This window comes from Acomys minous, assembly GCF_964271855.1.
Source record: "Acomys minous genome assembly, chromosome: 7".
Classification (NCBI taxonomy): Eukaryota; Metazoa; Chordata; class Mammalia; order Rodentia; family Muridae; genus Acomys; species Acomys minous.
In genome coordinates this window covers 22,283,354-22,529,382 of record NC_140488.1, presented here as the reverse complement: position 1 = coordinate 22,529,382, position 246,029 = coordinate 22,283,354, and the positions used below count along the sequence as shown (strand labels likewise).

At 42.3% G+C, this 246,029-nt stretch overlaps 1 protein-coding gene across 1 annotated transcript; it reads right to left on the bottom strand.

The window, feature by feature from the left end:
• Positions 1–131,422: 131,422 nt before the first annotated feature.
• GPC4 (glypican 4) lies at positions 131,423–243,829 on the bottom strand. Its single transcript, XM_084790107.1, has 9 exons — positions 243,114–243,829; positions 171,166–171,324; positions 154,709–155,100; positions 142,882–143,047; positions 136,948–137,078; positions 136,707–136,853; positions 134,665–134,801; positions 133,893–134,068; positions 131,423–133,775 (listed from the first exon to the last, which is right to left on the bottom strand). Exons 1-9 carry the CDS (start codon positions 243,271–243,273, stop codon positions 133,573–133,575), a joined length of 1,671 nt encoding a protein of 556 aa, XP_084646233.1. The 5' UTR covers positions 243,274–243,829; the 3' UTR covers positions 131,423–133,572.
• Positions 243,830–246,029: the final 2,200 nt, after the last annotated feature.

Here is a 246,029-nt window from a genome sequence, read left to right as displayed (position 1 = left end):
AGACCTGCCTTGGAAGACAACATGGAGGTGCTGATTGGCCCAAGTGAAGTGTTTGTGACACTGTAGGTTAACTGGTGGCTTTCAGGCAATATACGTTCTTTCTGGACAGCACCCCTTCAGAGGAGACTACCGCCTTTTCATAAGCCTGGACTTCAGAGATCAGTTCTTGCAAGGGGATCTGGAGAAGAATTCAATTGTTTGAGAAGTGTTTGACTCATATTCCAGAGCCTTGTCTTTGTCTCTGGAGAAGGGAATGGAGGTCCTCCCCAGGGAACTGGGTGGGGACAACCATGAGATCTGGAAAACCAGAGACTCAGAGGCGCTGCATTGAAGCAGACCATTTACCCAGACTTCCTCACATGCAGGCTCTAAGAATATATTGCAGGCAAGCTGAGGCACCGCTTCCCTGGCTGCTGGCCTGGCTTCACTCCAGTTAGTTTGGGAAGGCTGATGCTGTGTGTGAGCAAAGGCATGTAGCACTTGGTTGCACCTTTTGCTACTGCTGTTCCCACCCACCTCTGTGTCGGTCTATTCTTCCGAATCTTTAGCAGAGGGAAAAAGATGGAGGCCATTGGACTTCCACTGTCTGGATCGTAGCTGCCCCACCCCATCTGCGAGGCAGTGGTAGCACTCTAGGGAGCCCTGGACAATTCTCCTGTGTCAGGAAAGCAATGAGTAAGGTCTACATGGTTTTCCAAGGGCATGGCTTGTGAGATTCTCCAAGCATTTTATCTTGGAGTATGGATTTTGCTAATTAAATGGAGAAGGTACGCTGGTATTGCGGGGGAGGGGGGCGGAGTCCATGTCAAGTCCACATTCCCTTTCCCTTGTTTGTGGTTTAGATTGTCTACTGGCATTAGACTCCCTTCTCCACTTCCCAATGCTCAGGGCTACTGTGCTCTGTTGAAATGAGAATCTGCTCAAGCATACATAGCACTCATAAAAGAGTCTCAGGAGCAATGTGTCATAGGTGTTAGATTGACACTTCAGCAGCTGTGAAGTCATTCAGAGGACCTGCTGTCTTCCTAGAAGACTGTCTCTTAACCCTGCAGATGCACAAGAATGGAGCACTGTCTTCAAGAATGACACCAGCAGTGAAGAAAGAAAGAGCAGAACGGGAGCTATGATGTGTCCGGGAGGAGACCAATGTAATATCTGCCAAGGCTGTAGCGCTTTTCCTTATAAAAAAAATCATTCCAAGAAACAAACTGTCTCTCCATTGAGAGACTGATGTGACACACAAATACAGTCAAGGAGGCTCTGAGGTAACACTGGATGGTCCCTCAGATGAGATCCGGGCAATCCTGCACCCTCTCACTCATCTGGTCAGATGTGAATTGGGAGCAAAGAAATGGGAACTTCGCCAAGGGCTTGCTTTTATAGATGTGAATTCAGTAAGTGGCTGACCAGTGCTGGTCCAAAGACAGAAACAATAAATGAAATGGCTTTGCATGGACAGTTATAGTGGGTGTTTATATGCAGCTCATTGAAGCTGTTGGACAATGGCTGGAAAAACTGTCCAGAACAATCACCTGGATGGTACCCTGAGCTAGCCTATTAGGAAAGCTGGTATGGCCATTTACCCTGGCATGACTGTTGACTTCAGAGTAAGAACCATGTATTCTACTTTGCTGATATCTAGGCAAACTCAGAAACTCCAGAAAGGCCTCAAACCCAGCGATCTGGATGGAGACTTCCAGGAAGATGTCACCACAAAAGGCTTCACAAAGGCAATAAAGTATAAAGAAGTGTGTGTGTGTGTGTGTGTGTGTGTGTGTGTTGTATTTGATGTATACAAGGATTCTTGTGGGAGTATGCAAGTATGAGAGTGAGTGAATGTGCGTGTGTGTGCACATGGAGGCCCGAGGTTGACATCAGCTGTCTTCCTTGCTTGCTTGCTTGCTTGCTTGCTTGCTTGCTTGCTTGCTTTCATTTGATTTTTAGAGACAAGGTTTCTCTGTGTGGCCCTGGCTGGCCCAGAACTCCTCAATCTGTAGACCAAGTTGGCCTTGAACTCAGACATCCACCTGTCTCTGCCTCCCAAGTACTAGAAGTAAAGATGTGGACCACCACTGCCTGGCTACTGTTAGTTTTTTAAAACAAGGGTTTCACTGAATTTGTATCTGTGTTAATAAGGCCACCTGGACAATGAGCTCTAAGGATCTGTCTTTCACTGACACCACCCCTTCCTGTTATTGTGGTTATATTGTGTACCATGATGAGCTTTGAAGTGGGTGTTGGGGATTCAAATTCATGTCTTTATGCTTGTATGGCAGGCACTTTACTGACTGATCTTCCAAGCTCCAAGAAAGGGTGAGGTTTGTGTGCGTGTGTGTGTGTGTGTGTGTGTGTGTGTGTGTGTGTGTGTGTGTGTGTTTTGTTCTGTTTACTGAGCATTTACTATGTGCCAACCTGGCAGAAATGAAATAATACATTCAAAAATAGCAACTCAAGGGGGCTCCATGAAATCAGTGCTTTCAAAAGTCTGGGCAATGTCAAATGAGCCAGCTATTGCCAGCCCTTGGCTGAAGCATCAAGAAAACAGGGACTTGGATTGACTGTTCCTAAAAGAAGCCATAGATAGCTGAAGGGGGCAATGGTGCCACCAATCTTCAGCCATGAAAGCAAGAAGCCAGAGATCCTAGAAACCTACAAGAAGAACATTATGACTGGCAGATCTGGGCCCAGGGGTCTAGCTCAAACTATGGCACCAGCCAAGGACAATACGTGCAGTAAACATCGAACCCCTACCCAGATCTAGCCAATGGACAGAACATTCTCCACAGTTGAGTGGAGAGTGAGATCTGACTTTCACACGTACTCTGGTGCCTCATATTTGACCATGTCCCCTGGATGGGGAGGCCTGGTGGCACTCAGAGGAAGGATAGCAGGCTACCAAGAAGAGACTTGATACCCTATGAGCATATACAGGGGAAGGAGGTCCCCCTCAGTCACAGTCATAGGGGAGGAGAGTAAGGGGAAAATGGGAGGGAGGGAGGAATGGGAGGATACAAGGGATGGGATAATGACTGAGATGTAATATGAATAAATTGATAAAATATATTATTTTTTAAAAAGCAAGAAGCCAGATGAATAAATATCCTGATCAATTCTTGCCTTGAGTCCAGATCTCCTATTAGTGTTTCCCATTGACCAGGACATGCATGAAAGATAGTATATGGGAGGATATAGACGTAGTTAATTAAGATCAGAGAGCTGAACTAGGCATGGCAGTACACACCTACAATCCCAGCACATGGGAGGTAGAAGCAGGAGGATCAGAAATTCAAGATCAGGCTTAGCCAAATAGTGAATCTAAGATAAGCTTTGGCCACATGAGGCCTCATGAAAGAAATAAAATCACAGAACTAGCTAAGGCTGCGATACATACAGGTCAGTTGGTAAGCTGCTTGCCTATAAAGCTTCCCATCTTATCACCAGAACCAAATAAACTTGGCATGGTGGCATATACCAATAATCCCACCACTTTGGAGATGGGGATCATCCTAGGCTATACAGCAAATTAAAGAACACCCTTATTATATGATACCTCATCTCAAAAACAATAAAAATGTCACATAGCAGGGTAGAAGGTAGAAAAAGAAAAAGAGGCTCTGCCAACAGCGGCTTTCACAGAACAGTCAGGGAAGCCTCAAAAAAAAAAAAAAAAAAAAAAAAAAAAAAGAAAGAAAAAAGAAAAAAAAGAAAAGAAAAGGAAAAAAAGAAAAAGATAAACCAAATAAAGCAAAACACTTGAGTAAGCAACTTGCTTGAAATAACATGGCAGATCAGTGGGAACCATCACCATTGTAATGTTAGGTGTCTTCTCATTATATAGACTCAGATGAGGCTGTTGTATCCTTTCTTGTCCTGATGTTCTTGTCCATTATGTTCTCACGCCTAGCTTTTGTGATATGATATTATCATATGTGACCATTTGCCCATGTGCTCATATGGTCCCAGCCTACTTTGGACATGCTCATAGGGCATTCCACGTTACTGTTAGTAGAAAACTAGCAGTCTGTGTCCTGTGGGTGGTGCTGGACAGATGGCATTATTTCCATGTCCACCCAGGTGCAAAGTTGCCCCTATATCCTCAGCATGGAGTCCAAAGCTGCATGTAAAATGGGAGTCTCTCAGAGCAATGCCCAGTCTGAAAAACCACTGTTGTTGTTGTTGTTGTTGGTTTTTTTTTTTTAACACTAGGTGGAGTAACTTAAGGTAGGGCACAGCCTGATCTCAGTAAGAACAAAAATCAAAAAGCCATCTCTAGCTCATGGGCTTCTTATAGCTCCTCCTTCTTCTGATGCTCTAAATGTATCCTGTGGTCCCATTCTGTCTCCCATTCCACGATTAACATTTCTATCCCATGAGTCTCCTGGCATAACTTTCTGGGTACCCTGCCATCCTTAAAAGGTGCTTACTCTATTCTACTCTTGTATGTATCACCTCAGGATCTAGCCCTGTGCTGGGTGGACAGTCCTTTATCCATGCTAGCTGGTTTGCTGGGCAGATTTGTCAAGAGAGACAGGCCGAACAGAACACTTATTTCACACAGTCAAAACTAAAGTCGTTGGAAAACATACTGAATAATTTAAAAGTCAGTATATTAAAACTCACAATAATATTTGAGGTTTAAATATTTTATTGATACCCTAAACAGAATTTATTATCATTTTGCCTTCCTGGATTTAATGGAAGCAAACACATCAATAATATTTTTCAAAAGCTACTTCTGGGGAAAAAAAGTTGGCTTTTGAAATATCCATATAAACGTGTATCTAGGCACACATTTTCCTTTTGCCTCAGGCTTCAATATGGTTTGGCATTACATTGTGAGAACCTGTAATGAAAAGTTTGAGATTTTCTTTCTCCTGGTTGTTTAGCATTCGTTTTTGGCGTTTTGGAAATATTGTGTTAAAATGTGAGGCTTTGGTAACCACCTTTAAAAGGTGCTCCAGAGGCAAATGCAGCTGTCTACGGCAAACGGTTCACTGGCCTAACCTTAGTACCTGAGGCTGCGTGTAGTAGCTTTGAGCTGGTGGAGAAAAAAGGCAGTGGTTTATTGAAGAGGTAATACGTAGAATAAATTAGACTCCAGCCTCTTCTTACTTCATTTCTCAAACAGTCATTCAAAGAGCTCTTCTGTCCCTATTATGTAGCTTAGGCTGGCCTTGGACTCCTCATCTTCCTGTGTCCATCTCCCAAGGACTGAACTTTATCTAATTTTAAGACTTTCCTTAATCTTCCATCTTTGTTGCAAATTATGTCTTTTGAACAATGTAACTTAAAAAGTCAGCTAGGCGCCATGGCGCAAACCTTTAGTCCCAGCACTCAGGAGGCAGAGGCATTCAGTTCTCTGGGTTTGAAGCCAGTTGGGGCCACAGATTTACTGTTTTCTGCTTTGTATGTGTTTGAGCTTTGGAACCTGTGAAGACTTAAAGTAAAGCAAGATGAAATAGCTAAGAACGGGAGTTGCTAGGCCCCCAGCAGGCATATTCTGCCAGGTCAGAGACAGTCTTGACTTTCTGTTTTCACAAAACTCCTCAAAGTCTCCAACACGATAGCTGACAAACTTCTAGAAAGGGCCCTACTAGTAAATATTTCAGTGTGAGGGCCACACAGGTTCCCTCACAATGAATCACCTCCACTGTTATTTTGTCTGTGGCCATAGACATTAAAATTTTATTTTTACCTGTTAGGTATCACAGAATATTATTCTTGGGATTTTTTTTAACTGTTCAAAAATATAAGAAACAATCTGGGCCTGGTGGTACATGTTCCTTTTTTTTTTTTTTTTTTTTTTAGCTACTTGGGAGAATGAAGCTGAAGGATCAGGAATTCCAGACCTGTGTGGGTCCATAATGAGCATAATACCAGCTAACTGTGGCCCTATCTCAAGATAAAAAGTCAGAAAAGGCCAGAGGTATGACTCAGTGATAGAACACTTGCCTAGTATGGACAAAGCCATGAGCTTCTTGGTAAAACACACACACACACACACACACATACACACACACACACACACACACACACACACACACACACACACACAGTGAAAAGCAGTCTTAGTTTACCAAACAGCTATACAAACAAGTGGACCAGATTTGATTCCTGAGCCACAGTTTACTGATCTCTGATTTAGAATGAAAAAATGAAAATATGGGCACTGAAAGATGCTGAGACCCAGAAGAGTTATGCTCCCGCAAAGAGCTCTTCCTGTAGAGTCATCTCATTGTCTAGAAGGAGCTCCCAGCCACTCATTGGAGAGCCTGACCTCCTCCTTGCTGGACTCCGGCAGATAATGAAGATCAAGGAGTAGCTATCAAAAAAAAATGTTAACTGTGACTCCCAATTCCAATTTCTGGCTCTATGGTAGGAGTTTGAATGAAGTAAGTTCCATCATCAAATAAGTTAGAAACTCATGTTCTAAGACATAGTCCACTCATTAGAGCTGATGGGATTATGAGGCAATAAAAACAAAACAACAACAACAACAACAAAACCTAACCAGTGAGCACATCTCTCTCAAGCTGCAACAGCAGCTGATATGCACAATGTTCCCAGAACACACATCTCACCACAGGCATCGAAGGTTGAGTTATCCTCCACAAGGACCCTAAGCCAGTAGCTGCACACTAAGTCCAAGCCTCTCATGTGATACAGATGGTGAAAGGCTCAAACACTGCAAGCATTGCAGACAGGTTTTGCCCTTCCCCCTTACTAAAACATTAGATTGCATTCCTAAAGCTAGCTCCCAAGGTCTAGTCCCTTATTCGGTCCCTGACTCATTCCTGAGACTAAACACTAAGGTCCAGCTACCAAAATTCATGATTTGGCTCCTCTGGCTAAGCTGTCCAATCAGGCCTCAACAACTCATCCTAGTACCCATTTCCCCCTTTTCTCCTTAAAAACCACTTCTGCTGAGACATGCACTTCCTGTCTATCTTTGTCCAGTCCAGAGGCAGCCTCTTCCCCTCTGCCTACCACATTTGCCTTCCTAGGGTAATAAATCTCCTTTGTGATTGGAACTTGGTGTCTGAGTGTGTTCTGGACTCTGAGGGGCCCTCTCCCACAGATGGAATAAAAGCTCATTAAAGGGAAATGAAGCATACCAAGTCACACATTTTACCTAAGGAGATAGGCCCAAACACTGGGACTGCAGTCAAAATAATAAGCAATGCCAAAGGCTATTCCCAGCCCCCCAGGGACTAGTGCACGTGGGAGAGCGTATGGGCCAAAAGGAGGTGTCCTAGTCACTGTTCTATTGCTGTGAAGAGAACCCATGACTAAGGCAACTCTTAAGAAAGAAGCATTTAGTTAAAGGCTTGCTTATAGTTTCAGAGGATTAGTCAGCATACAGGCAGTAGCTGCAGGCTTTACATACTGATCCCCATGCAGCAGGCAGAGAGAGAGAGAGAGAGAGAGAGAGAGAGAGAGAGAGAGAGAGAGAGAGAGAGAGACAGAGAGAGAGACAGAGAGAGAGACAGAGAGACAGAGAGAGACAGAGAGAGAGACAGAGAGACAGAGAGAGAGAGACAGACAGAGAGAGACAGAGAGTGACAGAGAGAGACAGCGACAGAGAGAGAGACAGAGAGAGAGACCGAGAGAGAGAGACAGAGAGAGAGAGAAAGACAGAGAGAGAGAGAGAGAGACAGAGACAGAGAGACAGAGACAGAGAGAGAGGGGGGTGGGGAGAGAGAGAAGCCTGGGCCTGGTTTGTATTTTTGAATACCAAAAGCCCACTCCCAGCGACACAACCCCCTTCAACAAAGACACACCTCCTCCAAAAGGACACACCTCCCAATCTTTCCAAACAGTTCAACTGGGGACTCAGTATACAAATAGATGTGCCTACAGGGCATTTTCCTTCAAATGACCACAGGATGGAAAATCAGTTCTTCGGGTAGCTAGCAGGACTACCTGATTTACACAGTAGACTATGAAAATGATGGGATCAGGAGTATGGCAGAGTGGGCCAGTTTTAAGAATACATTTAAAGGGTACAGGTTATATTCTTGCCTGTAGACCAAGGAGGATGGTAAGGTGGTACGTTTTTGAGGGTTGTAGAATTTTGTGTAGGCAAAGCTGCCCTAGAAGAAGAAGGTCTCTCAGGGTGGATGTTGAAATTTTATAATCTGCTTATACTTCCTGTCAGCTCTCTGCTTCCTGGGTGTAAGGACAGCATGCTTTTGGGGCCACATCTTCCCCAACATAACAGATCATATCCCCTAAAACTGTAGGACAAAAATCAAACCAACTTTTTCTAGGTTGCTTATTGCCCCAAGAAGAAGAAAAGTAACTAATACAAACAGACTTTCTGCACCCTATCTGCACAATTAGTGTTTTTACAAAGTGCTTATGAGAAACCTTATTTTACAGATGGGGCGTTTGCATAACAAGTAGACTATGAGGAATAGGGAAGTGCAGGGTGGAAGAAAGGGGTAAAGGGGAAAGCACAAAGATCACAGAGCAAAGAGAAAGAAGAAAATGTAGGGAGAAGAAAAGAGTAAGGACAAAGTGAGGAGCAAGTGAGACCGAGAATCCATCAGTAAATATTTGACAATGCAGATGGAGGTGACGCTTCTAACAACACAGCAAACAGATGCGGTTGGTGTTACCAGGGAAACAGCAATATTAAAATTTTTGAAAGTTATCTGTATCTTACTTATTTAAGGACTACCATCACTCGATGAGAATTTTACTACCACAGTTGTCTCAAATGAGGAAAATTAGATTTAGGGTGAGCATACATCAACTGAGGTGTATAGAGAACAGCACCCAAGCACCCTGCCCTCGGGCTCCAAGGCAACAGGACTGTAGTCACATATTAATCAGCACCACTTGTCTTTCCAGCACCTTTCTGACTCTCAGTTCACAGTCCAAGGCCCTCACTCTCACAATACAGGAGGCTCATCAACTTGAATATCACTAATTGAAGAAACCTCTTGTTTGGCAGGCCTGCGAGTTTGCTTCAGCTCCACACACACACACACACACACACCCGCCCCCCGCCCATTACATATTCTGTTAGGCTGCTTATAACTGTCGGTATTAAAGGCCTTGTACATGAAAAGAGACAATCTGTATCCTCCTCTTAAAACTCTCCTCTCCCCCCTCAGATTTTAAACCTAGTGAAAAGAAGCAACCAGAGGGGCTGGATGGAGAGCTTGCTCAGCACTCAGGAGTGCCTTCTGCTCTTCCAGAGGACTCAACTTTACTTTCCAACCCTCACATGACGCTGCATACAATTGCCTGTCACTCCAGTTCCAAGGGCACCCAGACACATGTGATGCACACTCACATATAAAGGCACAAGCACACACTCACACACAAAATAAATCTTTAAAAAAAAAAAAACCCTGTAAAACCTATTAGTGATTGAATTCACCATATCCTTGCAACTCGCATTTTATTGACGTTCAAAAGTTTGAGTTTGTCTAACCATTGTGTTGTTCTTTCTCAGCCCGCTTCGATAATAGCATTTTTATACCCAGATCTTACCTGGCGAACATTCCAACCAAAAAATGAAGATGTGGGATGACTGGCCTCAGGTCACATAATCAGAAACGGTGGGCAGGCTGTGACGGACTTGACACACCCAGAGGAGTCGGGCTAAGGGGAATCCCATTCCTGTTTTACTCAAATGATGGAAGCAAATATATGTTTACTATCCTCATGCAGGTGTGCCCTCTAGCTTAGGAGCCTCAGCTCTCAGCCCACGGCGAATGGATTTAGGCTTACAATTCTAATGAAATTATAGAAAGAAAGACAATGCACAATTTCTAGTTACAGATTGAGAAAGAAGCAGGAATTGTTTGAGGGTTTCCCTTCCACCTTTTGCAATGTGTAACCTCTTGTGTTTCTCACACCTTTCTCCCTCTCTCCGTTCCTGTGCCCTGAGCCCCCCTCCCTTCTTCACACTGATTTTTCTGTCTCTGGGCAGAGACTCCGTTTTTAATGCCTTTTGTATTCACAAAAACCAGAGACACTCACTCCAAAGGTAGGCTTCGAAAAGACACAAACTGGGCAAGTAATTTTTGTGGAGCAGGTTTCCCCTAGCTCTAGTCAGCTCTGGGGACACAAACCTACCCTGATACCCTAGACCCACAAAAGATTTCTTAGCCGCAACAAGCGTTAAGGGTGTATTTGAAAGATGGCCTTATGCTTCTTCCTTTGTTTGGCTGGTGAAGCACATGTAAGCATGTCCAATTTAAACACATGTTGGAACGAAATGTGCCCTCATTTTTTTTTCTGTTCTGTTCCAGCTACAGGACATATCAGAAGCACAATTAAATCTCATGGCTGGGGACTATAGTTGTGTTTTGCTTCTTCCAGAAGCTCCCTAAAGACAACTGTACATAATGGCTTATTATCTTCACCAAACAGGAAGGCAACTGAATCACACAAGTGTCTAAAAACTGGATGAGAGAGAGAGACAGACAGACAGACAGACAGACAGAGACAGAGAGACAGAGACAGAGAGACAGAGAGACAGAGACAGAGACAGAGACAGAGACAGAGACAGAGACAGAGACAGAGACAGAGAGTCCCTGATAGAAGATGAAGTGACTATTGTCAAACCACATGTTTTTTCAGGCAGATTCCTCATTTTAATTGGCCTTCGAATACGTTAAACTATTTTCCTAAAACCTTCTCTCTCACTAACCAATAGAAGGATGTTTGTGCCTGCCTGAGGTCTGTGAGGGACAGCTTTCATGGCGAGACCTGACAGATTGAAAATGATCCTGGGAGGCTTGCTAGCTGGTAGTTTAGAAATAGACATAAAAAGAATAATCTTGAGTGAGTTTTCTAAACACATTAATGTTAAACTTGACATTTGTTTGGGAGCCTCGTGGACTCCATTAAAAGTTTTATTCTTCGCTCAGCCCTGTTGGGTCCTGGGCCTGGGAAAGTGGGATTAGGAGCTTCTCCCCACCCCCTTCATTTAGATACTCTAATTCTCTGTAATTGTATTTCTAGTGCTGATCTGTGATTGGTGGAACATAACCACAAACAGGTGAGGCTTTAAGAGGTTTCCTGCTTGTCTGAATTCTGATCTAAGGCAGGGCAGGCTGTTTGGCCTTCATTCAAACACAGCCTAAAGTATTCTTGTGTACACACTTGAAGGGGGTAGACAGAGAGGGTGGCTGTTCTTGCCAAAAAAAGCTGGAGCATTGCATTATGGGGGGCGGGGGTGGCAGAGAGCCCAGGGCACACAAACATACACCGGAAATGATTTTCAGTTTTCTTTTTCTAGAGATAGCAACTCCTGGGCTGTTCTCTGGGGTTTCCAAAGACAGCCACCTCCCTTTCAGAGATAGTCAGGGACACAGGGACCCATCCCGTCCTGTCCCCAGAGTCCTCCATTAGAAACCTGGGCCTAGGCCTGAGGCTATCTCCTTTGCCTCTCTACCATCCTCTCAAGTAAGTTTTTAGGATATGATGCCACTTGAAGCACCCACTAAATTGTGTGTGTGTGTGTGTGTGTGTGTGTGTGTGTGTGTGTGTGTGTGTGTGCACGTGCACCCATGTGCCTGAATGTGTGCATGCGTGTGTGCTGCCTGTCTGTCTTGATGCATGCATGTTTGTGTATAACCAGCAGTAAGCCATGGTGTTATATCTGAGGTGCTATCTACTTTCTCTTTTGAGACAGACTCTCTCACTGCCTAGATTCTCACCAATTTAGCCGTGTTGGCTGGCTTTCTCCCCTCCAACATCACGCTTATATGTGGATTCTCGGAATCAAATTCAGGTGCTCAGACTTGCATGGCAACCATTTTATTGACTGAACTCTCTCTCTCTCTCTCTACTCGCTTCATTCCACTCTTAAAGTGTGAAGACTCCTACTGTAGGATAGAGACCTAACAAGGAGTATTAAAAAGAAGGGACAGGAAAAAAGGGAAGGGGCCCACAATAGGAACTAATCGAGGTAAGGAGGAGAATGAAAAAGTTTAATTTGGCCTTGGATTTTCCCTGCCAGAGTAAGAGACCAGCTGAGACATCTCCGTCCTTATGAATTACAGGGAACACATGGACCAGTTGCCTTGGTTACTCAGGAGTAGGACTGAGGTGTCAATCCCCAGTTCTCTTCTCCTCTCCAGAAGCTGTAAGGCAGGTATCTCTTTTCCTCCTAGCCATGATATAATGCACGTAAGGTAGTGGTTTTACTCTCCTGAGCTCTATGCTCTTGGAGTTGGAACATGTGCCTTCACTTGCTGGCAATCACCTCCTCAGTAAGCCCCTTCTTGGAAACAAAGTGAGCCTGCCATGGCCCTGAGTGACAGGCTCTCTCTAGGGAGGAAGAACAGATGGTGGAAGAGCAGCCATAAGTGGGGTGGAGTAGCGGGGCAGAAGCAGGCCATGCAGTTTCACGAGAAGTAGCCACAGCTCTTCCAGAGGACCACCTGCCACTCTCTCTGTCGGCATCTCCGCAGGCATTCCTGGTGCAGGGGTCTACTGGAGGCGTCATTTCAACTTTGCCACCAAGAAGTATCCTGCAAAGGTCTCCAAAGCTCCTGCTGAGACTCGAGGCTCCCTCCCGAACCCTAAAGTCTCAGGTGGAGCATGTGTTCCAGGAAAAAGCAGAGCTTGCCGGCACCACCAAGGGAGCGGCTCCCAAACGCCTAACCCTAACCCTGAGAAATGCGAACAGAACAGATACAACTCTTTCTTTGCATTCCCGGCCTCCCTTTCCTTCCAGAGCAAGCCAGGCCCGGCTTCTGTGCTCATACAGGAGAGGCAGGGGGAAGGAGCTGAGAAAGCCCTTCATCTGGTACAACTGGCAGCTTCCATAGGAGCCTGCACTGTGGCGGAACACTTTTGCAGCTGACAGCTTCACACGAGAATGCCCAGGTGAAATCATGGTTGCCATCAGTGGTGAATAGGGCCGGTGTGTGTGTTTGGGAGGGATTTCGGGTGCTCTTCAAAGCATACCTCCCAAGCAATTGTTTTCCCAGAATAGCATTCCTGACTCTGCCCATTTCATACCTCCATTTTGGGCTCTCGTGCTTCTTCTTGAGCCTCAGAAAGGGGCCAAAACTTCTCCCTGAGATGCCCTCCTTGGACCTCTTTCCTCTTGGAAACACACAATTACCAATCTAGCCGTAAAGCCACAACACTGAATACTCAATTCTCTGTCCCCAGAAAAACATTCTGCCTTAGCCCACAATTGGATCGCTCGTGGAAAGCTATATTTTCTCTGAGAAGCAAAAGATGTTCTGCCTGCGCTCTTCTCTCAAAGCCTGAGAACAACAAAGCATTGTTTAGTACCAGCAGCAGTCAGGCTTAGGACAATTATATAAGGACTTGGCACCATTGTAGTGTTGTCTCTCGTGTGACTTACATCACGTCACTGTTTCCAAATCTCTTAATCATCTGCAGAGCTATTATATTTGGGGATTACCAAGGTAATTGAAGGGGAGAAAACTCGGAATTCAATAAAACCTTAACAGCCCTAAACTACCTGCCCCACCTCTCAGAAGTTTTCAAGTTCTATAAATGGTACTTTGTCAAGAGGCTTTGACATGGTAGGAAAAACTGAGGAGGGAAGTGATCTTCCTCCACCTTCTGCTAATGACCCAAATGTGTATAGGGTTTAACAGCCAGAAAACCTGCTTCCAAATTCTGTTCCGTACCTTTTAAATGCAATTGAAAAAGGAGGACATTATTGAGCTGCCCAAGCAAAATATCTTAAAATTTTAAAGGATGCTTTTAAAGCTTTCCCTTCATGTGCTAGAGAAGTCATTTGGAGCTCTTGCCACATGGGGCCAATCAAATTGAGATGTCTTTTTGAAAGCAATGTATTTTAGGTTCTAGCAAAACTAAAGCAAATTGTCAACAAACTGTCACATTTTAATTTCACTTAACTCTCTTGGTAATCCTGTAATATTCTTCACAAATGTCCTAGGTAATAAAACTGAGGTTTAAGTGTTAAGCATGGTAAGGCACCCCTGTAATCTCAACGCTCACTCAGGAGGCCAAAGCAAAAGGATTGTGAATTTGAGCCCCGGCCTGGCTACATAGTGAGTCCTTGTTCAAAAACATTTTTTTTTAATCAAACAACAAAAGAGGAAGGAAAGGAGGGAAAGATGAGGATCAAGAGGATAAAAGGAAAGGCTGGGCATGATGGAAGGCTTATCATCATGCTGAGGAGGTAGAATCAGGAGGATCACAAGTTCACAATCACTTTCTGCTACGTAGGGAGTTCAAGGCCAGGCTGGCCCATATGCGGTCTTGCTCCAAATAAAAAAAAATTTAAAAAGATAGAAACACAATTGAGGTTTGGACAGTATAGGGGACTCAGTTATATTGTGTACCTGGTGAGTGATAAACTAGAAAATGAATGGGTCTGTACTCTACTTTTTTCCCCACTAAGTCATACTGGCAACATATCTATTATAGGAAATATATATATATATATATATATATATATATATGTGTGTGTGTGTGTGTGTGTGTGTGTGTGTGTGTGTACATATATACACATATTTATACATATATATTCTGAATTCTCTCCTAAAAACATGAAGTGACATGAGTGCTAAGGAATGCCTTGGTGATTGAGGAGATGTCTTCACAGTTAAGAGCACTGGATGCTTCTCCAGAAGCCATGGTTCTATTCCCAGCACCCACATGGTGACTCCCAAATGTCTGTAACTCCAGTTCTAGGGGGATACGGTGCCCTCTTCTGGCTTTTGCAGACACCAGCCATGCACTTTGGTACACAGACTTACATACAGACCAACGTTTACATGAATAAAAACAAACACAACATGTTAAGAAAAAAAAAACCCTGAGTTTGTGTTAACCACAAGTGTCTTACTTTTTAAAGGAGCAAGCTGATTTAAAGTAAAAGTTAAGACCTAGCTTAGGACCTATTATACTTTTTTGCAAATGCAAGAGGAAAAATACTCTCAGTCAAATAAAACAAACTACTACAGCTCCCAGCAAAATAATAGAAGAGGAGGGACTGAAAGCATAGTAAATTACCAAAACCCAATAATCCAAGCAAGTGTGAGCCAACCTATAAACTAACCACATACATTTAAAAAGGAAAGTGACGCAAGTACCGGAAGAGACAAATCAAATTTAATAAGACATCTTAATATTTGAGTTTGGATAGTTCAAATAGGATATGAGTAAGGCGGTGTTAGCTGCTGTAATAAAAAGAAATCACAAAATTTCAATGGCTTGACGCTTTACAAGTTTCCCACTGACGTCACAGTGGAATGTGAGCACTCCTGACTGATGAGTAGCTTGCTCTCCCGTAATGATTGCAAGTCAGTGTTCTCACCATTCTCACAGTACCCAAGTCCTCCCCTGCTAACTATCAGAAGAGGAAAGGAAAAGTAGAGAAGCCCTGCTATTTCTTAAAGCATCTAGCCTACATGGAACTTGAATGACATCGGATCTCATTTTATTGCAGAGAAGATGATTACACTTAGATTTGAAGAGGGCTAGGACCTTTTCGAGTGGCCAGGGTGCCACATTAGCTACAGAAGGGCAAATATCACAGAAAGGAAACCATGTGTAAAATAAAGCAGCATTTGTTCCTTGGTTCAATGCAAGGCTCAGGGACAGATGCAACCAAAGTTCTGTATTACCTGAAGTGTGGCTTAAAGGTGAGACAGAGTCAAAAGAAGAGGCAAAGTTGTCTAGCTTGGGACGTGAATCCGTTGGTAGGTGCTTGCCTAACATGTGCAAAGCCCTGTTTCCTGGCACTACATAAAGCAGATAGATAAGCTTATATTTGCCTGTAATCAAATTACCAGGGAGATTGAGGCAAGAGGAGCAGGCAATAGAGTCCACCCTTAGCAACTTAGAGGTTTTGAGGCAATCTGGCTTACATAAGACCGTCTCTCAAAACAAAACTTCCAAAGAGGCATTCAAAGGCATCACAGGAAAGATACAGCAAACTCAGTGGTGCAGAGTGGAAAAATAAGCAAATACTGGAGCAACCCCTCATAAAGAGCAGAATGAGGTGTGAGGTTTGAGTCAGATGGTTTCCCCGTCTTGGCTTAGAAAGTAAGTTGTGCTCCTGGGAGCTCTCTTTAAGTGGCGGTGCCTGTGAGAGAAGCAGAGGCTGGAATGACTTTGTCAAGGAGCCTCATGGGGGCTAGACAGCATGACTACTTGAGGAAACTGCCTGTTCAGTCAATACAAGACACATCACTTTGTTCTGTTGTTGTTAGGAAGTTTCAAAAAATTAGCAACACATAAAGCATATAAAAGTACACTTGTAATGACAGAGATACTCTCAGACTATAATGAAAGAAAGGCAGGCATACATACCAACGGCTGGAGTGGGCACAGAGCTCAGGGGGCATGTACAGGGTTGGAGATGTATCTCAGTGGTAGAGTACTTGCCTAGCCTGCACAAGGCCTAGGGTGCAATTTCCACTACTGAAAAAACCACACACATGTGCATACACACCTATTTACATAGGCGTCCAGATTGGAATTAATTCATGTGGAATTTTAAAATCTGTCATAGCTTACTCTCAGGTCAGGTCAAGGTAGAAATGCAGAACAAAATGACGAGATTATTTTATTGTTTTGGGCACAGGGTCTTCTGTATCCCACACTGGCCTTCAACTCATTATGTAGATAAGGATGATCTTGTACTTTGGTCCTTGTACTTCCACCTCCAAGGGGCTGGGATTGCAGGTATGGATGACTATGCCGAGTTTATGAGTACGAGCCAAACCCAAGGCCTCAAGCTTACTAAGCAAGCACTCTAACAGCTGAGGTACATCCTAGTCCTGATGGATGTTTTAAAGAGGAAATGCACATATAACATTGTATAATACATGCAATGCTGTTGAAGCTATCTTTAAAGAGACCTCATTTCCATAAGTAGTTACATTGATAAGGAGAGTGAATCCAACAAACTAAATAATTACATTTAAAATAAAACTAAAGCTCAATAAACTATAGAACTAGAACAATCAAATGAAGATAAACAAACTAGAAAATATAAAAGAAACCACTTGGCAAACAAACCAGCATTGTTTCTTTGAAAAAAAAATGCAGCTCCAACATCCCCTGCCAAATGATTTACAAAAGAGGAAGAAACACACAACATAATAAATTAGTGATAAAAGATTTAACAATAAGTAGGAGAGAATCCCAAACCAGTTGGGGCTATCTGCCTCTCTGTGTTTCTGTAGCACCCTCTGTCTTTCTGTTTTAAAATATTTATTATGCTATCTTTTAACTATATATTTATTTGTCTGTCTCATTGTATTAGCCATTCTTCCGGCAAGAAACAGATGGCACACTCAGAAAAGCTTTATGGAAGACGGCTTGATAAAAGGACTATTTGCAACTATAGGTCTCCAGAGCTGAGGGGACCAACAAAGACTGCTGGTGTAAGAGCAGCAAGGCCATTCTGCCAGAGCCCATAGGGACAACAAGCGAGAATGAGTCAGAGTAACCTAGCTAGAACTAAAGCTAGGGGGTGGGGAAAGCTTGCTAATCAGAGCTCAGGGGATCGGTAGAAGTGGGCAGTCACCATCAAGTTCATACTCAGGAAGCTGGATGGTGGAGAAAAAGCCAACCTCCTCCATCTCCACAATGCTCATATCCTGTTGTTCCTCTAAAAGATGGGATTCGGCCTGGAGCCATCAGACAGGAGGGCCCTTGGCATGGTGTCCACCAGGGCCAGTCTCCCATGACACAGAAGAGGACAAAGAGTGATGCTCATGAGAAGGCAAATATGAACAAGTCTATTCAACAGTCAGGAAATGGAACCCACAAGAGCAGGAATCTTGTCTGTTGTTGTTGTTGTTGTTGTTGTTGTTGTTGTTGTTGTTCTGCCAGCATCTAGGGGGGAATGAGTCAATAGTTGTTTATTGACTGAGTGAATGACTGAATTGAGTGATTTATTCTTAGCCACATGCTAGTAAAAGTGAAAGGTGGAGGATGGTCTAGTTCATACTCATCTATCTTTGGTCCAATGCTCTGTTACCCATCCCCCACAATAACAGAGAGTGATGAGTGAGTAGCTATATGAATGGAAACCTATACCATATATACAATAGCAACGATGGCAAAGGGAGATCAGCAAACATGGAGCACTAAGAGAGGAAGCCATAGAAAAAGGGACAATGCAATTAGGTACCTAGTACTAATCACTGACGATGTTTTCCAAGCAACAGCTCTTCAATTAATCAGTTTAACAACACAGCAAAAGATAAAGACAGCTTTGTCTCAAGGCAAATGCAGTATTAATTTAAATATAAGGAAACAAATATAGAAAACGCAATCACAGACTAGTATAAATCCAAACACAAAAATTGCAGGAAAATATACTGTAACTCAAAGGAGACAGGACTGGTAATGTGGCTAAACAGATAAAGGTGCTTGTTGCCAAACCTGGTGGTCAAGCCTGGTACTCATATGGTGGAAAGAGAGAACTGACTCCTGAAGTTTTTTCTAACCTCTACATATGCACTGTGTGGCATGAGGCCAAGCTCCCCTATACCTCTGCACACACATTAAATAAATAAATAAATAAATAAATGCATTTTTTAAAAAAAAAGGAATACAAGCAAAGCTGGTGCACAGCTTTATACAGTCCCAGGATTCAAGAAGTAGAGGATTACTGAAAGTTTGAGGCCTGCCTGGGCTACATAGTGAGACCCTGTCTCAAACAACAAACAAACAAACTGTTGGCAGAAAGCCCTCCTACATATGTAAGAATATTATGGCCATAAGAGCAGTTAACATTAGATAGAGGATAGGAGCTGGCTCTGATGATAAGGTGTGCACACACATGTGCACGTACACAAATACACACACACACACACACACACACACACACACACACACAAACACACACATACATACACTAAAAGCAAAAGATACTATGTTCAAGGAAAAAGTACAAAAACCATAACCATTTATGCCTCCAACAAATTGACCCTGAGGACACAAGGCAGGAGTACAGTACTGTTGGAACCTCCGTCTTCATGAGCGGAGAAGCCAGCAGGCCCTTAACTAACTAGGATAATTTCCCATAGCAGCAAGTAGTCAAAAGAAAGCACTGAAAGAAAGCAGTGCAGTATCATATGGTAGAGCAGGAGTCGAGGCAGGGTTTTCATTAGATAGCGTTACCAAGGGATTTCTGCCTGGGAACATGGGCGCTGACATTTGAGACTTCAAAAGTTGCTGGAAAGACACTTCTTAAAAGTCAAAACTTCCATTGATGAAACAAAAGCAAACAACCACAGGAAACTTTCTTCCTTAACAGGAGCATTATACATTCCTAAGATCCAGTCAGAAGCACGAGGGATCTCTGTGAGAAACATAAATATGATAAGGCTGTCTCTTTCGTCAGTCTTAACTAACTTTGCAATAAAATGAGATTGAATAAAAGAAATGAGTTATAAATATGTGAAAGGAAGAAATAAAAATAACATTCTGAAATGACAGGATTATATAAGGAAGATGTCTAAACCATCAACACAAAATTCATTAAAAATAATAAATATGTTTGGCAAAGTAGCATAATATAAGATAAAGTGACAAAAGTCTGTTGCATTCCTATTAAGAGTGACACAAAGCTAGACAATATAATGAAAAAGGGGGCTCATAATGGTGACAAAATATTAACTATGTGGTTACTCACTTAATTTGAGAGAATAAAGATATATTGAAAAAAATTATAAAACACCAATGGGACAAGTAAAAGAAGATGTAAATAAATTATGCTATTTACTGGGAAGAAATAATGCTGGAGAGATGAACTGTTATAATGACATCTAGGTTTGCACATAAATTTAATGGAGCACAAATAAAAGCCACTGAAAAAAGTTTTACAAGATTTAACAAAGTTTTAGGAAAATTCTCCTGAAAGTAAACCATGCATTTTAAGCAAAATAAAAGTTAAAATTACCAAATCTATATATTTCTTTTAAAAAATATTTTAGTGTACATGTGTGTACACATATGTAGGAAATGTATGCACATGTGTGTGTACGTGTGTACATATGTGGAGTCAGAGGATAACTCAAGAGAATCAATTCTCTCTCACCCTATGAGTTCTGGGAATAGATCTCAGGCAATCGGGCTGGCAACAGGAGTGTTTACCTGCTGAATCTTCTCTCAGAACTGGTACTTGCTTTTTAAATGCTGAGGAATGTACAGAAGTATAAACTCATGTGCCTTTCACTAAATAACATGTTTGTGCTCCAGAACAGTTTTGACTATATAACGACCCAACATATAGTAAAACAGAGAAAGCAGAATAATAGAAAAAAAAAAAGCACCACCTTTATTATTGCATTAAGTTGAGGGTAAAATAATTTGAGGCCTATAACTTGAAGTATACAGTGCAAGAAATTCCACACAGTTTGAAGACTTACTATCCCCAGCCATCTTTTTACTTTTTCATTTTGAGACAGGTCACACTAAGTTATCCAGATACTCCGACAAGCTGGGATCAAAGGCTGGGATCATCAGGCCCGGAATGTCACATTTTAATATATTACAGTGATATAAAAGGGAAGAAATGGTTTAAAAACTGCAACATAAAAGGTAAATGTGAAATCATACTTAGAGAGATTACACTATCAAATTAATTTAGAATGCAGAAAACATATGTAATCAATATCTAAATACCATAGAGTAAGTAAGGAGAAGGATAATTTCAGGAGAACAGATAATAAACTATTCTATCTATAGAAAATGGAATTTCTGCTATTTAGCAGAAATTAGGCTGGTGCAGTGGCATGTGCCTGTAATCCCAGCATTCAGGGAGGCAGAGGCAGGCAGATCTCTGTGAGTTCGAGGCCAGCCTGGTCAACAAAGGGAGTCTAGGCCAGCCAAGGCTACACAGAGAGACCCTGTCTCAAAAAAGCCAAAAGAAGGAAGAGGAGGAGGAGGAGGAGGAATAATTAAAGTGGAAGAAAATTAAAAGCACGTTGTTGTTTGGTTGTTTCTATTTTTTTCAGCATTTATTTCTATGGTGTATGCATGAGTGTTTGGCATGCATATATGTCTGTGCACCACATGCATGCAGTTCCCATGGATTCCAGAAGAGGGTAGTATATCCTATGGAACTGGAGTTATGGGTGCTGGGACCTGTAGCCGGATCCTTTGGGAGAACAGCTAGTGTTCTTAACTGCTGAGCCATCTCTCCAGAGTGGATTTTGTTTTGTATTTTAAGATTCGCTTACTTTTATTTTAATTGTGGATGGGTGGTTTGCCTGCCTCTACATTGTGCACCATGTTCATGCCATACCCATCAATGCCAGAAGAAGGCATCCGCTCTCCTGGTACTGGTGAGCTATGCAGGTGCTAGGAACCAACTCCAGACGCTCCGCAAGAGCAACAAGTGTTCTTAACAGCTGAGACAGCTCTTCAGCCCTTGTTTTAATTTTTTTCTTATTGTTCTTGCTTCTATTTTGTTTCACATGGGCTAGACTGGCCTCAAACTTACTATGTAGGTAAAGATACACTTGAACTCTTGCTTCTACTGCCCCCTATTAGTCTCAGCGTTGACATTACAGGCATGTGACACTAGGCAAAATGTCCTCCAGCCACAGAGAGAATTCTGCCTAAAAATGGGCAAACTTGGATGCAGGCAGAGTTGACAGCCAAACTCTGCCAAGACAGGGTAAGCAAGTCCTCAATAATTCCTGCCTCACAAATATGTCTGTCAGATATATTGGGCCAGAAGGCTGAAGATGATGCTCCAATGTTATAGAGAGTTTTGGGTGACTGTTCCAGCAGCAAACTGTCTCTGTCATCTTCTCATTTGGGAAGCTGCTAACCTGCACTTCTGATTCACACGGGTAATCAAGTTTATTCCTTCTCAAGTCTCTGATGGGGTTGAAGACCAGATAGTTTAGTTTTACAGTGAAGCTTAGTTGTTTAAGGGCTAAGATGTTTTTAGGTCTAGATAGATGTTTTAAGTTGGTAATAATGAGATGTGATAGAGATTGATTTACATTCAGAATTTTAGATGCACCAAGATAGGAAAGGTGTTTTCTTGAAGGCTGCCAAATGCAAATAGCCAAAGCACTGTGAATGTAACTTTTATATAATTCCCGTTGTTTCATGGTTCTTCTTGCTGTAGGTAGTGTATTGTATATATGTGTAGTAATATAAATGCATATGTAAAAAATAAAAAGAAAACAAAACAATTCCCATTTCATGTAGGTGGAGTATGTGTTTCTTACTTCCCCCTCAGATGGCAGTGCCTATCTCCCTCTGACCAGCATGTTTGCCAGTTTTGTGATGGATTTGGAATGGCAGAAGTTCTATGCATTGGGGAGATCCATTTTTTTTTGTTGTTGTTGTTGCATTGTAGTTGTTCTTTATATAATCCAGATGTGGGGTTCCTGTTCAATTTATGACTTGCAGGCATTTTCATCTGTCCTATGGCCTGCCCTATCAGTTTCCTGACTGTGTCATTTACAAAATGAAGACTTGGTCAAGCCTTTGTACTGATGCCTTTCTACATAGTTTAAGTTCTAATTAAAGAAATCTGAGCTATGGAACACATTGGAAGGGAAGGAATATTGGTGGGGACAGGGAACTAAAGCCTAGCATTTGTACCCTGTGTATTGCATTAAATGTTGTTTAGTGTTGCCTTGTTCCTGAGCCACAAATCAGAGTTTCAGCTCTCAAGATGGATCCTTTATTTAATGTCACCCATTCATCCAAAGAGTATACCCTGGTTATGATGTGATAGTAGACAGTTTGCCAGGGACTTGGGCTGCAAAAATGAAAGATGGTTCCTGACCTCAAGGTGCTGACAACGTAGGAGAGGAAGAAATTTCCTAGGAGCCATCACCCTCGGGCAGATGCAGAATTTTAGCTTTCTGACAGCAGGAGGCACGATAAGAAATATGGGCTCTTGGATTCCAGGGAGCACATCTGTTTGAGGCTTCACGATGCTGCTTTGGCTGAAGGCATTTTAAGCCGTGGGGAACAAGCAATAACCACTAAATCAAGAAGAAAACCATAGCCACTAAATAAACAACAGTTGGAAAAATGTTGATACAGGAGGGGGTGGGGGACATCCTAATTCAAGCAATGCAGGGATCTTTTTTCTTCCTGGTAGGCACACTCTCCCTTTCTGTCTCCGTGTCTGAATTAGTCCAGTGAGGTATGCCAATTATGCTCCTTGTTTGCTGGTTGAATCAGTCATTTACTATTGTTATTTTTTCTTCCACCCCTTCCTCTCCCAGGGTTTTCAAGACAGGGTTTCCTCTATATAGCGTTGGCGAGTCTTGGAACTCACTCTATCAGTGGGACTGACCTTGAACTTATACTCTCCCACCTCTGGCTCCCCGAGTGCTAGGATTAAAGGCTTGCGCCACCATGTCCAGCTCCTACTATTGTTTTTTGTTTTGTTTTGTTTTAGAGTGCTTTTTTTTCTTTAAACACATTTTTTATTGAAAAATAAAATCATTCATATTACATCTCAATTGCTATCCCATCCCATGCATCCTCCCATTCCTCCCTCCCTCCCGCTTTCACCCCATTCCCCTTCCCTATGACTGTGACTGAGGGTGGGACCTCCTCCCCCTGAATATGATGCTAGGGTATCAAGTCTCTTCTTGGTAGTCTGCTATCTTTCCTCCGAGTGCCATCAAGACTCCCTGTCAAGGGGACATGGCCAAATATGGGGCACCAGAGTTCATGTGAAAGTCAGTCCCCAGTCTCCACTCAACTGTGGAGAATGTTCTATCCCTTGGCTAGATCTGGGTAGGGGTTTCATGGTGACTGCACGTATTGTTATTTTTAAGACATGCTCTCCTCCAGTTCAGGCTGCTCTTTAGCTCACTGTGTAGCGGAGAATGGCCTTGAACTGCTGACCCACACCTGCCTCTGCTTCCCAAGTGCTGACATAACAGGCATCTAACGATAAGCTTGGCTTGCCAGTTCCATTTTTAAAACTCTTTATAACTTTAAATTTATCCCTGTCACTAACAGAATTTCCATGTTAAATATTTTTAACTGCAAATTGGCTACTGTAGATCAGGTGCTAGGAGAAGGAGAGAGAGAGAGAGAGAGAGAGAGAGAGAGAGAGAGAGAGAGAGAGAGAGAGAGAGAGAGAGAGAGAGAGAGGAGAAGAGAGAAGAGAGAGAGAAATAGACATGCTTTCTGCCACAGCAGTCTGTGAAGACACAGACATGCAAATAGGCAGTTGTGGGGGGCGGGCACACCTGCACACATCTAGCCTGAACTCCTGAAGTTGGAGATCCTTTGGGATAATACAGAGTGTGACACCCAAGCTAGAAACTGAAAAAAGGAATAGGAATCATCCAGTTAAAGGCAGGAGCTGACTGGAAGGAATTCCAGGCAGTCATTAAGGACAAAAGAGATGGGGCCTTTTGAAAAAAGAAAGTCTCCATCCCTAAGGGTGAGAAAGGGTGGCTGAAGGACCTGAAAAGGACACAGAGAGGATGAAAGCAGGTAAGAGCCAGAGTAGAAGGGATTGTGTAAACTTTAACAATAGATTGACTTGATCTTTTTTTCTCCTCTCCTCCACTTTCTCCTCCCCTTGTCCTATTCTCCTCCCCACTGCCCTTTACTCCTCCCTTTCTTGTATTTTTCTTCCCACCTAGCCTGGGTTTGCCTGGAATTTTCTATGTAGCCACTGACAGCCTTGAAGTATTGATCCTTCTGTTTTCAACTCTCTCATGCCGGGATTACAGCCAGATGACATGATCAATTTTTCTATTCCAGATTACCTGATGGCTATGAGAGAGTATAGAGCAGTGGATTTCAACCTTAATACAGTTCCTCAGGTTGTAGTGACCTCCGACGATAACATTATTTTGTTGCTACTTCACAACTGTAATTTGGAAATTGTTATTAATCATAATGTAAATATTGTTGGAGCTAGGTTTACCAAAGGGATGGTGACCCACAAGTTGAGAAGCCCTGGAGTAGAGGCTAGAAACAAACCAGAAGCTGGATGTGGTGCTGTTCATTTGGCAATACCAGCATAAAGAAGGCAGAGGCAGGGAGACTGATGTAGGTTTGAGGCCAGCCTGGCTACATAGTGAGTTCTAGGCTAGAAAAGAGGGCAGAGTGAGGACCCCATCTAAGAAACAAACAACAAATACAAAGAAGACAGGAGGCTGGAGGAGCTTGTTCAACTCCAGAATGTTACTTAGATGTCAACACTTTAGTAGAACTGCAAAAGGAAAGAAATGACTAGATTTGAAAGCAGGTAGCATAAAAAGGCATAAAATGAACGCATAAAAAGATGTGTTAATCCCACTGGACAAAAACAGGACCACTACCATGATTTAAATTCAATCTGAAGCAAGCTTTAATTAAATACTGGCCAGGTGGGTGGGGTGTGGCCAGGTCCATGCCTGGGTTCTCAGAAAATGGCCACAAGTCACATTGTGCAAGGGCTTAAAAAGGTAAATCCCACATTTCACCACATTTCCCCCATCAGATCCAAACAGGGGCAGACACATATCCTGATATATTTCCTGCTCAACATTACTCTCTACTCTAGTTTGATATGCTGTTTATTGTGATTAAGGGAAATAAGTTGGGTTTTAGACTTAACAGCTAGCATCCACATATAAGCAAATGCATGGCATATTTGTATTTTGGGGCCTGGGTGACTTCACAAGGGCTGCCTTTTTTTTTTCTAGTTACATCCATTTACCTAAGAATTTCATGATTTCAGTTTTTAAATGGCTGAATAGTGTTCATTGTGCAAACCCACCACATTTTCTTTAGGCGTTCATCTGTTGAGGGACATGTAGGCTATTAATAATAAAGCTTCAATGAACATAGTTGAGCAAGTGCCCTGGTGATAGGATGGAGCATCCTTTGGGTATATGCCCAAGAATGGGATAGCCGGGTATTGAGGTAGAGCTAATGTCATCTTCCGGAGGAACCACCACACTCATTTCCATAATGGCTGTACAAATTTGCCCTCTCACCAGCAAAGGATGAGCGCTCCTCTTTCTCCACATCCTCTCCAGCATGTGCCGTCACTTGCTTTGTTCATCTTGGCCATTTTGATTAGTATAAGATGGAATCTCAGAGTCATTTTGATTTGCATTTCCCTGATGGCTAAGGATGTTGACCATTTCTTTAACTGCCTCTTAGCCATTTGAGATTCCTCTATTGAGAATTTTCTGTTTAGATTTATACTCCAGATTTTAAATTGGGTTATTTGGTTTATTGATATCTAGTTTTTGAGTTTTTATATATTTGGGGCATTAGCCTTCTATTGGATATGGGGTGGGAAAAATCTTCTCCCAATCTGTTGTTTTGTTCTATTGACAGTGTCCTTTGCCTTACAGAAGCTTTTCAGTTTTATGAGACCCCATTTATTAATTGGTGATCTTAGAGCCTGAGCTGTTGGTGTCCTATTCAGGGAGTTGTCCCCTGTGCCAGTGAGTTCAAGGCTAGTCCTCTCTTTTTCTTCTATCAGGCAGGTATCTGGTTTTATGTGGAGGTCTTTGATCCATTTGGACTTCAGTTTTGTGCAGGGTGACAGATATGGATCTATTTTCATTTTTCTGCTTGTAGACATCCAGTTAGACCAGCACCATTTGTTGAAGATGCTGCCTTTTTCCCAGAGTAGACCAGGCTGGCTTTGAATTCACAGAGATTTGCCTGCCTTTTCCTTTCAAATGGCTCAGAGGTTAAGAGCACTGACTGTTCTTCCAGAGGTTCTGGGTTCAATTTCCAGCAAGCACTTGGTGGCTCACACCATCTATAATGCATATACGCAGGCAGAGCACTGTATACATAATAAATAAATAAATATTTTTGAGAAAGAACTTTATATGCTTTTTAAAAAATGTATGCATTACCACATCCCTGCTGAAGAAACTTTTTTCTTCTTGAAGTTATCTAGTATCTTTGTTCACCTGGACTGTCAGGTTGATGTAATCTAGAATCACCTAGGGACAGGCTTCTGGCCACCTGTATGGAATCATCTACATTAGGTTAATTGATCTGGAAAAGTCCATGCTAGATGTGGGTGGTTCTACTCAACTGTCGGGGGTCCTGGGATGAATCAAAACAGAGAAATTGAACTTAACACTAGCATTTCTCACTTTCTGCTTTTTCCCTGAGGAAGAAATCCCAGCAGCAGCCTCATGCTCCTATTGCCATGCCTTCCTTCACCAAGATGAACTTCTCCTCAAACTGTAAGTCAAAGGACTCCTCAAGTTACTTTGGTCAGGCATTTTTGTCCCAGCAATATGTAAAATAACTAATGCATCTAGCTCCACTTAGTTTTGTTACAGTGACAAAACAAAACAAGCAAACAAAACACTGATAAGACTGGGACATGGGTAATGGTGCTCAACTGGAAAGCCTGACAATTCGGCTTTGACCCCTGGAGCCCACATGGTGGAGAGAGAGAACCAGTTTTTCCTCTGACTTCCACTCCCATGTCATCACACACACACACACACACACACACACACACACACACACACACACACGCACAGACACGCACACGCGCATGCGCACGCGAATAAAGTTTTACATGTGAAACATAAAAAATTAAGAAACACACAAATTGAAATTTCCCAAGTAAATTCTCCATTTCCCATCTTCCTTCCTAGCAGTTATTTCCAAGAAAGCATAAGTTATATTCAGAAAATAATAAAAACAGTCTGTTCTGGCTGTTGTTGTTGTTAGCCATTTAATGATTCAGTGTATAATACAGCAGGGTGTGATGACTCCCTGCAGTCCATTTGTTTTGTGAAAGCAGTATGATCTGGAATTCAGTGACATCCTTGGCTACATAGAGAGTTTAGAGTCAACCTGAACTATGTGACATCCTGTCAAAAAAAAAAAAAAAAAAAAAACAGAAGAAAAGAGAAGAGGAAAAAAGAAAAGAAAAGAAAAGAAAAAAGAAATCTAGCAACTGAAAAAAAATGGCTCAGTGCTAAGAGCAATTGCTGCTCTTACAGGAGGTGAGGGTTCAGTTCCCAGCACTCAGATTGAGTATTGTACATCACTTGTTGCAAGTTTACAAGTCCAGTTCAAGGGATCTGACACTCTCTTCAAGATCTTCATGGATAGCAGGCACACATGTGGTGCCCATACATGCATGCAGACACCCACACATACACATAAAAGAAAATTAAGTAGATCTTTGGGGAAAGAGGTAAACCAAACCTAGTGAAACAGTGTAAGGATTTCGAATTTGGTCTTGACTGCTAGACCGGAAGCCCTGGTAGGACTGGATAAGTGGAAATCAATTAGAAAAAATAGAGTTTGGTGGTAAGAAATATCAACCAAACCTTGGTGCTCCAGGGCAATTAAAATGGACTGATGGATAGAAGGGCCAAAGAAAGGAAAACCAAATTCCTTTTTACCAGATTGTATCAAAAGAATTAATTTTTAAAAAACTCTGAGTCAATTTATAACAGAGAAGAAAGCTAGAATTAGTCCCTATTCAGACCAGTGAAGACAATTATAATTGTCCTCAAGGATATTTGTCAATTATATCTATGAAAAACATTGCCTTGGGAGTCAGGCTTAACAAGGGGCCAAGAATCGCTGCTATAGCAGCCAGATATTTTACCTATTTCCCCAATGATTGTTTTTCTAATGAGGAAACAATGTAAAATATAATTTTTATTTACTCACTTCCTAAAAAGCTTCCCCTTGTTTTTTTAGAAAGAAATTGTGGCAGGGTCACAAACAGTAATGTCTTGCCTCACCATTACTCCAGCTAGTAAAAGGCAAGCTGTGGTTCAAACCTCCAACTGTCTCAGCTCAAGGTATCTGAGGTTTTGTTTGTTTGTTTGTATAGTTGACCTGGAATCTGTTCTGCATATCAGGCTGACCTTGAACTTACAGTGATCCTCCAGCCTATGCCTCCCAAGTGCTGGCATTGTGGGCATGCCCCATCATGCCGGGCCAGAACAGTTACTGAAAGCTCAACAGGGCTCTGACAGCAGACCAAGGTCCAACTTGAAGAACCAATGAGCTTATAAAGGTTACCTACAGGAATGTGGAAGACTTAATAGACAGCTGCATCACTAAAAAGCTCCCTGTGAGAATTCCAGGCAGGCAGCTCAGCTGGCAACTTCCCTAGGAGGGGATTGCTGATTGCATAATTTTGGAGGGGCCTCACAAATCTTGTAAGTTTGGGGTAGTTCCTGAATGGCTTGAGTTGTTTATTTCCTGAGCTTTGTAAGTTCTATTTACTTGAGTCTTAAGGTACCTCCTTCCAGGGTAGAATAGTTCAATTTGGAATAAATTGCTGTATAATAAATCATTCTTTTCCTCTGGCCGCTGCTTAATATAAATATATTTTGAGGGGAGGGAAGAGGGGAGTAATTGAAACGCTATAGGCTCCATAGCTAGCAAAAAATAAAAAAATAGTACATAAAAACTGAGTTTCCCTTTTGTTGGTTGAATGCCTGTTCCTATACCCCCTCCCATTTGCCTGTGAGTATCTGACCCTACCCCACAAGTAATTGTCCCTGTTGTATAGAACCTTGCATTTGGAATACATCCCTAAGCTCCTGAAGGGCAGAAACTAGATCTCATGTTTCCTGGTAGTTCCTAAAATGATTGTGTACTTCTTAAATTCATTCCACTGATGTTTCTTAAGTAAAGACTGTGTCTTTGGCATTGTGATAAGGATCAGGACAAGAAGGAATAAGTCACAAATAGCCCAGTCTTCAAGTAACTTGTGAGTAAACATGATAAATACCCTACTACTTAGTGTTAGTTATAGGGTTTGTGTTATGTGCATTCGTTCTAGACTTGCCATTTCTTAAGCTGTTTATATGTCAGATTAATGTATGTGATAGCTCAGATAATTCTAAAAACAACCCGAGGGAGTAGATTCTGTCACTGTTTCCTTTTACAAATGAAGACTTCCAGGCACAGAATGGTGAAGTAACGTCCCCAATGTCACACAGATAGCAAAAGAGAATGCCAACACTAGAGGACTCTTCAAATGTCTCTGGGCCACTCTTTCACCCTGAGTTTAATGGCTCACTCTATGTGCTGGATGAAGAAGAACATAAACAGAGAAACAGGACCTCTGTACTGCTTATCACAGACTGGAGGCAGTGCTGTTGGTAAAAGGGAATCCTAACAGAAGATTTCCCAGTACTGCAGCAAGGCAACAGTGTCAATGTTTCTGTCTTTGTACCTGTATGGGCCAAACAGTGGAAGGAGGACAAGGCAGGTGTGGTGGCGCATGCCTGTGATTCTGTCTCCCGGGAAATAGAAGGCAGAGAATCATGAGTTCCAAAACAAGCTAGCTTACTAACTGAGAGCCTCTCTTAAAGCCAGAAAAAACGGGGCTGACGAGATGGCTTGGAGGCTAAGTGTGCTTGCTGCTTTTGCAGGAGACCTGAGTTCTGTTCCCAGTGTCTGTGTCAAGTGGCTCAAAACTGCCCCCAGGGAACCCACCACCCTCTTTTAGGATCTGCAGGCAAGCACCTGCACACATCCACACAAACCAACACAGACACATACAATTTTTAAATCATTAAAAGGAAACAAAATACCACAAAAAGACAAAAATAATGAAGACATGAAAAAAATTGCTCCCTCTCTCATCCACATTGGTCTATCAGCAGTAACTCATTATCAAAATCAAGGCTTGGGTTTCTGTTAATGTTATCACATAAATCTTTTAAATACACTCCAAACCCGAGTTTGGTCCCAGGAGAAAGGCCTTTTGAAAATGGAATGGATGTGGCTTGTTAGTTTCTTAGGGCAGAACCATAGCTCCATAAACATGGGCTAGTATTTGACAGAAATGTGATTTCTGGTGTGTATCACGGTGAAATCGAGACCACTGAAACATGCACAAAGAAAACAAATCCTCAACTTACTTTAATTACCAAGAGACTTGATTCTGAGTTGGCTAAGACAGAGGGAACCACATACTATTTTCCATAGTCAATCCATTGTTAAAAAGAATCTCCGATTTTCCCAACAAAAATGATGACTTGGAATGAGTAAAAGTCACATTGAAATCAGGCAAATGCTTGAGGTCTCCTTTTAAAATCTCCTTCTATTATCCTATAATAAGACTATGGGGGCAGGGTCTTCGAGTGCAAATGAAGCCTGCCTTGGGTGGGATTAAACCAGAAAAGCAAGACTTCAGAAATTCAAGGCCACCCAAGTTACTCTGAACCAGTGGCTCCCAGGTTCACTGTCTCACAGTCTTGAGGAGAAAACATAGTAGGAAAGCAAACAATGCTTTATTGGGTTGGAAAGCAGCTCTCTCTCTACAAAGGATGGGGCTTGAGAACCACTTGCGGGCCTTGAGCCCAGAAGCTCTTTGCATTAACTAAATGGGCCTGGGGATTCTGTTGGCGTGGAAGATAAGGAGTGCACAGGTTGAGGAAGGAGATCTCTAGTCTCCCCGAGAGGCTTGAAAGGGGAGAGAAAACCAAATAGTAAGAAGAGAAATGCTGGATATATTGGAGCAAAGGCTTATGGTCGGCGGGCATCTTGGTAAGTCAGGGCTTCTTCAAATGCACAGCTTCTGAGCTAAGCTTTAGAAAGAACTTTATTACCCAGAAGTTCTCAAGGCCTACCCGAGCACTCATGTGCAAGGGAGCTCCATAGCTAAATTTACAGCACTGGACTAAACGCACAGGTTTGGGGTCCAGCTTCAGCATTCAGTGCTGAGATATGGTTCACTGGCTAGCGAGTTCTGCTAGTTTGCAGATGTCTCCTTCGGAGCCAAGCTCAAAGCCTCTGCCAGTTTGTAAAGGTTTTTCTTCTTCAGGGTCCTCTTACCATTACCTATATGTCTAAAACAGAAACCACCGTATCCCTGTCTCTATTAATATCAAATACCATATTGAAAACAATAACAACAACAACAACAACAACATTTCCCCCCAAGATCCAAGAATTGATTTTTTGTTTGTTTTGAGGCAGAGTCATATGTGGCTCTTGCTGGCCTGAAGACCCATGGCCTCAAACTCACAGACCCTCCTGCTTCTGCCTCCCAAATGCGAGACTAAAGGTGCTGGTCATCACCATGCCTGGCCATCACTTTAATTTCTAAAATTATGCTTTGTGTCTATATGCGTGTGGGCATCTATTCAATAGCATGAGTCATGATAGGAGTATAGTGGTCAGAGATTAGCATGCAGGGGAGTCAGTTCTCTTCTTCGAATCTTGCAAGATTCAATGGATGGAACCGAGTTCATCAGCCTTGATGGCAAGTGCCTTTAACAGCTGAGCCATCTCACCAGCCAGCCCACCCCATCCAATATCTTGAATGGAAGTCTTTATAGATATGTCTCTTTTAGTCCTCTCTGTCCACACTCAGGTTCTCCATATTGCATTAATAGTGAAAATGCCATGCGCCATCTTGTTTTATTAGTCTGCAGCATACCATAAATAGTTTTGATGGTGTCACATCATTTTCTTAATTATGACTTAAATGTTTTCATTGATAGCATTAGTAATCAGAGGGACCATAATAGAGTTAACGATTCCCTTGTTAAGTGTATCATTTTTCAATACTATTAAATAATAGAGGAAAACACCTTGTTCACAGACTTTCCTCCCAGCTTTTCAATAACACTCTCAGTGTGTGCCTTCTGGGTAAAAGCATGTAAAATATTTGACAGAGATTACAGCCAGGACTGCACATTGTGGGGCATACATGAAATCTTTGCACTTGGGAGGTGCAAGCAGGAGGATTAGAATTTCGAGGTCATCCCCAAGCACCAGAGAGCCTGTCTCAAAACAACCAAATTAAACAAAACAAAACAAAGCCCCCAAATAAACATATATTACCAAATGGGTTGTCTTGGGACATACCTTTCATTGATCCATTTAGGTATAGTTTGAACTTTCCTTCCTTGTACTATCTGTAATCCTAGCATTACTAGTTGCTCCATTATTTGCGGATGGTCTCGATCTTGTTTGCATTTCATTTATGGGGTGCACAGTGCAACATTAGCCAATGAAGATGGCTCATTTCAGCCAGAACTTTCATGCTTGTAAAAGGGGTGTGGGGTAATCATATTCAACTTTTAAGGATGTTGCAAGAATGAAGCAAGATAATGTGTGTCAGCCCTGAGTCTGGTGCCTGGCACGTAGCTTAGGGAACGTAAGCCAGGATTATCCTTACCGTGTACTGTGATCATGTGTTTACCTGGCCACTTGACTGAGCTTTGGTGGGAACAGGTCATGTTTTAGTCATCTTTGTGTCTTCGGCATGCGGCAAAGGCCCTATCACACATTAAGCATTCTATTAAGCATATTTAAAAGTATTATTTATTTATCTGTGTCTCTCTGTCTCTATCGTTGTCTCTGTGTCTCTCTGTCTCTCCATCTCTGTGTCTGTGTGTGTGTGTGTGTGTGTGTGTGTGTGTGTGTGTGTGTGTGTGTGACACACACACGCACAGGAGCATGTTAGAGAACAACTTTGCATGAGTTATTGCCTTCTAACGTGTGGTTCTCAAAGATTGAGCTCAGACTGTGAAGTTTAGTTGCAGGTACTTTGAGAGTTTACAACCTTGCCTCACTTCCTGTGTGTAAATTAAATATGTCATCAGTCAGCTTCCTGTTCCTATTGCCAAGCCTCATTTTCTCCATTATAAAGGACTCTATCCCTCTGGAAGCATAAGCTAAAACAAACCCTTTTTGTCCTTAAGTTTCTTTGGCATAACATTTTTTAAATATTTTATTAATTTGTTCATATTACATCTCAATTGTTATCCCGTCCCTTGTATCCTTCCATTCCTCCCTCCCTCCCATTTTCCCCTTATTCCCCTCCCCCATGACTGTGACTGAGGGGGACCTCCTCCCCCTGTATATGCTCATAGGGTGTCAAGTCTCTTTTTGGTAGCCTGCTGTCCTTCCTCTGAGTGCCACCAGGTCTCCCCATCCAGGGGACATGGTCAAATATGGGGCACCAGAGTTCGTGTGAAAGTCAGACCCCACTCTCCACTCACCTGTGAAGAATATCCTGTCCATTGGCTAGATCTGGGTAGGGGTTCGAAGTTTACTGCATGTATTGTCCTTGGCGGGTGCCGTAGTTTGAGCAGGACCCGTGGGCCCAGATCCGCCTGTCATAATGATCACTGCAGCAGAAAAGCACCTAATGCACTGGTTTTACTTCATGGTGCTTTATTGTATGATACATTAATTAACTTCAACAAACTCAAATCCTTCTGTAGTTTGCACCAAGTAAATACTGTGTCCATGGGTGCATGGTGTTATTCAAACTGCAAAAAGAGCAGTGATTGTTCAGGTGGCTTTCTTTACAGCAAGGAAGTTCCAGGCTGGGGAGTCATGCCTTTACAGGGTGTTTCTGGGGATAGTGTGATGAGGAGAAGCCCATGCCAGGAGGCACAGCCTCGGGTACTTTCATATGGTTGGGTCTAGCTTTCACCATTGGAGTTAAGGAAGCCTATCTCTCTCTTTTCCCTCTCTCTTTTTACTCCCCTACCCGATTCACTGCAGGCACCTTTTGTGAGCTGCTCTGTGACATGCACGACTGTGATATCGGATATAAGCTCAGTAGAATAGAAGCAAGAATTGAAAGAGAAAGGATAAGCATACCACCTCCCCTCCCCAACTAGTTTTTAGCCACAAGCAAAGAGACTCATCTGACCCCATGGCACAGAGAGGGCTCTTCTTGTTTGCAAATCTGTAGAACTTTGGATTAGAAAGCCACACTGGGATGCCCCTGGTCTTGCTTTTGTTCGCTGTATAAGGCACATGGGTTAGCTTTATTGATTTAAACTTCCTTGCCTGGCACCAAGCCAGTTTGAAGGCTACATTCTGATTCCGTTGGTGACCTGAGTGACTTGGACAAGTCACTTCACCTGTATTAGGCTCAGTCTCTTCATCTTCAGAAGTGTTCTGAAAAACCTGGTTTTCAGGTAAGACACCTTTCAGGCTAAGTGTAGCCTGTGTTTATGGATTTGCCCTAGCTAACCTATTCCATTTCATTTTGTTCCTCCAAGAAACTGCTTAAACATCCTAGACTTCATACATAAAATCATATTCATATATATATATATATATATATATATATATATATATGTATGTATATATATATGATATGAGAGTAGAAGTAAAACTGTCTAGGGAAACAAATGGGACTAATGAGAGGGGGAGGAAACAGAAAAGGAAAAGGAGGATGGGGGAACATTCTCAACCTGCAATTTATATTCATATAAAGATACCTTTATGAGCCTGGCATGGTGGTGCACGCCTTTAATCCCAGCCCTTGGGAGGCAGAGGCAGAAGGATCGCTGTGAGTTCAAGGCCAGCCTGGTCTACAAAGCGAGTCCAGGACAGCCAAGGCTGCACAGAGAAACCCTGTCTCGAAAAAACAACAACAAAAAAAGATATCTTTATGTAATACAATAGCATGTACAATGAATATATGCTAATACAAAAGAAAACCCATTGGCTGAATGGCACATATGAAGAAAGCACTCTCTATGATTGAGCTATTCTCTTAATAGTGTTATTGTTTCCTCCCTAAATGGGAGATGCAGGGCATTCATAGTTCCCGCAAATTAATTCTGTCTGACCATTTACATGTACATATACTGCTTTCATCAGTAAGTGAAAGGCTCATTTATTGACCCAGCAGTAGTCTAGTTTGCAGGGAACAGTCCAGGCCTGCCTGCCCAGCCTTATGTGCCACCAACCTGACCCTAATATAGCCAACCTAACACCTAATGTGGTCCTCAGGAGCATCCTTCAGTGTAAAACTAGAAGTACGGGGGAAAGACGAGGAAAATATAGGGCAGCAAGGCTGAACTTTCCTACCCTTTGGCTAGAAATGAAAAGATGGCGAGGTGTTCACACTCAACTGGTGGGAAACACGATGACAGCTACTTTGTGAAGAAGGACAGTGGAGCCAGAAAGCAACTAAGATGCCTACAAAGACCATCAGTTCTCTGGGACTATAAGTAAATGATGGCAGGTGAAATTTCCTACCTTGAAATAATGTTTTGAGTGTCGCTTGCATTTCTCCATAAAGTATTTCATGTATGCTCTTTCTTTAGTGTAAAGGGAAAAAAACTGAATCTGCTTCAGTGATATCGAGGGTAATCCTCAGAAAAATGTTCTGTCCACCCTAGGACCAGACTATTAAGGAGGAACCTGTGGGGTTCTGATTATCACAGTTGAAGTGGAAAACTCTCAAAGGAAAGCAAACCATGGGGCCCTAGGAAAGCCACTGGGGCACCATTGCTTTGCTTCCTAGCAGACCAACTTGCAGCCTACTATGCTTGCCCTTAATGCTGGAGAACTATGTCTTGTGTTTTTGTGAAGTCTCCCTGTCTGCCTGCTGCCTGCCTTCTCTAACTACAAAATCCTTTGGGATGCCAAAGGCACCATTAGCTTCCTGTATGGAGTCAGACTTCTATAGCTAAGTCTCTCTCTCTCTCTCTCTCTCTCTCTCTCTCTCTCTCTCTCTCTCTCTCTCTCTCTCTCTCTCTCTCCCTCCCTCCCTCCCTCCCTCCCTCCCTCTCTCCCTCTCTCCCTCCCTCTCTCCCTCTCTCTCTCTCCCTCTCTCTCTCTCTCTCTCTCTTTCTCTCCCCCCTCTCTCTTTCAACTATATTTCTTTCAACAAATATTCCTCACCTTTAAATAATTTTGCTCTACTAATGCAAGAATTTCAGGAGTGTTTCCCATTGAAGTTCTCTCTTCCTGTCTACCAACCCCCTCCGACATATTCCCAGGCCTTGCCACCATGTAAACCTGTAATTTTTTTTATGCCACTATCCGTATTGGTTTATAAAACAGAGGTATGCAACATGCTGGAAAGAAAAATGGCACCTGTCAAATACCAAACCCTATGAAATGCCTGCGGAATTTCACTTTTCACCTAGTAAATATCCAATTATTTTCCAGAATAGCTCTTTCCAGAATTCAAATCTGTTTCCATTAATATGAAAAGTTTAGAGGTCTGGGAGAACAGGAAGGGGCTGATTAAAAGCAGACGGGGCTCATTATCTGGTTAATGACAGGCCAGTATTTCCCACCCCCTGGTTTACTGCTCCTCCCCCCACAGACAGTTTGCCTGAGAAACAGTTACCCCTACATTTCTGCAGAGAGAGCTTATCCTATAACGTCCCCTGGGAGCAGCTCTGCTTTAGAGGGTTTGGAACGGGTACCATTGTAAAAGAAATTTACTTCATACCATTTCAGCTCAGAACAAAAAATATTATGCCCAGTGTGCTTGCTAGAGCCAGGCTTAGCTTGAATATTGACCATAGGAAAGTCAGATTCAAAAGTGCTTGGGCTGGAGATGTGGCCTGGTTGGGTGTGCTTGAAGTCCTAGGTTTGATTCCCAGCACAGAACTTTGGAGACAGAGGTCACGGTCGTCCTCTGCTACAAAGTAGATTCTAGTCCTGTCTGGGGTATGCAAGACCTTGTCTCAAACAGTAAACAAACCAACAAAAAACAGTTGCAACTGTCCCTTCAAGATTTCCAGTTTGTTTAGTGGGTGGAGAAACTGAGACCTAGAAAGAGGAAGTGTTTTGCTAACACTGCACTGCTTCTTAGTGGTAGAGCTGGGAAGGAGACATATACTCTTGTGGGCATTGCTGGCGTGTGGGGAAAGTGCCGAAAGCACATTAATTGAGTGAGTTGTAGCCATCTCTTCATATGCTGCATCTCCATGGGCCACATGTTAATGGCTCATCTTTCACTGCTCTCTTGAGACCAGACTCAAAGTCAAAGCCAAAACGGGCATTTTAATACAAAGCACATCAGGAAGGCAGACGGCTGAATGAGGTGTTTGTCTTAGGTTGCTGGCTGCTTGGCTGACAGGCTTTGCTTCAAGCCTCTGGGGGCTGCTCATTCATGTGCTAAGGGAGAGAGGTGACCTCTGGCTATGGCAGTGGTGTCACTCTGGTGAACTGGGACAAAGATGGCAAGTAGAGTCGTTCCCAGGAGTCTTTCAGAGTGAGGTGACCACTGCAAGACTCGTGTGTGTGTGAGGCATATGTTTTCAACACATTGTAACATGTATTTTGGGCCTGGCAAGATGATTCAAGAGGTAACGGAGCTTGCCACTAAGCCTGAGTTCAGTCCCTGGGACCCACATGATGGTAGGGGAGAACGGACTTGAATAAGTTGTCCTATGACCTCCAAATGTGTGCAGCATTTAAGGGCAGCTTTCAGCTTCATAGTGAGTTCCATGCCAGCCAAACTACCTAAGACTTTGTATGAAACAAACAAAGCAATAAAGAGAAACAAACAAGGCAGCTCTCTCTGATTCAGTTTTCCCCTCTTTGTGCGTATGTGTCTGATGTATGAGTATTTGTGGATGTGAAACAGAATCTTTATAGATATTAAACCATTAGTCCATTTCTCCTATTCTCAGTCCTTAGAGAGCCCCTTCTCCTTTCTGTCTCTGTGACTTTCTATAGCAATCAACTGAATCACACATCATCCGTCTTTCTGGGTCTGGCTTGTTTTCCTTAATCTATCTTTGAGGTTCATCCACGATGTGGCACATGTCAGGAGTTTATTCCTCTCCAAAGATAAATAAGCTTTATATTATATGCCATGCATTGTTCATCCTTTAAGCATCACTGGATACCTGGATTTCTTCTACCTCTGGGTTATTGTGAATAATATAAATGATCTATTCCATTTTTTTTATCTAAGTTCTTTTCAGTAAACATCCACAAATGGAATTTGCTGCATCAAATAGTTATTCTCTGTAAAATATTTTTGAGGAACTACATACTGTTTTTCAGAATGGCTGCACCAATTTGCATTCCAACCACCAAAGCATAAGGTTTCCATGTCTCCCACTCCCTTGCCAACATTTGCTGTTTCCCATTTACTCACTTGTAGCCATCCTCATGAGTGTGAAGTAGTGTTTCCTTGTGACTTGGGTGCTTGAATCTCATAGTTTTACTTTCACAGCAATTCCTCTAGTGTCTTTTTGGGGCTGAACACCATTCTGTCCTTGTGACAAAATACTTGAGAAAAACGACTAACAAGGAAAAGGATTTGGTTTTGGCTCCCTGTTTTAGTTCATGTTTAGTTTATGGCTGTCTCCATAACATTAGGCCTGGATGAGACAGAATGGCAGTGTGTTGAACAGAGGAGACTGGGGAGCAGCATATAGTCCTCACACAGGCATGACCCCCAAAACCACTCCATTTATGAGATCCTATCTCCTAAGTGTTTATAACTTCTTAAGAGCTCATCAAATTATAAACCAACCAAAGAATTATTCCACTGAGGAAGCTGGAGCCTTCAAAATGCAATAAATCCCCCACATCCTAGGAGCTAGCAACCAAGCCTTTAACTCATGTCCTTTTGGGGAGATTTTATATCCAAATCAGGACACTTCCTCTTAGACTTACCTGCAGACACATTAATGTGCAGTTGGAAAGATGCCATTGGTGAGCCTGAGCTTGAGGAGTGCAACAGCGCCCTCTACTGTCTCCAGCCACACTTTTGGTACAATGTCCTCAGGGGAACAAGCTAACATCTCCCAGGTTTTTTTTTTCTTTTCTTTTCTTTTCTTTTCTTTCTTTTTTTTTTTTTTTTTTTTTTTTTTTTTTTACTATATACATTTTCACAGGCTCTATTATTGCTCCCCTACCTCTCCAACAAAAGACAGCACTGGGCATATTGCTTCCAGCCACCAAATTGTTACTAGAAAGACATGTCTGGATGGTGATTTGGGAGCTGGCAGTATCCTAAGGAGACTGATGCAGAAAAGTGGGGAGGCCTCTTACAGAAACATCTGGCACCTCTTCCCAACCATTGTCCCAGAAGAAGAAGGTGCATGTGGGCTCCTAAAGGATTCTGTTTCTTAATTTATTGCTCAAGATAACTCATGCAGTAGAGAGACCTGGGGATGTGGCTCAGTTTGCAGAGTACTTACCTAGCATGAATGAGGCCCTGGCTTCCATCCCCAGAACCAGATAGAGTGGCATGCACCTGTACATGGGAGGGGGAAGCATGGGGTTCAAAGTTTCCAGGTCATCCTCAACTATTTAGCTAGTTACAAGATGGCCTGGGATACATGAGACACTGTAGAGGAAGCCATTTTTCATGACAGCTACATTAATGGGTCAAAGAAGACAGGGCACAATCACATTCATTTGCTGGGCTGTGGGACAACCAACCAGTTGGCTAAGGTCACTGTCTATAATTCACCTTGAAAGCCTCACACGTTATCAGTGAGAAAAAACACCAGAAAGAACATGATAAAGACCAGCAATAGCATGGGCTCCAATGTTAGCTTTGTCCTCCACCCTTAGCCTCAACCTTGTCCATCGCACCAAGTGATAAAATAACCACATTGTGTAGGGGCTCCTTCCTTAGGCAAGTCTGCTCCTCTACTCCCCTCCAACACCCTATAACAATGTGTACACATCCAGACACTTGTCTGCGCCTCAGCCTTGTACACACAAAAGGACTTCCTCTGCTCAGGTTGGCATGAGGAAAGCCCATAGACAGGGTCATTTCAACAGTATACATTGATTTTCTACCATTTCTGGAGCAGAGAAGTTCAATGTCAAGTTTCCAGTGGGGTTGATGGCTGCTAAGGCCTACTTTCTGCCTTACAGATAACCACCCTTAGCCATCCTATGTGTGGGCCCAGACAGTTTTCTTTTTGTCTTTTGTAAAGGCAAACCCTACTGTATTTGAGAGCTACAGTTACACTCCACCAGTGCAGTCATCCTGGAGCCTAAAACTTCAACACAGCAATTTTGCAACAGGAAGATAATATACTTCAGTTCAAAGCATTTATTAATGGAAAGTACAGTCATGAGGCTGGACAGATGGCTCAAACCATCAAAAGCAATGGCTGTTCTTCTAGAGGATGCAGGACAGAGTTTGCCAGCAGCCACATGGGGGCTCACAACCATCCATAACTTCAGTCCCAAGAAATCTGATGCCCTCTTCTGGCCTCCACAGTGGTTCATAGACATACATACGTGCAGGCCAAACACCCACATACATGAAAGAAACTGTGGATAAGATCCATGGGGAGAGGTGCCATCAAGGATGGATGTTGTAGTGCACACCAGCATTTGAAAAGTGAAAAGTCAAAGGATCAAGAGTAAAACGCCATCTTCATGGCCTGGGCTCCATGAAACTTTGTCTCATAAAACACTCCTCTTCCCCCAAATCAAAATTTTAAAATAGAGACAGGAGTTGTTGTTGTTGTTGTTGTTGTTGTTGTTGTTGTTGTTTTAAGGTTGAAGATTTGATTTAGAAACTACTGCAATACGAGAAGGCCTTTCAATACAGAACTGGGATCACTTTTGTGTTTTATTTTGTTTGGAACAGGTCTGTTGTATCCTAGGCGGGCCTCAAACTCATATATAGTCAAAGATGACCAAAGATGATCCTCTTCTCTCCACCCCCAAGTACTTGGATTATACGCATGGTTTATCATACCAGCCTTTTTTTGGTGATGGGGGCGGGAGGACTAAGACAGATTCTCACTCCGTAGCCCGGGCTGACTTAGAACTCAGTATGCAGCTTAACGTGCAGTGACCCTCCCTCTCTCAGCTTCCTGGAGTGCAGATATTAAAGATAGGCCAGGAAGATCAGAGATCAAGACTGGGAGAGTCTCCCTAAACTGACATCTGATGATTCTGCTAAAACAGAAACCCGTCAACATTGGAGATGGGAAAATGACCCCATCAGAAAGAGGACCTAGTGGAGCTGTCTAAAGTTCAGTTAAGAAAAGTCTTAATCCCAGGGACTCACCCGCCAGATTCACGTATTCAACTCTACAAGTGCCAAAGCCTTCATTCAGTCCAGGAACAGCTCCAAAGTCCAGAGTTTAAAAGGTCCCTGAGATATTATCTGAGTCAGACAAAGGGGAGGCACGAGTTACAGTTCACCTTCAGGCTAGATTTCTTCCTAGCCATAAACCTGTGAGATGGAACTGTTTATGTGCTTCCAAAGTACAAAGTACAAGCAGAAGATAGACATTCTTACAGCAAGAGTGGAAAATCAGAAGGGGAAAAGAGAGTGATGGGCTCCAAATGACTCCTCAATTGACCAGCGCACTCACTACTAGAACTCAGGGCACGAGAATAACCATCATTGGTTAAATTGGGTGTCCTGCTGGGCCTGTTGGGTGATAGAATCTCTCAGGAAGAATCCTGCCCTATCAGTGCCCTGCATTGGTCCTACCTACACCACTCTCTGTGAGGGCCGCTTTGCCTGTGATATACTGGCCCAGGAACTAGAAACACACTCCTCTTTGAACTTGAAGAGGAAACAGTCGTGCCTCTTGGGTCTATAGGAGTGTGAACCCACTTCTATTCCTGCCTTTTGATGAAATGACAGAGTAAACCCGGGAATCCCATGCACAACCATTTGAGCAAATAGTTGGTCACTAAGGCCTTAGTAGCCTCTTCATAGTAAGCATTCAGCACTCCTCCCTCCTGTCTTCTAGAAGTATGAGTAAACTATGAACTTTGAATTTTCCCAAACTCCCCTCTATTTTCCTTCCCTTTTGCCTTTGCCCCCTTTCTTCCCCTCCCTGCTGTGACCTTCCTCCCTTCCTGCCTCTTGCCTTCCAGCATTCCTTCTCTTCTTCCCTTTCCAATTTTTGAGACAATATCTATATCTATATATCTATATCTATATCTATATATATATATCCCTAGCTGTCCTGGAACTTACTGTAAACAAGACTGGCCTTGAACTTGCAGTGATAGGTTTCTCCTACCTCTGTCTCCCAAGTGCTGAAATATGTGCCACTATACCTGTGCGTCTGGCTGCAATTCGTTGATTTCTTCTTGCATTCTGTCTACATTGGCAGGAGAAAGCAAGCTAGTTCCTCAATCCTTTGCTTAGAAATCTCAACAATAGCCAGGTGTGGTGTCATATACCTGAAGGAGGCAGAGGCAAATGGAGCTCTGTGAGTTGAAGGCCAGACTGGTCTACAGAGAGAGTATTAAGACAGCCAGAAACCTTGTCTCGAAAAGAAAAGAAAAGAAAAGAAAAGAAAAAGAAAAGAAGGAAAGAAAGAAAAAAGAAATCTGCTCAATGAAATACCTGTTTTCATCACTTGCAAGTTCTACCTTCTGTGAAACATGAGAATATAGCTCATCCAAGTTTTTGTTGCCATCTGCTAAGATGATCTTTCCTCTAAGTTCCAATAAAATGTTTCTTGTTTCTTTAAAATTAATTTTCTCCAGTCTCTGATGGAATTGGAGACCAGATAGTTTAGTTTTACACTTAAGCTTATTGTTTAGGATTAAGATGTTTTTACATCTAGATAGATGTTTTAAGTTGATAGATATGAGATATGATAGATACTGATTTACATTCAGAAATGTATATGCACCAAGATAGGAAAGATGTTTTCTTCAAGGCTGCCAAATACAAATAGCCAAAACACTAAAAATATAACATTTATATAAGTCCTGACTGTTTTGTGCTTCTTCTTGCTGTAGCTAATTTATTGTATATAGGTGTAATAATATAAATGTATATATAAAAAAGAAAACAAGCTAAATAAAAAAAACAATTTTGTTCATATGTGTTAGCATATACTTCAAAAGTCCTGACTCTCCCCATTGCCTAGTTCCAAAGCCATTTCTTAGTTTTCATCTATCTTTTTTCGTGAATGATCCTCTTCTTAGGACCCAAATCTGGCTCAGCCTTCTTGATCTCCCACATGAACATATCTTATGTCAGTTCCTCAAACAGCAGACATGTATTTATCCACAGGTGTAGAGTCTTAAAAGGCCAAGATTCTCCAATGAGGGATCTTTTCCTGCTTTACAAAGAACAGCCTTCTCACTATACTCCTATCACACAAGTAAACACATACGTACACACGTATCACACACAGACTCATATACACACACTATATACCACACACACGATTTACCACAGAGACCAAAAATCACACACATATGCACACACAACACACACACATACACCAACCATGTACATACATATAGAACATACTACACATACCCATAGACACACAACACACACAATACACCGATATGCACACACACAACACACACATCATACATACATGCACAAAACACATAATATACATGTCACACATATACATATAACCATGTGTACACGTAATGTACTCATATACCAAATACCCATGCACTACTCTTATGCATATAGCACATCATAAAACCATATGGCTTTTTAAGGTACATTTATGTGCTTGCATGAAAATAGATTTGAGTACAGTATATTATATATTTTTAAAAGATTATCTAATTGGTCTATCTCAGGCATCAAGAGTATATAAGACATTATATAGTTATAGTATAATAGTTTTAGTATAAATATAGTTATAGTATAAAATATAGTATAGTACAGTATAGTATAAAAATGGTTATAGAATAAAATATAAATATAAATGGCTATAACCTTGTAACTACTCCTTAGGCTAAGAAATACTGCTCTGCAAGCACGAGACAGCATGCCTGTGTCCTGCAGTAGCAACAACTATCTTGATTTTTTGTGACCATGATTTTGCTTTTTTATGCTTTTGTCATTATATGTAGTCTCAAAGGATATAGTTTAATATAGTCTGTGTTTGGCTTTTATAGAACTGAAGGTGTACTGTGTATATCTTTAGTAAATAAGCATTTATTTTCTTCAGTATTGGGTGCTGTTCATCTATGTGATCGACAGCCAGCTCATAGCTGGAGTCTTCTTTGTTCTATAAAAACCACTATACAAACTGTGGTTCTGAAGCAGACAAGCACAGGAGAGAGTTTAGCCTGGGACCTTCTTTGGTTTGGGTTATGCACACAGTCCTTTTGTAATGATGCACTTGGCAGCTTAGCTCCTATACCTACATGTGCTGTGCACACACTCCATTCCAAACAATACTCATAGCCATCTCAGAACCCCCAGACTTCTCACCTGCAAGGAGCTACACACACTCCTATCTCTGAACAATAGTATGAGTTTCTATTCAAGTGTATTCCCAATGTATCCAGGTATGAATTGGACACCAATCTGGTCTAACTTAGTGTCCTTTAGTACACTTTTAGGGAGAACCACTGGCTTACTTAGGCCTATATATAATTATGCATGTATATGACTGAGATCATATGCATTATGTGATAGGACATGGACAGTAGAAAAATGAATATATGACCTAATATTTCAATCAAAACAGACACTACTTTAATTACTCTGTTTAATAACTAACTCCTCTTTGCTTTAGACTCCATAAAAGGAGACCCGTGCTATTGCCTAGGAGTTTTGAGTACTCTCACTCATGTAGACCACTGTTAACCTTGACAGTGAATTCCTACATGACCTGTTCTATTACTTCATTCAAATAAAAGTATCTTTGTCCTTTTGAAAATACGTGTTAAACCTTAACTTTCAATTCTTTGGATAGATGACTGGGAACCTTGCAACATCTGACCCAGACTCCTTCTAAAAGTTCTATTTGGTCATTAGACTGTTGGTGGACATTTGTGATGATTCTGCTTTTCGCTCGGCATAGCTACAACTTCTATGCACCCTTCTGGACTTACTCTTAGGATACCTGTTCTGTGCCTAAATTTTCCAGAGATGTCTCTGGAAGTAGAATTGTTGAATAATAGAAGCTGTGTTTCCCCAACTGGAGATACTGATTCCCAGCTCACTCTAGCGGGATGGTGTTGCTTCATACTGTCACCAGCACATTGGTGGTCCCTGTCCTTATGTTGTACCTGCGACCTTGTAGGAGTCAAACACCTGCCTACTGTCCTGCCTGTTGGTTGATTTTTTCATAGGCATGTCTGCTTTTGAATGTAACATTTTATTAATTCTTTGAGGATTTTATACAGTGTGTTTTGATGATGTTTACCCTCCACTTCTCTCCTAACTTCTCCCAGATCCACCCCACATTGCTGCACCCACAGCCAACGCCTCCTTTCATTTCTTTTTTTTTTTTTTTTTTTTTTTTTTGGTTTGTTTGTTTTGTTTTGTTTTTTGTTTTTTTTTAAATACATTTTTATTAATTTATACATATTACATCTCAGTTGTTAGCCCATCCCATGTATCCTCCCATCCCTCCCTTCCTCCCACTTCCCCCCCCTACTCCCCTCCCCTATGTCTGTGTCTGAGGGGGATCTCCTCCCCCTGAATATGCTCATACGGTATCAAGTCTCTCCTTGGTGACCTATTATCTTTCCTCTGAGTGCCACCAGGCATCTCCATCCAAGGGACATGATCAAATATGGGGCACCAGAGTTTGTGTGAGAGTTAGATCTTCTTCTCCACTCAACAGTGGAGAATGTCCATCGGCTAGTCCGGGTAGGGGTTCAAGGTTTTTACTGCCTATTTTTTCCTTGGCTGTTGCCACAGTTTGCGGAGGACCCCAGGGCCCAGACTCTCCTGTAGTTTTCCAGGACCCACTGGATCCTTCCATTTCCTCTTTCTCCCAGGCTTCTCACACCTAAAGTTTCAATAGGATGTCCTCCCCTCTTACCCATTATTCTGGTAGGTACAGTTTTTCATGGGGACGTACACCTTGGGCTAGTGTCTCGATATAAGTGAGTATATACCATTTAGCTCTTTTTGCTTCTGTGTGAACTCACTCATTATGACAATTTCTAGTTCAATCCATTTGTCCAGAAATTTTGGAAATTCCTTGTTTTTAATAGCTGAGTAGTATTCCATAGTGTAAATGTACCACAGTTTCTTTATCCATTCTTCTGTTGAGGGACACGTAGGTTGTTTCCAAGTTCTGGCTATTATGAATAAGGCAGCTATGAACATGGTTGAGCATATGTCCCTGTTGTGTGGTAGTACATCTTCTGGGTATATTCCACTCCTTTCATTTCTTAATGAGCCAACAAGTCCAAATTGTGCTATTCATATGCTCCTTGGTGTGAAGCCATCCACTGTAGTGTGGTTGACTTACAAGAGGCTGTACCCTTAAAGAACTAACTCTCTCTCTCTCTCTCTCTCTCTCTCTCTCTCTCTCTCTCTCTCTCTCTGCAACCATCAACTATCAACTGTTCCTCTAATGAGCTTATCCTTGCTTCGTGCTACAATGAAGATCAAACCAGTGGTGTCTTTTTAAAAACTATTTTATTTCAATATTTTCTATAACAGAGCAACAATGCCCCTACTGGACATCAGAGGTTAAGAAGAAGCCCAGTACCTGAAATGGGTCATTTCTTTCAGAAATGCTGAGCAATGCAATCCCATATATCCCCAAGCATTGCAGAGGACTGCTATTGTTCTTTTTTTTCTTAAAACACATGAAAAAAAGGTTTATTTCAGAATACTTAAGGAAATACAATGAAATACTTACTGAAATGTCACAATACACTCACTAAATGGGGTGAATCTTTTTTACTTCCATTTATTTGTTTATTTATTTAATCTCTTTACAGCTTGATCCCAGCCCCCACTCTCCCCTCCTTCCGGTCTCACTATCCGATATCACCATTAAATGTGTTTAAAATGATGGTTTAATACTATGTAAAGTCAACACAATATGAAAGATGACTGGAATTTAATTATGACTGTGTGTGTCTGTGTGTTCCTTTGATAGGATGAAAGTGTTTTCATGACAAATAACAGAAAGACATACATAATTCAGGAATTATTTTGCACACATTCTGCAAAATATGTCTTAGTCACGTAAAATCACTTTGTGTTATATAATCCATATTTTTCACATGGCATGTAGACATCTCAAATGTGACCTAAATCAGAGACCAGCAAACTTTGTCTGTTAAGGATCAGAGAATAAAAAATTGAAATATTTGCAGTTCACACAATTCATACAGTCCTCTACTCAACCGTGCCACAGAACACAAAAGCCATGGCACACAGTGTGTGGAAAATGTGTATGGCTGTTTTAAAAATAAAATTATATCTAGAAAAATAGACAGTCCAATATTAGTTCATAATTTTCCAACCCTTGGCTCACATGCATTCCATCTAGACCTACAAATTCACAAATTTCAAAATGATATGAATCATTTCACATCCCACAGTGTTCCTTAGCCATTACTGGGAAATGAAATTGATACTTGATACTACTCAGAAACCATTGTGATTCAAACATATGGTACCTTTCTATTTCTCCAAAATACTTTGGAAATTTTCATCTGATGTTTGCAGTTGTTGTCACTCTTGTGGAGACAGGTGTCACTGGGCTTCTCTTGCTTCAGCCTCCTGTGGGCTAGAATCGCAGACATGGGCCATCAATCCTGGCTTTAAAATATGTCTTTTTTTAAAAAAAGTTTTACCACTCAGACTTGTTTTGTTTTACAAATTAATTCTATCCATTAAAAGAACTCAGCAACCATAAAACTTACTATTTTGACATTTTGTTACTGTTGCTGCAGGAGCAAAAATCAGACCACAAGGTGTGAAAGAGAATTTCCCTTAAATATGATTTGTTATTCATAAGATTGGGCATGGCTTTGAGTCCAGCCTGGTCTACAAAGTCAATCCAGGACAACCAAGGCTACACAGAGAAAACTTGTCTAGGGAAAAAAAGAAAAACTAGACATGGTGGTGCACACCTTTAGTTCCTGTACTTGGGAGACAGAGGCAGGCAGATCTCTGTGAGTTTGAGGTCAGCCTGGTCTACAGAGTGAATACAGGTCAACCAGGGCTACATGGTGAGACCTTGTCTCAAAAAAAAAAAAAAAAAAAGGAAAAAAAAGAAGGAAAAATGCTTAGAAAATGGAAATAACCATATGTTCATTCATTAATTCATTTGGTGTTTGAGCCAAAACACAGTGCATATACAAAAAGTAGCTTATACAAGTTTATGACAAAAATTTGGGACATATTCTCCCCATGTGGTTTTGGGGACCTAACATTGGTTATGTGAAACTGGCTGGGGTGGGATTCTTCCCACCAGGGAATTCAGCAAACACTATAAATTGAGCCATTATTGTTGTTAAAATTTGTACCACCATAGCAGTGAATGGGGACGGGGGCTCTTCTCAAAGGGTAAGGCACAGAATAGAGGCTTTACTCATCCAGGCATTATGTGGAATCCTGGGCTCCTCAGACTGTCTACAAATTTTGTAGCATACAAAAATTATTAAAATTTAGAATCCCTTATTTAAATTTAAAGTATTTTCTAACATTCAGTAATTCATCCTGGCGTAGGGGTACAGGCCATAGCATGCACGTGGATATATGAGGACAACTCATAGAAGTCAGTGCTCTCCTTTCCACAGTGTGACTTCTCATAAGGCTTGGCAGCAAGCGCCTTTACCTGCTAAGCCATCTCATTAGCCCCATTTTTTAAACAGTTTTTAAAATTTTTATTAATTTATTCAGATTACATCTCAATTGTTGTCCCATCCCTTGTATCCTCCCATTACTCCCTCCCTCCCACTTTCACCCTATTCCCCTCCCCTAGGTCTTTGACTGAGGGGGACCTCCTCCCCCACTATATGGTCATAGTCTATCAAGTCTCATCTTGGTAGCCTGCTTAGTCTTTCTTTGAGTGCCAGCAGGCCTCCCCATTTTAAAGTGTTTTAAGGTAATGACAGTGGAGCATTAAAATAAACAAACAAACAACAACAATGGAAAAACAAAACTAGCAGAGAGATGCAGAAACAGCAGGGAGTCAATCTCAGGACTCAGGGTGTTGGGAAGGGATTCGAGGTTTCTACAGAACAAAGCCAATTCTGAGTGGCCTGGAGGAGGGGGGGGGTCACGAAAGAAGATGGGTAAGAATGAGACCTTTCTATCCTTTCATTATAGCTGTGAATTCAAGTTTGTTGTTTCTCACTTAAAAGGCCAAAGACTCCAGGGCGAGCATGGGGAAAGGAAAGCTACACGTATTCAGACAGGGATGGGAGGTGGGATGGGAGAGCCACAGTGTTGCCCAGTTGGTAGAGTACTTGCTCAACACGCATGAAGTCCTGGCTTCAGGCCACAGGACCACATACACTGGCCATGGCGTGATCACAGCACCGCAGAGATGGACACGGAGGTTGAGGAGTATCAGAAGTTCAAGACAATTCTCTGCTACATAGCAGGGTTGAGAGCCAGCCTTGCATACATGAAATGCTTTCTCAAAAACAAAGCAGAAAGTCATCAAACCAAAGATGTAACCTAAGGCCAACCAACCCCATCTTGTTTTGCAGCTGGAGGCATGAGGCGTAGACTGGGAGTTTGGAGCCTCAAAAATGTACATTGGTTGCTGCTGCTTGCTGCCCTTGGGTTATTGGAAGTTCTGTGTGGTGCTTTGAATGAGAACATCCCTTAAAGCCTCAGGTATTTGAACACTTGGTCCTCGGTTTGTGGCACCATTTAGAGGCTACTATGGAACTTGAGGAGGTGTGACCTTGCTGAAGGAAGTATGCCACTGGGGACAGGTTTTGAGAGTTTACAGCCTTTCAATTAGCTCTCCTTGCTTTGTGTTTTCTGTTGAAAATGTGATCTCTAAGTTTCCTGCTCCAACCATTATGGACTTTCCCTCTGAATCTGTAAGGGCAAATAAACCTTTCCTTCCTTAAGTTGCCTTGATTCATGAACATTTTATCATAGCAACAGGAAGGGAACTAATACAGCTTAATTTCTCCCAATGTAAAGTTACCGATTAGAACTATTTAATGACATGCATTTTCTGGGTTGTTTTCAGCTCATCCTTAAAATCCAAAGGCACTCTTTCCCTTGAGAATGTGAGAAGATAAGCTGGAAGCTACTTTCCCATGGAGGATGGGAAACTTTCTAAAAAGTAATCCTACCATCTCCAGCCTTGCAAACACCCTTCCCCAACTACAGGGAAATCACTGAAAGGCAACGGTCATGGCCTTTCATGACAGACAAGGCATTGAAATGCAACTTTTCCCTTTCAAGGGCTTCTGTTTGAGCAATAATCCCCAGAAAAGCCCGTGGGAGATCAATATGCCTTTGTTTGGCCTGTGCAACTTCCCCCAAATCAATGACTTTTAAAACCAGCTAAAGGCAAGTGGAGCTGGATGGTTTGCTAGTTCTTCCCCCAGTAGCATCCCTACAGTGGAGGCACGCACAATGGTAACCACATCGTTAGCATGGCAGGAGGAGGGCTGCTCCATCCTCACTGTTTGACTTGGAGAAAGCGGCTACACTTGGCTGAGCTGATATACCTTCAACCTAGAAAATAATCGCTTTGGGCCTTGAGAACTCTCAGGATCTATCTACCCTTTCGCTTGCACAAAAATAGTTCGAGCATTAATTGGTTTTCTATTGGTTTTGTTGTTGTTGTTGTTGTTTAATGCTCGCCAGTATCAGTTTTTCTTCAGAGACTTTCCAAGCCCTTCCAAGAATCTACACGGTTCAAAGAGCATGCCAAGTTATAAAAACAAGACCTTTCAGGCCCTCTGGGGCTCTTGACAGCGTGCTGAAGGAAAGCCAGCTGGGTGTCTCACCTCCTGAGCTCCTCTGGCCAAAACCTTGTGTGTGGTATGCTTGGGAGGAGATTCCTGAGCTCCTCCTGGGGATATCATGGCACATGTTCAGGGCATCAGGGGCTTCTAGGATTGGCAGTGGGGGGTGTGGATGTGGAATTTGATGCTAAAGAAAATAGCTCCTCTGGAGAAGGAGAGACATGATGAGAGCTGTCTTCAACTATCTGGAGAGGCCTTCTGTGGAAGAACGCACACCCCTGAACTCTGAGACTCCAGAGACTAGAACTGGGAGACGCAGGCAGAAGCTGCACACATGCTGCTGCTGGCACTATCTCAGAAAGACTTTGCTAATGACAAACATCATTCAATAAAGAAAGGGATTCTTCACTTCATAGTAAACTCTCTCAGTGTGTAGTATTAAAGTAGAGGCCATGTGTGTGTGTGTGTGTGTGTGTGTGTGTGTGTGTGTGTGTGTGTGCGCGCGCACGTGCACACACTAAGATGCTACCAGGGATCTTACTGGCCAGACATACTGGTATTTTTAGAGATCTTACATATGTAATAGTACTCTCTGAGAACACATGAGACATCACCAAATTTAAGAAGGTCTGGCTTCATTAGACTTCAAAATGAAAAAGTCTGATTATGCAGTACAAGCCACTTTGGAATTCTGGTTGTCTTTCCTTCTTTGAACTTAGAGCCTTGAGTACATGTCCTTTCTCTCATGTGACAGGGCAGGCAAGGCATGAGTCTCCTCCACTGATTGGGAAACAAAGCCTCGCAAAATGTGTGACTTCCTAGAGGTCTTCCTGAATTTGTATGGCACATTTGAAGCAAAACATAGGTTTCCAGAGTCCCAGCCCAACTCCAGTGACAGCCCATGCAATACAAAGCATGTTCTATTGCTTTGGGATAGAAGAGGCTCACTTGACCAATTTGGAAATCCTCTCACTGTGTTTAGATGTGTAGAAAATAGAATGTGAACTTTCCAAGTTCAAAGTCTATTTCCTACTGGGAAAACGAGACATCTGGTTCATAGTTAAATAAGATGGATCCTGAGGGATCTTTGACAATGAATTGCTTTTCTAAATCTGCCTTTCAGTAATTTAAACATGCATGCTTCAGAAACATATGGATTGAATGTACAAAAATGTGAGGATGTTGTTGGATTGGTGAACAATAAGGAAGTCTTAGAATAGTGGGGACAGGGGATGTTTAAAAGGCTGGAAGTCTATTCTGTCTTATCCTTTGTCTGTGTAGTTTGCTTCCATCAAACAAGAAATATGCAGATCTTAGTACCTGTTGTGTTGGTTGACAGTTAGCAACAAATCAAGGACCAAGAAGAAGCAGGAACTTGGAAAGATGGCTACAGTATTTTGAAGAAGACGGGATCCTATGGGCCAAACCTAGTCTGATAACCCAAAACTATAAGGAATATCCATGGGCCATACTATTAGCAATGAGCCCCATCAGCTTCCGGATAATGAATCAGACTTCTGCTGTGCACACTGATTATTACAATACAGAGTTGGAGTGGCAGAGATGGATGCAGAAGGTATTAAAGCATTCAGACACAACGCAGGTAAATTGCTTGCTATTAGCTGGATTTTATGAGTGGTCTTGTGAGGGTAATCCATTCTGCATTAAAGCTATCTGAAACAAAGATATGCCCACATCAAAAGCCTTAAGGTTACTGATCCAGTCTCTCTGAGTGTGCCTCTGTGTTGCATGCATGTTTGTGCTTATGTGTGTGTTAGTTGAGTGCTCATTAACAGAAACTTATAAACACGGCCTTTTACTGCCCATAAGTTGTCGTTTTTGTAACCAAACTGTCAGTCTTGGTGTCTGGCCACATGAAAAAAGAGCCATGAAGACCCCAAAACAAGATGTACCTACTGGCCCTGAGAAATCAAATTATTCCACAAGTCTAAGTGGGGGCAGAAATCAGAATGGTTACAAGGCTATGTGCAAGAACATAGAAACAGTGAATGGGATTTCAATACAAAAGCTGCACTAGAGGGAGGGGTCTGGGGCCACACCTTTAGTCTGAGCACCGGCGACACAGACAGATCTCTATGATTTCTAGACTTCTCTGGTCTACATAGTGAGATCCAGACCAGCCACAGACACATAGTGAGACCCCAATTCAACAGAAAATATTGTACTACAGTCATCAAATATGGTGGCTTGCAAATATAATCTTGGTATTCATCAGACTGAAGGAAGAGGATGACTATGAGCCAGCCTGGGCTACATGATAAATTTGAATTCAGTCTGTGAGAGTGTCTCAAAGGAAAAACGAAAAGAAAATTGTCCTAGAACCTATATAAGAACTTATAGATGTTTCTGAAAAATAATCAAGCAATTAAGAAATATGACCACAGATTTTTTTTAAGAGCACTGCTAAAAATGTAAATTTAAGCTCTCTAAATATAAAAGATTGCCATCGCCTCCCCAGTGCCTGATAGACTCACATAAAAGACCTAACTTTGAGTCCACTCCCTCAATCAAGGAGACACTAGACCAAGGAAACCAAAGTGCCTAACCACAGGCCACTTTCTTTACTTCATTCGTACCTGGCCTACATAGAGTGAACAAACTTCTGCCTATAGAGCTTGGTGCCTATTTCATCACCAGTGCAAAGCCACTTTTCCTGGTCCATCCTTCTAAAGGAGACATACCACCAGTGAGAAAACTCCTGGGGCACAGGGTCCGAATACTGCATGTGTGTGAGGTCTCCAGTAGTGAACCGGAAGTGCAGGTTAGCTGGGTGGAAAAGAAGGAGGTCAGGAAATCAGATGGGGCCACGAGGCCTAGGGTGAATCCATCTCTGCCTTCATATTTCTGAATCTAATTCAATCAAGAATTTTAAACTTAGTCGGACCATGGTGTGTACCCTTAGGCAGTTCAAGGACAGCCTCAACTCCGTAGTAATTTCCTGGCTAGCCAGGGCTATGTACAGAGATCCTGTCTCAAAAGAATGTTTTGAATGTGCCCCTGGGCTTCCAAATCATTCAAAGATACATCTCACTGGTAAAGATAGGAGTGGACAACATACTTTTCCCTTTTTGTTTGTTTTTATTTTATGATAAGGTCTCACTCTGTAACCTAGGCTAGTCTGGAACTCTCAGCAATCCCTCTGCCTCCAACCTCTTCAGTGTTGGGATTATATGTGTGGACTACCATGCCCAGCTCAAGAACACAGTATTAAAATGTTAGCCTAATTTCTTGTAAATCTTTAAGCATACGGTTGTTTCAACTCCCTTCCTTCATTCGTCCCTGCTCCACATACGTTGGGGACCGGTTTCTCTGCCATGGTAGACGTTCAATATGGAATCTGTTGATTGCAGGTTGCATGTCTGCACATCTATTTGAGTCTAAATATGATGTTGTCAAGTCCTACCCATGTCCCTGCTATGGAATAGTGAAGATGGCTGCAGTTTGAGTTAATCATCCTATGCTGCAGGAGCTTCCTTTCCCCTCCCAGAGGCACACAGATACAAGGTGAGCTCTGATTGGTTTGGGCTTTGATGGGGGAGGGGGAACAGGCAGGACAAAACATCTGGATTTCTTGCTCATACTTTCTTTTGTTTTTGTCACTACTGGACATCAAACCCCAAGGTTTAATGTGCTCCGCCACTGTGGTGCACCTGAAGTCTTCCGGTCCCCACAATCTGATTACTGAATCAATCCTTTCATGTAAGGTCACTGCTGCTTCCCTGCCGTCGTTCCCTCTCATCCACAGGCTTCAGACAGACAGCTCCCACTGCAACTCATCTCGCTTCTGAGCTAGCTAGGCCTTCCTGAGCTCTCAGCCACTACCAGGGCTTGGCACATGCAGCAAGTTCATAGTTTTATTTTATTTTTATAATTAATCTTTTATTTCCCATACTACCACAAATTATACTACTCAGCCCCCCACATTTGGAGAAATCCCAAGGTGGTCAGCACAGCTGTGTGCAGTGGATAAGTCTCACCCGCGGGAAAATCACCTTTCTGATCACAGTACCTCCCTTGCCAGGTGGTGATTAAGAAGGTTTTAGAGATGACGAGGGGCTGACATTGACAGAGAGGAGAAGCCATGGCATTTGCAACAGAGTACCTGGAGTGTGCACGGGCTCATTGGCCATAGGCACGGCTTGGTCACAGCCCAGTGCATGGCATGTATTTAGTATAAAACAAATATGAGTTGAATGAAAAACACCAGCAAAATAATCAGTAAACAAAACCACTAACAAAGCAATCGCTAAAGTAGGGAGTACAGCGATGAAAAAGAGGGCAGAGTGTTTAGACTCCACGGCAGCGATAACTGGGAGCGATTGAAAGTCCTTGAGCAGAAGGATGATTTGGTAAATAAAGGGCTTCAGGGATATGTCGCATAAAAGAGGCAAAGAAGGCCTAGCTGTTTCCTTCTGCTTTCCTCCACTTTCCTGTAATATGAGCCTGGCCTATGTTTTTCCAACCAGGGAGATCTCAAAGCTAGAGGGAAAATGGTTATTGTGACTTGTCATTCAGTTTCCCATGTATTAGATTTTGTATTTGCTCCGCATTGCAGTGCCTAGACCTGGGAACAAGTGCCATATGCCATATCCTGGATTTTACAGGATTGACTGAGCCATAGGCCTTAATACTATGGGGGCTTAGGAACTGCTCGTCGAACTAATGGAAGCTTTTATATGCAGAGGCGTTTATGGCTCACCACAAGAGATGCTTTTCTCCCTTGCGATCTGAATCACTGAACACACTTTCATATCAACTGCTGGATTTCTAGAGCTATAACAGTCCCACAGGCCCAATTTGTAAACACACAACCACTTCCAATCGGAATCTTCCACCAGTGCCTTAAATTGTCAAGAGCTCTCTGCCCAATTGCCCCAAGCTAATAGAATTGGCATACCTTCCAGTATTTGCACTGGAGCATATGCACTGCTCAACCAGAAGAAGAAGATACAAACAGATGTGCGTGCTGGCAGCTAAGTAAAACCTGCAGGTGGTTTTGAACACACACAACATGGCTCCAGGTCTCCTAGCCCCTGATGAACTCTCACTGATGGACTATTGGCAATGCTGCTGAAGGGCTCTGGAAGAGAAACAGTCATTGTCCTTAGTTGTGTCCCCACCGCTGATCCCACCAGGCTGCAGTGGACAGCTCCAAACTCATGGTCACACAGATGGTCCTGGTTAAATTCCGTGTGTCACAGAACAAAACAAATAAACTTTCATGTGGGAAAGGGATGTGCAAGGAAGAGTGGGCTTTGGCAGAGGTGAAAGGAGATAAGAGGAGGTGGTGGAAGAGCACTCAGAATGAATTATATGCATGTAAGAGAAAGAACAAATCGAGTTAATGTCAAAAGAAAAAGAATGGTCCTCTATTAATTGAGCCTTGTCTGTGTGCCAGCTATAGACGCCAACCGCCTTCCTATTCACAGCCTCCCTGGAAGGTAAGGGTTTTCAGTATGCCAATTTTTTTTCTTTTCAGAAAGGGGGATTTGAAGCTTTTAAAATCAGAAAGATCGGGGCTGGAGAGATGGCTCAGAGGTTAAGAGCACGCACTGGCTGTTCTTCCAACGTCTGGAATTCAATTCCCAGCAACCACATGATGGCTCACAACCATCTACAGTGAGATCTGGTGCCCTCTTTTGGGGGGAAGGAGTACATGCAGGCAAAATACTGTATATGTAGCCTTCCTATACACAAATGACAAGCTTGCAGAGGAAGAAATTAGGAAAACTACACCCTTCACATTAGCCACAAGCAATATAAAGTACTTAGGAGTTACTCTAACTAAGCAAGTGAAGGACTTGTTTGAAAAAAATTTCAAAACTCTAAAGAAAGAGATTGAAGATGACATGAGAAGATGGAATGATCTTCCTTGCTCATGGATCGGGAGAATTAACATAATAAAAATGGCCATCCTACCAAAAGCAATCTACAGATTCAATGCAATCCCTATCAAAATACCTACACAATTTTTTAAAGACATTGAAAGTTCAATTCTCAACTTCATATGGAAAAACAAAAAACCCAGAATAGCTAAAACAATCTTGTACAATAAAAGGTGCTCCGGAGGAGTCTCCATACCTGATCTCAAACTGTACTATAAAGCAATAGTAATTAAAACAGCATGGTACTGGCACAGCAACAGGCTGGTTGATCAGTGGAATTGAATTGAAGACCCAGATATGAATCCACACACATATGGTCACTTGATTTTCGAGAAAGAAGCCAAATCCATTCGATGGAAAAGGGATAGCATCTTCAACAAATGGTGCTGGTCTAACTGGATGTCTATGTGTAAAAAAATGCAACTGGACCCATATTTGTCACCTTGTACAAAACTCAAATCCAAGTGGATTAAAGACCTCAACATAAAACCAGAGACACTAAGTCACTTAGAAGAAAAAGTGGGGAAGAGCCTGGAACATATTGGCACAGGAGACAACTTCCTGAACAGAACACCAACAGCCCAGACATTAATGTCAACAATTAATAAATGGGACCTCATGAGGCTGAGAAGCTTCTGTAAGGCAGGAGACACTGTCAAGAGAACAAAGCGACAGCCTACAAACTGGGAAAAGATCTTCACCAACCCTACATCTGACAAAGGTCTAATATCCAAAATATATAAAGAGCTCAAGTAATAAATAAATAAATCTTTACAAAATTAATAAATAAAAATAAAATCAGAAAGATCGGGACTAGGACCCAGGTTCCAAATCCGATCAACCCCCAGGACTGGGGTTTCCTAATTATAGGGACTTAGCCTCAGTGTCCCCATACACAGAATATCCAACCCCTCTGTATTTTACATATGAACCTTTTTTGGAACATGGTTTCTCTGTGTAGCTTTAGCTGTCCTGAACATGCTTTGTAGATCGTGCTGGTCCAAAATTCACAGAATTTTGCCTCTGCCTCCCCAAGTGCTGAGATTATAGGCATGAGCTACCATGCCCAACTGTATGAACTTTCAAACTGAACAAGTTATTTTAAAAAATACTCAACTTCAGGTCAAGGACACTGCAAGGAGGCCTCACAGAAACTGAACCACCAATAAAGAGCATGCATGGGTTGAACTCAGGCCCCCTACACAGATGTAGGAGATGTACAGATTGGTTTTCATGTGGATCTCCTAATAATTGTAGCAGGAGCTGTCTCTGACTCTGTTGCCTGCCTTTGGATCCCTTTCCCCTAGCTGGGCCATCTTGTCTAGCCTCAGTGGGAGAGGATGAGCTTAGTCCTGCTGCTACTTGAGGTGCCAGGTGGGGTTGGTATCCTTCTCTGAGGAGAAGGGAGCAAGGGAGAAGAGGAGGTAAGGGGGGAGGGGGATGTGAGGGTGGGACTGGGAGGAGAGAAGCGAGGGGTCTGTAATCAGGCTATAAATTGATTAAATAAAGTAATTAATGAAGAAAAATACCCAACCTCATCAAAGTGTTTGATAAATACTAGGTATTGTCTTTTTCATCTTTATTGAGTACATTGGACAAGATGAACTTGTATGTATGGCTTAGATGTTTTGATAGAGACATATATAATGAAATGATAACTACAATTAAGCTAATAAAATATCTCTCAGCTCTCAATTCTCTTTTCTGTTGTTGTGCCTTTTATTCTATTGTGCTTTTGCATGTGATGACACTTAAAATGTCACTTCGTAGAAAGAGCCCATCGCCCCTGGCTGCCCATGGCCCACAGAGCCCGCAGCAGACGGGAAGTGTTTCGGCAGGTCCACGTTGTTCCTCTCCTCGTCCAGATGTCGGAGCACACTGAAGACAAAGTTGGGAATCACAGCTCCTCGTGGATCTCCCATTTTATGATGAGTGGCTTGAGCAGAACCATGCTATTTACCATTTAAATGGTGGGGCTGGCTGAGGTTAAGACTGGCGTCAAGGCCTCACAGGCCTCTCCTGGCTTTCAACTTCACGGGCCTCCTGCATCAGCTTGTCCTACTTTTTAACTGGGCCTGGACACTTCCTGTTTGGCTGTGTGGAGCTCCAAAGGCTAAACACAGAAAGCCGGTGCTACAGCATGATAATCAGAAGGTTTTAGTTGGCTTTGGGACCTCCTTGGCCTAAGGAAGTCCAAGCTGGATTTGTTAGGGATGCGTGAGGACTGCAAAGCAACTGAGCTCAGCTCTGCCCTTCCTAAGTCCAGTCATCCAGAACAATCCCCTCAGGCCATCCTTTTCTGCTGTTCTCTGGGTCTGCTCTATGACTCTGAGCCTACCTTAAGTGTCTTCGTCAGACCACTTTGCCTCAGTGGGCTCACAATCTTTGCCTTGGCAGCAGCCTATGGCCCTGCCTGCCACCGCAGTCAGTTGCCCTTGTTACCTGACCAGGCACTAGGGTTGGCTTTTCTGATGTCAGTTATCCCACAATCCCCAGCTCAGAAAAAGTTCCTTCTCTTTCTCCCATCATGGAAGGTGGATGTTGACCAGTTTATTTGCAAAAAATGAGAAAGGATCTATCTTCAAGGTGTGGCCAATCCAAATAATTTCTTTATTCTCCTTCTGGTTTATAGGGCCCTTTGGGCTTGGTCCAGATTAGGCAACTTCAGTTTAGCAGCTGTTTTCAAAAACGCCCAAACTCCATTAGTCTCAGTGACCCCCTGGCTCTTGGAGGACCCTTGGAGCTCTTTGTAGTATGTGAGCAGGGAACTTAGTAGTCAAGAACAAAGAAGGAAACACTAGTTGAAAAAGAATTCCTCTGAGCACTGCCACCGTTATCATTGAGAAATCACTGCTACCATGCTCTGGAGCACTTGGCTTTTGGCAAGACGCCTGATATGACCTTGTGGACATCCCTTAAGGAAAACAGCTAACACATCAGTGAATGGACAGCCTCAAGGTTTAGAGTAAACTAGACCTTCTTGAGACTGCAGAGATGGTCTCGCTGTTAAGAGCACTTGTTACAACCACCTAGAACTCCAGTTCTGAGGGAGCTAATGCCCTCTTCTTACTTCCAAGAGAACCAAGCACACATATGTTACACACACACACACACATACACACACACATTCAAACAAAACATTAATACACATAACATAAATATCAAGTACTCTTGGTGTTGTTATTTGGAGACAGATTTTCTTTGTGTAGCCTTGGCTGACTTAGAACTAATTCTGTAGACCAGGCTGGCTTCAAATTCACAGAGATCCACCTGCCTCTTCCTCTTGAGTGCTGGGATTAAAGGCATCTGCCACCACTGCCCAGCAGATCTTTTCTTTTTTCTTTTTGGATTTTTCCAGACAGGGTTTCTCTGTGTAGCCTTGGCTGTCCTGGAGTCACTGTGTAGACCAGGCTGGCCTCGAACTCACAGTGATCCACCAGCCTCTGCCTCCCGAGTGCTGGGATTAAAGGCGTGCGCCACCACGCCCAGCTAAATCTTTGCTTTTTTAATGTGCCTTCCCAGCAAAAGTCAGTGCACAACAGAGTATTCTTATTTAGAGGCCAGACTCCTATGTTGTCTAAACTAGCAGAGCCATTTCCCTACCTTGCCCCCCTGGCAATCACTATTCTCATCTCTGCCTCGATGACTTTAGCTATTTTAGAGGTCACATGTAAGTCAGGCTGCAAGAGACTCTGTCTCAAACACAAAACAAAATCAAGCACTGTGCAGTCTCCTTGGCTGTGCATAAATGCATGTCCTTTTACCACATCAGAGACCTATCACTAGCCCAGCCACCATCCCAGAGCTGCATTCTTTCTGTGTTAACTCATATTTACTTCCTTGTCTAGAGGGTAGACTGAAGTGGTCTCCGAGGTATAAGCTTCTAGTTAGAAGTCATCCTTACATTCAATTTAGTATTTTAGAAGCAAAAATATAAGAAAAGACAATTATGCCTTACTTATATGTTCTTCAAGACTCAGTGGTACCAGTTAGCTTAGTAGTGTGAGATCATAATGGCCCAGGGTTACGGAGAAAAGGTTGAGGAAGCTTCAAACTTGGATACCTCAAAACATAAGGACAGCAGGAGTTGGCTATGCCCCCTTCCAACCTGGTGCCACAAAGCTGGTTCCCTCATCATCAGCTCTAATAAGAATTTACTACCCTGACAGTTATCAGGCTTTACTCCTTGTTTGACTTTATAAGGTTTTCCTCCCTCCCACCCTTACAGCCCCTGAGCATGCAGATGAAGCATCTTCCAACACCGCTGCCCTAGCCAATGGTACACAGCCACACAGACCTTGCCCTAGAGACCCTGGCCAGCTCCCCAAGGGCGTAAATACCCGCTTTCCCTGCAAAAAATTGAACCAGTTCTCTGAAGCTGTTTCAGGAATGTTCATTGCTGACTGAGATCCTGCATTGCACTCACTGGTGCTCAGCTAAGCTTAGTTTATGTCCAACTCAGTTTATTGTGCAAGGGACCAGGCTACCCCAAGAGGTGAAGCAGACACTAGACAGCATACTATCACTGTCCCAGAGCTCTGTCCTTCCTCCTGCTTGTCTAGCTTGGTTGTGTCATTGGCAACTACAGGAATCTTTGTCTCTAATCCTTTTATTTTGTTTGTTTGTTGTTTGTTTTAGAGACAGGGCTTCTCTGTGTAGCCTTGACTGTCCTGGACTCACTTTGTAGAGCAGGCTGGCCTCGAACTCACAGAGATCCACCTGCCTCTGCCTCCCATAGAGCTTGGATTAAAGGCGTGCACCACCACGCCCAGCTCTCTATATCTGTCTCTCAATGTTATTACTTCTGGCTTCACTGTTTTAATCCCAACAATGTCTTTTTACTCTAACATTCACTCCCCCTCTAATATATTAAGCAACTTGGGTTTTCACTGTGACCCTTTCCCTCGCTGCCTACCATGAGCTAGCTCCCGCTTCACAATCATGAAACACTTGTGTTTCTGCCTCTGATTATTTCACTTTCATGCTCTTCCAAATTCCTCTATGTTGTCAAAAATAGCAAGATGGTCAAGCTTTGCTTCTTTTTTAAAGCTGAATAATATTCTACTGTGCACACATTCTCAGATTTTCCCTATTTATTCACCCATCATTGGACTGAACTCTCCCCTACCAAGCCTTATTATCCATTCTACAGTCACCAGACCTCGTTTCCTCCCTGAGGTTGGAGGGTCACAAAGAAAGGAAAATAAATACACTCCCTGACAATGCAGATATGCTTCCTTTTACTTTCTGCACTTACTATTTGTTACTTTTTATTGCTTCTTTGTGAATCTCACATCACGCACCCAATACCACTCATTCCACCTCCCCTTGTACTTGTCCTCCACTCTTGCAACCTCTCCCTAGCAAAGAAAAATAAATCCCATTGTGGAAGCTCTCTAGAGTTTGTCACAGTGTGTCCCACAGTATATCCTTTTGCCCACACTTCTTGGCTTGCAAATATTCATTGCAATGACTCCTTGGTCTTGTACGAAGCCTCTGGCTTCTGTTACTCTATCAATACTGGAACCTCACTGGGACTCCTCCCAGATATTTTGTTGTTGCTCTGTGTCATGGAGATCCTATAGTTTTGGATCTGTTAGAGCAGCCACTTCATGCATTCTAGTAGTTCAACAATGACACAGACATCGGGGTGGGCCAATTCAAACCCTGGATATGGAACTGAGAGTTATCTGAACTAGTCAGCCTTCTGGCTTTCTCACTCTCAAACACTCGGGACTAGTTCACCTGCAACTCCCACCATCAGGGCCAGCTCTACTGTGCTGTCCAGGAGAGGAAGCATAGGGTCTGTTCTCCTGAGCGCTGCAGCAGATGAAGGGCAGGGATTGCTCTCCTGCTCTCATTGCCCCAGAGCTAGGTCTCCCATAACGGGTGAGGAGGAAGGAAGGCATCTCTCCCTAGTCCATGCCACCACATGGAAGACCAGTGGCAGGGCCGGCTCTTCCATCAACTCCCAAAATGTGTGTTGCCCACTTTCCTGAGAACTGTAGCTGGCTAGGGGTAGGGTCAGCTTTCCTGCTTTCATTCCCCTGGGGCTAGCTTTCCTAGGATGGCCAGGAGAGTGGTGGGGCCAGTTCTGCACAGCCCTCAGACAACAGGTCTCTGGGTGGCAGAACAGACCAGGGACAGTTACCTGGCCTTTGGTGACAACAGATCCCTAGTACTGCAGGGCCACCAACCCAGACATGGTCCCAGGTGGCAGCCCTGGCTACTCACATCAGGCTGCTCCTTACTACCCCTGAGTCTCCATTTCTGCTTCTCTTCATTGTGCTCACATCCTTCTGTTTCTCTTTCTCTTCCATTTCTCCACCATTTACTTGCTCCTCTTAGTGGCACCTCGGGTCTCTGAGTGTCTGGGATCCTCTCAGGAGTGGTCTCAGGAGAGCTATGCCCCACTTATTCATTATGGTACCAGACAGGGGTCATTTCACGCATGGTCTGTCCTGCCCAGGCCTGCACTGCACCAGACTGGTGGTCATCTTAGGCTAGCTCTTTGCCTGAGCCAGGCTGGTGGTCATCTCAGACTCATTTTTTTTCATGGAATGTAATCATTCTACTGTTCATAGGTCAGAACTCTGAACGTAGACATGGCCTCTCTTCTCTCTGCCACGTACTGACAAACAGGTGACACAACAGCTATACCTACAGTGCCTCTAGGGGCACAGTTTTCTGCCCTTAGAACTTGGTTTTTTAAATGATCTTTTAAAGAAACACACACACACACACACACACACACACACACACACACACAAAGAGGGAGAGAGAGAACAAGGAAGGAAATGAAAGGAATGGTTTGAGTTACTGTAAGTAAAGGACAAAAGTCAGAATCCAACTGACTGTTCTCTGTGTGCCATTGTAATTCAAATCAAAGACCTGGCCCAGGCCAAAGGAGGAGATTGCAGTATTCTGAATGGGCACACAGCCAGGGCTGAGCTCACCAGACACAGCCACCACACCCACAGAACTTGGAAACCCATAAGAAAAGCAACTGCTCTGAGCCAGCTACAGCCATTTGGCCTGGGTGTATGTTCATCTCTTTACAGGTATTTCTCAGCCTGAACTTGAAAGTGATGTTCAAGTCACCTCTACCTTAAGATCCAATCCAGGGCGAGAAGAGCTGTCACCTTCCCATGGAAATCTGGAATTGTTTGCATAAATTAGTAGCACACTCAGACTGATGCCTTAGACCCAGGGTCCTGGGAAATCTGGGTGACTGGTATTTTGTAAACTAGAGTTCACTTACAACATGAAACACATAAACATTCCATGCTGGCTCATTTTTGTGTCAACTTGACACAGATTAGAGTCATCTGAAAGGAGGGAACAACTGACAAAATCCCTCCATAAGATTAGGCTGTAGGCAAGCCTTTAAGGCATTTTCTTAATTTGGGACTGATGTGAGAGTACTCAACTAATTGTGTTTGTACTGCTCCTGGGCTGGTGGTTCTATGTTCTATATGAAAGCAGGCTGAGCAAGCCATGGGGAGCAAGCCAGTAAGCAGCATCTGTCCATGGCCTCTGCATCAGCACCTGCCTCCAGGTTCCTGCCCTGCTCGAGAGTTCCTGCCCTGGCTTCCCTCAGTGATGGAGTGTGACCTGAGAGTTGTAAGATGAAATATATTATTTCCTCCCCAAGTTGCTTCTCATTACAGTGTTTTACCCTAAGACACATTCAAACTGTAGAGGAGGATATATTACATATAAATTTAAGAGAACTCCAGACCATGGATTATAGATCACAAAGAGGTAGAGTAGGATAAAGCACTGGCCAAGCAGCCATATTTTTTCCTCAGATGCAATCATCTGAAAAGAGCAGGAATTGGCTCACTTGCTCCCTCTTCCACAATCCATTTGTGCATTTTAAGATCCAGCTGAGTCTCTCTACTTCCCATCTTGCTTCTGCCCAAGTCTTCAGTGTTTGAACAATTCATCTACGATATCATTCACTGCATTGTGCTGCTTCTGCTGAAGTTGCCTACAACTGATATTAACACACCAATAACAGGCTGTAGCTTCAGCTCAGGGTATAGAGTGCCTGCACAGAGTACATTGATATGAAGCCCTGGCTTTCATCTCCAGCATAGCTTATCCAGGACATTGTATGCCTGACTTTAATTGACTCAAGAAGTGGAGACAGGAGAATCAAAAGTTCAATATCAGCCTTGACTATGGTAGTTTTTAGACATCCTAGGCTACATGAGGACTCTCTAGAAAAACAAAACTGATTGAATATATGTATATATACACACATAAATATATATATGTATGTATGTATACATATCTGCAATATGTATACATACATGCATATATTTATTAGACTTATAATGGCTTACAGCTGTGGCCCAGCTAGTCTAACAGTGACTGTTTACCAACAGAAAGTCCAAGAATCTAGTAGTTGTTCAATCCACAAAGCCAGATGTCTCAGCTGGTCTTCAATATATGCTGGAATATCAAAAAAATAGGCTCTCTCACTTACCAGGAAACTGGGACAGAGGGGAGGACATCCTATTGGCACTCTAGGTGAGAGAAGCATGGGAGAATAGCAAAGTAGAAGGATCCAGAGGGTCCTAGAAACCTACAAGTAGAACATTATGATAGGCAGATTTGGGCCCAGGGGTCCTGCTCAAACTATAGCACCAGCCAAGGACAATACAGGCGGTAAACCTTAAACCCCTACCCAGATCTAGCCAATGGACAGAACACTCCCCACAGTAGAGTGGAGAGTGGGATATGACTTTCTCACATACTCTGGTGCCTCACCTTTGACCATGTCCCCTGGAGGGGGAGACCTGGTGGCACTCAGAGGAAGGACAGCAGGTTACCAAGAAGAGACTTGATACCCTATGAACATATACAGGGGGAGGAAGTCCCCCTCAGTCACAGTCATAGGGGAGGGTAATAAGGGGAAATGGGATGGAAGGAGGAATGGGAGGATACAAGGGATGGGATAACCATTGAGATGTAACAAGAATAAACTAATAAAAAAAATTTTTTAAAGTAGGTTCTAACATCGCATACCAAAATAAAGTACTATTAACTCTTTTCTTGGCTGTGAATGCCTTTTCATTCCACTCATTCATCAAAGTTGGCTACAAACAATTAAGATCCATCCAAGTTAGTTTACAATAGGCCTCAAGATATCCACTCCCATTGTCTTAGAATGACTTATTGTTCACAGAGTATCATACAGTTCTACATACAGAAAGTTATTAATGTTTTTTAAATGAAGAAATGAACAAAAGACTAATTCATTGAATAAATTAGTTCAGTCAATGTATGCATGCTCTTAGCCTTATGCTGAGAGCAAAACATAAGCTTCTACACATCTTTGGACATATTAGGCCAAAAGAATACACTAAATAGGCAAATAAGCACCAATGTCCTTTGTGCAGGAACAGCATGCTAGGCACTCAAGAGGAATTATGACTCTTCCCGGTTATCTCCTCTGTGACACACGCTGTAAAACTTTCAAATAACCATACAGATTCAGATGCCCATGCATATTTTTTATTTTTTGAGATTATAACATTACATCATTTCCTCTTCCCTTCCTCCATTAAAATCCTCATATGTACCCTCTCTCTTGCTCTCCTTCAAATTCCTGGCCTCTTTGTCTTTAATTACACACACACACACACACACACACACACACACACACACACACACACACACACACTCCTAAATACATAAATGCAACCTGCTCAGTCTATATCAGTCTGTATAATGTTACTTCTATGTATGTTTTCAGGGATAACTGTTTGGTATCAGATAACCATTTAGTGTACCCTTCCCTGGGGAAGACTATTTCTCCTACTTTCAGCATTCCTTAGTTGCCTGTAGTTCTTTGTGTAGGGCTGAATCCTAATAAGCTTTCCCCTATCCATGTTACATGTTTATTGGAGTCCTCCTTGTTCGGCTCAGGTTTAGGGAGGCATGTTGACGATGAGAGTTCATGGCTGTAGCCTGTGCAATTTCAAGGAGATGCACTTTGACAGCTAACTCCTTGTTCCTCTGGCACGTGCAACCTTTCCGACCCCTCTTCTACAACGATCCCTGAGCCTCAGGTACAGGAGTTGTGTTGCAGATGTATCAGTCCGATTCCACAACTCTGCATTTTGATTGGTTGTGGTTTTCCATAATGGTCTCTATCTGTAACAAAGAGAAGATTCCTTAATGAAGAGTGAGAAATACATGTATCTGTGGGGATGAGGATGAATAATTAGAAAATAGGAATTATTCTGTTTTTAGTGAAGTGGTGGCTATAGGATATCCTCCAAGACCCATGACTTCACTAGTTCTGGATATCTGGCTGGGTTTCCAGTATCAGATATAATTTCCTTTTTTGTTGAACAGGTCTTTAGTCTGATTAGACAGCTGTTGCTTACTACTAAGGTATGTATGCCACTACTGCACCCTTAGGATTTTCACATATCTTATTCATTTTTATGGTGCAAAGACATTGTAGTTATGTATGACTACTGGTTTCTCCTCTCTTTTGGAAGCTTTTATGGCTCCTTTTGGTACCATGACAGCTAGTCCTCAGGGAGGAGGTTTTCAGGTTAAATACAGATCAGAGGTCTCTGGGCTTTGTTTTCAAAGTACATGGTGTCTTCAGTGATAGGACTTACCTTTCACCTCAGAGGAGCAACCAAGGGCAACAGCAATAGCCTTTAATGCTTTGAGGGTCTCTTGAAGAACCCTCACCAACAACTCGAAGAGGGCTTCTCATGCCTGGTGTCAGGATTTTTTTGTGGGGATAGACTATGGCCCTTAGCTTTTGATGTCTGCCTATATTTGGTTCCCAAGCATTCTATTGAGCACGTTCGATTATGTTCTTCAGGGGTATTTACCTGTAGTTTTCTGGTTTTGTTCTGTCTTTACCTTTACACTAGGAATATTCTTTGACCACTTTTTCCCTGATGTGGTGGAGTAAGAGGTCTCTCATGTTTACTCAGAGGTCATTAATTTATCAGTCTAGCTAGCCATCTTACGAGGCAGTTTGTCCCAGGGATCCTCTGTCTCTGCCTCCCATGTGCTGGCATTACAGGTGAGCTGCTATGCCTGTCCAGTATTTCCATGGATTCTGGAGATCGTATATCCAGTTCCCAGACTTGCACAACAAACATTATGCCTACTGAAGCCATCTATCCATCCCTAGAGGACTCCTTTTAAAACCTTAGTTTCACAAATAAGGAAACTGGAGCTGATAAAAATTAAGCATCTAATCCAAGACCCTACTCTTGTAAGTTATTGTCTGGCCTGTTCAACCATATGCATTCATAGAGTGAGAAGCCATGTAACTGACCCCAAGTAGTTAAAATAGCAAAGGGAGTGGTGATTGGCTGAGGGTACCAAGTGGCTCTGGAATGGAATCATGGAACATTGGAAATTTTTCCCAACTAGTGTTTGGCCCGTTTCCCTCCAGTCCCTATATCCATGCGTTAAGCCTCGTACTATGATATCTTTTCCCCAAGCAGCCCCCTCTGCTGTCCATGCCCTGGGCCCCCTTTCCTCTCCGCCAAATGGATGCTTTCCTCTCGCTGCTTGGAGAAGGATACTAAAAATGTGCAGATGTCAATGAGGATGGCTGAGATGTGAAGAATGCAGGCTTCTACCTGGAGATTTGCACTTGTGTGGATGCAGACAAAATTCTGCAAAAGGCGGGGCCAAAAGCAGCAAGTGAGCCATATCTGCCCTGTGATCAGTCCCCACAGTTTAAAAATAAACTGCTAGGTGAAAACCAGCTTGGTAAACAACAACAAAAGTCACTCACAGCAGCCTCTCTGTGATTGGCCCCAGAAGCAAATGTAAGTAATATAGCAAGAAGCCCTTCTTTCCCATCACTGGAAGGTTTTTTTTTTTTTCCTTACACTTGTTCTATATATTCCTTCCTTTGAGCTTCCAACATTTTCCCCTCTCTGAAGTCTTCCCTAAGCGTATGCTCCTTCACTCCTAGAAGAGACGGCCAATAGAGATGGTCATATCAGATGGGGACCATGTGGAGACCACAGCATCCATTCATCCGCCATCCATTCTTCCATTCCCCCATGTGAGTACGTGTTTTATATGTGTGTGGTATATGTACACATGTACACATGGGTGCACATGCCTGGGCAGGTGTGTGCTCATGCTTTTGTGCAGAGGCCAAGGATGTGGGATGTCTTAGTCTATCATTCTGCCACTAAATCAGGAGCTAGCCTGGCAGCCAGAACTCCCCCGTATTCCCCCTATCTTTGTGGCAATGCTCTAGTTATAGGCATATGTGATGACTATATTTGCTTGTATGTTGGATTCAGCTCCTTGTGCTTTCGTAGCAAGAGCTCTAATCTACGGAGCCATCTCCCCAGCCTCACGCCATGTTCTTTCCCACGTGACAATGTTAAGTTGACAGCAAGGCTTGCGCACACTATTTCTGTGGCAGCTGAGTGACTACTGGCCAGCCAAGTACAGAAGAGATAGATAGACAAATATCTAGTGACAATGTGTTATTGGGACATCCATTAGAGCTCATTTCTCCACAGTGATGGCTCTTCTCCATGACATCCCAAGAGGTGAATGCCTGTAATTCCAACATTCAGGAGCCAGAAGCAGGGAAGTCCTGCAAGTTTGAGTCCAGCCCTGTCCTCTGACTTCCACATACTTTGATTTTTCTCAGATATGGTCTATACATCTCAAAAAGTCAAAACAATTAATTAATTAAACAAAAGGCTTAGGAAATATGCACGCTCCACTGTAAAGTTTTCTAGCCAGGCATAGCAAGATTTGATTCATAGACCACTGGTGTCAGAATTATCTAGGGAACCTTTAAAATACATAATTTTGTGGGGTATGGTGGGATGCACGCCAGATGCAGAAGCAGGATGATCTTTGTGAGTTTGAAGCCAGCCAGGGCTCCATAGTAAGACACTGCCTCAAAAAAAGTCTCATATCCCCAAACCTAGACTCAATCTGCATTTTTCAGGCAGATTCTCAGGTATTTCAGGCTAGTCTGTAGCTCACTATGTGGCTGAGAATGACCATGCATTTTAATTCCTTTGCTTCTACATACCAAGTGCTTAGATAACAGGAATGAGTCATCACGCAGAGATTTATTGTGGGGCTGAAGAGCATGCCTAGGACTTTATGCATGTCAGGCAGGCACTTACTCTCCCAGCGTCAAGCCCCACACCTTCATTTCAACACCATTCCCCAAACTCTTATGGATATGTAAAAGGGAAAGAGGAGAGGAAAGAGGATGATGATAAAAGTAGTGGTGGGGATGCACATGAACAAAGACATTGCATCAATGTATGGAAAGGTATGCCTCTATAATCCATGATCCTCTCATATGCTAACAATAATCACCAGATGAGTCCACTATGCACTGATCTTAGAAGCCCACTGCCTTCATCCATCTCAACTGATTAAAGCAGCAGACATAGCAGAACCACTTGCGGGGGGGGGGGGGGATGCTAAAAATTTCTGAGTCCTAACCCTAGCAATTGTTATCCTAACTATCTGGAGCCTTCAAGATATTTAAGGTTCACAGGTCATTTTAATGGGCAGCTATAGTCATGACCTAGAACAAAAACCCTCCCACCCTGAAATAGGAGCTCTTCCATCCCAAGTGTGTGTGTGAGTATGAGTGTGTGTGTGTGTGTGTGTGTGTGTGTGTGTGTGTGTGTGTGCATGTGCATGCATATGCACATGCAGCTTTAAATTCTTAAAAATCTGTTCTGCATCTGAGGTATAAAACAATGTATGGGTAATACAGGATTCCCTTGGGAGTGCCTATGACTCCACTCCACCAAACGGATAAAAGGTAGGGAGAAATTTGCTCAATAATGGAAGTGAGCATGTCTCATCACCCGTCTGCCCAATCACTCCCAAATACTAGATCCACAGCTACATTCCTTTCACAGATGACCTGACAAATGCTTGCTCATAGCTCTGTGGCAATTGATCAATTCAAGTTTCATGCTCTCAGTTGGGTTCATTTAAAGTTTACTTGTTTGTTGACAAGTTCTTGCTGCATTGCCTAGGTTGTTTGGAACTCACTATGTAGCCTAGGCTGACCTTGAACTTGCAGCCAGGCTCTTGCTTTTGTCTGAAATTGCAGGCGATTGTTAGCCACCCACACCCTGTCTTCTTATTTAAAGTTCTCTTAAGACCCAATGAGCAACACAAAGTTATGATCCAAAGTATTGACTTTGGCCAAGCATGGAAATGAACACCTCTAATCTAATACTCCAGAGGCAGAGGCAGAGGCAGAGGCAGAGGCAGAGGCAGAGGCAGAGGCAGAGGCAGAGGCACAGGTAGGTGGATCTCTGTAAGTTTGAGGCCAGATAGGTCTACATAGCGTGTTCTAAGACAGCCAAAGCTATAAAATGAGACCTTGAAAAAAAATTAAAAAACAAAAAGAAAACAACAATAACAACATCAAAAAACAAAACAAAGTACTGACTTTAGTTTATGTTACTCTATCCCACACCAAAGAAACAAGATTCTCAGAGTAACCCCTTTATTCATGGCTTTGGCTGCAAAGGAAGGTTCAGACCCTATCATGTGTTTCAGCTGTGACTGATGAGTTGCTATCCATCCTCCTGTGACTGGAGCTGCTGCTTGTTGTTGTAGTAGGTAAGCAATTGTATAAATTACCTCTCTTCCAAGTCACAAAATATGTTTGCCAAAATGATTCCTTCTGAAATTGCAGAAGTGGAAATAGAGTGCACAGAGAGAAATTGAGTTTGCTCCAAGGGGCTCTGAATGAACCATTAAGAAGCCATAGAAAGAGATTAGCAATCCATCTGGTGTGTTTGTACATCATTTAGTGCCATTTTGGGGCATTTCTGAAGCAGTGACAGTCACGGTGGGGAGGAAAAGGAAAAGATTCCACTAGCCATTAAGACAATATACCAAGAGGCTGTGCTTATCAGGGTGTGCAGCTGGGGGACACTCCACCAGTGCCGACCTCAGTTCAGCCAAAACTCCAAAAGCTTAATAAAAATCAACTCCTGGATTTCAATGCCAGGGGATTTGTTAAAGCATCATGAGCTGCAGGCCATCTTCTCTCAACAAAATACCTCTCTCCTCATATAAAAAATCTCTCTCTGGCTGGAGAGATGGTTCAGTGGTGAAGAGCACGTACTGCTGTTATAGAAAGTTCAGTTCCCAGTACCAGTACCAGGCAGTTCACAACCTGTTAACTACAACTACAGGGAATCCAGTGCCCTCTTCTGGTTTCCACCGGTAGTGCACTTACATGCACTAGTGCATATTCAGACATACACACATAATTGAACATAAAATAAAGTGTTTTACACACACACACACACACACACACACACACACACACACACACACACCTCACACTTATAGCAAAGAAAACTGACAAATGGTTAAAAATTACCTCTGGAATTCATCATTTTTAAAGCCAATATGGGGGAAATCTCTGCTAAATATGGAGCACACCTTAGTTAAGAGCTGGAAACTCATTTGTTATATATAAATATCATTGGAACTTGAAGTATAAATCAGACTTAAACAAAACAAGTTACATTTTACATAGAAGAATTCCTTAGTAAAGACTGTCTGTCTTTCTTTCACATCCTGATCACAGCTTCCCCTCCCTCCTCTCCTCCCAGTCCTTCCTTCTCCCCTCTCCTCTCCCCCTCCACACCTGCTTCCCTTTTCCTCAGAAAAGGGGAGCCCTCCCATGGACATCAAACAGCCTTGGCATTAAGTTGCAGTAAGATTAGGTGCATCTTCTATTGGAGCTAGACAAGGCAGCCCAGTTAGGGAAAAGAGATCCAAAGGCAGAGTGCCTTTCCCCCCCCCCCCATGACATTCAGTTTTACTATTACTAGAAAATTCTATTTCCTATGTGTGGCTAACAAGAACACATTCATCTCACCATGAAAGTTAGGGAATATGTACTTCTTCTATCAGAAATCTGAACTCTTGGCCATTGGGAAGATTTCATAAAATGACAGGACGATGATAAATGGTGCAGAGCAAGTGTTTGTGATGAAAATGCATACTTATTGGAAGTAGAGACACTCTCAATGAAACAAGGAACCAAGATTAAAGAGCAGGGCCACGCCATTGAGAAATGTGGACCATGTTCAGCCAGTCATCACTCCAAAGTTCATGTCCCTAGTCTTGTTTTGTTTGCTCAGAATTGGAAGGTTGCCATGTGGTTTCAGAGAGACCTCACAACAGAATATGAAGTCTATGAACATAGTATCCACATTGCTTACTACTATACCTCCATCACATAGGTATCTGCTATATAAGCATTCAACAATTCTCTTCCTGTTAACAGGAAGGCAATCTAAAATTACAATCTAGGTCACTGCTGTAAGCATGTTTTCAGCTATCCCCAGGGACAACAGAGAAAACAATAAGGTAATTTCACTCTTATTCTGCTCTTTTGCCTTGGTCCCACTTTCTTCTCTACTGTGTGACAAACTGAGAGGTCATGTGGATTGTGAGTCAGGGGACCAAGTCCTGAGCTGGTCACCAAGACAATATATCACGGAGGAGGAGGAGGTATGTTCTAGGAAAAGACATTTGCTCAGAGAACAGAGAGGGAGAAAGGGTCTGCCTGCCAGGGTGCTAAGGACCCTAAAGACTCTATGTTTCTAGCCCTACATAGTGAGAAGCCAAATGGAGCCATGCCCAAGGGCAGAAATGTTGGTTCCGCCTGATTACCATGACGAAAGTGTCTCACTTTCCAAACTGGTAGAACGATTCGGAAACTCCAAATGATGTGCACGTCACTTATGTCCAGAATCTAAAGAGCTAGAATGAAGTCAATCAGCAGGGTGGTCAAAGTATGGTCTATTTGGTTTATCCAGACAATTCTAGATGCTGAAGAATATTCCCTTCTCAAAATACTTGTCTCTCAAGAACACACTAATTATTGGCCACAAAAGAATTTGACCTGCTAAAAAGCATAGGAATGATTTAGAGTATAATTTCTATAAGCTAAAGCCTCCATTTTTAAAGACAGAAAAGCAATAACTACACAACAAATTCAAGGACTAAGAAATTCCATGGTCTTAAAATATTTTTTCCTATACCTCCCAACTTATTTCTGTACCCATATATCCTACTTAGGATTTCTATTGCTCTGATAAAGCACCATGACCAAAAGCAACTTGGGGAAGAAAAGGGCTTATTTCATCTTGTAACTCTCTGATCATATTCCATTACTGAGGGAGGGCAGGGCACGAACTCAAGGCAGGAAGCTGGAGGCAGCAGCTGATGCAGAGGCCGTGAAAGAGTGCTGCTTACTGGCTTGCTCTTCATGACTTACTTAGTCTGCTTTCTTATATTATTCAGGACCACCAGACCAGGGATGGCCCCACCCACAGAGAGCTTGCTCCTCCTCCATCAGTCAAAACAATATCTCATAGTTTTCCTAAAAGCCAATGTTATGGAGGTATTTTCTAAAGATGCCATCTTCCAAACATATTTAGCTTTTTGTTATGGTCACAGAACCCAACCAGCACATCATAATTTCACTGTATAGATCTTCTTATTTTTATACATAGTACATGTTCATACTGGAAAAATTAATACAGATAAGAAAGAAGAAAACTGATAGTTTGCAATCTGGGCTGAGGAGATGACTCAGAAGGCAGCATCATTGATATGCAAGCATAAGAACCTGAGTTCAGATTCTAGGAATACACATTTTAAAATGCCAGGCTTGACCATATACAACTGTAACCCCAGCACCGGAGAGAGAGCAAGAGGAGGCAGAGTCAAGATCACTGGGGTTTACTGGATGCCAGCCTACCCCCAAAACGTGGACCTATAGGTCCAGTAGGAGAATTTGTCCCAAAGGGATAATAAGGCAGAGAAGGACAGCAAAGGACAGCCAATGTCTTTTGTTTTCTATACATGTGCATGGGCACACATCTAACTGTACACACACACACACACACACACACACACACACACACACACACACAAAGTATGCAAACATCTTAATAAGAGATAATCACTGATATGTTTTGGTGCATAACTCCCAGTTAAACAAGGGATATATAGAAAAAAAAGATGGCATGGCCGCTCACCCCCACTGGAGAAGCAGAGATCAATGGAAGCTTGAAGAACCCACAATACCTCTGGAAAAACTAACAACAACAACAAAAGGCAAGTCTTATGGGAAGATGCTTTTTAAGAAAAAGTGGACTCACAACATTGGAAAGCAAGATGGCAGAACAGAGCTACACGCATGTGTAACAGAGAATGACGAATCTATACCCTTTGCCTGCTGCATCTCAGCCAGCAGGCTGCAAGCACAAAGGCCGTGACCAATGAGCCATAGTGCTGACAGAACCAATAACTGGGAGATGTGCCGTAGCCTGGAGGTCCCACAGAAACAGGTCATTGCTGAATACGGCTGGCTTTAGGCCCTCCAGCCTGCCAGCCTCCAACATGGAGCTGGTGAGCCTGCACCCTGTGGTTTTTGCTCTGCTGGGAGATGGAGGAATAGAGGCAGTAGCACTGCCTGCAGCCTACAGGCACAAAGTCCAAGCCTCTGGGTGGCAAACATCCAAGGGAAGGAGGTGTGAGGCAGCCGGGAGCTCACACAGAACCTGCCCGCAGACACCCTGCATAGCTGCAACATGATGCTGACCAAGTCTCAAGACGAATCTCAGTAACAGTCCAGTGTTTACGGAGCTTCAGAAACCGTAAACCTTGAACAAGACCAACTCATTGCAATAAACATTTGTACATAAAGCTACAGTTTCCAGTGCCACTAGGATGAGTACATGTGTCAATATGCAATGGTGAGGTGGGAAAGAGAGAGAAACTGAGCAGTGATTGCTCAGTGGAGAGAGACAGAACTAGAGACAGGACAGTTGGTGACAGGTGTGAGAGAAGGCTGTAGTGAACAGGGGAACATGTCATTGCTAAGTAGGGCCAACAGAGTAGTATGCAGCAGTCTGGAGCTTGCACAGCCCCAGACCCCTCCCCCCCAAAAAAAACCACTTTGCCCTTCCACTGGTTCTGAGCAACAGCAGGATTTCCGAGATGAAGAATGGTTCGTTTTCTGGATTGGACCTGGAAAGACCTCCATGGTCTTGCCCCTGGAGGCCACATTGATGTCCATAGCCCACTGCCTAGGGCTGTGTTGAAACCTGAGGTTCAAGTGGGTGTCTGGGGTCCTATAGCAACTGGAGTTGTGTTGGCCCTAGTTACCATGGAAGGTCAAGTGGATGTTTGTGGCCTGAGGCCATGTTGAAGTTCTTGGGCTGTGCTGCCACAGATGGCAATGCTATCTGTGGCCTGTGCTGCAGTGGAGAGCTATGTGATGCTGAGGCCATCGACCATGTGGAAGTCTATGGTCATGATCCCTCTGACTGCTAGGGACAAGGAAGCTACTTCTGCCATGGTATTGATGACTGCAGACTCACAGTTGAGAAAGAGGGACATAGAAGGCTTCTGTGACCACCCCTACCCCCCACCCAACCCCCTCAAAAACAAAAGTAACAGCCTAGACAGAAGGCCACCAAAAAGAACTCTTAAAAATTGTGACAAGGAGCCAGGCATGGTGGCGCACGCTTTTAATCCCAGCACTCGGGAGGCAGAGGCAGGTGGGTCTCTGTGAGTTCGAGCCATCTGGTCTACAGAGTGAGTCCAGGATATCCAAGTCTACACAGAGAAACCCTGTCTCAAAAAACAAAAACAAAAACACAAAAACAAAAATTGTGACAAGGATGCTGAAGTGTAGCTCTACACAGTTGACAGCTTCAGGAGGGGGTGCAGGTGGGGAAGGACTCAGTTTTCTTTAAAAGACTGGTCACCAGGAGTTTGACCTTGCTCCAATGAATATATGAGAAACACAAATTGGACTTGTCTATTTTCTTCTTAAGGGGGTAATAAGGATGAAGGTCAGACCTGAGAAGATTGGAAAGTGAGTATGATCAGGGTTCATAATGTGAAATTCCCAAATAATAAAGATATTATGAAAAGAAAAGAAAAAACAATGGATATTTATATATACTTGTACAATGTGTATATATATATATGTACATATATAACACATACACACACACACACATATATATATATATATACAAATATGTATATATATCAAAACAGAAGTAAACACATATATGTATACAAATGCTTCAGGCCGTAACATTCTATTTTAGAAACTGCTTTTAGAGGTATAGTTTCTTTTTTCTGTTTCTTTCGCTTTTTTTGTGGTTTTTAGAGACAGGGTTTCTGTGTGTAGCCTTGGCTGTCCTAGACTCACTTTGTAGACCAGGCTGGCCTCGAACTCACAGCAATCCACCTGCCTCTCCCTCCTGAGAGCTGGGATTAAAGGCGTGGGCCACCACTTCCTGGCTTAGGGGTATAGTTTCTTAAATATAATTGTGAACATATCCAAACACCAGTAAATACTCCATAGTAACACGACTTCTTAAGTCTTCATTCAACCTTCCAACTCCAGAATTATTATTTTATATCATGATACTCAGGTATGTTGCAATAAAAATACATCCATTAGGGGCTAGGAAGAAAGTTCAAGTTTGTAAACTACTTGCTGAATAAACATGAGAACTTAAGTTTAACCCTTCAAAACCCATGTTAAAAAAAAAACCAGGAAGCCAAGCACAATGTGATGTGCTTGGAATCCCAGCACTGGTGAGGCAAAAACAAGTGAATTTTGAAGGCTTACTGGCAAGTTGGTTAACCTACTTCAAAAATTCCATGTCAAGTGAGAATCCTGTCTCAAAATACAAGTTTGGTAACACTGACTGTGGATCTTACACACACACACACACACACACACACACACACACACACACACACACACCCATATATCTATATGAAGTATATCCATAAACCCATCCATGATTTATTTTCTCACTATATCCCCTGAACATTTCACAGAGAAGTGCAAACATTCACTGCATCTGCCCAGGCACTGTGCCACTGGCAGACTGTGGATGTTCTCCTGTGACAACCCCGTGAAGCAGGCACCATTATTTTGGTTAGATGAAGGAACTGAGAGAGACTCCAGAGGGATTTAAACCATCTCCATAAGGGAAAAATGAAGGTCTGCAAGCTGCAACTACATCTGCCTTTTGAACCCCCTCTTTCCTCTGAGGGATTCACGAAGGAGTTGAGCTGTTGCAAGTCTGATTTTATGATCAGAGAATTGGCTGGAGCATAGTGTGTGGGGACTGTGACACTAGCAGACTTTCAACTTGTGTGATATAACCAAGTCCCATAAGTTATGAGAAATTGGAGGGGTTCCTACTGCCTCGAGTAATCGCAGCAGGCTTTCTGAGATGGTAGAGTCAGAAGTAGGTCTCGAAGAAAATCAAGGCGAAGACTTTGCGTGAGGAGAGGAGGTGCCAAGGTCAAAGGCTTGGGAGGGAGCAACCTTTACATTGAATAAGCTGGACCTAGTATGGAGATGCATTTTAAGAGAGGAAATGGTTTGTCTTGGCCAAGAATGTGGTGCATGGGGATGGTTGCCTGCTTGTGTGCTCCTGCACAGTGTCAGTGAGAGACAGTCTACACAGACTATATATACTTGAGAAGCCAAGATATGGAGAACACTGTTTCCATATGCTTACTTAGTTATGAATCCCAGCACTTGGAAACCTTACAACCTTTGGAAAGAACCAGACTACATATTAAAGGATTAAAGTTTCAAATGTCATTTTCCATTTCTGTCCAAATGAGATTGAGACATTTTTCAAGAGAAAAATAAATTAAGCTTCCCATGAGTAGTCGTTTGCAAGGTATCCGAATGATTTGGGTCACCCACTTGCTTCATGGTAATTGTAAAGCACTAAGGCTGAAATTATTTCCAATTGAATGCATTTTTGGCATCAAAGACAGAAATTGCATTTCAAGGTTGAACATTATATTTTAATCAAACTTGCTAACTCCATCCTCTTAAAAAGCAGTCTTTCTCTCTAGTTTCATCTATCATTTGTGTCTGACCTACCCCAAAGAATAAATCTGATGGACTTTCCACATTTTGAACTGAGGTTTTCATCTTTACATACGACTTGGTTTCCTGAATTCTGTGTGCATGTTCAGACTCTTTCAGTGTGTTTTTGTCTATGTGACACTATATGCATACTTTGGCTACATGCATGAATGTGTGTATACAGATGATATAGATACATATAGAAATATAAATATACATATAAAATATAGATATAGATGAACTAGAAATATAGAGACATTGGACTTGGTAGTGCATGCCTTTAACTCCTACACTCAGGAGGCAGAGGCAGGCAGATCTCTGTGAGTTCGAGGTCAGCCTAGTCTACATAGCGAGTCCAGGACAACCAAGGCTACACAGAGAAGTCCTGTCTCAAAAGAAAGAAACAAAGAAAAAAAGAAAGAAAGAAAGAAAGAAGCAAAGAAACAAAGAAAGAAAAGATAGAGATATAGCAAATTTTCTAATCAATTAACTTGATGACAAGTCATCCCAGCATGATGAGACAGGCTCTCTGAGGAGACCTGAAGCTTGGTGATTGGTTAGATTGTTTGGCTACCAAAACCTAGGGATATTCTAGTCTTCTTCCTAAATCTGGCATTTTAGGTAGAGGCTTCTTTATATGTGGGGATCTGAACTTAAAGTCTCATACTCTTGTAGCAAGCACTTTACTGACTCAGCCAGCTCTTCAGTGCCCAAGGTTCTCATCTGAAATGGCTACAAGTACTAGAGCCTGTCTCCATTGCTTAGCTGGGATGTAGGTGGATGGGTCTTAGGAAAGCATCGTGCACTAGCGTCTTAAAAACAAAACAAAGCAACAACAACAAAACGTCTTGGTTTTGGCATTTCTCCCAGTTGGCTTTTAGCACTCAAATTCTGTTGCTGATCAGAGCTGGCACTCAGTAAAAAAGGAAAAGATAGAATTTGAGCCCTTGGGCTTGGTAAGAAGGCTGGGGTATTGGTCTGAGATTTACAAGGTGACCCACATTGAGTGTTACTTTGGCCAAATGGCTTGGACTGCTATTAATCCTTGCTGTCTTCAGATGTGCTGTAGTGAGTCATCTGCTGGAATAGGATTAATCCCCTTTTGTAGGGAAGGATAGCCTTAGGACGCCACCCAGATCTCATATAACCCTGTCCTCGGAGCTCATCATGCTCTCACTTCCTGTAATAATCCTGAGCTACAGAACATTCTTCCAAGTTGCAGTAATTATTAAGCCTCGTTCTGGAAGAAGAATGAAAGTGTCACCATCCAAAATTCAGTCTTGGGGACTGCATGCTAACTGATAACCCCAATTTGTCACTTCCTCATATGGGCCCCGCTGTCAGAAGTGGGCTTCTCTAATTGGCTCAGTTAATACGGTTCTGTAACAGAGAGATAGAAGATCTGAAATGAACTTCTGATCTTCACTGGCTGTTTAGAACTAGGACAAGTCACTTCAATTCTCTAGACCTCCGTTTCCTAATTTGTAGAGTGGGGGAACTTACATATCGTACCACTACTGTGAGATCAAATAAAACAATGTGCATAAGTGGACTGTGGGAAGTGACTTTTATAACAGGTACAAGAGATTAACAGGATAATTTTTGGTCTTTAGGATTTATTTTATTTCCATGTTATGTGCGTTGGTGTTTTTCTTGTATGTGTATGTGTGTGTTTTTGTGTGTGTGTGTGTGTGTGTGTGTGTGTGTGTGTGTGTGTGTGTCAGATCCCTTGGAACTAGATTTACAGACAGTTGTGAGCCACCTTGTGGGTGCTGATAATTGAGCCCAAGTCCTTTGGAAGAAAAACCAGTGCTCTGAACCACTGAGCCATCTTTCCAGGCCCTGATCTGGGTTTTGAAAGGCTGTGTTATGGGTTTGTCAATGAATCCTAAGTCAAAATGTCCAATAAAAGCATTAAGTTTTTTTTGAAACCCTGAACAATTGATTTAGTGTGAAAATTTAGTAAGGTGTGTATATTACCTTTGGATATAAGATCATCTGTGCTCCCAGTAGCTCATTTGAGACAAATAATTTTTTAAAGTTTTTGGTTTGGAGGTTGTTTGTTATTGTTTTTGTTTACTTGGGGTTTTGTTTGTTTTTGGTTTTGCTTTACTTTACAAGATTCCAAATACCCACCCCAACCGATGGGTCCCAGCTGTGAGTGACAAAGGGACCCTTTGAAGCATTGCCAAAAGCTTACCACCCACATGTTCCGTACATCTGTTCCATGTTTGGGAACCATTTCAGCTTTCAGAAACTACCTAAGACTCTAAAAGGTGGCAGTTATTCCTGATAGTGTTACAGGAAACAGTCTCAGTCAAAGAGGTGGGGCGGGGGGACTATGCCTTCTGTGCTGGAAGGCTGGAGGAGGGGTTGACAACTTCTCTGAAGAAAGACAGCTAGTTCCTGTTATGTGCATAGTGAATAGACTAGGGAGATCTCAAGTCTAGAACTAACCAAAGGATCCTGGAATAGGCTCCAGGCTAGTAGCCCACATCTACTGTCATCTCATCACTCAGGAACTCATAAGTATAGCTTTTAGAAAGCATTCAAATTTTGTGAGTATAATGGTCATCAGTGGCTCACATCTATTGTTTGTTTGTTTGTTTTGAGACAGGGGTTCTCTGGCTGTCCTGGAACTCCCTTTGTAAACCAGGCTAGCCTCGAACTCACAGGGATCTGCCTGCCTCTGCCTCCCATTTTGTAAAAATGATGTATTTATTTTTACGTACCTTGGTGTTTTGTTTTATCTTGTTCTCTGCATGTATATCTGTGTAAGGGGGTCAGATGCCCTGGAACTGGAGTTACAGACAGTTATGAGCTGTTATGTGGATGGTGGGAATTGAACATACTTCTGAAAGAGCTGCCAGTGTCATCTCTCCAGCCCAAAGCTACTAATGTCTTACTGTAAATGTCTTTAGTTTATCTTCACCAAAATTCTATTTGAGATCTCTTGCACTAGGAGCTTTTTTTTTTTTTTGAGACAGTGTCTCATGTGTTCCACACGGGCTTTAAACTGGCTATGTATTTAAATATAGGATTACATTGATGAGCCTCCTGCCTCTATACCTTCCAAATACTGGGGTTACAGCTGTGTACTCTGACATCTGGCTTACGTGGTACTAAGGATCAAGGCCTAGGCCTTGTACATGCTAGACAAATAAAGTACTTCATCTTTCCACAGATAGCACACATTTACCAAGAAAATTGAAGTCTCAATCAGTGCATAAAATGTTTACTTTAAGCAAATAGCAAAACAAGGAAAGTCCTGCAGGAGTTTCTTAGTTAGTTGTTAGCAAATTAGTTTTTTGAGACAGGATTTCTCTGTGTAGCTTTGGCAGTCCTGGAACTAGCTCTGTAGAGCAAGCTGGCCTCCAACTCAGAGATCTATCTGCCTCTACCTCCCAAATTCTGGGCTTACAGGAGTTTCAATGATAGATACTATTGGGAACAAATTTCCTATGCAAAATCTGCATCTGTGCATCAAGGAAGATGATGGAGTAGTGGATAGTATAGAGTAAACAATAAAGTAAGCAGACAAGAAAACAGAGATAATCAAATGTTTGTGATAAAATCCAGATGGTAATTAAATGATATTAGTAGCAAAATATTTCAAGGTGGTTGTTTATACATTTTAATCATATAATATTGGCCAGATGGAGATTCTGCTTCAGAAAAAAATTTTCCATATTAGCAAAATTGATCTTTTAGGTTGTGGCAATTATTACAGAAGGTGATTTTATTGACTGGTTTTTAAACAAGCCCATTGTATTTTGAGGAACATGGTATAGTAATGAAGTGAATTGCTATGACATTGTATTAGCACGCCTTTTGTTTTCAGGCATAGAGGGAGCATGAAAACATAGAGATTCCCGTAATTTCCATGACAATACAACCAGCTTATCACGGTTTTTTAATACATTGTCCCCCCAAACCCCAAGAAGGGAGGTAGTCTCTCAGCTTACAGTGCCCTTAAACCTTGCTTCTATGTGTGTGCACGTTTCACATTCTGTCCTAGTAGCATGAGCTCTTTACCAAATGTATACTGCTCCAAATTGTTTTGAAAATGGGATGAAGTCATGTGTGCAGAAATTCCTAGAGGAGGCAAGTGATCAAAACCCATGCACAAGGGGGTAGAGTAGAGGCTTAATGGGTGTTTGCCTTGCAAGTGCAAGGCTCTGACTGTCGATCTCCAAAATCCATGCTAAAAAAAATAAAAGTAAAAAGAAGAAACCTACCATTGTGGCACACACTTATAATTCCAGAGCCGTGAAGGCAGAGACAGGAGTATCCTTGAAACTGCATTGCCAGACAACCTGGCCTCTTTGGAGAGCTCTGGGCTACCAAGACACCCTGTCTCAAAAAAACAAGGAGGAAAATGTCTAAGGAAGATACCCACAATTGACCTCTGGCCTCCACAGAAACACTTAAGTAGGTGCACATGTACTTATACCCACATGAATATAGACACCTCCCCCAATACCAAAATGTACAAAATAGTAAAGGGGAATTTTTTTCTCCATATTGGTGGATGGGTTGAGTAGGGAGCCATTTATGTTCAAAACTCTGAGGTGCTGGATAGCTTTCGTCCCCATTTCTCAGATGCAGACACGCAGGCATGGCAACGCATAGAGTAACGGTGGGGCTGAGCAACACATCTGCACAGTGTGCCAAGTTGACCACTGTCTACATGGAGGCTGGACCTGAGTATGTGACTTTATTTTGGTCATCTGACTAGACAGGAGATGGGGAGCTATTCCAACATCATCCATTTCAGCTCTGGGAAAGCAGCCTTCCTTAATGCAAATGAAACCTCCCAGGGTAGATTTCCTGTCTTGGCTCTTTCAATTCAATTATTTTTAGGTTTTCATATATTGTATGATGAGCATATTTCCCAATATTCCCCTCTCCCCCTCCTCTTGCTCTTCCTCTTCCTCCTCCTCCCACTTCTACTCCTCCTCTTCCTCCTCCTTCTTTTTTTTTTTTTTTTAATGTCTTTCACTGTGTAGCCCTGCCTGTCCAAACCATGCTCCGTAGACCAGGCTGGCTTCGAACTCACAGCAGTCTGCCAGCCTCTGCCTCTGGAAGGCTGGGTTTAAAGGTGTGTGCCACCACTGCCTGTCCCTCTCCATTCTTCTTCCTCATCCCTCCCTTTCCTCACCCCTCCTCCTCATATTCCCTTCATCCCCCCACAAACAATTTTACTTTTATGTCACAGATATATAAATGATTTTATGTTGCCCCATAAAATCTAAGAACCACAAATGAGAGAAAGCACGACCTTTGTCTTTTTATTACTATTTGAACATCCATTTGGGCTGGGCTTGGTAGCTTATATCATCAATCCCAGCACTTGGAAGGCTATGAAAAGAAGATTGTTATGGTTGGAGGAAACTAGCCTGGGCTACCAACTGAATTCCAAATTATATAGTGCAACCTTTTCCTCCCCACCAATGCAAAAGCCAGTCTAGTAGAGGCAGGGCCTTGCCACCTGCTATGGGGCTAGAGACTTTGTATGTGTTGGGACTTTTGTCTGGGAGAAGGCGTGAAGGTCCTTAAACAGGCCTGGCTCTGATTATGAGAAAAGCTGGAAGCTTCTTTACTGAATGTCTTTACTTGTTCTTCCAGGCTTGCTAAGAAAAGGAGAGGCTATGGGATTGTCAGAAGGGATCTGTTCAGCCAGAGCCAGGACACCTGCTCACTCTCAGAGCACACTCCTCTCCCAAGCCCTAACCACCGGGAAGGGAACATGTTGAGAATGTCATAATGGCAGAGGAAAGCCGGGTTTTTCATCCAAAGGGATGCTTGCGGGGGGAGTGATCAGAGTGTGATGTGCCTTCCCTATACCCCCACCCTGTTGGCTGACTTCATAAAGGAAAAGAGGGAGGAGGAAAAGTCTGTCAGGACTGCTCAAATGAAAACCACGTCCACACTGACAGGAATGGACTGTTTCCTATTAAAAAAAAAAATCCAGTCATGGTAACAATTATATTTTGAATTTATCGTCATGTTTATAAAATGATACTTGAGAAAAACGATTGTAAGGAGAGCTGGGGGTGGGGGATAAATTCTCCAGCTGGGTTTTCTTTGTAATGCTTCAGTGACTAACATTAGTCATGTGGTTGAAGTTTGCCCTCGAAGTTCGACAGAGAGGTTTTTACCCAATTGCTACAAATAGGACTGGAGGGTAATTCTGTATTTTTCAATTCATGATAGTTAGCATTTTCTATTTGTTAAGTGCTCCATGCCACCTAGTGTTTATTTGAAGGAATGTCACATGCCAAGGCACTCCCCCAATCTTGTGCAGGGCTTCAACTTATGTGGTAATATAGACATGCTTTGTCTGACATCCCAGTTACATTTTTTTTGCAGTAATCTTCATAATTTCACAAAAGAACACTAACATTTATGGCTAATTTCCTCTCCTTGAGGAAAACCCATGGCTTTTATCTTCTCTGGGCTATGCTGACATCAAAGGATTCGAAAGTAGTTATGGTAGAAGGGACTTTCCAGGTCATTAGTACACACCCTAGCCCACTGATGATCAGGAAATGTTCCTAAGAGGCTCTCTGGAACTTCAACTTTGCTTTGTTTTTACTTTTACTTTTTCTTTTGAAGTGTCCAAAGGCATGGAAAGGAACCCAAGAGGGGCCTGCAAGCAGTTCAGAACCTGTTTACCTCTGTGCAGCTGCAGTGTACCCCAAGAAGCAGCAGGCGGAGAAAGCTCAAAACAGAATGGTTCTCTTTGGCTTGGGCAGGTGTTGGCCCAGAAACAGAATCCAGGTCTTACAGCTCCCAGAGGCCTAGCTGGAAAGACTTCATTGCATTCTTCCTCCTTCCTATCCACCTCCAAAAACAACAAATCCTAAGAAACAATGCCCACAATGTTAGCAACAACAAAGCCTTCCATTGCAAAATCGCTCCTCTGTCATTTGCCTTCAGGAATCAGCAAGCTCTTCTAACTGCTATCAAAAGACCAGGGAGGATTGGAGAGAGCGCTGGGGGGCAGGGAACAGAGCTGGACGAACTACGTGCAGGTTGCCAAAAGGATGTTGGCAATCTCACAGTGGCCCTTTCACTGGCTTTACAGAAAGTAATGGCTGTCATAATCATAGCAAACACATACCTTGTATTTTCTACAATAGCCCCATTACAAATCGTTTCCTTTGTTGTTCGTGTAAGCACACCAGCCTGGTCACATCATGAGTCCTGAGAGTTTGTTTGTGTTCTTGTTCTGTCTTCCCTTCCCCCTTGGAAATGTGCTCACCTGATTCAAGCCAAAGTCTCAGAAAGTATACTACTGTTTCTGCCACCCTTTGGCAAATAAAGCCACTTACTATTATAACTTGTCATGGGGCCTGAGGGCCACATGTTGCTAAAAAAAAAAAAAAAAGCAGGGTTTGCAAAGTTAGCTGGAGCTGTGAAGAGCTGGCAAATCGGGTATACGCATTTGGGATCTATAAAGCACATTCACTTTGGGTTAGTAAACAGAAAGTAGATTATTATTTTCCCCTCCTTGTGTCTGCCGATCTGGGCAATCTACAACTCTTACTCAACAGACGAAATACCATTAGCATGACCTTACTAAAACCCATGTGTGGGATAGGGAGGCAGCCACCAAAAAGGTCTTCATGCAAGGCCCAAGAGGCTGACATGCTGACATTCAAAACCCTACAAAAGCTCTGGGTCCTTTGTCAATTTTGCAGAGAAAGGCTGCTACTACCCCTGTTACGTCCTTAACTGGAACTCGGTCACCATAACACCAAATCTCATCCCCCACGCTTTGTTAGAGACAGCAAATGTGAGTTACCACAGGACATTTCAAGGGGAGAAACCACTGGAAAGACTGGCAAGGGGATACAAAAGAAAAAGGAGAGCAGGAGGGCTAGAAGGTGAAAGTTAGACTTGAAAGTAGGCGAAGGAGAAAGGGCACCTGCAGAAAGCATGACGACAGAGGAGTGACAAACCTCCAATGGAAACTTCAGGGACAGAGCTGACCAAAGCAAACAGGGCAGGAGGCAAGTATGTGCCAGGCCTCCTGGACTGCAATCTCCTCCCATCAAGTACCCCCGGCACAATCTAAAAAGAAAATATAAACAAGCGTGCTCTTATGGGAACACTCTAATGTCTCTAAGCTGTGCTGCTACCATCTTCTGTGTCTCTTGCTCTTCCTTTGTTACTATGAGCACGCATTCCTTGCCCTCTATCACCCCCTTGCATCCTAGTACCTGTCCCCCCCCCCTTTTCTGGCTCTCAGCTCCATAGTACTTTTTGATTGTGAAGTTCTGATACCATGATACCTAGGGGGTGATGTCTCAGCTGCCTCCCCTTGGCATTACCTGGCCTGTGGCAACTAGGCACTGTTGTCTGTGGTCTAGTTGCTTGCACAAGTACAAGTGGCCTCATCAGGACCCAAACTTTTGAGTAGTGCCGGTAGCTGAAGAGGTCCAGGGAATGCATCAGGGCCTCCTGTTTTGGCAGGGGCAAGTTATGCAGTTCTACAGCCCACAGCTTTTGATATCCGTGTCTCAATTTCATGACATAAACTCCATGTCCGATGGGGAATATGAAGCTGCTCAGGGAACCTGCCATTAGCTGCCAGCTCTAGACAGAGTGCTATCAAAATTGAAAGCAGAACATTCTAAATTGCTATTCTTTTTTTTTAATGGTCTGTAATTTAAAAAAAAAAAAACTCAAAATCTACCCCCATCACACACACATGCTCAGATTTTCAGTGACCAGGTTGGATATAGATACCTTTAGTTTCTCTAATTCATGATAGTAAAAGCATGCGTTTATCTAAGGGGGCCTTGGATGGAGGAAGGGGGGGGGCACATCCAGCTCGGTAGGTTTTCACAACACTGGAAGCAAGTAAGTCCAGAATGGAAACTTTGGAGACATTCCAAACGCTGACCACTAGAGTCACTGTCCCACTCTGTGGCAATCTGGCCTGAATGAAAAAAGACAAGGAGCATTTAGATGGAAAGGTAGACTGGGTGTGAGGATTCAGCTGACTGTGGAAGGGCCATTAACCAGGGCCCAACTCATGGCTCTTATTCAGCCAGCCCCACTCAGCTCCTGTCCCTAGCTTACATTAGAGGAAGTCCCTGGCAGCTGCATTTTGTAACTAAGAAATAAGACTCTAAGGCTTTGATCTTCTCTTCTTAGCCCTTCATATTTGTGTCCCCCTAGTTTTCTTCTTCACTGCATACTTGACAAACTTAGCTGCTTCTAAGTCTAGGAAATCTTGTAAATAATATGCTGGGTTTACTGCTCCTAGATTAAGGGGATTGGGCCCAGTTGACTTCTATGGTTTGCACAAACAGGCCCCAGAGGAACAGCTACACATTTTTTAATGACTAAATCATTGACACACAATGAAAGAAGCCATTGGGATAATTTAACTTAATGTCATTATTTTGCACATAAAAATAAAAATTACTATTACTACTCAGAGAAATTGGGAGGCATATGAAATGTCACAGTCTGAGGTCCAAGACTCCAAAATCCCAATCCTAGTCATTTAATGACACTCTACTTCAGACTTAAATGGTTGAAAACTATGTCTGGCTGGGAGGTGGTGGTGCACACCTTTAATCCCAGCACTTGGGAGGCAGAGACAGGCTGTGAGTTCGAGGCCAGTTTGGTCTACCAAGCAAGCCCAGGACAGCCAAGGCCACACAGAGCAACCTTGTTTCAAAAAAACAAAAACAAAAACCATGTCTGTTTATAAGCAAGTATGTTTAAGGGGCTCCAGTGGTGAAATGTGTTTAGGGGGGTATATATCTACACACAGAGATCTCTGTATATGTAGCCTTCACTTATAATCCAAAGAGAGAACCCCTGTGGGTTAGTAACTCTTTAAAAGATCCCTATAAGCACTGAGAACTGCTCACAAAAGGCCTGGCAAGAGAAAAGGCTGTCTCAAGCTGCTGTCAAACTGTGGGTGTCAAAACCACAGTATATTCTGGCTACCTCTTCCTGGTGTCTATAGTGTCCTATGCTGCCTACCAACAGAGGCCACAGAAGAAAAAGATAGAAGTTTAGTAGGGTCAAGCCCATCCTTTGTTAGCCTCAGCCATCCAGAGGGAGCTCATAGATTCTAGACGCCGCCTGCTCAGCACAAGTCCGAGGCCTTTCCCGCTGCCCTTACTCATCCTTCCTTCTCAGTTCAATCTTCCCTGTGGGCACACATTCTGTATCTCTCTGTGCCAGGTGCAGGTGAGCTTAGCCACAGTAAGTTCCTGCCTCCTCATTTCTCAAATTCTCTCCTTAACACATGGGTGGTCAAGCTCTTATGTTATCCAATACAAAAGCTCCTGCTCATCAAAGTTGACTCACAGAAGTCCCTCCCTCTATTGTGTCACTATCTTATTTTGAGGCAGCGGAGCTTATCTATCCAGTGACCTATCCGTTGTGGGCAGTTATTTTTCTATAGACACCTTTGATCATGTAAAGTTATCTGTATACAATGGAGAACCACAGCACATACTTAGCTGGACACAGTAGCATATGACTGCACTCCCAGCACTTGGGAGATAGAGGCAGAACAATAAGGGGCTTAAGATGCCCAGCTTCATGGGGAATTTGAGCCCAGTCTGAGCTGTATGAGAGCCTGACTCCAGAAAAGGGAAAGGAGGGGTATTGGAGGGATGGTTCAGCATTAAGAGCACATACTGCTCTTTCAGGGAACCTGGGTTCAGTCCATGGCACCCACATGATGGCCCATAGCCATCTGTATCTATAACTCCAATTCCAAGGGATCCAATGTCATCTTCTGTCCTTCACAGGTAACCAGGCACCCACATGGTACACATACACACATGAAGGCAAAACACTTATACACATAAACATAAAAGTAAATAAGCCTTTTAAAATAAATAAAATTTAAGAGAGGAGGGGATGTTTATGCCTAAAATTAGTTTATTTTTGCATATGCATTCTGTTAATATTTATTATTGCATTACATTCACTCATTGAACATTTACATGTCCTCTGCAGATCTCCTTGAATATTCAACCCAAACCTACCACTTTAATTGCGCATGCTATTGCATGCCTGTAATCACAACACTTGAAAAGTAGACACAGGAGGATTAGGAGTTCAAGGCCATTGTTAGATTGAGGACTAGACTACCTGGACTACATTATACCATGTCTCAGAGAAAGAAAATCAAAACTTAGACAGCTATCACTTCAGAGGACCATCCCACAATCCCTTAAGTAACCCATCTGTCATCACAGCTTATTTTCACAAGATCCCTTAATATTCTTTAGAGCATTTATTGGGATCAGAAAGTAATATGGGGAGTAGGGACTACTTCTGACATAGACTGTGTTACCCACATGTTGGTCACTTCTCCCTGGAGGGGTGGCCTTGCCAGGCCACAAAGGAAGAGGATACAGGCAGTCCAGATGAGACTAGATAGGCTGAGGTCAGATGATAGGGGAGGAGGGCTCCCCTTTCTGAGGACTGGGGAGGGAGGGGATATGAGGGAGGGAGGGTGGGACCAGGAGATGATGAAGGAGGGAGCTACAATCGCAATGTAAAGGGAACAAATTAAAAATAAAAATGTTAAAAAATTTAAACACACACAAAGAAATTGTTGTGGTGGCTAAATTAATATCTCATGTCTACAGCTAGCATGTAAGCTACCTGGGGGTAGACGCCTTGCCATATTTGTAACATCCATGTCCTAGGGTCTATGTTACTCCTTGTGACACCTAGAGGTTAGCACAGTGCCTGGGATTGATAGGACAAATGAAAATGAAAACTCTGTAGCAGTTTAAAACTGAGGACGGCTCAATATGTATGATTCTCCAAACCATACTGTCACATGACAAAAAAAAACCCACAAAAAATTGGATAATCTTTTATCACTTAGGCTTTGAGAAAACACTCAAATCAGAACTATACATTTCTGTATATCTAAGCCAATATAAATGCATCAAAAGTCTGTGAGTAAAGGGCAGGAACAGGGAATACTTTCAAACTCATGCTATAAATCCAGAAATCTGAAATGACATATTCTGATATCAAAGCCAGGCAGGAGACAAGAAAAGAAACCAATCTATGAGTATAGCAGAATATCATTAGGAGTCATTTCATTGACTTTGTTTTTGTTGTTGTTGTTTGTTTGTTTGTTTTTGGGGGTTTTATTTGTTTGTTTGTTTGCCAGTTCTATTTGGTTCTATCCTAGGTCTTTGGGCCACTTGGCCTCTGGTTTCTGTTTCTCCAGGCAATGTTAGGGGGAGGCTCCCTGACACTGGGTCTCAAGCTGGACCAGTCATTGGTTGGCCACTCCCACAATTCCTGTGTCACCTTCAGCCCAGCACATCATGCTGGCAGGACAAATGATAGGTGGAAGGTTTTGTGGCTGGCTTGGTGTTCCTAGCCTTCCACTGGAAGCCTTGCCTGGTTCTAGGAGACGGCTGGTTCAGGAGCCCTATCCCCCATTATTAAGAGTCTTAACTAGGGTCTATACTGTGCTATACTCATAGATTGGTGTCTAGCCCAAGTGTCACCACAGAGGCTTCACCCAACAACTGATGGAAACAGATGCAGAGACCCTCAGCCAAACATTAGGCAGAGCTAGGGAAATCCTGCTGAAGAAGAGGAGGAATGACTATAGGAGCCAGAGGACACTACAAGAAAACCCACAGAACCAACAAACCTGGACTTAGAGGGCTCACAGAAACTGGGCTGACAATCGGGGAGCCTAGGGCCTCATACGTACATATGTAAATAATCAGCTCATAAGTTTTAAGTTGTGAATTGTTCTGAGCAGTATAAGAAAGTTTCGTAGCATTCTACTCTGTCCCACCCATGGCCCAAATCTTCTCTTTTCCCAATGTATCCACACTGTGAAAACTGCTAGCCTATTAGTTACTTAACAACTATCTCAGTTACGAGGTCAACTGTTTTACTTCTACATAAGTAAATCTCCTCCTCCTCCTCCTCTTCCTCCTCCTCCTCCTCCTCCTCCTCCTCTTCTGTTCCTCTTTGTCCTCCTTCCTTCTTTTTACCTCCTCCTCCTTCTTTTCTTGAAATGATGTCTTAATTTGGGTTTTATTGCTGTGAAGAGACACCATGACCAAAGCAACTCTTTTTTTTCGAAGGCAACTCTTATAAAGGAAAACATTTGCTGGCTTACAGTTTCAGAGTTTAGTCCATTGTTGTCATGGTGGGAAGCATGGCAGCATGCAGGCAGACATGGTGCTGGAAAAGGAGCTGAGAGTTCTACATTTTGATCTGTAGGCAGCAGAAGGAGACTGTGTGCCACAGTGGTGTACCTCAAGCATAGGGTGCATAGGAGATCTCAAAGCCTGCTCCCACAGTGACTCACTTCCTCCAGTAAGGCCACGCCTACTCCAACAAGGCCACACCTCCTAATAGTGCCACTCCCTATAGTCCACACACTCAAACACGTGATTCTATGTGGGTCATTCCTATTCAAACCATCACAAATGGAATCACCCTATGAATTCTTGGCTGGTTGAGACTTGCTATGGAGATCTTAAACTTAGGATAGTTAGCCTGTCTGTCTCCCAAGGGCTGGCATCACAAGTGTGCATCACCACACCCAGACTGTATACAGGTGATTCTCATTTTAATTGATAATAACCATCACAAACTGATCCTAGCAATTCTAATTTGTCCAAGAAAAGCTAGAAGGCATCCCCTCAATTGACAAAGTAAAAATGATAAATTCACAAGTGAAGAAAAGAATCTGATCTTGCTAGGAGATACAAGATTAAATTTTATACCTATATGATTGTGAAAAATGAAAAAGAAGTTTGTGATAATTTTAATGTTATATTTCCAAATGCTAAAGTTACAGCTGTGGTGCAAGATAAGTGCTTAAGGTGAAGAAACATGTTAAATTATAAGGTTCAAGCAGTGAGTTAAGTGAGTTCAGGCATTTCAGAGAATCTTAAAATGTATCCACTGTGGATAAGGAGTGATTACTAAGTATGCTATACTCAAGTTACAATTATAACTTGTGTGCAAAAGTGACCCAGTAGAGCAAGTTAATACAATGCATCATAATAATAAAACAAAGTAGCATGATCACAAAGAAACATTTGGTAAAATTTAACTCTTTCATGCTAAAAACAACCAACTAAGAATAGACTGAAACTACCAAAAAATAAAGCCAGAAAGAAAAGGCTCACAATTAACATTATACTCAATGGTGAAAGCTTTGGGTAATTTTTCCCTAAGATCAGACATAAAATGAAGATGATCATTCTTTTTCAATATTTTGATATTTTTATTTTATTTATTTAATCACTTTACAGGCCAATCCCAACCCCCTCCCTGCTCTTCTCCCAGTCCCACTCTCACACTTCACCCTGCTCCCCCCTCCTTCTTCTCAAAGAAGGGGAGGCCCCTAAGGGGTATCAACCCACCCTGGCAACTCAAGTACCAACTGGACTAAATGCATCTTCTCCTACTGAAGCCAGACAAGGCAACCGAGTTCCTAGGGGAAAGGGGTCTAAAGTCTAGCAATAGACTTAGAGAGAGCCCCTACTCCCATTATTAGGGGAGCCACATGATGACGATGCTGCACATACATATGGGGTCTGGGTCTGGCCCATGCAAGTTCTTTGGTTGGTGGTTCAGTCTCTGTGGGCACCCATAGGCCCAGGCTAGCTTATTCTGTAGGTCTTCTGGTGGTATCCTTGACCCCTCAAGCTCCTTTAATCCTTCCTCCTACTCTTCCACAGAACTCCCCGAGCTCTGCCTATAGTTTGGCTGTGGGGCTCTACATCTGTTTCCAGTAGCTTCTAGATGAAGCCTCTCAGAAAACAGTAAGGCTAGGCTCCTGTCTGCAGTGAAAACAGAGTATCATTAATAGTGACAGGGGTTGACTTTCTCCCATGGGGTGGATCTCAAGTTGGGCCAGTCATTGGCTTGCCATTCTCTCAATCTCTGCTCCATCTTTACCCCCACATTTCTTGTAGGCAAGATTAATTTTGAATAGAATATTTTATGGGTGGATTGGTATCTCACTCTCTCCACTGGAAACTACCTGACTAAGGATGATCATTCTTTTCTATACTGTTTTGAATAATACTGGAAGTCCTAGCCAGAGTAATTAGGCAAGAAAAAAAAATAAGAAGTAAAATTTATCTTTATTTGTGAATGGCATGTAAAAACATACCTTAAAAATTCATATAAAGATCTGTTAAATTACTTCAGCAATTTCTACTTTAAAAAGTTAACTTTATAAAATTAGTCGTGTTCATTTTGTTAGCACCAGCAACAAAAGTAATAATAGTCAAATGGAGCTATTTTCAACTAAAGAACTTTACATAGCAAAGAAAACCACAGAATAAAAAAGCAATGCAGAGAATGAGAAAATTATTTTTATACTATGTATCTGACAAGGTGTTAACCTATAAAATATATATAAGGAATTCCTACAACTCCATAGGGGATAAAAAAGCATTAAAATACACAAGGAACCTAAACATTCTACTTACAAATATACAAGAGATAGGAAAAGATGTTCACTAGCTCTAATTATCAGGGAAATGCAAACTAGTAGTAGTAGGCTTTTGTTTCACATCTCTTACAACATGCACTATTTTAAAAATAAATAAACAGGGCCGAGTGTGGTGGCGCATGCCTTTAATCCCAGCACTCGGGAGGCAGAGGCAGGCGGATTGCTGTGAGTTCGAGGCCAGCCTGGTCTACAAAGTGAGTCCAGGACAGCCAAGGCTAACACAGAGAGACTCTGTCTCGAAAAACCAAATAAATAAATAAATAAATAAACAAACAAACAAACAGCAACGTATGTTGATAAAAATAGGGGAAAATGGAAGCTTTGTGAAGTATTGGTAGGAATAAAAAATTTGTACAGTTACTATGGCAAGCAACATGAAATTTGTTTAGAAAATTAAAAATGACACTACTACATGAACGAATAATCTTTCTAATAGGTTTATAAATGGAAGGTAGACATAGAGATATGAAATACATATAATGAAATGTTGCCCAGTTTTTATAGAGAAGTAAATCCTGACATATATAACAACATGATTGAACATGGAGGACATTATGCTAAGAAAAGTAAGCTAGTCATCACAGAAAGACAAATAATATTTGGTTCCAATTATATGAGGCATCTGAAATAGTCAAACACACAGAACCATGAAATATAACTACCAAAGTCTGGGAGGGCTGATAGGGAGAATTGGTGTTTAATCAACATCAAGTTTCAGTTTTTTAATATGAAAAAAATACTAGAGATTATAGGCACAACACTGTAATGTCTACAACACTGCCAATCCATACACTGAAATATGTTTAAGATGGAAAATTCAATGCCATGTGCTTGGAATTACAACTAAAAATCAAATTTTAAAAAATGACATGGCTAGATATGCAGGGAATTAGACCAGAAAACCAGGCATGTAAGTGCATGCCTGTAATCTCAGCACTCTGTGTGGGAAGGCAGAAGATCAACAGTTCAGGGTCATCATCAGGTACATCCTGAGATCAAGGTACATCAAGGGTTGATGAAACTCTGGAGAGAGAGAGACAGAGAGAGAGAGAGAGAGAGAGAGAGAGAGAGAGACAGACAGACAGACAGACAGACAGACAGAGAGACAGAGAGACAGAGAGAGACAGAGAGAGAGACAGAGAGAGACAGAGAGAGAGAGAGACAGACAGACAGACAGACAGACAGACAGACAGACAGAGACAGAGACAGACAGACAGAGTCAGAGACACACGGAGAGACAGAGAAGAAGAAGGAGGAGGAGGAGGAAAGAGAGAAAGATCAAACAGGAAATTTTTTCTCCTGCTTTTTAAACAATGAAACTATTCTCAGGTGCTACTTACATAAATTAAATTTTTAATAAAAATTTATTACAAACTCAGAAAGATCTCCTTCCCAGGGGATCTGAGTTCACATTTCAGCATCCACACTGAATGGCTCTCAACCACCTATATACCTCCAGCTCAAGGGGGAAGTCGATGGCTCTACTGATTTCCATGGCCACCTGCACTCACATGGACATACTCACAGACACACATCACACACATAATTAATGAGAACCCAAATATTTTTCTTAAAAGTGAGATGTGTTTAGATCAAGATAGATGTTTTAAGTTAATAGAGATGAGATATGAGAGATATTAATCTCCATTCAGAAAGTTAGACCCAACAAGATAGGAAAGATGTTTACTTCAAGTTTGCCAAATACAAATGGCCAAATCACTATGAATGTAACATTTATATAATTCCTGATTGTCTCCTGGTTCTTCCTGCTGTATGTAGTTTATTTTGCTCATGTGTAATAATATAAATGTATATGTTGAAAAAGAAACATAATAAAAAATATTAAATAAAAAAGTAAGTCAACCTGGGACTAGAGAGATGGTTTGGTGGTTAAGAGCACTTGAGATTCTTGCAGAGGATGTGAATTTAGTTCCCATCACCCACGTGGTGGCTTACAAGCATCTGTGCCTCCAGTTCCAGGGAATCTGATATCCTTTTCTAGCTCCTGTGGGTACCAAGCATACACAGTGTGCACATACATACACACAAGCAAAACACACACATAGAAAGAGGCCAGATATGGTGTTGCACACCTCTAACCCTAGCACTTGGGAGACAGAGACCAGCAGATCTTTGTGACTTTGAGACCAGCCTGGTCCACATAGGGAGTTCCAAGCCTACTGTATAGTAAGACGTATCAAACAGGAAGCGAGGAAGGAAAAAGGAAGGAAGGAACTTAAAAAATACATTTTATAACTTCTTTAAGTTATAAAATAAAAATAAAAAGAGTATCTATAGCTGGCAGCAGGGTGGGTGCTGGGAGAGATGTTTGCACCAGGGTTAGGAAAAGGCATCCTGATTCTCTGGACCACCAGAAAAAGGATTCAGGGAAAAAGCAGCACCTGAGTAGCAGACTTGAGAGTCAGGTAATGGGCTGGGGAGAGAGCTCGGCAGTTAAAAGCGCTTGTTCAGTGGTTCACATCCAGACAGTGGTTCGCATTCATCCGTAATTCCAGTTTCAGAGGGATCCAATGTCCTCAGCCACTCTCCAAAGGCACCAGGCACACACATGGTGTACAGACATTCATGTGTGCAAAGCATTCATACACATAAAAGAAATCCAACAAAACAATTTAAAGCAGATAGATATTTATCAGAGGGATGTCTAGAGTAGGCCCTGGAGACCACAGCATTCAAAACCTTCTACTTTCTCTCCAGAGGTTCAGCTGTTCTGTATTCAAAATACATGTAGCTCAAATAATAGCATGACATATGAGGGGAAGAAGTCTTTGAAAGACTCCTTTGAAAACAGTTGATACAATAACTAAACTGAACGTCAAGGAACACTAACGCCCTAAAGCTTATTATATGCATATACAAAGTGATCTAAAACAGAGGTGGGGTTCTGCCAGACCCCACAAGCTGGTGCCAAGGTTACTTCCATACAGTCATTAGTTTCAGCCTAACAAAAACGCCTGTGCGGGACTCCGTGAAGCATCCCCAGAGGAAGTAAGAATGACCTTTACTCCGGCGTGTTTTTATGTCAGCATCTACATCTGCAGCGCTCGAGGGGGTGCCGAGGTACTGGTTCTCTTTAATTCTTCGGGGGCATTTGAGTTTACCCTATTAATTTGCTTCACAAACCGTTCGTCTGAGCGAGGGCAGAAGTAGCTTTAACTGAACGCCTGTCTGAAATGCAAATGGGTGGGGTTCAAATGAGCTGCTCCACCGTACCCGGCAAGAAGTTTCTCTAAATCAACTGTTTGTTAACTCCCTCGATGGAAACAGAGTGGTCACAGTGCCCAGAGCAATGTGCTTTGTTTCAGGGAAGCATCAATCAATCTTGATTTTCATCATCCTATTTGCCTTTCATGCCCCACCACCACCACCACCGCCGCCACCACCACCACCACACACTTCCGATAAAATAAGAAAACCTGTTTGTACTTCAGACAGCCTTTTGGGCTGAGATAAGAGATGAAAAAACATCTGGCTTCTAAGGCCTGTCATTCCCAAGGGACTACTATGCAGCTAACAACTGTTTACAGAATCCCTCTGAGCTCCTTGCTGCCCCCGACCTTTCCCAGCACAGGCAAGAGAATGCCAAATCACAAGACAAAGCTCAAGGTCAACTCCAAGAACAAATCATTCACAGACGGAGTCTGAAACCAGGGCCAACTGGAGAATCCACCAACCCATGCTTAGCATTTTCATGTAGGAGTTGTTTTAATACCAGGGTTAAAAGCATGATTTTTCAAGCCCTTCAGATAGATTTCAAGCCCCAGTTCTAATTGGGTGTTTTTGAACATGTCACTTAATTTCTCTGTGCTGGTTTTCTCATATGTAAAATGGGTATAATGGCACCCATTGGGAGGATTAAATGAGCTTGTGCTTGCAAAATGCTCACACTATGTCTGTCGTGGTTTGAATGAGATGAGATGTCACCCATAGCATTGGGCATTTGTATTCTTGGACCCCGGTTGGTGGTGCTGTTTGGAGAAGCTTAGGATGTGTGGCCTTGTTAGGAAACATTTTATCAATGGAGGGGAGATTTGAGATCTTAAAGACTCTCAACTCTCTCTCTCTCTCTCTCTCTCTCTCTCTCTCTCTCTCTCTCTCTCTCTCTCTCTTTCTCCTGCCTGCCACTGAAGATGCGAGTTCTCAGTTTCTTGTTCCTGTTGCCATGCCTACCACTTCCCTGCCATGTTGGCCATGTTGTACTATTATCCCTTTGTAACTGTAAGCCCAAAGAATCTCTTCATTCTTTAAATGGCCTATTCGGACCGTATAGAAGCTCGTTGAGTAGTATAGAGCTTGGGTCTGGTTAAGACTGGTGTGTGGTATTTTCACGTATGTTAATGGTATTTTTAATAATAAAGTTTATAAAATAAATTAAAATTTAAGCAATGACACTGGTACCCAGTAATTTAAACTTTTTCAATATGCTAGCTCTTGTTGGTTCTTCCTTTCATCAGGCTTGCTTGACACCCCTAGGCCTCCCCCAGGGACAGCAGCTGCTCTTCATTCATGGGGACAGGCAGCACATGGTATTGTGAGTTTCTCTCATGTTGCTCATCTCTGTGTCTTCCTCAGATTGCTAGGAAGCATCTGGAAGGCACAGCCAAGTTGTCTGTGGCCAAACCTTTCCTCTATAATCCTGGAAGCGCAGTGAAAACTTTTCGGTTAAGTTCTTTGAAACCCTCTTAAATTTGAGTTCCAGCAGTGGCTCAAAGGCTGACCTCAGAGACCACAGACTACATTTGTGACCGGGGGTGCCTGGGCTGTTGGAGAGAGTCACCAAGTACTTCTAGCACCAGGAAGGATGTCTAAGAGCTGTAGCTGATGAGCACTACATGCATTATTTTTCCCATTGCTATGAAATGCCTGAAGAGAACAGCTTGAGAAAGGAAGGGCTTCTTCTGGCTCACGTTTTCAGGGGGACACAATCCACGGTGGTGGGGAAGGCACTGTGGCAGGAGCATGAGGTACATCTGCAGTCAGGTAGCGGAAAGAAATGAGTGCTGGAGCTCAGCTAGCTGTCTCACTTCCTGGTTGTAGTCAGCCTGACACTCAACACCAGCCTGTGGAACGCTACTACACACATTCAAGGTCGGCCTTCCCTCCTCAGTTAAACATTGCCAGAAAATATTTCAAAGACATAGTAGAGGTGTGTCTCCTAAGAGATTTTATATCGAGATCAATTGTCATCGACACCCATTTTTCTTTAGGTAGTTAACAAATGGTGTGGGGGTGGAGGGGGGAGGCTAGAGAGATGGCTCAGTGGTTAAGAGCACTGGCTGCTCTTCCAAAGGTCCTGAGTTCAATTCCCAGCAACAACATGGTGGTTCAGAACAATCTATAATGTGATCTGATGCCCTCTTCTGGCCTGCAGGTGTACATGCAGGAAGAACACTCAATACATAATAATAATAAATAAATATTTTTTTTTTAAAGAAAAGAAATGGCATGGGTTAAAAAGAATACATAGGTCAGGATGAGTCATGCTGTCCTCTGTAGACGGCCACATTCTAATTCTCAGAACATTAACAGGTCACAACATTGGCCCCCATCACCTACAGGAGAAAGGGGGAAACTCTTAAACATCCATCCAAACATGTGACCCCCCCCCAAATATTTTCCTAGCTTCACGTTTGCTGTTTCAAGTTTGTCCATCATTTGTGACCTACTCATATCAGGTTTTGCTTCCCCTGATCCCGTTCTGTTGGGACAAGTGTCCCTGTGCTGCCTTTTTTTTTTTTTTTAAGATTTATTATTTATTATGTATACAGTGTTCTACCTGCATGTAACTACTGCAGGCCAGAAGAGGGCACCAGATCTCCTCATGGATAGTTGTGAGCAAGCCATTATATGGATACTGGGAATTGAACCCAGGACCTTTGGAAGAGCAGCCAGTGCTCCTAACCTCTGAGCCATCTCCCCAGCCCCTTTTTTTAAAAAAGTATCTTATTTACTTTTAATTTATGTGCATTGGTATGAGGGTGTCAGATCTTGGAGTTACAGACAATTTTGAGCTGCCATGTGGTGCTGGAAATCGAACCCAGGTCCTTTGGAAGAGCAGGCAGTGCTCTTAACCACTGAGCCATCTCTCCAGCAATGTTACCTATTCTTACTGTCAACTTGACACAAAAACTAGAGCTCTCTGAAAGGCGAGAAGCTCAACTGAGAAAATGACTCCATAAGATCCCGCTGTAAGGCATTTTCTTAATTAGTGACTGCTGGGAGAGAGCCCAGCTCATTGTAGGTGGGGCCATCCATGGGCTGGTGGTCCTGGCTTCTAGAAGAAAGCAGGCCAAGCAAACCTGAAGGAACAAGCCAGTAAATAGCATCCCTCCAAGGCCTCTGCATCAGTTCCTACCTCCAGGTTCCTGCCCTGCCTGAGTCCCTGTTCTGACTTCCTTCAGGGATGAACAGTGATATGGAAGTGTAAGCCAAATAAACCCTTTTCTCCCCAAGTTGCTTTTTGGTTATGGTGTTTCATCACAGCAATAGGAACCCTGAGACAGTCCTGTTACCACTTAGGCTAGTCTCATGAGGGGGGCTTTCTTTTCTCTCTCTCTCTCTCTCTCTCTCTCTCTCTCTCTCTCTCTCTCTCTCTCTCTCTCTCTCTCTCTCTCTCTCTCTCTCTCTCTCTCCCCCATGGCTTGCCTGCTCCTCCCCTAGCCCCTTTAGCCAGTGCACTTCATCAGCTATTTACACATTTGTCTATCATCACAGATGATATATGAATATGAATAAATACTATGGGGGCAGGAACAGGACCGCCAAGTTTTAAAAATCTCTTTCACTTCACAACTTACCATTACACACACACACACACACACACACACACACACACACACACACCCGACTCAGTAATAAATGCCTTAAAGAATTAACATGATAGTGAGATGGAATGTGGCAGAGGTCTGTGGGAACCAGTGTCTAATTTCACAAGTATGTTTTGCAGTGTTCCAAGGGAGAGGGGAAGGTAGGGACCAGGATTAGGAGCTGGGGAACTATACATCCGAGGCTATGCTCTCATCCACATTGGCTGTGCGACTTCACACAAGACACTGAGCATCCCTGTGCTCCACAGTCCGTCTTTGCAGAATGAATAGACTAATGGCACCTGCCCTTTTGACTGTAGTTAGTGCGATGAGATCATATGTTCAAATCCCTTGGAGCATTCCCCAGCACAAATTATTAGATTATCTGAATCATTTGTACCATATTAGCCTTGCCTGCATGAGCTAGTCCCTTCATTGTCTTGTGGCCTCACTTTTCCCACCATAGCAGGCAAACATCCTCAGAGATAGCACCAGGACTACACTTTTAAAATTCATTACATTTTATTTACCTGTGCACATGCCATGCTGCACATGTGGGGGTCAGAAAATGACTTGATGGAGTCCTTTCTTTCCACTTGTACATCTCAGCAGTCAAACTCCGGTCATCAGGCTTTGTAGCTGGTGCCTTTACCTGCAGAATCATCTCACTGGCACCTACACTTTACTTATAAAAAGGTAGGAGGTGAGGAGGTTTGATTTTAAAATGCCTATCACCTAGGCATTTTTTTAGGCTGTCCCAATGCAGTTTTGATTCCATTCCCAAGTATACTTGTCCATCTGTGCCCTGCCCCCTGTCATCAAAAAGAGATCTCCCAGGATGAAGACAAATTAGTAAGAATGATGAAATGTTCTCAGTAAAAACACTGATATTTAAAAGGGCTCATTTGAAAACACTTGCCCTAACTGCACACCACAGTGAGTGCATCCCTACAGCTGCTTTGGGAACAGCCTCGATAGGTTTTATTGTTGTTCCATTACTGTTCTGCCGTGGATTTGACATCACTCAAGACTGAGACAGGGTGGGAAGTTTGTCAAGTTCAAGTCATCTGGGCGGCACTGCTGCTTCTCCTTGTTGTTAATGAGTTGGCGTCTTCCCTTTGAGAAGGACTGAAGTGAACTTGGATCAGACCTTTAGTCCTGAAACAATGCGCCCCTACCTTTGTTGAAGCCCAAAGAGCTTTTCAGAGCTGAGGCCAGTGTGTCTTAACAAATGGCATTCCGTTCATTTTCTCCACAGAGGCTCCAGGCTCAGCGGGATTCCACTGCATTCTTGGCAGTCTGGCTCCTCTTCTCTGGCAGGGGGTCAGCCTGGGGCCACTGGGGTCAAGAAACCTCCACAGGCTGCCCCAGCCTCTGAAGAAGACAATGCAGGCCCCAGACTCAGCACTTCCTGATTTAGCAGCCCGGCCCATCGTGTGTGTGTGTGTGTGTGTGTGTGTGTGTGTGTGTGTGTGTGTGTGTGTGTGTGTGTGTGTGTCTGTGTCTGTGTGTGTCTGTGTGTGTGTGTGTGTGTGTGTGCCATGCAAGATGCAAGAAGTAGAGATTTCTCGGTTGCAGAGTCTGGGAGGGGTACCTTTCCTAGGAAAGTTCGTGTAAGCACCATCTGCCTGGACTACTTTGGTTTGCATATCACCACCATCATGGCCTCCAGGAAGAACGTAATACCAATAGTTTGTGAATTTAGACAGGGAGTTTGTAGGCCTCTTTCCACTATATAGGCTTCAAGCCCGCTTGGCTAAGTATTGTTCAGGTAATAAGTATTACCAACCCTACTCCTTCACTATTTGTTTTTTACATCATATGTGGGGGGGGAGTGCATGTGCGTGCATATGCCTGTGTGTGTGTGTGTGTGTGTGTGTGTGTGTGTGTGTGTGTGTGTGTTGTGTGTGCCACAATGAGTATATGGAGATCAGAAACACATTGCAGGAGTCAGTTCTCTTTCCATCAGTTTCAGAAGTCAAATTCAGGCTGTCACACTTGGCAGCAAGTAACTTTACCATCATTCTTTTTTTTTTTAATTTGTTCACTTTACATCCCGATTGTAGCCCCTCCCTCAGCCCCTCCCAGGCCCACCCACCTTCCCTCTTCCCCTTTCCCCCTTCCACCTTCCCATAGTCCACCAGCCTCTGTAGCACAACCACCACACCCAATACACAGATTTATTAAATCCATTGGTCTCCTTGTGGAGCTCCTGTCCCCTCCACGTCTTTCTATGCCCTAACTCTTCCATAAGACTCCCTGGGAAAGGCCGTTGCCACACCCCAGCTAGATAACATTTCCCAACCCTGGGGAAATTGAGGAAGGCAGATAAGGAGTTTAAAACCACTCTTGCCTACACAGTGAGTCTAAGGCCATCCTGAGCTATATGCAACCTTACCACAAATAAACAAACAAACAAACAAAATAGTGACTTGGGGGAGATGGTTTAATCAGGAGGATTCCTATAAAGCCAATCAGTAAGCTCCGTGCTTCATGAAAGATCCTGTCCCCCAAATAAGGGATACCAACCTCCAGGTTCCACATAGGTGCGAACTTGCACCTACACACACACACACACACACACACACACACACACACACACACACACCCCACAATCAAAATCTTTAAGTCAGAAGCTAAAACTTTCAAGCCCCACCCCACCCTTAGAACAGCCTTTGGAATCCCGGGGCCTCTGGCTCCCAGTGTGGAAAGCCCAGGAGGTGGTCCCTGAAAGGGCCTCCCCTCCGTCTTGCAGTTTCTATAGGAGACCCCTGAGTCTCTAATTGCTGTATGTCTTCTTTTGTTCTCAGATTCTCACCTTTGCTCCTTCCTACCAGGTCAAGTTCCTAAGGCCCTGGGAGTGGAGTGGACCAAGCCAAAAAGGCCCAAGACAGCCTTTCTCTCTCTTTTATAGCTTCCCTAGGCTACCCACCGGTGTTCCTTAAACACTTGTCCTATTGAATAGTTCACTAAGCAGAACTGGGGGGTAGGGGGGTAAGCCCTTCTCCAGCAGTCAGGCCACCTCCTGCTGCTGCTAGCAGAGGGGACGTTCTTTCAAAATGGCCCTGATTTGCAACTTAACTGGGGGTGGGGGTAACGGATCAAGCCAGAAATAAGCAAATGAGATAAGAACTGAATTTGGGAGCAGTATAATTCTGAAAGTGACAGAGCAATCTGTCACCAACCGAGAAAGTTACACTGCAATCGCCGAGGTCTGCTGGGGTCCGTGAGCAAATTTTACAGTTCCAAATCCTGTGTGAACTCCTCCGTGAACTTCGCCACTCAATACTGACACCTTTCTTCCCTTTAAAATTAAGTTTGAGGCTGGGGTGTGTCTCAGTTGGTAGTGTACTTGTCTGCATACACAAAGCCCTGGCTTTGCTCACCAGCGCCACATAGACTATTCTGGAGCTCAGGAGCTACAGACAGGAGAATCAACCCTTGGCTACAGTATGTCTTGACTTAAAAATGGATTACTCCCAAACTAACAATACTAACTCTTAAAGAGGTCAGCAGTGTCTGGATCTGCTCCATTAGACAGGCTATAGAGGAACACACAGCGTCTTCTCAAACAGATCACATTTTCCCCCTGGGGGACAATGCTACCAACATTAAATAATTGTCTGACTGAACTTCAATGAAACTGCCATCTCCAAAGTGCAGGGTGAGCTCTAAGGAATCTGCTTGGCTCACTGCACCCTCCTCCTCCAGCTCCAACCCCAAGAACAGCGGCTCTCAACCAGGACGTTGCGACCCCTTTGGGAGTCAGAAGACCCTTTCACATGGGTCGCATATCAGATATTTACATTTTCATTAATAACAGTAGCAAAAGTCCAGTTATAAAGTGGCAATGAAATAGTGTCATGGTCAGGGGTCATCGCAACCCGAGGAACTGTTTTAAAGTGTCGCAATTAGGAAAGTTGAGAACCACTGCACCAGAAGAATGAGGAGAATCTGCTTCCGGGCTGGTGGGAGGAACTTTGGGATTATTTCCACAAATGGGAAAGCCAACCTTCTGTGCTCCTCGCTCTTCCTGATCCGAGGCCTGTCCATGGACAAAGCCAGACTTAGTCTGATGCTCAGTTTAAGGAAACTTCTGTGAGTATGTTTTGCATGGCAGCATGCAAGCACCCAGCCAGTAAAGTCACTTTGATTTCCTGGGCTTCAGCCAGTGAGCCAGGTACCTTGGCAGGTAAAGAGGTTACCAAACCTCAGTTGGTTCCCGAGAGGATAAAGCTGAAATGCTTCCATGTCAGAGGTGCCCTTTTCCTGTCAAGAGAAAGCAGACGTGCAATTCACAAACAAACCCAAATGGTACTGATTCACCCTTGCTGGGCATAGACAGTTGCCTTCCCCGTGTCATGCAGGAAATCCTATGGTGCTCATGTTACTTCAGGAAGCCCCGTGCATCCAGCTGGCTTCAGTTAGCTCAAATCATGGGAAACAAAGGGATTCTGGGTTCGAGGAAGCGGCAGGCCTACTGCTTTAGTTGCACACGGGGAGAAATGGAAATCTAGTTAACGGGCGATCATTTGCTCGCCTGATAATAAATTAGTGGCACAGGCTGAGTGAGAAGCTAGATCCCCACGCTCAGCAAGTACTTAGGAGCCCTGGCTATGTGCCCCACTATGTACCGAGGTGTGGAGAGACAACTGCCGATAAGGTCATAAAGGTCAGTACACACCCGAAGCTCCCCATCTAACTCTTTGGCTTTGAAGTTGAACATAGGCTAATTCCAACAATCCCAGCGGAATAGTTGGAGCTCCATTTCAACCAGCAGGTGGTGCCTAAAATTAGCACTGCTGCCCCGTGGAGTGGGCCAATCTCTCAGCACTTGCAAGCTTGTTGAACTGCGCCCTTCTCCTTCAACTTCATACATTCATCATCGAATTCTTCTGAACACCTACGCTGGAACAGACAGGTCTTGTTGTAGGCTTTGGGACCTAAGAACAAGACAGATGTGGTTTCCCTCCTTTATGGTGTTTGCTATCCATGCTGCTCACTCTGCGTCATGCTCCCACGCTATTGACCAACGATAGACCACACATCACTACAGAGGAGCTGGCCCTCTGTCCAGTATGCCTGAGTTGCTTGGTCAAAGAGATTGCTGGCTGCCCTGAACAGGTGAACAATTCGGTCTTTAGTTGGGGTCACATGCATGCTCAGCACTTCACTGCAAGGTCAAAGCTACAGCCCACATGGAAGTTGGCTAAACATGTAAGAGATGGAAAATGCCAATGGTGTCAACTAAATATAAATGAGCACATGGGTGGATTCCGGAAACTGCCGAGCCCTGAGCCTGACATTGAGCCCCAGCAGAATTCTGGATCATGTTATCAAACAGGTGGCTTTGCACATTTAGCAAAGAATGCAGAGGTCACCCACTACTGAACTTGAAAAGGTTACAGTGGAAACCTCTCAGAAGCTCCCATCAAGCATAGTTTGATGATGGAAGGTGGAGAGTATCGTAGTATACTTCTTTTATTTTGTGATTTATTTTGCTCAGGCCTGGGGCTCAGCAGGGAATGAAGCAGAGTCCCGCAATGTAGTGCAGGTTGGCCTGAACGTTGTTTCTCTAGCAGTGCCTAGAGGAGCTTTTTTTTTTCTTAATCACCTAAATATTTTATTATCTTAAATATTTGGCAAATGTATTGAATAAGTCTGAGTCAATTTATATATAAATTATGGCAATGATGAGAAAACGGAGAAACTAAAAGCATTGTACGGACAATGATACATACTAATATAAGGAAAAACAGATGATTTCCTCCCTCCAAAATTTGAATCATAAGGAGGAAACAATTAGATATTTACTGTTTAAAATGAGCCAGGTGTGGTGGTACATACCTTTAATCCCAGCACTTACTCAGGAGGGAGAGGTAGCTGGATCTCTGTGAGTTCGAGGTCATGGAGGATGTCACAGGGGCAAAGACCAAGCCTGAAAACTATTCATTTAAGGTTTGCTACTTAATGTGCAACAGTCAACTTAAATAAAAATGCGAATGACAAGATAGCGTAGTTAATAGTGGCTTTCTGATACTCGCCCCCATTAAAGTAAGTTAACATGGACCAAGCTTAAAGAAACCTGGAGTGGACAGTCAGTTGGGCATTATTAGTACCCTTAACTGTGTTTAAATTACAAGCAGTATTTTGTATGTAGCAATACTTACAATGTGCATCAGTTTTTGGCTGCACATATGTATGTGCATCGCGTGTGTGCCTGGTGCTAGTGAAGGTCAGAAGAGGGTGCTGGATCCCCTGACACTTGAGTGAAGGATGGTTGTGAGCCATGATGTGGGTCCTGGGGACTGAACCTGGACTCGAGTCCTCTGTAAGAGCAACAGTGCTTCTTCCTAACCACCTCGCCACCTCGCCAGCCCCTCAGATAAACTCTGAAGAAGCCTGTGGTGCATCTATTTTACGTTTGTGTGCTTCTTTTTGTTTGAGACAGAAGCTCATGTGTGCCAAAGTGGGCTTCAAACATTCTATGTAGCTGAAGCTGCCCTTCAATTCCTGATCGTTCTGCCTTAAGCCCCCTTACAGGTGCGCAACTAAGCCTGGCTCTCTATTTCCTTTGTTCACTTGTCTCCTTTTTGTTTGGTGTGGTTTGGTTTGTTTTTTCGAGACAGGATTTGTCTGTGTAGCCCTGGCTGTTCTGGAACTCATATTGTAGACCAGGCTGGCCTTGAACTCGCAAAGATCTGCCCGCCTCTGCCTCCTGAGTGCTGGGATCAAAGGTGTGCACCACTATGTCCATCTCAGTTTGTGCACTTGTATTCTTTCTTCACTTATAAAGCAGTGCTGCCCTTTGCTCTACACTTTCTGCACCAAGGAAAACAGTTTGCTTAAGCTCTAAGTTCTGTTGATCTTTTGTGCGCTCTTAACTGTGTTGTTCTTGAAGAAACTTGGGCTGGGAGAATCATACTGTCCCTGGATGTAGGGAAGACTTGAGGCATCTCAGAACCGATGTTGATGACATTTTTTCCAAAGGCAAGAAGTAAAGAAAGGGTGTCTCGACTGAATCTTCCCAAGACTTCAAAGAAGGGGAGTCACTTGGAGAATCATATACACATAAGCATGCTCCAATTCTTCACCTAAGCCTCAACTAAGATGTCAGAATGCAGAGAGATGCAAGAATTGACCTATTCACTTTCCTGCTCCATAGAGGTATCCTTGCTGCTTGAAGAGCCGCGGCTCTTATCTATTCGATCTAAGCCAAAGAAAGGCAAGAGTTCATGTTTGTGTAGCTCCTCTGTTCTCACCCCCAGTAAGCACTGGGAGTAAACAATAGTGTGGAGGTATCCATTTCATCCAAAGACCCTGGGAAAGGGAGCTGCTCTGCAGAGCTCATCTCATGTGATAGCTATGCACCAGACTCACCTTCAGCCTAAGAAATTCAATATATCAAAATACAAACTGGACACAGATCTTTAGCATTCTTGCTAGAATTAATTTTTCAATAACAGAGCATTGCTCTCAGAAGAGCCTATAGGTCAACTGTGTCATTGACAATGCTGTTACCAAGAAGGTGGGCAAAGGAAGATAGTAACTGTGACTATAAAACACTAGCTTGGCTCAAATGACCTCACCATCAACTGCCTTTCAGCCCAAATACCCTATATTTATAAACTTGGAGTAGAATGTCCCTTCTTTGTCTTGGAAGATATTTCATTGACATTGATGAATCTCCTTGAAGCTCTGGCCTGCTTGGCCCTTACTAAAGAACTTCTGAGCAATGCATCACTGCAATTTTAAGAAACTGCCTATCTAAACCAAGGGGCATTGCTCACTGCTTGGTTGAAACCTGGAAACCTGCTTGGTCAAAAAGAACACACATTTTTTTCTTTTATTATATTGGTCATCTGGTCTTAGAAAGTCATTGGGTTGAGAGCACATACTTGGGAGTAGTCCCACACTCATCTTTGTCCTGGAACATCTTATTAAACAGGTGTGTATGATCTTATTTCTCTCTTATCAACAGCTTATTTTCCACCGCACAAGGAAGACACTTGTGACTTTTTTTTTTACACATATTGAATTGCAAGAAAAGGTGTGCCTTAAAACAGTGGCTGGAAAATACATTGTGTGTCTACGAAGACAAGGTTGGCCTCAGTTTAAATTCTAACTCAAAATTAAGACTGAAAAAAAAAAAACCCCAGTGTCCTATTACGGAGTCAGAAAATTTAATAAATTTGCTTTATTTAAAAATCTCATTTCTCCATTCAAATTCTTAGGATGGGACTAAAATGTATATAGTCTTCATGTACCTATTCTTTTCCTTTCCTTCTCCTTTACTCTTTCTCAAAATTGTCACCTACACATAGGAATAATTTCTCATGGATTTAAAAATGCACTGTTGATTATTTGGGCATTCCACTAAGGAACCAGAAAAGCCTCAAATGGCCTCTACTTAGTTTGTAACTTAGGTTGCCTAGGTGAATTCATGCTACAAATGGCAAACTCATGGTGTATATTTTTACCCTTACATATTGGTAGAAGGGAATCTTCCTCTTTGCTATATAAAACATTGGCTTTGTGCTCCTCTCTCTGGCCATATGTTGTATAGGCTATCCTCCAGGGACCAGCTTGGCTCAGCATCATAGGAGACTAGATCAAAAACTGTATGACAGGGAAAAGAGCCTTGCTCTGTAGTCACTGACAAGGAGCAGGGGTTTGATTGTTTACCAGGGAATCAGAGAACATGGCCAGAGAATGGTTCCCTGGGGGACATTGTGACGATCACCTTTATAGTACCCAAGTGAGAAAATCAACTCTGGACAGAAAACAAACAAACAAAACAAAACAGAAATGCAAGTACAAGTCCCTAGCCAAAGCAAAATGGAATTTTAGGCAATTACACAACTAACCCAGCAGCAAAATTGAAAAGACCCATTCAGTTTCATGAACATTTAAGACTCCCAAATGGTCATAAACTAAATGACCTGCAATTGTAGGTCCCCTTTGGCTACATAGCTCTGCCCGGCCAACTCTAGGCTCAGCCCCACATACTGCAGAGGCAGAGGGACACATTTTGACAGGAACTGGAAAACCACAGTGAGTTTGCTCCAATTTTCCCATGAAATAAAGTGCTTCAGTAAGAGGCACTGGTTTGTAAGGGAATTCAGAGAATCGCTTAGCTCCCTTCCTACTGGATACCCAACAGATACCCACTTGCAAACTCCTCAGCCTTTGTACGTGCTGATGAGTTCATACCCATTGCAGTCTAATAGGCATTTGAGACCAATAACTATGAAAAATCTTGTAGGCAATTTCCCCAGTAATGCTATTCCCAATAGATAGCCTAATGTGGCCCAACATAGTGGAAAATCTCACAGTAAATTTATTTCTTTCAAGCTCCTTTAAAAAGCCACATTAAAAGTAACGCCAGCAATAAAGTCTTCTAGTTACAAGCCTTCTAGTTACGCTCCTTAACTGTGCAGAATTCATTGGAGCCAGCAAGTGATCTTAAAATAACCTAAACTGAAATCAAGTAGGGATATCAAAGATAATATTCAAAAGCCTAGGACTTCCTTCCCTGTGTGTAGCGGTTCTTTTGAGTAAGTATACCATGGTTCTGTCCTTTCAGCTTACCTGAGACTTGTCCTCCCCACAGCGAACCAGCATGTCAGCTGCTGCAAGCCATACACATTGCTGGGAAGCCCTGCATTAGCAAACCATCACCAAAATATAAGAGCAAATGCTAGTTCTATAATCGGAATGGTAAGATATTGAAAACGAGGCTACTTGGGCTTGCAGAGGGTATCGGGGATTGTGGGATGTACAAGTGGAATACATTTTGTTTATAAGTAGCAACCCTTGAAGAGATCTTTGTCAGCCTTTATTCTTGACTGTACCTGAAAATCACCTACAGGGTAAATTAAGACCGTGATTTGCAAAAAAAAAAAGAAAGTGTTCCTAAAAAATAGTTAGTAGCCCCCACTTGGAAAGAAAAACTCTAGTTGCTTGGCCTTTCTCTCTCTATGGAAGAATTCTGGAAGAGGTGAATAAATGCTCTAAGGAAAGAACAAATGAATTAATTGTACTTATAAAACACCCTCATTGTTCTAATATCAAACTTTTAGAAAATCACTCTGGAAATCCCTACACTGTACTCTTTAGTTGGTCATTGTGGTATCTTCAACTGTTACCATTTTGGGGACACTTTATGTCTCATATTGACGTGCAAACCACAGCCTTATAAAGTCTGCCACCCATCTCTGTGGTGCCTGACACGTAGCTGGGTCTCAGAGTAAATTTGGCACTGGCTTAGAAACTTGCCCCCATCATCCTCAGGGCACATATGTTGCTAGAACAGAAGATGAACTGGGTGCTGCTCCCAGAATCAAGCTGCCCATTCTTGTCCCTGATCTTCACCACTAGGTGATGCCTGATGTTCCACCCACACCCTAGGCTCCTGATAACTTTCAGAGAGCCTCAAAATCAGAACAGAGGCTCAAGCAAACCCATAGCAGGACTAATATTCTGGAGCCAGAAAAGCAATGTGGGCCTCAGATGGTCCATTTTAGAAGGCAGGCAAAAGCCCAAACAGCACCTGTTTTTAATATGGGTTTCTCCATTCCCAAATACACATTTTTACTTGTGTCTCAAATTAAGCCAAGGCTGAACCAACCCCTGGTTTCCTACTAGCCAAGCCCTCTCCAGAGTGGGACCCGCCTGTATAATCAGCTGGCTTGGGACATGGTGGTCTGGCTGGCATCCACTCACAGTGCCCTCAACCCTGAGTGTTCACCCTGCTTATCTGCTCCCCAAATAGCTACCCGACAAGTCTGGCGGTGTTACCAGACAGGCTCTTGCCTGTTCTTAGTAGAGTGAGCAAGAGGAGCCATGTTTGGCCTCAGGGGAAGAGCTGAAAGTATAGATGAAATGGAAACCATCTCTCTCTCTTGGCCAGTCACAACAAGGTTCTGGAGACCCTCTTGGTGGCACATTCTCATGAGGATGTGAAACAGTCCAGTGGCTGGTGTTTTTCTCTCAGCTAATGAGAGATTTGAGCCACTTGGAAGCAATCACCAAGCATCCCTTACTTCCTCTTCACTCTTGCCTCAGATCCCCAAGTGACAATTGCCTGAGCTTAGAGCTTTGCTCCCTGTCAAAATGTGGATCTTCCCAGAAGAAAAGCAGACTGAGCCTCCTCTGGGGAGAATGGGAGTAGGTACAAGGTTGAAAGGGCCTGGGACGATCTTGGCTTTTTGCACATGTTTCCCAGACATAAGTCTGAATTTCATACAACCCACACAATTCTGGATGTTATAATGTGGTGTGCATTATTGAGACTCAAAGTAGGGTCCTCAGACCAGCATCACTTCTACTCTCTGGGCCCTTGTTTCATTTTGTTTTTAATGGAAATCTCATTTTAAAAAAAACTGTTACTGAGAGGAATCAAACCTAGGGTTTTGTGTATGCAAAGCAAGCATTCAACCACTGAGCTTATTATACATCCCAAATCCTATGGAATGAAATCTTAGAGCCCTCTCTTCACATTTACTGAAGTGGAGCTGAATTGTTTCAAAACTCCTAGATTATTTTCCTGTGTCTTCTAAGTTGGGACTTTCAGCTTGGCACAGTACTGTACGCCTATAAAGCCAGCACTCTGGGAGTAGAGATGGAAGTTGAAGGCTAGCCTGGGCTATGTAATACTTTGTACCCCTGCCCCCCAAAAAAACCCCAGAGTTGTGACATCTCAGTGCATCTTTGGTGTAATAAACTCAAAGAAACCTAGCTTCAAACCCTGCTTCTATTGACTGGAGCCTTGGCTCAGTAGAAAGGCACATGCTTACTATGTAGAGACCCTATTGTCCATGCTCTTCACTGTGAAAATGCAAACTGGTTCTACCCCTCAATCTGTGATCTTGGAAGAGCCATTCAACTCAATAAGCTTCGGTGTCTTTATCTGGAAGAGAGATGATAGCCTAGCTTACAGGGTTCTTGTAAGAATGAAGCGATAGCATTTATTAATGGCTGGCACGTGATCAGTGCCTAAGAGGTAGTAGATAGCACATTAATACTTGTATGGCCAATAGTCACCTGTTGTCATGTAATCATAATCCCTTCGGTTTGACTCTGTCTCAGAACCAAAACATCAGTGAAAGTGTGCCTACAAATCAGACCTAAGTCTTCAATGAAAAATGTATCCCACGCCCTAATACCAATTCAAATTATACTTCTCACGCTTTTCACTCTATGCTTACTGGACAAAGGAGTTTTATTTTGAAATCTGAGTTTCAGAATCTGTGGATTGAAGACCGTGCACATTTTGGTATGATTAGTCTGATCATGCCAGCTGTGACTGTCAGAAAAGCATGTCATGGATGACAAGATGACAGAGTCTAGTCTTTAAGGAAGCCTGATAGGAGTTAATGATGTGATTTACCACTAACTTAATGGGACCTCCTGTCATAGCCTCACACCAACCACCATGTGTCCATACTGTCAAGAGACCAATGGCTTTTGACAAAAGAGCAGAACTGGCAAACCCAAGGAGTGACGTGTCCTTCCAAGTACATGTCCTAGTTAGGGTTTTATTGCTGTGAAGAGACACTGTGACTAGGGCAAGTCTTATAAAGGAAAGCATTTAATTGAGGCTGGCTCAAAGTTTCAGAGTTTTAGTCCATTATCATCATGGCGGGAAGCATGGCAGTGTCCAGCCAGATGTGGAGCTGGAGAAGGAGCTGAGAGTTCTACATCTTGATCTGCTGGCAGCAAAAGAGACTGTGTCACACTCATTGTAGCTCAACCTCAAAGCCCACCTCCTCTGTGATACACTTCCTCCAACAAGTCCATCCCATCTTATAGTGCTACTCTCTATGGCCAAGCATTCAAACACATGAGTCTATGAGGGTCATTCCTATTCAAACCACCACAATGACAAACATCCTTTGACATGTGCTCTAGGCTTGGCCTTCGCTAACTTCAGGTTATTTAAGAAAATGACATCTACATCTGGGGATATGGTTCAGTTGGTAGACTGCTTGCCTAGTATGAATGAAACCTTATACACTATGGCACACATCTGTAATCCTAACACCTGGAATATAGAGGCAAGAAGATTAGAAGTTCAAAGTCATCTTTGGCTGCATAGAAAGTTAAAATCTAGCCTGAGCTACATGATACCCTGCCTTAAAAGAAATTGTATGTATAACCTCAGAATGCAGAAATATTCCAATGATGAGTTTGGTGGGTAAGAAGCCTGCATCACTGAGCTTTAGGAGTGGCTCATCCCTAAGGAGGCTGACCTCAACAGACACTGTTAGAAAGGCAATTGTCTCTCTGTAATAGGAAAGCAAAGGCCAAGCATGACTACTAGGAATGTGAATACACAATTGTAGATTAGAGAGGTGGGTCAAGTTTTTGGTGACTGTGTAAAAATCAGGACTCTGCATTAAACATATTTTCACAAATTCAAAACCAATTTCAAAGCTTTATCTAAATTTGAGGCAGACAGAACAAAAGAAAGGGGGGCAAAAGGAAGAAGAAGAATGTTGAAATGGGAGGTAGCTTCAGGATAGTTGGTGGAGAAAGGAAATAAGCAAAGAGAGATTAAGAGGTGAGATGCCATAATGACTGATGACAGTCTGACATGATATGGTCACATCAATATTATTGGTGGTGGAATCAATTTCATAATGAAAAGTAATATCATCTCCTTTGAAAAATAAAATGCTCCAAAACCTTTTTTCATGGTGTATTATTTACTTTTGTCTTTGCTGTGACCAAATACCTAACAAAGAGCAATAAAGGGGGAAGAGTCTATTACAGCTTACAGTTCAAAGGAGCCCAGTCCATCATGGCGGGAAAGACATAGTAGCAGGAATGTAAAGCAGCTGGTCACAGTGCATTTTAAGTCAAGAAACAAAGAAAGACAAATGATGCTCAGCTTGCTTTTCCCTTTTTCTTCAGTCTTGGACTCCAGTCCATGAGAGGGTGCATCCCACACCTATGGTGAGTCTAACCACCTCAATTAACTGAAGTCAGAAATTCCCAGAGGTTTGTCTACTAGGTGATTGTAGAGCTTTTTGAGATGACAAATAATATAAACTATCCAACACACAGCAACATAGTAAGATATTATGTGAAAAATTTTTCTAGAATCCAGGACTCTGGCTATTTTTATCTCCTTCCTTAATGCTAACGAGGAAGGGTGAATAAAGAGAAAAAAACTGTAGCAACATAGTCCACTGACATCATCACTTTCTGTCCCTACACCCTTTCCACGGGGATAGCCACAAGCTTAGTTGCACTTCACTTATCTTACTGGGAAGAGAGCAATATGGAGTTTATCTACAATGACTTCATTTTTTTTAACTGTAAAGGGTAACAGCCAGGCCTTGTTCACTACAACAAAGAATAGCCAATGCTATGAAACCTCCAAGTAGTATTGGCCAAGGTTGGAGCTATTGTTTTTCATTCATATGTATTCATGTGAACACACCAATATACCATCTATTTCTTGCTGTGTTGTGTGTGACTCCCCTGCCACAGGAACAGCCACAAGCTTAGCTAGGCTTATTTTATTTTACTGGGAAGAGAGTAATATGGAGAATACCTACAATAACTTCATTTTTAAAAATTGTAAAACACTTGAATAATTCTATTTGTTTATTTATTTATTTATTTATTTAGTGTGTGTGTGTGTGTGTGTGTGTGTGTGTGTGTGTGTGTGTGTGTGTCACAGTGCATGTATGGAAGTTAGAGGACAACTTGAAGGAGTTGGTTCTCTCATTCCATCATGTGTGTCTCAGGAATTGAGCTCAGGTCATCAGGCTTGGCCCAAGCACCTTTACCCACTGAGCTGTCTCTCTGGCCCTACAGTGATTGCTTTTAAAGTTAACACATTTGTTTAAAATGCTCATCTCAAATGTTAAGTTATGCTATGGTCTAATCTCTTATTAAAATTTAAAGCACACAGACTGGGGTTATAGCTCAGTGTTAACAAGCTTGAACAGCTTATGCAAAAGCCTGGGTTCTAATCCTAGCACTATACAAAGCTTGAAATGAAAATAATAAGACAATCAAACAAAACAACAGCAAAACTAATTATGAGTTTTAAAAAGTACTTAAAGAGGGCTGGAGAGATGGCTCAGTGGTTAAGAGCGCAGCCTGCTCTTCCAGAGGTCCTGAGTTCAATTCCCAGCAACCACGTGGTGGCTCACAACCATCTGTAATGTGATCTGGTGCCTTCTTCTGCAGATAAAGTACTCATATACAATAAATAAATAAATTAAAAAAATACTTAAAGATCTTAATGCCAGCTATGTACACCTTTCCCAGAATTATTTAATTGTTTATTTTCTTGGCAACACATATTAATCTGCAAGGAAATTTTTGTTAGAAACTTCCAAAAACTTTTGTTTCCAGTGGAAATGCTGATGGTAACTTCAAAGGCCCTGTCACCTAGTGGTTGAACAAGCAGTACATCTGTGTACATTTTGTAGTCCTCTGAAAATCCTAATGTTTAGAGTTGCCTAAAGATGAATTATAATCAAAAGTACTGAGATTCCTGTCCTTGGACTTGTGCAAGCACTGACTGCTCAACCCTTTGGCTTGACTACTCATTGTACATACAATCAATCAACAAGGATTCAAGGTTAACTTGGATGACCTTTGTAGGACTATGAAAGTCAGTTGAACTGGTATATTTCTAGAAAAGGATATATTGATTTCTGTTTAGCTCTGTAGAGACTGTGTCTGACTTCTAATGGTCTGGACTAAGATTCTATTATGCCAAACAACTATGCTCATTGCAGCAGAAAGCATAATTGCTAAAATATGAAAATGGCTTAAGCACCCATCAATATATGAACGGATTTTTTAAAAATGGTATATGTGCACAGGGCTTAGTCACAGAGTAAAATAATGTCATCATCATGAAAATGGGTAAAATTGGAGACTAACATGTTAAATAAAATGTGTCAGACTCTGGGAGTCAAATATCACATGTTCTCTTTCATATGTAAAAACTGTGTGTGTGGGATTGAGAGATGGCTCAGAGGTTAAGAGCACAGACTGCTCCTCCAGAGGTCCTGAGTTCAATTCCCAGCAAACACATGGTGGCTCATAACCATGTATAACGAGATCTGGTGCCCTCTTCTGGTGTGCAGGTATGCATGCAGGCAGAGCACTGTATGTATAATAAACAAGCAAACAAATACATAAATATTTTAAAAACTCTGTGTGTGTGTGTGTGTGTGTGTGTGTGTGTGTGTGTGTGTGTAGGACACAAAAATAGAAAGTGGACTCTGAGGAAGGAAGAAAACATCTAAACATGATATGATAAAATGAGAGAGAGAGAGAAAACAAGATATGTTTTCTTTCATGAAAAATCTAGATCTTTATTACACACACACACATACACACACACACACATGTACAGAGGTGTGGGCATGATTATGGTGTGACAGGAAAGCAGAAAGGAACTATTTGGAGGACGGGAGGGGACTAGCCAGAGGGAAAAAAGATAGTTGGGCAAATTGAAAGCAAGGAACAACGATAGCTGTGTATAAAAATCATAAAAGAAAACCCATTCTTTTGTTCAGTAAGTAAAACATTAGAGAAGATGCTGCAAGCATTATGCTTATTAGTGGAAATCATTACCTTGAAGCTTGGATTTTGATCTTTGCCCAGGATAGTGATGCACAGTAGGATGATCTGATGTGATGCTGGAAGGTGGAGCCTCAGTATCACAAGGGGAAACAATAACAGTGCAAACAGTGCATGTTGCTAAGCTTGCTTGTGCAGCAAGTTAGGCAAATTAAATGTGTTTATTTTTAAATTTTCCTTTAATGGTATGTTCAACTTATCATGGACTCATCTGAACATAACAATATTTTTTGTTCTCTGTTCTGTTGCAATTCATGAAGCTCAACTGAGTTTCCATGCCAAAATTGCTAAGTTAATGCATTAATAGAGAGTGTATCTTCATCCCACATATGGCATGATGTTCTGCATCTGTTAGACAGGTATAGACAATCCACTTGTCTGCCTACAAGTGATCTTTCCTGTCTTCCTGGTCAATGGCACCCACATAGATTTGGGTCTATGCTGTTTCCCACAGCCATATCTTCTTAGATGGGTCTGAGCTCAGCTCAGGCTATGAATCTTGGTTTCCTTAATGCTTGATGGTTCTGGGAATGTAAGCTCTAAGCACCTGCAGGATCATTCTTTCTGGAAAACATTTCTCACCTCTCCCAAAGAGATCCAAGGAAGCTGGTTTCTTATTGCTACCATTGGAAAGTGGTGTATAAAGGTGTGTTGTCACCAGGACATCTACAATGATCCTGCAGCCATGAGGAAAACTGTCCATCACACTGGGACTAGCAGAGTTGAAGGATAGAATTAACCACCCTCGACAGCTCAGTGCATCATGGCTTTTTATCCTATGAGATGATAAATTCCCTTCATGCGTGTCCAATTATTTGACATTGCAGCACAATGTTGCCATCTACAATGTTCACAATTGAGAACCACACAATTAATTTTGCAAAAAATGTCATAAACTCTTCATAATTCATTAAGGAAGTTTATAATTTGGTGGTGGGCTACATTCATAACTGTCCTTGGCTGCGTGTGGCCTATGGCCTAGAGATGGAACATGCCTAAAAGTTACTTTGAGTTTGATCTATCACCATGTATAACCAAGAGCATCTTATCCAACATCACAGTCTTTTAAATAATCTCATAAGGAAAGCACTCCTCGGTCCATGGACCAGAATATGGTAGAAAGGATTGGTAATAGGCTCTCCTAGAGTCTCCCTTTTCCTCTAGTCCTGGTCTAATAGCAGTCCCATAACCCAACTTTCACTTCAGTTTCCCTTGTAGACTCATCCTGTGCAGGGGACTCCTTGATACTTTCTAAAAAGACACACTTCCCACTCATCTAGTCTTTTTCTGGATCCAGGGTATGGTAGGAAAAGCAGACAGTGCTTTGGCTCAAGTTAGCAATGTGAAAGATTGACAAGAAATGTGGCAGTCTAAGGCAATTAGCCTGATTCTGTTCCTGCCAGTATTTCTCTGCAGACACCTCCAAGGAACTACCCAACAGTGCTGCGGAGCTCCAAATCCCAGTGATTGGACCAATGCTTTTCTAAGTGTGCTCTCTGTGGGAGTTTGGTCACTATGCAACTGATTGGGCTCCACTCCTGTCCTGCAGAGTCAGAAAATTTGGGGCTGGGTCACAGCAATTGGTAGTCCATCAAGCTCTCTCAGGGAATTCTGATGTGTTCTCAAGTTGAGGAAGTGCTGCCCTAAACTTTAGACACTGCCATAATTGCTAACTGGAGGTGGGGCTCTCTATGGCCCTAGTTGGATTCCTTTTTGCTAGAAGCGTCCTATTTCCCTTTGTAATTACCTTTTCACTGCTGTAATCATTTAATCTCTCTTCCTAGTGATGAGAACTACTACAACGGATGCCAAGTATATTTTTTTCATTCCTTTGTCCCCAGTATCTAGTACAATGCTTGGCACATACTGTTCCATCAGTGTTTGTGCAATGGGTAAGGAAGTGCCCTCATGGGCCACCTAAATTTCTAGGCCTCTCTTCGATTTAGCTTCAGCTATCAACTCAAAAGAACCCAGAATTAGCTGAGGGAGTCTCAATGGAAGGATTGCCTCTATGAGGCTAACCCACGGTCATGTCTGTGGGGTGCATTTTCTTGATTGCTGGGTGATATAGGCAGGCCCAGCTCACCATTGGAAGCTTTACCTTTGGGTTGTATAAGAAAACTGGCTGAGCATGAGGCAAAGGGAGCAAGGCAGTAAGCAGTGTTCCTCCTCAGTCTCTGCTTCAGTTCCTGCCTCTGAGTCCCTGGCTTAAGTTCTTGCCTGACTTCCCTCGAAGACTGACTATGGCCTAGCATTGGAGAAAAAAATCAATCCTTTCCTTCCCCGAGTTACTTTTGATCATGGCGTTTATCACAGCAACAAAAAGTAAACTAAAAGACACTGCCACATTTGCCCCATAATATACCTCCGCAAAAACTTCCTAAGACACTCATCTACTTACACTGTCCAAGCCGAGCTCTGTGTCCTGGTGTTCTGTAATCTCAGCACTTCTGTCTGGGCCAGGAAGACTGTTCTGACCTTGTGCCAGCCTGGACCACATGGTGAATACTAAGGAAGCTAGCGATACATAGGCAGACCTGTCTGCCTTCCCACCAAAAGTCTGCAAGTTGTCCATTATATTTTCCCTGTGAGCAGAGTACAACTGATAAACCAACATACATATTTTCCCTAACTTGAACTCCGTGATGAAGATAACTTCAAATTATTCCAGATGTGAGTCCCATCAGACAATTGTTATGCAAAGAAGTCACAGGGCAGCACGATCTGAAAGTTGTTTTCTTTTATTGATTTTCCCCAAAGGCTTCATTGTGAAAAACACTGAAGACTCAAGAGCCAGTCTAAGAAGGAAGAGGAAAAACATCTAATGAGTCCTTGTCCTTCATTGACACCAGCCCACCTCTTCTCAACCTTTGCTCTTCTAAGACCGCTTTGGCGAGACAGTAGATAGGAAATAGACAGTGAGAAACACTTGAACAGGGCTTCTCTCTGATTGATGTCAAGCTCGGAATAGAAAGTAGACAGCTGAGTCTAGCCACCTATGGAAGAGGCCTAGTATTTGCCAGTTTTTTCCTTGGTTGTGCAGACACAATAATAGTACAGACTAACTAAATTCTCACTCAACTCCCTCTCTTCTCCCCTCCCCTCCTCTTCTCTCACTTCCTTTTTTAAAATAGAGTTAACATAGGCTAATCTGGGCTCACTACGCAGTTGAGAATGAGTTTGAATTTCTGATCCTCCTGCTCCCCCCTCGCCTGTGGATTATGGGTATATACCACCACACCTAGTTTTTGCTGTTCTCAGGATTGAGCCAAGGAATCTGTACTGGGATAAAGCAAGTTTCTAGCCCTTGTCTAGACTGCTGATTTCCTAGCAAAACTCAGAAGTAGAGGTTTCATGTGAAGGCAGTAGCCTTCCTGCTGTCATTGAGTTTAGGCAGAAGGCACAGGCCTTGCCACCAGGCTAGGTCCATGCTCACTGTGAATGATGCATATAGCCCAAGAAGATGGATCAGGAGGAATGATGGGACTATGGTTTGTCTCCGAGTCCCTGCAGCAGAGTTTCCTGCTGGCCAGGTTTCAGAGGGTAAAGCTCAGTGGCCAGATCTCAGAAATGAAGTCATCCCTCATCCAAGGGCCTGGTGAGCAAGGTACTGCACAACAGCCAATGAGATGGACAAAGCTCTTTGTAACCTAGCCCACAAAGGCTGCCATTTACCTTAGAACACCATTCTCCTTCCCAGATCCCAAAAGACTGTTCCAGTCTAGCCTCACAAACACCCTGTGCACTGGAAAGGGCCATGTTGACCCTCACTTAAGAGGAAAAACTCAGAAGGAGCAAAGCATGTGCTTTGTTGCTTGTCCACTATGATCTTGGTTACCAAAGATGGCATGGAGTGGAGAGAAGGCCAGGCTTAGCTCCTCCCACCCTACCTGAGTAGCTCTCCTGTAGGCTGATTGATACTGTTCTCACTCATTCCACCAAATGGCTGACTTGTAGGCTCCATTTTCTTAGCACATATATTTTATTACGAACTTATTAACCGAGAGTACCTCACTTATAACCCGACTAACCTAAACAATAGGAAAAGGAGATTAAAGAATACAATAATGAAACCGTAAGGATATCATTTCTGAGGAATGGTTCTCCTGGTGTAATCAGCAGAAGTTCATCTGCTGGAACCTGGAGCAACCAGAACCCAGAACCTCAGCCAGAGCCCAGAATTTGAGCCACAGCCCAGAGCCCCAAAGCCTTCCCTGGAGCGGTTCTCTCTAGGAGCATCTCTAAGCAGAGCGATGAACAGCCAAAACTATCTCAAGTCTTCAAAGGCCCCGCCTCTTGTTTTTGGCTCACATTTATACCTCCTCTCAGAATTTGTTCAAGGATGCTTTTCAGCTGGTTAACAACCAATCTCCCCCACATAATGGTACGACTTCTAAGGGGATAAACATCATCTGCTCTCTCACAAGTCTTTTCTCATCCCCCACTTGTGATCTAAACAAAAAACATGTTTTTCTCTCCTTTACTGCCTAGTGACTGCCAAGGTATCCCGGCTCCCATGCACTCTGCAAAGCCAACTATAGGAATCCTTGCCTGCGTCCTCTCCAGAGACAGGCCAGAGGAGCATAGGGTGGCCTAAGGTGTCTAGGATCTCTACAGTGCTCCCGGAAGCAGAGTCCTAAGGGCAGCTGGAAGCCACACTTGAAGCTTTGGGGAAAGTGTGTATACACACCCAGAAGGATTTAAAGGTGGGATGGGGATGGGGATTGGGAGGACCACGTTCTTATGTTACCCATATCTGCTTATTTATGCCTATGGTGCTTTTCATTACACAGCAGTTTTACGTGTTTTTTTATTTTTGTTTTTGTTTGTTTGTTTGTTTTGAGACATGACCTCATGTAGCCTAGACTGACCTCAGAATCCTTATGTAGCTGATGCTGGTTTTAAACTTTTGATCCATCTACAAAGTGGGGATTACATGTGTGCAACACCACTCTTGGTTACATTTGTTGTTGTTTATTTTTGCTTTTGTTGACATACGAAGAAACTAGTTTCACCGTGACACTCTCCTCTCTCTCTCTCTCTCTCTCTCTCTCTCTCTCTCTCTCTCTCTCTCCTCTCCTCTCCTCTCCTCTCCTTTTCTCTCCCCCCCCCCCACACCATGCTCTTATTCACTTCCCCAGGACCTATCTCCCCCTCTGGATGATTCTTTTCCTCCCCAAATAGTTTCTTTTCTGCTTTCATGGTATATGTTCTGTTACCCACCACCCTCTTCTTCTCCCTTTTTTTTTTGTAGGTTTCTTCCGCCCTATCACTATTTTATTTTCATTAAAGGATCACTTCTAACATGCTTTACTTAAAATAGACATCTAGGCCTAGGAATGTGGTTAGGTTAGTGAAGTGAGTACTTGCCTGCCAGGCACCAAGCCCTGGGTATGGTGGATCCCAGCACTCAGGCGGTAGAGGCAGGAAGATCAGATGTTCAAGGACAATTTCAGATACCTAGCAAATTGGAGGCTAGCCTGTCTCCAAACATGTAAGTAAACAAAACAGGAAGCCAAAGACTTCCCTTTGTGTTGAAATACATCAAGACCATCTGGGGAAGGCTAGAACACAAGGCATCTAAAAGGAGCTGAACCCGTGTAGACTGTAAAACACTGTGCTCAACACATTGTTGATCTGTAGAACAATTGCAAATGATCCATGTCAGAGTCCCACCTATCGTCACGTCCTGTCCTACTTGAGAACTTACATGTGAACTTATTTCATTGATTCCTAGATGTCCTTGCCTGGCTTTTAGAGGGCGTCATGATCTTATTGGTACATGGTAGGCAAAAGCTTTTTCTACTGAGCCACATATCCATTGCTAACTCTGCTTTTTCCCCTTATTGTTATTTATTGTCTTCCAGTATCTTGCCTGCATGTATATCTGTATACCGTGGTCATACCTAATAGCCACAGAGGAAAGAACAGGGCTTTGGATCTCCTGGAACTGGAGCTACAGATGATTGTAACCTGCCATGTGGATGCTAAGAATTGAACCCCAGGTCCTTTTTGTTTTGTTTCGTTTTGTTTTTTGTTTGTTTGGTTGGTTAGTTGGTTTTTTTTTTTTTTAGTATTTTTAAAATTTTTATTAATTTATTCAGATTACAACTCAATTGCCATCCCATCACTTGTATCCTCCCATTCCTCCCTCCTCCCTCCTGCTTTTCACCCTATTCCAGGTCCTTTGAAGGAGTAGTCAGTACCCTTACCCTCTGGTTCATCTTGCCATCTTCTCTGTTGTTATTTCATTTTTTTTGGTGAGACGAGGTTTCTCTGTGTAACAGCCCTGGCTGTCCTGGAACTTTCTTTGTAGACTAGGCTGGCCTCAAACTTACAGAGATCTGCCTGCCTCTGCCCCCCTAGAGCTGATATTGAAGGTGTGTGCCACCACGCCTGGCTCTGTTTTGTTTTTTTAAAAGCATCATTCTTTTCTGCCTTCCTTACTACCAGCACAACTGCCCACCTATCCTTTATGGTCCACAGACAACAGTCAGTCTTCCTTTCCTGCCTTTCCTCCTGCAACTGACTGCACAGCAGCCAGTGCTGGGTTGCACAGTTGAGGCAACTGGCAGCCCACACACAGTGAGAAGAAACCATCTTGAGTCCTTCCCACAGGAGCCCCAAGTTTAATTCCCTCTTTCGCTTGTTTATTGAAATTCTACCCTCCCATTGAGGCCAGCTTTGTCCCTTCCTTCTCCATCAGGGTGCACAGCTGTCCAGGGCCCTGCAGGCCAGCTGAGAACTCATGAACTCGGGAGCATGTTTTCTGGGCAGCTCTGCCTCTCTGGTGGGACTATGGGGCTACCTCAGGGCAGAGACCTCACTTCACATTTTCCCTCTTGCCCTCCCATGTGGAGACCAGGAAAGAATATGTCATGAATTATGGTCTTGCCTCAAGTTTGGTGTGGTTTTCAAGGCCCACACATATCCAGAGACAGATTACTACTATCCAGTGACTGGTCATCCTGTGGGCATTTTCTCTTTCTAGTCCATTTCTCAGGATGATAAGGATTTTCGTGTTATTTTCATGGACATAAGTTTAAATTTCCCATCAAAAAACTGGGAACCACTCTGTAATGTGGGTCATATATGGGTCTACCCAGGCTTTCCATGTAGGCTGATAACCTAAGGAACTGGGTGAAGCAGAATAATAAATATGGTATACTCATCTCTGACAACTCCCTCAAATGCCGTCCCCTTCTGTCATCTTACTGGGAATTCCCTGTGCAACCTAAGGCTAGTGCTTCCTCTTGGCTAGTTGCCATCAGCTAACAGGGCCATGAGTTTACTGAGTATGGCTGAACTCCTTTTTCTTCACAATGAGTCATTCTTGGGGGGCGGGGAGTAGTTGGTCTTCAGCTCTTTCAGTTTGCAAAGCCACCCTCCAGCCCCAGCTCTACACATCTAGGGTATACTGATAAGCAATGCATTGCTTGCTCTTTACTTGGAGGTGTGGCCCTACATCCCTGTTGTTTGTGCTGTCTCTGTGTCTCTGTACCCTGTAGGTGAGTGGAAGGCAGAGTCCAGAGTGCACCTAGTTCAGAACCTCCTCCATTCAGCTCACTGCCAAGTGGGCATGCCAGGACATGCGTTTATCACAATGGCTTTCATTTCCTTCCCTGTGTGCAGAATGGCAAGTCAAGATACCTTCTCAGTAGGGTGTGGTAGTGCACACCTATAACCCCAGCACTTGGGACATTGGCCTTGGCTGCAAAGCAACTTCAAGGCTAGTCTGGACTGGAGATCATGTCTTAAACAGAAAAGCTTCTTCCTAAAGCATGGATTCTGTCTTTGCATGGCTTATTTCCATTCTTTAGAATGCTCTAAATCCAGCAGGAGAAACCTCTTTTTAACAACACCCTATTTATGGACTGGCTCAGTGGGCTAAATGCCTGCTCTGAAAGCATGACCTGAGTCTGAGTTCAAATCCTAAGAACTTATATGTAAGACTGGCCACAGAAGTCCAGCCAGTAACTCCAGCCCAGGAGTTGGGGGCACAGTGATTCTGGTGGTAGAAACATTGAGCTGTAAGTTCAGTGAGACATCTTATCCCAAAATAAAAGGTAGAAAGCAGTAAAGGAAGAGAAGATATCTATGCCAACTTTTGGCTTTTTGCATGCTGACACACTCATATCACACACACACACACACACACACACACACACACACACACACACACACACACACACACACACACCACCCAGCACTGCCTGTTGGTTTATATTCCTTGTCCAATCTCTGATTCCTATGTGACTTTTAAGATGGAATGGTGTTAAGAAGCCCCAATTAGGCCCACTGGGCCTCGCTTATCTAAAGGTGGTTTTTCTTGTGTCAAGATTCCCAGCTGATAAAGCAGGTATGCATTTCCCCTACAGAAATCATGGTATATTTTTCTCTCATCAGCTTGTGTCATGTTCAGCTCATTGAGCCTTCCCAGCACTGCAGGTGTCAGGGTATCTGCCAGGACCCTTTCACATATGACCATCCGAGGCTATCTTGGATGATCATTTAATATTAGTTCTTTAAGAGAAAACCTATTGATATCCCATAGGCACCATCAACATCACTGGATCTCTTTCAGCTTTGAAGTCCATAGAGCAAAGAATCACTGTGTGAGATGAGAAATGGGTCTCCAGGTGGCCTTGGACTTCCTTTACTCAGGTCAGCCAAGTCACCCAGTACCTTCTCCAGCCATTCATCCGACTCTTCCTCGGGACTAGGATAGCTTTCTAGCTGGCCAGCTTGACAAGAGTCCTTCCTTCCTTCCTAATGATTCAGATGCCATGGAGTAAAGAGAAAAGAGATCGCAGAAGGATCAGCAGCATTTGAAATGAAGAAGAGAGACCCGGCTTTGCTTCTGATTTACTTCTTGCCCTTATTTGTATGCTACCCTTAGATAAGTTACCTAACTTCTTCTAGACCTTTTACTCTTCTGGATGACGGTGTGACCTCTAACCTGCAGCACTGGGTGAGGTAATCAATGTGGCCTAGTTCTAGTGTCAAGCCTATCATTCTTCCCACCTGTGGTGGTTTGAAAACGAATTGTTCCTCTAGGCTCATAGATTTGCATGCTCGGTCACCAGGAAACGGCACTATTTGAAAGGATTAGAGCTGTGGCCTTGTTGGGGTGGGTGTCGGCTTGTTGAAGGAAATGTGTCACTTGGGCTTTGGGGTTTCAGAAGCCCATGCAAGGTCCAGTTCTCTCTCCCTGCTGTTTGTAGATCAGGATGTAGAACTCTCAGCATCTTTTCCAGTTCCATGTCTGCCTGAGAACTGCCATGCTCCCACCATGATAACAATGGACTAAACTCTGAAACGGGAAGCCAGCCCCAATTCAATGTTTTCCTTTGTAAGAGTTACCATGGTCATGCTATCTCTTTCCAGCAACAAAACACGAAGACACCACTTTACTTCTTTCAGGACAGGTAACGAAACAGCAAAATGTTTGTTTCCTGATCTCACTAAAATGTGCCCCAATGACTGTTCACTGCTGCTGCCAAAGCTGGTGGTAAATGATTCAGAAGGAAATGGCAGAGTTAAAAACAATAAAACCTTTTTCATTCCACTTGAAAGGAGGATTTAGAACAGGGCCTTGGAAGGCCTTTAAAGACACATTTCATTAAAACAGCACTGAGATCTACATACATGTTAAGAAAAATCACCCATTGACTGATTGTGGCCAATCCCATTCCAAATGCACTATACAGTGGGTCCCCATGAACAGCAGCTAATGGTGCACTTTTGGTTATCTGTGGTGAGGAAAAACAATCTTGGGCAGTGGTAAATCTAAGAAATTCTATTTGGGCTCTGGCATGCATCTTATATATAATTCTTTCTTGGCAGGAGACTTACCTTTCTAATTATGTTCCCTTTGGGCTATTATTAAAATCACTCTGCATTTCCTAAGCATATGCCACTGACAGCCAGAGTAAGTAAGGTCTACCTAGGATTAAGTACTGAAAAATACATTATCAGTCAATTATAGAATGTATGTATGGGGCTGTGTGCACACAAAAGTCTCTTCTAGCATTGCCACACAAGAAACAAAAATTAAGAATAATATGAATGGGTAAAAGTTCTTGCAAAAACTTTTTCAGAGATCCATGTACAAGATTATATAATCCTTTTGGAGTCATGATGTATATATCCTCTTTGGGGGGTCATCTATTATCAGTTTTTACCTGCTAGGATTGATGCATTACTCTTGCTATTGCTCTTGTGAAGTTTTAACTTTTTTTTCTATTGATTTGTTAAGAAATTTCAAAAATAGGGCTACGTGTGTACTTCAGAATTCTTATGTTAAGAAAGCAGAACACTTTAATATGTGCAAAACCCAGGATTCCTTCTCCCTCACCAGAAGAAAGGAAAAAGAGGGGAGGAGGAGATGAGAAAGTCAGCTACTTGGGAGGCTGAGGCAGGAGGTTCACTTGACCCCAGGAGCTGAGGGCCATCCTGAGAAAAACAGGAAGATACCACCTTAAGAAAAAGAAATGTATTCTGTCCATTGGCTAGATCTGGGTAGGGGCTTAAGGTTTACCGCCTGTATTGTCCTTGGCTGGTGCCTTAGTTTGAGCGGGACCCCTGTGCCCAAATCTGCCTATCATAATGTTCTATTTGTAGGCTTCTAGGACCCTCTGGGTCCTTCTACTTTGCCTTTCTCCCATGATTCTCTCATCTAGAGTCCCACTAGAATGTCCTCTCCTCTGTCCCAGTTTCCTGGTAAGTGAAGGCTTTCGTGGGACATGCCCGTTGGGCTAATATGCAGATATAAGTGAGTATATACCATTTGAGTCTTTCTGCTTCTGGCTTAACTCACTCATTATGATCATTTCTAGCTCAATCCATTTATCCACAAATTTCGGGAGTTCCTTGTTTTTAATAGCTGAATAGTATTCCATAGTGTATATGTACCACAGTTTCTTTATCCATTCTTCTATTGAGGAACACGTAGGCTGTTTCCATGTTCTGGCTATTATGAATAAGGCTGCTATGAACATGGTTGAGCAAATTTTCTTGCTGTGTGCTGGAGCATCAGAGAGTGGGATATTACTTTCTCACATACTCTGGTGCCTCACCTTTGACCATGTCCCCTGGACGGGGAGACCTGGTGGCACTCAGAGGAAGGACAGCAGGTTACCAAGAAGAGACTTGATACCCTATGATCATATAGAGGGGGAGGTAATCCCCCTCAGTCACAGTCATAGGGGAGGGGAGTAAGGGGAAAATGGGAGGGAGGGAGGAATGGGAGGATACAAGGGATGGGATAACCATTGAGATGTAACAAGAATAAATTAATAAAGGAGGAAAAAAATAAAAATAAAAAATTTAAAAAAAAAGAAAAAAAGAAAAAGAAATGTAAAAAGTATTTAATGGACATTCATGTTGGAAAATAACTTCTGTGGGTTTTTACTAATAAATGCTGAACTCAGAAGTCTTTTTACACACTGATCCATAATCACTCAATTCAACACAAAAACCAAATTTGTGTATAATAAATTCCTGAAGTGTGGGACAGGTAAGTTCATGCAATAACCAGAATCCATTTACATATTTTCCTAATACTCTAATTTCCATCCATCAGTGATGACTGATAATGCTGAAGGCATCAGAAGCTTGAGAACGCTTTAGAGTTCTGTATCCTATGAAGTCACAAGTACATTCCAGGTCAAGATTCCTTCTATCCATTCCCATACATTACTAGTGGTGCCATGTTCGTCCCAATAGCTTTGCTTAGTGTTGTCACAATGGTAATAAGAAGACTGAATCTTAACTCAAATGTGGTGCACTTAAGTTGTGGCCCCATCATTCCAGATGGTCCATCTTGCTACTCAATATTGGCTTCTTGAAGAACTACACTGAGACAATTCTTGGCCATATGCACTAAAAATCAAAGTATAGAACCAATGCAAAGTCATGTTCTTTGTGTAGGAGTCCTAAAGTACCTCACAGATCCGTTACCATTAGTCTTCTACTAGCAATATGTTTCAGCTAACATAGTTAGGAAAATAAGATATGACATTCTGATGTTCTTGCCCCCACATGTGTACCACCATATTCAGTTTATGAGTTGCTAGAGATGGAACCTAGGGCTGCCTTACACATGGCAGGCAAGCATTCCATCAACTTGGATACGTCCTCAGCCCCCTTCAACTAGTTTCATAAGCACAAAGCGTTTTTTAAAAAGAAGAATTAATAGTTTAAAAGTATGGAAACTCAATTTACGAGGTTATCATAGAATGCAGTCACGTTTTTCTCAGTAAGTTCTGAATTGGATGCTTTCTGAATTCTTTTCGATTGTTTTCAGGAGGGCAAGATGTAGTTTTACATTTGACAAACAATGAGATCTCTGTTTCTCTGTCTCTCTCCCTCCCTCCCTTCCCCTTCTTCCCCCCTCTCATACACACACACACACACACACACACACACACACACTCACTCACTCCTCTAATACAGTGGATCTCAATGTTAGTGCTGCAACCCTTAAATGCAGTTCCTCATATTGTGGTGAGCCCCAACCATAATTTTCATTGGAATGTTGCTAGTTATGGATCGTAATGTAAATCTCTGACATGCAGGTTATCTGATACGCAGTCCTGTGAAAGGGGTCATCTGACCACCAAAGCAGTCGCAACCCACAGGTTGAGAGCCTCTACTCTAGTAAACGCTGTGTAGAACTTCTTCACTGTGTGAGTAAACATTATCCTTTCAACACAAAATGGGAAGTAGAATTATGTATGGCACCATCTACACTTATTTTATTATTGGTTCTATTATCACAAGGAACAACTTATATTTCACGTAAACTTCTGGATTTCTAAATAAGTCTAACCCAAATATTAAGGTGCAAATCAGTTCTTTGCAGTTCTTTTACTCTTATACAAATAATAGGTGTTCACTCTTTTAAAAATAATATACAATCTGAGTTATGAAGGTTTTTGACAATATTTTCCCTAATTTTTTCCTTAAATGTAAAGTAAGTGTTTGAAAGAAAATGACTTTATGACTAACTTGGTAAAACACTGGTCCTTCACATGCCGCTAACTTTGGGGACGTTAAGGTCTGCTCATAAGGCTTTTATTCTGCCTCATACTCCAAACGCTAAAGGGTTTGCCTTCGTTCCTTTCTTTTTTTTTTTTTTTCCAGGACGGGAGGGGGGTGTGAGGGTAAGCCTGCCAGCTGGTGAGAAGCCAAAAGTTGTCCAGTCAGACCTAATGGAAAAATCTATGATTTGTTTATTTCATAGTTCAAGTTCAAAAGCAAGAGTCAATTTAAATAATAGAAGGGTAACAGGGGAAAAATGTAAAGAAAGAAAACAAATCAGCAAGCGTCCAGAAAAACCTTCAAGAATATTTAATTCGGAAAATGTTATTGGTTTGGAGGACTTGACTGAAAGAAAACAGCTGGGCAGAGTTCAAGGTTTTAAATGAAAAACAATCTAACAAGGTCTACAGGGATAACTCTTTGAGCTGTATTTTGGAGACCAGCTTCATTTCTACCAAGTAAGAGTAATAGCAGTCTAAGCTAAAAAGGAAATTCCTCACAACTGAGGTACTTACCAACTCTCAACACATTTTCCAAGTTCTCACAAGGCAGACCAGCTAGTTACAATCTGTTTTTCTTCTTACAGAAATGGAGCTATGTTTTCTGTGATTTGCTTAAAAAAACAAACACTTTTACACACCAGCCAGAATATGCCTATTTTATTAACATCATGCTTTAATAAATAACTGGCTACTTCTAATAAAATTAAGCCTCTGTTTACAACAGCCCCCAGTATTTTATTTTGACCATTCTGTAGAATTTGGTGTAAAAAGTTGAATGAAATGTAGACCCTGAGCTATCAAGTAATTATGTTTCAATATAAAAATAGAGATTTCCTCTTATAGCTGAAAACTGAACAGTAACATGAGACAACCTCTCTGTGGGCTTCCTGTTCTGTAGCATTCTGGGATCTAAATGACTTTTAAACAGGAAGAGAGACTTGTATGGCTCTAGTCTTTCTGAAGACTGAGAACTCCTTTTGAAATGATCTGCTGCATTCCCCAGGTTTTCTAACTGGTCTTTTTTATATAAGGAAAGGGCTTCCTAGGGGGCAAGGCAGTGGGCAGTCTTTGGCTTGGAACAGTTAGGGCCTTCGCCAGTTCACCCACGTGGCTAAGTGTCAATGAGAAGATGTGGTCTTCTCAGTTTTACCTCCTCCCAGTCCTCCCACAAAAAATCTCACCACCCAGTTCTCCTCTCAGTGAGCTTCATGCCTGGGAGGGGTAGCAAATGGCCGCAAACCACTCCGAGTCCTTCATCTAACTAACCAAAAGGGAGTGGCAAAAAAAAAAATCAAATTAGATAACCCTACACTCTTTTAAAACTGGAATCTTAAAACTGGAATTTAAAACAAACCAACAAAAAAGCCAATACAAATATATACACACAGACAAAAATCTCTGCTCAAAAGAGTGTCAACAGCTATTCCCTGAGCCCAGGCTGTACCCCAGTTCTGGCTAGCTGCCAGACACCTCCCTTTTATGGCACTCTTCCCAGAGTGGTCAGTGGGTCAGAAAACTGGATCACTCTAACATAGGGGAATAAATGATATTGTTGGTCCAGCTACTGCCATCAGGACAATGAAAAAAAAAAGTCTTGAGTGCCTTTCATCTTTCAAGGGAAGACTACATCAAGAATCTTTATTTTTCTGCATGGGGTACACTTTAAGTATGGGTGGGTTCAACAAATCGAACTATGTGTGACTCAGCTCAATCAAAATCGGTGGTCTACAGTCTCTTCCAGCCCCCACTTTGAATGAGGTCTAATTTTCTCCTTGTACTGGTTGTCTGAATACAATCTGAAAAGTGGCTCAGCAGCCTGCTTGTGCCTTCACATTCTGTCCTAAGTTAATACAAACAAACAGAAGAAAGAAAACCCAAAGTCACCTCCACTTCTCTCCAGGTAAGGCAGCAAAAAATAACAGGGATGAATGGAAATTTTACGGCTTATTTGGGTTTTTTCTTTTAATAAGATAACATGATAAATAAACCTGCTTCTGTACAGCTATTTAATATTTCAGAAATACGTACATGTTACATGCCAAGAAAGGACCCTGGTTTTCTTGTGAGAAACAAGGTGAGATCATAATTGGAAAAGAAAAACCCCACAAATAAAATGAGAGAAAAAAAAACAAACAAAACAAGAGTGATAAGATCACAAATGCACAACTAACTACAGTTCTGTACCTACACTGTTAGCCACGTTTAACATGATTCTGAAGGAGCAGGAACAAATTTAACTTCAGGAGTCCCTGCTGGCCCCTCAAACTGAATGAGAAAAACAAAGTCAACATTGCTTAAACCAGTGGCCACATAGTAAAAACTGTACATTGTTGTCCATTCATTTAAAAAGCAAAGTCACTAGGATGGTAAAAAAGTGAGAACTGGTGCCTTTTTAACTTTCTGAGGATGAACATTTTTACTCAGAGTTTGACAATTATCTCCACTCTCTCTGCAAAACGAAGAACAAGATGCAGAGGACAGTGAGGAGGTAGGGTTTGGCCTCTGCATGGGCACCGGCACTGTCGGCTTTCTCATTGGCACTCTTCCCAGAATGGTCAGTGGCATTGTACTCAAACTCCGAAGGGCACTGCTGATATTCACATCCACTTCCACTTCCTTCTCCACTGCTCTCATCACCTACGTTGAAAAATAAAAATAAAAAAAAAGAGAGAGAGAACAGAGATTTCATGGCACATATTCTTTTCAAGTCAGATAAGAGCAAACCCCCATACTTTAAAAACCACCAAGGCTTACTGATATCAAAGAAGTCCACATCATTTCCATTGTAAGCAGCCTTCATTTTACTAGTCATAACCCGAAGGGCCATGATCTGACGAAGGATCAGTATGTCCGGTTTGGTGGTGTCAACCTGGACTTCCGGGTTGTTGCCCTGGTTGGCTAATCCATTTCCTGTCACTGCAAACAGGTACCTGTAAGAAAGAAATGGTCCCATTGAAATGATCAGTGAGGACGAGAAATCAAAGACTTTGCTCAATTTTAGGATCTTCACCAAGGACGGTGGAAGAATTCTTCCACTTACAATCACTGTAATTGCTGCTTATCCTGGGAATGTGTAGTTTCTATGATGTGACTGTAACCTTTGTGAAAGCGATCCCTTTCTGTGGTAATTATTCTGTCAAAGAAAAAGACCCCATGAATGGGTGCTTATCTCAGTCACAGAGTGTGCCAGGGTGGGACACAGAATCACCAAGAAAGAGAATGTGACCTTGTGAGATGCGGCACTTTATAAAGCCATGCCCCTGAGCCATGGGCCATAGATCCTGAACGCTTTTCAATAACCCTTAATATTGCAATGTAACTACTGCCAAACCTAGTCCTTTGTAAGTATCTGGGTGCCTTTCTGAGCACCTAAGTGGTAAAGCTCATGCCTAAGGCCGTCTAGAAACTGTGTCGTCACCATCTACAGTGAACTGTTTCCCTTGGGTAACAACTGAGAAAGCCATCTTGGAAGGCCAGGCAGGAACCCAGGACAAGAGAGGCCGCTGCTTCTGTAGCAGACACTGACCTGCTTTTGCCCTTGCCGTTCCAGCAAGCATCCTCATTGCCATTTCCTGCTGCCATCCTGTCATCGTTGCAAACGGTGCTTGGCAGAGAGGACCAGAACTTCTTAGCTTGTTTCAGCTTCTCCTTGACATCAGTAACCTAAGGGGGGAAAAAAATGGTCTGCCCATGAACAAATGCAAAACTACCGTGTGTGATCTCAGCCCTCGAGTTTGAGGTCAGTTGTGGGAGTTCCAAATCAACCTGGGATAAAAACAAAACCCTGCTCCATTTGTGTTGGGGTTGTAGCCACTGACACATTGCCTGTGATTCTTCGCCCTCGCTTCTGAAAGCAACCCCAGTTAAACTCACTGGTACACACACACACACACACACACACACACACACACACACATACACAAAGTAGAAAGGAGAGTAATTTGGAAGAGGACAAAAAAGGGTAACAGGGATAAATATGATCAAAGCACATTTGTATTTAAAACAAACAATGGGGCTGGAGACACGGCTCAGTGGCTAAGAGCACTTGCTCCTCTTACAGGGAACCTGGGTTTATTCCCAATACTTACTTGATAGCTCACAACTGTCTATAACTTCAGTTTCAGAGGATCTGATGGACTGCTGTGTCGTTTCCACTTACCAGGTACACAAGTGGTACACACACACACACACACACACACACACAAGCAAAACACTCATATACGTGAAACAAAATAGTAATAAAAACCACAAGCAAGCAAATACTGGCATTGTTAATACAAGGCCATCTCAAACAACTAAGTGAAACCCAAACTATGTACGGATGTGCCTTTTGATCATTTCTAAATATCTCTGAAATTATACGCAACTCGGTGTTTCAAGTACAGGCTGAAGAAATATATGAAGGCTTTATACTCAGAAATAAATAATCTCTCAGAGAAATTAATAGATCAAAGGAAAACGCTAAAGGAGCTGTCTGGATCCACTGTCTACCTCCTCATGTGAGTGCCATCTGAAGACCACCAAGCCTTTACCCTGTAAACACAGTCTTTTCACCCTAGGCTTTTATGGTCTGCATCAAGCACCCACAGTACACAGGAAAACTTGACTGGCATTATTCTCCCTCCTTTCACATCAGCATCCCATCAGGCTTCCTGCTCTGAGTTCCCTCTTCCTACTGTGCTAGTACTCCCAGGTTGCCATAGCATGCTTCCACGTGTGCAATCTGCCTATATCCTATAATTATCCTCCTAGCCTACCACTATCACTTTACACCTTACTTTAGGAAGCCTAGACCATGTAGCTAGTTCTCTGTCCTCAACCCACTTTAACTTTAAAAATCCCATATACTAAAATGCATCATGAAAGTTTTTAAAAAATATTTAAAAATGCAATAAAGACAAACTGAATCAAGTTTGTCTTGCTATATGAAGACACCTACTTGGAAAAGGTGATTAGGAAAGAGTAATCAATGGTAAAGATACCTTTCTGCACAAATAAGGACTTCCAGAGATACTTGATCATTTGCTTATGTACAAGACAAACAGTGATCATAGCTGGACCCTTTGTGTATGGTGCAAATACTGTGAGGATATTTTATAAATTGACATTATTTATTTTATTGGTCAAAAAAGTCCATGCATAACCTTAACAACTTAATGTTAACGTATAAAATAAAATTGAAAAATTTTAAGTTGTTTAATTATGAGGCATTTACTGAACACCACGGACTGGTACCCTTCTCCCTTTATTGAGGTCTTGAGACCCAGGATCTCTCTTATTGCCCTGTACTTCCCCCTGTGCTTAACCTAGTGACAGGTATGTAACAGATGCTCAGTAAACACAGTGATATTAAATGGACATCTAGAGTTTCAACCTATTTCCTTGGCTATACAGGAACTTTCTGAGACAGAAAATGAGGCACATTTACTGCCACACTCATAACTAGATTAAAAAGTTAGCATGTAAAAGACTCACGCTTGTATGCCTTCCAACCAAAAGTTCATTTTTTCAGCCAAATGTTTATACTTCTTTGCCATTAAACCCACCCATTCCTGCTAAAGTGCTCACCAGTCGGTCCAAGCTAGTGCCAGCTGCTGTGGTTGGACGTTGCTCTGGATGATAAGGTCTGAATCGAGCACTGAAGGCACTTTCAGAGATGGAACGAGAAATCCGTCCAGCTGGGAGAGACTTTGGAGGCCCACAGCCTTGGAAAACCTGCATAGGAAGTAAGTGAGTTCATATTGGGAATATTACATGACAAGGCAGAGGGCGTTTCTAGCTGTCCTACCCAGCATCCTCCCTTCAATACCTTCTGAGATACTTGAACACTATTATCTTGCATGTTCATAATAGCATCAGAAATCTTCACATCAATGGGATCCATAACCGACTCAATGTTGAAAGGGCCTTCCAGCCTCTCCGCAACCATCAGCATGGCATCTAACAAGGTTAGGAGAAAAACAATACAGCTCAGAGAGTAAACCATCAGTTTAGATTTGTGTTATCAATCTGATTATTTTACTGCCTTTGCTTTCTTGAAAGAGAAAGAACAGATTTTTTCAATGTATTCATATTTTCTAGTCATTTCCATAATCTCAAATTGCATCTGCACGTTATATATCAGTGGCATGCTAAAGTATGAAGGAGACAGATGAATGTTTTGTTTTGTGGCAAGGAAATTCAATCAGGAATCTTCTATCATTTGGATCATTCACTCCCTCTGATGTGAGCCAGCACCAGCTGACAACCCTCAGGTTGGGGGCAAAGGAGCATGCCCATTCTCCCAGACACTCCCCTGGGATTTTTTTTCCTTCCAGGTTCTATTTACAAGAGTTGAAAGCATAAATCAGTTACAATCCTGGCTTAGCAATTCTTTTCTTTCATTTTTTTTAATGAGACATTTCAGATCCTTGAGTGCACAGTTAGATAATACAAATGAAAGTGTTCTGGGAATTCTAATGACTTCAAATAATGAAACTTTGAGTATTGCCATTTTGGGGTTAAAATAAACTCATTATCAAGTGTGAGGGCTTCAATTGATTTAGTAGTAATACTCGTGCCTTTTTGTAGTCCAATGAAATCATGAGACAACACACAATGCACAAAATTGTTCATTTGTGCTATGTAGTTTTATTGATATCTGCAAGTCACTTTTATATTTTGGAGGAATCTGGCATTTTCTAGCAAGTGCTAGATTCCTTAAACAAACAAGCTGTTATTTGTTATAGCCATCTGTGCCTTTGGGGACTACGAGTTGGTATTTTTTTTCCTGATATTCGCACAAAAGTAGAACCCTTTGAAATGAAACCCCCACCAAGAGAAAAAAAGGATGCGTAATTATTAACATGCAGGAAACTTTTCAAAACCCTTCTTTTTACAATTATTAATTTGTACGGGGGTGTCTGTCTGTCTGTCTGTATGTGGGTATGTGCAAGTGAGAGTGGGTGCCTGTGGAGCCACAGTTGTCAGATCCCCTGGAGCTGGAGTTCAAGGTGATTGTGAGGCACCTGACCTAGGTGACAGGAACCAACTTGGGTCCTCTGGGAGAGCAATAAGTTCTCTTAACAGCTGAGTCCCAGCAGTTACCTTTTAAATAGGGCTTTCTCCTTTACACTCCAGTGCCAATAACTGACAAGCAAAGGAGTTAGACCTCCATTGTCAAATCCTATAGGTACTTCAATGTCAAGGACTAGAAGGGAGTATTCTTTTCCAGAAGGCTGGGCGTCCCTCTCAGCTGCTGAGCTTCTACCTAAGCTTCCTAGCAGGGGAAAAGGCTTTAACTATTAGCATATAAATGGAATCAAAGTTGGCCGTCAACCTTTTACCTTCCACCTAGAACAAATGCTACACAGCGTTTTAAAGTGTGAGGTCATTTCTCTAAACTACAATTCTAGTGTCACCAGCAATGAATAGATTTCTGTGAAGTGCGAAGTCTTAAAGTAATAGCAAATGAAGTTTCAGACCGCACTGTGGTAAGCACCAATAAAGTGATGCCTCTAACCTTTAAGTAAAGGCTGACAGCATGAATATGCCATTGTATTAGAGGAGAGAGGAAAATGCTTTTGATGTGCCAGCGAAAGGCCACTTTTGCAAACAAGTGGCATACAATGCAAACGTGTTCATCACTGTCAAAGTGTCAGGACCGCCACGTACAGAAAGCACATTCCTTTGCAAGCCAAGAAATCGCTGGCTCCAAATAAAAATATTATGACTAGATAATAAACATCTGAAATTTAGAGGTTTCAGTGGGGGAAGGGTCACATTTCATACCTATTTATTCTCCTAGCGGTGAGGAAAGGCCAGATCGATCGCTAATGTGTTTGTGAAAGACTGAAAGGAAATATAAACCCCAATTCTTCTGGCTGTTTGGCGTCTTTGTAAACTCAGAGATGCTGGCCATGCACAAGAGCCTGGGGATGGAGAGGGAAACCAGGCCTTTGTTGGGGCCGGTGCCATGGTGTTGCGTGTCGCACAGCTGAAGAATGCGACTGAGGAGGCATTCTGGCTGTGGCTCACAGCCCAAAGGCAAAGTTGCCTCTAACCCTGCAGAAAGTTATGGCTGTCCATCTATTGGCCCTTCTATAGCTGCCATCAATCCTCCCCTTAAAAAAAAATACCAAGAGAAATCTATCTATACCTGGCTGGTTTGGGTATTTTGATTTTCTTTTGGCCACAAGTCTCATATGCATGGGATATCATACTTGCTACCACCTCCCACCAGGAACTGGCTGGTCTCCCTGTCAACAACTCCAATACTAGATTCCCATTGGCAGCAAGAAACATATGACATTAATAGGGTTGGCTCCACGTCAAATGAATGTTAACAGAAACACAGTATGTGACAGACAATTAGAACCTAAGAATAATGTATGATTGTCTGAAAACCAACTTCTTTTGGTGGGAGTAGAAGAGCAGGCATTTGGTTTGCTTGGCAAAATAAGGCTAGCTTGTTATAAAGGTGAGTTTCCAATATCCGGACCCAAATTTGGACCCCTCCTCATGAAGACTGATGAGACTTCAGCACTTAGAACTTGTGGTGATAGGCAGATGCGGTTGTGGGTACAGGCAGAACCCAGCAGCAAGGCTGACTGGAAAAATATCCCTGCTCTGTTTCAGAGAGTCTTGAGTCTGGTCCAACCACAAGACCAGCTCAGGGCATCGGTCTGAACAACCCCTCCCATCTCACCCAGAAATGCATCCCTTTCCTGGGAATCAGCAGGGGTGGGAGAGGCCAAGTAAGGGGAATTGGGATGAGTGTGATCAAAAACCTTATATGCATGCATGAAAATGTCATGTGAAATCCATTATTATGTATACTTAGTGTATGCTCATAAAAAAAAAAACAATGTTGAAAAAGAAGTCTCCCTTCTCACTAGGGAAAGGGATTCCTTCTTCATTGTGCCTCTAATAAATAATCAGAAGCTGCATCTTCAGCCTTCTAACCTGACTGGAAGAGCTGAAAGCTGTTTCCTAACTTAACCCGCCCCCCAAGTTGTGGTTTTAAAGGAATAAAACAAATCCTTGACTATTCAGTAACTGTATAGCCATTTTAACAACAAAGAAAAACTCCCAAAGAGAGGGGGGGAATATTAATATTTACAGCACAGGCATATAATAGGGACTAAATTCTACAGCCATGGAGGAGATTAATTAAACTCCTATGAAAAATTGCATGAAAAAGAACAAGAGATTAACATGTGCATTATGCCTACCCATTTATATCAGCTTATTAGAAATAAAGAGTAGTGTATCCATTAAAAAGGTTTACATACAATTGCAATCACTCCAAAAAGTACCATTTAAAAATAGCTGCAGATAAATCATTTCCAAATCCCATCCATTTCCACTTGGGTTTAATTTTGTTTCTTCACAGATAGCACATGCAATTTTAAAACTACACTACAAGAACAGCAGCGACAACTTCAGGCTGGGAGCATCAATTAAGGCTGCAATAAGATGGTTCTGATATGCTGTGGATCTGTAACATCTTAAATGAGATGTAGAGGACTTTGTAGTTTAACGTGTGGATGTGCTGCAGGCTGAAATAACAAGACATAAGGTGGAAAATGCCCCTGTACTGCCCTCAGTGTGCCTAGGTAAGAAAGGAAGCAAAGCTCAATCATTGTCACCACATGCTTTTTGTATTGCAAGCCAAACTACTCCCTTGTCCCAGAGAAAAGCCTACTATGTGCAAAAGTCAAATAAAAGCACCACTGACTTTAAGAACTAAGTTTAACCAGCCATGGCACATTACACCCTTAATCCCAGCCATCTGGAGGCAGAGGCTAGGGGAGGGTGAGTTGGAGGCCAGCCTGGACTACATGGCAAGAAAACAAAAACAAGAATCACAACCAACCCAAAATTGCAATTTAGGAAGGAAACGTAAGTGAATTACAAATTCAGCAATTGTCTATGGGGGGAGAAGGGGGAGGGTAAGGGGATAATCTTAGGTAGGGAAACACCATAGTTCGTATTCCCATAGGACATTTTTTTTATCTCTCCCCTGGCTTCATTCTGGGCATGCCATACCATTTGTTTTTGTGTGCCTTATGGTTTTACGCCTCTCCTCCCATTAGATTCTACTTTTTTGTATATATAAAAAAAGATGTTTTAAATGGAGTTTCTAGCTTTGAGCTATTTACACCATAATTGTGCTTATATGCTTAATATGTACATCTTTTCCTCCCAGTGTCTGTGTTTAAGAATCTATGAGAGCCAATTTATTGATGCACTTTCAAACAGACTGAACTCAACAATTCACTGTCATGCTGCCTAAAAAGTATTTTATTACTCCAAGTCCCTTTACTCCAAAAAAGAGAAAAGAAAGAGAAAAAGAAAAATTAAGCCCCCCCCAACAAACAAAATGAAACAAAACAAATCAAAACCAAGGCAGCAAATTACATTCATGTTCCCATGACGTGAGAGATTTAGCAAACTTTAGGTTCTTACTCAGATATTTCCCTCTGCAGTTCTGCAATTGTTGAACTTCCCTATTTAAAAGAATGGGAAGATACACTGGTACACAGTAAGCACGTGTGTGAGGTTCCACCAGTGCTAGGTTTTGTGCATTTCAATACTGGCCATGGAGGGTTCAGGACTGATGGGCATTAAAGTGGATGACTGTTCGGTGCTTACATCGGGCTTGTGTTTTTCTAGAAATCATAACTGTCCTTCTCAGAACCTAGCCAGTTTGCTTAGAGTGCTGTCTGGGTTCTAGCAATGCTTTCCTACGTGGCAGAAATACTCAATGATCCCACCTTCTAAATAATCAGAGAAAGGCTCTGTCCACTCATGTAAGAGGGTAAGAGGATTCTACCATAGCTAAGCCCCCTACAAGAACAAATCTAGTAATTTTCCACATCAGCGTTCGGATCTGATGATCAAAGGCATAACTGGCCAGTTTGCCAAAGATGTGTTTGCAATGCAAAATAAAAGAGTCAGTCTCTCTCTCTCTCTCCCTCCGTGTGTGTGTGTGTGTGTGTGTGTGTGTGTGAGAGAGAGAGAGAGAGAGAGAGAGAGAGAGAGAGAGAGAGAGACAGACAGACAGACAGACAGACAGACAGACAGAGAGACAGAGAGAGACAGAGACACAGAGAGACAGAGAGGGAGGGAGGGAGAGAGGGAGAGAAAGATAGAGAGAGGGAGAAAAAGAGAGAGGATAATTTCACATTACCCAAGAATGCTACTGTCTCCTTAATTTTTGACAGGGTCACTCTCTAGCCTGGAGCCCAGAGCTTAGGCTGGGCTGACTGTCTCTACCTCGCAAACCCTGGGATTACCAGTACACCATCACATTTAGCTTTTTTCTGATGCAGGAGATCAAACCGGGGCCCCTTGTTCTAGCAAAACAAGCACTTTCCCAACTGAGCCACCTCCTCAACCCAAGAGCGAATTTTCAAAGCTACGCTTTCAGAGCTCTATGAAGACTGGACAGCAGAGTGAACATGAACACAGACCTAGGATGAGGACTAAAAACTGAGCGTTTCACAGGAAAGATCAAAAATAAAGCGCCTCTGCAGCATTAGAAGTCAGTATCTCTAAGTGTCTTCTGAAAGAGGACACTGACTTGAAGTGTTTATTTTACTAACCTCAAAGTGCTGTGTGCAGCACAGCCAGGACTGTGGCAAACATCTAAGACTAAAGTGAATTGAGTATGGCATAGCTGACAATCACAACAGCCCTTGTGGCCAGATGCAGAGTTATATCTAGTAAGACAAAACAAATACATCAGTCACTTGCTCACCTATGAAATTGTTCCACTCAAAATCAAGGTCTCCTTGGTTAGCCAAACAGCCTCTCATGATGTTTGAACAGTAGTTGTAACAGGGCTTCACGGTCACCAAGCCCCGGCAGTGGGAGCAGTAGATCATCTTCAGCAGTGCTTGGGTGCACTGGGCTGTGGGGTTCACCTAATGTGTGACAAGAAACAAACAAAACAAACAAAAAGTCGTGGTTGAATTAAAATAGACACAACTGACATTGGAACATCAACCATGAATGTAAGGATGAGTTAATACTGTTCCCAGTTAGGAAGCTCGCTTCCAATGGGAGTGGGTTAAGAGTGAGATTAGACAAGTGGAAGACGGGTGCTGGAAAGCTGGAGTTAAAGTTGCGCTGAGCATCATATAAGTTTGGTTTTTTATTCATCTGTTTGTTAGTGCTAATGAAAATGGAACTCGTGAACTTCTGCATGGCTTGCTGCAATCACTACTCTTCAGTGCCAGACTGAAACACAGGTACAACTTCTTAAATACTGACTGCAAGACTGTCCTTGATACCCTAGCCCCCAACTATGTTTTCCAAGGATAACTTGTGTGTACTTTGTTCTATATCCAAAGCTATGCAGTCAGAGAAGATAATATATTCTATAGGGAAGGGTATGAGCAACTGTCCGCTTTGAAGGGCTTGTGGACCGTCAAACATGGAGTGCTTTCTGTAACATACAATGGAAGAGATGAAGCTTCTGTTCAATTTTGAAGAAGGTATTGACTTTCAGTGAAGATGTAAATGGAGATCATCCCAGGGACATCAATGGAATGAACAAAAGCACAACATGGCTTTTCAGAAGAAGGTGGAGGAATCTAGGACAGTAATATTGCATAGCTGTGTGTGTGTGTGTGTGTGTGTGTGTGTGTATGTGTGTGTGTGTGTGTGTGTGTGTGTCCAGAATTTAGAAGGGCTTGGACATTGTGCAGAAACTGGGACACCCTATAGAGGCAATTCTGCTAAGGAGTCAAATAGCAAAGATAAAAACACCACTGAAGGGAGAAAAAGATAGCCACCTTCTGCAAAGAAATGGAATTTACTGTCATCTGTCTAGTTCTTCAGGATAAAATTGTTTGGAGTCATGAAAGAGCCAACCCCATCTCGTCATTCATTTCCATCAACAATTAGAAAGGACCACAGCTAGGCATCAAGTGCTGGCAGCCAACTGTAAGTTCCCAACATACTCTGCCCTCTTCTCTTTGGAGCCTTTATCAGAGGATTTGTATACTCTTTGCTATCATCATCAACTAGTTCTTCAAACAGACATTTGGAAGCAGATTTTATCACAGGAGCAAATACATCCCAGAGATGCTATCATTGGGATGCTGGGTGGCTGGCAATGCATGTCACCTGCTCTGGTGTGTTGTTTTGGATATCACTTGTCAATAATACCCTTAGGGACAGGAACAAGAGATTAGTGCCGTCAAGCTCCTATCTGGTGTACACACACACACACACACACACACACACACACACACACACACACACACACACACACACACACCCTTCCTTCTCTGGCTTATTTCCAACAGAACTCTAGCGTAAAAAGGGGAAAGTATGCAGCAACAAGATGGTAATTGTATACACTAAAATCAACATTCTCTACAAAGAGTTAGAAGTTTTCCACAGTCTTAACCAGTCCCAAATATTTTCCTAAGCATTAAATTAGCCCCTTTAACTGTGTATTAATGTACAGTAAAATTCTGGCTAACCAACTTCCTTGAGGGATGGCCTCTCTGGAAAACTAGATTTTCTGGATAACTAAAAGTTCATTCCTTTGGAGTCACACATTGTTAGGATGTTGATACTCATTCACCTCTCATTTTACAGATGAACAAACAGGCCTCAAGGAGGAAGGGTGCCCAAGTCATAGGGTCACAGATGTCTGTACCGGAAGGGGCCTAGCCTAACAACAGTGATGCTGCTTTCACACTGTAGAGATAAGCAGAGTGGAGCCAAGAAGATGAAACAGCCTGCTGACAGCCACCCTTTCACATTTGATTCCAGTACCACACCTTATCCAGCACACCAACACAAAGATTCCCCAGATGTGCCACGTTTTCCTGCCACCCTAAACAGAAGATAGAAAACTCTATTCTTAGGTACTGCTTATTTTCTTCTTTATTTTTAGTTCCAATCCACATTAGAGAGACTGCTAAATGGCTGCATCTTAGAGATGTAAAGGTTATGTAAATGACTTATAAAAAAAACCCCACAATACAGCTGGATGTGTTAGAGCATGCTTCTAATCCCAGACTTGGGAGGCTGAGGCAAAAGGACAGCAAGTAAAAGGCAGTCTGGACTAAATAGTGAAGCCCTGCTTTAAAGAAAATAGTAAGAGATGAGAAGAGAAAAAAAAACAGCAGAGGAAAAAGAGGAGGGAAAGGAGGAACAGGAGAATTATTGAAGAGTACTTGGTATGCTGAATATTATTGTTAAGAGCCAATAATGTCTTGGTGGAATAAATGTAGAAAGATAAGGTGTCAATAAGTAGATATCAAGGATTTAATATGTGCCTGGGATTATTGTATTAAATTTCTTTATTAGAATATGAAACCTGTTCTATAGACCATAAAGAAATCTCAAGGTAGAACAGACCTCGAGGAAGTAAACAAAAATGTTCAAGTGAAATAATTAGATTCAATAATCATTGTCCAAAGCACTTTTCTCCTACTTGTTTGTGTGGAGTCGGGGAAATAACACTAGGAAACAACACACTGCATCCCAGCTTCAACTGCAATTCCAATCATTAATGCAATAGACCTTGTGATGCCCTCCCCTAAAGGAATCTGATGAGGTCTCCAGTTTCAAATCAGAGACCAAATGAAACGACATGACACAGTGGAGTTTAGGTTGAGGAGGATTACGGAGCTGGGTTTGGCATCATTTTTTTTCAGCTTATGTTGTACGTGCGATTTGTTGTATCACTACTAAAACTGATCATGAGGTACTTGGCTATAAATGCTGTGGGAACACTAAATAGTGCCACAACTGTAAAGAGAGATGGAAGTTATGAGAAAAGTAGGGTGAAAGAACAAGGTAAACACTAAAGCAAGATAAAAAAAAATACTTTTTCTTTTCATAGCTATAAATCAGACCACTGTGCAATAGTTCACATGAAGGGAATTCAGGGCCTGGGAAGGAAATCCCATGTGTAGGATGAGGCCATAGTATAAAAGGAAAAAGGGTTTTGTTTGTTGTTTTTTGTTTGTTTGTTTGTTGTTAAGACAAGCCAGGAGATCGAAAGAAGTAGCCACAGGGTCTCCTCCTTCTAGAAGACATTTTAATAAAGTAGCATTCCAGGCCTTGGTCCCTAGCTTTACCAACCTGCCCGAGCCTGGATAGTAGATATTACGTAACAAGGGCCAGCTATCACTCTAATTCCGTAGCATTCCCATCCCTTGGGGCTACAGCAAATGGCTATCTCTTCTAGAACCCCAGAGGCCTTCTTACGAAAAGGTGAAGTAGGTTGATAAAAAAGGTCAAAGGTGTGCCAATCAACACGGGAAAGAATAGGACAAATAACAGTATGTGTGTGTCATGGCACATTGGGAATTCTCTTCTGGAGTCTCTGGCAAAAGCCCAATGGTTCTCGCTTCCTGTCACACGGCAGCAGGCCATGTCCTGCAGGATGCTTCGCCACAAGTTCCCAATGGGATCTGTACATTCCTGGGTAGGAGTGAAAGGTTGGATTTTTCTCATCTATGAGCAAACATACAGTACATAATATCATATTTTATTTTGGGACAAGTCTGGCCTTAAACTCAAGAGAGCACCTGCTTCCACTGGGATTAAAGCTGTATATCACCACATCTGGCTCTGAGACCTTTTTTAAAAAAGAAAATCTAGTTCATTTGCATTCTATTCCCTGGTAACCATCAAAAAATAAAAAGTCAATACTACTTTCATTCTCTCTAAAACTTACTTATATTTACTTTAGAAATCCCCAAACCAAGTAGCAGATCATGTCACATGGGGAAGAATTAAAAGAGCAATATACTCCAAGGTCTTTCTTTCATCCTCAGTTACGTATTTGTCCTCTATGGCACAGCATTCCACTTCAAATGCTCAGTATGATTACTTTGGGGGCACATCTCTTGACTAATAGCTGTTAAGTTTTTCTTTCATTCAGAAGGGTCTGTCTGCTGAGTCCAGATGTTAATCATTCCCAAAATCCTTAGGGCTGGGCTAAGAGCAGGGGTGTAGCTTTTTTATTATATTTCAAAAGATGTCACAATTTTTAGACTTCTCTTAGGCATGTAGCTATTTCTCAAAAGCCTATGAAGACAGAACAGGTAAACTATATATACTTCCCTTTTGATCACGCTTGTTTGGCTTTACAGGACAGGCTTGTTTGCCTGTCTGTTTCCCTCTACCCCTCCTTCCCTCTCTCTCCCTCTTCCCCTCTCCTTCCTCATCCCCCCTCTCTGAAGGGGTGGGGTCTTTTGGCAAATGGCAGAACTGAAGGCTGAGCTGTGGACCCAGGCAGTCCGGTTCTAGAGTGCATATACTTAACCTTGATGTCTAACATGTTTGTCAGCGATGAGGATCAAATCTAGGTCTCACACATGCCAGAAAAGTGCTATGCTTTGGTGAAAACCTACATGGGTCCTTTGGAACCAAAGACTACAGGCAGCCTGATGGCACCACAGAGGCTCTTAGCCTTTGCACACTCTCTGTGTACCCAGTGATTACTCAGTACCAAGCTAGATGCCTTCTAGCGAGATGGTGTAGTTTTTCACATTTACTGCGAACTGCATCAGGTTTTACATTAGAGGGCAATTTAGGACACAACTATATGGAGTAGTGCATACTAGATACTTGGAGGAGAGAACATATTGCTTAATAAAATAATAATGACTTACTGAGTGCCAGCATCATGCCTTGAAAACTGTTCAAGCTGCTATAGGGGTGAGAAAAGAGATATAATTACAGTGTATTACTCACCAGCCCTGCTCACAAAGAGTTCAAAGGCTCAAGAAAATACCACTGGACATGGTAGGAGTTCCCCTGGCTGAGAGGTGCACGAGGATCTGGGTCTCATCCCATCAAAAGCCCCCTCCCCCTTTCAGCAAAGCAAACTGGTTATCTAAGTTCTGAGATTTTGAAAGAACTGCAGCTAAATGTAGCAGAGATAATAAATCCCTACCAGAAAGGACAAGGTTTTATAGCAGGAAGAAGGGATGACATTATTTATGGAAGAATGAGAACATGTGCTCACTTTTGCTAAAGAGGGCGTGGCTTCTGGACTAAACACTTCTGTAGTATCTCAAACACCAAAATGAATTTGAGTGATTAACTCATAATCCAAATAGACGAATATCCAATTTCTAAGGCTCTTTTTAAAAATTTTATTAATTTGTTTATATTACATCTCAATTGTTATCCCATCCCTTGTATCCTCCCCTTCCTCCCTCCATCCCGCTTTCACCCTACTCTTCTCCCCTATGACTGTGAATGAGGGGGACCTCCTCCCCCTCTATATGTTCATAGGGTATCAAGTCTCTTCTTGGTAGCCTGTTGTCCTTCCTCTGAGTGCCACCGGGCCTTCCCATCCAGGGGACATGGTCAAATATGGGGCACCAGAGTTCGTGTGAAAGTCAGTCCCCACTCTCCACTCAACTGTGGAGAATGTCCTGTCCATTTACAACTGACCAATGGTTTCCCCCAGTATTAGGATAACTATAGGATGTACCTCAGAATGAATCATACTAAGGGTCACTGGGGAAGACATTCATTTACTTTTTTGTTTGTTTGTTTGTTTGTTTGTTTGTTTGTTTTCTGAGACAGGGTTTTTCTGTTTAGCCCTGGCTGTCCTGGCCTCACTTTGTAGATCAGGCTGGCCTCTAACTCACAGAGATCTGCCTGCCTCCACCTCCCGAGTGAGTGCTGGGATTAAAGGCGTGAGCCTGGTGTTCATTTACTTTTTAATCTCATTTTAAAAGTATTCATTGTGGACTGCGAATGTAGCTTGAGGGTAAGAAGGGCCTGGGTCCTAACCTTTAGAGCTGAAGAAATCGAGAAAAGAGGAGGGGGAAGAGAAGAAAGAAGAGGAGGGAGAAGGAAAGGAAGAGGAGGAGGAGGAGGAGGAGAAGGAATAGCAGCAACCTCCTCCTCTTAGCCTTCCTGAGCATATACATGTACTGTGACATCTGTATGCCATATCTGCTATAAAAAGCCTTTATAGAAAGTCTCCTTGGCAAAGCCTCTTTTTTTAAACATAGATTGAGCCTTTCTACCAAATAACCTGCATTTTCCAAGCACCACATTAAAAACTCCAGTGAGCAGCCTGAAAAAAAAATGCTGGAGCAGAACTCTTCCCACAGCCTGGATTTCATTTCAGAAATTCACAAAGAGCTTTAAGCCACATTACACAGTGATGGCAGTCAGCGTGCTGCACTCAAGTTAGAAACACATTGCCTTCTAGTTTGTTCCAGCTCTGAGCATGCATTTGTTGCTGTGCACTACTTACCCCTCCCCTGCCCTTTTTTTTTTCACAGCCACTCACACAAACAAACAGAAAAGGTCTAGATTTTCATCTGTTGCCTGGTAACATAAGCACCCAATAAAAACAACAGGAAATATTTCACCAAATTATGGTAAGAGAAAGAGATAGGGAGCCCACACTTGCTGTGGGATGTGAAGAGTTTATTCAGCAATTTCCCAAGTCATTTTGAATTCAGCACGCGTGTACACACACACACACACACACACACACACACACACACACACACACACACACACACACACAAAGAGAGAGGGGGGAGGGAGAGAGAGAAAAGAGATGAACTGTTCTTTGCTGTTCATCTGATAAGAAAAATTTGAACGCATAATATATAGACTAACTTGCATTCACTCGAGACTGTATGCGGGCACATTGTAGATAGAAGCTTTGCAAATACATGAAATTGTCTTATTTTCATCTGAAATCACTAGACTCAGTTATGCTCCCATAAATGAAACTATGATTATGTTAGCTCCCTTGAAGATTATACATTTTTTGTTCTTTTTCTACTTTGAAGTATTTCTTTTAAAATTTTTTCATTGTATATATTCATTGTATGTGGTGCTATTACCTAAGTACATTTCCATGCAAGTGTATTGAGCCTAACTCCCTATACCCTACTAACCTCCTCCCTGTCTCACTCACTCTTTCTCCTTCCATTAGTCTCCTTTTGTCCCTGAGACAGTTTCTCTTCTACTTTCATGTCATAGTTGATGTATCTATATAAAATCTAGAAACCACAAAGCAAATATCCAGTATCTGTCATCCTGAGATTGGTTTAACTCATTTAATATAATTATGAGTGCTTGCACCCTTCACTTATTCAGCCTCTTGGTCCACCTACTTATCCCAATCCCCACCATAGCTTGAGTTCTAACATGCCCTTTCCAGCCTTTATATCTAAGTAAAAACAACTACTAAGGGTAGAATGAAAGTTTATACTTGTTGTTGTTGTTGTTTTATACTTGGTTTCTTAAAAGCTTTATATTTATAATGATATGGGAAAACATCAAAAATAATTTGTTTAGTACTCAGAATTGCTAGAGAAGAGAGGGAAGTAAAGAGGAATCCACGGACGTTGTTTTCAAGGCAGGACGGCCATTCATGTATCTTGATGGTAAAGTACTATTGTCTAATTATAGTCCCTGTTGTAGTTTGGGGTGCCGGTGAAGACACAGACTCATTATGCCAGTGTTAACTGAAACCACGAGAATGTATCTCTTTGGCAGGAGAGCTATTAATTTTCATGGTGCATGTAACCACTTGTGCATTTCTTAAGCACCACAATAGACTCCATCTTTCCTGGCAAAACTGCTGCTATAAGCAGGTAAGTAAGAAATGCATCATGAACCATGACAGATAGTGATGGAATAAATAATACGAAGATGTGTAGCAGCAGGGTACTCTTGAACCATCTGTTACTAATTAAGGGAGTATTTCTGCAGTTGGAAGCATAAGGCTCCAAGGAGTGTGCTGACACTGCTGGGTCCAGCAAACATGAATCGAGGCGAGAGTACTTCAACCAAGTAGTGCCCTTCTCTGGAAGGAAGGGAAGCTTGCTGCTGCCAACGGCCCTTTCAAAGGCTTTGTGGTGATCAAATCATTGTTCATCTTGGAAGTACAAAAGGAAGGTGGAAAAACAAGGTGCCATTCACTTATAAAGAGAAAGAGGCTATCTCTGAGTCAAGCATTTAGCAAGCAGGGCCAAAGCCAGGATGTTTTTCCAGTTTGCCTTTAAAGGTCAAGTGGGTTTTGGGTCTCCTCAATTAGCAAATACATGTTCTACTCTAAAAGGCCATCTTAAAGCTACAGGCCATTAATTTTATTCGGTACCAAAAAACTATATATGTTAAGTTGGTCTCCTTTCACAGAAACTGCACTTGGGCAAGGATTAGCTGGTGAAGAATCCCAGAGACATGAAAAAATTACTCAATAGAAAACTGGTAGAGAATCTGAATTAGAAGTTAGTCATATGGATTTGTACTAACTCAACTTGAAATACATTTTTGACAGTCAGCTCATTTGCTACATTTCCCATATAGTAGAAGTTTAATTGCTTAACAGAGAGATACACCCCCAAAAATTAATACAATGAATAGTTTCCCAAGTATGGAAATATGATTGGCAGACAACTACACAGGGACATTCCACATAAGATAGATTTAATGCAACTCTTATTTTGGCATCTTTTGGAATTGATTTAATGTCTATGTGTTTTACTGTTGTGTTATTAAATAATACAAACTAACTTAGATTTAGGTGTTGGTTTCAGATCAGTTCTTAAATCCAAAAGTTGTTCAATACTAAAGTCAAAACAGTCATATTACCTAGTTTTAATTTACAAACATAACTGACATAGCCTTTTTTGATCAAGAACCTGGTAAACTTTGCCCTGTGTACATTATGTATCACAGCTTGTATTCTAATAAAACTATGAACTATCTTTTAGGAAGTCATAAGTATAAAATGAATACAGAACAGAGCTCAATCTGAAATAACAACTCTTAAGGAGTTATGTTTTAAAAGTATGTTTTTTAAAAGTAGCTTTCCTTCTCCCCCTAACCTACCAGGAGAATTTATATTTGGTTAAAGAAAGCATTTCTCAAACATTGACTTAGGGTTGTACATTTTTTCTCTGCATAAATATGCACAAAGGATACAGTTACACATGTATTATGGGCATTTATACCACACATTGGCTCCTTCTTGCCCATTCATCTTATAATGAACATGAGGAACTGCTTAAAGTGAGCAAATATGTTGGGTGAACTGCTATGCCAGTGACATGGGCCTCAAAGAATTGTGTATTGAGAACTGCTTCCAGACTGAGACCTAAGTATCTCCAAGATTAAAAATCACTGATGGGGTTGACAGAAGCACAGCATTGATATTCCTTTTCTGACTATACCAATCACCTCACTTAACCCACCCTAGATTCACCAAAATTTTGCCATTGACAATGAAAAGTAGCATAAGGAAAAGAAGAGAGTAAACAAAAATATTCTGCAGAGAAATTCCTAACAATTTACAGCCTGGAGATGAGAGAATTAGTAAGTGAATACATGCTATTTTCTAATTCCAACCTATAAGCATCTATTTTCTATAACATCCTAGTCTTTAGACTCATTTGTTTCACTCTGGTAAACACCGGCTTCCTCTCTAACTAAGGTGACAGTACATTCTGCACACTTAGTTGCTCATTAACAGTTAGTGGTCCCTGTTGCCTGGTTATATTTGTTAATAAGCATCTGTTGGTTTAGACAGTAAGTGCTTTGGTTTGGGTAATAAATTACATGGTCATCCTACCTGTAGATGAACTCTATAACAGACAATCTGGTGGGTATTTCGGCATCTCTAGTACAGCTCGGTTTTCACATTGACCTTTTGTCCAATCACCAAAACAACTAAATGACAAAAGTCACTATCTGTGCATACAGAGTTTCGAACAGTGGCTTACATATTGGCCATCTACTTGGGAGCCTAAGTGTAAGAGCCCTAAGAGGAGCCTGGCAAAGATAACTTTGCTCCCCGTATGTATGTTTCTTACCTGGTCATAGAAGATGTATTTGTTAGGTTTCTATTGCTATGATAAAAACATGATTAAAAGCAACCTGGAAAGGGTTGTCTTACATATCATGGGTCAGAGTCCACACTGAGGGAAGCCATAGTGGAGTACTAATTACTGGCTTGTCCATAATATATTCAGTCTGCTTTCTTATACCAACCAGGACCACCTGCCCAAAGGCAGCAGCAGCATCCACAGTGAGCTGGGCCCTCCCACATCAGTCATTAAGCTCTGAACACGCAACGCCTTCTCCAGCCCCAAATTCCAAACTTCTTTATATAAGGGTAGTGGTGCAAGGCCCTTCAAAAGTGTTCAGGTGTAGCTGGTATTTGCTATTTTGTGGGTTCTTTTTTTCCACCCTTTATCCACCCCCTCCAGTTTCATCCCCTAACACTAGTAGGGGAGAAACAAGGATATAGGAGAGAGAGGAATTAGGAAAATCCTTGACTCTAATGTATTTCCTTTTGTTTCTTCTTTGACTATGGCTACTAACAAACCACAACCAATCCCCCTAAATGACCAATGACCACCAACACTCACACCCACACCCTGTCTATTGGGGCTCTAGCTTGTATGTACCCTCTGAAAAGTTCCCAGAGTTCCAAACAATCACAGAATCGCAGAAACTACCTACAGCTGGTAAAACCACACCTCTGCTAGAGCACGAGGCAAATCATAGTCAGCTGCTAAAGACAGTATGAAGCAGCCCCATAGCCTCACACTTGGGATTAAAGCAAAAACATGAACAATTCTGTGTTTTTAAAGAAACCAAAATTCCAAAATTCTCACTACAGCCAGGGAATTAAGGGTACTGCTCATTGACTGACTACTGCAATGCCTTGGGGTTCCATTCCCAGTGCTATAGAAACAAAAAAGCTGGCAAATTTCACTGAAGGGTGAACCATTTCCACTTTGAAGTCTTGCACAAAATCCTACTGCAGGAAATCTAGGAAAGCAAAGCTTCTCGATGGCAATTAAGGTACAGACACTCACCACACATCAATACAAAAAAGTCCTTCTCAATCGGTTCACCTCATGGAGGCTCATGAAGTCCCTTTTAAGGTAGCTCCATGGGACACAGTCTGAGAAATGCTCTAATCCAACTCATTTAGTCTATAAGAGGTTCATTTTATTACATATTACAATAATATTTTCTATACTGGTAATCCTATAAGCAAAATGACGATCAAACCTTGAATAGTACACAGTATTGTTATGAAAGCTTTGAGCATAGTTTATAATAAGGAAACAAATGCTCATGGATCCTGATGAATTCCTAGTCTGCAACTAGTGGACTGAAACACAGTCATTGAAAAGAATCAAGCATGGAGCGAGGGTGTGTGTGTGTGTGTGTGTGTGTGTGTGTGTGTGTGTGTGTGTGTGTGTGAGAGAGAGAGAGAGAGAGAGAGAGAGATTCTTTTGCAAGAAAGAACTAAAAACAGATGGAGGTTAATTTGTTAAGATCATTTTTTTAAAGTTAAGATTTTGAAGTCAATGTACATCCTACTTAAGAACGGCTACCACGGAAACCACAGAAAATAACGATATATAAAGATGATCATCCTAGCATTGGTGAGTAATTCTAAACAGTACAGGCATGCGGACAAAGTGTGGGAGGTGAGAGACCAAGAAAAGATTGTTATTGAGCCAATAGAACACTAATGACTTGTTTTCGAACCTTTTGAAACCAAACCAAGCAAAAATCAAAACACAGAATACACACAGAGAACTTACCACAGAGACTTTGCTCACTACGTCCCTTGCAACAGCTAAACCTTGAGCAAAAGTCCTGGCAGCAACAAACGCACGCGTAACCTGGAGCTTCAGTTTCCGAGGGACGTCTCCAAAGGGTTTCAGCTGCTCTGTATATTTGCTCACACATTCCAGGTACTCATCTGTAAAATGGTACTGGGAGTTCACCAGGCGGAACATACGCTCCAGAAGGCGAGCCCAGAAGTCATTTAACATTTCTTCCAGGTTCACATTTCCCGCCACATAGTAGCGCTTCAGCTCTACGAAGAGATCTTTAAATAGCTCTGAATTTTGCATGTATAAGTGGCCATATGTCTTCACAAACATATCATTCAGGGATTTCTCTGCATTTTCAAGTAGTTCTTTGAAGAATTCTAAAAAGAACCAAAAAAAAAAAAAAAAAAAAAGAGGGTGGGGGGGGGGGAGAGAAAAATGAGAAAGGCTGTTTTCTAGTAATTAAATAACTGAATGAGATAAATTAAAAAAAAACAACTGTGAAATTAAACTGGAAAGTATGTTTGCATATAAAGTATACTTCTTCCTAGGAATTTGCATTTCAAATCATTTGTCAATGAAAAGAAAAAAAAGCCTATGTCACAAAGTTACTCTTTCATAGATGTCTAGGGGAAGGAAACTGTATACCAGCAGCTTCTCAGGACTCACTACAAAATTCCGAAATCCCACAGTAAGCAATGGCAGGCTGGGCATGGTGCTGTCTACCTGTGATACTAGCAAGAGGATCAGGGCCTCAAGACCAACCTCAGGTGCCCAGTAGATTGGAGGCTGGACACAAGACTGTTGTCTTAAAAAAAAACAAACAAATGAACAAACAAGCAAGTGAAAACAGCAGCAGCAGCAGCAACTAAAAACAAGCAAGCAAAATTTGGATAGGAATGAATGGAATATGTCTAAAAGATGAGATTTCCCCAAAACACTTCATTGTAAGACTCTAAACTTGAGGTTCTCAACCTTCCTAAAATGGTGACATCATAATACAGTTCCTCATGCTGTGGTGATCACCAAGCATAAAATTATTTGTTGCTATTTCATAATTAATTTTGCTACCATGAGTCGAAATGTAAATATCTGTGTTTCAGATGCTCTTAAGCGACCCTATGTGAAAAGGTCATTTGACATCCCAGACAGTCAAGACCCACAGGTTGACAACTGCTGCTCTAAACCAAAGTAAATCATGTCCCCAAATTAGGACAGCTGTTTCAAAGATTGTCGTTTTCATCTTTTCTTATTTACATGATATTCCTGAGAAGTGCTTAGGGGCACAAAACATAATGAAATGGCCCTAGAATCAAGCTCATGCTTCTGAAAATGATTTTTTGAGCCATTTTCTCCATAACTTAGTAGTATCCAACTTGACTTTGGGTTCTTAACAGATTCATTCAGTGACATCATGGTATTTTTTTTGAGGTTGCAGTGACAAATTTATAATAGATGTCATCACAGCTCTGATGTATTTGTAAAACAACATGGAAAAATATAAATGATAATATCTGGATGTTTCAGATTTATACCTTGGCCACCATATACAGTCATAAACCAAGTGCTAAACATTTTGTTTTTTTAAGTGAAAATGATAAGTTAATTTTGTCTTGAAGCTTAACGAGATGAGAAACACAGTTGTGAACAGGAGATCCTGTAATAAACAAGGTGGAAGGCGAGAACTAACATCCCAGGTTGTCCTCTGACCTTGACTCCACACTATGCCATGTGTACTTGTACTCACACATGTGCGTGTGCATAAAGATAAGTGTTCACCCTAAGATATTTTTAAAAGAGAAGCTGACATTAGTCATTCTTAAAGAATGTCTTGCCTAGTGCAAAAATAAATACCCCATGATATTAACTTTATAAGCAGGAAATATAATGAATACCAGAGCAAAATATAAGGGCTTGATCAAATGAGGAACTATGTCTAAGTGAACATGGATCAGAAGAAAATGTGATGCCACTTCAAAGGCAGAACACTGGTGAGCTTATCAAAAATGCAATAGCGCTACAAAAGCATTCTTTTCCCACGCTGGGAGTACAAACCAGAGTCTGACAGCTAATTTCAAATAGTTTTTCAAAACTCTTGAGCTGAGTACAGCCTTTTGGAAGAAGAGAGACATGTGTGGGTTTCCATACATGCCAAGAGAGGCCATAGAAATGCTTCGAGCCCCTAACTCGTCAATACTCGCTTCATTGAGGTTTAGGAATAAGATCCAGGAGTCTATCCAGTTCCAGATTTTTAGACTTTACTTTTTGGTTTGTTTCTTCTCTCTTGTTCCTAGTTGTGGATTTTTTTCCCTTTTCTTTCTACTACTTCTGGTCTTTTGTTTCCAATATTTTCTTCAGAGCCCTTCTGCACAGGAACCAAATAAAGAAGTCCATGAATCCCCACAGGCAATTTTTACCAATGTTCTCTCCCTGAGAATGAGATCAGAGTATACAAAAAACTATGCAGAGTAAGTATACTAGGGTTCTGCAGAGGAAGAGAACCAAGGAAAAAACTAATTATAGAGGGGATATATTGGACTGGCTCCCACAACCATAGAGAAATGCAAAATCCTGAGATGCTTATCAACACAGTAAACTGCCAGGGAGACCAGGAGGTCCTAAGTCTAAGAATCTAGAAGGCACAGAATGAACCAGCCCAGGGCAAGGCTAAAGGCCTGGAAGCCTCCTGAAGGGTCACAGGTGCCAAGGAAGTGTAATATGCATAACCACCACCAGCAGAAAACACACTTCCTTGAAAAGGGTCATTGGCAAGAACCAGGTTCCTCACTTCTGTGTAATTAATCCATCAGGAATGGCAGCCTATTGGATGGTCCTGCTTGCACTGAGGGCAGCAGGTCTATCGCTACTCAGTTCACTGGCCCACATGCCAGTCTTCTCTGGAAAACACCTCCACAGACACATCCAGAAGGATGCTTTTTCATGTCTCTAGGAACATTTCAACAACACAAACAAGGCATCATAGGACCATGTGAGAATAACTCTGTGAGGAAGCCATGTGGGGTGGCCTTTTATTGTCAGAGGCATGCCCTGAAAAGGTCTCCAGGTGTATGTCAAAGATCAACAGTACATCAATGTCACCCAGGCACTTGTTAGAAATTAAGTTCTTGGCCTCACCCCAGACTCACTGAACCAGAAACTCTAGGTGTGGCTCTAGCCATACATGGCTTTGTTATGCCCTCAATTTAGAGAACAACTTCTCTAACTGATGAAAAATGTCTCCATTTCTCCACTTGCTAGGAACTATCAGTAGCCCTGGGGCTGGGCTGAGTGTAAAGCATTCAGGGGGAGCAATAATGGCTTAATGTCAGGGAAGGTGGTTTCTTTCCAATGAATTGCCTCTAAAAATACTATTACCTTCTTAGAAATAATGTTTTGTGGTCTCTTGGGCATATATTTTCTTATATAGCGTTCTTTCAACTATATGTTAACATAAATGACTAGAGCATGCAGCATTTTCCCGTAACTCCAATTTGGGGACCTTGAGGGCACTAAGGAATTGCAAATGACATCTGGTCTGTGCCCTTTACTGTGCCTTTTCAACAGCATCCTAGGTTAATAGTGCTTGTTGCTCAGAGGCATAAACTGTATAAGCAGGTTGTGTTAGGATATGTCCAGTATGCTACACTTGCATATTGGAAAAGGAAAGCCTGGTCACTGAAATCAGTATATAAAACTTATGTCCTGTCATTACTACCTTATGACCTAATAAAAACAAAAACAAAAAAACAAACAAACAAACAAAAAAACCCTTTCTGACAGAAACCACGGGTCTTTCCCTATATAGACGTATAAGACAACCCCCAACTTTACTTTAACTTTTCCAGTTAAAATATAGATTTTGCAGCCCGAGTCTGCTGCACAGGGTGTGCACTGGAAGAGGGGTAGTCTTATACTGTGAATATATTCCAAAATTCTATATTTTAACTGGAAAAGTTAAAGTTGTTGGGGTCATCTTATATGCTAGAAAATATGGTACATTTTAATCATATTGTTTATAACATTAGTATATCCTAGAAGAAACTGAGTGTTGAGAATTATTCGACTTGTGCTTTTGTATTCATTTAGTAAGTAAATCTGAATGTTCAGTTGCATTTTTAATCAATAGCACCTACAGTCATGGTTTTACAGGGTAGGAGACACAGTGATCCATTTAGCTTAGTTTAATTTAAAACTTCTAAAACTGTCAAGACTGATCCTTTAGGCTTCAGAATGCTTGTATTCAAGGACATTCTACAGAGAAAGTTTGTCATTCTAGCTTTTTGTTTCTTTGGTTGGTTTTTTATTTTTTTGAGACAGAGTTTCTCTGTGCAGCCTTGGCTGTCCTGGACTCACTTTGGAGACCAGGCTGGCCTCAAACTCACAGAGATCCGCCTGCCTCTGCTTCCAAGTGCTGGGATTACAGGTGTGCTCAGTGAACTCAGTCATTCTGGTCAGTTGCTGACCAATGGATGCAGCTGCTTGTAATATGGCTACATAGAGCATAAAAAAAAGGTGACCTAATGAAAAGGAAATAGATTTGATGGTGACATATCCCTTTCCCCAGAATTATCACATGGACTTTACATGAGCTCCCATGACTCCTATTTTCCCACAAAACTTAAGCCTCTGTGCACATGTACACATGTGTGTTTGTGGCAGTATGTGTTTTAGGAGATTATTGTGGTGCCACATATACACTTAAATCCTAATGTATCGCATTAGCCAGAAAATGTATCTCCTTGACTTCACATATTAAAAGACTTTTATAATGGCCATTTAGGTTGCAGATATAAAGAATATGTGAATGGGTATGTGGTTAATAACTGCTTGAGAAATTCTATAAAACTAATATAACAAGTTAAAACCTCGCAACTTAATCTCTCCAAATGGCTACGCAATTTGACAAGTATGTACTGAGTGCCTATTATGGGCTCAAATCAAAGCACACAGCTTTGCCGTGTACCCTAAGCTTTCCTCTATCCAACTAGACTGCATCAAACATTTCTAGAAAGATAAATTTCCCCTATCCCATTTACCTTTACTATAGCCACTCTCCACTGTGAGTGCACAAGAGACTTTAAAACATCTATCTAGTTCTTAATCCTTCATTTTATATAGTGAGTTCTTCAACATTCATCTATTTCACCCTCGAGTCAACCGAACAAATATGCAATAATGCATGAGACCCAAATTCATTTCTCCTTACATTTATTTCATCAAAGGGACTATTCTGCCTGCTTTTTTATTTTTTGCTCAAAAGGATGGCAGACATCATGTAAACTCTAAAATTAGACACAATCTCAACCAAAGCATCATAATTTTCTATTGGGGTTTTAAAAGGTGGTATTTGTTCTATTAAACTCACAATTCTCCTATGTCTGTGCATAATTATATCCTATCTCCACTGCTCCCTGCTTTTCTTCCTGTGACATTTCCTTTTAGAGCACGGAACAGAGCAGATTAGACAGTCAGACATAGACCCATGGCCATCATTTGCAGCAACTTTGTTAAGTGCTGCAGTTCTTGTCCCCCGTCTGTGCCCCACCCATCCTCAACATTATTCTTGTTCATCAGGATCAGGGTCAGATCCTAAGTGATGAAGAAGACACATAGCAATCATCCCCCATAATCGTTAATGAAACCAATTATAATACAAGAGTTGGCTAAGGGAACCAACTGAGGGTAGTATAAATCAGCGTTCCCACTAATCAGAGGCTCAGTTAATTGGAAGTTAAAGCTCCTATATAGCAACTGCTTGTAACTTGTGTAAAAATACTGCTCACACAGAGTCTGTTTTCATTGAGTGAAGCAACTGGTCCAAAAGAAAGTCAGAAGAGAGCATTTGTGAACAAGTTGGTTTTTGTAATTTTCCATTTGGGAGCTTAAGCATGCATGTTGGGAGGATAAGGCAATGGCTACCCCTTGAGCTCACAACTGGTCACAACTCAGGGGTGGCAATCAGCACTACAACATGCAGTGAACCAAATGCAGTGTAAATGGTGGGGAAAGCACGAAACTCCTATTTAGAAAGAACCTGTCACTGTTGGGGAGGAGAGGAAGAGAGAGACACAGACAGAGGGGGGAGGGAGGTAGAGGCAGAGGCAGAGAGACAGAGAGACAGAGACAGAGAGTACCAACCTAAGTCTCTGATGGCCCATCTACAAAACAGTTATTCTTCTTTTTTGCCTCACATGGCCAGTGCTAGCACAAAGTAATGTTCAATATACATAGACACTACTAATAATGGATGGAATGATGTTACTGTCGCTCCTAGAATTTCTTTATTTCAACAACCATGTAAAACATCTCTTTAAAGACTGGTTTATGTCTTCCTTAGTGGTGTCAAACATAATCCATCTGGGAGAACATAAATGAAGCTAAAGCTGTTGGAGGTCTGCTTGCCTTATAAAACTTGGGAGCTGTTTATCCAAGGGGAAATGTTTAATGGCTCTACCTTCCAAGGCTGTGAAGCATCCCAGACATCCATGAGACTAGAAGCAACTCCTGGATGAAAACTAAGGAATGGAACATCATCAACTACAGGAAGAGAGTTTATACTACCTGCAAGCCAGAATGCCATAAGCATCACACACATCTAAAAATAAGAATCAGGACTCCTTACCCCCTCTTTTCCCATGTATTTTATTCACATACTATTGTATTTATCAGAGACATGCTAGGTGTAAGAATTGAGCTTGGGGGTCTGTAAACACTTATCGGCTCCAAAATTCAATTATTCCTAGTATTAAAAGTACTGATTTAACATGGGAAAAGCTTGAGAGAAAAGGCAAACCTTTTCCTATAAATGTATTCTATGTAAATATCTTGCTTTTTTAAAAAGAACATCATGTGCTTCTGGAATTTTTATTGTCAGCCACTTGTCTTGCATCAAATAAACATTCAAAATTCTTGAAAAGGGTCAAGGGAGCTCTGGTTGTGCTATTAAATGCCATTAGTTACTTCTATATAAACAATCAACTGGCTATTGATGAATGAGCTAGAATATATTCTAGAATGAACTCATGACCTTGAGAGACTGGAAGCCCTTTCTATTCAATCCATTTGTTCGGAGCTATAAATCACCCCGTTTGCGTTTACATTATGAGGAAGCTGTCTTTACATATCAGGATTACTTTTTTCCTTCACTCTAAATGCTGCATCTCGCAGCCTTAGTGTGGCTTGCCAACACTAAGTTATCACAGCACCAAAATTCCAGTGGAGCCTTGGGAAGTGCTACAACTCATCCTTTTCTGTTAGGCAAACTGAAGGAGTCATACACAATCCGTTCTCTGACTGTAAGCAAGTATCTTATGACAACCAGCTAAGATGGGCATCTACAAATGGAGGGGGGAAGAGAAAGAGGAAGCATTTTCTTGACAATGTGACTGCTGGTTTTGTGACTATCTCCTCCTGTGTCTCACCTTTTCAGTAGTCTGAAAGTCAGTAGTACTTTCCTCTGGCATGGCATGTCACTCCTGGACAGCACCTGAGAGAGCCTGGGGGTACTAAAAGGTCACACATTGGACTCATGGTTAGCAGGGGATAGTAAATTAATAGGCTGCCCCTAAGTTGGCAGGCCAATTGCCAGCTGCAGCCCTCATTTGGGGCTGTTAGCATATCAAAGAACGATAGGGGATCCTGCCAGAGAATCAGTCTTTTCTTTCCAAGGTTCATTTTATTAATGGTTTCTCCTAGGGAGAAAATAGTGTTTAATCTCTCATGGACCTTGACTTCGGCTAAGTTGGCCAGTGATTCAGACTCACTACTGTGTACACAGTACTTCTGCTCGTATTGATCAGTTTCTGTAGCTAGCCCCTTGGACTTAGCACACTTTTATTGCTTTGCACCCAGTCCCTACCCCCAGAAGGCTTCTCGCACATGTAAATAAGCTAGGAAAGTAGAGCAGCCACAGCAAGCACTCTAAGGCTACATTTTGTGTCCATCATTTGACAGTTTATCACATGGCTTCAAAAACCTGTGTGTGTGTGTGTGTGTGTGTGTGTGTGTGTGTGTTCATGATCTCAAGTCAAGAAAAAGCAGGGCATCAAATCATTTGGTGATTCTAATTGCATATATGTATTATGTAAGTGTTATATCTTGACACACACACAAAAATGAAGTAAATACAGTGCTAATGATGGAATATTAATGATTAAAGATGACTCTTTTCAATGTTTCTCAATTCTTTGCTCCCTCAAAGTTTTCAATGACATTCAAAAAGTTTGGGGGACATGTAACATTTTCCCATGTTCATGAGATAAACATGATCTTTTGATTCACAAATGCATTAGGCAATGATCAACTTTGGGAATTAACATGTCTGTCAACTTAAACTTTGGTCAATTCTTTTGGGCAAATATTTTCATATTCTTCTCTTCTATTTGGAGATATGCAATATATTACTGTTGTCTATGGTTTACCCACTTGGCAACAGCACACGAGAGTTTACTCCTCCTATGCAAGTACGATATTTAGCCAATGACCAACTTTTCCCATTTCTCCTCCCTTCTACTCCTCCCCACTCCCACATTCTATGAGTTTTTAAAAGATTCATGCAGTCCTTCCACATTGTCACAAATGTTCAGATTTTGTTCTTATGGTTAAATAGTATGCTGTGTGTGTACATCTACTTTTCTTGTTCCATTAATCAGTTGATAGACAAGCTGATTCCATCACCTGGTCACTGTGAACAGTGTGGACAGTGTAACTTTAACAGATTGATTTCATTTCTTTTGATTCTATGCTAGACCACATGGTAGATCTATTATATTCTATAGTCACTACACTAATCTTATAATCCTTACAAGAGTGTACTGGGGTTCTTTCTCCTCAATAGTATCTTATAATAAGAAAAAAAATGATATTCCTTCCTGTCTACAAAAGGAGTCTTTTTTTTTTTTTATTGAGTTTCATCAGGGGAGGTCTCAATGCACTTTTTTTTTTTTTACCATTTCCCAAATTGTCTACAGTGAACAATGACAACAAAAGAAACCCACATCATTTTAAAAATATCAACAATGTTATATTGTTTTTAACCAAGAAAAGTACTTCTTTTGCAGAACAGAATGTTTCCCACTGTAGCAATTTGAAAATCATAATGGTATGTAAAAGATTCCAATTACCTGTAACTCCACAACTGAAAGAAAGCTCCCATGGCTTACTGAATTTCTTTTGTCTTTTCTCCCATGAAAATATATAGTACCACGTGACTGATGAGCTAATGCTTCCACATTACTGTCATATCACATTATGTAGTTAACATTTCCTATGTGATTAAAGGTTCTTCAGAAGCATCATCTTTAAGGTAAATATTTCATTTTTAAATTATTTGTTTTTGAGGTTATAGTATAATTATATCATTTCTCCCTTCCTTTTCTTCCATTCCAAACCCTCCCATACACTCTTCTTGCTCTCTTTCATATTCGTGGTCTCTTTTTTCATTAATTTCTATTACATGCATTTCATTTGTGTGTATATATATATATTCCTAAATATAACCTGCTCAGTCTTTTTAATGTTACTTTATATGTGTTTTCAGGGTTGATCAGTTGGTATTAGATAAGCAATGGGTGTGCTCATTCTTGAGAAAGACGATTTCTCCCACATGGAACATTTTGGCTTATTTCCAATATTTTAGTATTCTAATTAATACTGTGCTGTTCATCCTATTAACATCTCACATTAATCTTTATGCACATCTTTTCCTTAGGATACACACCTAGCAGTACAACTACTAAGTCAAAGGATATGCATATATTTAAGACCTCTAACATGTTGCCACATCAATCACCTGAAAGGTGTGACCATGGATTACACTTGATATTTGACTCATATTTATTCCTAAGTTTCCATTGCTCCATTAATTCTCCCAGGAGGGAAGATGGTGACAATGGGCTGGAGAATGGCCTAAAGCATGACAGGCTTGGGAATCCTCACAGTTAAGCAATTGGATCCAGTAAATAGCTCAAATACACTCTTTCTTTACCTGCACAGGCAGACACGTAAAAGAGAACTGGGATGAGTGATAATGTTTCAAATTCCCAGCCCCAGTAGACAACAAATAGTGAAGTCAAAAGCTTATACTTGCCTCCAGCTAGATCAGTAACTTCTTCCTGATGCTATGTCTTCAAAACAAGTTGGAGCTAACTGCAGACCTTTACCTATCCTTGTTCTGGATTCTGCAGAAACTGCCCAAGCACTTTTAATCCAGTGAGGTAACAATGCCACAGCAAATGCTTACATCTCAGAGAACAACTCAAAAGGCAGAAAAAAAAAACCCTGCTGATCCCACAATGTGCTCATGCTCATCAAGTTTCATAGACTAAAACAAAGGGTCAGTTCCTAGCACCCGCATGATAGCTCCCAGCTTTCTATAACTGCAGTCCAGGGGATCTGATGACCTCTTTGTACCTCCATGGACATCAGGCATGCACCTGATGCACATCATATGCATGCAGACACTCATAACAAAGACCCAAACGAAAAAATAAACAAGTTAATCTTTTTAAAGAGGATCCCAAAACTACACAGGTCTGTGTCACATGAATGGAAAAGAAAACAGGAAAAAACAGCAATGCTTTTCAACAAAATCAAAGGCAGCTGGTGTGATCTAGGACAATGTATTTTTACTTATTATTTATACAGTGCTCTGCTTGCATGTATGCCTGCAAGCCACAAGAGGGCATTGGATCACGTTACAGATGGTTGTGAGGCACCATCTGGTTGCTGGGAATTGAACTCCAGATCTTTGGAAGAGCAATCAGTGCTCTTAACCTCTGAGCCATCTCTCCAGGCCCAGACAATGCATTTTTAAGACAGGCCAGATGGTTTCATGTCTTTCTTTGTGCTTTGTGGCTACTCTTCCTGTGAATTGCTGCCCAGTCCACTGTAATGAGGTTTCAAACAACAATAATTGCTTGAAAGTCTGAACAACTGACATCTGAAGTGAAGATTCAAAATCAGTCTAGGGGCGGGAGACATGCCTTAGCTGTTCAGAGTACACAGTGCTCTTGCAGAGGAGCCTAGTTCAATTGGCAGCACCCATAGGAAGTGGCTCACAACAGCCTGTAACTCTGTGTCCAGGGCATCTGAAGCCCTCATCTGGCCTCCTCAGGCACCTGTATGCCTACACATATACTCACACATACATATATACATAATTAAAAATAATGAAAATAAAACTTTAAAAACCCAAGCTAAAGCCAGCAGTGGTCAGGCACTCCTTTAATCACAGGTGAATCTCTGTGACTTCAAGACCATCCTGACCTGTCTCCAAGAACAAAAGCAAATAAAATAATAGTTTGTGCTTATATTGCTATATACACTTCTATAATATTTAAAATATGCTTTAGGATTTTTCTACAATGTAAAAATGAGGTCTTTATTAATTATGAGCCAGAAACGCCTCACCCTAATAACAAATCCATGAAGTTATTTTTTTTTTTTAAGTTAAGATCACGGCTAGGAAAACTCTAGGAATGTCATCTTAGCTAATGGCCATGATGCTCAGTTAGATGTATTTGTCACTGAAGGTAAGTGAACAGCTCACTTCCTCGAAGGTCATTACTTTTATAGGCCTATGACTTTAAATGCCTTCAACCCACTGAGCCTCCACATTGGTTTTCCTACTGGCTTGGTGACATAATGGCTGATATGAATGAACTACGGTGATTAAAACACAGATTCAACCAAGTCTGAAAAGTGCTTCATGCCATGCCTGTGTGAGACGATAGGCACAAGGGGAGTGAGGGGCTATGAATGATAGATGGGACAGACAATTATGTCTTTTATGTGCATTTTACGCTAATTCAGAAATTTTCTACTATTATTCAAGTTAACAAGCTGCAGGCTCATGGGAGGGTTTTCAAAGACCTGGTGAAAGTAGCTGGGGGTTAAGAAATGATAGGGGGGAATAGAGGGTACCATACAGATGGCTAATTAACATCTTGTAAGACCTTTCACTAAAGCAGCTGGTCTAGTCACATGCTTGAAAGATTCACAGAATTTTTAGAGTTTGAAAGGGGTTGGAGGGAGCATCCAGCTCATTTTATGGATGGGAAAACTGAGACCCAGTTAATTGCCCCAGGTCACAGAGGGTCCTGCTGCAGAATCAGGCTGACAATTTGTTGTGTTCTGCCTCCCAACCAAAGTGACTTAATTTCCTCCTAAAATGACAAATTAAGAGTTTTCCCAATAGGTTAGTATCAGGTGACAGCTTTGGTTTCTTAAGATTTCTTATAATGAGCAAAATAGCTAGAAAATAGTTTGATTCAGGGAGTTGTTTGGCAGGGAGTTGTTTCTTTATAGTTATTGCATCATTTTTATTACGTAATCCAAAAATGTATTTAACACAGCACCTTTGATCACCTTAATAACCTATGTTTCTTTAAAAAAAACAAAAACAAAAACAAAACAATGAGTCTCACCAAAGGCCGCTGTTTGGGGATGGGTCTTTATGTTGTAGTCCCTGAACATGGATGATGCCCCACTTCCACTATTTCTATTCCCTTTGCCAAGTAATTCCTCCCAATAACCCACTGGACTGACTGATTAGCATATTCATGAGACAACTGCTTCAGCTAATTAGCAGTTTTACTACCAAAGAATTCCCAGGGCTGGCCAAGAGGGGGAGCACCTAGCCCTATCACGCTAATGCTGCTTTTGCTCTAGGACCATTTCAAGATGAAGAGTTGACCAAAAAAGCTTGTAGGACAGAAAACTACAGAAGGCACTCGTCAAACCCAGAGGTACACATTTAAAGCATAGGAAGCCTGGTGACATGGCTCAGTAGGTATAAGCCAAGCCTGATCCCCAAAACTCACAGTGGAAACAGAGAACTGACTCCTGAAACTTGTTGCCTGATACACACACACACACACACACACACACACACACACACACACACACACACACACACACACCCTGTGGCAGGAATACATAGTGTGTACATATACACGCACACACATACAGACATACACACACAAGTTCACACAGACCACAGTTTATTATTATTAAAATTATTAATATTTTAAAAATAAACCTGAGAAACCAGTTGAAAGTACTACATGTGGGTACTGCCAAATGAGGTATTTTCTTGTATTTTACCCAGGTCTGAAAACATACACACACACAGCTTAGCATGAGCAAATCAACTCATAAACTGTATATTACTTGAAACACACAAACAATAGAGAATGGAAATTACAGAAGCAAAACAAACAAACAAACTTGACAAAAACAAAACAACAACAACAACAACAAAACCCCAACCTTCTCCCCAAAATCCTTAAAGATAAAAGAATGGGAAAAAGAGTTTGTTCTTCAAATGCCCAAAAATGGTAGAGCAGGTACTATACCAGTCACTTGCAATGGAGTCAGGGTAACCCAAAACAGAGTCAGTGAACTGGCCTTTTACACACACGTTTTGATCACACAGAAAATTGCCGGGATTCAAAATCATCTCTGTGAGTATACATTTAAGCTTGGACATGGCCAGATGCTCTTTGGACCTACTGCTATAGTTTTTTATTTGCCTGCCTGCCTTCCTTCCTTCCTTCCTTCCTTCCTTCCTTCCTTCCCTCCTTCTTCTTTTGCCGTGTGCCCTGTGTCCTTTTGCTACTTCCTCACTATGTATCTCTTGTGGGGAAGGGGGAGCTGTGTGACTGTGTGACTTTGTTGCCCTTCTTTGGTGCCCCAGCCACCATCTTGTTTCTTTGCCCAATTTCCTCTTTTCCATTTACATCAAAGACACGAAGTTTATCCTTTTTAATCATAGTTTGAACAATTCTTTGATCAAAACAATCACCTTTGGACTTCTGAGAATTGAAATAGGCCTGAAGGACTTCACTCAGCATCCCCTGGACCTTTTAAAAGATATCTGTCAGTCAAGCATCTGATGCAGCAGCACCTACTAATGGGTTGCTGGACACCAGACAACTGAGGTTTTGCCATGGAAAATTATTTCAGAAAATTTAACTTAAAGAAAATGTGCAAAGTATTCCAGCTCTGTTCTGATCTCCAGACCAAACCGATTTCAGCGGCTTACAACAAATTTTAATTGGTGCTCATTAACTTTATTGTCTTTGCCATATTTTAAATTGGAGGCAGAAGAAATAGATGGGAGTTTTAGAACCATTTTTGAGTATGTTTTGGAACTGATAAAGGTACAACTTTAATATATTTATTGAATGTAAAGAATAATTATTTCTATATTTTAAAAACACAAGCATATGTTAACACTTACTGATAATGGCTCTCTATGTTGCTTTCTTGAAATGAAAACTTGCACACTGTATTCATTCTATAAACTACTATACTGCTATAAAACCCTGGGTTGGGAGGTGGGGGAGAAGAGCTAAAACCAGCAGATCCATAGGCGACATGACTGTGGGTTCTACTGCAGAGAAAGATGTGTGGAGCCAGAAACAGGACAACTTTTCCTGGAGAAGTCTATACCCAGAGTTGGGTATGTGTTATATTCTACAACTTTCTCTTTGAGAAGCCCACACCTGTGCTCTCATATGTGTCTTCCTTTTTTGCTGAGCACCACTCTCTTTCTCTCAACCCTCAAGTTTAAGCCTATATCAAAGGCTTTCTATTAACTCTCAGGTGTACTTCATCCAAAAAAGAAAAAAAAATGAGGTGACTTAGAAAAGATGGGCTTGGGACTTGGAAAGACATTTATCTCGACTGCTTCATGCTGTCAACAGGAGCTAAACTTAAGTTTCTTTTTTAATTCTGATATGAAAGTCCCATGTGGTCATTTTTAAAGCATTTGTCTCTCTAATATGCCAGAGTCAAGAGACTTTCTCTGTTTCTGAGCATGGTAGTGCACACTTATTCCTCATTTTCCCATAGACCAATCCACCTAGCGCTGGTCCTAGCACAAAGGAGACTAAAGCAAGATTACAAATCACAGGCCTCCTTTACAAAACAAAGGGTCTTAAAGGGCCAGGTAATGAGCATAGGAATAAATTATTGCTTTCAATATTACCAGTGACCTAGATATAGGGGCTCTAGCATTGTACTTGCCTCTAGTTTCACAAAGTTTTAGCATGTGTTCTTTAACAAAAAACAGCTAGATGTACCAGGGTTGGGTTACACAAGAGGATATAAAGATACATACATTTATTCTCACTCAACCAGGGAAAGGAGATAAAAGACCAAATAGATTTGGAGGTGTAGGCCAGCAGTTGAGGACATGAATAGCGTATGTGATGGATGCCCTGGGTTCCTTCCCAAGCCCCAGCAAGCAAACTTAAGACCACATACATATTGCACACAGTGTACTCGAAACAACTAATAGGATCAATGACATACACTAAAATATCCACATAGTGTTTAAGTTCAACTGTACTACAAATTAAATGTGTCATAGTCTAGCTTGGATGGCTTACTAATACTTATTAAATTGGTTACGAAGAGTTTCAAATAATGACTCTCAAAATAAATGCCTGAAATATAACCTGTTCTATAGTTGGGGACTGTCTTATCAGCTATATCAAATCTAATTTAGTCTAACTTCTCACCATGGTAACAAGCCCTTTGCAGGAAAACTCAAAGACATTTCACATCGAGAAAATTTGCCTTGTACTACTTCACCACGCGTAATGTCAAGAAAAAGCCTGCTTCAAAGGTACTATGTAATTAGAATGGCCTTTAAAACAAGCACAAAGGAAATTGTCCTGATTAAAATCAAGCATACTTCACAACGATCATGAGTGAGCAACATCACAGAAAGGAATCCTGGGGCGTTTGGGACCTCATATTCTAGTTTTGCATCTGTTATCTGTTATCTGCCTACTTCCTCTCTATTAAATGAAGTATACATGTGAGCGGGTTTCCGAGTTCTGCTCTGGCTTTCCACGGAAAGACTACACAAGACCTCAGCTAATAATAATCCTGGAGAAGGAGCCACGTTTAGTGAAGACCACAGACTAGTAGCCACTTCCAGGTTCCTGGCTGCATGGATGCTCAAGAACTGAGCATCAATCCTGTCTCTGTGTTAAGGGGATTCTAAGAATACTAGTTGACAATCCACTTTGAAATTTAATATGAAGTCCAACATCTGTAGAATCTCATTATTGAGTGTGTGTGTGGGGGGGGGGGCGTAGACAGTTTTGAGATGCCTGCTTTTTATTAGGAAGTCTTTTTTTTTTTCAGTGACTTGCGTCAACAACACTATGCAGCATTCACCCAAAGAAAGAAAAGGAAAGCATTTAAATTAACCCCATCTATTTTTAACTCCCTTTGACCGTATTTCCATAATGCCTAGGATACAGATGCCAGTGCAACTGCTTAGCTAACTTGTCCCTGGAAGCCTACTTCAACACCACCACCACCACCACATCTTGGGAGAAAACTGAAGTACTGAGGGAACAGAAGACATCTGAGAACTGATCATACAAAATAGCTGTCAGCTCGTACATGCAACTCAGATCACCTACCATCAAATTTCTTGTAACGGGATGCAAAGATGGCTTGCAAATGATTGCACTGTTCACTGACCACATTTTTGAAATCATCTTTACTTTGCAAGCTGTACTTCTCTTCCATCTCTTGAGAGCAGCAGGTATAACCCTGGGGACAGATCTTCAAATGGTCACCTGGAAGGTAAAAAGACAATCTATGTCACCAATACCCTTCAAGTCCAAAAGAGAAAGGCTTGATTTCAAATTCATGTTCCACCTCATTTAAGCCAAGGAGGCTCTTTGTAGAAGCTCAAGCATTGCACACATCTAAAAGGTTTTATGGTACACAAAACTGTTTATTCTCAGGTTTTTTGTTGCTGTTCTGAAGTAAAACTTTATTATTCTAAAAAAAAAAAACCTGCTTTGGATCCCTTTCCCCTAGCTAGGCTGCCTTGTCTGGCCTCATTGGAAGAGGATTGCTTAGTCCTGCCATGATTAGATGTGCTGGGGTAGATAGGTACAGAGGAGGCTTTCCTTTTCTGTGGAGAAGGGGAGGGGGCAAGGGGGAAAATAGTGGGAGGCTGGGACCAGGAGGAATGGAAGGAGGAGGCTGCAATTGGGATGTAAAGTGAATAAATAAATAAATGTAATTTAAAAAGCTTGCAAATATATCACACACAAACTTAGCCAAGCCAAACCTTTCTACAAGTTAATTAACTTATATGCAGTTAGAATTGGCATTTAAAATGGAAGCAGAGATGCATATTAAAATTTTCACTTTCAGTATCAAATACACTTAGTGTACTTATCACAACCACATTAAAATAAATAAAGCCCCCCCCCAAAAAAAAACAGAAGAGCTTTGTAATCAGGAAGATGGCTTAACCACAGGCAAGTTAGCATGGGGCTATAAGAGCAGCATCATTTGGTAGGTAGCAATACAAACCTCTTCCATAAATTCCTTATGATTCTCTGTGATAACACTATGTAAGCCATGCAAACAAGAGCTTTTTAAGGATTTGAGAGTTTATATTTCAAGAGAAGGAATTATAAAATGTGATAACACTCAAAAATTTAGCAAATATTTAAGTTCATGTTATAGTTAAGACAATAAAATATAAATTTATAAGCATTAGTTCTACTCAAAGAAAGCAAAGAGTCTTAAAATTAAAATTTGAAATTAAAGTAGCCTAATTTCAAGGAGTTGTCAGCACAGAGGAAAACTATGCAGGTTCACTTTGGATAATCTGAGTCTACGCTAACTCTTGAAGAAGCGATCACAGGTAATCCTCTATGCCAAGATTTTATATTGCCACTTTCTAGGCAGGTTATTAGACTATACCCACGCAGTGTGTACTGTGTACTCACTCACTTCTTCCTCACATCCTCACAGACGAATGGTTTCCAATAAATCTGAATTTTGTGTAATAATGTGGCCCAGAGTTAAGAAAAGTGTCAGGTGGCTCATTGCATCGCAACCTAGCCCAAAAGTATCTATGTTCTTTGTACTACAATCTGTCTGTAGTTCTGAGCTACGGACTTGGATAGGTTCTTCTACGCCTCCTCTTTGTTCCTCCTCAGCCACCAATGCCTCCTCCCTCACAATGACCAAAGAGGTGAAGTGAAGCTCCAAATGAAACTACAACAGGCACTATGACTTGAGTCACTCCAATATTTACAGGTTTGATAAAATTGTATACACATTCACCAAGATGTGCTTCCAATGCTCTGCCATTTCTGTCCATGTAGGTTAGACAAAGCAGGATCTGAAAAGGCTCAAGCTGTCAGGAGTCTGGCCCTGGTAGTGAAGTGTGTACCTGTTGTCCCAGCTACTGGAGAGGATGGGGACAATACAGGGAGACTTATTCTCAAAGTGAAATCTCAGGAGTGAGTCCACTGGAGACATGGCAACTTGACTATGGTGTGTTGAACAAACAAAGCGCCGTGGAATGATGAAATGGTGTATCTTTCTACTGCTTGGCTTTTGTGTGCTTCCATGAAACAAGCCTTTTCCTAACACAGACAGCAAAAAAGCATTAGGGTTGGATAAGTACATAGGGGATGGAAATATATTTTCCCAGTTATTATTTGCAATTAAAAGTTATGGAGACTGTTAACTACTAAAAATAAAAGGTGTACACCCTTAAAGTACAATCTTCAAAGAACTTCTCCATCCAGAAACTACTGTTTCTTTGGTGATTTCTGAAAGCCTTGGACAATCGATACTTGTAATAACAGGGGAAAAAAATTTAAAGGTTGTGAAGTAGAGTTTAGAAGTAAGGTTATAGGACATCTCTACTCTCAGTAGTAAAAGAAAAGCAGTTGCTAAGATTTCTAAGGTTGAGTTTAATGAAAACCAATTCCTTAAAACCATAACACGCTCACCCCCCCCCATTATGGGTTGTTGGTACCAGAACACAATTAAGATAAAGATAGTCAATTGTCTTTTGCTCTTAAGCTTGAAGAATCCTCAATTAGTCTAAACATATAAACTAGAATAAAGGCCCCCAAGTATGTAGTACTACCCTTATGTCATCCTGGTAATCAGAAGGCAGAGGTAGGCAGATCGCTGTGAGTTCAAAGCCAGCCTGGCCAAGCTGTTTCTTAAGCCCTTACAAAGATTGCATTGGGAATATATCTAATCTTCAAGGCAAACATAATAATAAGCTCAGGAGTTTGGAAATTTTTCCATGTCTGTTTTTTTAAGACAAGGTTACTGTGTGGCTCTGGAAGACCTGGAAGTCATCAGACTCACAGATCTCCATCTATCTCTGCCTCTAAAGTGTTAGGATTAAAGGTATCTTCACGTCCAGTTCTGTATCCCATCTTACCAAATTCACACAAGTAAAACTGATAATCTATTGAATGATTGAATGCTATCAAAACACCAAATGAAAGACCCTTTCTTCAGCAATGTGCATGTGTGTGAGGGGTCACACCCACAAATACATGCACTGGGATATTCTTCTCCACTGAAGAAGTTGCTGGCCATTGAGAACTCAAACTTGCCTACAAGATTTTTTTACACTGAGGACATACCTTCAAGCTTTACTGGTATCCTAGCTGAAAGAGAATTATAAAGCCCCAGGTACTCTACCCATCTTATATCCAGGAAGAACTTGAGCAGGAGCTTATGAAGGCCAGCTTATACTTGAACAGTAGAGAGCATGTTTGTTTGGGCAATGCTGAATAAAGTATACCTTCATGTTACAAGGTATCTTTCACTGGGTGTGGTAGCCCACACCTGTAATCTCAGCACTCAGGGAGACAGAGGCAGGCAGATCTCTGTGAGTTTCAGGCCAGCCTGATTTACAGAGAGATTCCAGGACAGCCAAGGTTACACAGAGAAACCCTGTCATGAAACAAAACCAAACCATACAAAACACATGAGGGGGAAGGGAGGGAGGGGGAGGGAGGGAGGGAGGGAGGGAGATCTTTCTAGGAAGACTTGTCCCACTGGTGAGAAATGCCAGCCTTATGTAAAGAATGGTAGCAAGGTAGAAACACGCTAATGTGTTGCCTGCCAAAGTCATCTGCCTCTGAGAGTTTTCACTCTAAAAGCACTAATACGTTGGGCTATAGAGCCTTTAGCACAACGCTTACTCTGTCTCCATTTATAAAAAGCACTCTTTGAAAATGGAATTTAACACTTTGGCCAAAAGCTCTAAGAAATGGATAATCTAAGATACACTTTTAAATTAAGCCCCCAGACATACTGAGGCTACTGGGGATTAAGGGACATGGGCAGTTAATGCTGCTGAGAAGTACAAGGAAGAAAAAGGCAACAGTGTTGTTCATTTGAATTATAGCTGTGTCCCAGTAGGAATCTCTGAGAACTCACTCCAGCAACAAGGCTCTTTTTTAAAAAAGTTTACCCTTGTTTATTTAATGTCTTGGGGTGGGGGAGGGAGCTGGGCAACATCTTTACTCACTGATCCATCTTTTAGACCCTTATATGTCTTATAAAATTGAGTATTTCTTTTCTAAAAATTTTAATGTGTATGAGTGGTTTGCATGCATATATGCCTGTGTGCCATGTGTGTGCCAGGTGCTTGCAGAGTCCCTACCTCAAAAAAGGCAATAGATCCCCCCTGGAACTGGGGTTACAGACAGTTGTGTGCTGCCACATTTATAAGAATTGGGAATTGAAGCCTGGGTCCTCTGGAAGAGCATCACCCCTGATGACACAGTGAGCTAGAGGCAAGCTTGGCCTGTATGAGACCCATTTCAACTCCCCTCCCCTAAAATAGCAGCGAAATAGATTCATTTCCTTTGTGAAGAACTATTTTCATAACTCTGAAGCAGTCAGCTTCTTTGAGAATGGCCATTGCAAAGTCCTTGCCTAACATTTACAGATAAAATGTATCCAGTGTGTTGTTCTCAATATGCCCCTCACTGTATCCCTTCCTCTTATCAGGCACCCTTTGAGCACCTCAACTTGAGTACTGTTGGCCAGAGATGTGGCTCAGTGGTAGGGTGTCTACCTAGCATGTGTAAGGCTCTGGGATAAATCCCTACACCACAGAGATGAAAAGAAAAGAAAAACAAAGCAAAAGAAAACAAAAAGAAAAAACTCTTGACTAATTGTACTTAATTCAGAAAAATGCCATATCTTGGAGGCAAAGTGTGTATATTATTTGAATGGTGTGCTCCTTACATGTTAGCTGTGTTCAGGGAGAAATACCTTTTCTTTCTGGAGACCTCCTTTTACAGCTTGGTCATCTTACACATTTCTCATTTAAGAATGATGTCACAACTCTTTTTGCGCTCTAAGAGCTGAGTACAGGGACAAAGTGATCTGGGAAAGGTAACAGTCAATATGAAACAGCACTGGATACAAGCAATGTAGACTAGGGTCTCATGTAATTCTCATGCACACCTTGTATAAAGAACTATTACTGGGAGCTGGCAAGATGGCTCTGTTGGTATGAGTACTTATTTTTCTTGCAGAGGATCACGGTTCAGTTCCCAACACCCACATGGTGACTCACAACTGACTGTAACTCCAATTTCAAGATATCTGATACCCTCTTTTGACCTGTGACAATACTAGGCAAGTACATGGCACATATTAATATGTGCAGGCAAAAACTAATACACACAAATGCAAATAAATCTAATATTACTTTTTTTGTACAAAGGATCCATTACTAGATACATGTTTCCAAAACAACTATCAGGGAGTTTATGAAAGCTTTGCTTTCCACCACCATCAAAAAAAGGAGGAGGAGGAGGAGGAAGAGGAGGAGGAAAAGAAGGAGAAGAAGGAGGAGAAGAAAAGGAGGAGAAGAAGAAGGAGAAGGAGGAGAAGAAGAGGAGGAGGAAGAAGAAGAAGAGGAGGAGGAGGAGGAGGAGGAGGAGGAGGAGGAGGAGGAGGAGGAGCTAGTTAGGCTTCTGGATTCAAATAGTTTACCAACAAATAGGAAGTACGATCCCACATGCTACCATTTCCCCCAACTCAATCTCCTCCTTCCACAATTCCAGATACATATACATATGTACATATATGGCTTTAATATATTCTCTCTGTGTTCCAGCCAGCCTTCGCTTTGCCAGTTCTTTTTTACCATACCCCATTTATTGAAATGCATGCATTATGAAACAGAAGGGCTGATTCTGTGTTGGTAGTGCTCGCTCAGAGCTCCTTGTTCTTCATTTAAAAGCTAGGTGAACTGAATACTTGATGATTTTCTTAGGAAGCACCTAAATTAAGTTGCTTTTTGTACATGGCCCTCGATTACTTTCTTTTTCTATTGTGGGCCAGTCCTAGGAGGCTTGAAGGAGATTCAATGAACCATACTTTTAAAGTTAAACTATGGCATTAAAAAAAAAATCACCCTGAAGAGCCAAACTTGTTGTTATTGTTGTTGTTGTTGTTGTTGTTGTTGTTGTTGTTGTTTTAAGACAGTGTTTCACTGTGTAACAACCCTGGCTGTCCTGGACTCTCTTTTTTTTTTTTTTTTTTTTTTTTTGGTTTTTTGAGACAGGGTTTCTCTATGTAGCCTTGGCCATCCTGGACTCACTTTGTAGACCAGGCTGGCCTCAAACACATAGCAATCAGCCTACCTCTGCCTCTCTAGTGCTGGGATTACAGGTGTGCACCACTATGCCCAGCTAGACCCAGACTTTTTAAATCATAGCAGCTCTGTGTAATTTCTCTTTGGTCTTAATATAAATACCTTAGTTTTCAAAGCTAAAGACAATCACAATAAATTGCTATGAAATCTTGCCATGTTTACTGGTTATTTTTTAAAGTTGAAATCAGTGATATAAAAATAGCATTGAATTTTCACGATCTCTTCCACCCTTTAACAGCACTCTGAGGTGAACAATCTGTGGAAGTGTTTATCTGTCATCTACTCCTCTGGCCAAAGGCTGGTTCTGATGCACAAATGAATGCAATTAATGTTCCTTTATTCTCGGATGCTCATAACTCCACTTGCCATGGAGCATGTCCTCAATGGGAGTTAGGTTCAGGAATGGAGGAGAACCCAGGTTGGCTCACACCATGTGATTTAGAAGACACACATTCTCTCTACCTAGGCAAAGTGCCTGTCCAAACACATTATTTGAATGGTAAGGGTAAGGGATGAAGTGAGGGGTACAATGAAAAGAAGACACTGAATAGATTTTAAATGAAACTATGCAGACACAATGACTTTGCACTTATTTCTTAAAGAAACACTGACTTTTCACATGAGATATAACGAAGAGTTCTTTACAAATTAAATTAAAAACCTGTTTTGTTGCTAATTGGGGGGGGGTTAAAAGGGGTCTTATACAGCTCTAGCTGGCCTCTAACTCATGTGTCATCAAGGATGACCTTGGATTTCTTGTCCTCATGTTTCCATATCTCAAGTCCTAGGTGTGTACCAAAAGCCCAATCAAAGGCCAAAGATCAAGACACATCACATTTCTGACAACTTGTTCTAGATGACAAAGGAGTGATTTTTTGACAGGAGGTGGGGATGTACATGGAAAACCATAAGCAGTAGTCGAGTAGTGTGTGTGTGTGTGTGTGTGTGTGTGTGTGTGTGTGTGTGTGTGAAGATGGCAATCAAGTACAATCATTTAAGAGGCATCGGAAGCAAAGCCAAGACAAAGAATCAGGTGTCTACAGATAAATGGATGAAGACATTATGGTATACACACATTATGGAGCTTTTCTTCAGCCACAAAGAACAAAACATTTTGATTTCCAGAAAAATGAACAGACATGATGATTATGACATTCAGTGAACTAAGCTTAAACACTGCTAAGTAAAAGGAGCCTGTCAAAAAGTCCATGCATGATTCCATTTGTAAGAAACATTTAACATCAGCAGATCTACATTAGCAGAAAAGTACATTAAACGAAGGGAAATGGGGGTTAGTGGATATATGGCTAGCAGGTGTGTAGTTTCTTTCTAGAGTGATTACAACTGACTCTGAAGGACATACAATTGCCAGCATATTAAATGGCACTGGACTGTACAAATGTATGAATGAGCTATAGGCCTGAGTCAACAGTGATGCATCAGTTCCAACTCATGAGTTGGGACAAATGTACCACATCAAACACAAGTATTAACAATCAAAGACATTGAAATAGGCTATCTACACATTTCTGTGCTATCTGCTAAATTAAAAAGTTAAATTAATAAAGTAAACCTTGGCTCTAAAAGAATAAACGATAAATACATGTGGCACAGAGGGAGCGAGGGGTACCATGATGATTTCTTTCAACATGCTTTTTAAAAAAGACCAATGCTTGATGTAATTCCAATATCAGGAAGCTACATTAAGCTATTATTTGCTAGGGCAATTTTCCTAATCTCTCAATTGCTACCTTACCCTTTTTCTAATTTTTATTTGTTGTGAACATAAAACAATTCCTTGCTGTTGCTCTAAGGCATTACCAAAATAGTTTCAATTCACCTCCTAGATGGGATATGGAACTGCAAAGCAAGCTAAACTGCAGGCTGCTGTACAAGTTCAGCCCTCCAGGCCACCTAAGAAACTCCAGAGGAACGCACAATGGCCTGCTTCATGGAAACAAAGGAAGCGAATCGCAGAGGTTTTTAATAATCCCAGGAGGTGGGGGAACGTATACATTAATCCATCCTCCCTCCTTCCATAAAGCAGTGAAATTACTGCATAGAATGTGCTACACACATTGAAAGCCTGAAGTCATTTGACCTAAACTTCAATAATAAAGCACATAAATTACAGTCATTATGCAGATGTATGATTGGAGATCACCTACCAATCAGCAGGAGAAATATAGCTAGTTAGCATTTTGAAAAACCTTGCCAAAATACAGCTCTGGAAGGCTTAAGACTGCCGATTATTTTTAGGTCTACTAATCCTGCAAGGTAGGAGAGGGAACGCCAATGAGAAACACACACATTTCTACAATCAACTTTATTATGTTTCACTAAGAATAACTTTCGTGTGTGCATAGTTGGGAGAAATAGTGCTGTTACTTTAAGAGTCCACCTTTTGGTTTGGTGAGTTCACAATAGCTTTACATTTTACTCCAGATAGAAACCAAACAGGCTGCTTATTACTTGTTAAATGACAAGTTCACGATGAACTTAGGATCCTACCTAAGGCTGTTAGATGCCCATTTGAATTTCACCAAGTATTTACAATGTGACCTAAGTCAAACCAGAATGAACGCCTGTAATGCACACTGATTGACATATGTTGGGGTAGTTTGTTGGCATTATATTACCTAAGGATACAGGTCACCCTCATGCATGTATGTGTGTGTGTGTGTGTGTGTGTGTGTGTGTGTGTGTGTGTGTGTGTGTGTGTGTGATGGTGTGGTGTGTGTATGGGAGGTGGGGTGTTTATTGTTCACTGGAACTCTTTCGTGCCCACTTCCCATCTCACCTCAGTAGTTCTGGAAGTACAGAGGAGTGTTCCTGCGTCCAGCATCTGATTCTTGCATGTCAAATGGTTGACCCTGTTAAGTCAACTTCATCGATTGTGCACACTTCCAACCACTACCTCTAGGATTCAATGCTAGAACCAACAATCAACACCCAGGACAACAACACAAAAGGGCAAGACTAGAACTTCACCAAAGATCCCCAGGAATTCTCAGACCCCAATAGACATGTCCTCTACAGTGTTACTAAAAGGATCAAAGGCGGCATGTTGGGGTCCTGAGGAGTAACTAGGGACAGGTAAAGAAAGACCTTTTCTGACACTAATTCTCTGAGGCAAGTACACATATCTTGTTGGCACTGAGATTCTTATTCAAACCCGAATTTATGACTTTTAACTGGACTCATTGAACAGAATGTCTAGGATATAGAATTCCAAAACCGTCCGTGGATTTCAGGAGCACACAATGATCTGAAGGAGCCATATCTGATCTTGAAATCCTTTAAGAAGAAGTACGCGTGCAAAGACTCTAAGAATGTGTGTGACAAGTGCCTATGCAGGTAAGCTGTTCATAACTTTCACCACGTCTGTCTTTCTTATGAGCTTTTTCATCTTTGCCCTCCATCCCGGTCTCTGAGGTCTTCTTCCGTAGAAGATGGGTGAAAGACAACGCAGAAACTGGTATTTCCAAGGTTGCTCGCATCTGTCAGAGCCTTAACTACAAAGCACAAAGAGGCTGAAAGTAAAAACACCCTTGGCTAAGACTTTTTTCTTTGTTGCTCAATAGTGTATCTCAACTATCCTCCCCAAGCCATGAGTTAGGGTTGCAAAACCACCAGGGTTGCAAAGCCTCGGGCTTATCAATCACATCAGACTAAGGTCCATTTCTGACAGGTGATAGGGCTAGGCTCAAAGGGTCAAGGAGATTCCCCAAGTCGGGGGAGCCTAGCTATTAGCAACATGGCCTTTCTCAGCATTCCTATGCATCTCCTGTGCAGTCGCAGGTGGCCTCGGAGAAAGCAAAGGAAGAGATACCCTCAGGAAAACATAGCAGATATGCCTTTCCCTACACAGAGGAGGCTGACTGACAACCAGTCCTGAGGATGACAGTGTACCTGCTCTGGGTTACTCCACATGTCCAGAGCAACAGCTCTCAGGCTGTGCCTTCCCTTGAGCTTCGTAAAGCCAAAGCCTTGACCCCAGTTATTCCACTTTAAGTGTAATGCCCAAAGTAGAATGGTTCCATATGTTGTTGATGTAAATTAAGAACCACCACTTGCTAGTGTATCATGAAACATTAAGTAATTCACTAAAGCAACAGTTAAAGCTGTGAATATTATCTAATGCAAGGAACACTGCCACGAGCTCTGTATACACCAGTGCCCTTACTTTTTCTGTGTATCAGCTCTCTGCCTCTGTGTTCAATACAGCTGCTCTCCCCCCTTTAAACCTGCTGCCACTTTCTCCTTTTCTGTAACATGTATGGTGATATGTATTTATATATAATTGTACGATGTACAATGTGATCTGATTCATTAAAATTGTCTATATCCATGAGTAGCAAAAGAAATTTGGAAATTAGGAATGTTTCCTGGAATGAAATTGATATTTTTGTGTGCTTATCAGTCAATCAAATGTTGACATTGTAAAAACACACATACATATCCGTCTTCTGTCCATAATACAGCTTGCTTATACCCTCTCTATCACCCTTGGAATGATCCTGCTTTCTAACAAAACAAATCATAGAGAACAAAGACAAAAACGTATTTGCTATGCATTTTAGTCCCTACAGATCTATTCAATTTCTGGCAATCTTCAAATACACATATAACCAGACTGGGGCTCCTTAGTCGCGACACCACCGTAGAGCCAGTGCAAGGATATAGGCTGTGCACTAGAAGTGGCCTTGTTCTCTTTACTATAGCACTGTCATTTAACCAAGAATGAAAGACTATGTGTTTCCATTTCCACTTTGGGTAGGGATGAAGGGAGAGGGGGCTAAAACTGTGACCGCTGTAGAATGGTGGTGTCTGCCATAGATCTAATGGAGACAAAGACACTTGAGTAATTTGGCCAAGAGACAAGCTTGAGACCTACTGCTCACAAATTCAGACTATCGGTCAATTTTCTCTGGCTTAGAGCAACTGGGTGAGTACATGCTGGTAGCACTCATTACCCAAAGCTATCAACTTGGCTGTTGTAAATTTTGAAGGTCATGTGCCAACTATTAATTCATAAAGCAATTATTGTCATCATCATTGGAACCCAAAGACATTCCAATTACCTACCACTCCCAGGATGTGGCTGGCCCTCTGTCAATCTAGGAAGAGCCATGATCATGGAGAGTGGGTAGCTTAGGACTATAGCCACTAAGAGACAGAAGTGAGGGAGAAAGAAATGCCAGGGGAGAGAAAAAGAAATGGAAGGCATATGACCCTGTACTACCCAGTAATGGAAAAGTCACCTGCAATTGATGCAAAGGGTGACCTGGCACCAAAGTCTTAGGTTCCATGGCAACTCCCACCAAGCACAGGGATTCGGTTTTTTTTCTCCCTAGTTTCCATTACACAGAGCCTGCAGATGGAACACAGCATTACCACTGCAATTATTGAGTATAATTATCATGAAGAGTCTTTGATGTGATGGCAAAAATTATTAAAATGACCCTTCTTAGAGAAGAAGGGCAATAAATACAGCCTTATTCGGAAAATTCAAGGACCGACTTTTGTATCAGGACCTTCTGCCAAAAAAGAGTAAGTCATTGAATAGACTTGTTTTTTGCCTCTTCTCCTTGAACGTGTTTTATCTCATGTGGAAATGAATAATGGTATGTCATTCAAGATATATTTTAAGAGTAAACTTAAAAGTACTTCAAAAGAAAATAAAAAATTAAGTGACCTCTTCTGTGTAGTTCCTCTGATCCCATGGTAACCAAGAAGGAACAGTTTTTAGAATCTGCCTTCAAGGATGAGAATAAATAAAAACTGAACTAAACACTGGCCTCATCTTAAAGCTAATTCTTGGCAGTGCCGTAATTATCTGCTTGAATATGCAAACACTGCCATGTAGTTTTAGAAGAAACACTAGCTAGAAGTATACATGAACACAGTAAAATGCCCCATGCCACATTTTTCATCCATCTGGTCTAATACTGAGTCAAAATAGCACAAGCCTACATTGTATGCAGAGTTCTAGTAGCATATACACTTACCATATGGAATTTATTCCATTTCAATGTAGGACGGTAAAGACCATTTCAAAAGCTAAGAGCAAACTATGTAAGTCCAGCATTATAAGTCTCGATGTTTTAAAAATTGATTGCACAAAACAGGCCAAGTCCAACTGGGCTACGTGGAAAACAAACATCTTTATGCCTTTAGTTCTCCTTTTTCATATGTGGCAAGGAATACAACCCAATATAAATATCAATTAGCTGCTGTGCTCTGAATATGATACAAGGTCTCATAGGGCTCATATGTTGGAGACTTGTTCACTATGGTGGCACGGATGAGGCAAATCTGTAAGAAGAGGAGCCTGATAGGAAGTCACTTGGGTAGACTCTGAAGAAATTGCAGAAGCCCAGCCTCTCTGATTTCCTGTGAGAAGAAAGGTCTTCGCATACAAGCTCCTCACTCTGTGACACCATCAGCAAGAGATCTTTGACACAGCTAAGCTGAGACCAGCACCATACCTTCCAATCTCCAGAACTCTGAGCTAATTAAACTTCTGTCCTTTATAAAGCTACCCTGCCGCAGAGATTTTATTATAGCAGTAAGAATTTGGTAAGCAGATGGACTTGCCCAAATCCTCTGATGGGTTAATAGTACAGCCATGTAAACAGATCAACTTAGAAATGAACCATTATTTGGAGCCTAGGGAGATAGTCTTAGTCTGTAAAGCGCTTGTCGAACAGGTATGTGAAAACAGGGGTGCAGATCTGTGTATTTATCATCCTGGGGCTAGAAACGTGGAGACAGTAAGATGCCTGGGGATTTCTGGATGGCCAGTTTGCTGAATTGTTGAGTTACAGATTCAATGAGAGCCTCTTGTTGCAAAGAAAATTGTAAGGTAGAAAATAATAGAGGAGGATACCTGACACTGACCTCTGGCCTCCACATACCTGTAAACACAAACAGGCAGGCGCAGAGAGAGGTGGGGGAGAGAGGGGGGAGGGAGAGGGAGAGAGGGAGAGAGAGGGAAGGAGGGAGCAAAACGCATGCTTGGCCTTTGCATTTTTGCTTAGTGGTTAAAGGTCTTCTAAAAGCATGCATACACTAATTTTTTACATTTATCTACTTATTTGTCTGTTTATTTATTTATTTATTGAATGTCTGTAAGCACATGATTTGGGTCTGACACCTCTGGAGGTCAGAGGACAATTTGAAGGTATTGCTTCTCTCATTCCATTGTGTGGATTGTGGACTCAGGCTGTCTGGCAGACAACATCCTTCCCCTCTTTCCAACTCCCCCAAGTCATCTCAACAGCCTGCATGGACATGTCAATAGCCCAGGAAGCTACTCAAGTAGGTAGGTAACTATATATAGTATACATGTTAGAACTTAAAAAGAAAGCCTGGCTAAATCCTGGAGTTCCATCGTTAACACTTATTATGAACAGCAAGATCAGAAGGTGCTTTAGGTTTTTCCTTTTATGCTTCTGGTACTTTATATGATGAAAAAGTCTGTGTTTTAGTATTAACAGCCTTAAAAGTATATATTCTTTTGTTGTTGTTGTTGTTGTTGTTGTTGTTGTTGTTTTTCCGAGACAGAGTCTCTCTGTGAAAAGTATATATTCTTAAAGATTTGTGTTTACTACTTTTAATTGCGTGCATGTGTGCGCACAGGCTGGAATTTATGTTTAAAGTGTTCTCCAGAGGCCAGAGATGTCAAATACCCACGAGGAGCTGGAGTTGGAGGCAGCTGTGAGTCATCTGATATGGGTGCTGGGAATCAAACCTGGGTCCTTCACGAGAGCATACACACTTTTCCCCCCAGTATTTTCTCATCCTATTTTATTGCTGCAATACACACTTTTAACCACTGAGCTATCTCTCCAGCTCCAAAAGCATTTATTTTTAATAATGACAGGCTAACCAATACTTTCGCTTTATCAAAAAAACAAAAGTGTTCCTGTAATACTGCTTTTGGAAGTATAGGCTACAGAATCTTTAGTTTTAAAAAATGACTGCCATAAAGTTTGAGATTAAATGAGAAACTAAGTATGAAAAGTCGACTCAAATCAGCAATTTTATAGTCTGACCTAATATATATCAGGATGTAAATTCTGTGTCAATATCCAAGTATTTCTACATACTTTTCATTTACATCCTAGCATATTGTTACTCATAAATAAAATTAAAGAGATTGAAAAAAGACACTCGTGTTATTTTACTTAAAAATGCACATGACCTTTTAAATTTTGCATGCAAAAACATGTACCTACTGCGCTGCACTGACTAACGAGGACTTTCTTCCCAACAGCAATCATTTTGTTGAAAGAACATTCTGTTCTATGAGGTAAAAACAGGTAATTCAGAAATTCATACTGTCTACTAACGATAAATGTATGTCAACTAAAAGCTAAAAATATAAATAAATAAAACAACCTGGGATGAAGGGGGTTTGTTCCTGATCACATCAAAGGAAGGGAGAACAAAGACGGAAATCACAGCTCTCTGCACAACTGAGAAGCATTTAAGCACCTTTTTTTTTTTTTTTTTGATGTTGCTGATGAGAGTTTATGGACCTCAGAGCATCTGTCAACTTATCATCTGATCACTTCCTTATAATCTCTTTCCGTCTTAAATATCTCTGTCCAGGAGATATTCTTCTACTTAGTTTTAGCCTGGAACTACAGATTGCTCTTCCATTACCCTCTCCCATTTGTACCTGAGATTCATAGGTGTATACAAGGGTAGGCGGCCTCAGCAGTATCCTGGCCTTGATCCCAAGAAGTATATAGGATTTAGGGCACCAAGAAACTGGATAAACAAGTGTGTGATTATGATTATAGCATTATTAAATTCAACAATATAACAGGAGAAAAGCATAAGCCCCAGGGGATTCTACGCCCTCTTCTGGATTCCCATGTGCACATATGCACAAACCATACATTTATACATAATTACAAATAATAAAAATAAATCTTCAAAAAAGAATAATGGACTGTAAATATATATGCAAGGCCTTGGATTTAAGGGTTCCAACTACAGACATTTTGAGGGAATAAGCTGGAGAGAGAACAAAACCCTCAGTGTGTTTAAAAAGCAGAAGACAGACCAGTGAGATGGCTCAGTGGATAAAGGTACTTGTTGCCAAGTACTTTTGAGTTAGATCTGAGCCACACATGGTAGGAAGAGAACTTATGCCAGCAAACTGTTCTTATACACACACACACACACACATACACACACACACACACACACAAATAAATGTTAAAATTATTTTTTAGAAAAAGACAAAAGCAGTTATATTTTTTAATAAAAAGCTATATTATGGATAGAAAAAATCCAGAAGGCCTAGCAGGCTAAACACAAAATCAAAACTAGACAGGAACAACCTCTACAGAGATTCCAAAGCCAATAGCAAGAGTTTATGCCTCTCTCTCTCTCTCTCTCTCTCTCTCTCTCTCTCTCTCTCTCTCTCATCAAAGGGAGGAAGCCATTTAGTGGAACCACTTCATCACAGTCACAGGGACTAGAAAGATGGTCAAGTGACTGAATGACTTCTTTTGTCTTGTAAGGAGATTCCCATTCTCTAAACAGAACACTGAACTGAGTGGGTCAGAGGTATTAGATCAAATAGTGGTAAACATGATGCTCTGCATCTAATCATCCAACCAGGAGTAGATAAATCACTGGGACCAGATGGTACCCACCAGCCAGTTTGGAGGTAACTCAAGGGTGAAATTGTTTTGGCCAACATGTGTAGGCTGTCTTTACAAACAGCTACTGTGCCCAAGAGACTGGTGCTTGTCAATGTGATTCCTATTCATAAGAGGGGTTCCAGAAGGGATCCTGGGAAGGAGAAACCAGTAGGACTCATTTCCATATCAAGCAGGCTGGTGAACTTTACAAGAATGTTGAAATCACTGCACAACTTACAAAAAACGAAAGCTTAGGAGGAAGAGAGAACCCAGTATTTTAGCAAAGGGGAAAACTCAGGTTCACTTTTTAACCCTGAGCCATTAGAAGAGGTGGAACAAGGAGCTTATACAGAGTTAGGACAGTTTTTGAAGGATGCTAAAAACACAACAGAAGGCACTAGCACTGCTTGTTGTATATTGTAACTGAACATTCCTTAAGGATACAAGAAAAGATAAAGAAAATTCAGAGGTTCAAGAAAAAGACTGGGTCTGTGACAGCTTCCTTTAAAGAAGCTAGAAAAGGCACACAGAAAGCTACTGAGGCTCAGTATGGGAAAATAAGAATATGACCTCTTTTGATTAAGCAAGCTATTCTTTATTTAATATTTTTTTATTTTTTACATATACATTTATATTATTACACATATATAAAATAAACTACATACTGCAAAGAAGAACCACGAAACAATCCTGCTATGTTAAAGATACTTAGCAAACAACCCAGGAACTACAGCAACAACTCACTTAGCAGCGATTCAGATTTGGGGATGAACCGCCACACAAAGCAAGCCTCGGTCTCATCCCCCCTTCACCCCTCCCCACAGAAAAGAGGGCAAAAGAAACATTCAGCCTGTGAAATTTACTGTAGAAGACTGAAGCCACCCTCTGGGACACAGCCTTTTCTTTGGCACACAAATACTTCAGTTGCATATTTAACCAACTCTGCCATCTGATTTCTAGACATTCAGTTCTGTCCTGGGTTTAAAAGGGACAAAGAGTGGACCAAAATCAATGACAGCAGAAGTGACAGCTGAAAAGGAAGGCAGAAGCGACGGCAGCAGAACAGTCTGGGGCCACTTAGCTTAGGGCACATAGTTCCTCATACTTCAAAGAGCCCCAAGGCCATTACTGCATTATAACAGCATTCGTTAGCTGATTTTCATAATGAGGACCTCGAGTCGTCTTTAATAGATTGTGGTTTTTATCTTTTTCATAAGGTGGGAGAACAAATACTTTAGAAACATTTTTCATGGAAAATGTTTAAACTATTTTGAAAGACAATTTGATACATAAAGGGTAACTTTCCAGAACAAAAACAAGAGTTAAAAACAACTTACACAACTTCTTTTTCTTCAGAGAAAGAACAATAACTTTAGACTTTTATTTTATTTTAGTGATTTGGAAGATAAGCACAGGGCCTGAAACATACATTGAGCTCTATAACCCCCCAAAAAGGTGCAAAGGGTGGTTTTGTTTTTGTTTTCCAAAGGTGGTTGAGACAGGATCTCACCTGATCCTCATCCTCTTGGATCCACCTCCCCATGTACTAGAATTATAGTACATGTCTGTACTGCTAAGACACAACTGTTTTTCAGTGTGTTTCTTTCTTTTATGCGCATGCACATGCATGTCCTCATGTTCATATGCATGCATGCCACAGTGTACATGTTCATATGGAGTCAGAGAACAACTTGTTGAAGTTGGTTCTCCCTTTCCAACTCATGGGTTCTTGGGATTGAATTCAAGTGGCCAGGCTTGGCAGCAAGTGTCATTAACTGAACCGTCTTGTCAGCCACCTAAGACATTGCTTTATTTATTTATTGTAATTGTATTTATTCACTATGTATGCACATATGCATATGCGTGTGGGTGTAAATGCACTTGGAGGTCAGAGGACCACTTGCAGGGGTAGGTTCTCTCCTTCTACTATGTGGGTCCTGGGAATCAAATTCGGGTCATCAGGCTTGATGGCAAGGGTCTTTAACCACTGAACCATTCTGCCCCCAAGACAAAAGCATAAGACAACACACGATACAAGCTGCAACTTGAAAGATTTGCACAAAAGTTCTAGATATGTTTGGAGAATCTATGAATTGTTCCAAGGGGGAACTCAACGGTCCTTCCACCTGAGTTAGTGTCCTTTTTAGAAATACAACACTTGAAGACTGACTGGCAGAGCAAGGGAAAAAAACAATAACAAAACAAAAACAACCAACCAACAAAACAAACAAAAATATTAAGCCCCAAAGATTTAGAAGAGGAGGTAAGCAAACATGGAAATAAGGTTGATTTCTCTGGGTGGGTTCAAAGTATTTCTTCAGGCACACAATTTCCCAAGTGGGTAGAGCAAAATCTGCTGAACGCAGTTCACATCTGCTAAATGCGTTTCTCTGGAGGCAACTTGAGCATGGTGCATGGAGCAGAACCCGAACGTGCCGGAACAGAACAAGAAAACTGCGCTTGAGAGGACTGAGCCAGTCTCAAGCTGCATGCCCACAGCAGCAGGACAGCACACCCCAGTCATTGTGAAATGGAGCGGGTGCCTGGGTGACATTAAAGACTAAAGAGCACTTTCCTGGGGGAGGGGGCAGGGGGGCTACATACATTATATTAGCTATGTTCCTGTACGTGGGAAAGGCCCCAAGGTCAAGGAGAAAAAGTGATGTTAAACATTGGATTTGCCAAAAGGAACTCTAAATTCCACATGATGGAAGCAAAGACCCTCAAGATTGTGGACTGACAAAGGAAGGGGCAGGAAAGAAAACAGTGAGTCACTCTTCTACATTCTAAATGCCAATATACTAAATGTCACATGCCTTATCTGGAACCTACACAAAACAGACATAATACAGACGTTCTATATGAGAATGAATGAATTATGGCTAGTATTATAGTTTTGAATGGCCTTGACATCAGATTGAACTTGGGCATAAGCCCAATCTCAGAGGCCTTTGTGTGTGTGTGTGTGTGTGTGTGTGTGTGTGTGTGTGTGTGTGTGTGTGATATATAGCACTTAGTGCTGATATTTGGAGATCACTTCTTGAGAACAATGCCCTCTTAAGATTTCCTACTTCTTAGCAGGATCAGACACTAAAAGCTCCAGAGTAATGCCTCGCTCCAGGAGGGATGAAAAGCTTACAGTCCTGCCAGCATCTCTGGACAGAACAAGCACATTCTGTGAGGGCTGTCCTGAAAACAGCCTTCGGTGACGGCACACAGTATTTATTTCCTGAGAAGCCACACAATGCTGACTTTTCATGAAAGCTTGTAAACTCCTTGTTTCCTCTCCCAGGGAAGAATGAGCACTGCTGTGGTCCTCAAGGCTTCCTGCCTCCTCTCCAGCTCCCACCGCTCCACAGCTGCTCCCACCACAGAAATAGGTGAGTCAGACAGCAGATCCAGGCTAGTGGCAGAGGAGGCAACGAATAGTGGTGACAGCTATAGCAGCAGCAAACAGGACCTAGCTGCCTGTTTCAACTGCAGTACATGGAAGGGGTAGACTTTGTTTGTGTTTTGAAACATGTATTTCCATTCGCTCTTACCCTCCCCTAAGTATTCAACCTTTGTCAAGTGGACAAGGATGCTCTTCCCTTTTCTCACACTTCTCACCTCCCAATCTCTCTTTCTATGCTCTAGGGATGTAAATAGAGAAACTGCCTGTGGGTAAATGACTGCTCCCTGGGTTTCAAACCACTGAGACACAGCAGGAGCTTAAGACCATAAGCTGAATTTCCTTAAGAAGATATAAAGGCAAGGTAGAAGTAACTGTATCCAGAGATGCACAATGTAAACATTCAATCAGGATGAGCACTTTGGTCTCCTGTGCTCCAACCTATGACCAGAGAGTTATGGTCCATTATGTGGGTGCTAGGGGTCTAACCTGAGTCCTCTGGAACCGCAGCCAGTGCTCTTAACCACTGAGGCATTTCATCTTTCCAGGCCATGTAACTATTTGGTTGTTGTTTGTTTGTTTGTTTTTCCAGAGAGGGTTTCTCTATGTAGCCTTGGCTGTCCTGGACTCACTTTGTAGACCAGGCTGGCTTCGAACTCACACAGATCCAGCTGCCTCTGCCTCCTAAGTGCTGGTATTAAAAGTGTGTGCCACCACTGCCCTGTTCCATGTAACTATGTTTTTTAGTCCACATTGGCATTAGAGTAGTGCCAATCAAAAAGGATAATATGAGAGTAATGCTATTGGGTATGCTGCTTGCTCGCCACACCATATATTTTTCAAATTAAAATGTAACTCATAACTTGCCCATTGCCAGTGTACAATTCTGTGACTTTTAAGTTTACTCACACGGCTGTCCAACTAGCACCAGACTCAAATCATTCCTATTGCCCCCAACAGAAGTCTTATACTATTGGCAGCCATCTTCCCTCTCCACACCTACACATACCAGCCTTAACTCCTCAACTTTCTGCTGCTCTGAATCTGTCCATCCTTTTTTTTTAAGATGGCTCATTAAAAGAAATTATGCACACTGTAGTCCCCCAGAACTGACTCCTCACCCCAACACACACACACAAAGTATAATGTTTAAAATGACCATCCATGTCATACCATGTATAAGTACTTTATTTTGTGTTTGTGTGTGTATGTGTGTGTGTATGTGTGTGTGTGTGTGTGTGTGTGTGTCTAATACTCTGTTGCATGGGTATACCATTTTGTTAAGCAACTCATTGGTTGATATACAAATAGCTCATATTTATATTGGCCTAATACCAATGAACATATACCTCCCAAAAGCCTTTTCTTTACCTCAAATATATTTATATTTTATATTATTTTATTTTTATTCTGATGTGGGATAAAATATTAATAACTTCTTTAGAACACTGAAACCTTATGAGTCTCCAAAGTCATGACAAGCTCCTCAATACCATGCTAGGGTTTTAATATTCTTGAGCATCTATCTATGGTTTTAATATTCTTGAGCATCTATCTATCTGGGAGTGGGTTGCTGGGTTATATGAGCCATCAATCTCTATCTATGAGAAAGTGCTATCCACGGACATTGTAGGCTAATGACAGAAACTTAACATGCCACTGAGTTGACATTCTTACTACTCAGGAGACTGGAAACACCACCACCATTTAAACTGGGAGTGGGGACCAAAGCACAAAGCACTCCAAAACAAGGGGTTTAATTCCTCTAGTAAGAAAACATATTTAAATTTAGTCACTCCTTCCTGTTTTCAACCTGAAATTTTGCACTCTGAACTGCAACACACACGCTCATAATTGTAAAAGTAGAGTGAAACACTGAGTAAGAGACAGACCGGCCCCCTGACAACTTTCATGTGAATTACATCTTTCAAAAAACAGTAGAGGGAACACATAATCAGCTCTCAGGATCAGAACACAACAAATTATCCCCAAGATATCTAGACGTGAATGCAGCTGAAAATCTAAGAATACCCAGTGTTCCGAACACAGCTAAAAAAAATGGGCTTCCTAGTCACTAAGCAATTGAAGACAGTCTCAGGCTATATCAAGACACTCTCGTAATACAGTGAGTGCAAACATGATCAAGCTATTTTAGGAGCCTGGCAAGGGTGGGTTGAATGTCCTTCTTCTCAAAAGATGGTGGGAGGCAGTAATTGGCCTTTCTGAAGAAAGTCACAGAATTTGTTGATTTCTTTCCACTCCAAAAAGTCTTTTAATTCATTACTCCAGTTGCTGGGCAGAGTCCTTCCCCTAACTACAGCTGCGGAATTTTAGCCCCATAGCCAGGGAACGATTTTTTTTTTCCTAACTTCCAAAATTTCTCTTTTATTTAGCACTTTCTTTTCTTTCAGCTGTAGTTTTGGTGGCTATCCTGTGGTTTTCACCTAACTGTGAAAACTTCATCTTTTTACCACAGCTTCAATCACTTGCCACTACCATTCTCATTTTCTCGCCTTTCCATGGCTTTCCCTCCCTCCATCGCTAGTCAGTCAGCAAGCATTTATAGCTTAACTAAAGGAAGTGAAGCACAGTAAGTAGTAAGCACCAAAGTAAGTATTAAGCACCACACTCTGCTCTGGAGGAGCTGAGTCCAGTGTGGCTCTTTGTGTTATCCCATCCCTTGCCAGCCCCGTTTCCATCCCTGTCTTGGCAATATCTTACCAAGCTTCAGGGTTGAAATGACCTGCCCAAGGAGCAGCTAGCTAGGGTTGAGATCTGGCTATCCTGAGTGTCCTTGCCTAGCTGCTGGTGCCCAGATATCTAAGTTTATCTATACCCAGCCAGGGCTGGCCTGAGACCCCATCCTGCCCTGACTCAAAGCTTGCCCAGAGGGCCCTGCCACTCAAGGCTCCAGTTTACAACACTGCCCTGGAAAGGAAGCTGACCAACCCTAGTGGCCTAGAACTAAAAATAACCCCTTCAGGCCTGCAGGCTAGCCAGGTTCAGGTAGCAAAAACATGCCTGGACCTTCTTAACCCTGGGTAGTCTTAGGTTGCAACCCCTTGCCAAAGACTCACTCCCCATCCTGAGTCTCCTCATGCTCCAGGCAAAGGATGAAAATTAGACACATTTAAAGCCTTCAAGACCTCTCCTGTTTTATTTAGTAAAACACAAAAGGGTGACAGGTGGCTGCATCTTCAGAAAGGAAACAGTTGGCTTTCTTAACCCAACCTTGGGCCTCAGAAAGTAGGAGAGTGACCTGAGGACACAGAAGAATTAAATGAGTGACTCAAGGTCATCCAGCACAGTGCAGGAATCAGCCTTACAGCTCCTGGTCCTCTGAGCCACATGCTGTAATTGTAAACACATAAATCTGACTCCAGAATATCTAGTCTATGGAGTTTGGACACTGCCGTACAACTGAGTACTGTGCTGATCCCTAGGCAATCTTTGACCATTGCACTCAAAACCGTAACTCATACTTTAGCCTATAGTATTCCATCTGGTTTTCAAAAACAAAAAGCAGCTTTGTGGCTCCCTAGGAAGACACACACACACACACACACACACACACACACACACACACACACACACACACACTTCATTTATTATTTCAAGCACAGAAATACCAACTGGTCTTGGAGGGATGTAGCTGCATATTTTAGGTTGAATTTCCATGCAGAAGCAAAGAATTGGAGGGAGGTCTTTGGGAACTCATACACAAAAATCCTTTTTGGAGTACTACAAATCCTGGGTTTTACTTCACCTACATTTGTAGCCAAGGCAGCGGTAAGGGTTGTTCATTGACAACAATTCATCTGTCTGTCTATCTACCTACCTACCCTCTATTATTTACCTATTCATCTATCCATCTATCTACCCATCCATCCATCAATGCATCTGGTTATTCACAAACTAAGTATGTCTTATCTGGACAAGCAATTCTTCAGAGTTCAGAGCAGATTTTAGAACATTTGTGTACATCTCAGACATCTTGAAGATGAGATCCAAGTCTAAATACAAACCAATTTATTTCATGCACACCTTCTCACATATATACCTGGCACTGATTTTATATAGTATTTTTAGTGGGCTTGCCTTTTAAAAATATACTTTATTGATTTATTCATATTACATCTCAATGGTTATCCCATCCCTTGTATCCTCCCATTCCTCCCTCCCTCCCATTTTTCCAGTACTCCTTTCCCCTATGACTGTGACTGAGGGGGATTACCTCCCCCTGTATATGCTCATAGGGTATCAAGTCTCTTCTTGGTAACCTGCTGTCCTTCCTCTGAGTGCCACCAGGCCTCCCTATGCAGGGGACATGGTCAAATATGGGGCACCAGAGTTCCTGTGAAAGTCAGACCCCACTCTCCACTCACCTGTGAAGAATGTCCTGTCCATTGGGTAGATCTGGGTAGGGGTTCAAAGTTTACTGCACATATTGTCCTTGGCTGGTGCCATAATTTGAGCAGAACCCCTGAGCCAAGATCTGCTCATCATAATGTTCTTCTTGTAGGTTTCTAGGACCCTCTGGATCCTTCTATCTCCCCATTCTCCCATGCTTCTCTCATCTAGAGTCCCAATAGGATGTCCTCCCCTCTGTCCCACTTTCCTGGTAAGTGAAGACATTCATGGGACATGCCCCTTGGGCTAGTGTCCAGATATAAGTGAGTATATACCATTTGACTCTTCCTGCTTCTGGGCTTGCCTTTTGACTTTGACCTATCTGTCATATGACACCAGCTGTGGTGTTTTCTACTTTTGCTCAAAGAGTTTCAGACTTGGGAAGCTTTGAAATTTTCAGACTAGGGATACTCAACCTATGACATCTTTTGCCCCCCGCTCTCCTACAATATATGCACCCTGCTGAGTCAGGGAATCAACCAACTTGATGATCCCTTACCCTTCAATAGGCTGTTACATAATATGAAGTTCTTGTAATCCCCCCCACCCCGAGAAGCACTTAAAATGTTTTCTCATATATATATTTTCTCATTATATATATATATATATATATATATATATATATATATATATATATATATATATATTTGGGTGGGTTTCTTTTTCCAGGCAGGATATGAAAATAACTGTATCTTCATTATTTGGAGAACATACTCAATGCCCTTCACCAAGGGCACTGGCCTCTGTGATCAAGACACTGTAAAGGCTCTAGCTCCATGGAGTGGCTCTCACTGTCCTAAGTGTCCACACTCCCCATACAAGTTCTTCTCATCTTCTACACTCAGATCTATGAAATTATGAACTCTTGGTTGGGTCGGGAATGTGGCACAGGTGTAGGACGGATATGCAATCATGATCCAGGTTCTCGTTCAATCCCCAGCACTGCTCCGAAAGCAGGGACTCGCACTGTTGCCATTTCTCCATGTTCTGGAGTGCCATGGTATATCATTTAAAAGCTTCTGTTGGTTTCTTTTCACTGTTTTAGAATGTTTAGGAGCACGATAACCTTACAGTCTGGGAATATAGAGATAAGTTATTTTCATTTGCTGTCCCAGTTCCTTAACCTTGTTCATGCGTCTAAGTGGAGAGCCTACCTTAAACACAGCAAGCATAGCAGACACCAAATTACAGTCCTCACCGGTCTACGAGACTCAGAAATGAATTTCACTCTACATAAATTAATAATGTCATGTAAAACCATTCCTTCAATCCCCTCACACTGAGGTACACAATTTAATCCTTGTTAGTGCTGTATGTTTGCTTTAAATCGTGTTGCTGCATTCCTTCATGCAATCAAGTGCCCTTTAAAAACCTGTGTGTCAGTTACATTTGCCTTCTCTAAGAGAGGTTAGGACCTTTTTATACCCTGTGGGGCTTTTGACCCTGGTTCCTGTTTTTCTTATATTTCTGCTAAGCTACAGTTCTCAGAGAACCACTGCCACTTCAATGAGATAACTAGAATCTGTCTTTAATGATATTGAGCTTTTTCCCATTAGACAACGTGAGATAAGCAAAGAAGCCTAACATAGTATTACAATGCATTTGATAAAGAATGGCACAAAAACCTAGTCAAGAATGTCAAAATATTTTTAAAATACTTCCTTGCATGGTGAATTATAACTCCATCATTCCACTCATGGCACTGTTCTCTTCAAAACCTATTTAAACTGAGTTAAATGCTACAGCACTTGAACAGCCTGCTTTGCAGAATAAATTATTATTTCTCCATATAATACAATTATTTAGATGACTATTCCTTCACAGCACAAAACTAGTTAATAGTCTAGTACTGTGGATTTAATTATTCTAAGGGATTGGGGGGAAGCAAGAGTTTGAGAATTAAGATTTAAAGAAATCATTTTACTCAGAAAAATGTTCCATGGCCTATGAAACACCAACTCAAGAAATGTGGCGTTGAGCACCCACTGAGCAGCTGTGACTAATATTACTATTAAGAGGCCACCGTTCAAGAGACAGATCAAAATAATTAACACTCAACCTGATAAAAGAGAGAGAGAGAGAGAGAGAGAGAGAGAGAGAGAGAGAGAGAGAGAGAGAGAGCGCGCTAAATTACTCCCATACGATTGCTTTGAAAATAAGAAAGTTATGTCAACTAGTTGATTACTTAGTTAAAAATGGAAGCTGACAAGGTAGATTGAATGAAGGTGGGAGGTCAGCTCTCTCAAGCTGGTACATATGAAAATAAAATTTCAAAGTCAAGAGTCTTCTTACCAAATGTTTTAAAACAAAAACAGAAGAGCTCCTTAAAACCCACCCACATTGCTCCAAAAATAAGGTTTTTGTTTTGGGATTTTTTTTTGTCCTGAGAATAGCAGATATGCAATCTGAGGTTTTGTTCAACGTCAGAGGCAACAGCAGCAAAATCTGTCGTCGTCCCCCGCGCCCCCCCCCCCCGGCTTTTGGGTATAGTCCACAATCTGTTGTGTCTTCTGCTGTTCCAAAACCTGGCTGGAGGGAAAGGGGGCATGTTCTCTTTTGCAAGAATTAGTTTATGATTGGGGGGAGGCATTTAATTTGATGGGGAAAAAGCAATTTTCTAGAAAAACAAAACAGCAGAACCACAAGCGCTGGAAAAAGCTCCAGTTTAGCTCATCAGCAGCGACTGACAGCTCTTCCACCTAAAGGACGGGCTGTTTGTATGTGTTGGAGGCTGACACTCGGATTTTCATACCTTCAAGGTCCCAGTGGGACAGTTCGTCATCTGGATTTTTCAACCTGGCTCACATTTCTGGGCTCTTATAGCAATGCTTGAAATGTTCCAGTTGTCAGGAGTCTTTCTTGTCTATCTTTGTTTCTTTCTCCTTGGATGGTCCTCAGTCTCCAGAAGCCACTTGCGGATTGAGCCTATTTCCCTTCCAGGGCTTAAATGACCACTAGCTGAATAAGTATTTGCAGACCAAGTCTATATTCATGGTTAGAAAAAAAAATCCAGCCGTGCTAACCAAAAGAGATGTTCTCTAAGAATGTAGCCCTTGGGGTGGAGGTGTTTGTGGTCCAAGCCAAAAGGAAGTTTCAATTACTTTGTGAAGTAAAGCAGGGATGTAAAATGAAATCCAAATAAACATTATTAACTAAGACAAGCAATACTTAATGCTTTTGTCTCAGGGATACTCTGGAACCTTTAGCAAAATTATCTGAAAAATGCATCAGACTATGGCTTCTGCATTCATTTGCTCAGTGGCTCTGCGTATGTGTGTATAATTGCATGTGTAAAAGTTGTCTCTGACTAAAATCCCATTAGGTATGTTTTATGAGCAAAACTATGACATTAAGCTAAGTTCTGCATCCTCTTCCTGTTCAAATATAAACTTAATCAGAAACTATGGCAAAGTTTACACATCTGTTGCATAAATAACTATTGACTTCAAGGTCTAGGATCACTTGCCCCATGGTTGTCTCGGAGCAGTACAAGCACGATGGGGGTCGCCCACGTGCAACAAACAAGCAATCTGTTCTCCTCTATATTCCTGCTTTTTTATTATTATTTTTAGTGGGGAGTCAGACAGGGTCTTTCTCGGGAGTCCTGATGGTTCTGGAACTCATTATGTAGACCAGGCTTGCCTCAAAATGACAGAGATCCTCTTGCTTCTACCTCCCAGTGCTGGGCGTATTTCCTCTGTATTAACGAAAATATATAACCCTTGGAATCCTGGTGTTAATTAATTTTCAATTACTTTTTGTTTTCACAACTTCAAAAGTCACATATACATCTAGGACTATGAATCCTTTAGCTTTGCTTAAACCAATGGTATTTTTTCAGGGACATCAACAGCCCCTACCTCAATGTTAATACAGGGCTTGAAATCTGGAATCAGAATATACACATTAAGTAAAAGCCTAAGTAGAACAAAAGCCTTCTCTACACATGACATTTACCTTCAACAAGTATATCGCTTCTTTTAATTTTTAATGATTTATTTATTTATTATTTATACAGTATTGTGCCCACATGTGAGTCTGTATGCCAGAAGAGGGCACCAGATCTCATTATAGATGGTTGTGAGTCACAATATGGTTGCTGGGAATTGAACTCAGGACCTTTGGAAGAACAGCCTGTACTCTTAACATCCGAGCCATCCTTCTAGCCCGGCATACCATTTATTTAATGGAATTTTTAAAAAGTACTTCAATTGAATGAGCTCTTTTAACAGTTGGTTAAGAGGCCAGCAAGGGTACAGCACATGCTTCCAAGCCTGATGATCTGAATTTCATCCCCAGGAATCACATGGTAAGAAAAGTCTATGATTCCATAAGTTGTCCTCTGACCACTGCATGCAGTACATGCGCGCACACACACACACACACACACACACACACACACACACACACACACACACTTAAGCTTAGGCCATTATACCAGTTTCTGTATTTCTCATAGGAAAAAACAATGAGCTCCCACAACAGAATGCAGCACCCCAAGAGAAGCAAGCAACTTCCTTTCCAGGACATTCTTAGGATACATTATAATCCATCCAGGGCTGTAGGTAATGGCACAAAAGTGAGTGCTGGTCCAATCTAACCTAAACACCACACTACTCAACTCTGGCTCTGAGCTAGCAGCCTCAAAGGGATTATAGAACATCATTTTAAACATATCTTTCCAAAAATTAACATGAGCTGAGCATATTGGCACATGCCTTTAATCCCAGCACTCAGGAGGCAGACGCAAGTGGATCTCTAGAGTTGCAGGCCAGCCTGGTCTACAGAGTGAGTTCCAGGACAGCCCAGGCTACAGTGAAACAAAAAAGAAGAGGAGGAGGAGGAAAAAGAAGAGGAAGGAGAAGAAGAAGAAGAAGAAGAAGAAGAAGAAGAAGAAGAAGAAGAAGAAGAAGAAGAAGAAGAAGAAGAAGAAGAAGAAGAAAGGGGGGAGGTGTGTGACTCACATCCAAACACAGTTCAAGACTATATACCAAAATTTGGAGGCCAGTATGAACTACATGACACATGTCTCAAAAATAACACACACATGTGTGTACACACACACACACACAGTACACACAAGCTTTAATCTTTCCTGACCAAACCTTTAAGTTCACCACTAGGCACTCTCAATCTAGATTCATCTACACCCACTTAGGACCAAGGACTCCAGAGCCCCCAAAGCCAAGCAACTTCAAGGTTACTCCCTTTATCCACAACTCTTACATGTTAACAAAGTGGTCCAAAACTACAGTCTGATACAGTGATAACTTACTTGCACTTACAGACTCTTATATTTGCTGAAATCGATTACAGATCAATTGAGACTACTGCATTAAGAAGAATGCGTTCTACTTGTAGGTTTCTAGGACCCTCTGGATCCTTTTACTTTGCTATTCTCCCATGCTTCTCTTATCTAGAGTCCCATTAGGATGTCCTCCCCTCTGTCCCAGTTTCCTGGTAAGTGAAGGCTTTCGTGGGACATGCCCCTTGGGCTAGTATGCAGATATAAGTTAGTATATACCATTTGAGTCTTTCTGCTTCTGGGTTAACTCACTCATTATGATCATTTCTAGCTCAATCCATTTATCCACAAATTTCGGGAATTCCTTGTTTTTAATAGCTGAGTAGTATTCCATAGTGTATATGTACCACAGTTTCTTTATCCATTCTTCTATATTTGACCATGTCCCCTGGAGGGGGAGACCTGGTGGCACTCAGAGGAAGGACAGCAGGTTACCAAGAAGAGACTTGATACCCTATGAGCATATACAGGGGGAGGTAATCCCCCTCAGGAACTGTCATAGGGGAGGGGAATAAGGGGAAAATGGGAGGGAGGGAAGAATGGGAGGATACAAGGGATGGGATAACAATTGAGACATAACAAGAATAAATTAAAAAAATAAAAATTTATAAAAAAATAAAAATAAAAAATAAAAAAAGAAGAAGAATGCGTTCTCCCTTCCCACCCTACCCTACCCTCTTTTACAAGGTTTTTTCAAAATGCCAAAATACAGTAAAAGAGTCTTAGTCCTTTAGCACATGTTGGAGACAAACAGCTACTGTCCTTGTTTCCTAATGGAAACAGCACTGTGCCTTCCTTTTCTTTGGTGAGGAAGCTGGCATGGTTTAGAGATGCTAGTAGCAGACACTAGCAAGTAAGTGATGCTACTTGCATGTTTTGCGTCTCTGTAAACATTGTTCTGACCTTGTCTTTTAAAGCTCCTCTTTGAGAAACATAGATCTTACTTCTATGAAAGAGGGTTTTCATTCAAGTTCACAGGCATTCAGACATGCTACTTATACTCCTAACAATCAGTTTGCCAATCATATCATGAAAGTTCACCAGTAGGGAGGGGCTCGCTGACACTGTATGCTTAGCAGGTGCGTGGCCCTCGGATCCATCCTTACTGTGTACACACAGAAAAAAGCATCTTTGATTAAAAAAAATTAACAATAAAAAGTTAAAGTGATTATTCAGTCAGTAAAGTGCTTGCGGCTGAAGGATGAAGACCTGAGTTCGGATCCCTAAATCCCACATAAAAAGCCAGGTGCTGCTGGGCCTGTGGCCTCAGCTCTAGGAGGTAGAGACAGAAAAAAAAAAACTTGTAGCTTTCTAGCTCGCCAGCCTAGCTTACTCAGTGACCTCCAGATTCAGGAAAGACCCTGTCTCGAAAATTAAAGTGGAAAGCAATTATCTCTGGCCTCCGCACACACATGAACACACACACACACACACACAGGAAGACACATCCCACATACATTTGTGTCCACAGACATATATACACACTATCACAAAGAGAAATAAGACTTAAAAGCAAATAAGCGTTTACAGTGCAAATTTTCATTTTTTGTCTTTATTTTAAAGAAAAGGCTTGCCTCATAGGTGCTAAATGGAGCAGTTCACAGATGGGGATAACATGTTTACTGCACATGAGTGCTCACGTCCACAGAACACAGGGGGGATAGTGCTCTTGGCAGGGCAGTCAGCAAGCTCCAAAAAGAGGAGCCTATTCAAGCTCCGTCCGTCTTCTAAGCACCCACCATCTGCTCATGAAAGGCTTCACCTGCTTTTGATGGCTGACAATCAAATGAGATGACAAGTCTTCACTACCCACCCTGGGATTTGGAGGTTAAGCTAAACGAACGTTCATAATTGCCGAACTGGAAGTTTTGCAAAAGCCCTTTCATAAGGTCTCTGGTACAAATTAGGCGCATTTTAGGCGCTCGCTTAAAAGCAAGCACGTGGCTTATGAACCTCTGCCCTTCCTGCTTATCACGTCTTGAAAGTCCCTCGGATATTCTAGATAGCAAGCTTTGAAAGTTCAAAGCAATTTTCAAACTTCTCTTCCTTAGTGTGTGGCTTTTCATATTGAATTGGTGGAAAACATTAAAGCTGACTCACCCCCACAGGTTGGACTTTTGAAATGTGGCTGATCCCAGAGTGATGTGAACATGTGCTGGACATCAAAATGCCCTGACCTCTCCAGTAACACTGACTGACACTCCTGAAACTTCTACCCATCAGGTAGAAGGTAGGGCACTTAGGGCCATCAGAGGGATTTGCACGGATTTCCTGGCTGCTTAAGAGGTGTAACACTGCATTACAAGTAAAGGAATTCCTTATCAAAGATCTGTCCTCAGATAATGAGCTTAAGAAGTAAGACTACAGCTGTGACAGCTTGGTAAAGTACACGCTCAACGTGCACACCACACAAACAAGGAAATGAAAGAGCTGGACACAAATCTAAACCACCTCTCTGAGTTCCCTTCTCTGCCCTCCCCCCCCCACCCGCCCAGTTTGTTTGTTTGTTTGTTTTGTTCTGTTTTGTTTTTTGTAAGACAAGTAGCCAGGATGTCCTCAACCTCACTATCAAGGAGAGACTGACCTTGAACTCCTGATCCACCTAGTGCTGGAGTGCTAGACATGTGCTACAACGCCAGCCATAGGGAACTGTTTTCTGTCACGTTATCAGGAAAGAATAAGAACTATGTTCCAGTGCTGAAGAGATGGCTCGACAGTTAGCAACCTTTGGTGCTCTTGCTAAAGACCTGGGTTTGATTCCCAGCACCCACAGAATGGCTCACAATCATCTGCGCCTCCAGTTTCAGGAGACCGGATGCCCTCTCCTGACCTCAGGCACCAGGCACGTGGCACACACACCCAAGACGCAAGCAAAACAAGCACACACGTAAAAGAAAAAATAATGTAAAAAACTGTTTTAGAAGCAAGGAAAAATGTTCCTTAGGCATTCCACTCCCTGCCACATAGACTTTTAAAACTGCAAACTTCATGTTGCTTTCTTCTGGATAGGAAGTGAACTTTATGAAGTCTTTTGTCCAGAAATAATTGGCAGGCAATAGAAGTACCCACCTCCACTAAAAATACAAATCGGGGTAGGCCAGGAATTCACTCTGATGTTATGCGTACTTTTTTCCTTTTCTTTGTAAGGGTAGGGGTGAGGTGAGCAGAGTCTCGCCTGCTATGTAACCCTGGCTAGAGTGCAAGGCACTATGTAAACCCAAACTGTCATTCTTTTCTCATTCTCCCAAGTGTTAACATTACAGATGACACAACCAACACCTGAATTTTATCTCTTTTAAAACAGTCCCACAGTTCAAGCATTCACATGCGTATGTACACACACACACACACACACACACACACACACACACACACACACACATGCTAGTTCACTATCTTAATTAATTCCTGGTGACTGATGTGTCCTAAGGAAGGCTAATGGAACTTTCATTAATCAGTGCATAAATTCACTTATTTCAATGATCATTATGGGTCTACAGGAGAGGTTAGCACTGCACTCAGAGTTAGGGCGAACTCCAAAAGCTCTGCCCTGAGGAAGTGAATAGTCTAGACTTTTTCCCCTGGGGGCCCACAGGCAAAGGGTAGGCAAGCACCTGGCAAAAAAAGGAGGGGAGGAGGTCATGGAAAAAACTCAGACATCAGAAAGGCATTCATTTATAGGCTGTCCACAGGGTCATTCTGGAGTCTCCAGAATAGGAATGAGTGTTCACAATAAACCCACCACCAGCCTTAGGCCACTAGTCAGTGATATGCGGAGCTAAGGAAGGGAAGGAGCACAATTTCAAGTAAAGCTATGAAGGTGAGTTATCAAGTGACTGGGTCATGACTACACCTAGCAATTTTGGTGTAGGCCCTTGCACAACAGCGTGCAGAAAAGAAGGAGATGGATGAGCCAGGCCAGGTGGCTCACACCTCTAACCCCAGTACTCAGGTGGCTAAGGCAGAAGCATTGTTGTGAATCTGAGGTCAGCCAGTGCTACTTAGAGAGTTCCAGGCCAGCCTGGGCTATGTCGAGAGCTCAGGCTCAAATGATCAGACTCAGGCAGAGAAGGAGAGGAAGGAGTAATCACTCAAGAGTCTGGGGTTTACGGAGAGATGGCTAAAATGTTCTACAGCAGATCGTGATGACATTTGTACAATTCTAAGCCACCATGTGGTTGCTGGGAATTGAACTCATGACCTTTGGAAGAGCAGTCAGTGCTCTTAACCTCTAAACCATCTCTCCAGCCCACCAGTTGTACAATTCTGAATATACTCAAAATCATATCCTTTAACAAGAAGGAGTTATGGTACACGAGTTACAACTCAGTCAAGCTGGAGAAAGGATCCCACTTCGTGATTCTGCCACTGCTGCAAGTGCTCAGCATCGTGGGAGCCAAGATATAGCTCTCCTGGCAGCTGCCAAAGGAATAAAGTAAGCCCTATTTTTATGTAAATGGGTATTTTGTACACATAGGTACACATCTTACTGCAAAACTCATGGGCACTTATGAAGGAAAGTTCTAGAGAAGGGCAACAAAAATAAAAGAAAATTTAAAAAAAGAGAGAGAAAGAGAGAGAGCATCCCAGCAGACTAAAGATGGCAGGTAGGAGGTGGAGAAAAGGAAAGGAAACTGTTGAGTTATGAAAGAGTTGAGCCAGGGTGAACCAAGAACTTCTCTCATAGAAATCTTTCAAAGTGTTCAGCGCGGAGCAGGGCAGAGCCTACAGTTGCACACTTAAATGCGTTGGAAGGAAAAGGGACCTGGTGAACCTATGCTGCTCGAGCTTCGACTCCCCAGTTTTCAAACACGCTATGATTCTCAATTATACTCAAATCCTCTCTGATTGATCCAGTGTAGCCCTTTGAGAACAGAAGCTCCTTGCAGCAGACCCATCCCATCCCATTTTGATTCCCAATACAAAAAAAAAAAAACAAACAAACATGAAAAAAAGGCATTGAGCTTGCGTGTGGCTGACTGCGTCATCGGGCTGGTCTTACCCATGCATCTTCCATATTCTCCAAATAGCCAGAAGGTCTGAGACCCTGACACAACCTTTGATGACCTTTCTGCTGTGTGACTGACATTGTTGCGGTGTACTGTAAGGTTGGGTGGGTTTTGCTTCCTGCCTAGTCAGTATAGATGAAAACAAACAGCACAAACAAGCCTATGCGCACAGGATGCATAATAACGCATTCTGCCCACTTCAGCCCTCAATTTGTAAATGTCATCTATCACGCACAACAGAGCATCTCCCAGGACTAATACAATCATTGAAATTCAGCCAACATTTGTGTATTAAGGGGTTGCAGGAACTGAACTGAGTGCCCTGCTATGTGCAGAGTAGTAGCCTCCGATTTTTGATCTGTTAATATGTCCTCAGGGAAATCATTCTAATGGAAGCAGTGCACAATCTAATTCTCTCCAAGGAGCAAGAGAAACCCAGTAACAAGATGGAGGAAGGTATTTTTGTAAATTTATACCAAAGAACAATTTATGGAAAATGTAAAACTTTATTGTGATGGAAACAGGTTTTCAAAAGCAATCTATTCATAAGCATGGAATGCATATTTAAAAGGGCTACCTAAAGGAACAGAATTTGGGGTGGGGGGATGGGGAATTGAACTCAGGGCATACACTAATCAAGTTGCCTCCCACTAAACACCATCCCTAGGTACCTCCTTGCCTCCTTCCTTTCCTCTGTCTGTCTCCGTCTCTGTCTCTCTCCCTCTCCCGCCTCCATACAGAAAAAAAAACATATGAACTCCTTTCTCTTGTGGCAATTTCCACTTGTTAATAACGTCAAGGTAGAAAGACTTCACACAATTACACATTTGGCCAAAAAAATGAAAAGTAAATAAAAAATAAAGCATAGTACACAGAGGAATATCATGGCCTTTGGCCATTTAGTGAGCCAGTTCTCAGGGTCTGTTCCTCTCAGGAGAGCCAAGACTCACTCTTTCCATTTTTTCCCAGCCACTGAAAAGAAGGCTTGCATGCATCTTTCTTTCTTTCTTTCTTTCTTTCTTTCTTTCTTTCTTTCTTTCTTTCTTTCCTTGTTTTGTTTAAGAGTAAGAAACACTAGGCCAGGAAAGCAAGTAGCAACTGGGACTGTTGGTGACCGTTAAAAGCAAACATCAGAGATCTGAGCCTTCTTTCACAACATCTGTGTCAATGGTCTTTAAAATATTTTATTGGTCTAGATACCTGTGTGATCCCTGAGGTAGCTGTGGAATCACAAAAGCATACTAGGAGATTATGCCGCAGGGCCTGCAGCAGTACAAATTCATTTCAGAAGGGAAAAAAGAATGTAACTTGAAATCAGTCCGAGAGAAGTGGGCCCTGGCCCTCTTCACGCTGGTCCAGCTCAGCTTTGTGAATTGTCCCATAGCCAAGTCTCCCCGGGTTTCTCCTAATCCTCACCAGCCACTGAAGAGAGCCAGGATGAAACTTTCTTCTGAACAAAGAGAACTGAAAAGGGCTGACTCTCAAAGGCACAGGCTCCTAACTCGCCACTGGCTCAGAGCCAAGGAGAGTCCAAGTGCTCAGGCCATGGGCCCAGGACAGCTGCAGGTCAGACAGTGAGCTGAGAAACAGGATGGTGTGCGGGTGGGTAGCCCATATGCAGATAAGCCCCCTCTTCTGAGCTATAGGAAAGCTCTCTCCTAGCCTATGGCATTTCACACCCCCAGACTTTTCTCAATTAATCTCTCAGTGACATGACTGTCAGGGCATGTGTGGGCCCCTATGTGTATACATGTGGCTTCGGCTGACATAAGCATCCCTCCCTCCATGATGGAACCCAACACAAACACCCTCGTAGGAATAGACATTCATGTAGAAGATGTTCTTGATGACAAATGACAATATGTGGGGAGCTCAGGGTTCTCTCAGCTGTAAAATACCATTGGTCTATGCACTGCATGAAGTTACCAAAAGGAGTTAATGAAATGGTAGTAAAGCACTCTGAAAATAAACCATGAGCCCGAGTGTTTGAATGTTTCACGCATACAAGCTTACAGGCCCATCCACTTGCGGCTGCGAGCTTGCTCTACAGAAGCAGCATCCTTTAGCTTCTTCCAGCGTTCCCTTTGAGTTCTGTCTCTTCAAGAACCTTGGGGGAAGAAGACTGGACAGCCCTGATTGAGTCTCCCCTTCCCAAGAAGACTCGGAGGCACCAGGCAGAGGTACTTACAGCCAGGAGCCTGGGAATAAGTCCACACATAATCATTGGGCTGCTTTTCCCAGAGGAACTCCCACCTGAGAGCTGTGACTTTTGTTCTTTCTTTTCTTTTCTTTTCTTTTTTTCCAAGACAGGGTTTCACTGTGTAGCCTTGACTGCCCTGGACTCCCTTTTGTAGAACAGGCGGGCCTCGAACTCACAGTGATCCGCCTGCCTCTACCTCGCAAGTGCTTTCTTTCAAACTCATGTCTCTCTAAGCCTTTCCTCCCATCTGAGCTTTTCCCTCTGCTTTCTTTTATTCTGAGACAGGGTTTCTCTGTGTAGCCTTGGCTGTCCTGGACTCACGTTATAGACCAGGCTGGCCTCGAACTCACAGCTATCGGCCTGCCTCTGCCTCCCAAGTGCTGGGATTAAAGGTGTGCGCCACCACACCAGGCTCCCTCTGCTTTCTGTGTTAGCATGAATTCTTAACTATAGCCATTAGAGATTGGAGGATCAGGGAAAGAAAGAAGAAGAACCACTCAAGGAACTAAACTGTGCCAGGGTCTTGCCATCTGTAGAACAAACTCTGAAGGAACCAGAGAGAATTTCAAGGAGGTCAGAGGCCTCTCAGCTCAGAACCTAGGACTTCACAGTATGTGCTATGAGGGCTAAGCAGCCTTTTAAATAGAATTTTATCTCCTGCCTCAGCACCAATATTCTTTTCCCAGTCCTTACGTGTGCCCAACACCTCTTCCCATATGACTTCATCTCCTGTTACCATTCAAATTATGGCCTCATTACCATGTCCTGTATTGCTCATTTCCCCTTGGCAGCATGGTTGGACGAAGAAGTTCAATTTTAAGAATAATTCTGGCTATTTCCTGTCTTCATTGCCTTATCATGAATACCATCTATCAGTTGGAACTTTGAAAATATGTTATGATGCTAATGTTAATATTTAGTAACCGGCAATGAGTGCTTGTTCTGGGCCAGGCACCACGCCAAGGGCTATGTTTTCTATCTAAGCTCCTTTCAGTGTCACAGCTCTGTGAGGTAGGCAAAGAACCATTCTCCCCTCCCCCACCCCTACTGTGCTTGTGAACACTGGAGTGGGATTACTTGGAAACATGACAATATTCAAAGCAAGCTATAAAGAGGGAGATTCAGTAACCATACACATTCGTCCATGTTCAGTATCCCATAATATAACTTCTGGTGTACTCAGAGATGCTCAGTGACCACCACAGGCAACAATATAACCCCTTCATCACCCTGGGTCTTAAACTCTACACCTTCACCATCACTCCTGACCTCCTAGGCAGGTTCTCTGATTCTGATTTCTGTTTCCATGGTTTTGCTCACTGTGGCTGTTTCACAGAATTGGAATTGTAGTCATACAAAATGTGGTTCCAGAACTTCCACTCTGAATCCGTGTCACAGGGGAAGAGGAGCTTTTCCAATATTGACACATCTCTAACACCTGTTCTTTCCCCAAGCCAGGAGTCCTATTACCCACAACTTCCCCTTGCAATGTGAGATACATGTGGGACATGATTCTTTTTTGGCTGAAGGTGAGGCTTGGCAGGGGTTTGAAGGAGCCTTTAGGGAGTTCTTAGGATATGGCCTGGCCTCAGGAAATGAGCAGAGTCTCTGCAGTCGGAAAGACCTGGTTTCACCTCACACACTGGGAATGCAAAGTGGTGCAGTCACCATGGAAAACACTTCGGCATTTCCTCAAACGGTTAAGTGTCAAATTGCTATGTACTCATTCATTCTACTCCTAGAAATATAACCTAGGAACTGAAAATAAATCAAAAATGTAAGCAAATATTAGCAGAATCAATCACAATAGTGGAAAGGTTAAAAAAAAACACCAACCTAAATGTTCCTTAAATAGATGATCAAGTTGTCTTAGGTCCATACACTGGAATATTACTCAGCTATGAAAAGGAGAAATTTTAAAAGATGAAATGATGAGAAGGAGCTTTCAAATACAAGTCGTGCATTTAAATAAAACAACTGAAACAGGTAAATTTAAAGACAAAAAAAGCAGATTAATTACTGCCTAGAACTGAAAGGAAGAAGAATTGAAAAGTGCTATCTTGGTAGGGACTTGACCAGTCAGTGATATTAAGCACTCTCTGAATACACTGAATCTACTGTGATCAGTAACTGTCACTGAGTTGTTCAGTTTAAGCTGGACCAAGCTAAATGTTGTTAGGTAAATCTTACTTCAATTGAAGAAAACAGTTTAAAGGCCTGGATTCAAATCACATGTTGATTCATCTTGTGGAAGTGAGAAATGCAAAGCTCCACTTCCTTGTGAGTAAAGTGGCAGGGGAAGACAGGTAGACAATGAGTCATTTTACAAGGTTTGGTGAGAAGCGAGGACCCATAAAAATCAGAGTGCTGATTCAGAAGAAGTGGTCAAGAAAGAAAGAAAAAAAAACCCTCAAAGAAATAAAGAAAAGAAGGAGGAAAAAAATCACCAAATCAGGAATGAAAATCCCCAGGCTGGAGAGATGGCTCAAAGGCTTGTCTTCCAAAGGTCCTGAGTTCAATTCCCAGCAACCAAATGGTGGCTCACAACCATCTATAATGAGGTCTGGTGTCCTCTTCTGGTATGTAGGCATATATGTAGGCAGAGCACTGGACATATAATAAATAAATAAATCTTAAAAAAAAATGAAAATCCCAGGCTAGAGAGATGGCTGATAAAGAGCACTGACTGCTCTTCCAGAGGTCCTGAGTTCAATTCCTAGCACCCACGTGGTGGCTCACAACCATCTGTAACGGAATCTGATTCCCTCTTCTGGTGTACATGAAAACAGAGCATTCATATATAAAATAAATAAATATATATATATATATTTGTTTTTTTTTTAAAGAATAAAAATTCCCTACCCTTGCTAAACAAAATGGTTAGCTATCTTAATTGTGTGTGTGTTTATTGTATGTTATCTATGTACCACATGTATACCTGACACCCATGGAGGCCAGAGGAGGGCATCAGGTTCCCTGGGACTAGCACTATAGACAGTTGTGGCCCCCCATGTGGATGCTAGGAATCAAACCTTGGACCTTTGAAAGAGGTAGTTAGAACTCTTAACCAATGAGCCATATGTTCAACCCTAAGAAAGACTATCTTATAGCCACTAGACACAGTAATGTTTCCATGAACATGGGTGATCTTAAATGAGCCAATAACAAAGAAATCTAGGCATCCATGAAAACTAGATTGATTGAGTAGAATTTAGGAAGTCTTAAATATCTCTCTTCTCTTCCCCCCTTCTCTTTCTCCCTCTCCCTCTCCCTCTCCCTCTGTGTGTGTGTGTGTGTGTGTGTGTGTGTGTGTGTGTGTGTGTGTGCGCGCGCGCGCGCGCCCATGTAGAGATCTGAGGTTGATGTTGAGAAACATTCTCTGTCATCCACAGTATTATTGGAGACAGAGTCAAAAAAAAAAAAAAAAAAACAAAACCCAGAGTTCACTATACATAATGCCACATACTTCAATCCTAGCATTTGAGAAAGAGGCACATGGATTTCTAATTTTCAGGTCACCCTGATCTACATAGTGAATTCCAGATCAGTCAGTTACATAGTGAGACCTTGTCTCAAAGCACCAAACAAAACAAACCCAGAGTTTTCTAATACAGCTAGTCTCAGGACCATGCCTCTCCTTTCCAAGGCTAGAACTCCAGGCAGGCTGCCACATCCAGTCTGTATTTATTTGTGATCTGGAGATCTGAACCTGCTCCTCACACTTGCAGGGCAAGAGCTAGGTCCAAGATTCTACCCTAGTCATCCCATCAACCCCGTAAGTCTCATGCAACTTTTCCATGGCAAGACATTGTAAGGTCTGGTGTGGATATGAAATCAACCCCCCTGCCCCGCCCCCCCCCAAAAGTAAGTGTTTAGGGCTCAGTTCCAACTACAATATCCAGAGGTGGAGCTTTAGAAAACTGACTGCATCATGAGAACTCCACCCTAATCAACAACAATGAATTCATAATTTGATGGCAGAATCAGTGGCTGGAGGCGAGGAGAGTAGGTGTCAGGCCAAACGTTGACAGAAGTCAGTCAAGAAGGGCATGCATGCCATTGAACTTTGCGTGTGATTGCTTCCTCCCTGCTTCCTGGCTGCCATGAGGGGAGTGGGTTTGTTCTTCCATGATTATTTGCCTCAAGGCAGGCCCACAGGGATGGGGCCAAATGATTTATGATCTTACAGCCTCTGAGAGTATGAGTCAAAATAAGCTTTCATTCCTTTAAACTGGGTTTCTCATGTATTTTGTCCTAGCAACAGAAAACACGTAAGACTAAGGATCTACATCCCATTGGCTCTTACGAGGGGAAAACACGTTCAAAGAATAAGAGACCCATTCTGGATACAAAGCATCCTTAGTGGAGGGGGGTAGGGAGTCATATACATATATTAGAGCCTTTATATGTCAAGAAAAAAATCCTTTAAAGTGAAAATACTCATATTAAAAACTGAAAAGAAATGGCTAGGGAGTTGGGTCAGCTGATGAAGTGCTTACCTTGCAAGCAATGGGGCCTAAATTCAATCCCCCAAACCCACATGAGAAAGCTGGTTGGCGGGTGCTCAGAATCCCAGCGTTGGAGAGGCATAAAGAGGCAGAGAGATCCCTGGGGCTCGCTGGCCAGGTATTCTAGATGGTGTGATACAGGGTATATGAGAAACCCTGCCTTTAAAGACAGTCAATGGCTCTTGAGAAATTATCTGTGAGGTGAACACACACACACACACACACACACACAGAGAGAGAGAGAGAGAGAGAGAGAGAGAGAGAGAGAGAGAGAGAGAGAGAGAGATGGGAGGGAGGGAGAAGGGAGAGACGAAGAGGGAAAGGGAAGGCAAAACAGCAAGACAGAAAGCATTAGTTAGTTCCCAGCATTTGGTTGTTGTTGGAGGACTTGTCTATACTATTTATACATGATGCGAATCTTGCATCTATTTTTGAAAATCAGTTATTCTCTAAGGTACTGTTTTCCCTTGGAAAGTGGAAAGTGCAAACCAATGGAAAGAGACAGACAACTGGATCCAGCCCCGCTAGTTGCTGCCCTATTCCAAAGGCCAAAAAGAAGACCTGCTTCCAATATGTTCTTCATTACTTGACGAAGATAGTCCATTTAAGGGCTCAACCATGGAGCCAGGCCTAGTTAGACAGGCTCAGTGGTAGCCAATGCTCTGTCCACACTAGAAGTTTGAGGAAGCAATGGCTCTTAACAAGCCAGCACTCTTTCTTCAATATAAAAGCAGACATGCACTCCTGCCTCATAGGCTGACTGCCCTCCCAACCAGCTCAAGAGGGCCAGGGTGTGGCAACCGACTATTGAGAAAAGAATCCCTAGTTAGTAGGCCCTAAATAGCAACACTTGGGAATAGCACTCCCAGGTAAGGTTATACTAACAGCTCCTATGGGGTAAAGTGAACATATGCGATCTTAATTAGAGTTCATTATGCTATAACATTTATTTTGAAAATGTGAATTTGTTTCAAGGCAATTGATATATTAGGGCATAATTTGAGCATAATGCGGATTTCACATTTACTTATGCACATGATTTTTGTCGACAAGAAACAGGAGGTGAATGCAGAAAACGCAACCAGCTGTCCCAAGTTATGTTGGATGACACAAGCTGTACACAGCCAACACTCACCAGCCCTCTGTGTTTGCTCTGTAGCATGAGCCACCCCATGTGCAGTCAGCGATGTTTTCCATCTAAATTCAGATCATCCTCTTTCTACCACTTCACATTTACACTTCCACTGCAACCCGTCCATGCATGTTCCCAGGTAGCTTCAGGGTCAAGAGCCGTTATTATAGCAGTTCTATACTTCTTAAGCTGTCAACATGCAGAACAACTGCACTTGTGTGTTTCTTTTTTGGTTTGTTTGTTTGTTTGTTTTTTCTTTTTTTTTTCTTTTTCTTTTTTTGAGACAGAGTTTCTTTGTGTAGCCTTGGCTATCCTGGACTCGCTTTGTAGACCAGGCTGGCCTCGAACTCACAGCAATCCACCTGCCTCTGCCTCCAGAGTGCTGGGATTAAAGGCGTGTGCCACCTTTTAAGTCAGTCTCTTTTTATTTATATCAACAGCACAGTCTTTTAGTGTTGTGCCCTAACTCTGTTTTTATAGAAATACAAACTAAAAGAAAATACCATTCTGTACCTATTAAAACTCTAAGTCAGGACATCACTAAATGCTGATGAGGTTGATACAAAACAGGAATTTTAAAAAGGCACAGCCACCTGGGAGTACACTTCCTTTGGTTCTTTCTTGCAAAACTAAACATACTCCTACCATATGACCCGAGTGATACGCCCCCTGGCATTTACCCAAAGGAGCTAAAAATCTGTGGCCACACAAAAACTCACACACAAATGTTAACAGCATCTTTAACCATAATTATGGCATTTAGAAGCTACAAAGATGTTACTCAGATGCTAAAAGGAAACTGTGGTATATCCAGATAACAAAGGATTATTGAGCACTAAAAAGAAGTGAGCTATCAAGTCATGATACAATATGGAGGGACCTTAAATGCATGTTTCTAAGAGGAAAGAAACCCATCTAGAAAGGCTGCAAACTACATGGTATCACATTCTGGAAAATGGAACATACTATGATGGTCTATGTAAGTCAACTATATGCCCCAAACCACAGAATGGATGCCACCAAGAGGAACCCCTTATATATATCATGGATGCTGGGTATTAATGATATGTCAACACAGACTCATCAACCATAATTATTGTACCAATCTGAGCAAGATGTTGAAAGCTCTGCACACATAGGAAGGAAGAGAGATGAGAACTCTCTGTGCTTTATGTTCAACTTTGCTTTGATCCCATAAGAGCTCTAAAAAGAAAGTATTTTAAAATATTAAGGGTGGAGTTAGTAAGATGGCATACTTGTAAAGAGCTCTTGCAAAGGATCAGGGTTCGATTCCTAGCACCTGCATGGTGGCTCACAGCCATCTGTAACTTCAGCTATAGGGGCTCCGACACTCTCTTCTGACCTCCGTCAGCACTGCATGCACATGGTGCAAGACATACATACAGGCAGAAAATACCCATATACACAGAATTAAATACATACATATATACGAGACAGGGGAAGTAAATCTTAAAGTTCAAAGGCCTTTAAAAATAAATAATTCATGATAATTGTAATAATGTAACATAAGAATTTTCATCAAAGGACTGAAAATGAACAGATATGCACTTTAATGTGTTTCAACAAACAGGAGAATCATGCACAGGATAAAAATGCAAGACGGCTCACTAATTCTGACTCCTTTGTAAACAGGAGTTATATGCTCTTTTTCTTGTTTTCTGCAAAGAATGGTGCTTTTGAATTTTCAGAAGTTAATAAGTCTCAAGGATCTCTGTCAAATAAAGCCATATCCGTCAGTTGCAGTCAGGAGAGAGGTCATACCCTGTTGTTAAAACATGCAGTAAATTAAAGTCATCTTTTTTTAAGTGTTTCCCCCCCCTGAGGATCTCAAAGTTCAAACTTTAAAAGAGGAAAGAGACAGATGAGAGAAACTTAAGAGTTGCTATAAATGCCTCTGTCTTCAGTTTGAAAGGTTACGCAAGGATACACAATTACCTGAGTAGGAGTGAAAGTCCCAGCCAAAAGCAGACACTAAGCACTGGCCATGGTTTGTGGAAGGCTTCAGGGCCATGGGCAATAGAACAGCAGGTACAACCAAGGCACCATGAAGAGTCATGTGTTGCTTCAGAAGACTGGCATCAAAGAATTCAAAGAGCTGCAAATCAATTCTGTATCTGAAGCATTACCTGGCCCCACATTTCCCAGTGACTCTTTTACTAGCCGTGAGCCCCCCCACCCCCCACCTCCCTACCCCGCCGTCCCCATTCTGACCTGCCACAATCTCTTGCACTAAGTGAGAAGAGTTTCTGTATTGAGTGTCATGTTGGGCTCAGCTGGAAACTGAGGGCCCTCTTTGCATTGTCTACACTGCTTGGTAGAGGACCCCAGTATACAGCAGGAGATGGATATGAATATCCTATTTTCAATCCGGGGAGGGAAGGGGAGGGAGGAAATGAAGAAAGGAAGGAAGGGGAAAAGGAAGCAGGCAGGCAAGCAGGCAGACTCTCACTGTGCCATTTTATGAAATTGTAAAAGGACTCGTCAGAATCAAGAGTTCAAAGCCAGTGAAAATGGTTCAATGGGTTGAGTCACTTGCAAGCCAAGCCCCACAACCAAGATTTAATGCCAGGTCCTGTAGGGTGGAAGAAAAGATCAGACTCCTGGAAGGTGTTTTCTGACTGGGTGTACACGCAAACACACAAAGTAAGTAAATAAAAGTTTAAAAAATATAAATTTTTAAAAATCATAACCTTGAAGCTCCTAGCCCTGATCTTCACCTACACTGGGCATTTTGTTACGTCTGATACTAATTTAAAATAGTGGAAAGCACCGGGCTTGATAGCACATGCCTTTAATCCCAGCACTTGGGAGGCAGAGGCCAGCCTGGTCTACAAAGTGAGTCCAGGACAGCAAAGGCTACACATAGAAACCCTGTCTCAAAAAATAAAACCAAACAAAGCAAATTCGTGGAAAGCATTCTATTACTAGTTAAAGTGCTGCTCACCTACCTACTCAGCTCTCTTCTGTCACCCACATGACCATACCAAACGTATATATTTATTAGACTGATGCTAAAATGAAAGAACTTTTCCCAAACAGTACTTTGGCAGGGGGCAGGACCGTAGAACTGTGATTGGGGCCCAGCCATTAACTTCCTTGTGCAGTAGCTGCCCAATGCCCAGGGGCTTCTGTAATAGCGATCACATCAATTCAGTTGCCTCTTCTTTTTTTTTTTTCCTCCCAAACTCTAAGATGTCTTTTAAGATGAGTCTAGCAGGGACACAAATAAAATAGGAAAATGGTTGAACAAAGAACACGGATTTGCTTGTTTCTATTAAAATTAGGCTAGGCACAGTCTCAGGAAACCTTATCTGGGAAGTAAGTGGGCACTGCACAAGGGCTCTTACAACTCTTCAGGAGAATGAAAGAGACGTGATTTTATTCCCTTTCAAAGGATAGCAATAAAGACCCCAATAATCCTGTGTAACATGTGATATGCGGTCCCTAATGACATTAATGGAAATGAGAGGCAGGTGCATATTCTCAGAGACTAAAGAATAACCTGAGAGGTGGCTATTAAGTCAGAGATCTGTCTATTCAGAACCCCTAGCCTCCCTTGTTTTAAGGGCCCGCTCAATCACTAGCATGCTGTTCCAGCACTAATAATAGTCCTCATTTGCGCTGATACACTTGAGGAAAAAGTACCTATTCTCCCAGGACAAAAGAGTCATACTCCGCCCCCAGTTTCTAGTCTGTTAAGTTTATGCTTTCTGAGAAGATGGCCAATTTTATATAGAATTAGATTTTAAGGAGAGAGAGAGAGAGAGAAAAAAAGGCCCACATGTTAATCCACCTGGTGTTTTTGGACTTTGAGCTAATTCTCCTGGCCATTAGAGACCAGGTTCTGTCTCTCATAGTTGAGGGAGGCTGCAGCCAAGTGCCTAGTCTTCCCTCTGAGGGTTAGACCAGGGGATTCCAAGCCATCTGACATGCTGCGGGTGCCCGCACAAGTTGGACTCTCTCTACTAAAGAAGGAATGGCTGCACTACTCAGAAGCAGGTGCTTAAGTCGCCCCTGACTTATGATCTGCTGTGTACCGACAGGATCCTGCTTTCACATATGGCCACTAAATCTTACTTGGCCATAGTACATTCGCCTTGGTTCATAAGCACAAAGTGACTTTATGGATAAGGCTGGCTATGGATGAAGCCTGGCACTTATCCTTGGGGTAGGCTCCAAAGGCTGCTGATCTCCCAGTATGTCCTTTCAAATGCAATGGTTCTACATGTAAACAGAAGTGGCTTTCCATTATACGTCTGATACTCCTTGGAGTGACATTAATTTCTCCTCCCCCTCCTCCCCTTTAGATAAAACTCCATGTAGCCTAGGCTGGACTGTAACTCCTTACTTATATAGATGAGGATGACCTTGAACTTCTGGCCCTCCAGATGATGAAAATTATAGACACTGGGCCAGCACAACTGCCTTATGAGGTGCTAGGAATGAAACACAGGGCTTTGGGCTAGGCTGTATCTCTAGCCCTATTAATTCCTTCTCATTTCCAGTTGTCTGTCAGAATGGAAACAGGACAGAAACAGAAGACGTTCTGGTGAGCAAATGTTCATTTTTAAAAGATATTTTTATATTTAATTATGTGTGTGGGTATGTACACATGTGTACAGGTGCCCTCAGAGTCGAGAAGAGGGTGTCACATCTCCTGGATTGGTGCTACATGCAGTTGTGAGCTACTCAAATTGGATGGTGGAAATAAACCCTTGTCCTATTTAAGAACAGTATATGCTTTTAATCTCTGAGCCATCTATTCAGGCACGGTATGCACCTGTAACCCCAGAGCAGGGAAAGCTTATACTGAAGGATGAGCAATTCAAGGTCATTCTCAGCTACATAATCAATTCCAGGCCAGTTTGGAATACATGGAACCCCATCTCTTTTTTTAAAAAGTGACACAGAGAGATTTAAGTGAGATTTTTCACCTTGTGCGTGAATTCTATCTTTGGGGTTCACAATATTAAATAATACTTTTTTGTTTGGTTGGTTGGTTTTGGTTTTTCGAGACAGGATTTCTCTGTGTAGCCTTGGCTGTCCGGGACTCACTTTGTAGACCAGGCTGTCCTCAAACTCAGTGATCCACCTGCCTCTGCCTCCTGAGTGTTGGAATTAAAGGCGTATGCCACAATGCCCTGCCTATATTAAATAATACATTTCCTGACAGGTTTAGGAATAATTACACAGCACTTAACAGACAGGCCAAATAAGCCTAATATGTTTGGACCAGAAGCAGGATTTCCTATGAACAAGAGCAAGGCTTAATTCTATAATCAGACTTCAACAGGTTTGCTGATTATTAATCACATAAAACACCCCACCTGTGAGGCTGCAGCTTCTTAGCATCCTAATTTAATGTAGCACTGACATGCACAAAGGCTCAACGACTTGAACCAAGCTCTGTGGTACCCTCTCCAAGCTGTAATATGGAGCATCCATCTCCACTCCCAGCTAAATTTGTTTTCATGCTAGATGCAAACTTGGGAACCAGATGATCTTAATACTTCCTTAATGCTTTCATGTGGCCTCAACAGCTTGGTTCTTCTTGAAACAAGTCTGTTGGGCTCTTCTATGCTAGCAACAACAATGAATGTTTCCAGTAAACACTCAAGTTTACTGTAGAAGCAATGCTGGCCATAAGAAGGCAGGTGACAGGGTACAGTGTGCACTTAATCAGGGAGCACAAATGGCCCCAGAAGTCCCTACTTCTGAGACTTCACTGAGAAAAGACCTTTTCTGTACCCACCAGTGATAGGGCTCTGCCCTCTCTGGCTTTAGTCCATTTGATGCAGAGGGAAAGACATGCTTCAAAGCCTAATGGCCCTGTTTTTCTAAGATCAAAGCACAAAAGCCAAGATGATGCTTTGGTCACACAGACACGCTGCTTTTATTATTTTTATTTTAAATGAGAAAGAAAGTGAGTTTTCAGGGTGGGGGCACAAAAAAAAAAGAAAGAAAGAAAGAAAAAGAAAATGAGTTTTCAAATCAAGTTAATAAAGATTTACTTAATCCCTAGCTTTATATGCAAGTCATGATGGGGGATTGTCAAACTGAGTAAGACATGATGCCTGACTTCAAGGAACTCCTACCGAGGCAATTACAAAATAAAAGCAGTCTCTACCCACCTCCTCCCTTTTTGAACCAGGGGTTTCTTGTAGCCCAGGCTAGCTTAGCCAAGGATTGCTTTGAACTCCTGACCTTCTGACTCATCCCTCTCAGTGCGGGGAACACCGGGTTTGAGCCACCACACCTGACACAACAGCCAATTTTAAAACGAGATAGAATTGATGGCCTTGAGGAGTAGGACTACGTCTACCTTACTCATTTGTAAATCTTAATAATTTGCACTCAGGCTGGGCCTATAGATGCTGCATTCTGTCTTACGTGATAAATGAATGAACAAGTCACAAATCATATTTCCTTCATAGAAAAAATGGTATGTAGCAGAAGAGGCTGTTAAGCATGGGTATCTGAGCAAACATATGCAAAGGTTCATGAGAGGTGGGTAGAACTGCTGCCCAGCAGAAGTAGTGGGGACCAGTTCTAGGGATGGAGCTTAAATAGCAGAGCCTTTACCTAGCATGTACAACTCCCTGGATTCTATCCTGAGGGCCACAAAAGAAAAAAAGCAGCAGAAGGGAGGGAGGGAGGGAGGGACAAACTTCAGAAGAAGTCAAAACAGGTGTGTAGAGACCTAAGGAAAGGAAGAGTCGTGCCACTTGTTCTTGAGCGGTGAGAGGCAGGTATAAGATACTAATGAGAGAATGATGGGGGAAAGGTAGCCCAAACTCAGTATTGTAGGCAGAGAAGACATATGTGCCCAGGCCCACAGATTGGAAGGACATGACTGTGACTGGCATTCGTCTTTGTAAAGGAAGAGCCTATCTGGATGTTAATAGGTTAACATTCAACCGTCTTAAGAAATAGATGAGTTCAAATTCACCCTGAGATGAGGCACTGAATAAAAAGAGAACAGGATCTCCAGGGTCTTGCAGAAGTTCCTATCCAACATCTCGTGGCTTAGCTAGACAAGCACACTGGCTGAGACCAACTTTGGGCAGAGAGGCACACCCCTGCCAACCTGCTTATTAGAATCCAAGCTCCAGAATGGACTCCAGCTGTCTCCAAAAGCTCTGAGCCCAACACCTCATACTGCTTGTTTGATCTTTTGTGAAAGGGGGCCTCTTCTGACATAGGTATACTACCCATCAGCCCCAAGTCTGAGTGCCTCTTCCCACCCCTACTCTCATCCTTATGAATTCCCGTCTCATTTTTATTGATTTGAATTACTATATTAACAATACTAACGTCTAACCTATAACACACTACCAAGCTAAAACCTAAAAAAATGAGCCTCCAAAGGCTCTGAACAGGCAAAATCTATGGGCTGAAGAAAATTAACAGCCCTTGCCTCACAATGTATGTGCACTTAGACGGCAAGGAGTTTTGATAAGCTTAATATTATGGTTCCAAAGACCACAAGGGATGCAGCCAAGGAGGAGGAGGGACAGGAATTGCTAAAAAGCCAGCACAGAATGACAGCTGACAGCAGGGAAGGAGACAAAAACCATTCAGAAAGCTCAGTTACCCAGAACTGCTCATCTCAAGGTTTGATTGTATTCAAGAATACATATGCAATGAGGAAAGGGCTTTCCTCAACCCTCTCCCCCCCCCCCGCCCCGTCTCTTTCCAGATCGTCTCATTAGCTCTCAACACACTTGTCGGTGAGACAAAGAATGTCATAGCTGGCCAGGATCTTCATAATAATTGAATGCCCTCATTTTACAAACGCCAGGAAGAAGGTCCTGGTAAGAAGCCATGTTGCATGCCCTTCCTCTAGCTAGAATGACTGGAAGCAGGCACGTCAGCTTCAATTCCCCAGCTACGGCTCTACCTCCTGTATTACAGTGATATCTTGATGTGTTCATATCATGATATGCGGTGGTAACTGCAGTGATAATTCATAATACGCAGGGGGTGAGAAGAGGCAGGAAAGCACTAAGACTAGGGGATGGGGACTCCTTACACACACACACACACACACACACACACACACACACACACACAAAGATAAAAAAAAAGCAATATGAAGAGTTGTGCTCAGATCACAGAAAAGGGACAGGTGAGATGGTTCAGTAGGTAGAGACACTTGCCAACAAGCTGAAAGACTTGACTTCATACACATGGTGTAAAAAAAGAACTGATTCCTGAAAGTTGTCCTTTCACCTCCATACATGCATTGTGGTACACTTGTGCCTATACATATATAAGCACACATATACTCCCTCTACAAAATGAAGCACAATGTTTTAAATCGTTAGGCTAGAGAGATATCTCAGCACTAGCTGCTCTTCCAGAGGACCCAAGTTTGATTTCCAACACCCACACAGGGGCTCAAAACCATCTGTAACTTCAGATCTAATGCCCTCTTCTGGCCTCTACAGGAACTGTACTCATGTGGTGCACAGACACACATGCCGGCACAACAGTCATTCACACAAAACAAAAACTTCCAAATTTTTCAATAACAAGGATTAAATGCCATATACACTAACATGTACTTAGAAACCCATTTCTAATTTGATTGAATCTTCTTATGGTTATTATCGGCATGTGTCTTCACTTGGGAGCTTAAAATACCTTTCCTAGCAGGAGTGCTATATACGTCACAGTGGATTCTGAAAAACACACACAAAAACAACAACAACAACAACAAAAAAGACACTGCTCTCTCTGCCTCAGCAGATGCTCCTCTTTTCAAGGTCTTTGTTACTATAGTTCTCTACAAACTGTTCTCAGCCATGTGGACTGTTCTCAGCGCCCTGTTTCTACCCTTAGCAAGGACACTTCCTTTCCTCCCAAGGTCAGGACTAGGATAGAATAAGGAAAGAAACTTTGCAAAAGAATTGCCTAGATCCCACATCCTTTTAGTTGTATACTGTCGTAGCTTCATTGGTTTCTGCTGGTTAAGTCATTAAATTGAGTTGAACCGTACATATTGTTCTTAATTATTAACAGGCTGTAACCCATTAAATGTAGTCTAGTCAACAATGCAAAAAAAATGCCTCATGAATAGAGGAAGAAGGCATGAGTTAGAGAAGCAAACTCTCTCAACTTTTCTGCAAGCCTCTGGACCATTGCTGCATAATTCTGGGATGTAAGGCCGAAACTGAACTGAGGGCACAGCAGAGGTTATATAGGCTTGAGGAACAATATGGTCAACAACGGAGGATAGTGTAGTACTGAGAATAACATGTACAGTAATATATCCATGGTTCTAACTTTCACAGAGGCCTCCTTAGTCCTACAAGTGGTAATCTAGGGCTGATACCAACCGCCAAAGGTTTAAAGAGATGGGAGCTTACATTCAGCCACAATGAAGGGCATCATTGGCTGTTCCAGTAAGCAACCAAGAGCCATTTCCCCTGCATCTGCAGAAGGTATGGATGAAAGCAAGCAATCCTGGAACAAATCATGCTACAGGGAGGTTATTTCTGAACACCAGGGTTGAGGCTACCTGAGACCCACACCAGTCTGATCTCCGCAGCTTATCGACTCCCATTGATACAGATGCTTACCTTTTGGATGATTCATCACTCCTGTTCCTCACGGAAAACTATCTACACAGGTGTATCTTGTAGGTCCTAAATCAGTTTCCATTTGGCATGGCCCAGTCTACACGGAAAGGGCACAAATATGCTTGTAAATTGGGCACAGTCTGTCTTGTGTAATTGGGCAGTATTGGCCAGGTCTTCTTTCTAAGTCTTACTGAGGAGGAGAAGACTCTAATAAAAGAACGTGTTCCCCATGTGTCAGACTGCCCCCAATGAAGTGGCAAACCTTTGCTCTCCTTCCATTTCTCTGCCCCTCCTCCCTTTCTTCACCCCACCCTTTAAGCACCTCTTTCACTGGCCACCTGTCAAAATAAAACAAGCCTCCTTGGATCTTTCAAAACCTGGTGCTGCAAAGAAGCTGTTAGATGATGTCTTTCCAGGGTCTGTTGAAAGATAAAAGATGAAGCAGGCGATCTAAAAGGCGAGACTGTACCCTCCCGATCACAAAGCTCGAAGCAGACAAACCGTGGAAGCCAATGACACAGGAAACGCCCTTTGACCAGACACAGACACTAGGCTGAGCAGACTTATTTTCAATAAAGAATACGAAGCTGAATTAATCCATTTCACAACTAATAGTCATAGAATCACTTCATTGTTATGAAGTAGGAGAGGGGGGAGGGTAGGAGGTTACGATGAGCCCCTCTTTTAAGAAGCAGCAGCAATCAGGACTTCCTAGAAGTTCTCTTCAGATGACAAATGTAAGCAGAAAGAGTTTTGTTTGTTCACCATCTTTGTTTTTAAGTGAGACACACAGACATATGAGAAACTTTCCTCCAATCAAAGGATAAAAGAGTCAAGAGAAAAGGCCTGATCCCTTCAACTGGAGATACCCACCTTCACGTTTAACCCGCCTTTCCACCAGTAAATGCTTTGGATGTTTCCAGGAATATTGCTAAACTTGGTTTTTTAGAAACCAGAGGTGATGCAGGTTCCTGGCAAGAGCTAGACAGAAGGTCAATGTGGGAAACGGTGAGGGGGAGGGGCACCTCATCTTAAGGCTCTAATTCCCTGGGTGAACATTCAAATTTCCTTCCCTTTGCTTTCCCTGCACTCTGAAGAGCTTAGAGTATACTGGGCTTAGACTAGGCTTTATGCCCAGGGCAACTTTCCTTCTTTGACATCTCCTGAAAGCTAAGGAACCTGACTATCAAACTGAAGTTAAGAATAAAGGTGGTCCTTGCTGGGCCTAGCTAGCATCAAATCAAAGAGCTCAGTGGAGTTGAAAAAGAGCATTTGCCTAGAATGTGTAAGGCTGGGATCTACCTCCAGGACCCTTCCAGTACGCATGTGTGTGCACACACATACTCAAGTGTTATTCAGCCATTTGAAATTCCTTCCTGTCGGCAGCCATAGAACCATGTTTATAATTTCACTTTGGAAACAGCGGAAGTGAGCTGGAAATGTAGCCCAGTGGTACAGCACTTGGCTAACACACTCGGCCCTAAGGTTCAACTGCTAGCACGGGAAAACAAAACAAAACAAAGCACAGATGCTCCAGATTGTTATGTCCTGTGGTTTAAACCATGTAGAAACATAAGCATGTGGACTGGGTTGGACTGTGATAGGAAAAAGGCAAATAGAGAAGTGACTCGTCACTGTGGCTGAGATAGCACACAGCTGCAATGCATCTGACTTGTGACTTGTTCGAGAGGCCAAATGGCACTGTGACAACACTTGCGGGCAGGTACAAAGTCCCAGTTGCATAATTATTAATCAGAACTGGCAGGAAACAAAGATCCGCAGAAGAGAGGATGCTGTCTGGCTCCCTCAAATTCATTTCATGTTCTAGATCTCATGGGTCAGAGGCTACGACTAGAGATCAGTGGCAGAGCACCTGCCTTGCATACATGGCGTCCTGGGTTCCGTTTTCAGAAGGGAAGAAAAATGTTTTGCCAGACAATGGTGGTGAACGCCTTTAATCCCAGCACCCAGGAGGCAGAGGCAGGCAGATCTCTGTTAAGTTTAATGCCAGCCTGGTCTACATAGCAAGTTCCAGGACAGTCAAGGCTACATATAGAGAAACCCTGGAGAGAGAGAGAGAGAGAGAGAGAGAGAGAGAGAGAGAGAGAGAGAGAGAGAGAGAGAAGAAGAAGAAGAAGAAGAAGAAGAAGAAGAAGAAGAAGAAGAAGAAGAAGAAGAAGAAGAAGAAGAAAAAGAAGAAGAAGAAGAAAAAGAAGAAGAAGAAGAAGAAGAAGAAGAAGAAGAAGAAGAAGAAGAAGAAGAAGAAGAGAAGAGAGAAGAGAGAGGAGAAGAGAGAGAGAAGGAGGAGGAGGAGAAGGAGAAGAAGGAGAGGAGAGGAGAGGAGAGGAGAGGGCAGGAGTTGAGTTTAAGAGTGCTGGCTGCTCTTCCAGTTAGAGAATTCAGGCTCAATTCCCAGCACCCACATGGTGACTCAAAACTCTCTGTAACACTGTCAGCACATGGCACTCAAGTGGTGCCCAGACACACAAGCAGACGAAACACCCATACACCTAAAAGAAAAGTAAATACATCTTTTTTTAAAAAAATGAGTTCATCTTGGACTGGAGATATGCCTCAGCTGTTAAAGGCTAGGTTCACAACCAAAAATATAAAACTGAGTTACTCTTAGAAAACTTATTCTTTTAAAAAAAATTCAGAAAAAAAAATAATGAAGAATGGACGGACATGATGGCTCAGCAGGTAAAGGCAAATGGCAGCAAGCCAGAAGAGCTGAGTTTGATCCCTGGGGCCCATATGGTGGAAGGAGAACCAACTCCTCCAAGTTGTTCTCTGACCTCCACACATAAATCATTGCGCGCGTGTGCGCGTGCACACACACACACACACACACACACACACACACACACACAATACAAAAATAAACATATGTAATTTAAAGAAAGAATATATAAAATGACACAGCTTCTTGAATTTTTATGATGTACATTTAACACACTGCAAAGTATTTTCAGGTTTCTGGCACAAGGCTGCTATGTACTGTTATGGTGTTGGTAGCTACTCAGAAGGAAAATTCTGGCTCCTAGACCAAGAGAGATGAACTCGCAGACACAAAGGACAGTTACCACTAAAGATAGGAAAGGTCTGACTATTTAGTCTAAAGATCCATGACAACACCACAGAGCTGACAGGCTGGCTGAGTTTCTTGATTGTTGTTTCTTTGGGCCATGTAAGATCACGTTGACAACGCTGATTATGACCCTATCTAATATCGTTACAAAAGAGCCTAGCATAATAAGTTCTTTCTAGATTTAGCAACACTAAGAAAATATCTTGCCTGAAGAGCTGTTATCGCTCCTTTTATCAGATAAGGGGGGAAAGCATAAGCAGTTGGGTGTCCTGGTTTGCCTCGGCTACCTGGGAGCCCAGAGTTCATTTATTGTAATGTCTGCTTTTAAATTCTTTATTCTCCCTGCAATTCTCTCCTCCATGCTCCCTCTTTGTATTTTCTATTTGCATCAAATGGATGAATCCACATAATATATTCAAATTAGATCTAAAATGAATGCTCAGTGAATGCCATCTATTGTTACTCAAAATAATTGTTGTAAATAACAATTTTCACTATGATTGTAAAAATCCTATTGAATATGGCTAAAATAATTTTAGGGGTTTTCATTAATTCTTTTATATCTCAGGGGAAAGATGTGATTTTTCTTAAGTTTCATGTCCTGCCAGAATTTTATTTTTAATTAAATACATATGGTTCAAGGATCAGTAAGCAGCTCCTTTTAAAACTGTACCCGTGATGTTTGAGGGACTAACAGATTTCCATTAGCACAGCAATTAGAGAGCTGATGAGATCATTTTAGTCCCTTCTTGTTTTTCTTTAAATGAAAAAATTCAATGTTGACTGATTAAAAGAAAACAAATATTAGGAAAGGAAGGAAGAAGAGAGAGGTGGATGAGAAGCGCTGGCTCAAAGTTAGAGCAAACTGTTCACAGAGAACCATGAGCACAAAGTCATCTGTCTCTAAGGCCCAAATCTAGTACAAGTAAAGTCATGATGTGTGAGAAAATCCCACACATTGAACATTTATTAAAATTTAAATGTCCTACTACTCTGTCTTAATTAAAGTAATAATAAGCCAGGCATGATGGCTCATACCAACACTCAGGAGAAATTATGTAAAGAATAATTTGAACTTGGAGGCCAGCCTGAGTTCCAGGCAGCCTTGTACTACAGAGAAAACTTGTCTTAAAAAACAAAAATAAAAACAATAATTTGAAGGGGTGCTTTATTTCATAAAGAGACTATCATAATTGAAATACTCCTGGAGTTCAGACAATATTTTCTTCAATGTGACCACATATATAACTATAAAAATACAAGCTCCAGCCTGGTATAGTGGCACAGACCTTTAATCCCAGCCCTTGGCAGGCAGAGAGAGGTAGATCTCTGTGAGTTTGAGGCCAGCCTCATCTACAGAGAGAGTTCCGGACAGTCAGACCTACATAGAGAAGCCCTATCTTGAAAAACAAAAACAACAAAATACAAGCTCTGACATAACTTACTGACTTCACTTCTAGGAACTGTGGAACATGATGGAAAGTCCTCTATGATCAATTAAGACAAAATACTCTAAAACTTGAAGAAATTCATATTTGGCAAAACACAAGCTCTATGTCTCCATTTCTTAAATGTCACTCTAGGAAGCCACAGAGCATTGGCATAATATTCAAGCATATAGCATACACTCAAAGACATTTCTGAAATTAATAACTGTGCCAAAAGAAATCATTTCTTTTTATTCTGAGTGATCAGCTACACTCCCCTCATATTAAAAACACATCTTAATTTTCCTCGTTGTTTTTCCTCTGTGCAAAACATGAGGGTACAACAGCTGCTGGGACTTCAGGAAAGAAAACAAATATTCTGTGTTAACAACAGAGCTGCCATTAGTCTCTCAGATTAATATGGCCAATGACTTCCATCAATTTGAGGAATTGGAAGGAAAATGGGATGAACCATACAGTATTTTGTTTTGTTTTGTTTTGTTTTTTGAGACAAGGTTTCTCTGTGTAGTCCAGGCTGTCCTGGACTCACTTTGTAGACCAGGCTGGCCTCAAACTCACAGAGATCCACCTGCCTTTGCCTCTCCAGTGCTGGGATTAATGGTGTGCACCACCGTGCCCAGCTTTCCATACAGTATTTTTAAGGAAATGAAAATGTACCACTTTCTAACACACTGTGACCCCATGAAGTATGACAATAAAAACAACTTAGAGATCTACTTTTATATACAGAGATATTGGGAAAATCCAATACAATTATGAATGTCCATAAATGCCAGCCCTGGGGAAGGTCAGAAACAAGTGGTTCACTGGCAAGCCAGCATCCTCACAGTAGCAAGCATCAAATATGAAATACCCTGTTTCAAGGGAATAAGGCAAAGATGAAACACGATATTGATGATCATCCTTGGGCCTCCACAGTGTGTGTGTGACACACATAATCTCTCACAAGAGTGCACACCATACACACACACACACACCCCACAAAATGAAGAAAATAAACAGATCTTATTGAAATTAACACAATGGTCTGGTTTCAAAGTTTCCTGACATATTTACTAATATGTCTCCTCCCTTGTAGATGTTAAGCACCTTCTAATATGATATTTACATCACTCATTTGATTAGTAACCACTATTGTTACACATGCAACAGGGATCATAAACATGTTCTTCCCCTGAATCTCATTGTATTTAATTCACTCTGAAACTTGGAAAATGAACAGGGCTCTATGAAAGATGCTAAGAGCTCACTGGTGAAAGTAGTAACTGCTGTGTGTGCTTTTAAAAAATAATAATAACAATTGAGCTTTTATCCAACATCTTAGTGAGGATGCAGTGGTTGTCACCACTCTCTGAGCTTTGCCATGCCAACCAAGGACAACAAAAAGAAGAAAGATGCCAGAAAGTCAGCCAAAAAAAGACAAATACCCAGTAAATAAACCTGGTGGCAAGGCAAAAAAAAAAAAAAAAAAAGTGGTCCAAAGGCAAAGTTGGGGACAAGATCAACAATCTAGTTCTGTTTGACAAAGCCACATACAATACTCTGTAAGAAAGTTCCCAACTATAAACATATTACTCCAGCTGTGCTCTCTGAGAGACTGAGGATTTGTGGTTCCTTGGCCAGGGCAGCCCTTCAGGAGCTACCTAGTAAAGGACTTATCAAGCTGGTTTCAAAGCACAGAGCCCAAGGACTTTATACCAGAAGCACAAAGGGTAGAGATGCCCCAGCTGCTGATGAAGATGCATGAGCAGGTTCAATCAGCTGAACATTTGGGAAAATAAAACTTTATTTTTAAAAAACTTTATAAAACTCTATAAAAGATAGCTGAGAGATGGCTCAGCGGTTAAGAGCACTGTCTGCTCTTCCAGAGGTCCTGAGTTCAATTCCCAGCAACCACACGGTGACCCACAACCGTCTGCAGGTGGGTGGGTAGGGCGTGGGAGGGGATAAATAGTGAAAACCTGTCTCAAAACCAACCAAACAGCAACCAATACAATGAATTCCTCCCTGTAAGTTCAAATAGATAAGAATTGCTTTGCTGTGTCATGAACTCCCACAGCTTATCCTACACCATGAGTCCTTCACAACCCAAGAACCATCTCAAAGATGCATTTTCTTGTTGTTGTTGTTGTTGTTCTTGTTGGAGACAGGGTTTCTCTGTGTAGCCTTGGCTGTCCTAGACTCACTTTGTGACCAGGCTGGCCTCAAACTCACAGTGATCCGCCTGCCTCTGCCTCCCTGAGTGCTGGGATTAAAGGCGTGCGCCACCACGCCTGGCTTCAAAGATTAAATTTTAAAAAACAAAACACTTCTATTTTGATTTGGACAAAGTAGCTTTATAATAATAGTAAGCCGCAATGTTTTAAATAGAGAACGGACCATAATTAGCACATTTAAATATGTATTGAAATCAGGGGATACCCTCATTGTCATCAAGAAGGAAAGACCCAAGCCTCTGAATACAACAGGTACATCCAATTTATTACTATGCAGTCAGGATTCTGTGTCAGTTGGAGAGCCTGGACCTTTAGCCTTTATCATTTCACTGTGGTCACCCCTCTCAGAAAAGAGCAGATAGCCCAGAACACTTGTTTGTGACCAGTAAATGCTTCAAATACCAGAATCCCAAGGCTACTCATTGACTACCTACATACATGGTACCAGCTACTTAGGACTTTGAATTTCTGAAGAAATCAGCAACTAAAGATGGATTCGACGCCATAAAAGTCATCTAAATTTGCTAGAAAACATGTAGCTGAGGTTATAGTTCTGTGGCAGACCACATTTTTTTGCATATGTGAAGCCCTTCCATCTTAAGCACAGAAAAATAGAATAAAAGGAGAAATAAGGTAAAACAGAATAAAATTTTTTATAAATGGGGAAAAGCCCAAACTGAGCAGTGTCATGAGGCTCCCCACTGTGTCACATCAAGAGCTACACTTATCACCTGGGCTGCATTTGTTTCTATCCTAATCTCGGTGAGCACCCTCTGCACTTGATCTCCAGGCTAGGGGCCAAGCTCCTCTTCTCCTCCTGGAGGTAACCTGTGGTCACCACCAATGACAGGGACATTCCTTCCATATTTTGCCGAGTTAGGCTTATACTCTAACAACCATTACTGGACTAAAGGATGTATTTCTGAGCCACTCATCACTATGGGATGGGAGTGGACACTGCCTTTTCACAAACACCTGAAGGCTTTAGCGCTTATACCCCTGGTTCCTCTCTAGAGTACAAGAGAAAAATGAAACAAGAGTTCACTTTGAATTTTGTAGTACCCATGCTAGTCCAACATGTGTCTACAAAGATGTCCACAGTGTATGGTGAGGAAAAAAAAGTGTTCCTTCTAAGTCTTGATAACAGGTCCATAACCTCTGCACTGTTCTGATAAGTATTCTACAACAGGCTTCAGGCCTCACTGCCAGAAACACAATACAAATACCGTGGACATGGGTTGAGGTGGCAGGAAGCTAGTGGTGAGCTCAAAGCCCGGCTCCTAGAAAGAAAGAAGAGACTTGTGGGTCTGAAATACTCAGGAAGACTGGTTTTGCTCTGACCCTTGGTGGTCCAGGCGCTGCAAAAGGGTGAGGCCCGGTGCTAAATTCTCTCTTTTACACTACTTTAATCTCAGTGCCTGTCACCTCTACAGAGATGGAGTCCTCAGCCTACGTACCCCTTTCTATAAGAAAGAAAGAGGTTAAGACAAGCGTATGCTCTCATGCCCACAACATGTGTTCTCCTATGCCTCCATTCAACAAATAACCAGTACCAGGCAATGTATTAAAATAATGAGCGTTGGGCAGCGAATAAAGAGGCAGGGTTTACCTGCCCCCAAGGTTGGACAGTGACAATGCAAAGAAGAAAGCAGAGAGGGATCGGGACAAAAATCTGTGTGTGTATGGTGTGTGGGAGGAGAAAGCGTGTGTTTCTATTTTAAATAAGGATCAAGAAGAGCTTCTGTTAGTGAGGCAATAAGTGATCAAAGCCCTGAAACACGTGAAAGGGTACGCTATATTCTGGCTCCGGGCTATTCTAGGCACTGAAAATAAGTACAAAGTCTAGGGGTGGAGCCCTATGGCACATTAGTTAGCTAGCCTTGAGGGCCTAGGATGAGACGTGCCAAGGCCCAACTATGCCTGGGTACTTAAGGAAGAGGAGACAGCATGATGAGGATAGAGCGAGGGGCGTCACAGAAGAAAAGAAACATATACACAACATCAGAAAGAGGCCTGATGAGCAGATGGCATAAGGCTTCAGAAACCCTGATGTTTACTCTGGGTGGCATAGGGAGCAACTAGAACCTTTACTTCTATTTGATTTAATTTGATTTTGTTTTGGATATGTACTTGATGATGGTATGCATGCCATGGTGGACAAATGGAAGTCAGGGGACCACCTGTGAGAAATGGCTCTCTCCTTCCACCGTGTGGGTCATGGGGATGGAGCGCAAGTCGTCAGGCTTGGTGGAAAGTGCCATTATCTGCAAGCCATCTCGCTGTCTCCCACTAAGGCCTTTTGAGCAGAGAAAGTAATGTGATCTGGGTTATGTGTGAGAAAACAGGAATACAGTGGTTGCTGAGTTGAAAGCAAGGGCATTGGTGATGAGATACTGAAGAATCCAAGCGAGAGATGATAGAGGTACCAGGATCAGCGTGACAGTTTGAGACAGGTTCAGGGCATGTTCAGGATACATCTTGAAAACATGGCCCAGTGGTAAATAGCACAAAACACCATGTAAGCAAAAGAAAATAGATGCAGACATTTACATCAACAAGTTATTTCTTGTGCCCAGGCATGGTGGCACATGCCTTTAATCCCAGGCAGGTGGATCGCTGTGAGTTCGAGTCCAGCCTGGTCTACAAAGTGAGTCCAGGACAGCGAAGGCTACACAGAGAAACCCTGTCTCAAAAAACCAAAAGAAAAAGAAAAGAAAAGAAAGAAAAGTTATTTCTTTCTTTTGATTCTATACCTGAACGAGTCAATGTGGCCTCAGAGTACTAGACTGCTTAATGATCAATTGCCTGACCGCCTCCCATGAGAATAATCTCTCCCAAGGGCATATGGGTCTAGTCAACCCAGAGCAGCAAAGCGTAGAGAGCAAAGACAGTTAGTACCAAACTGAGGGTAAATAGGGCCAAACATTAACCACATGGCAAGGTGGGGACATTTCATTCAAGTGCAGTTTAAAATGAACTCATTTCAATCTCCCTTCCCCCAATGCCCACAAAAAAAAAAAAAAAAAAAAAAAAAGATAAATCTTTCCATGAACTGCTGACTTCCCTGGAGAAGGGGCAGTTGTCTTGTTTTGCTTTTTTTGAAAAAGTCTTAGCACAGGGGAATATTCTATAATTAAAACAATTTTGACAATAGTAGATAATAATTCAACTATAAATTGTAAAGAATGTAATGACTGCCTATTCCGGCACACACCAAAAAAAAAAAAAAAAAAAAAAAAAAAGACTTCTGTGAAGTGACTGCCAGAAAAATGACACTCCCACTCAGACTGGACCATTGCAAGTAGCTGCTAACCACAGGCTTTCCACTGCTGTTTGCAAGGACAGAGTGCTTTGTTTTTGTCTCTGACTGAACACTCAATGGAGACAAATGTGTGAGAGAATAGAAACAATAAGTAAAGGAGGAAGAAAAAAAAAACCTCTATGCCGGGGACTTCATGCTGGCTGGGATGCTGACATCAAGGGCTTGGGGGGATGGAGGGAAGCTCTATAGTGCAAAAGCAACCACTTTCAGCCACTCCTGGAGGCACAAGCTGGGCGGGTCAGAATGAAACCAGGCTTTAAGAGGCTTGCAAAAAGACCATTGACAGAAGTAGCTGTGAGCAGGGCTCCTATAAAAAGGATGGCTGAGATGAAGGCGAGATGAGGGCCTGGGCAAGAGGATGGACAGGGGCACCTGGTAAGCAGGAGCAAAGCTAGGCGGCCTTCTGAAAGCACATCTGCAAGCCCAGCGAGTTGCTGCTCGCTCTGGAACAGACAGTGTGAGGAGCACACCGAGAAACAGCGCCACATTTGAGGTGGAGAGGGACAGAAAGACACTCAGCTTTGGCACTTCCTTTAGTCACCAAGGTCTGGGTCGCTGTAATAGGGTAGAGCATGTGGCATATAAATGGCAGAAATGGATTTCACACCACCAAGATGCCAGGAAGAACTTCAAAATCAAGGTACTGGCATATTCGGTGTCTGGTGAGGACCCACTTCCTAGGTCACACATGGTAGGCTTCTTTGCTATTCATTTCATGGGACACATGCTCAGGGGATGTCTTTGAGACCTTTCATCAGAGACACTAACCCCAATCAAAAAGGTTCCCTCGCTCCCAAAAGTCCCACCCTCCTGATACCATAAGCACGTAGCATGTTAAGCTCACACCTTTAATCCCAACACTCAGAGAGAAAGAGACAGGTGGATCTCTGTGAGTTCGAGGCCAGCCTGGTCTACAAAATAAGTCTAGGACAGCCATGGCTACACAAGAAATCCTGTCTCGAAAAACAAAACCAAACAAACAAACAAACAAAACTCTCACAATAATATGAACTTGGAAGAAGATTAAAAACATTCAAACAACAGAACAGGGTGACTAGAAATGCTGGTTCCTAGAACGAGGAGCTGAGCTCAGTGACAGAAAGCCTTTGCCTTGCAATTATGCACATGGCCTTGGGGTTCCACCCTCCGAACAAAAACAAAAACCTTTATTCATAGAATTAATATAAAACTTTAATAATTCCTGAACTTTAGGAAACCACAAACATTTTTCAGGAATCTACCACTGGGCCACCTGGTATGACAGGAATTGGAGGCCATGGGGCTGGTCTCTCACATCAGGCCTAGCAGGCCAAAATGGGCTTTCTTTCCTAAAGGTTCAAATAACAACAGGGTTAAAGAACCTAGTATCCTTAGCTTGTAGCATTTCTTTTCATATCATTATACGTTTACTCAGTTTGGTAAATGTTTAAAAGAGAAGCCAATATTCAAATCCTTAAACTTGTCATCCCTAACTGAGAGCCAGTTTTCTTGCCTCTTGTGACTTTAGGTCAAAAATGTCGGTTTCCAAAGCTGGCCACAGGAGGCAACTCACCTATTTTGGATGTTCTAGATGGCTTAGAGGACAAGTTGGAGGGGAACAAAATCATAAGCCAAACGCTCTCAATGAATAAGCTACTAAATTAATAATAAACAGTCTTTAACTTATTCTAGGGCTGGGGAGCTGGAGCTGGAACACAGGACCTTGAACATGCTGGCCAAGCATCTACTGCTACGCTCCATCTCCTGCTCTTTAACCTATTTTCTTTTTAAAACAAAAACCCAACATGAGCTAGGTAAGGTGGTGTGCACACCTGTAATTGTAGTGTTGGGGAGGATGAGACAAGAGGATGCCAAGTTCTGGCCATCCTGGACTACAATCAAAAGGCCTGGCTGAGAGGGAAAGGAGAAGTAGGAAAAGAGAAAGGAAAATGGGCGAGCGAGGGAGACAAAGCGCTTAAGGGTTCATGGTCAATGCAGCACTGTGGGGACACTTGGTATTCTCAGTAGGCAAAAGGACAAAAAAGCTGAACTCCTCCCTCCCCTGCCACTTTCCCAGAAGTTCCAGCAGAACTCTCTCAAATGTACTTTCTGAACTTTCATTTCAGAACACATCAAAAACAAAGGCTCCTGTCCTGAAATACACCAGCTCCCTCAAGGGTAAAAAGGGGGCTTTGGCGGTCCGGAGAGATGGCACAGCAGTTAAGCTGATCACTTAAGAGCCCATCAAAGGCCAGGCGTGGTGGCACACACCTTTAATCCTAGCAACTGGGGAGGCAGAGGCAGACGGATCTCTCAGTTCGAGGCCAGCCTGGTCCACAGAGCGAGTCCAGGATAGCCAGGGCTCTATTTATTACACAGAGAAACCCTGTCTCAAAAAACCAAAACAGAATACATCAAACGTCCCAGAGCAACAAATTGTGTGTATACTGTGTTCAGCTTCTAGCCACTCGCCCATTTTTACATCACTTCACTTCAGTCACATGTCAAGTCTTAGGTTTCTTTAAAAAAAAAAAAATCTTTCTGGGACACCCTCTACCTCCCAGCCAGCACACTTACAACTCTTCAGCCATCGGCTAGGAAAGCAGATGGCCATGTCCTTTATCTCATCCTGTGTAAATGCTATCTACTTAATCTACCTACCTAATTTTGATGCAAACTCAAAAGCTTGATTGCAGTTTTACACCTCTTGGAATCCCTGGAGCCTAACACACTGCTCGGCTCAAGGACGACTGATGAGGAAAGCTCTGAAGCCTTTGCTCCCAGCAGACTGCACAGGCCTTCTGACAGCTGTCTCCGTCATTTAGCCTCTCTACCAGGTCCCACATTCCCAGCTGTGTCCTGCATGGCTGTGCTGGGGAGAAGCCCAGGGATTTGATGTACTTCTATTTCTTGATAAGATACATGAAGGGAATAAACATGTGGCAAAGGGGACATTCAAGATGGGAATAAAGAGATTTGAGGTTATTTTATCAATAAAGAGAAAGGGAAGAAATATCACCAGGCACACTGACATTTAATCAATATATGACAAGAAGGCTGGATTCACCATAATTCTCTCTAAAGTACTTTCAATGTCCTTATGTCTCTACTTGCAAAGAGTCAATGGTTCTGGTTTGTGCGCCTATCTTGAATTTAAAATGTCTTTCCTTCAAATTACACAGGCATTCACTTAACCCCAGACTAGGCAGAATTAAAACAAATATGAACACTGTTTCAATGAAAGGTTTTACCTGAGCCAATTTCATTGGAAAGTTCAGCGTCTCAGAATCACAGAAATTCAGAAATGAGATGGACCTTAGATATCGTTAACAGCAGGAACTGCAGAACACACACACATACACACACACACACACACACACACACACACACACACACACACACACACACAATTAGCCAGGCCCAAAGGCAGAGACCTGAAATTCCAGGTACTACTACTTTTTTTTTTTCAAGACATAGTTTCTCTGTGTAGCCTTGGCTGTCCTGGACTCGCTTTGTAGACCAGGCTGGCCTCGAACTCACAGTGATTCACCTGCCTCTTTCTCTCTGAGTGCTGGGATTAAAGGCGTGCGCCACCCTAACTGGCCTAGTTACTACTACTAAGGCAGGGGAACTTGAGCTATAGAGTGAATTCAAGACCAGCCAGGGCAACTTAGTGACGTTCAATCCCTAGTACCACAGAAAAGGGGAGGGGGGCACAAGCCAGCCAGCCACAACCTAGCCCATCACATGGATGACTTTTTTGTTGACTAGTACTCAGACATCAGTATGCTTTACAATCTCCCCCAAGCGAGATTATAATACAGTAAGAACTGACAAGAACTAATCTAATTCTGCATTCAAACTCTACATTCTAATTCCACCCCACCCCACTCACCAAAAAGTACCAGACAAGAGATATGTCACAGAATTAGGCTAGAACTACTCACTAAGAAAGCAGGTCCTCTCTGTGTACTTCTCCTAGGGCACTAAACTTGTTTGTTTGTTTTTTTCTTCCTCAATTTATTTTTCATCTTTAATAAACCAGCATTCCTACTTATCCTAAAATAAATAGACTTTATAAGTATTCTCAGCCCTGGTATCCCGTTGCATAACTTTTTTTAAAACCTAAATTATGTATGTCTGTTTCCCTGTGTCCAAATGCTTTTATTGACTGATGGATTGAATGACTGATTAATGCTGGGGATGGAACCCAGAGTCTTATGCATGCTCAGCATGTGTTCTATCACTGAACTACACACCCAGCCCTCACATGATCCTTTCTTTCCTGGCAAGGAACTCTGGGTGATTAACCAGACACGATATCCCTTTAATGAAACCATACTGTTTTTCCTCTGACAAGTTAAGCTCCGCCTACCCTTTTCACCATCATAGTAACATGGAGGAAGTTTCGATCTACCTCACAAGATCTGCCTCCAATTATCTTTTGTCCCACTTAGCTTCTAGTTTGTACCTGCCTCGCCATTCCTGGTGGACTTCTCCTGCCCTAGACTCTGTTTTGTGAGAGATGTCTTTTTTTCCCTGAAGCAACTTCTTTCACTCTGCCAGTTAGTCATGCCGGGTTCCTTTTTCCCCCCTTCACTCAAGCAGCTGGTCTTTTTGATGTCTGGCACACATTTATCTGGGCTTCCAATAAGATGTTTTTACATAGTTTCCAGGCTTCCAGGAGGTTATTGGCTTTTTTTTAACTCTTCCATTCAATTTTCCCCCTAATTTCGACCATTTGTTAGAGTTTCTTTTTCAGAAGTTGAATACCTGGTGATGGATCTCTTTGATTTTTTTTTCTCTACCAGATTGCTAAATTAAATGCATCAGAACTTAAATATAATATTTTGAATTACCTCCTGGATAGAATCACTTCACAAATTTTCTGCACTTTCATGTTCTCTCTAGTAAGCAACAGATGTTTAACTGAGTGGAATTGGAAATGCCAGCTCTTACCTGTTCACATCTTAAAGTATCTGCTTATTTATATAAAATACTCTGATCCTATTATATTTGGTAAATGCACATTTTAGGGGGGTTTTGTGTAGCTTTGTTTTGTTTTTTTGTTTTGTTTTGTTTTTTTTTGTTGTTGTTGTTGTTTTTTTTTTTGGTAAAAAGCATAACTCATATACATTTAACCAGCTCGATGCTCTGGACCTAATATGGTAGTGTAAAATCATACCTGTGTAAAATCATAACCACTTTAATTGTCTGTTCCTTAAGCTGTATCTCAAGGCATTTAGAAAAACAGAATTCCGACTCTTTCCAAAATCTCCTACAATGAAGCCCTGATGAGATGGCTCACCGGGTATATACATGCCTGCCTGAGCACCTGAGTTCAGTCTTGGGACCCACATGGAGTTGGAAAAGACCCGATACTCCAACGCTGTCCCCGCATTCACAAGGGCACTTGACAGGCACCTCTACCGCCAATGCCTGCCATGCCACATATACACACAAAATAAGAAACAAATATAAGGAAAGGTTAGTGCCCAACATGTCCAGTTATTAGTTTAATAATGGAATTTACTCCCTCAATTCATAAAAATGTTCTCAAGGTAACATCAATATATCATGGAAGTTTACTCTCAATTTGTTTCCACTTTCAAGTGTTTACATCCAAGATTTCGGAGTACAACAGAGCAATGGGATTGTTATATATTATGGAAGTATATGTTGTGTGTATGGCTGATGCCTCAGAGACCAGAAGAGGGTGTTAGGTCTCCTGGGACTGGAGCTGCAAATGGTTGTAAGCCCCTATATGGGTCCTTGGAATGGAACCCAGGTCCTCTGCAAGAGCAACCAGTGCTCCCAAGTGCTAAGCTATCCATCTTTGTGACCCTATGGATGGACTTCTTAATCCTTTTCTAAGCTCAGTTTCTATGAGTAAATTAAAGGTGATAGTTTCGACTATGTATGATAGTTGTGGGCTTTAAATGAGACAAAGTCCATAGCATGGGGCTGAGCAGAAACAAAGTACACAATAGCTATTATAAGGCCAAAATGCATTTTTGTGAACATATAGGGGAATAAACCTTGTGCTACATAAAATAGTTGATGTTGCCAGGGAAGCAGAGGAAGACACTTTGGACTAACTGAGACTAACACTGATGTTCAGAAAATAGAAAACTCCCTTTTTCCTTCCTCAGGCTAGTCTCCAGCTAATCCTGAAATTGCATGCAACCTGATGTGAATCAAATAAAAAGAGGAAAATAGTAATTACCCTGAATCAAAGATGTTATATCTATACATTCTAAAAGAGATTCAACTGCATAAGCCAGAATGTTACCAAGTTCTTTTTTGAGCACACTTGGAGAACTGATGCTTTAACACAGAAGGGACAGGCCCGGGGCCTCAATAAGACCCACTCAAATGAAACACAGGGAGCTAAACTCATGGTGACAATAGAGCAATCACAAGGTCAATGACAAAATCCAACCCATGCTAGGCATGGTGGTGGCCCACGCTTTAAAGCCAAGCACTTAGGAGGCTGAGGCAGGCAGATCTCTCTCTCTGTGTGAGTTCAGAGCCAGCCTGGTCACACAATGAGTTCTAGGACAACCAGGGCTACATCATAAGACCCTGCCTCAACAAATAAATTAATTTAATTTAATTAAATCCAATCCAGCTAAATCGAGGAGGGAAAAAACAAATCTTGAAAACATACCTGATCTTATTTACAATAAAATCTCAATCTCTCCCCACCTCCCACCCACCCCCATCCTAAAATAGCTTAAGTAATTCTCAGAATGCTTTGAGATACGTACATGAGCATTTTCAAGTGTATGTATACACTCACAAGTGCTTTGCTCATAAAGATAAACGGAACAGGCAACAAAGACTCCAAGATCACAGTGACCAGTACAAAGTTCTCCTCGGTATCATTCTATGTCACTGTGAAAAGGGACCTTCTACAAATTCAATACTATTCCTAACCAAATGCGACACTCTTCAAGGCAACTCTAACAAGCTGTTAATAATGTGCTAGTTGTTGCATATCCTAATGAAAATGGTTAGTTTTAGATATTGGGGTCTGGGGAGATGGCTCAGGAGTTAAGATCACTGGCTGTTCTTCTAGAGGACCCAGGTTCAATTCCCAGCACCCACATGGCAGCTCACAGCTGTCTTTAACACTAGTTCCCTCACAAAGACATACATACAGACAAAACACCAACGTACATAAAAATAACTTTTATAAATAAGAGGCTTTTGGATAGCATATTCTTTTATACTTATAAAACTATCATTACTTCTTTAACACTCTAGTCCCAATCCCTTCTCTTTGTTTGGGTGTTGTTTGTCCATGCTGGGGATTGAACCTAGGGCCTGGCACGTGTTAAGCACATGCTTTACCACTGAGATACCCCCAAGGCCACATTTCTCATCTCCCTCACGTGGAGTACTTATCACAGTTCACAGTGCATTCCAAGTAAATGTGAATGGCTTATCTCCCTGCCACCAGGCAAGGTGGTTTTCTTTGTGTGTGGGGGGGGAGGGGTCTCCTGCCCTTCTTGTTGCCTCTGAGATGCTAAGCACAAAATAGTTCACATAGCAGGCACTCCAAAAAGATATGGCCAGTGAGAACTATTATAGATGCTTTTTGATCATGGCATCTGGGCCTGGCTAGTATTGGAAAAGTGTCGGAGCCAGACACATGGGCAGTGCAGGACCTCACCTGAAAACTCTGGCAGTATGATGTACTTACTCCTTGACACCCTCAAGAACACACCAAGATGGTCCCAACTATGACCTATAACTGAGAGTCCTTAAAAACATGGCATGTTCTCAAAGTCTTTCCAGCCCTCTAGAAGGCCAAGTGCAAGGCTATCAAGAATAAAACTTCGAGAAAGGGAGTATGGTATATCTCAAGGGCCAAAAAGGGCTTGTCTAGCATGTTCAAAGCTCCTAGGCTCAATCCTCATCATTCTTCCCAGATAAAATAAAACCTTAAACTTGGATTAGCCTACAGTTTAGGAACTAGTCACCTAGATGTTGCAACCAGTTGCTTATAAAATCATTTCTGGCTTTGAAGAAAATACATCTCCAAGATAAGAGCTTGGTACCTAATTCATTCGGACCTAGCCTTAAGGCAAGTCATTACATTGATTCCCCATAACTGCCTCCCTAAACGGCTAAAATTATCTGAAGATAGCCCACAGAAGACAAGGCTAATGTGAGCAACTGGAGAGGCCAGGGTGATGGTAAAGATGACCCTGCTTCTGTATCGACCTTCTAAAGGTATTTGCTTGGGTCTGTCTGTGTTGTGACAGTGCCCTAGACTCAAGTGAATGCCTCTAACACTCCACATTTTTGAGCCATTCAGTCATGCATTTTTGTTATTGTTGAAAGTGGTGCGAAATTGCACTGCATGAGCTAAAGTCCTTGGTGGTCTTCCAAGGATTCCAGCTAAAAAGGCACTTCCTTTGTTCCTCAGGAGAATGCGGTCCAGTAGGTCATTCAAAAGGGGAAATAAAAGCAGCAGCCCTGGGAGGGAGATGAAGGACAAGACAAAAAGAATAAAATGTTTTGGGTGTGAGCACATTAGCTTCCATTTCCTGCTGCTGGTCACTAATAACTCCTTATCTTTTTGGGGGGGGGGTCCAGATAGACATTTATGCAAAGATGTACCTCAGGTGTTTTCCAGAGCTGATGACTATTAATACAAGGGAACACCCAGCATCCCTGACCACCTTTCCAACTTCCTTTTCCATTAGATGCTGGCTCAGGAAGATGCCCTGCCATCTCTGGAGACTTGAACACCACAAACTTGAAGAAACTGGGGAGGGCGATTTCATAGCCCACTCCCAAAATGCCGCTAGTCTATCTTAAAGGCACATATTGTTTGCACAAGCAGATGGAGGTTGTCACTTTCCCACTAAGCACATAGCTGCATGCCTCCCTTGAGAACGTGGGAATGACAACTGTAACCTTCACGTCAATCATCCCTGAAGTACCCAGGCCCAAACTGTGCAGGGGGGTGGGGGTTGCGGGGGGGGAAGACCTCAGGTCTGACCTGCAGAGCCCCCAAGCTTCAGTGGCTGCTGGTTCAGTTCTCGTTTACTGGCAGGGCAGGAGGAAGAGGGAAAAGAAAAGGGGCTTTTCAGAGCTCTACAACCAATAAAATCCTGAGGCTGGGAGGACAGACTTGAGCTCCCCAAAAGACAGGCAGCTGAAGGGCAAACAGCCTTTCATCAGTAGCCTGTGAGTTACTTGACAACTGCCAAGGTGCAGTGGATGCCTGGGCTACTACCAACAATTTCTTCAGTTCTATTTCTAGACGGGAGGCTGGTTACACTCTGAAAGTGCCCAGCAACTCCCCTCAATTACTTTTGTAATTTATATGTAATTGATGACTGCACTTAATCTCCAAGGTTATTAATAGCCCTTCCAAAAGATGACCCCCAAGTCTCCCTAAGCCGTTGGAAGTGCCTAGTTAAAATTACAGTATTTCCTTTGCTGGCTGCTGCCCCCCTGCCTGCCCCCACTCGGGGAACCAGTACAGCACGGCAAAGGCGCACTCAGCACACTTCCATGAAAGGTTCGGAATGGAGGTTTGGCCTTCGGGGCTAGAATCTCTAACTCCTCCGTTAGATTAAGCTGGCCAACAGCCAGTTAGATTCGTGACTCTTTCTGAGCCCCCGGGGTGAACAAGCTAACCTGTGCCACTTCAGGCGTCAGCCCGCAGTGCTGTGCGCAACAGTTGGCGGCTTCCAAAATCGAGTACAACAGGAAAGGAGGACTCGCCCAGGCACTGCCACCAGCAGGCCTGGTAAACCTCGCGACCAGGAGGTTAGGGCATACTGTGATGCCGCCTCCCCAAGCGCTCTATGAGGGCTTCCCCAAATACCCCAAGCAGCGCCCCCCCCCACCCCCCAGCGCTGAAATCCGGTGAACTTTTTCAGAGGCATAGCAATCTTCATTTGCATAACCATCTCCAAACTGAGATTCAGGTTTCCTGTAATCAGTCCTTTCAAAGGTCTGTAATTGAAAGTGCAATTAACCCTTAAAATGAGGTGAGAAAAGAGAAAAGCAAGGGAAATACCCTTTTTATCCAACACCCTCCGGAAAGCTGGAGACTTCCCAAAAGTCAGAATTTGGAAGAAGTGGAGAGTAAAGCGGTCCCTTTTTTAAAGGTGACTTCTAAAGCCCTTGAAGCGCCTAAAAACTAATCCGTGTCAGCAGTGGAAGGAAGGTGGGGACAGGGGTCGTAGAACGTCAATGAACCACTCATTCAAGTCGCACGTTTTGCGCCCCTAGGAATCTGCAAACTCCTGGAGGTTCCCCACCCCGCCCCCACTCGGCCTCCTCTTCACCCACACAAAGCGGGGAACCCAGTAAAGAAGTCAACCCGGAAAAGGCAAGTGAGCCCATGCCACGCATTTTGAGGGCCAGAGTCCTTAGTGGGCTTCCCGGGCTGAGAAGACACGGGCGCGGGGGGGGGCAGCAAAGTACCGGAGTGGCATTGAGAAAACCGGCGGCGCCCCTCCAATCCTAGTGCCCACTACGCGGCTGAGAGGGCTCCCTCCAGCCGGTTTCTCCCTCTCGGCTACCTGGTGTGGAGTGGGAGGCCGCCCCTTTCCCAGGGTGCCCACCGCTCGGTAATGGGGGAGGAGGATTCCCACCTACCATTGATCTCATAGAGTGGGGCATCGTTCTTGTTGAAGCCTTTGGACACGTAGAGACGTCGCACTTCGGAGCAACTTTTCGACTTGAGCTCCGCAGCCAGCAGCGAGGCGCTGAGCGCAGCCAGGGAGCAGAGCAGCCCGAGCAAGCCTAACCGTGCCATGGTGCGGACCCTGGCGGACGCGCTCCCACCTTTAGGGGACAGAATGAGACCGGATGGGAAGCAGCGCTGCAGGGCTGGCAGAGAGGCGCGGAGTCGAGGACTCACGAATGGAGTGAGAACCGAGGAGTTGGAGTTGGTAGCGAAGAAGGAAGAGGGCAAGAGGAGGAGACGCGGGCGTAAAGTGGAGCTGGGCCTCGCGTCAGGCAACGGTTCCCGGTGCCAGGAGACCGGCTCGGGTGGGGTACAAGGAAAAAGGCGTGGAATGGCCCTGGGACCCAAGGGAGCTAGGGCGAAGATCAGTAACCTCAGGGCTCTGAAGGCTAGAGATCCCAAGCCAGCTGGCTAGGGGCGGAGGGGCTCAGGGAAAGAAGGGAAGGTGGCAGGCGTCGCAGGAGAGCAGAGTGTGGGCGGCGTCGGCGAGTGATCGCTGGCGCGGGGCTCCCGCTACCCAGCGCTACTCTGCTCCCCCAGCTGGGCTCAGCTCACTGCCCTCGGCCGCACGGCTGTGCCCTTCTCAGCTCTGCCGCTGATTGACTGGCCCGGCTCGCACAGAAAAGCTCTGCAAACTTGGCCAAGCGGGGCGGCCCTTGGGAGGGAGGGGGCGGGCACGGGAGGGGCGGGGAGCGGCGAGCCCGAGACAGGCGGGAGCACGCAGGGCCGGGCCGGGAGAAAACCTGGAAGCTGGGTTAGATCTGGAGCGGGCCAAATTCACTTCCTAGGGGGCCCGCATGGGGCGCGCGGCTCACCCTCTTAAGACACGCCCTGCTGGGCGCCTCCCTCCTGCCCTCCTTCTCAAAGGCGGGGAGCCTGGCCCCCCGCCCCCCCCCCCCCGCCAAGAGAGAAAAGACCAGTTTTTTCCAGCTTAAGGTCTCAAGTCCCAGAGATCTTGGTGGTCTGGGTCTTGGGGCCTTAAGCCCCTGTCTGAGCTACAAGCCCTTGCCCTTAGCCACCTGACAGGCTGTGCTTGCAAGCCAAAGTACCACGGAGCCCTCCAGCCCCAATACCTGCCTCACTGCTGCCGCCCAGCATCCAGGGCCACTTCTAACCAGCATCTGGGCAGGAAAGGCACCCTCTCTTGTTACTGTCATTGTTTTGATCCAAACAGCGGAAGGAATTGGAACTCACAGCTGGCTTGAGAGGCTCACCTGGCCTCTGGCGACCTGCTTCCCATCACATAGTGTTCACTCACGAGCACAGGCTTGTCCCTAACTCTAGCAATCATTTTCTCGGCCCCCCCCCCCCTTCATCCCCACACAATGTTCAACTCGCACTCACAGCCTACGTTCTGCAATAAACATAAACAGACTCTGAAACTGGCCAGAAAAATAACTGAAGCTCGAGTAGACGGAGCTGAATCAAGGTAGCTTGGGAGACCTTTTGGCCTCACACCGTCCTGTGCAGCTCTAAGAACTGAGGTTCCACAGAGAGAAAGGAAATGCTGATAATTGCCACTCACCCAAGGGCAATGGGTCCAAAGACCCCCGGGACTCTTGAACGGGGGAATCATGGTGGTCACAGGGAATGACAGCCCCCATCTCCAGATCCTTCCTCGGCTACATTTAGCCACAAGAGAACTGGGAATGGGTGGGTCTTCCCACCTTCCAAGCTTTGTCAGATTCCATTAATGAGTGTTTTTGAAGCTCCCAGGGCTCCTTTAATGAAGGGAACCGTGCAGATTGTGAACTTGTCATTACTGTTGTTATTGTTACAATCTGCTTTAAGAGGTTAGGGTGAGAAGTGCCTCAGACACCTCGGGAGTGTGCTGGGAACTGGGCAGATGAAAAGGGCTGGGGCTTATTATTTGGCTAGACTCTCAATTCCCATAAAATTACATAGGGTGAAGATATGAACCATCATTACAATTATCGCCCTCAGAGGGTTTGTGGAGACTTCCTCCACTGTTGTTTGGAAACCACGTTGAAGAGGTTGGCCATGAGGAGCTGTAGAAAACAGTGGGGCTGTTTTGAATGCCCACTGCACACTCCTGTGTGTTATATTAACTCTTGTAGAGCAGCAGCCCGGAAAGACACACTGCGACTTGTCTGTAACTGGCACTTAACGATTTCTTTTCCAATTGTGACAGGCTTTCTCCAGGACCGCCAGAGCTGTCCCAGAACTCACTCTGTAGACCAGGCTGCCCTTGAACTCAGACATCCACAGGACTCTGCCTCCCAAGTACTGAGATTAAAAGAATCTACTCCTCCACATGCAGCTGGGACTCCCAAAACTTCTAAGGTCTGGCAACACATTTAAATTATGCAAACTCAGCTCCATTGAATTTCCTGTCATCTTCAAGGAACTTTTGAATAGTCCAAGTAATCCTTAAACTGCTAACCATGAGGTCTTCTGGGCACTCTAACTTTCCTTGATGCATATGTAAAGAGACTCTTCACTAAGGGAAATATGAGCTGAGATGCAACCAACATTAATAGTAAAATGAAATTCCAAACTGGGTAGATGGGCATGTGGTGCACACCAGAAGGTGTAGGCTGGAAGATCAAGCACTCAAGACCAGCCTCAGGGACATAAGGAATACGCCAATAGCCTGGGCTACACACGACCCTCTTTCGAAGTAAAATAAAATAGAATTCAGTGACAATAAGAAAAAGAAGGCTTTTCCTAAACTATAAAAGGGCTGGATTGGAACACTGCCTCTCACAGCAAGAGGGACTCATTTTGTCGTCCCCCCCCTCAAGTCACTGATGCTCATCCTCTTAGTGTATTATTAACCAAAACTTGAGCCTTTTTTTTTTTTT

Coding starts and splice junctions, on each gene's coding strand:
- GPC4 (XM_084790107.1), bottom strand. CDS start 243,273: ATGGCACGGTTAGGCTTGCTCGGGCTGCTCTGCTCCCTGGCTGCGCTC. Junction 155,101..171,165: donor CCGTTACAAGAAATTTGATG/GTAGGTGATCTG, acceptor GGTTCTTTTTAG/AATTCTTCAAAGAACTACTT. Junction 143,048..154,708: donor TAGTGAGCAAAGTCTCTGTG/GTAAGTTCTCTG, acceptor GTCACACATTAG/GTGAACCCCACAGCCCAGTG.